This window comes from Seriola aureovittata, chromosome 22 (assembly GCF_021018895.1).
Source record: "Seriola aureovittata isolate HTS-2021-v1 ecotype China chromosome 22, ASM2101889v1, whole genome shotgun sequence".
NCBI lineage: Eukaryota > Metazoa > Chordata > Actinopteri > Carangiformes > Carangidae > Seriola > Seriola aureovittata.
In genome coordinates, this window is record NC_079385.1 from 20,256,462 (window position 1) to 20,530,302 (window position 273,841).

The 273,841-nt window shown below is 40.2% G+C and overlaps 13 protein-coding genes and 3 long non-coding RNA genes across 19 annotated transcripts in view; 9 read left to right on the forward strand and 7 right to left on the reverse strand.

The window, feature by feature from the left end:
- The window catches only part of LOC130163510 (thyrotropin-releasing hormone-degrading ectoenzyme-like), a 147,151-nt gene extending 142,588 nt beyond the window's left edge, over positions 1 to 4,563 (forward strand). The window contains exon 20 of the mRNA XM_056367772.1: positions 1 to 4,563. This exon is cut by the window's left edge and continues 175 nt beyond it. The gene's annotated coding sequence lies outside the window, so the exon portion shown is untranslated.
- Positions 4,564 to 35,916: 31,353 nt separating this feature from the next.
- On the reverse strand, positions 35,917 to 40,375 carry LOC130163191 (uncharacterized). The gene is made up of 3 exons (XR_008826409.1): positions 40,273 to 40,375; positions 37,198 to 37,353; positions 35,917 to 36,370 (listed from the first exon to the last, which is right to left on the reverse strand). It is a non-coding gene; the product is annotated as an uncharacterized LOC130163191 (long non-coding RNA).
- On the forward strand, positions 40,349 to 58,073 carry LOC130163190 (E3 ubiquitin-protein ligase TRIM21-like). The gene is made up of 2 exons (XM_056367126.1): positions 40,349 to 40,454; positions 55,384 to 58,073. The coding sequence occupies exon 2, from the start codon at positions 55,393 to 55,395 to the stop codon at positions 57,061 to 57,063; it is 1,671 nt and encodes a 556-aa protein (XP_056223101.1). The 5' UTR covers positions 40,349 to 40,454; positions 55,384 to 55,392; the 3' UTR covers positions 57,064 to 58,073.
- A 4,016-nt stretch (positions 58,074 to 62,089) lies between these two features.
- Positions 62,090 to 80,769, forward strand: cpm (carboxypeptidase M). The gene is made up of 10 exons (XM_056367054.1): positions 62,090 to 62,202; positions 63,703 to 63,891; positions 66,714 to 66,811; positions 72,189 to 72,361; positions 74,211 to 74,310; positions 74,505 to 74,610; positions 75,238 to 75,408; positions 76,335 to 76,487; positions 76,996 to 77,144; positions 77,282 to 80,769. The coding sequence occupies exons 2-10, from the start codon at positions 63,717 to 63,719 to the stop codon at positions 77,558 to 77,560; spliced, it is 1,404 nt and encodes a 467-aa protein (XP_056223029.1). The 5' UTR covers positions 62,090 to 62,202; positions 63,703 to 63,716; the 3' UTR covers positions 77,561 to 80,769.
- A 3,686-nt stretch (positions 80,770 to 84,455) lies between these two features.
- On the forward strand, positions 84,456 to 89,274 carry LOC130163569 (uncharacterized). The gene is made up of 6 exons (XR_008826481.1): positions 84,456 to 84,799; positions 86,214 to 86,238; positions 86,511 to 86,546; positions 86,682 to 86,758; positions 88,044 to 88,116; positions 88,504 to 89,274. It is a non-coding gene; the product is annotated as an uncharacterized LOC130163569 (long non-coding RNA).
- Positions 89,275 to 104,216: 14,942 nt separating this feature from the next.
- On the reverse strand, positions 104,217 to 113,206 carry dclre1c (DNA cross-link repair 1C, PSO2 homolog (S. cerevisiae)). The gene is made up of 15 exons (XM_056367057.1): positions 113,005 to 113,206; positions 112,825 to 112,876; positions 111,926 to 112,010; positions 111,691 to 111,750; positions 111,536 to 111,591; positions 110,599 to 110,700; positions 109,974 to 110,046; positions 109,378 to 109,518; positions 109,070 to 109,171; positions 108,828 to 108,964; positions 108,669 to 108,723; positions 107,713 to 107,801; positions 107,119 to 107,216; positions 106,165 to 106,251; positions 104,217 to 106,052 (listed from the first exon to the last, which is right to left on the reverse strand). Exons 1-15 carry the CDS (start codon positions 113,111 to 113,113, stop codon positions 105,307 to 105,309), a joined length of 1,992 nt encoding a protein of 663 aa, XP_056223032.1. The 5' UTR covers positions 113,114 to 113,206; the 3' UTR covers positions 104,217 to 105,306.
- A 286-nt stretch (positions 113,207 to 113,492) lies between these two features.
- Positions 113,493 to 115,838, forward strand: meig1 (meiosis/spermiogenesis associated 1). The gene is made up of 3 exons (XM_056367889.1): positions 113,493 to 113,601; positions 114,393 to 114,607; positions 115,351 to 115,838. Exons 2-3 carry the CDS (start codon positions 114,461 to 114,463, stop codon positions 115,477 to 115,479), a joined length of 276 nt encoding a protein of 91 aa, XP_056223864.1. The 5' UTR covers positions 113,493 to 113,601; positions 114,393 to 114,460; the 3' UTR covers positions 115,480 to 115,838.
- A 4,072-nt stretch (positions 115,839 to 119,910) lies between these two features.
- tmem243b (transmembrane protein 243, mitochondrial b) lies at positions 119,911 to 131,542 on the forward strand. 2 transcript variants are annotated; one of them, XM_056367603.1, is made up of 5 exons: positions 119,911 to 119,932; positions 123,862 to 124,175; positions 124,636 to 124,686; positions 126,476 to 126,580; positions 127,323 to 131,542. In XM_056367603.1, the coding sequence occupies exons 2-5, from the start codon at positions 124,080 to 124,082 to the stop codon at positions 127,440 to 127,442; spliced, it is 372 nt and encodes a 123-aa protein (XP_056223578.1). In that variant the 5' UTR covers positions 119,911 to 119,932; positions 123,862 to 124,079; the 3' UTR covers positions 127,443 to 131,542. The 2 variants fall into 2 exon arrangements, with proteins under 2 accessions (XP_056223578.1, XP_056223577.1); XM_056367602.1 differs by lacking the exon at positions 119,911 to 119,932 and adding an exon at positions 119,945 to 120,078.
- Positions 129,120 to 139,720, reverse strand: dmtf1 (cyclin D binding myb-like transcription factor 1). Of its 2 annotated transcripts, none has more exons than XM_056367600.1 (17): positions 139,632 to 139,720; positions 137,692 to 137,807; positions 137,364 to 137,462; positions 137,118 to 137,203; positions 136,181 to 136,292; positions 136,007 to 136,083; positions 135,746 to 135,903; positions 135,624 to 135,656; positions 135,427 to 135,536; positions 134,740 to 134,968; positions 134,471 to 134,622; positions 133,923 to 134,111; positions 133,759 to 133,841; positions 133,232 to 133,420; positions 132,887 to 133,096; positions 132,368 to 132,473; positions 129,120 to 132,103 (listed from the first exon to the last, which is right to left on the reverse strand). In XM_056367600.1, the coding sequence occupies exons 2-17, from the start codon at positions 137,798 to 137,800 to the stop codon at positions 132,069 to 132,071; spliced, it is 1,977 nt and encodes a 658-aa protein (XP_056223575.1). In that variant the 5' UTR covers positions 137,801 to 137,807; positions 139,632 to 139,720; the 3' UTR covers positions 129,120 to 132,068. The 2 variants fall into 2 exon arrangements, with proteins under 2 accessions (XP_056223575.1, XP_056223576.1); XM_056367601.1 differs by having other exon boundaries at positions 137,692 to 137,892; positions 139,632 to 139,710.
- A 346-nt stretch (positions 139,721 to 140,066) lies between these two features.
- cwf19l1 (CWF19 like cell cycle control factor 1) lies at positions 140,067 to 146,752 on the forward strand. The gene is made up of 14 exons (XM_056367616.1): positions 140,067 to 140,285; positions 141,044 to 141,128; positions 141,524 to 141,608; positions 141,752 to 141,853; positions 141,946 to 142,160; positions 142,300 to 142,415; positions 142,536 to 142,620; positions 143,201 to 143,356; positions 143,543 to 143,705; positions 143,893 to 143,972; positions 144,060 to 144,269; positions 145,131 to 145,250; positions 145,357 to 145,454; positions 145,677 to 146,752. The coding sequence occupies exons 1-14, from the start codon at positions 140,263 to 140,265 to the stop codon at positions 145,819 to 145,821; spliced, it is 1,683 nt and encodes a 560-aa protein (XP_056223591.1). The 5' UTR covers positions 140,067 to 140,262; the 3' UTR covers positions 145,822 to 146,752.
- A 716-nt stretch (positions 146,753 to 147,468) lies between these two features.
- LOC130163425 (CD9 antigen-like) lies at positions 147,469 to 159,944 on the reverse strand. The gene is made up of 8 exons (XM_056367619.1): positions 159,723 to 159,944; positions 151,946 to 152,048; positions 150,037 to 150,134; positions 149,819 to 149,893; positions 149,613 to 149,714; positions 149,129 to 149,218; positions 148,832 to 148,915; positions 147,469 to 148,090 (listed from the first exon to the last, which is right to left on the reverse strand). Exons 1-8 carry the CDS (start codon positions 159,789 to 159,791, stop codon positions 148,025 to 148,027), a joined length of 687 nt encoding a protein of 228 aa, XP_056223594.1. The 5' UTR covers positions 159,792 to 159,944; the 3' UTR covers positions 147,469 to 148,024.
- Positions 159,945 to 163,663: 3,719 nt separating this feature from the next.
- LOC130163424 (uncharacterized) lies at positions 163,664 to 169,095 on the reverse strand. Of its 2 annotated transcripts, none has more exons than XM_056367617.1 (9): positions 168,287 to 169,095; positions 166,566 to 166,643; positions 166,311 to 166,442; positions 165,730 to 165,819; positions 165,511 to 165,606; positions 165,292 to 165,411; positions 164,985 to 165,032; positions 164,691 to 164,774; positions 163,664 to 164,527 (listed from the first exon to the last, which is right to left on the reverse strand). In XM_056367617.1, the coding sequence occupies exons 1-9, from the start codon at positions 168,359 to 168,361 to the stop codon at positions 164,387 to 164,389; spliced, it is 864 nt and encodes a 287-aa protein (XP_056223592.1). In that variant the 5' UTR covers positions 168,362 to 169,095; the 3' UTR covers positions 163,664 to 164,386. The 2 variants fall into 2 exon arrangements, with proteins under 2 accessions (XP_056223592.1, XP_056223593.1); XM_056367618.1 differs by having other exon boundaries at positions 164,398 to 164,527; positions 164,644 to 164,774.
- Positions 169,096 to 169,607: 512 nt separating this feature from the next.
- Positions 169,608 to 204,275, forward strand: LOC130163747 (receptor-type tyrosine-protein phosphatase R-like). The gene is made up of 16 exons (XM_056368106.1): positions 169,608 to 170,034; positions 175,170 to 175,471; positions 187,702 to 187,815; positions 187,930 to 188,079; positions 189,345 to 189,452; positions 190,987 to 191,109; positions 191,196 to 191,317; positions 191,417 to 191,551; positions 193,776 to 193,965; positions 194,188 to 194,272; positions 196,584 to 196,663; positions 197,651 to 197,788; positions 198,288 to 198,398; positions 198,503 to 198,660; positions 198,746 to 198,859; positions 199,878 to 204,275. The coding sequence occupies exons 1-16, from the start codon at positions 169,989 to 169,991 to the stop codon at positions 199,969 to 199,971; spliced, it is 2,070 nt and encodes a 689-aa protein (XP_056224081.1). The 5' UTR covers positions 169,608 to 169,988; the 3' UTR covers positions 199,972 to 204,275.
- On the reverse strand, positions 170,881 to 175,160 carry LOC130163748 (uncharacterized). The gene is made up of 3 exons (XR_008826517.1): positions 175,051 to 175,160; positions 174,783 to 174,866; positions 170,881 to 171,016 (listed from the first exon to the last, which is right to left on the reverse strand). It is a non-coding gene; the product is annotated as an uncharacterized LOC130163748 (long non-coding RNA).
- Positions 204,276 to 206,436: 2,161 nt separating the features above from the next.
- LOC130163383 (receptor-type tyrosine-protein phosphatase beta-like) lies at positions 206,437 to 241,405 on the forward strand. Its single transcript, XM_056367544.1, has 40 exons — positions 206,437 to 206,881; positions 212,274 to 212,700; positions 215,540 to 215,662; positions 216,047 to 216,187; positions 216,436 to 216,699; positions 216,786 to 217,052; positions 217,246 to 217,362; positions 217,448 to 217,594; positions 217,933 to 218,050; positions 218,257 to 218,402; positions 220,921 to 221,187; positions 221,528 to 221,586; positions 221,973 to 222,177; positions 222,265 to 222,362; positions 222,465 to 222,630; positions 222,715 to 222,845; positions 222,971 to 223,118; positions 223,257 to 223,526; positions 223,620 to 223,795; positions 223,965 to 224,115; positions 224,229 to 224,329; positions 225,111 to 225,276; positions 225,397 to 225,678; positions 227,709 to 227,987; positions 229,985 to 230,134; positions 230,439 to 230,578; positions 230,769 to 230,905; positions 231,042 to 231,148; positions 231,416 to 231,521; positions 232,603 to 232,683; positions 233,666 to 233,683; positions 233,790 to 233,871; positions 234,121 to 234,211; positions 236,158 to 236,234; positions 237,601 to 237,735; positions 237,911 to 238,033; positions 238,136 to 238,299; positions 238,403 to 238,538; positions 238,705 to 238,825; positions 239,412 to 241,405. Exons 1-40 carry the CDS (start codon positions 206,810 to 206,812, stop codon positions 239,432 to 239,434), a joined length of 6,012 nt encoding a protein of 2,003 aa, XP_056223519.1. The 5' UTR covers positions 206,437 to 206,809; the 3' UTR covers positions 239,435 to 241,405.
- A 20,228-nt stretch (positions 241,406 to 261,633) lies between these two features.
- LOC130163779 (calcium-activated potassium channel subunit beta-4-like) overlaps positions 261,634 to 273,841 on the reverse strand; it is a 28,665-nt gene continuing 16,457 nt past the window's right edge. Inside the window, exons 3-4 of the mRNA XM_056368154.1 lie at positions 271,076 to 271,203; positions 261,634 to 268,800 (exon numbers count right to left, since the gene is read on the reverse strand). Of these exons, the coding sequence (XP_056224129.1) occupies positions 268,476 to 268,800; positions 271,076 to 271,203 (453 nt within the window). The 3' untranslated portion in view covers positions 261,634 to 268,475. The remainder of the gene's footprint in view (positions 268,801 to 271,075; positions 271,204 to 273,841) is intronic.

The window sequence follows — 273,841 nt, forward strand, 5'->3', positions numbered from 1 at the left end:
GAAGCGACTGCACACTGACTGCTAAGCTCACGCTAATGCACTGCTAGCTTACAGATGCAGTCAGATAGATTGAAACAAATGACTGGATGAGAAGAGAAAGACCGACCTGACTGGTTATTCAGCTGGTTTCTCTACTGGTTTTGTTTTTAAACTTTTTTAATTTCAGATGGATTATTTTACCTCTTCAACAAGTGGCTGATGTGGTTAAACTGGTTTCTGTGCTGTGAAAAAGTAAAGACACATTTAAACGAATAAAGCTGAGAGCTAGCCTTTAAGTCACTAGCTTCAGTCTGCTAACTAGCAGCTAGCTTCAAAACTAGCTACAGAGAAAAGACATGAATTTAAATCATAACAGACGAACTTTTCAAACTTTTAACATTAAACATTTAAGTACTTGATATATTATTCCAAATGTCGTCAATATCTTATAATTATGATGTGAAAATTCTTGAAAATTGGCTAAATCAACCATTACAGGAGCAGGTGGCTGTTGCTAACGTTGCTTTTTGACTTCTATATATGGTCAAATCTGTTTTTATGGAGTTTACTGCGCACTTCAAACTCTCCCTGCTGACACAGTTTATTATAAAACTCTAAAAACAAAACAAAACAACAGTTTGACACAGATGTTAAAGGCCAAAGCTTCTAATCACATTAGCAGCTGTGCAATTAGCCAAAACACCCTTGAGCAATGCGGTGAGTTCGCTGTCCTGCTGTCTGCCTGACAGCTTCTCATGTCTGAGCTAAAGGTCTGAAAATGAGAACCGGACCAGAGCAGAACCCAGAGCGTATCACTCTTAAAGGAACAGTGAAGACACATTCATCTCTGTAATGTTCTGTATTTTGACTGTATAACCAAAGTGTTTTCAGCCCCTCTCGGTTCAAATTCAGATCTCTCACTAACCAGAGACCCATGAAAGTGTAAACCAGACGTTGCTGCGTTAGCTGCATTGAACCAGCTGACAGTAAAAGGCACGTTTCCCAGCAGTGAGCTGGATGTCGATCATTGAGCTGTAATTAACACTACATGGACTCGTTGTCCTCTGATCACAGCTCTCAGGGGACTCATTCAGACTCATTAACTCTCCGCGGCGTTCAAACTGCTTCAGCTTGAATCTAAAGAGCAGCGTTATGTTTTTTCATGATCAAGAAACTCCAGCAGTTTGGGAAAATATCAGCTGGTTTTCAGAGGCTTTTGTTGGCGCTCAGCTTCAGAAATGTACTTTCAATATAAAAGCTCATGATAAACTTCAAAATTTTAGCTCCAGACCACAGAGAAGCCACATGTGGAAGAATCTTTTTCCTCTGAAGAGCTGTGATGTTCTGGTCTTTTTTTTAACAAGCAGAAAATTGGTTAAAAGTGAAAACAAACTAACGAGGCAGAAACAATGTTCTCACATAAAAGGCATGATGGGATTTAGGAAAACTGTAATGGAGACAGAATCTGACAAGACTTAATAATTTGTTTGAAGTTAGATCAATAAACCTGAAAATGAAACGTTTGTCAGCTTTTACAGAAAATCCTTTCGTAAAATTGAACAAAAGATCCAATTTTTATTTTATAGTCTCTCATGAAAAGTATTGAACTGTGTCTCCTGTGCAATCTATAAACTTAAAGGTCCCATAGTCCCTTCAGTCAGCCAATCAGAACAGAGGAGGCTCTCCTCTCTTCTGATTGGCTGACTGTTTTCTGAGTGATCCAATAAAAATATAGCAGATTTCAGGTAAAAACACTCAGAGAAACCAAATCCTGCAAGGTTTGGATGGTGGGTCCAGGTGGGCGGGGCTTGGTGACTGCTTTGTTGTGACATCACAAAGTTCCAGAAGTCCTGACGGCTGGTTTTAAGGCTCAGTTTCTGAATACAGGCTGTGTGCATTTCTCTGTGGACTGAGGCTTTGATACTTTCACAGTATTAATATAGAAGCTAGAGCTGATCTATAATCACACTACACATGGACACAGACCTTTACACTGGATGTACGTTTAATGTTCCTACCTCATATTAAGTGGAACAACCAAATGATTATTGAAATACAAAATAAAAAATCACTTTTGAAAGCAAGTGTACAAAGTGCATCGCAGTCAGAACAAACACAAAACAGCCACAGAAAAATCTACCAAATAAATTAAAAAGAAAGATAATCCAAAATTGTCGATTTTTACAACACAGAAAACTTAATCAGAACAAGAATAAGATGCTTCTTGCCAAATGTCTTCCTTATTTCTTCTAACTGGTATTTTCTTCTTCGTTACCTTTTTCTAATAAGAGAAACAAAACAGAAATAATATTCCCATAAATTACAAACGCACAGGTCACATGATCCAGGGCATTAAGCTTTGCTCTTCCTTAATTTCAAATGTCAAACTTAACAGTGTCAGCAACCACTCCTTTGTTCACGTGTTCGCTTCTCTTTTTTTAGTCATAACTTTAGTTGTAAATAAAGATTACAGTCACCATTTCGCATCACTAATGTGCACAAGTGTCAACAGAAGGATTTTAGTATTAAAAAAAAGTAACGTAAATGCTCTGGGCATTATTTTTTTTCTTACCATTTTTACCCTAACAAGTATATATTACACAGTTACAGTTCAGTCACAAATGGTAGAAAGTAAACATGGTATTAAACAGAAATAGAGAACGACTTTGGACACACCACATGTTAAAATAGTTTGCCCAAACTCCACACACATAAAATCTGTCAGCCAGTGAAGTTTCTCCTGATTTAGTGACCTCGTAAAACCTGCCAGTAACTCCTGAGTCGGACTAAGAAGGACCTGACAGATAGAAGAGACTGTACAGAGAAACCGAGAGGAGTCAGGGGACTGTAAACGACGTGACAACCTTTCTGACTGAGTGTAACCTTGGAGATCAAAACCATGACCAAATAAAAGAAATAAAAAAAATAAAAAAAACTCAACAAGTCTCTGTGGTTTCACAAAAAGCACAAAACCCAGAAGGTGTTGGTTGAAAACAGATCAGCTGCAGCTGCTGGATAGAAACTAAAGTCGCAACAACAAGCACTACGTTTTTTCTCAGTGGTTAGTTTCAGTCAACCCTCCTGTCCCCAGATGGAAGAATAAATGAGATGACTTAAAATGGAGGATAATAAAATTGGGGTAAGGAAATGACCGACGAGACGACTGAGACGATCCAGCTTAGAGAAACACGTTGAGTGTCACTATACGCAGATGATGCCGCTTTTTAAATGACTGTTCGTGTGGGGACGTGGCGGATTGACGCTCATCATCAGTGGACTTTTACAGCTCGATTGAAGGTTGGACAGAGTGATGGACTTTACATTGTGATTTGTTTTAGTCTGGTGAATTATTCGTGTGACGGATAAAGACTTTATGTGACGATGAATTTTTATGGCGTGATGGTGGCTCCTGAGTGCGACGGATTCTTCGGTGGACAATAATCGTTTGTTGCGATGGATTTGATGGTTTCTAAAGTGCGACAGACATTTACAGTGACAACTTTTTACAGCCAAAACTGTCCACTGGGTTTTGGCAGCGACGGATTCTGCTATGTGACGGGATATACGACGCAACAGACTCAGCGATGGCGTGATGTAATCTGTGGATCAACAGCAGCATGGATTGTACAGTATAGTGGACTCTACAAGAGTCTCACAGCATGACGGATTTTATGCTACGATGGATTTTCCCAGGGTGTGGATATCTTCTGTCCTCCTCTGAGTTTTGTTGGACTGAACTGTGGCGCCTTGAGCTGGACACAAAAAGCACCGGAAATATCCACCTGTATGAATTTAATTTTGGGGGCCCAACTCCAAAGATAAGACTTCTAAGAACTTTTGGAAAATGAATAAAACGACTCATAATGAACTTTTGGAAAATAGTCCAGTGCGTTGAACCTCCGTCCTATTGAACAGACTTTTTTGAAGTTACTCCTCTTCTGTTAAGATCCGGCTTTGATGTTAATAACTGAGCCATATATGAATTAATGGGCCCGCCTGCTTCTATACGCTGTGTGTGCAGTGATGTGTGCGTGGGCGTGTGTGTGTGTGTGTGTGTGTGTGACGAAGACGACGACGATGAAGATAACAGCAGCAGCGGTGGCGATGAAGACTGTTGTGCCCGTCATGATAATTAAAATTATGATAATTAAAATGATTATGATTACGATCAGGACTGAGGCTGACGGTAGCTCTAATGATGATGGTGGAGTCAGTAATGATAATTGTTGATGATGTGAAAAAGCTTATCAGTATTATTATAATTATTATGCTAATCATTCAGTGCATTTTGAATCTTTAATGTCCTGTCAGGGAAATTTGGTTTACAGACACAAAGCACACGACAAATCTGCCCCATGTACAAACAAACACTGTAACTGACACGAACCTGATGTTTAAAATGTGGAATTTGAAGATGTTGACGAAGATGGTGTTCGCCATGATTATGATCATAATGATGATGAGGCCGACTTGGGACCAAAATGTGACGGGAAGTTGCACAGAAGAATTTAATCCTACTTCCTGTTTGCCCTGCTGTGGTTTCCTGTGTTTTCTGATTGGACAATATTAAAATGGTTAACCTTGTGTGTGATTCACTCTGAGTCCCTACTGCAAATTACAACTGTAAAGTTTTCCCTTAATAATATCCTTGAACGAGCTTTATGGAGTTGTGAAGTGGGAGGGGCCGGTCTGCTGCGTTCATGACACGTTGGAAAGTTGGAAATTACGGATTTGAACACATGAACAGGTACAATTTTTTGGCGGAAATTTACAACAATCATTGCGTCCTCTGTTGTTAATTAAACAATTAATTTACTGTTGTATGTGATATATTTACATTCTTAATATATTGATGTTGTTTTCACAAGAGATGTTTGTAATAATTGATATTAGCCCACCAGTCTACTCCAGCTTCATTGATATTAATATGATCGGCCACTGATGTGATGACGGCGCTGTGAGCATCCATGTTGTTTCTGACGTTCCCACTCAGAAGTTTCCAAAGTTCCCATCGTCTTGAACGCAGCATTTATCCCCACTCTACACATGTTCCCACTATTTTTAATTTCTCCCAACAGCGTAGATTAACCTTTAGCTCCCGCCCGCCTTCAGCAACTCATGTGACAGAACTGTAAGCTTGGTGATTGGATGTTTCTTGCCAGAATGCACCATGGGAATTGCAGTTAACTTCTCCCATGAAAATTACGTTTTCACAAACTCATACTTTCAACTTTTTCATATGGTCCCAGACTGACTCCTTGTTCTCCTGGTCTCTGTAGATATTTCTTTATGACTCTGGCTGGATGTTTGGACTCGACTTCCTGCTGCAGAATGAGTCTGGGACCAATCACACGCCTCCCTGATGGGGGTTTATGTTGTCAGATGATGGTGAAGGTCTTTACTCTTCAACGTCACGGCTAAAACTTCCCGTCTGGTTTTTGCTCGTGAGCTACTCACACGTGAGCTCGTTACTGAAGCTTAAAGCATCGACTGTGTCAGAGACGACGGCGGTTGTAGATCAGAGAAGTTGGTCGTAGTAGTGTAGTAAGTGTCTGACACTCTGTATCAGTGCCGTTGATGGTAGCGGGTTGCCATGGAAACAAAGCAGCGAACGTGAGGTGGCCCAGTTTTCCAAAATATATCAGGACAAATTGCAGCTGGCAGAGTTTTCATTATTTAACTCCAGAGAAGAAGAAAGTGACAGAGCGACAGGGGCAGGATTCAAACCGGCAACCTCCAGAGCTCAGGGCAGAGAGTGTGTGTGTGTGTGTGTGTGTGTGTGTGTGTGTGTGTGTGTGTGTGTGTGAGACATCTCTCTAAACTTCATTCTCAGTGATGAACGACTCCCCTGTTTTTCCCACGGCATCCTGGGAAATCACACTGTGAATACACACTGCAAGTTTACACTGCATGTGTGTATTTAAGTGTGTGTGTGTGTGCGTGTGTGTGTGTGTGTGTGTGTGTGTGTGTGCACTGAGATGAATGGGAGTGGGAAAGGATGTGACAGAGAGAGAAATGAACTAAACAGATGATAAAGAGAGAGAGAGAGATGGAGAAGGACTGGGGTGTTTTCTGAATGATAAAGAGACAAACTGTCACTTCACTACAAACTGATTGGTTTGTTTCCTCTCAGGTAAAAAGGTGAGTTCATCACCAAGAGCTGAAGGAGAGGAAGAGGAGGGTGACAAAAGGAAAGAGAGGGGTGAGGAAGATGAGGATGAGAAGGAAGAAAAGGGATAGGAGGAAGAAAGAAAAAGTAAAGACAGTAAGTGAAGAGGAAGAAAAGAAGAATGAAACAGAGAGAAAGAATGTAAAACAAGGAAGGAAGAGAAAAGGATTCATGAAACATCAGAAGAGAAAGAAAGTAGAAGAAAGAAAAGAAGGAGGGAGGTAACAATAAAATAAGATGAGGAAAAGAAAGAAACGAGGGACTGAAGAAAGAAAGGGAGAGAAAACAAAGAAGAAGAAGAACAACAACAACAACAAGAGAGAGGAAGAGGAGGGAAGAGAAACCACAGCAGACTGTAGGTTCTTATTATTCTAAGTGTCTGTTCAGAGGAATCCCATTTTAGATAACACACACACACACTCACACACACACTCACACACACACACACACTCACACACACACACTCACACACACACACACACTCACACACACACACACTCACACACACACTCACACACACACACACACTCACACACGCACACACACTCACACACACTCTCACACACACTCACACACACACACACTCACACACACACACTCACACACACACACACTCACACACACACACTCACTCACACACTCACACACACTCACACACACACACACTCACACACACACACACTCACACACACACACACCACACTCACACACTCACACACACACTCACACACACACACTCACACACGCACACACACTCACACACACACTCACACACACTCACACACACACACTCACAGTTTAATGGAGGACAGGAAGACGGAGAGAGAGAGAGAAAAAACTGTAATAATTTTCTGATAACAAGTATAATCCCGGTTACCACGGTAACGGCTTGACTACAGTCAGTGGGACCAGCAGAAACAGTGAAGTAATGAAACAGCGGTTCGTGGCGGCGTGGAGCAGCAGCGAGTGACGCCGTGTGACGGTGAGACGCTTTAATGAGGCCGAGGACTGAAGACCCAGTTTCCACTTCAGAGGAGGAAAAGTTAAAAAGACACTTTAACAAAAAAAAGAAAGACAGAATGAATTATGGGAATCCTGAATAATTGAAGCATGAAAACAGAGTGTTGTGGTTCAAAACTGTCCGGCGCCGTCTGAAGGAGCGAGGAAGACGAGGAAGATGAGGAAGACGAGGAGGCTCAGCTACAGAGAAAAGTCAGAGAGCAAAGAATGAACTTCTGAAACTGATGATGATGATGATGATGATGACGAGCCAGAAGATGAAGAATCTCCTTATTTGTGTAACCTGAAGTAGTTCCTCATTTAAAGCTTCTGATTTTCCCCTCGATGTCGCCCTAACCCTCAAAATTATAAAATGTTTTAAATCTCTTAATATTACGACTTTTTTCTCATAAAATTATAACTTCAGTCTTGCGATGTTATGACTTTTCTTCTTGAGATATTATGACTTTATTCTTTCCTCAACTTGGCCTTAATATTGTTGTTTTTTTGTCTCTGGAAATGTTACGTTTTACATTTTATTCTTGCAATTTTACGACTTTATTCTCAAAGTTTGAGTAGTTTTTTTCCTCAGTGTGACGCTGACAGCTTCTACAGAAACACTCTTCTCCGTGTGCGCCAGACGTGGTCCAGATGTGTAACACCTGACTGTCATGTTGTAGATGGGCCAGGCTCACTACATGTTTACACATCCAGCTGTTACAAAGCAACAGCATCGCTCAGGTGAGTGTGTGTGAGGCCAGAGGTTCTTCCTCTGACGACCATGAACGACCAAAAGCTTCAGAGTCCAGAAATCTGTCGCTGCGGTGAAATGTTATAATACTCTGTTGTTGTGTGTGTGTGTGTGTGTGTGTGTGTGTGTGTGTGTGTGTGTGTGTGTGTGTGTGTGTGTGTGTGTGTGTTTCGCCTCGAGGAAAATCAGCTCAACTTTCATTCATATTGAAATGAAGCAGCGAGAGAGACGAGAAGAAAGCAAGGATTAGGAAGAGAAAAGATAAGAGAGAGGAAGAAGTGAAGAGGAATGAGGAGAGAAGGAGATAGGGAAGGAAAGAAGGAGATAGGGAAGGAAAGGAGGAGTCGGGAGGGGCAGAGGGGGGAAGGAGAGAGGAGGCAAGGAGGTGAGGGGAGGAGGAGTCTCTGTGACACTATCTTTGTTTCCTTGTTTTGCTGCTGTCAGAGAGAAAACTAATCCACCGTCAACACACACACACACACAGACACACACACACACACACAGTCACACACACACACACACACAGTCACACACACAGACACACAGTCACACACACACACACACAGTCATACACACACAAAGTCACACACACACACAAACACACACACACAGTCACACACAAACACACACACACACACACAAAGTCACACACAAAGTCACACACAAACACACACACACACACACACACACAGCCTTCTACAGTTGGTGTAAGTCTGCAAAGCAAAAATGATTTTCCACGTAAAAACAAAAGTTTTCTCAGAGGTCGCAGCAGATTTTTAATTACTTGGAAAATGCACAACTGAGCTGAGGTTCATCCAGTAAACACACACACACACATACACACACACACACACACACACACACACACAGTCACACACACACACACACACACTGTGTCAGCAGCTACAGTTCTCGCTCGTGTCATCCTGATGACGTGTTGGAGTCAGACGAACGATGACAGCGTCTGTTCACCGTGATGGAGAACATCTGTACAACATCTGCTCAGCTGTAAATATGTCTTTGACCTTGTGATGATTTCTCAGCACAGTCCACTTGGTCACAAGGATCTTTGGTGGTCAAAGGTCAAAGGTCACAGTTATCTCACGTTCTTGTGAATGCAGTATATCAGGAACGCCCAGAGGGAATTTCATTACATCTGTCGTAAAGGTCAAAGGTCGACTTCACTGTGACATCATAATGTTCTGCAAAAACACTTCTGGCCGTGCTTCATCACTGTAACTCAGGATGAGAGACTGTGACCGCTCATCCTGCAGCTTTTTGGTCAGCGGTTGGCGGAGGGATACAACCGTGAGGCGGTGGTTCTAGTTTTTTGGTGAAATAACAAAATGAGTGACATGGAAACATGACGGACAGCTGACAGGACCGGTGAAGGTTGGAGGAGGATGTCGCGGGCAGTGTGTTTGTATGAGGAGATGTTTTGAGTCTGTGGCTTTAAGAACAATAAATAACAGTAACAGTAAATTAACAGTTAAGAAATCATTTATTAAAGCTTACAGATCATTTATCGGTCATTCATTAAAAGAACTTCCTGTTGCCTCCTCCAGCGCGTCACTTCAGGAAGTCATCAGGTTTGCAGTTATAGACATCAGTGTGACATTTCTGTCTAATGAGCCGCCAGCAAATGTTAGTCAATCACCCGCAATCAATAATACATGATCTATAATCCAGTTATGAGCAGTTCAGAGATGGATTTTGGTCCAGATGTCCAACAATCCCCTGAAGAGGAGCTTTCTCTTTAAAATGATAAGTATTGTTTGTAGAAAGTTACATTTTGAATTCATTAATATTTCCACTTGTTTCCCAAAGAAATGTGATTTTTACACCAGGAGGTGATTATAGTCTGTGATCATTAAATACGATTTAGAGATTTACCAATGAGCATGAAAATGGTTTGAAATCTTTTTTTGTCTCTCTGACTCAAAGTGAAATGTGTGTGTAATAATCTGTGTGACGACAGCAGCAGCAGCAGCAGCAGCGTTCGAACACTGATGTGACAGAGTGACGGAGACGTTCAAGTTCTTTGTTTGAAACTGAAGCTGGAGACGAGGCGCTGACGCACTCCACAACACGAGCTGAGACCCAGAGGAACATCTGCATATTAATGTGGTCAGTCTGGATGCTGAAGACACACACACACACACACACACACACACACACACACACACTTGTAGGAAGATGTCTCACTCTGCTGCAGTGATGTATGTCTCGCCAGAACAAAATATAGTTCAAATCCAGTTTTCAACCCACAGTCGACCTCCTCTCCTCAACATTACATTATTTATAACTAAATTACAGCAACAATTATACAATTATTGGATTATATTTTCTCTCTGCCAAGTCACAAACGTACTGATGCTGACCATATCAGGAAAATGTTCACAGACAACTTGTTTGTTTTCCAATAAAATATCTGATGTCACAGTAAAACATTAACTCGTCGTGACTCCGGCTTCATTAAACTGTTTTATGGTTCTGTTCACAGCTCTTGGTTCAGATTGGTGAAAGATCCTGTTCTGGTTTAATTCAGAAAAAAGTTCATACACGACCTGTTTATTAATAATAATTTAAAAAAAAATGTTGGGTAGTTTTCACCTATGAAATGAAAAATCTGATACCAGAAGAAGGTAACATCTTCTAGTTCCAGAAAATGTGCTTGTTTAAAAGTCCAAGATGAACAAACTGTGATTTAATTCTTTAATGTAAACAGTCGAAAAAGAACTGAAGCGTTTTAACCGTTTTCATTCATTCTCATTCATTTCCTCCTTCACCTTCTCAGCCAATCAGCATTGGCTCAGAAAGACCCAACCCCCCCCCCCCCCCCCTGCTCTCATTGGACAGGGCAAATGCCTGTCTTCGAGTGCGAATGATTGACAGAGGCAGTAGCCAATCGCAGTAGGTTCGTAGAGACGTCCGCGCGGAGCTTTTAAAGGGGAGATCTCCATTTTGTAGCCGGTTAGCTAACCACAACAAACACCTGCTGTCAGGTACCCGGATGGAAAGGAAACGGCGGGAGAAGAAGTGACGAGAGTAATGTCGCGCGGCAGTTAGCGCATGATGATGTTCACAACTTGGAATACTTTTATGAGAAAACGTTTTGATTTTTGTTTAAAGGAATATAAATAACCGAGGACTGGACCCGGAAACCCGGATGTCAGGACCCCGTCACAGGTAAGAGAGCCGCGAGGGCTTGCTGGTTTATGATGCTGGTAAATGTGAATGAATTACACTAATGTGCTCACGGTTACTGAAAAATGAACTGAATACTTGGATTGTAGAGACTATAACCGATCTAACCAGGTATAGCACGTTTAAGCTTTAACGCCTTAATAAAAACGTAGTTCGTCTTTAAACGGTCGCAGGTAACAAGGTGAACTTTATTAACGGCGCTATCTTAAGTTTTTCTAAGTTTTTCCAACAGAATGTAACTGGGGAAACTATTATATTAAACATATGTGAGGCAGCGCGGGAACAGCAGCACTATGAGTGTTGACGTGTCACTGTTTCCATAGTAACCATGATTTCCTCTTAACGATGTTGTTTTTATCCCTTCATATTGTGGTTTAAACAGTTATAAAGCCATTATGAAAGTAGTTTTTGCACAAACATGTAATTCAATGTAACTGCAATGCTTTAGTTTTATTGGCTAAATTAAAAATACACTGAATGCATCTGTTTGGTTTAATATGGTGGGAAAAAAAACATTGGAAAAATATTTCAGCCATTCCCAAATTTAAAGAAAACAAATAATCACTTTCAGATATCTGTCTCAACTAAATATCCATCGCTTTAAACTAACTTTGCTCTTTCCTAACTAGTTTTTCTTCCCTCAAAATTGCAACACAATTTCCGTTATAGCTGAATTAATATGTGGCTATAAATATATTTAGTTAAATAAAATCATATTTCCATTTTATTCAAACTATTAGAGCTAGCCTCAGTCTTTTCCTGATGGAGTATTGTTGTTGCTGGCATTAGATATTTATGACTACATAAGCAATAAAGTTAAAGTTAAGATGGAAACTGTTGTTTTTTTAAGTAATTAAGACTCAAAATATCAGCTGATCGGCTTCATCTAACTGTGGGTGTGGTTTTGAACAGATCTGATTGAGACATGAAGGTTATGACTCATTTTACTGTTACTGAACAAATCAGAGATGAATCTTGGTTCAGAGGTCTGGTGCCAGGTTAAAGGATCGTGTTATTAGCAGTGAGGAATAAGGACCATGCTGTAAAATAATAGATCATTAACTTAAAAACATCCATGTTTTGTAGATAAGAAGCGAGGAAAGCTCATGTTTCTGTGCAGCTTTCAGTCATTTTAAAATAAATCATTTTTTATTCCAGTCATAGATAATTAATCACACTGTCAAAATCTACATTTCAATTTCTGTTAGAATCAATGATTTTGTATTTTACTTTGTTTAATATGAAACATGGACTGACTAGACATTAATTAAGTACTGATCACAAGTGATCATGTACTTCACAGCCAAACAGGATGAAGATAGAGTGAGGCTGACGGAGAGAGAGAGAGAGAGAGAGAGAGAGAGAGAGAGAGAGAGAGAGAGCTTTGAGGTAAATTGAAATGTTCAGAGTAAATTGGTTGTTTCCCCGAGACAAGTGGAGTAAACACAGGAAAATGACAGACTGTGTGTGTGTGTGTGTGTGTGTGTGTGTGTGTGTGTGTGTGTGTGTGTGTGTGTGTGTGTGCGCGTGTGTGTAGTAATTATATCAGCAGTCAGGGTTGATGGATGATTGAGGTTCTATCTGCAGCCCGAGGCCCTGAACGCACCACAGCACAATTAATCTGACATCACTACACACTGTGTGTGTGTGTGTGTGTGTGTGTGTGTGTGTGCGTGTGCGCGTGTGTGTCTCGAATGTTGACCACAGTTTAAAAGTTTCAGTATTGAACTAACTTGACTGTGGGAGTCGTGAGCGTATGGAGGTCCATTAGTGCCACCATCACTGACTGATCTTTAACAGCAGTGCAGAGATTAGGACCTGACATGTGATCACCTGAAGTTGTGTTCAGACTAAACACAAAGGAAACTGTGGAGGTGGATCAGAACAAAGACTCTAATTGGTGTAAACTCAGACACAAATCCATCTGCACTTGTTAATGTGTCAACTGGAGATAAATGAGAAGCTCATCTCGCAGCTGTGTGAGAAGAAAAGGAGAGAAAATAATGGGAAGAACTTCCTGGATAAGTTTGTGAATTAGTCTGACCTGTTAAACAACACAGTGTATTAGCTACAGCTAACATTTACAGCTTATTTCATTTTTTATAAATAAGTTTTAATTACATTATCATTGATGTGAAAGTTGTTTGGCGCAGAGCTGGGCAGGTGTCAGGAGAGAACATCATTTGTGGTCTCAAATTAGTTGACAAAAAGTTATTACTCACGACTACTCCGGCACATGGAGACCCACCAGCTGCTCCACCCACAAACTGATTCAACATTAAATACATGTCCAAAAAAATAAACAGTCTTGCAGTATATTTATAAACTTTTGTCCAGGATTGAACAAAACCTACATGAGACCCAAGCTGCTCTTAAATTACCCACGGACCAATAACTTAAACTGCCTATTTCACAATTCATTAGGCTGCGTTCAGACCAGCCCTGCTGAAAAAACACAGGCCCACATTCATTTGAATGAGGCTCATGCCAACACAGAAGGCTCTGGCTTCATCCAGAAAAAAAAATTGGCGGCGGAAACCATCGATTTGGAAGAAGGAAAGTGAGCGTGGATGTCCAGACTAAAACACAACCCCAGAGTTTTCAAACTGAAATGTGGCACAGCGGCATATCCCATAATTTCCTCTTCTTCTGTGTTTTATTTGAACTGTTTATCCATAAGAAGATTTCACAAACAACAGACTTCGACTCTTAGATATAACAAATAGTCAGACTTCAGATAGACTGAGTCTGATGCACAAAGCAGTTTATTTCTTGACTATCTTGAGCTGGACTGTGGTACAATGGCTTCGGGGTAAATTCATACTTTTTTCAAAAGTGGCAAAACCGAGGATCCGCATCCAACCTCTCAGCCCCATTTACTGCAGTAGAAAATATTTGTCTTTTGGAAGAAGGAAGTTACAAGGATGTTTTACTTTGAAAAACCGAGAGTGAAACGTTAAAAGCGAAAAAGGTAGATTTGGAAAAAATGGCTGCGTCTCTAAAAACTATTTCCTTTCTCTTTGCTCTCTCCATAACAATGTTGGCAAACCACAAATCATGTGGTTTTCTGTTTTTTTGTGTTGTTGGCTGCTGCTGGTCAGTACAGGTGTCATTGATGTTACCATGGTAACATTGGTCTGAGGCGGGGTAAGGTGTCTGTTTTTGGCTTAAAATGAGTAAGTCTTTATTTTTCTGAAACAGTCTGACTAATCTTTGTGAAATCGGCCCCAAATCCTGCAAGGTTTGGATGGTGGGTCCAGGTGGGCGGGGCTTGGTGACTGCTTTGTTGTGACATCACAAAGTGCCAGAAGTCCTGACGGCTGGTTTTAAGGCTCAGTTTCTGAATACAGGCTGTGTGCATTTCTCTGTGGACTGAGGCTTTGATACTTTCACAGTATTAATATAGAAGCTAGAGCTGATCTATAATCACACTACACATGGACACAGACCTTTACACTGGAGGAGCTTTAAAGCTAAAACGTAATATCAGTGTCTGTAGCAGGAAACTGAAGTTGCAGGTTATCGAGGACAGTCAGGGACTGTTGGTGAGTTAAATAACAGGAAGCCACATGGTTCAGCTTTTGGTCTGAGGTGATATTTTTATATAACAATGACCTTCTTATGAGATCAGGCTCATTACACATACATGAAATCAATCTCAGTGAATCAAAGCGAGTCCCTTTGCAAGTCTGATTTAGTGTGAAGAGGCTTTAAATGCTCTAAGTGTGTCAGATAATAATAATAATTATAACAGTCAGGCTTTGTCACCTTGACTGCGTTTAATTTTGCATGAATTCACTCGAAGGCGACACCTCTCCTCCATCTCTAATGAGCAGTTTCAGTCCCGTGTTGCAATAAAAGGTTCGTGAGACAGAAAATGAAACCCTCCATTCTCCTGCTGTCACACTGCAACAGGCCTCAGTGTGTGTGTGTGTGTGTGTGTGTGTGTGTGTGTGTGTGTGTGTGTGTGTGTGTGAGAGATATTACCATATCAATAGTTCTCTCCTCCTTCCACCCACTTCGTCTCTGTTTCTTTCGGTCGGGATGTAATTGTGGCTGATTATCAGACAAGCACTGTTATCAGCACACACACACACACACACACACACACACACACACACACACACACATACAGAGATGGGGAACAAAACATTTCCAGTCGGTTCACTAGAGGGAGAGATCTGCAGGAACAATAGCCTCAGAATGATAAACAGACCGAGCTCATGATTGTCGTCCTCAAGATGAATTTGTGAAAACAGGAAACTGAAGTTTGTCTCCTGCTGCTGAACCCGACTCTATTGGTTCTACTGAAACTCTATTTTTACAAACTGCAGTGACCCACAGCCTGCAGGGATGTAGTGAAACGACACGTATCAAGAAAAAGTGACATTAAAAATGGAACAAATGATGAACATATGGAAAGATGGATGTATTTTATTGATCCAAAAATGGGAAATTCTTCTGTTGCAGCAGCTGCAAAAAAATAACTCAACAAATAACAAAATAAAGTAAAATAAAAAATGAAATAAATAAAATAGCTCAACATACTTAGTAGAACAATATTGACCAGTAAATAAGAAAAACATGTAGAGGAAGGTGTGAGGTTTCAGCCCTGCGTATTGTCTGTCAGGCTGCACACAGACTCAACATTCATATTTCAGGACAGAGGGACGGGGGATGGTGACCTGGATCAGTGAGTCTCTAAAGTGTAAAGGTGAGAAGAACCAAATTAAAATGACAATAAGATGATAAAATATGGAGGCATTTGTTTACACTGAACTGAGATTAGGCTTGTTCTGTTGATTATAAAGTCAAAAAGCTAAATTAATTCAGGATTCCAAGGTGCAAAACAAAAGCATGAAGAAGTCCCATAGAAGGGGGGGGGGGGGGTTATTCCTCCAGTCACTGTGTTAAAATAGACTGAGTCTGTCACCTTCCCCCTCTTGTAAACATATGTACCGTGACTGTGTGTGTGACAGTAAATGTAATTGGCTCCTGCAGGATTTCACCACTTTTCTGCAAAATTCACAACTTCCCATAAAATCTTTAAGCGGCAGCAGTGGACCAATCAGAGAGGAGCAGGGGATTCTCCACCAATCAGCACTTCTCATTATCGACTCACCAGGCTGAATGTTTCTGTTAACTGTTGCCACGTTCTGTTTATTTCCGCCACCTGCAGACGTACACCTCAGGTGTCTCAGCAGCTATCTGTGATCTTTCTTGCAGCTTACTAACAATCAGCAGGTGTATATTAATGCACCGCTGAAAATAGTCCCACAACAAACGCACCACTTCCTCCTGTTTGTTTGCTCACACCTGCAGTGACCAGAATATCACTGAGCCTTAAAACAGAAACAGTTTTTAAAGATTTACGTCTTCATTAGAAAACGATAGAGCTGAGAGCCACAGATGGAGAAAGTGAGAGACTAACTAACACAAAATATAGAGTAACACCAGCCATGCTTTCAAGCTCCATATTTTCTTCTTCTGTGTTTTATTTGAAGGCTTTAAGAACCAAAAACCATCTCAGTGTAGTTTCACATCTCCTCTCTCAGGCTTCTCTTTGGAGCTCTGGTAACAACAGGTCTGTGAGCCAATCAGAAGAGAGGAGGCTCTGAGCCTCTCTTCAGGAAGTAGATTGTCTGCAGTTGTACAGTTAAAATCTAAAATTTAAAAGAGACAACAGGGTCAGTAACACTGTAATTCATTATCATGTTGTATTCACCGCTGGTTGTCGAGGCTGATGAGAGCCAATCAGGAGAGACTGTGATTGTCTACGTCATCGTTTCCAAAGGTCTCAGTTTTTGTTCGTCCAGACTTGAACACAATCCCGGAGTTTTCAAAATAAAACAGATCCAGCAGCGTTTCAAAAACTCTTTGTTTTAGGCGTTTGAATACTCGGGAGGCGTGAACGAAGCAAAATAGATGCGTTTGAAAACTAAAAAAATTTGTCAAGTCGCCAGTTAACCTGCCATGTCTTCAGACGGATGTGAGGCGACGGTGCTAACCACTATCCCGCCGTGCCCTTCTATTGTAACTGCTGCTATTGTCTAGGAGCCACTGTAAAAACAACAGGCTACACAAAAGATTGTGTTTGTGAAACCTCTGGGAGTTTATAGGTGGCACTGTTGTAATTCTTTCTGTCCCACTTTAGCCCTGTGTATCGTGGGACTTGTTGATATCCACTTGTTGTCCCAGTATTTTTATTAGCCCCGCCCCACTGAGGTGATGTATGAAATGACAAACCGATTACCTCTGTCTTCTTCACTGTGTTCAGGTTTTTTTTTCTTAATTTGGCCTGAAAACAAGAAGAACGTCTGCACTCAGAGCTCAGGATTGTTCCTGCTGCTCATCCTAAAGTTGCATTTGCATACAAATAAAGTTGTAATGGGATTAAATCAAATTTCACTGGGATTAAAGGAGGCTCCGCTCGATCACTGGCAATGTTTGTGAAAGAAAAAAGACTTCAACACGAATCAGACAACAGTTTGCCAGAAAGAAAACTTTATATAAACACAAAAAACAGAGGCAGGAAGCTGCGACCAGAACATGTTCTCCTGTGATAAGACCTCACCACCAGTATCTACAGTGATGTCCATCTCCACACACAGCTGTGGTGTCAGACACATCCGAGTCCATTTCACTGTGAACCCAGAAATACCAGGGTCATAGGGCATTTATTTTGAAACAGATCGATATCGTTCTCACTAACTGTGTTTTTAGATTGAAGTCGGCTGAAAGAGCGAGAGAGCTCTGATCTGTTCGCTACTGATAGCAGAGTGTGTTTGTGTGTGTGTGTGTCTGTGTGTGTGTGTGTGTGTGTGTGTGTGTGTGTGTGTGTGTGTGTGTGTGTGTGTGTGTGTGTGTGTGTGTGTGTGTGTGTTTGTGTTAGCAGATAAAGAGAAGCAGCTCTTTAATGGAACAAGATGACACACATGATAACAGTTTCATTTTACTTGGAGTGACACAGTGATACTGACCTGACACACACACACACACACACACACACACACACACACACACACACACACACACTATACTTCCCTTAAGAGGCCACATTAACAGTCTGGAGGGATTTTCCTCAGCTGGTCTTCACAGAGATAGAAGTATAAGAGCAGACACTCACACATGAGGCAAAATGGCGGCCGTCCCAGGTGAGCAAGTCTGATCTGATCATCTCAGGTGTGTTCACCTGTCAGCGTCGCCTCCTCATGAGACTTTTTATTCTGCTTTGCTTCAGGCAGGTCAGCTCAGTTTGTGATCCCAGTCACATTTTCATATCAATATTTTACATTTGTGTGTCAAAAATAAATTTGGTGGAAATGTCAGAAATACATTTAAAAATTAATTCATTCATTCATAAAACAAAAAGTTAAAGATAGAAAAGATAGAAACAGTCCGTCCTCACCATCACAGCCTCACTCTTCTCTCAGTGTCTCTGTCTCAGATCTACATGTAGCCAGGAGTCCTTGTTTTTTATGTAAGTCATCCGTCTGTCGCCATAGAAACCAATAAAAAGACAAGAGGGTCCACAAGGATCAGAAGAGAGAAGTTACTTCATTGAAGATGCAAATGCCAGAAGCGTCAAAGTCACATCTTGTTTTCTCCTCAATGTATTTTCACAGAGTTGACTTTTATTTTGAAGGAAGTGAAACTTTTGACTTTTTTGAGTTTGAGGCTTTGACTTTGTTTGTTTGTTTGTTTGTATTGACATTACTTTTCCTCGGTTTACAGTCAGAGACAAACAGGGTTGGACAATAAGATGATATAAACAGCATTATGAGACCATGGAGGTCTGACATCTGTAGAATTTAAATGATCGGTCAGTTAATTAGTTTGTTAATAATAACGATTAAGCAGCTGTTTTGATTGTTGAAATTATTTTGGGTAAAAGCACCAAAACATTTCCTAGATCCAGCTTCTCAAACGTGAAGAGTCTTTATCTGTAATTTTTTTTAAACAAATGATATCAACATGTTTTTTAAGCTATTAAATGATTTTTTTCTGACAGGACAATTAAGGGATTATTCAAGCAAATATTAGTCTCAGCCTTCATCCCTGTCTCCTAGAAATTACATTAATATGCAGCTCATTTGTTTTGCCAATTAGGTTTGAGGGGGAACTGTAATTACTGCCTGGATTATGTTCACACTCGTGGGAAACAGAAGTGGTGTGGCGATGTTTGGGGTCAATGCAAAACACAGGACTCACAGTACACAGAGAAATGAATGTGTGACAGTGGCAGGTTGTATATTTTATAAACAGATATTTCTGCTGTTTGTTCAAAGAGTTTCATTTTGATTGTGTGTAAAGATGATAAATTAAAGAGAAGAAAGAGCATGAACCAGCGAAGCACAAGCATCTTAGTGAATACAGAGGATGGAAAGAACTCGATGCCTCGGGTAGAGGTGCTGACTCTTCAGTCGACTCCTCGGGGGGCCGGTCTACTTCCTGGTGCTCCGGGTGACTTCACTTATTTCCAGTAATTAACCAAGACCAGGATCTTTCACTGAACTGCAGCATTAAATCATGAAGCTTTAGCTGCTGCGAACAGATGAGATGTTGCCCTGGTCATTTTTCAGATTCGTTCCGTTTGAAGCGGGGTCAGGGCTGTGGCCGGATACGTTTCCTCATTATCATAAACAGGAAGTGGAATCTCTGAGCCGGAGACAACCGGTACTATAGTTGTAAATGAATAAGTACGAGTGCATGAAGGGAATATTGGCTTTACAAATGTTTTTTTTTTTCATAAGCGGTCTCTGTTTATTTCCAGTGGTGTTATCCTGTCTGTGAGTTCAGGTTTGATTGAATTGTGATTTCAGATGTTTCTGGTACAGAATGTGAGTTTTGGATGTTTACCTTTGACGAGTTGTTAAATGATCTTATTCATCTGATTTCTTTTGGAGGTCAGTTTTCAGAAGCTCTCAGCCTGTTTCATTTTGTCAAAGTGGCTCTCAGAGTAAAAAGGGTTGGAGACCCCTGGTTTGCATCAATGTGATGATGGTTACTGGTTATTTGATCTATAAACAGCTTCTCTGTTAAAGTGCCTCCACACGTGTTTTAAACTCTGAGACTCAGATGAGGAGTCTCTTGAGACCAGAACCAGAGACTAGCAGACGGGTCAGAACCGTTAGCGCAGTTAGCATCTTTTATTTGTTCATGTTGTTTGTCAGCTTGTAACTGGCAGTGGCTGACACAGTGTTAGCGGTTGTGCTAATGCTAACTCTCTCTCTCTCTCTGTACGGACAAGGTAAAAGGTTTATTTAGCCCCGCCCCCCCCCCGTCCTCACAAGTTGACAGGATTGGTTCATTAGGTTGTGACATATGAAACCCTGGCTGTCTGGATTCATTCTTCTTTGCGTATCTTAATCACTCCTCATCTCTTCTTCTCTTCACCCCTTTAATTTACTGAGTCCCTCCAGGAGCATCAGCCTTTTCTCTTTAACCCTTCGTTTCCTTTTGTCTGTTGCACATCAAGAGACATTTGCATTTTCTACCCTTCCTGGACATTTTTATCTCAGCCCTTAGCAGGGAGCAGGTTTAATGAAGACTCCCCCTCTCTATAGTTTCTTTAAGTCGTCTCTACACCTCCAGCTCTCCTCCTACGCTCCCTCCATCCATCACACAGAGAGAGAGAAAGAGAGAGGGTAATGGAGGTGACCGCAGGATGTGATTCGTCTTTTCACCGCTTCCTCCTTTCTGATTTTTCTCCTCGGCTCTTTCAGCAGCTTCTCTTGACCCTCTTCATCTCTCTTTCTTCTCCTCTCATATTATCTCTATCTCTTCCATCTGCAGTGATGGATGTTATATTATCTTTCCGTCTTCCTCCTCCTCTCCCTCGGCTTCCTCCTCTGTTTGTTCACCTCTTATTTATCGCTTCTCTTCCTCTCTCTCTCTGTCTATTTTCACACCGGCCTCCTCCTCCTCCTCCTCCTCCTCCTCCTGCACTGTGGGACTTCGACAGGGCCAGTGTAGCAGAGGGTTTTACAGACAGTATACATTATACATACAGCAAGAGAGAGGAGATCAAAGCGTTAGAGAGTCAGAGAGGGGAGATAAAAGCTGCAGAGTCGATGAGTTAGATGGAGACGACATTAAAAGTATAACGACGGAGCCGAATCCTGCCTGAAATCTCCAGATATGAAGCCGACACAGAGACAGAAGTCTGAATGAGAAAATGCACGTTTAAACACACGTTCATCTGAGGTTGAACAGTATCAACAAATTAGTAAAGACGAGCGGAGGCAGTTTTACACTGTGTCCCAGTTCCATATTAACACTGGAGAGTCTCTGCTGGTGCTGACGCTGCACTATTTAACTGCGGGTGAGAGGGAATGACACGAGGAAGTGCAGAATAACTTCCATTTTCCCAGGAATTATTACACATCAGCCGAGTCCCAATTCAGAGGCTGCATTTGAAGACTTGCTGCGTCCCAGCAGAGCGACTACACCTTCCCATTTCAAAAGCTCCTTCAAACGCAGCAGAGAAATGTGTCCTCCTTTTCCTGGGCAATGAAAGATCCAACGCGGCCTAACCTATCCCAAGATTCATTGTGTGCCGGTAATGAAACGCAGACAGAGAGCCTGAGGATTACACGTTTTAAATGTAAGCACTGGGTTTCTACGGAAGAGGATTAGTCCCACATGTGAAACTAGAATTACCTCCTCTGGTCGTATCCCTCCACCACTCTGGAGCGGAGGGATACAACCATATAAAATATGAACCATTTATGTGAAATTTTGTCATAATTGCTGTGTGAAGTCTTGGTTAATGTCTAAAAAGTGTTTGACCTTTGACCAACAAAGTCTAATCAGTTCGTCATTGAGGGTCAGTGAAAATTTGTGCAAAAATTTTGAAGGAATTCCCCCGAGGAGTTCTCGAGAGACTGCGTTCACAAGGCCAAAATCATGTTTTGTGAGATCAACGTGACCTTTGAACTTTGATCTGTAGCCCCCAAAATCAAATCAGTTCGTCCTTGATTCCAGGGGAACGTTTTTACCAAATTTGAAGAAATTCCCTCAAGGCATTACGAAGCTATCACGTTTTGTGAGGTCACAGCTCAGATCAACATCTTACGTCTGTTTAAACCATGGGCCTGGTTGGGTATCGAACTCCTGTACTTTTATGGACCGGCCGAATTAGTTTCGCTACCTAAGGAGGAAACGAGTAAACCTCATCATCATCAGAGAGCCAATCAGCACACAGCATTGCTCGGACCAAGATCTAATAATGTGGGCGATTGGCTGTTTATTTACATGGACTCGTTTGAGTGTTTAAAGAAAAACTAAAGTAAAACTAGAATTTAAGAAGTTAAAAACATCATCAGCTGTTTGTAAAGTAAAGCAGAAAGAAACCTTTGTATTCAGTGTCAGAGCTGCATCACAGCTGATGTCACACTCAGACACGTTGCACCATCTTTTACACTTTGTCCTGACTTTCATGGGAGAAGTTCAGTCTTTTTCGTTTTTTTACTTCACTAAGAAGACTGTGCACCACCCAGGGACTCTGCATTTCAACAGTCTCCTCATTACATATTTCATGAGCCACTCAGTGGATGAAATGTTAAAACTGGTTTAACCACCAAACATCAAACACAGTGTCAAGCTGAGAGCAACCGGCAGACATGAGACAGCACATCTGTGTCTCGTGTGGTTCAATGTTATGATATAATTCCTCTATTCTATCTCAGATATTACTGAATTATTATAATTCATCTTTGTAAAAGGACCAATAAGTGCCATAGTAATCATTTATTAATCGTAATCGAGTTAGAAGTTTGAAATAATCGTGTTATGATATGTAGTCATATCACCCAGAACTAGGACCTAATATATTTTTCTATGGCAAAGAGTCATAAAACATCTCAGTGTAGTTTCACATCTCCTCTCTCAGGCTTCTCTCTGGAGCTCTAGTAACAACAGGTCGGTGACCAATCAGAAGAGAGGAGGCTCTGAGCTTCTCTTCTGATTGGCTGACTGTTTTCTGAGTGATCCAATAAAAATACAGCAGATTTCAGGTAAAAACACTCAGAGAAACCAAATCCTGCAAGGTTTGGATGGTGGGTCCAGGTGGGCGGGGCTTGGTGACTGCTTTGTTGTGACATCACAAAGTTCCAGAAGTCCTGACGGCTGGTTTTAAGGCTCAGTTTTTTTGGTACTTTCATAGTATTGATATAGAAGCTAGACCTGATCTATAATGAAACTACACATGGACAGAGAGCTTTAGACTGGAGGAGCTTTAAAGTTTCAGTTGAACCTTTGTGTAAAAGGTTGGTGTTATTTCTCTGTGTGCCTCTTTTAAAAGCTGCTTCTCCTGCTGCATTTGGTTTTGACAGAAAAGGCTGAATCAGTATCAGTCCACTCCTCTCAGTCACTGGACGTGTTTGTGTGTGTTTCATATTCTCTGTTGTGTTTCTCCCTGCAGCGCTGCGACTCTGTGCTGCAGCTGGAAACTGCTTGTTTTAAATAAAGACCTGTGTTATAAATAAAATGCTTTCTCTCTTTCTCTGTTGTGCTTGTTAATGGAGAACAGAAACTGTGTGTTTTTATTAAAGCATCCAGTCGTGCAGAACCAGTGTAACGGATTTTAAAATGTCACATCGCTCACAGAGAAACCCAAAAACACAGCGTCTGTCCGTGTGTGTGTGTGTGCGTGTGTGTGTGTGTGTGTGAGTGTGTGTGTGCGTGTTCAGCATGTTTTTTATTCAGAACAAATCTCACAGCTGTAATGATGAAATAAAGATCAGATAAACTATAATGACAAAATAAATATTTGACATTTGTAAAGTTTTCTCAATAATCAAAGTTCCTGTTGAAGCTTGGAAATGAGCGAGTGAGTTGGTTTTCTCTACATTCACAGAAAACATTAATTATGATGTTAAAAAAAAATAAATAAAAAATCTCCTGACCCGTCACAGTGTCTGAGGCTCCAGCTGTTTGAACATCTGTCTCTCTGAGTGACGTCACTGATGTTGTGCCCAGCTCAGAGGGGGCAGGTGCTCTAAAAACAACAGTTATTGTAGATTGGCTGTGACAGCTGTGGATGCTAAGCTACTTTAAAACACAGAAGCGTTTGAATGCATCAAATGTGAACAGGATATCATCATCGTCTCCTTTAAAACTTCAGAACTTGCCTAAGAATCTTTTCTTCAGAATCACATTAATCCAGCGACAGTTGTCTGTGTAACCATGGTTACACTGCGAACAGGAAGTGCTAATAGCTAATTTGGCTACTTTTTAATTGGTGCCAGTTTGCCAAAATATAAACACGGGCTACCAATAACGGCTGATGTTGTGTGTATAGTGTAACTCACTCAGTGTTTCCGTGGCAACATTATACTTCCTGACTTCCCATGAAGCATCATGTTCCACTATGTAATGACGCCTCAGTCAGTGTCAGCCTATGAAAACCACTGGTGTAGCGTGTCGCATCAGCATTGTTGCTATGGTTACCTCAGTATTATTATATAAGATAGTACTTAATTACATGTTGGAAAGCAGAGTGTCACTTCTTTTTCTTTTTGTGTGTTTTCTTGTTTCTCTCCTTCCATTATATTATAAATTTATTTGTACTTTATTTTAGATTTTAAAAACACACCTCCCTCCCAAAAAACAACAGAAAACACACACACACACATGATTATTAAGTTTCTGTTCTTTAAACTTTAAAGTGTTTCCTAAAAGAAACAGACGTATGTTCCCTCTGATAATCACCCCCAAGGTTTCTACACTTCAACACATGACGATAACATTTCACACTTTTCATTAAGACACTTGATGAAGTGAAGAGTCTCTGGTGTCAAATTTTCTTTATGAATCAATTTACATTTTTACCTGGTGTTAAGTTGCTCCTCAAGTTTAATAAACCAATACAGTGACTGAAAACAAGGTCCATTATCAATATATATTGAATATATAAATGTATGTAAAATTGAAAGTGAGCAGACATTTTTCTCCATGATTGAACATCAGCAACAAACTATAACTTCTCTCTGTCTCCACGTCAACTTCACATTATAGGAAATTCAGATTCATAGAGACACAGAACATCTGGCAAATACATCACATGGATAAGTAAATAAAAAAGAATGTACAGACAGATAACCGCTGACGGACAGAGAGATGGATGCAGTTCAGCTCGGAGACCGTTTCTCTCTCTCTGTTTTCCTGTCACTCACCCTGCTCTCCATTACTCACAGTGGGAGAACGTGATGTTTAAATTGCTTTATGTTTTTCCCCCGGCAACACCAGTCTGTCACAGCCGTGATTTACAGCAGCAAAACCTCAATGTTCACTCTGTGTGTGTGTGTGTGTGTGTGTGTGTGTGTGTGTGTGTGTGTGTGTGTGTGTGTGTGTGTGTGTGTGTGTGTGTGTAACAGCAGTAATAAGTCTGTCATATGGCAGTCTGGGCTGGAGTTTGTCTCAGAGGCCAGCTCCTTAAAATTTTGAAAAAACATGAGTTTAAAACTGTTAAAACTGCTTTTTTAATTTTTGGTGAAACTTTGTGAGGAGGGGCCGAGGTCTGCCTGTCAATCGGAGGACCTCCATACTGACTGAACAGACTGGGCATGGATACATACAAAGGTTTTGTTAATGTTTTTCAAATATGGATAATTTCACTTAATTGTTTTTTAACATTTAAACATTTTACTTTGACAAATATTCTGTTGTTTCTATCAGCACTAGAGAGGCTTAAAGGCTCGACTATCTAGAGAATCCAGTAAAGCTCCTCCAGTTTAAAGGTCTGTGTCCATGTGTAGTGTGATTATAGATCAGCTCTAGCTTCTATATTAATACTGTGAAAGTATCAAAGCCTCAGTCCACAGAGAAATGCACACAGCCTGTATTCAGAAACTGAGCCTTAAAACCAGCCGTCAGGACTTCTGGAACTTTGTGATGTCACAACAAAGCAGTCACCAAGCCCCGCCCACCTGGACCCACCATCCAAACCTTGCAGGATTTGGTTTCTCTGAGTGTTTTTACATGAAATCTGCTGTATTTTTATTGGATCACTCAGAAAACAGTCAGCCAATCAGAAGAGAGGCTCAGAGCCTCCTGTCTTCTGATTGGCTCACCGACCTGTTGTTACTAGAGCTGCAAAGAGAAGCCTGAGAGAGGAGATGTGAAACTACACTGACCACAAATAAATCTTCTTATGGATCAACACTTCAAATAAAACACAGAGGAAGAAAATATGTAGATTTTAAAACATTTAATACCCACATGACCTGCAGTGTATATTAGAAGAGAATCGGGAAGACAGAACCACGAGTGGCTCATATATTTTCCATCATGGAGGTGGAAGAGTGTGTGTGTGTGTGTGTGTGTGTGTGTGTGTGTGTGTGTGTGTGTGTGTGTGTGTGTGTGTGTGTGTGTGTGTGTGTGTGTGTGTGTGTGTGTGTGCAGTAATAACTATATATAGTTACACCACCACTGCTGAAGCAGAGGTATGGAGGACTTGTTGGATTCTGACTCCAGTTGTCAAAGGGCAAACTTTAGCTCCTGGACCACACATTGCCAGATGACAGGTTGCTAGGCAACGCTTTAGGACACAACGATAAGGGTGGGCACAGCTGGTGACACGAAGTGGAAATCTTTTCTGTTCGGCCTCCTTCCTCCGAACAATGTGGTCCCTGAATTGGGACGCAGCTAAAACGTTTGTAAAAGATCCAAAATGGCGTCCTTTGTGAAAGGACGCGGAGCAGCTTCCTTAGAGCCATTTTCAGGTGTCTTGGTTTTAAATAAACCAGGTTGGCTCAAGTGACATTTCTTTCCATTGGTGAGGTTTGGGTCCTGAGTTTACTCCTTCTACACATACGTTTCTAATGTTGAAAGGTGGAGAACAAAGAAAGAGGAGGAGAAAAAAATGCTTTTTTTCCCCTCCAGGACGAGAAATAGCGAAAAAGAAAAGAAGGAGAGGAAAGAGTTTTACCTCCGGTCGAGAGAAATCAATCAACCTGACAGACCTGTCCGTCTCTCTCTCTGCATCTGTAATGAAGAAAACAACTGAACTGCATTATTTAAATGTAGCTGTTGCTGAAAAGTAAGCTTGCATAACTGTGAAAACACACACACACACACACACACACACACACAGCAGTCTATCAGCTGTGTTTGTTGCCCAAAGCATCTGTGCGTCTTTTCCTCTTTTTTTTTTTTTTTTTTTATCCCCTCCATCCTTCCTCTCTAATCACAGCCTGGCAGACTGCTCACTTTGTGTGTGTGTGTGTGTGTGTGTGTGTGTGTGTGTGTGTGTGTGTGTGTGTGTGAAGAGGCGTGAAGCGTTGAGAAAAACCTGAGGAAATAAATTCAAACCAGAAAGCGAGAAAGAAATGAATTCAGAGAGAATGAGGGGTGTGACACAAGAAAGGAGGGATGGGTGAAAAACAGAGGAAGAGAGAGAGAGAGGGAGATTTGAGTGGCCTGAAGACAGAAAAACAGATGCTGCAGCTGGAAAAAACACACACACCAAAGGCTGGACGAGGACAAAGAGAACGTGTGTTTATCTGAGCGCAGATGTTCCTAATTTGTTCTAATTATCATTTCTTCAGTCTGTTTATTCTCTAATACAGAGAGGACTCACTCTGCCTCAGATGGCTGTGTTGTTGTGGTGCGTTCAGGAACAATTGCCCCCCCCCCCCCCTCCGTCTGACTTCAGGGCGTGCCCACTTCACTTTTCAAAATCCGGCTTTTGCATTTTCAGATATTTTAAAATCAAACAAACTGAGGCTGAACAGCGAGTTTACGTCTGATGAGAGAAGGAAATAGGTGTTTAGCATGTGGCTAAATGCTAAGATCAATAACATCTCAGTCATCGAGCCACTGAAACTGTTTGTCAGGTTGAAAAAAAGATTTAATTGAGGGTGACGTCACGGAGACAATGTCCATCGTTATTTACAGTTCACGGTACATGCAACAGTAACTTAGAAGGGGTGGGGCTTAATTACTGGTCACTTAGCCAGCCCCCCCCCACTGCAGCTCAGAAGAGCCAAGAGCTTGAAGAAATGCAGGCAGCTGATTGGCTGCGCAGGTTTTAGCCTCTATTCATTCAGTGACACAGCCAAGATCCAATCACACACCAGTAGCCCCTCAGGCTGAATGCGATTGGCTGACAGCTCATTATACACATGACTAAGGCTCGGCCAGCGGAACTGATTGGCTTGCTGAAGGGACAGGGGAAACGTGATTGGTTGAAGTTAGCGGTGAAATACAAATGAGGCAGTTTGGTTTCAGATGGAATATGCAAATTCTGCATCAGATTTTTCTTCTTTCTGTAAAACACAAACTTTGTCTTTTTGGCGTCTCACCTTGGTGAGATAATAACACAAAGTCACTGCCCAAGAGCCAGAAACACACTCTACCTTGTAAACACTTAGAGAGCATTGTTAACATGCAAACAGACACACACACACTTTTCTTAGCAACAGACAAAGAATTCAGATGAGACTGTTTCTTCAATGGCGAAACACATTTAAATGCTGCCTCTCTCCGCAGTCATACTCCACTTGTCCACCAATTATCTGCGGCGCGTCCAGGAAACCGCTGCTCCATATTCACGAGCTAGAACAAAGGAGGAAGACGAGAGAGACCGTGAATGTTAAAATGCTTTAATAGTCACCGTGCAGCCACCAGACAACCTGCACACACACACACACACACACACACACACACATGTCTAATAATCACACCTGTTTACCCCACAATACAAATGATGGTTTAGCTGTTGTTAGAGAAGAATCAGACGCTCTCTCTGCCTCCCACACACATTTAAAAATCAAAGTGGGGAGGAAGGGTGAGTGGGAAGAGTGGCATTAAACCAAACCTGCCTCACACTCATTTTCTTTTATTTATCCAGAGAAACGCTTCATTAATAATACGATGAACGGCAGGGCGTCGACCTCAAAACATGAAAAACAGAGAGAATGAGTTTAACAGCTTTGTGTTTGAAGAGAAAATTGTGTCAATGAGAGACAAAGGGTTAGACTTTGTTTATGTGGCATTTTGCCATTAATGTAGTTGAATTAGTGAAAGTCATTTCTTGTTGAAAGCATACAGAACATTTCCCAAACATGTTAAAATCAGAAACTACATGACCAGTTAAGAAACTTGTGATCTGTCCATGAAAAGGACTTGAGGCCAGAATAAGTGTTTCTGCTTTATTTTGTGAGATGAGGAAGTGACGTATCTCCGTGGTTGTTCCATCTTCTCCGTAGCCGGATCGTCCTGTCGTCACCCTGTGAAATACCACCGGCCGATATGATCGAGCAATTCAGTTTAATTCAGAGACGCTTTATTGGCAAAAGCAATCAAAGCATCAAAATACAATTTCCAAAGAAAGAAATACAAAATTCTCATCACATTCAAAATAATTTATCTCTCTCTCTTGTCGACCCCTACTTCCTGTTTACAACCATCAAAAGCAGCAGCTGACAAAGCAACCTGACGTGTGTGTGTGTGTGTGTGTGTGTGTGTGTGTGTGTGTGTGTGTGTGTGTGTGTGTGTGTGTGTGTGTGTGTGTGTGTGTGTGTGTGTGTGTTGCAAGCATAAATGTTATAAATGTGAAACTATGGCAGGGAAGATTAAGTTTAATATTAATTTCATACTACAAATAATGATAATCATACGTTAATTTGCCTTCTGCGATCGGCTCAGCCCTGCTCTGGATTAATAACCAATCTGATTAACCACCTGAATGATCAATGGTCTGGATCTTGGACGTTGGTTGTGTTGTAGTTTGAGTAACCTCCATTATACTTTCCTACTTACTCACCTGTACTGAGCTTCTTTAATATCGCCGGAGTGGTTTAAACTGAAGAACAGACGGATCATACTGTCACATCTTCACCTTCTGTGTCTTTTTATTTTCCTTTATGCTGCTGGATCCCTATTGTTCTTGTTCTTCTTATTATTATTATTCTTGTTCTTATTCTTATTATTTATTTTATACTTTCTTATTTTTTCCGCTAAAAGTGAAAAAAAAAGAAACCACTAGAGAAAAACTCATGAAAGTTACATATTAGTTGTAAATTCCTCCCTATACTGTGGCACAAATGCTTATACTATAGGTGCTGCTATAATAATGAAGTTAATGTTTTTGCAATTTAATGGTCTTGACCTTTAATGACCTTTAATGGTCTAATGGTCTTCTGTTACAAAAATGTCGAATTTTCCAGCCATTTTCAAGAAAAAAGAACATGAATCCAAAACAAACTAGTTTCTTCTTACTTTTCTTTCAGAATCCTACAAAGTGTCACGTCTCTCTTTCTGTCTGTCACACTGTTAAGGATGGAGTCGTCTTGTTTGAATAAACTTTATTGAAATCACCGCAGGACACATCCAATCACAGGCCTATTCGATCTGTAGTGTGAGCATGAACGTCTCGGGTTGTGGTTGCACAGGAAAGTGACTTAATATAAAATACAAGAGGAATAAAACATGCTGAGATCTGAAACCTGGTGAATCAGTTTGTATTCAAGCAACACAGCTGATTATGTCTTAGACTTCCAGTCTGGCTGTTGGACATAAAATAAAAACCTCGCCACAAACTCAAGCGGGGAAAGAGGCAAGTCAGTCAATCATTCTCAGCTAACCCACATTTAAAGTGGGGAATGAGAGGAGCAGGTCTGACAGAGGAGGGAGGGAGGTGGCGTCTCACTCTGACAGATGTGATCAGTGTGTTTCTCCTGACACACCTACAAACACAGCGTGGTGCAAACTGAAGTGACAGTGAAGATGTCGAGCTGTCACCTCTGATTCAGTCTCTGCCTCTCCTCTCGTTTCACATTTTTACTTCATTTCTTTCTATCATCTCCTCGTCTTTATTTCCGTCTCGCTGTGTCCGTCTCTCTGCGCTCCACGTGATCGTTTGTCCATTACTTTACTGGTATAATCGCTCTTTCAGTTTCTCTGTTCCCACAGTCCCACATTAGCTTTGTCACCACCAAGCAGCAACCTCCAGGGCTGAAACATCAACAAGGAGGAAAGAGAAGCTGCAGTTCCACTAACGGCCACTAGAGTCTGGCTCCAACAGTGAGTCAGTCCTCACAGACTCCCATGTTAAAATGTCCAACTTTACAGCAGAAATAAACATGTTTACAGCCTGGTACAAAAACTGTTTTGGTCTCTAGAGCTGATCTCCTCCTTCATGACACCTGTTTATATAACTCACCTGTTTACATTTTATTAAGGACTAAAGTTATGGAGGATTGTGGGCGTGGCCTCTTTTGAGTGACAAGTGGGTGAGCATATTCTTGCCACAAACCGGCATGAGCCGAAGTATCAGCTCCACACACGCCCCTCCCAGCCTTTGACCATTTTTGGATTAGCTGGGAGTTAGGGGCGAAGTCAGGCACTGCCAAGATGGCTACGGTGGAGCAGCTCACTCTGAGCCTGTAAACTGCTCTTCAGCTCCTCTGTGGCGTTTTAAACGATCTCCAACTTTCCGCTCTGCAGTCGGTTTCTTAGTCACTGCGAACGAGGAACAGCAATGGAGAAGAAGGTTTCTTTGCTCGGACCGACGACGACTTGGAACTGTTACTGAAAGAACGAGGTGGTCATGGCGACGGAAAACACAGATTGGGAGTCGTTTTATTAGTTAAAACATCTTAGTGAGGACCAAGTCAGAGCTAAAATGACACAGACTCGATTCCAACTTTTAGGTGGTAATACATCAGGAGTCCAAGTCTTGATATAATCTGTATTTTCCAGGTTGCTGTGGACGTCCTCTGTCCTCCCCATGGCCAAAAAGTAAAACAAAATGAAGCTTTAAATTAAAAAGATGCAGTGATATGAATAAGTAAAGCAATCCTGCTCCCCTACTATAATATTAGAACCCCCCCCCCCCAGGAAATCACTCACATGTGCAAGTCAATTAAATTCTGCCTGAAAACAATCTGTCAAACTCAAGGCGAAAATGAAAAGTCAATGAAACGTCTTGTAGCAGCTTTGATCGCCTGCAGATTCAAACACGATATTGAGGATCTTCATTCTCGCACATTTATAATCCGGTTTATCACAGACTCCAGGAAACTCAGTCAGTAACAGCCACTTCAGGCTTTTAACGTCAGTCCACAGCGATTAATGAAACCAGAGGAACCCGGGAGAGTTACACGCTCTGGAGAAACGTGAACAGGAAGGAGGAATCGAACTGGTTTGTTTGGATCGTGAGGAGGATGAAAAACTGTAAAACACAAGTGTTTATAAAACGAGAAGAAAGATGATGATGATGAAAGCTGGTGGCTCATTAAGTCAGACAGGATGTAAGGAAACAGAGAGGTCAGAGAGCGGTGGCTGCGTCGACTAACGTTTGAGACATCAAGCAATTTATTTATTAAGTGTCCACGGTCTTCGGTCGGTCCCACGACTTCTCCTCCAGCGCCACCATGAGGTTGGTTGAAGTAAAAGGTGTCGACAATTGCTGAATGGATCAGAATAAAGTTTAATTCGGTCGTTCGTGTTCCCAAACTCCGGTGATTCTCTGACGTTTCATCTCAACATCAAGTCACAAACTAAAGACGTTCCCATGAGCCTCGGCTGTAGTTTCTGTTTTATGCTAACTAGCAAACGTTAGCATGCCTGTCCTTCCCCTAAAGCCTCTTATTCTCTTTGTTCCTGCCACCAAAGTTCAGACGATTCAGTTATTAACCAGTGGAAATGAAAGCAGTAAGTTGAAGAAGCAGCGGTGACCTCTGCCCTCCCTCATTGGTAAACATTGTTGAGGCTGTATGCAGGCGGGAAGGAAAAGCTGCAGACAACACTCAGGGCTGAGACACAGAATTAAACATCAGTCAAAGATAAGATGAGAAAGTGCCCTCGACATTATGTGTTATCTGTAAAAGAAACCAAGGCTGTGGTCGAAAAGTCAAAATAATCTCCTCTCCTCAGCTCTCGATGGAAAACGTCACGAGGTCAAGAAAAAGATGTGAAGGAAAATTCATGAGGAAAAAACACAGAAACAAAAAACACACAGGATTGAAATGTTGAAATAAGAAACCGTGGAAGAAAAATACAAGTAGAAAGTTGTCTGTCGAGCGATTTAAATTCTATTCAGTAGGTTGTACAGAGTTTTGACCTTTTTTAAACCCTTTTGTGAAGTTGAGAAAATGTATTTTTTTGTGTTTATTCCACATCTATGTATAAAGCATTTTGTTATGATGATGATCTTCAATGTACCTGTTCCGCCACGGTGAAGCTACAATGGTGCGTTGTTTTTTAAATGTTGCTGCAGCAAAGGATTGTGGGACGGCACGTAAAGGAGGATGAGCTGCAGCTGAGGAGAGGAGCTTCAATGCTTCCTACCTTGTCTCCTTCAGCAGAGGAAACACTGGAGCTTCCTTTAGGAAAGGAAAGGAGAAAATGCCGTCCCACAATTCCTTGCCACCATATCCATAAATATAGATTTATTCTCTTTAAATCCAGCGAGGAGTCGTCATGAAGAACGATTGAATTTATAGTTTCATCAACACTTAAATGAATTTTCTATTTAACAACTGTATAAAAATGACAGGAAAACTATAAACTTCTGTCAAAATATTATTAATTTTGATCTCTTGCTCAGTTTATTTCTGTTTAATTATTATTTTAACGGCTCGACTTTCTCTATTTGTATTTTTCTGTCATGTTTTCTTAATTCAACATTTCAGTCCTGGTTGTTTTTATGCTCAGTAAAGACGGATTTATCGTCCAAGTGTTTATAAATCACTTTTTTATTCTCTTCCTGAGTCCTCATGAAGTCTCCTTCACATGTTTCCTTCATGGAGGTTGAGGAGAGGAGGTTAGGAAAGGAGATGATTCAGTCTCCTTCTCTCCTGGCTTTGTTAGCACACTGCTAACTTCCTCAGTGTGCTACTGCCCCCAGCTGTCCGTCAGTGGAAGTGCTCCATAGCGCTGCTAGTGGTTAGCATGGCTCCATACACTTCATCTTGTTTCCTCGTTTTCTTCCTCCATACTCCTCCTTTCCTCTCTCCTTATTTGCTGCCTTTTTCCTAGTTGTCTTCCCTACATCCTCCTTTTCTTATTCCCTTCCCTTGTTTCTGCCCCTCCTCTCCACCTTTCCTTCCCCTCCTTCCTCTAGCCTCCTACCTTTTCCTCTCCTCTTCTTCTTCCCTCCCTCGTCTCTCTACAGCGACGTCCGTCTCTAAAGGCAGAGCCAGAATTAATTTTATGTTTTAAACCTGCAGAGAACAAAATGAGTTTTTATGTTCAGAAACACGCACACACACACACACACACACACACACACACACACACACACACACACACACACACACACACACACCTCTCCACTGAATACACAACTGTTTTATCTTCTTTCTCTTCACCTTCCTTCCTTTTTCTTGTCATTTTTTTTGCCTCTGCGGATTTGCCTTCATCCTCCCTGTCAGTGTGAGTGTGAGTGTGTGTGTGTGTGTGTGTGTGTGTGTGTGCGTGTGTGTGTGTAACGGGGAATTACAACACAATTTACAAGTTCACCTTGACTTCAGCAAAACTGAATTATTCTGCTCTGTGACACGGAGACTCCACAGCTCCATTTCATTTCCTCTCCTCCTTTTCATCCCTCCTTTCACCTCTCCTCATATTTCTCCTCTCTCCATCTCTACTTCCTCTTTGTTTTTCCCTCCTCCTCCTCACTTCTTCTCTCCTCCTTTTTCTTATTGTTTTCCTTCCTTTCCTGCTTCTTCTTACTTCCTCTCATCTCTTTTACTTTTGTTCCTATCTCCTTCCTCTCTCCTCTTTTCTTCCCTCCTGTCTTTCCCTCTCCTCTTTTTCTCCTCCCTTTCTTCCGCTCTCCTCTCATCTCTCCTCACTTCCTCTGTATCTTTTTTCTTCTTCACTCCTAATTCCTCCTTTCCTCTTTTTCTTTTCCTCCTCCTTCTTCTCCTCTAACCCTAACCCTACTTAATCCTTTCTTTTTCTTCTTCCCCTCATTCTCCCCCTTTTCTCCTCCTTGTTTCCTCTCTTATCCTCCTTTCTTGTGTGTCTCCTCTCGATGATGGATGGGGAGATGGATGCTGTGTTGCCACGGTAATTTGATGGATGGTTGAACAGGTGATGCGAGGGACAGCAGAGCGAGCTGACTCCTCTCCGGCCTGATTGGGTCAGATCCTGGTAGATTGTGTCTGACTGCAGGTCACAGGTTCGAGTCCCCGGACGTTTGAACACATGATCAATGTTGAAGTGACACGACGGAGAAAATCTGCACTTCATTTAAGATGAAGTTCAATTCAATAAAAGGACGTGAAGCGCCTCATCCCAACAGATAACTGCCAGTGGCATGGTTGCCCTGACAACGGGCAACTTTTATGCTAATGTTACCACACACACACACTGTATTGAGCTGGTGATGGTTATGAATGACCCAAATATGAATCATAATTAAAGGAGTATTTCCTCAAATTATCTTCCTGTAACAAGGAAAAATGGGCGGGCGGGCGGGTGTGTGTGTGTGTGTGTGTGTGTGTGTGTGTGTGTGTGTGTGTGTGTGTGTGTGTGTGTGTGTGTGTGTGTGTGTTGTCCTTGAGTCCTGGCAGAAAAGATGAATGAGCTGTAATTACACTGATACAGAGATAATCACAGGAGGAAAGGAGGAAGAAGGGGACGAGGGAGGAGAGCCAAGGTCGAGGTCCAGAGGAGGAGAGCAGTTTATGTGAAAACTCAAAACTTCAGGGTCAATAAATTAGATGAAGAGTTGAAGTTTTCACTGGATTATAACTTAATCTTTTAATTTGAGCGTGGCAGATGAAATCGTCTCACTCTCATTGATAATGTGATTATTGTTTCTGAGATGAAGCCGATACAAATACGAACGTGCTGATCGAGTTTAGATCTTTAATTAAAGCTTCAGTTTCTCAGATGAGTTCCTGCATTCAGTCGCTAAATTGGAGTTTTATTTTAATCTTTTAGTTTAATCATGAATTCATTCATTCAGTTTATTTCCTATTTAGTTTCTGAGTTTAGTATAATAAACTTGTAAAGCTTCATTCGTTCGTTTATGTCGCGGACTAGTCAAAGAATATTAAAGATCACAGCCTCCAAAACGACCTGTGGACTCCTCCTCCGTCTCTCCGGCGGCGGTGGCAGCTGAGTTTGCTCCCCGGGGCGTCGGCTCTGTGTGGCGTGTTCATCACCGGCCGCAGCAGGACGGAGACTCGGGCTCAGACCGTGATAAAACACAGAAAAAGGGATCATCCAATCTGCCTGAGTCAGAGGAGGATCAAAGGGGGAGCTGCTGCCACGGTAACCACCGACTGAACGCAACAATACGCCTCCTGCAGGGAGGAAGAGAAGAAGAGTGGGAGGTTGGAGGGAACTGGCCTGCAGGCAGCCGTGACGGGGGATCTATTACAGTGCTGCACAGGAAGAGGCAGACTGACGGCCGGAGCTTCCACCCTGCGTCTGTTCTCTCTGGATATTTAATCAAAGCGTTTCTGTCACAGTCTTTCTCTTTATTGATCTTTCTATCATTTTCCACTTTAACGACTCGTCCTGAGGTCGTAAACATTATATATATACACACATATATATATATATATATATATACATTAATTTAAATAGAATTACATTAAACATTTCTGAAGACTGTTGGGTTGTTTGTTTATGTTTCCACGGAGACTGTCACCGTCAGTCCGGTCCAATGAAACCGCATCCACATCCGGAAAAGTCACGCGTCACATCTACTACATGCGTGCAACGTTCATGGTCCCCAGAGGATGATGATCCCTACTGAGTTTTGGCTTCTCCTCTAGCGCCACCATGAGGTTCACGTTCGTGGCTTTGAGTGAAAACTAACACGTTCATTTCACCTGAAGGATGAATTATTCATGTGACGTCTTAAAGGTCCCATGAAACGAATTAATATATTGTTCCCAGACACCGACACACACACAGAGTCGTTTTTCACTCACACGATTCACAGACTTCAGGACGATGTTCGGTTTGACGTGCGATGAGAGATGCTGTGATTTTCTACAACTAGGATGTAATTTAACAACTTTTAACTGGCAGCAAATTAAAACGTGATTATATAATGTTGAGGAACAGCTTGAGAAATTGTGATGAGTGAGCCGTCTCAGACGATTACTACAGCAATCCTTACGCCTGCGAGGATTCCTCTTGAGATGCTGCAGCTGCACCATCATGTTTGCAGCAGTGTGGGATACTCCAGCTGAAGCACCCCGTGGTGGGGGGGGGGGGGGGGGTCAACCTCCTCCTCCTCTTCCTCCTCCTCCTCCTCCTCACACTGATCCATTGCCTGCTTGACAACAGAAAGACAGAAATATCAAATTACTGTCTCTGGCCGCAGGAAGTCGTTTTCCTGTCGACACAAATGTCTAACTCAACCCTCACCCACATCGCGTTGGAGCTAAGTGCAATTTCCAAATCGCAGCAGCTGCAAAAAGGTAAAAAGAGATGAATGAACACTTGACACAGGGACCCTGGTGTTTGATTGTGTGGTTTCTAATTGATTTTAATATTGCTGTAACTTCCAGGACCTGAGTGCCTCATGTTTAACTTCAATAGGTCAAAATTTCACTTTGTCCTTTACGACCAAACACCTGCGAAGCTCATGACGTGTGCACCAGCCTGAAATGTACTCTGTTTAAGCGCTAGCTTGTAGCAGATATATTAGATGTTAGCATTATCATTGTGAGCGTGTTGCCATGCTGACGTTAGCATTTAGCTCGTAGCACCGCGACTCGTACATATAGCTCCACAGAGCTGCGAGCGTGGCTGCAGACTGTTGGTCGTGTTTCTGACGGGATCGGTTGTGAATCCAAAGACGTGAATCACTGAAGAATCAAACTGCAGACGGGAGCAGAGAGAGGTCTGGAGCCAGGCGGCAGCAGGTCACCTGAAATTTAAATTCTTAATTTATAACGAAGGATTTCACCTTTATTTTACACAAACTTAATGTGATAAAGTAATACTGGCTCTCTCTCAAAACACCTGATCTATTCAATCATACCGTTACCAATACTTGTGTCTGTGTCTGTATCTGTATTCACCATCAGTCGTCAATGAACCTCTGCTGCTCCTCCGGGGACTGACTCTGGATCTGTTGCACCGTGATTTCACTGGAGCAGTTTTTATTTGATTTAATGTTTTGAAGCTCTCATGGTTGTAATTTTGCAGTGGAGATTTGAAGCAGCCCTGTGATATTTGAAATATATTAAAGGATTATAGAGGTTTTTTTCTCTGTGAGGGAACAGACTCAGTCAGGCAGTTTAACGGATTCTCCTTTAGCTGCTCCGCAGAGAATTCAACCGGTTTCATTTAAATCTGCACAAACAGACGGCTGATTATTAATCATCTAGACAAATCAATCCCTTTGATCAATACACAAGCATCAGAGACAGCAGCGAGGTGGTTTCCATGTCGGGAGGAAGTCTGGGCTGCATGTTTTATGAGTGGCCTTTAGGCGGGAATCTGAATGACATGTTTGGTTCTAAAAATGGAAAAACCACAGTGTAAAAATGTACTTCAATATGTCAAATGCTGCCTTTCTGAGTGTTACATCACTATATATATTATTTTATTAATATAATGGAGTAAAGTACAGTATTCGCCTCTGAAACGCAGTGTATAAATAAAGTGTAATGGAGTGCAATGCACCAGGGTTGCACTTATTAGCTGATCGGCATCAGCTGCTTCATTAATTCTCCACAATCACCGGCTCATTCTCAGCTGTGTGGCCGTGTCAGCTGACGAGTAACATCCAATCACGTTCGCGCAGACACACAGAGAGCAGCTGCTGCGACCTCACGCCTCTGATGTTCGCCAAGTTGTGATCGGAAACACACGATTAGTCGTGCCTGAGGCGGCGCGAAGCAGATGAAGACGCATCCACTCGAGCTGACGATGCTTCGCCTCGAGTGAAATGTTTACACTTTTATCAGTGAGTTCATGAGTCTGATTAACAAACAGGTCGGAGGGAGAAGAGGGGAAATTACTTCTGAGCGCATCCATCGCTAGCTAGCACACAGCTAATGTACAGTTAGCATATACGTCGTTTGAAAATTTGCTTTGCAGTGAAGATTTGCAAAGAAGTTTATTACTTTCTGTGTATTTTGCATTTGTTATGTCTCGTCCCGACTCTTTGGTTTGAGCTGCAGCCACATGCACCTGCACCTGCACCTGTGTATGAAGTGAATAAGATCAGGAAGTAGACAGGTCGATTAAAATGTAAAGAAATGTTAAATGCACAAAGAGATGCAATAAAACCTGAAAGAGATTCAAAAAGAAGCTCAAACAGACAGAAAAAGAGTAAAAACTAATGCAAATCGAGAAGAGAGAAACAAAACGATGATGGCTCGATCCAAATGTTGAGGGACAGAAGTAAAACAACCACAAACACAGAGACACAAAATGATTATGAAGAACTGTAAAAACCCACAGGAGGAAAAGAGGCTTCAGGTTTGAGGAGGATCACAGTAAAACCACAGACTGGACGTTTGTACATGGACTGGTTCAAAAGCTTTAACTTTGAAAAGCAGCAACAGGAAGTTATTGAGTACTTTTATGGTAATTTGTCCTTCTTAAAATCTTATTCTATCTAGTCTCTTGGCGTCTCCGTGACGACAACACATAGTTTTATCTGTATTATAAATGACGTGTTTGATCCTTCGTGTGCAGAGAATTAAAGAGGTGAAGATAGAGAGATAAATGTTTGTTCTTCACATGTTGTTCAGTGTTTTCAGCAGGTGTTTTTTCTTTTCCCCGTCAGACTGAAGCAGAAGAAGCAGCAGACACCTGTGAAAATCACATATTGATGACAGTCCAATCAACACGCCGCCTGCCGAGCGCCTGCCGCGGATGTGAGGTGAAGACGTGATGAAACACACACGCAAACACACACTGACACATCTCCGCCTCGGAAACACGAGTCGGTGTGATGATCCGTGACAAACGGCATCACGTTCCACGACAGACGTTAACGCGGCGGACGAACGTGACGGACACAAGGTCGATGACGGCGACAGAAAGCTGAAGCTACAGAAACAGTTAATTTATCAAAGAGGTTTAAAGTTTTCAGGCCGGTGCGTGAAACAGTCACGTCTTCATTACAACCTCTTCACGTCGACCGCCTGTTTCTACGACCTTCACATGATTTTACAGCTTCTCGTCACCAAAACTGTTTTTATTTCTAAACCTCCGTTAATTTACCTCGTACCTTTTAATCCTTTTGAATGTTTTCACTGGAGTCGAGCTGCTGAAATTTCAATAAAAACAGGAACAGCGGGAGTTTTCTCAAACCTCTGACCGGGAGTGTGAGGATCAGTGAGAGCGACGTAACTGCTTCTAAATACACATGAGTGTGTGTTGTACAGCAGGGGATGATGGGCAATTCAAAAGGTGAGGGCTGCTGGTCTCATTATAGCAACACACACACACACACACACACACAGAGTGAGCTGTGTGTTAATCAGCGCTGTGGATGTGAAGCTTTGACCTTTTCTAGTCAAACCGCCTGTTGTGAGAAAACCCAGTTGTAGGGCTCACACACATACACACACACACACACACACGTTGGTCTTGCTATAGTTGTGAGGACTCAAACTGAGTCTCAACCATCAACCGGCCCGTTGAAGTCGTGAGGCCAAAATATCAGAATCTCCCAAAATTTGTCCACACATGTACACGCGCACACACACAGACACACACACACACACACACACACACACGTTCACCAAATACATGCAAAACGTTGCCGTGTTTTTCTGCTGTTGACCGCACAACCATCCCAATGAGACATTAAATAACTGGCGCCATGACGACGTTCACAGGTGTAACTTACAGTCATCAAATGCACCAAGAAGCTCCTTTTATAAGGAGACGCTCATGTGACGCACTTTAGCTTAACTGTGTGTGTGTGTGTGTGTGTGTGTCTTTCCCAGCTTTCTGACAGAGTGCTGAGTCTACACCTGGATGATTAATACACCTGCAGAGAGCAACACACACAAAGAAACTGGCATGTGTGTGACGTGTATTGAGAAAAAAAGAGAATTTGTGCGTGTGTGTGTTTGTTTGTGTGTGTTGAACCTGGTGTGAATTGACACAGGAAAATACCCACAATCCCCTAGGACAGGTCTCTCAGCTCTGTGCTGAGCTGATTACCTGCTGCTGACACACACACACACACACACACACACAGAAAAAGAAGTGGCGAAACAAAACTTCAGTTTCTTCTCAGTTGAGGCTGAATTCATGATCACTTTGAATAATAACGCTGACTGCATCTCACATCGTCGCCGTAGTTACTGTCAGTGAGAAGAGTTGTCCGGTTCTGACCAAACGTTTGTGTTTGTGTATGTGTGCTGTTTAGCGGACGCGGTTGTCCCACAATGCATTGCACAAAAATGGTAAAGCAAGTCACGGCAGGAAGACATTAAAACGGTCGGTTGATGGTGGAGAACCAGCTGCCGGATCATTGAAGACAGTTTGTTTTCTCACACCGTCGAGGCGTCTGCGGGGTTCTGGTGCAGACGTCCAGTTGTTAACTGGTAAACAAACATGGACGCTGAGTTTGAAGCGAGGCTGTGTGAGGAGGTCCGCGCTCCCCTCACCTCTGCAGTCATCTTCAACAGCATGAGTTGAGCAAAGCGGCTCTTCCTCCATCGTCCAAGCGGAGGAGAAATGCAAACAACCGAGAGAAGGTATAAAAACAAAGAAGGAGGTAAATAAGGAAAGGATGGGTTAGGGAAGAAAATAAAGACGAGAGGAGGTGGAGAAGGAAATTAGGAAACAACAGAGTAGGTAAGGAAAGGAGGAGTAAAGCGAGGAAAGAGAAGAATGGAGAAAATACAAAAGGAAGCCAAAAAGGAAACAAGGAAGAAACGAAAGGATGTAGGGGAGGAGACAAGGAGGCATGGGAGAAGGAAGTACTGGTGTCAGCGTATTCCTCTTGCCTGGATGTGGCCATTTTGACTTGAGTCGCTCTGCGCATGCACCCGATACGTCATCCAAGTGTAGTAGAAATCCGTCCATGCGCTCCGAGTCTGACGGGACACCAACACATTTATGAATCAGTACGTGGAGCCGACACACGAACCCGACTCAGGCCCTCAAGTAGAAAAGTTTGATACTGAATATCATTAGTTTTTCCAGCTGTGACTTTGCACTGAGGAGTAACTTCTTTGAATAATGCAATTTCATCATGTCAAAGAGCTGGTGAAGCAGCGAGGAGGGCGCATTTCATGCTTCAGCAGCACTTAAATAACATCTGCAACGGCGAAATTCAGCCTCAGTCGAGACGCTTCTTGTTTTCCATAATATTCCGTCTTTAAAGCAAATCCAGCACAAACAAGAAAAACCTCCAGCAGAGGTTCAGAGTGCTTCACCCAGCTTCTCTCTCTCCGCCTCCTACTCATTCTGTTTGGGAGAGATTGATGGATGGACGATGGATTATTGATAGAGGGACGGAGCGATCGATAGAAGGAGGAGAGAGGCTGAAACTAGGCCACCCATCTGTTCAGGCCCGTCCATTTATCTGCACAGTCCGATTTTTAATGTGGCCAGAAAGAGAGGAGGAGGAGAGTCTGAGAAACGACAGAGCGAAAAGCTTGTTCCTGGCTCATAAAGGAGACGAGGAGGCAGGAGAAGGTGATGAGGAGAGGAGGAGAGAAGGAAAAGGTAAAATGGAGGTAGAGAAGAAAAGGAAGAAAGAACAAGGTACAGAAGGAAAGAAAACTGAAGTAAATAAGCAAAGAAAGGTATTTTAAACATGGAGTAAAGAGAAGGAGAGAGGGGAGGAGGTAAGGGAGAACAGAAAGAAATGAGGAATCAGAAAGAAAAGAGGAAGATAAGAGGAAAGTGAAGGACACAAAGGTAGGAAAGGAAAGGAGGATGTAGAGAAGGAAATAGGGAAACAAGGAGCTTGGTAAAGGAAGGAGGTAAGGTAGAAGGAGAGAAGGAGATACTGAAGGAAATGAGAGTTGAGGAGGAGAAAGACACGAGGACATGGGGAAGGAAATTAGGAAACAACAAGTTAGATAAGGAAAGGAGGAGGAAAGTAATAAGAGCAAGAAAGAACATACAGAACAAAATGAGGAAAAAGGGAGGTGAGGGAGAATGGAGGAGATAGACAATAGGGATAAGGAAAAGAAAAGATGGAGAATGGAAAAGGAGGAGGTAGGGAAGGAGACAAGGAGGCAGGGAGAAGGAGGCAGTTGTATCAGCTGCCAATTAAACGACCTGGACAGAAGCTGTTTGTGTTGATGGACAGATGTGCAGCGCCCCCCAGTGGCTGCTGGGAGAGCTGCACATCTGTCCCATAGACTCCACACTCACTCATACACACACACACACACACACGCAGCGTTTCATTATAAACTTTATATAAAAGCTCCACATCATTACGCTGATGGAGTTAATGCACAATATCCTGTTTCCCTCTCGCTCTCCTGATGAGAATAAATGAGTCTCTCGCCCAAAACGAGAAGGTAATGGAATATTGAATAAATGATGTTTCCTCCCCACAGCCTCTAACCTGTGTGTGTGTGTGTGTGTGTGTGTGTGTGTGTGTGTGTTTATACTTTAAGTTTAAAGGATTCATCCGCACTTTTGAAGTTAAGTTTTCCCACCTGACAGGTGCGTTTGTTTAAATCACTTTGAGTCATCGGACTTCCTGGTGTGTAATGAAGGTTTGTGGAACATTTGCAGCCAGTAGACGTATAATTTAACAACAAGGAATCAGAAACTCACAGTTTATGGATCCAAACACTGATCAGTGAGAGCTGCTGTTAAAACGTTCGCTGTATTGATAATGTGGAGTCTCGTAACGTCAGGTGGCAGGAAGGCGGGAAATTTCTATGAGAGCGGGTCGGCCAGTTCCAACCGAGAGGCAGGCTGCTGGAAATCCATCGTCACATTTAATCAGAATAATATCGTGAGAGGAGAAAACTCAGCTTTATTCACATAACGTCAATCAATGGAAACTCAGAACATTCGCAACGTTCGACTTTTCACTTCTATTTTGCGCAAAACTGTGAAGGACCCGGTTATTGTTTCATGTTTTAAGTCTGTTAAAGAACACGTTCACAGTTTCTGTACCAGGCTGTAAACATGTTTATTTGTGCTGTGAAGTTGGACATTTTAACATGGGAGTCTTTGGGGACGGACTCACTGTTGGAGCTGGACTCTAGTGGTCGTTAGAGGAACTGCAGCTTGTGTAACTTTCGTGTTGCCTTCATTTTTAAACCATGGAGGATGGCGCCCGTTAGTAACTACGTCAGTAATTGGGTGTAGTTCTGAATAAATCTGTTTTTAGACAAGAAGCTGAGTTGTGCTTCTGTGTTTTTGTGTTTTCAGCATCTGTGTCTGAGTGAGGAAGAAGGAAGTTTGATCCTTTGGCTTTGAGGTTAAATCCATCAACATTATTTTACAGAGTGAAGCTGAGGGCAGACGAACACCGAATCACAGAGTTACTTTGGTGTTTGAACAACTAAGGTTCAGAGGACCTCAGTTTGCTGACTGTACACATTTCTGTGTGTGTGTGTGTGTGTGTGTGTGTGTGTGTGTGTGTGTGTGTGTGTGTGTGTGTGTGTGTGTGTTTTGTCCTGGTAGTTTGAAGTGTGACATATGAACTGAAGCTGCAGTGGAAAAATGAAAGAACAGCAACCAATCACCTCACACTCACACCCAGCCAGCAGTGTTCATTACAGTGACAGATCTGTTCTGTGATTGGTGGTGACGTTCTGATGTGAGGAAGAATCTGATTGGCTGAGAGAAAACATCAGAAATTAAAACCTTGATGGATAAGAAGAGGAGTCTGTTTTTCTTCTGCAGCTCCTCATTACAGGCTGACCCTCCTAATTAGACCACTGTTAACGTCGTTAACGAGTTCTTGCTGGGCCAATCACATGACCCAGATCACAAGAGGGGGTGGGGCTAATTGATATTTAATTACTGGATAAACAGGATATCCAGCTAATGAAGTGGGAAACTTTAACCTTTCTCTCTTATGTGGTTCATTACCCTATAATCAGGAGAATAGTCCATCCGTCTGTCTCCGTGTCACATGACTGTCTCCTTAACGAGCCTCGTTAGTGGAAAATGTGCTGATTGGAGGGAAAACCTCAGGTGGCCGTGGGATTGGTCGCTGTCTGCTGCTGCTCCGAGATTTCTGCAAAGTTGTGAATTTTGCAGATCGACAACAAAGTGATGAATTCCTGCAGGAGCCAATTATACTCACACACTCACACTCACACATTCACACTACATATATTCACAGCAGAGACAAGGTGACAGAGAGGGAACTTACTTTAACAGCTCTGTAACTAAATTTAGTGGAAGATATGCCGCCATGTTAAAAACAAACTAATTTTTAGATAGTCAGACTATTCCTTAATAGAGTTGTACTTTTACAGCTCCTCCAGTGTAAAGGTGTGTGTCCATGTGTAGTGTGATTATAGATCAGCTCTAGCTTCTATATTAATACTGTGAAAGTATCAAAGCCTCAGTCCACAGAGAAATGCACACAGCCTGTATTCAGAAACTGAGCCTTAAAACCAGCCGTCAGGACTTCTGGAACTTTGTGATGTCACAACAAAGCAGTCACCAAGCCCCGCCCACCTGGACCCACCATCCAAACCTTGCAGGATTTGGTTTCTCTGAGTGTTTTTACCTGAAATCTGCTATATTTTTATTGGATCACTCAGAAAACAGTCAGCCAATCAGAAGAGAGGCTCAGAGCCTCCTCTCTTCTGATTGGCTCACCGACCTGTTGTTACTAGAGCTGCAGAGAGAAGCCTGAGAGAGGAGATGTAAAACTACACTTACATATCTTCTTATGGATCAACACTTCAAAATAAATCACAGGAGAAGTTTAAATATTGGATCTTTAATTGGTTTTACTGACATAGCATTTCTAATTCTTCACCATTAATTTGAAAAGTATGATTGTGGAGCACAATGTAGAACAAAATGACACCATGAAATGTTTCCTCAAACTGCGTTAAAAGAACCAAGTTAGCTGGATGAGAATAATTAGGATTCTGTAAACCTGAATTAGTTGGGATGTATTTGAAGAACAGGGGACTGGATTCAGTCACGAGAGGATTCCTGAACAGACCGGCAGAACCTCTGTTTGTTTATGTAAATCATTTCCTTCATATTAAACCTGCACACGCTGAGGCTACGTTAGCATTTCATTGAAAAGCAATAATATTAGTGAAGCTATTTACTTAAGCTCTGCTTTAGGAAAATGTAACCTGCATCTCAGGTTTAGTATGTCCACACAAAGACATCTAAATCTGTAAATGCACCTTCATGGCTCAGCCTTCTGTTGAGACTAAAACAGCAATTTTCTCACCCAGAAATTGAGCTTTTCCAAAATGATTCCCGGAGCCTGTAACCGTTAAAACAGCAGCTCGATGTTTCAGTGTGCACAGGGGAAATGGAGCTTTTACAAAATGTTGACATAAGCTGCCCAGTGAGGGACGGCTGGTGTGCCACTAAAGTTAAGAAGGATTTTCTGTCACTTCAAACCTTCTCTGTGATCACTATAGAAAACATCAGTCGGGCCGAACACACAGCTCAGCTGCTGCCACCAGATCGGCTGCGATACAGTGTCTGTTAAATGAAAAAGATGGCCATTAAGAGTTTTAGTTGTTTTCACACAAAAACTGATTTTAAAAATTAGACAGCGTAATATAAACGTAGTCTGGACGAAGTGACGCAAAGCAGCTGCTCCGAGCTCTGAGACACAAAACGTCTTTAAAGACACAAACCAACAGAAAAACAAAGAGACGCAAAACAAACACAAAGAGGCAGAAACTTTTTTTTTATGATATTTTATTTAGTTTCAAATAATATACAGTAAATATTTGAGATTTTTCAGTTATGACTGTGACTGTTTCTGTCGGATTGGTTTTAGTCCCACATGTTGTAATATTGATTTTGGATGGGCTATACAAATTATTGACTTTAAATAACTGATATCATATTTCCCACTTCAGTGAGCTGTATCCTTCATGTATTTCTTCCATGAATTACGTCAATTAATATTTATTCCCAATATGAAACATTAATTCATCATTGACTACCATTGATCAGACATTATATATAAATACATTAAGAAATGAATGGCTGCAGGGTGTTCGAACACTTCCTGAAGTTACACTTAATGAACATATGGAGCGACAGAGTCATTAGCTTCGTTAATTTGTCTTTATTTCCAACAGAAGCTTGAAGTCTGTCTCTGCTTAAATGAATTAATCACGAGTCAAGCTGCTGTTTTACACAAAAGCAAATATGAATATTAATGATGTTTTACAAACAGATGAACGCTCTCAGCTTAATGTGACAACAATCACCAACCGCATGTTTGTGTTTCAGCCTGAAGAGAATCATAGTGACAAAAACAGCAGCAGCAGATCGTCTGTGTCGGTTATGTTATATAATAAAAACAGGAATGTTTTCAGATTCAAGGGGAAATTTATATTTTTTCTAAAAGATTCTGGATGATTTTGAAAAGAGTTTGTTGACTGTTGTTGTACTGGGCGGCGTTCAGGGGTGAATTTGTATCTTAACATACAAGAGCAGAAAAAGACGCTGAATTAAATCGCTCCTTAAAGAGGCTATAATCGATATTTTTATAATAACAATGTATGAAATTAAAATATAAAACGAATAGTGGTGAACCAACAGAAAATTAACACCTGAATCTGCAGCTAGCCTCGTCTTTTTTGAAATGCTGCGGGTTTAATTTGAAAACTCCAGGCTGGCGTTTCAGGCTACGTCCAAACACAAGTGAAAACATAAATCACAGGAACATTTACTGGGCACGTGCGAGTCGCTGTAAACAGGAAGTAGATTGTCAGATTATTAGAACGATGAACAACAAAGACAGTTGCAGCATTAAAATGTAGAATTTAACCGAACAACAGCTGCAAAGACAACAAGGTCAGTAACACTGTAACTCATTATCATTATCATCAGGCTGATGAGAGCCAATCAGGAGAGACCGTGGGTGTGACCTCATCGTTTCCTTAGGTCTCAGTTTCTGTCCGTCCAAAACGACAACACAACCCGAGAGTTTTCAAACTACAACGGGTCCAGTGCCGTTTGTAAAGGGCGCCATTTTCAGGGCTCGAAAATGGCGCAAACAGCAGAAGTGATTTTTGAAGTGAATTTTCTGTAACCAAGCAACCAGCTGCAGAGAAGTCAATCCGTACGACAATGGTAATGTGATAAATGAGTTTTCGGTGCGTCAGCATGGACGGAGATTATTTCTGATTCTATGATATAAAATGAAAAATGCATTAGTGTGGACGAAGCCGGAGAGTCAGCAGCTAAAGAGCCAGATGTTTCCCTCGAAACACAAAGCTAAAGGGAGCACTGGTGACACACACACACACACACACACACACACACACACACACACATGAATTATAACGTTATTTAATGTGTAGTATAACTGTTTGTATATCAACACATGAACTTAAGAAGTGATGATGTTCGCAACTCGTTTCTGCTGAAAACGAGTTTCCAGAAAATCAGTAATCTCAGGTCCGACTATCTCTTTCCTACCTTGTGGTTTTTGTGTGTGTGTGTGTGTGTGTGTGTGTGTGTGTGTGTGTTGATAACAGTGCTCCTCTAATAATCAGCCACAATTATGTCTCGGCAGAAAGGGAGAGAAGAAGTGGGTGGAAGCTTTCAAGAACAAACCATTGATATGGTAATATCTGTCACATGCACACACACACACACACACACACACACACACACACACACTCTGACTGAGGCCCACTGCAGTGTGACAGCAGGAGAATGGAAGGTTTCATTTTCTGTCTCACAAACCTTTTATTACATTACCAGACTGAAACTGCTCATTAGAGACGGAGGGAGAGAGTTTTCTATCTCAGCTCTTATTTGTTGTCTCTCTCCGTCTTTCTCATCTCTCCTGATTGGATTTTCTTTCTTTCTTTTATTTTTCTATATTGTGTTCTCTCTCGCTTTAACTTCTAGTCTCATGTTCTGTCTGTTTGAGAGGTTGATATATCGGCGGAGTCTTTCACAATCACATATCATTTATCGGTCGCAGCACATTCACACATACAGGGAATTTAGTTTGTTGGGTTGATGTTAATAAGGTGATAAAAACAGGAAGAAGAGTAATAACATCTTATAAGGAGAAATAAAGTGAGGGTGAATTAGTGCAAAGTGCTGTATAGGCCGTGAATAAGAGTAACATAGAAATAAGAGTGTGTTTTATAGTTCAGTTGGTTTTAGAGTCTAGAGTTGATTTTCAACATATTTTATGTGGTTCAGAGTATTTAATTATTCTTTATACACGTACATTTATGTCCATTTTTATCTTCACTTTCATTTTTCTGTCTGTTTGAGAGGCTTTGGGTTGTTTTTTCTTTCTGTTTCAGAGTTATAGATTGAGTCTTTAGTTTGATATTTGTCTGATTTCGGGTCTTTAGTTTGATATTTGTCTGTTTTGGAGTCTTTAGTTTGATATTTGTCTGTTTTGGAGTCTTTAGTTTGATATTTGTCTGTTTTGGAGTCTTTAGTTTGATATTTGTCTGTTTTTCGAGTCTTTAGTTTGATATTTGTCTGTTTTGGAGTCTTTAGTTTGATATTTGTTTGTTAGTTTTCGGGTCTTTAGTTTGATATTTGTCTGTTTTCGGTCTTTAGTTTGATATTTGTCTGTTAGTTTTCGGGACTTTCGAGGGTTTTAGGAAATGTTTTTGGGGGCTTGATATATTCTTATGTAAAACTGTACTCTTTATTACCCCCTGAGAATGCTTTGCTCAAGGGCACAGAGGCTGCTGGTTTCCAACCTGCAGCCATGGCAACAGAGACCTGCCCGTTACCATGGTAACCCCAGAGAGCGGGAGCACAGGTCTGTCATTCACCCCTCGCTCTCTCTTGTTCATGTCAGTTCAGGTTTCTGAGCCGGACAGGATTATAACCTGACATGAAACCCTGAACACACACACACACACACACACACACACACACACACACTAAAATACACACACACACACATACTCTAACACACACACACACACACACACACACAGAGAGAGAGAGAGAGTCAGTGACATTGCGAGAAAATAGAATTGAGGGAGTCACAGTACAAATCAGACGGTATTTACCCCGGAGCGCACACACACAAACACACACTGTAACACACTGAGATGCACTCAGAAATACACACACACAAACACACACTGTAACACACTGAGATGCACTCAGAAATACACACAAACACACACACACACACAGAGATACTGAAACAAACACACACCAGCAGCTCTCTGTAGTTTGGATTACCAGCACGGGCTGTGTGTGTGTGTGTGTGTGTGTGTGTGGTGTGTGTGTGTGTGTGTGTGTGTGTGTGTGTGTGTGTGTGTGTGTGTGTATGTTGGGATTGAGCAGCAGAGTAAATGTGCATGAGGCTTTCACACACTTAATAAAGCCTTTTTAAACCCAGTTAAATGTTTACACGGTCGAATAATCAGGTTTCTCCTGCTGAAACTGAGCTGTATTAACCGGGTCTCCAGCGCCGGCGTCATGGACGCCCCCTTCACCCCCCTTCACCCCCCTTCACTCCCCTCACCCCCCTCACCCCCCTCACCCCCCTGACCCCCCTCCCTTTTAAGGACCTACCCTCCCCAAAAATGGGCTGAGATTCAAACCACTGCCAAATCACTGATGTATGAAATATTCTGTCAACACTTTGGTCGAATCTGTATTGAACAGGGTGATAATCACATTAAATCACATTAATACCTGAGCTTAGATAAAAAGTTTTCTCAGCTAGTTACTTAGTAAGTTAAGTTTTATTTATTGTAAAGAAAATACCTTTACAAGAGAGACCTGAAGACATTACAAGAACATGAAGAAAGACTCTGCTGAGAGAAACTGAGCTGTGTGTGTTTGTTGACAAGGTGCAATATCCTGTTAGAAAACATGAAGCCGTGGGAGTCGGATTCCTCCACATTCAGTCTGTCCCTTCTTGCGGCCAGGTGACGTCTGCTGTCTCCTACCTGTGTCGAACCTGATTATTAAACTGGGAATCCACGCTCTGCTTAGCTGAAGCATCCGGCGCCGATGGTGCTGGTAGAAAACTCCAGCTTTCCAGTACAAATCATGAGTAAAAAGGTGAAGCTACTCAAATTATTAGATCTTGTTTTTATTTGTAGATCGTGTCACACACATCTGTCACATTTATTGAGACTCATTTCTCCCAAGAGAAACATTAGTAAGTGAAAGCTGCAAAGGTTACTTCCTGTTTTCAGTAGGTGGCGCTGTGAGTAAGACTTCACATTACCATGTACCATTCATTGTGAGACTGTCTAATGTGACCTTTGGTGCAAATTGGACAATGTATATTTGAGCTATAACAACTTCCTGTTTCTTGGCAAAACAACGAAATTTGCAACACCACCACAGCCGCTATGGGGGGACGCTATGATTATAAGTGAATATTTGCATTTAGATGTTTTCAGGTCAGGACTTTTATCAAACATATAAAGTTTGGGCCTGTTTGGACAATGTGTCCTGGAGTTATAGCAACTTCCTGTTTCATGGCGAAACATCGAAATTCGCCACAGGCGGGCAAAAAGGCCAAAAGCTTCGCAATTTATCATCACAGATGTGTTTAGATTAGACCGGCCAACTCTGATGTTGATCTGATCGATTCTGCACGAGGAGCTCATTGAAGTTTCACACTAAAAAAGTCGCACATCACAAATCACAAAAATGCTGCCAAAATTCCAGAGGCAATTCAAAATGGCTGACTTCCTGTCGGGTTTAGGGTATGGGTGCAAGAGGCTTTTTTGTGAGTCTTGGCATGTTACATGTGCGTACCAAATTTCGTAAATGTAGGTGAAACACAACCTTGGGGCTGTATTTTATAAAATTTTCTAGGGGGCGCTGTGGAGCCACACGCCACACCACATTGTCCTACAGGCCCAACACGTGTTATATATATTTATATATATATATAAATATAATATTAAGAGACTCAAACTGACAGCTCGTCTGTTTAGCTCAGTTTTAAAGGCCTACCTGTCACAGTCTTGATTATCTGTCCAGTAAAGTGTGAGAGAAACTGCCTCCCCCTCCCCCTCCCCCTCCCCCTCCCCCTCCCCCCTCCCCCCCCCCCCCCCCTCCCCCTCCTTCCTCCGGCAGAGTTTTACTGCTCGTCTATAAACCGTTGCAGTCACAACTCAAACTCCTCATCACTCCAACAATACCTGTCGGAGGAAAGTCCTCAGCGCGGCTCTGAAGCCAAACAATATCACGCCGACGCCCAGGCGGGAAATTACACGAGGCCGGAGAGACCGCGGGTCTATTTCTTCTGTTGGTCTTTGCAGTGTAATGTTTACTGGTCGGAGGTTTTCAATATGCACTTCAGATATTACATCGATTTTTCTACCAGACACATCGGGTATCACTCTCCTCCCTCCCTCCCTCCCTCACCCATCTTCCCCCAAACCCCCCCCCCCCCCTGCATGATGCTGCAGTGACATTCATCCCTCCCCACTTTATCACCCCTTTTTTTTTTTCTCACCTAATTATGCTTTTATTCTGAAAATCTCACACTTTCCTTCCAAGCAGTGATGCGTTCAGGCGCCCTGAATCTCCTGAATGCTGCGGAGTGCTTTTATATTCAGAGCATACTCTTTTATACAATCACAGCTATTACACACACACACACACACACACACACACACACACACACACACACACAAATACACAGTATATCAGCCATCTTCGAATGTTTTCTCTTCTTCTCTTGAGGAAACAACCAATTTTGCTCTTAACATTTCAATTTAACTCGCTCCTTCTCTCTCTCTTTCTATCTCGTCAGCTGATTGGCTGAGAAATACTGCAGAGCACAACAAACCGTCAAAAAGTACCAGAGAGCAGTTAAAACTCCAGAATACCAAAGAAGAAGATGGTATGTTTGCTGCACAACATTTCAACAAACAAACAAAGAAACAAAAGAAAAAAAACATTTACAGGTTTTACAGGGATTCATGTTCAGACTTCAGATTTCTTTTTACCTCCTGGTGAACATCACAGTGACTCATCAAACAGTAGGAGACTCACTCACGGAGCCCTTTAACAAAACAAGATGGAGTTAGTTTGCGAGTCATGGCGGAAGCGTGCGGGCAGAAGAAACCAAACGTCACGGAGTGAAGATACAACCTGAAGCTGCAGAACGCCGCTCGCCATCAGAGGAGAGAGATTGTGTAAATCTGCTAAACAGACTCCGGCTTCATGCAACATTAATGTGAATAGCTGCGGCGGAAACTTTGCTGACACTGCACAAGGCTCCGAGCCGGTGGGCAAAGCTCCAGCTCTCACCATAGACTCTTAGCATTAGCATTAGCATTAGCATTAGCGAAAGTCACCGGAACATTTCTTCCTCAGCTGCTGATGATGTAACATTATCTCACCTTAACTCAACACACCTGAGGATTTAACTGGGGTCACAAATGATGAACTCCCCTCTTCCACTTGCTGCACCTTCATCTTTTATTGGGGGAGGGACTCGGCTCTTGAAAAGATAAAAAAAATGTTTTTTGATGTCCGTACTGATTTGGAGTTACATCTATGACAGTGCTTCATATTTAAAGCTCGTCATACAGGAAGCTGAATGTGTAAAGTCACTGGACCTACAGCCGGCAGATGGAGGGGGAGTAAAAAGTTTAAAGTGGCTTTAAATGGAAATACTCCTTAAAAGTACTTCAGTAGAAATGCATTGATCCTTCAGCAGCGTGAGCGTAGTGAGATTTAACATGACGAACAATTAAAAATACAAATGCATAGTGTCTGTTTTTAAACTGCGAACAAGCTGAAGCCTGGTTATTATTATTATTGGCCTCAAACTTTCTTTCTTCTTAACTTCCTTCCTTCCTTGCCTTTTTTTTAATCCTTCATTTTTCCTTTGCTTCGTCCCTTTCTCATAACAACATCAGCAAAAGCAGACGAAGCGCGTCTGTGTCCATGTGTAGTGTGATTATAGATCAGCTCTAGCTTCTATATTAATACTGTGAAAGTATCAAAGCCTCAGTCCACAGAGAAATGCACACAGCCTGTATTCAGAAACTGAGCCTTAAAACCAGCCGTCAGGACTTCTGGAACTTTGTGATGTCACAACAAACCTGTCCCAGCTGTGTTCACCTGCATCGTCTCTCTTAAATAAGTGAACTCACAAAAGGTATTTGGCACCGAGTTCCCACAAACTGTCAGCTCATCTCTCTGTCACATTTCTTCACCACACCCACTTGATTGAAGCAATGAAGTGACAGTTAAATAAACTCACTCTGCAGCTACAAACCGGGGGCGGGCGGACAGACAGGCAGACAGACAGACAGACAGACAGGCAGACAGACAGACAGACAGGCAGACAGGCAGGCAGACAGCGACAGCACAAATCCAGATTCACTGTCTCTGCCTGAGGAGAAACCACAGCTGAGTCGTTGGCATGCACAGGTCAGTACGGTGCGTTATCTGTTCACTGGGGTGTAGGTGGTTTAAGGAGCTTTGTTTCACTGATGAGTTCATGTTGAATCTGTGAGAGCAGAGTCAGGGGTTAAATGGTGTTTCTACAGTGAAGACGTTACGCCCGTGAAGTTACATACTTTAAAGAATGAGTGGCAAATAACAAAGGCACTGTGGGTGAGCTGGTCTTCAGTTGCTTTACTTAAAAAGTTTTAACCACCAACTGAAGAACGCAACTCGCCTGCAGTTTATAAATCCTCACAGGTGCCTGGGATACGAATGCTTAAAACTTTAACGGGGTGTGTCTGTTTGAATATAAAACATGTATATATATAAAACAACATTAATGAGCTTCACATGTTTACATGGATGGTTTAATTTTCTGTCTTTTAATTTTTTTCTAACATGAACGTTGTCAGTACTGTAACCGGCATAGTTTAAGACAACAGCTGCTCTTCTTGTGCTTCTCAGCAAACTTCAGGTTTTAAAGCTGCAGCTGTCACAACTGAAACTGAGTCCGGTCCCTGATCCGGTCCGGCTGAGCGCCCGCAGAAACACTCTGGATATCTAGAATCAACCGTTCAGCGCACTGAGATTCTGAGAGTTTTTATTGTTGGTTTGTTTAAATTTTTTTTGATCTGAAGGATGAAGGTCTTGACTTCACATCAGGTCCAAACAACTGGCAGTCTATCAAGTCTAACTAGCTCGTCCCCTTGTCTCTCCCCTCTCTCTCTCTCTGTGGGTGGGGCAGCTGTCTGTCACACTGACACAATACACAAGACTAATTATGTTGTAAATTCTCCTTTAATTGCAGAGCACCAACATGTCGGCTGCCGGCCTTCTTTTGCAGGAGGAGCAGCTCCTGTGCTGCATCTGTCTGGACGTGTTCACCGATCCGGTCACGTTACCGTGTGGACACAACTTCTGCAAAAGCTGCATCACACAGCACATGAATTTTAATTCCCACCGCCAGTGTCCTCTGTGTAAAGAACCCGTTGATAAGAAACAAAAACTTGTGGTCAATACGTTCATATCTGAGATGGCCGTCCAGTTCAGACAGTCAGCTGGAAGGAACGCCAGCAGCAGCAGCTCAGAGCAACACGAGGAAACCAACCCAAGGAAAGTTTCTAATGACGTTCCCATTGGACTAAAACGGAAGTCCAGGCTGCTGTTAGCAATGAGCCTGACATTTCTAACCATCTGCTTAGCAACGAATTTAAAGCTTCATCAAATAGTATCCAACCTGAACTTTCATCAGCTGTTTGATGCCGTTGAGATGCCGGCAGACAGCATGTGTACTGAACATGACAAACCTGTGGAGCTCTACTGCAAGAATGAACAAATGTCCGTTTGTCGCGCCTGTGCTGACTCCAGTCACAGATTTCACCACGTAGTTTCTCTGAAAGAAGAATTTGAAGTAAAGAAAGCAGAGCTGCGGAAAGCAGAGGCTAAACTTCAGCAGATGATCCAGGAGAGACGACTAAAGGTTCAGGAGGTCGAACACTCGGTAAAGCTCAGCAGGGAAGCCGCAGACAGAGAGACGGCAGACGGTGTTCAGGTCTTCGCCGCTCTGACTCAGTCCGTGGAACGAGCCAAGGCCGAGTTCATCGGGACGATCAAAGAGAAGAAGAGAGCGAAGGAGGAACAGGCCAAAGATGTCATCCGAGAGCTGGAGCAGGAGATCTCCGAGCTGACGAGGAGGCGCGCTGAGGTAGATCGGCTCTCGCGCTCTGAAGACCACCTCCACTTCCTCCGCACCTTCTCGACCCTGAACGCTGCTCCGCCCACCAACAACCGGACAGAGATCAGCACTTGTCCTGCATCATATGCAGGAATCATCAGGACGGCTGTGTTGAGCGCTGTGAACCAGCTGACAGAGACAATCACACAGGAGATGAAGAAGCTGCAGGAAGACGAGCTGAGACGAGTCCAGCGGAACGCGGCGGACGTGGCGTTGGATCCTGATACGGCACATCCTGCTCTCGTCCTGTCCGATGACGGGAAACAAGTACGTCACGGTGACGTGTGGAAGAAACTCCCAGAGAACTCAAAGCGATTTGAGACTGCGATCAGTGTTTTGGGAAAGCGGGGTTTCTCCTGTAGAAGGTTTCACTATGATGTTCAGGTTAAAGGGAACATTGGCTGGACTTTGGGCGTGGCCAAACAGTCAGTCAATAGGAAGGGAGAAATTACACTGAACCCTGAGAACGGCTACTGGACTCTGTGTCGGAGGAATAGAAACAGGTACTTCGCACTTGACGACCAGCCCGTCCCTCTCTCTGTGAATGATCATCCAGAGAAGGTGAGAGTGTTTGTGGATTACGAGGAAGGTCTGGTCTCCTTTTATGACGTGGACACAGCAGCTCTTCTCTACTCCTTTACTGGCTGCTCCTTCACTGAAAAACTCCTCCCATTCTTCAGTCCTGGCACGAGTGACGGCGGCAGGAACTCCGCCCCCCTGATTATCTCTCCTGTCGATCAGTCAGTGTTGTAGAACTCGGGTCTCCGCCTCGGACTTGAGTCCTGATTTTTAGGACTCGTGACTCAACTTGGACTTGAGCGCTGATGACTTGGACATGGACTCGAGTATTGACGTTGCACTTCCCAACGAGTGCATTTGTTGTTGTGTCATACGTGATGAAATGTTGATAGTTGTGTTATTTGTGTTCAGTGTAAACCTTGAATCCATCTTGGAACTTGACGCAACCTTGATGACTCTTCTTTGGTGACTTGGTTTCTCAGACTCGAACACGGGGGACTCGAGACTCGGCTACACAGCTACAGATCTCACTGCTCTTTGTTTTTTTACTCTTTTGTTCCTGCCGTGTTTTATACTTATATTATTATATTTTTATACGGGGTGGGTGTAATAGTGTCATTAGGTTTTGGTTGGTAGTAAACAAGAGCGTAGGTTTGGTTTCAGAAGCTTGTAGTTTGACTTTCCTCTGACAGAGTTAGTAAGAAGCTGTAAAGGTGGACTGGTGACAGTGTTTCTCTGTGGTCTCATTTAGACACCCTTTAGCAATCGAGATACCTGCAGTATCTCCACGACTGCTCAATGCATCATGGGAGTTCCCCCAGCACTCTAGTCCTATAGCAGCTACACTAAGGGCTGGTTCAGGGCTCACCTGAGCAACTTGTAACTGTAAAGCTTTATGAAAGAGGACAGTTTGAAGCCCGATCTTAACTGTAACAATCTTAATGCCTTCGGGCCGACGTTATAATGAGCCCCAACTAATCGTTACTCCAAGTCCTTTATTCCTTCAGCTATTAGGCAGCTCAACAGAGACAATACTCATATTAACTATATGTAGTTGGTCGGTTGTCTGTTGAGATTGAATGTATGGAGTGGGAAACTACAAATGAATTCCCGTTTGGGGAGAAATAAAGTTTTCTGAACTGACCTAACAGTGAACTATGAGCTCTTTAAGATTCGAAGGTCACCATCGCAGTACAACAAGGAACAACAAGTCGACAAGTGATAAGGTAGATGCAAGTTATTTGTCTCTAACAATTCAATAGAGGGTGGAGTTTAACTGCACCTTGTAGCTAAATAAATAAAGAGATAATGTTTTGTTTTTGTCTAGGCCGTGCCAAGCAGAGTTGTATTCTAAAAATCCCTAATGACTATTCTTAACCGCACCAGTGCTTCAAGGTGAATATCAAAGTTTCCTATGGTGCAAGAATTAAAGTTTCCCATTCAGACCCTTACCATGACACTTGAAGTTCAGTGGTCAAAGGTCAAAGTCACTTTGACCCCACAAAAACCTTTTAGATAGATAGATCATTTTTAATAGAAATCTGCCTCTCAGTCACCCAACACTGTACACCAAATTTGGTATTGATAAAGTAAGAATTCGAAAAGTTCTACTCATTTTACTCTTTTTAATGTTATGCTTATTGGCACCAAATCCATAATGGTAGTCGCTGTTATCACAGAGGCTTTTTATAAAGAATATTAAGCTGTAGGTGTGAAGTAAATTTCTCCAAAGATTCCTGCAACCTCCTCCTTCCCCTTCTCAAAGTCCAAATGAAACACGTTATCTCCGTATACTGGAATAAAAGTTTAAAGAGACTCTCACGCTTTGTTTTCAGGTAAAAAGTCTTTGGTTTCAGAGAAAAACCGGTGAATCAGCATCACCGTGTTTTACTAAATGAGGTTTCAATTACACAGAGACAGATGAGTGCATCAGTGATGTTGTACCTGTCGCTCATCGCTCCAGCTTCATTAACTTCCTGTTTCTGCACCTCGCCTCTCATCTCCTTGACCGTGTCTGTTTAAATGAGCTGTCAATCAGCCAGCCCCCCCCCCCCCCCACCCCACCCCATCATTACCTCAATGTACAAGACGGAGGATAAAAAACACTTCAGCGCTGTCGGTTTCCTTTAATGCAAGCATAAGCTGAAAATGCTGAAAACTCCACCTGACAGTGACGGAAACATCAGAATACTAATTTCGACTTTGATACAACTGAAAGAGAAGAAACACAGTGAACTTTAATAGCTCCTGATATTTACTGTTCCTTTATATATCTTAACATGTTTCCACTGACGCTGAGACTAGTGCCCTGTTCTCGCGGGGAGGATTTCTGTACAGTGACTTTGTGACTATGAGCATTACAACCTTTACCATTACAAAGCTTTTCATATCAGTGCTCAGTAAAATGCTTTTCTGAGAATTTATTTATGAACTGACATTTATTTTTTTTCCCACCTGCAGTTGCACTGCGTGTCTGGGTGTGGGTGTGGGTGTGTGTGTGGGTGTGGGTGAGATGTCATCCTTGTCAACAACCGGTTCATCCTCTTTGTCTGCCATACAATTTTTTCAAAGGCATATTAATCTTTCAACAGAGCTGTAAAACTCCCTTAAGCAACACTAACAAATACCCCAATCCATTTTTTTAGTCCCTCTGTCACATTTCAAAGTTTTCCAACAACAACATCCTCATTGTCCCTTAGTATTACTCTGCAAGGACACTACAACCTCTTCAAGGAACCTACGATTTTATCAAGTACCAAACAACTTCTTAAAGGACCACTACAATCACCGCGAGGCCTACAAAAACTTCAAAGACTTCTAACAACTTCAAAGACGAGGAAGGGGGTTTTAGAAGTCTCCTACAACCTCTCAAGGTCTGCTCCAGCCTCCTCGTGGACTCCATCCTTTTAAAGAACCCCTATAACCTCTTCAAATCCCCTGCAACTTCTTCAAAGACCTCCTCAAGGACCCTGTAATCTTGTCAGAGACTTCTAAAACCACTTCTAGGTCTTGTACAGCCTATTCAAGGACCCCTACAACCATGTCAATGACCCTGAAACCCCCTTTTAGGTCCCTAAAGCGTCTTTAAGTATCCTACAGCCTCTTCAGTGACTCTTTAAGGATATAACCTCCAAAACCTCCTCAAGGACTCCTGCAAACTATTCCAGGACATTACAACCTTACTGAGGACCACTGGGCCCTACAGGGACCACATAATCTTTTTGAGTACCCAAAACTTTTTAATCAAAGATCCCAGAACCTGCTCAAGAACTAGAACTTATTTACTCATCTATCTGCAAGTAGTTCTTCAGTCAAGTTCTTAAAGCCACACTGACTAAGCAGAAGTACGTATCTATCTCTGTTTTGAGTTTGTAGCTTTAACATAGGGATTATTTTTTTTCATTTTCATTTGGGTTGTGATGAATTTGTTGTCTTGTAGTTTAGAGCTACCACCAGGAGATGGCGCCAAAACGCCATGAAACCAACCAGGTGTCACTGACGCTCCTGAGACTTCTTCCCTCCACAGACTCTTTATTCCTGTTTCCTGACTCAATATAACAAAAGTAAATCATCTTCTTACTTTAATATTTATGGTTTAAAGCACAAAATAGTAAAAGTAAAAATGAATTCAAAAATAAATAAAGGTATTGACATCAGTACCATAAATGTAATGCAATAAGTCTATGTTATAAATTGTCAGGATTAAAAGCTTAAAGACAAAGTGAAGAATTTTCATATTAATTTTAGTATCTTTCAAATCCCTTTTTCAAGTTAGAAGTTTTGTTTTAGTTCATTTTTATCTGCCACAGTGTATTTTGTTATGCTGCCACTTGGGTGCACCAAAGTAGAGTTTCTCAAACACCAAATGATTTGATTCTAACTGTAGAGTTCAATAAATTATTTGTTTTTATTAAGATGAAGACTGAATTTAATCCTATGGACTAAATTGAAGCTCTTTATGTTAAACCTTTTCAGTTTGTCTCTAATCTCAAATTTTAGGACATTTAAAAGTTAATTCATTTAAATCCAGCCTCCACAAGGACTACTACCTGCTTTCTCAAGGACCCTTACCTTTTCAATGACTCCTACAACTTATTCCAACAACCCCCTCAAGATCCCTAACTTCCTTAAGGTTTACAACCCTTTCACGGCTACAAAATCCTAGAGGGTCGACAATGTCTTCAAAGATTACTATAACTTCCTTCAAGGATCCCTACAACCTCCTTTACGATCCCTATAACCTCTTCAGGACCCCTACGACCTCTTCAAGGATCCCTACAACCTCTTCAAGGACCCCTACAACCTCTTCAAGGACCCCTACAACCTCCTTTACGGTCCCCACAACCTCTTCAAGGATCCCCACAACCTCTTCAAGGATCCCTACAACCTCCTTTACGGTCCCCACAACCTCTTCAAGGATCCCTACAACCTCTTCAAGGACCCATACAACCTCTTCAAGGATACCTACAACCTCTTCAAGGATCCCTACAACCTCTTCAAGGACACCTACAACCTCTTCAAGGACACCTACAACCTCTTCAAGGACCCCCACAACCTCTTCAAGGATCCCTACAACCTCTTCAAGGATCCCTACAACCTCTTCAAGGATACCTGAACTTCAACTTCAAGTCTGCAACTTCTTCAAGAACTCCTACATCTCCACTGACCAATACTACCTCTTCAAAGCACCTACAGCATCCTCCACGACTCCTACAACCTCTTAAATCACATATCGCCTCCTCAAGAAGTCGGACATTCTCTTCAAGGACCACAGCTTTTTTCAGGTGACCTTTCAACCTCCTCTGTGACTCAAACAACGTCCTCAAGGGACTTTACAACCTCTTCAAGGACTCTTTAAACTGCTTCAAGGTCCCCACAGCTTCTTCAAGGACTAAAACATCCTCCAGGACACCAACAACAGCATCCTACAGCATCCTCTTTAAAGCCTTCAACCTTTTTAAAGACTCCCTTCGACCTAATTATACTAATTATACAAATTCAGATCACATTCACTTTGGATCAATATTATACTTTCTAATGAGACATAAATGAACTAAAACATTTGTTCAGAATAAGGGCCTTTTCTGTCTGAACTGAATGAATCATCACTCTGTTTCATTCATAAACCTGTTGAATGTGTGTGTTTGCGCCCAACACACACACACACACACACACACACACACACACGTACTTCTCTAAGCTCCGCCCCTCCCGCAGACAGACAGGGAGACCCGCTGATGAATAAGTAACATTCATTCAAAGAAGCGACAGACAGATACAGACTCCTCTTTAAACTGTCTGTCCGTGGCGGGAGCGGGAGTCTTCGTCACTCTGTTCGGATCAGCTTCGACACACGACCCGGCGGACCGACAGGTAAGACCTCTGACATCAATCCGTACTGATCTTTCAGCGTCTGTTGAGGGACAGATAATCGATCAGATATCAGCGCTTTTGATCCTATAGTGTCTGTGACTCTGAGTAATCAGCTGAAGAAGAACATTATAGCACTTAATGATCTGTTATTTGCTTTAGCATCAGGATTTCTAAATTATTCAATAACATTCCTGTGGTGTGTTGGTTGTGTGAGCAGAGATCAGACAGGACTTTCCTCTCAGTTTGTTTCTAAAAAAAGACTTTTTTATATATTTATACATATTTATATATATATCTATGTATAGATTTATATATATTATATTTGTGTTATTGTTTATGTTTAACTGACCTCATTCGCTGAACTTGCTTTTAAAATTTTTACTGTAAAACCGATTGAACTTGGATTAACTGAACTCCACCTGAGTTAAACTTAACTGTCTCAATAATGACCAGACAGGACTTTCTTTGTAGACTTTAAGCTACGAAACCCATTTGTTTCTGTCTGTATTTACACACTGTCTCTAGAGATTGTTTGTATATAGTTCATTTGTTTGGCTAGTTTTCATAAAACACTCTTAAAGGACCTATATGTGAGTTTTTAGCTAACGCTAAATAGCCAACATTAGCATCAACATCTGTTTACTTAATGGTCTAGAAGAAACATGGTGGATTGAGCATCAAACTTTATTCCTTCACTCACCAAGAGCTGTTGTCAAAGACGTATTCATTCTGTTTTTATTGATTCTGAAGTTAGCATGCTAGCCAGCTAGCCCTGGCCTGTGAGACGGGAACTCTAACCTTTTGTTTTGTAAACGCAACAATGGCCGAAGCTCTTGTTAAACCGACCATTACCTCCACCAGCTCCCGCTCAACATAAACCAAGTACAATCAACTATGAAACAATCTGAAGCTTAGTTTATCTAAATGTTAATGCTCCTAAATGTCTTCTGTCACGTAACGTAGCAAAACAGCTAAAAAGGCTGATGATGTAACAAGATGTTTTGACGTCAAGGTAATGTTTGCTAACTGTGAAAAAAGAAATTAACTTTGTGTATTAATCTAATATAAAATGAGGAGTATATACAACCAATGAAAATGAGCTCACCCAACATTAAAATGAATTAATTTACTAACTTTGACCCGACTGAAATATTAAATTAGATATCACAAGGAATAAAACTGACATAACTAATCTCTGCTCCCTGAGGCTGAAAGGAAAGAAAGACTGTAATTACAGTTTTACACATCGGCCTAAATTCCTGAACAGCCGCTGCCCAGATTCACAACAGACTGACTGACACCTGAACTCATCATTGTCTTCTGACAGGTTTAATTAACACGTCACCTCCTTCCTGATTACTGTACAGCTGTTCATGCTTCGATCTCACTTCATCAGTTCATCTACGTTTCCATCAGATGTTTTTCTTCCCACAGTAACCATGACAACATTCAGCATCACACCTGTTGTTGTTGTTGACTTTTTGTTTTCTCCTCGTACAGGTCACACTGCAGTGATGTCATCGCTCCTCCTCCTCCTCCTCTTCCTCCTCCCCTTCCTCATCATCACCCCCGCCTTGACGCTGGAGTTTCGTTACCACGACAACAGTGAGATCGAGCAGTACCTCCTCCAGATCAACGCCTCCAACCCTGACATCACACACCTGTACAGCATCGGCCGGTCCGTCAGAGGTAACAACAGTTATTTTCTGTATTGATTAATGTGACTGTTATTTTTATTCGATTAATCAATTAATTATTGGATTTATTAAATGTCAGAAAATAGTGAAAAATATGTCAGTTTCTCAGAGTTGTCTTGTTTTGACCGACAAACTGTCCAGAACCAAAAAATAATCCATGTACAATAATGTAAAACAGAAAAATCTTCATGTTTGAGAGTCTGTCAACAATGAATCAGTTATTAAAACAGCCCAAAATATTAATCAGTTATTAAAACAGCCCAAAATATTAATCAGTTATTAAAACAGCCCAAAATATTAATCAGTTATTAAAACAGCCCAGAGTTAAACTCATTTGTTGTGCTTTTTGCTGTTGGTGTCTGTACTGCACCGTGTCCAAGAGAGCTGTAGAAAACACTTCAAATATACAACGCAACCAAAAGAACAAATGCACTGCTTCATTGATGTAATCAGCCAATCAGAAGAGAGGAGGCTCTGAGCCTCTCTTCTGATTGGCTCACTGTTTTCTGAGTGATCCAATAAAAATAAAGTAGATTTCAGGTAAAAACACTCAGAGAAACCAAATCCTGCGAGGTTTGGATGGTGGGTCCAGGTGGGCGGGGCTTGGTGACTGCTTTGTTGTGACATCACAAAGTTCCAGAAGTCCTGACGGCTGGTTTTAAGGCTCAGTTTCTGAATACAGGCTGTGTGCATTTCTCTGTGGACTGAGGCTTTGATACTTTCACAGTATTAATATAGAAGCTAGAGCTGATCTATAATCACACTACACATGGACACAGACCTTTACACTGGAGGAGCTTTAACTTTTTCAAACCAGGAACTTCAGTATTTGGATCAAGCAGCTTGTGAAAGAAAAAGGTCTGTCAGATTTACTGGTCTACTGTTACATCAGTGTCAGACACATAATAAATCAACATTTATGTAAATCAATAGCTCCTTTCAGCCTGTTCAACGCGGGAATGTTACGTCTTTATTCCACCTCGCCGTTCTGTGTAAAAGGTATGAATCCGGTTCGGAGGGTCATTGTTGTTCCACAGTCACAGGGCAGCGTGACGAGGCGTCCTCTTAACGGCAATATGGGGACTCATCCTGATCAGGATGTCGCTCTAATCAATAGTCAATAGTTTTTATCCTGCATGTGAAGCCTCTCCATTTGAACCTTACACAAAGAGAAAGAGGCAGATTACTTTACACACACACACACAAATTGACTGATATCAGTCACTGTAGCAACCATGACAATGACCGAGTGTGTGTCAGTTGGCGTCTGTGTGATCATATGACTCGACTGCAAACTGAGGTTAATTTAATCTGGGACGCCTTAATCTGGGTAATCACACACACACACACACACACACACACACACACACACACATACACACCCAAAGCTAATCTGAGCTAATCTAGGACACCACCTGGCCTGCGTCCAATTTCTGTGCAAGTGTGTGTGTGTGTGTGTGTGTGTGTGTGTGTGTGTGTGTGTGTGTGTGTGTTGTGTTGCAGACTTGCTCAGTCTTGCACAGCGTCATTCCCTCCTCTGCAGCACTGACAGTTACGTGTGTTTGTGGACATGGAAACTTTTCCTTCTCTGCTTCTCAGTGAAAACAGAACAAACTTAATTTGTCTGTTTGGTGACGTCGTTGGCGGCGGTGGGGATCTACACGGCGTTCAGGGTTGTGAGGATGATGTTACTTAATGATCGTCATCATCGCCTTTTCAAAACTTTTTAACGACTCCGCCTTTTTCTGTGTTTCTGTGTCCCGCGGAGATCCAGTCATGAACGACACATTGCTGAGTCACTCAGCGTCTCCTCGTGGTGAACATCAGCTTCAGTTCAGTCGGAGTAACGGTGCTCAGGCCGACTCAAAGACTCGACTTCAACATCTGGACAAGGAAATATTCATGATAGAAAAGACGATCTCTAATCCAAACAAAGATGTTAGAAAAGCTTCCATTAATCAGTTCTAATAAATCAGTTCGAATTCTCTATTATTTATATCGATGTTTATTAATAATAATAATAATAATAATAATAATAATGAACTTTCAATTTTCATACAAGAAATGCAGCACAAAGTTCTTTACTACAGAGACATTGCTTCACATGAAGAGCCATAAAATGAACATAAAAACATGATAAAACATTAATATAGAATGAGATGGAATAATAATGAAATAAGAACATAACATGAAAAATAAATAAATAATTAAGAGTCAAAAGTGAAATATACAGAACACGTAAAATCAAGTGAGAAACTTTTTCTTTAAATGAAAAACGTTTCTATTGAAACTTTCCCTGAAGCTAACCAAACCTTTAGCGTAGCATCGCGATTCTTTATCTGAGACGTTTCTCCTCACGTCTCTGAATCAGGAAACGCTCTTATGGTTCGTATCAGACAGGAACAAATAACCTATATGGTCGTTTAGGGAGGAAGGCGTGTTGTAAACATGATAACCTGTTAGCATTAGCACAGCTGGTAGCTACAGCTTCATGTATGTGGCGTTTGGTGGCAGGTAGACCTGCAGAGCTAATCACTCTAAATGTGGGTTTGTCTCTACATGCAACACCTTTCACATTACACAATCATTTTACCCATGATTCATAGATAAACTACTGCTGGGTGCAGCTTTCAGGTCTGTTACCTCTGAGTGTTCAGCATCAGTGGAGGTGCTGGTCTCAAACCAGCTCAAAGGCTCATGCAGAGTCTTGTGCTTCACCGTGAACCAAGTATTTTCCTAATCAAACAAACGAGCTGCAGCAAAATGTAAATTTTCTGAATGTATAAAACTGAGTTTCCTCTCTGTCTCTGTCAGGTCAGCAGCTGTGGGTGTTGGCTGTGGGTCGCAGTCCACGCCGTCACACCGTCGGCATCCCAGAGTTCAAATATGTGGCTAACATGCATGGAAACGAGGTGACACACACACACACACACACACACACACACACACACACGAGCGGACCCCTCCCTGTTGACAGGAAGCAGGAATAAAAGGAGACTAAAGAGATCAACATAAGCCATTCAAAGTCAGACACACTCCATACATACTTTTGTAGTCAGACAACAGACTGTGTGTGTGTGTGTGTGTGTGTGTGTGTGTGTGTGGTGTGTGTGTGTGTCAGATGGAAACAGACAGTACGGTGAGTCAACATTAAAACGTGAGACAACAATATAAAACAAACCTATGGATTCATGAGTTGAATAGAAACAACGGCAGCAGCAACAGGAAAATCAAACCTCATACTCAGGTGTGCTGCACCTGTACTTTTGTTTTAGCTCAGATTCTACCATGCTAACATGCTAAACTAAGGTAAAGAACGCGCTAAACATTAGCATGTTCGAAGCAGCACTGAGCCTTAATGCCGCCTCACAGAGCTGCTGACCCTCAGTCCTGTTTCAGTCACATGGTCTTTAACCCTTTATCCGTCTCCTGAACTCACATTAGAGTGATGCTCACATCCACGTTGGAATAACCACGAACAAGTGGCTGTGGTTACTGGTTGCTGGTTACTGGTTGCTGGTTATTGGTTAATGGTTATTGGTTAGTGGTTACTGCGCCGACGGCTACAAATATAAAAGCACCAGTGTGTGGGATTTAGAGGGAAGTTTTCATTAGTGTTTAATCACCTGTAACTAAGACTTGTTGTGTTTTCGTTAGCTCAGGACGAGCCCTTCGTATCTACACAGGGAGCGCCGCCATGTTTCTACAGTAGCCCAGAGTGGACAAACCAAACACTGAATCTAGAGAGGAGCTTTGGAGTTTTTGCGTTACCTAAAGAACCAACCTAAAAAAAAAAAAAAAACACTGATCCGACAAATTTCAAATTTCATAAAGTGACACGTTCTGAAACAAGATGTGATTTTAACGTCTGGCTTTATCTGCGTTACACAATGTAAAAACCATTCACACATTTACGGGTTAATATGTGTTTGGTGTCGAAGCTCTGACCTCGTCGCTCCCTGCAGCTCTGCAGAAGAGCGATGATGAGAAGTTCAGCTTTGTTGATGCTGTAACCTCGTGTCTGACACTCTTCAGATTATTCTCTCTGCTCTGCTGCAGTCAGCAGATCCTGCAGGACTCAGCTTCTCACTGTGGGAAAATCTGTGACCTGATGAGCAGCCAGAAGAGTTTAATGTCTGTTTGATTAAACACAAACATTAAAAATATAGAGTTTAATCAAATCAGATCAATGAATTTATAAACTGGCTCCTTTTCTGCAAAATAAATGTTGATAAATCTCCATAAGAAACAGTGTAAAGGAAACGCTTAAGGACCTCTGACCAGCATCTGGTTGCCCCGGTTACGGTCAATGCTTGATCACACTGCATGTGTGTGAAAGTCAATGGAAATGTCCTTAAATAGACAAGTCACGCCTGGACACACACACAGTCACACACACAGTCAGCAAACAGAGTCAGTGGAGTGTGTCGGTTCAGAGGAAACTTCCAGAAAAAGGCCTTTTCACTGCAGACGCACACACACACACACACACACACACACACACACACACACACACATTGTAACAGCAGGAATGTAGCCTCAGTAGAAAAGTTGAAAAGGTGTCGTGTAGAGATCATTGTCTGCTGTTTGCGTTTGTGTGAGCAGTTTCCCAGAAAATAACTTTCTGTGTGACTGAGTTTATTTCCTGTGACACAGTTTTAAGATGAACACGTACATTACATCAGCTGGAACGCAGAACTGCACGCTTCGCAGTTTACAGGGTGTGAAATCTTCTTTAACTTACCAGCAAAAAGTATTAGATAAGATATTGAAATATAATAAACTTAAAAGATAAAAAACTCAAATAGTAAATACGTTGTGAATAAATGGCAGAGATGGGAAAATTATGGTTAAATGATTAAAATAGCAGGTAAGGAATAAATGGTTTAAATAGTTATCTGAAATCAATTATCCAGACTGGAGCGTCACAGCATCTAATGGATGGATTACATTTTGTACAGATGTTCATGGTCCCCAGAGAATGAAACCTGCTCAGAAGTTTCCCTTATCCTGTGAAGGATTTTATAATCTGCAGATATTTGTGGTTCCCAGAGGATGAATCCTAGTTAGTTTAGCAGGAGGCTAATGTCCATGTTATCAGTATCACATGTTATATGTCCATACACATCTGGTCAGAGACTGAAATATCTCAACAACTAATGGATGAATTGCCATGAGATCTTTTAGAGGCATTTGTGGTCCCCAGAGGATGAATCCTACTGTCTTTGTTAAACGGCATATTGATGCTAATGGTGTCAGAATCACATGTGATGCTTTCACAACATACAACTGTCCACATACTTCTGGCTATGCTGGTTGTGTAGGAAATGGCGTATCCATAGTTTTGTTTTGTTTTTTAACACATATATTGTTTGAACATCCGGTGGGAAACTTGTTGTTTGGCTAAAGGAAGCAAACGGCGTCCACGATTTAAAATCAAACCCTCAGAGAGAGAGAGAGAGAGAGAGAGAGAGAGAGAGAGAGAGAGAGAGAGAGAGAGAGAGAGAGAGAGATGTTCAGGAAGAACAGCAGCAGGAATGCAGTTTGTCTTGATGGGAAATAATCTGTTTGAGTTGGAGTTGTCTGCTAATGTCTCTGATCCTGGGTTTGTTTAACTGAAGTCTCTCAGCAGCTTTAATCTCTGACTAATTCAAGTGCAAACAGAGACGCCGCTCACTCCTCTCTCTCATTAACCAAACATGACCTTTAGATGAAGAAGGAAATGTCATTCAGTCGGTTCACTGCTTTCATCAAGGCTGAGGTATCTCATCGATGATTGGCGATATCTCAGTAACACCTCGAGGGAATTTCTTCAAATTTGGTACCAATGTCCGTTTGGACTCCAGAAGGAACTGATTAGTTTTTCATAGTCAACGGTGAAAGCTCAAGGTCACTGTGACCTCACAAAGCATGTTTCTGGCCTATCGAATGTGATATCTGAAGACCGCCTTGAGGGATTTTCTTCTTGGGTGGTTGGCGGAGGGATACAACTGTGAGGCGGTGATTGTAGTTGGGGATGTCTGTCCACATCACTGTCATCAATCATAAACCTTGAACCAGTTTATTCACATCTAATATTTCCTCATTTTTAAATGGCCCCGGTTATTCTGAAAACAAACTTTCCATATTTGAAGCCATCGGGGAAAAAAGCAAACATGTTCTCTTCGGCTTGGGAAGGTTTGTCTTTGAGTTGAGTAACTAATAAGCAGGAACTGTAAAAGCTGACCTGACGAATGAAGTCAGCTGGAAAAACCAAGTTCACAGATAAACTGAGTGACGTAACGGCGAGCGCCCACCGCCTTTCAGCACTTATCTGCTCACAGTATCCGTCTTGTTTTCTTGAATCGACTGTGAGGGTCACATTGTGTGTGTGTGTGTGTGTGTGTGTGTGTGTGTGTGTGTGTGTGTGTGTGTGTGTGTGTGTGGTCAGGAGGAAATGAGGGCGAGCCAGGTTTCTTGTGTTTTCCGAGGACACTCAGCTCCAGACTGCACACACACCGTCTGGCTGTTATTGTTTGTGAGGACATGTTAACTCGGGTCCTTTGATCATGTGAGGCCCAACCTTCACTCACTGCGACGCTGAGCATCAGCTGACGTCCGCTAATGCACAGCAACGTAAACAACGGCGCACTGCTTTCATCTCGTTGTCTAAACTTGCTTGAGCTTGGAGGAAAAAACCACCGTATCCTCCCACAGCTGATCGGTCGGTTGCCGAGGGAGACGATGCCACATCTGATACCAAAGATATCAAAATGTTTTGGTTGTAACAGAATCCACCAACAGTCAACGCATTGTAACAAGTGAACAGCTGGTTTGGTTTGTTTGTTTAGATCCTCACGATACAACACACACCTCACAACACACACCTCACAACACACACCTCACAACACACAACAGGTAAAAACACGAGAGGTCGTCATTCATTAGTGAACTCTTCTACAGAAGTTCTCCGAGCGCCGTATTCTTTAAATAAGGAACAACTGATCATGATTTGTTTGTTTATTTTATCATTTCTTTGGCAACGCCAACACATATAGTTCTGCTACTGGACTGTTGCTAAGCAACACGTGAACATGTTCCTGACCTGCACACTCGCCTACGACACGTTACCACATCATTCAGATCATTTAGATCAAATGTTATTTATGGGAATAAATATGAATCTTTGCAAAGTTTGTTACAATCTAAGAAAGATAACTGCCGCTAAGCGCTAATTAGCGGTTAACACCTGTGAAGCGGAGGGATACATGTGGTAAAAAGTCCCAGTGTTGTTCTATTCCATATCATGGAGTGACTCTCGTCCAATCAGATTACCTTGTCAGATCTAACTGTTGTGCAACCGTTGATGTGTTTTAACAGTTTTTGGAAACAGTGGAGCGTTAATCTGGCTAACGATAGTTGTTAGTGAGACACATTAATTGTTAGTGGCGTTTTCATTGGATTTATATACAATAATAAAAATGAACAGTTTCATCCTGCGAGCACAAACTGTTTCTGTGTGACGGCAGCAGAGGAAGAAAAGAGGGAGAGACAGTTCAGACGAGTGATCGAGGAGAAGAAAATGATGGCCGGAGGCAGAGCTTGTCCCAACGTGTGTGTGAGAGTGTGTGTGGTGTCTTTGTACACACACACACACACACACACACACACACACACACCTTTTCCCACCCTTCTCTCTTTCTCCCTCCTGAGGCGCTCATTCATTCATTCACAAAGTTTTTTTTTTTTTTCTAATTCTGTCCGTCCCGTCCAATCAGCCGCCGGTGTCAGAGAAAGAAACCAGCCCCGGCCTCTGACTCGTCTCCGGGTTGCGTTTCAGTTCCTCGCTGACTCACGACGTCGCCTCCTCCCCTCGCTCTTTCCATCCGGACAGAACATGCAGGCTCATCCAGCGGAAATGTCACGTCATGTCAAAAAAAAAAGAAATTGATGTTGAGTTGAAATGAATGAATGAAAGTGTGAAACGGAGCCGCAGTGACAAGAGGAAGTTTAGTGATGGTTTGTGTGAAACACCAGACTTCATTCACTTTTTAATCAAAATAAGCCAAAGATCAATATTTAATATTCCTCCTTTTAAATTTATACTTTTCTCACTTTTAAAATACAATGAATTGGTGTGTGTGTCTGCACTTATTATTATTATTCATGTTATGGGACATGAATCTGTTTAAAAGCAAGTTACTGTAAAATAAATCATTACATTTTAGGGTGAAGACTTAGTTTGAGGTTTTAGGTTAAAGTTAGGAAAAGTCTCCAAAGTGACGGGAACACGGGTGTGTGTCTGTGCAGGTTCTCGGCCGAGTGCTCCTGCTCCAGCTAATTGACGAACTGGTGCACCGTTACCGTGACAACGAAACCTGGGCGTCGCAGTTACTGAACAGCACCCGCATCCACATCCTGCCGACGATGAACCCTGATGGCTTCGATGACGCCGGCACACACTGCCAGTACAGCCAGGGCAGGTACAGACACACACACACACACACACACACACACACACACACACACACACATATTTTGGTACATTTACTGTTTTTGTTCAGTGGGTTGAGTTAATTTTCTTCATTCATCCCCATAAATTCGTCCATGTTGCAGTTAAGAGTCAAAAGTCCCTTTAGTTTTCTTCCTTACTTTGGTTGCTAAGCTCTTTTGTGCAACAGTTATCTGACTTTAAGTGAATCCTTAAGTATAAGACTAAGAAAAGGAGAAAACCTTGAACGCTGATCTATTCTGACTCCTCTGACTCTCAGTGACATGTTCTCCATTTTAGGTCTTTATTTCCTCCTTTAACACAACGCCACGGTCTCGCATCATTAATTCGGGGGGTGAAACATGAAGGAGAAGTTAGATCTCGACCATCGTGTTTTTTTGGAAACGTTAAGAATGTTATTGACGACTCGTGTCCAAACACACGCCTGAGCCGTGACTCTGAAACATTACTGTGATTACGACTCAGAGACAGATTCTGACATGTGGGAAATGTGTTTCTATATTATCTCACTGGGCCTTTAAGATGATGAAGAAACAAACAGATCTGCTTCAGTTGTGCTACAATACATGTCAACGTCTGTGTGTGTGTGTGTGTGTGTGTGTGTGTGTGTGCGCCATACCAAATCTCAAAACAGGACTTAAAGGCTTTAGGCCGACATGTTTGTCGAGTATAGACTAAACTATGCGACGCTTCAACGCCCAAAACACTGCGATAAGCAGGAAGCCAGACGCACACAATTACAAAGAACAATGAGATAAGATAAGATAAGATAAACCTTTATTGATCCCACACTGGGGAAATTCACTTGTTACGGCAGCGTAGGAAACGAGGCAGAAGATAAAGTATAACAATAGAATAAAGTAGAAAAATAACAACTCAACCATAAATAAGAAGGTATGTAGATAAGTACTTGCATTTGTAGAGATATTTACAAAGACATTAACATAATGTGCAAAGAGAGAAATAAGTGATGTGTTCACATTAAAACCAAGTATTGAAAATATATTGCACATTGGCATTATATAGCATTTTTAAAAATTGCGCAATGTTACTTACTTATAATATTATAGTATATATGTATTATACTTACTGTAATATACTTTAGCACATACTTTGTTTAAGAGGGAGGGAGCGGCTTTGAGACACTGCTGTGGAGTTCAGTTTGTCAGCCCTCGGGGGCCCCCTCCCCTAACAGCCTGGGGCCCCGAGCAGTTGCCTGCTGCGCCTCTGCAGAGATGCATCTCTCCAGCCAGGATGTGTCGGCAGAGTCTTCTGTGGCTCTTCATCTCAGGAGCTGCTGTATAAATAGAGATGCATTCACTTCCTGGACACAGCCAGAGGATCGTGGGAAACAGTTTTCAACACGAGTGCCTTGCTCAAGGGAGCCTCAGCAGCAGCTGCTGCGTCTCTAAATACACAAGTACTCCCAGTTATTTTGTCAGCAACTCACTTAGCTCTGGAAATCCTGAAACGCAAGTGAGTTGTTTTCTTCTAAGTGTTTTTTAAATTATTTTAATCTGAAAACAGAGAGGCAAGAGAAGAACAATGGTGGTGGGATAAATTATTTATTTATTTATTCATTCATTTATTTAAGCACTTGCCTCTCAGGGTTTCTGCACTTAGTCTACTAGATGTCCAAATGTTTCCAGATGTTTAATCTACACTGATTTAAAAGCAGCAAAGTTTCATAGTTGTTTCTCATTTGTGTTTGAGGAACAGGAAGCGAGTCTGCTCACGTCTGACGCTAAACACTTCCTGTTGTGTTGTCGAACGGGCTCCCGGAGTTTAACTGAATATTTCTGCCTCTTCTTTCATTTCAGGTTCAATTATAACGGCGTCGACCTGAACAGGAACTTTCCCGATGCGTTCGCTGGTCTGCGAAGGCAACAGCAGGTTGACGAGGAGAAGAGGGAGGCAGAGGTATGTCCTTCAAAGTAAAAGCGCTGAAGCGTCATCAGCTAAATGTAATGAGAGTGTCAAAGTAAAAGACTTTTTCATTATACCACCAAAGAAAACTGAATAATGTTGAAACATCAAACAGCTGATTCTTCTTACTGTCAACGAAAACCAACAATGAACTCCTCCTGACGTCCCGGGTGTGACGCGTGTTACAGGTCAGGGCTGTGATTGGCTGGTTGAGGACTGAGAGTTTCGTCCTCTCAGCGAATCTTCATGGAGGAGCGCTGGTGGCCAGTTATCCGTACGACAACAGCAACTCAGGTAAACAAAAAATATAAACATAATACAAATGTGTTCAGTGTGCAATATGAATGGAGGAATGTGAAATAGTTACAGTATGAAAAACAAGAATATGCGAGAAATGTGCAAGTAGTCTAAGAAAAGAGTCAATTTTTGTTTAAATTTCTTACTTTACCTGCATTTTTATCATATTTCATAATATAAGTTATTTCACAGTAAAGTGTCAGTGAGGCAGGTGTTGGTGTGACAGCGCCCCCTGCTGGCAGGACGCTGTCAGTCATTAACAGGGAGGTTTATTTTTTTATATTTAATTTAACCTTTATTTAATCTGGTCTCTTTTGTAAGTCTCTTACAAAACTTAAAGAATAGAACATATAAAAACAATGAATAAATTAAGGTACAAACTTAAAGAAAGACAATAAACTCAAGGGGAAAACTCGACTTAAACTGATTCCATTCCAATTCAATTTTGGCTTTTTTTATTTCGAAATCTAAATTTTATTCTTTAATTTATTCTTCAATCACCTCATGTATAAAATGTGTTGAACAAATAAAGTTACATTTAAACGTCTGCTGTGTGTAAGATTAGAAAATTAAAAACACAAAGTACAAAATACACAAAAATATAAATAATTTCTGTTTTCCCAGGCAGCGAGCTGGTGGGCGGAGCCAGCGTCACCCCCGACAACGACGTGTTCATTCACCTGGCCAAGGTGTACTCCCACAGCCACGGCTCCATGCACCGGGACGAGCGCTGCGACGACAGCGCGTCGTTCCTCGACGGCATCACCAACGGATACCAGTGGTATCCTCTGGCAGGTCAGCACGCTGCCCCTGCTTCTTACCTCACCTGAACACAGCCAATCACCTTCACCTCACCTGAACACAGCCTAGTGCTGATAGACATGCAGCTCTGAGAGCCGAACACAGAGGGAACACTAGGACAGGTTGTAAAGCTATCGACAAACGCTCCCACCTCCTGCGTGAACAGCGAACACACCTCACACTCCTCCTAACCTTTACTTCCTGTAGAGCTTCACGCTGCTGTGTTTGGATCAAGGTCGATCAATCATTGCTGGGAGCCTCCTCTGGTTTCCTGCTGCAGAAACCCGATCAACACGATCACCTGACACCCCGTCACCTGAGGCTCTGCATGAAGGACTCATACGCTTCATTCTGTCTGTGTGAATTCATGTCAGATTAACTCTGCGCTTTTATTGTGAAAACAGAGACAGTAGTTTAACCTTACAGAGTAAAAGCCTATAATCTATAATTAATCAGAGTTAGGTTACTTATTTTCATGTAGTAATTCTCTCTCTCTCTCTCTCTATCTATATATATATATATCTATATATATATATATATATATATATATATATATATATATATATAATTACACTATACACTCTACACACTTCAACACAGGTGTGTGGATTTACTACCTGGTGGTTTGGTCGTCCATATTTATTAAAGGCTTTTTATATTTAACGATCCATTTGAGCATCTAGAATTATACTTTTTTTAATTGACTGATAATAATCAATAGAAGTTAATAGTAGTTAATTAATTAATAATGAAAGGTGAACGCTCCTCTAGATACCTGTTATCTTTCTCTGATGTATTTCATTTTCAGACAAATGTATTGTTCCAGATGGTGTGTTTAATGTGTGTGTGTGTGTGTGTGTGTGTGTGTGTGTGTGTGTGTGTGTGTGTGTGTGTGTGTGTGTGTGTGTGTGTGTGTGTAGGTGGGATGCAGGACTATAACTATGTGTGGGCTCAGTGTTTGGAGTTGACTCTGGAGGTTTCCTGCTGCAAGTTTCCTCCAGTCAGAGAACTTCCTGCTCTGTGGACCCAGAACAGGGGGGCGCTGCTGGCATTCATCCACCAGGTCCACCTGGGTCAGTAGCTGTCCGTCTGTCCACCTGTCTGTCTGTCCACCTGTCTGTCTGTCCACCTGTCTTGCAGGTTGTTATGACCCACAGTGAGATTTTGTTGCTAGGCGACATCTAGTGGTCGTAGTGATGATGACAGGGGCAAAGGGACGTGGTATAAAGAGAGACAGTCCACGTCAGGAGGAAGTTGACGTGACACAGGAGAGCGGTGTGTTCGATTCCCATGTGAAACCAGCTGTTTGTGTTGTATCCATGACAACAAAGATCGTCTAATGTTGAGGAAGTTGCTTATTTTAACCCAAATCACCATCTTTTCCTAAACCTAACCAAGCCATGAACATTATGTAGTAACCATGGCGACAAAAGTAGGTACGCTGCTGTATCCATGACAACCGAGGTCCAGTATACACTACCTGCTGCCATAGGGGTTTGTTGATCTGTTTATGTGTTTACCAGGATCGATACTTAATAATCAACTCATTCAATCTGTTTGTGTGTGTGTGTGTGCGCTCAGGGGTCAAAGGTCGTGTGTTTGACAGTTCTGGCGTGCCGGTGCAGAATGCAGTGGTGGAGGTCAAAGGTCGCAGGAACATGTGTCCGTTCAGAACCGACCGACATGGAGAATACTACAGACTGCTGCTGCCGGGCAACTACAGCTTCACAGTAAGCGCACACACACACACACACACACACACACACACACACACACACACACACACACTCACACAAACACACACAGAGTGGCCTCTAGTGGTAGAACTGTGTCATTACAGTCACACTGTGATGTCTTTGATTGACAGGTGACGTACCCGGGTCATGAGGTTTTGACGGAGACACTGAGCGTCCCGTATGGTCCTAGCCTCTACTCCGCCATGAAACACGACTTCCTGTTACAACGCACCCCGACTAACCCCACTCAAACTAACCTCACCCAAACTAACCCCTCCCAAACTAACCCCACCCCTACCTGTAACTACACGTTACACGCTGAGGGAGGCGGAGCCATCACCAGGCCCACGTGGACAGGCGTAGTCGTGGCGCTCTGGTTTGTGGCGGCGCTCCGATCCGTGACGGACTGAAGTGGCCTGGCGCACGGCGTGACCTCTGGTCAGCAGAAGGTCGCAGGTTCAGTTCCAGCAGCAACACCTGACAGGTGTGCTGGAGAGTTTATGAGCAACGCTGAACCCTCGACCTGCAAGAAAACAAAACAGAACAAGAACACGTCGTCCTCCAGAGGTTTCTACAGAGACGTTTTGACGCCAGGATTTTGGGTTTACCGCCAAAAAGTCTCCTTTGAGAACAAAGGGTTGGCGCGTAAAGCCCTGGTCAAAGCATCATCACATCCTCGCAAAACAGAGCGAACAGGCCTTTTTCACTGGGGGCCATTTTGGGTCGTTGCAGCAGGAAAAGTACAGGTGTAAATAAACAAGACCAGGTCCAGACCCAGTCCTGACCACCTCTGGTCAAATCCTGATTTTATAACTGTGACGTCGTCTGACAAAATCACCAAACACATAAATGAAAGACAACAGCTTTTATTTACTTCAGCTTTACTACGGCTTTATTTACTGTTTGATATGTAGATTTGGTCGTAGTCGTTAGTACGAAGCCTCGTTACCGATGACTACTCTCTCTCCCCCCTTTAGTAATAACGACACATGGAATCAAAGTAGGTTATTTGCTGTAATGGAGGCGAGGCTCAGTGTATTTGAAGTGCTCCTCCTCTTCACTGCAGTTCCCGAGCAGCAGGGAAAACCAGAGCGGCTCGATAGACTGCGACTGACCAGTGGTGGAAATATAATCACTCAGTCAGTCAGAGACATTCATGATCACAGGGCTGCTGATGCGTTCCAGCCAAAAATAATGCTTCAGTTTCAGGCTCCTTCAGGGACAGAAACAGAGCGATAGTTAACGTTTCTAATAACACCTGTGCTTTCCCTCCTGTTATAGGTCAGAATATCTGGTGTAAACAAACTACAGAAGCTAGTTAACTTAGTCACTAACCAGACAATAAGTTGACAGTTTATACATTCAAACTATCCGTTTATACGGGGACGGGATATAAAAGTCGATGCCTTTAGGATATACTGTAATAGCTTCCTCTGTTTTCGACTATCAGACTCTTTGTTTCCTCCACGGCGGGAATTCTCGTGTCCAAGGTTCAACAAAGTTGCACTTGACACTGAACGTTTGCACAGATTCATTCACCCCAGAATCTGATTCACGTGTTGCAGTCATTGCAGTGAAATATGTTTATTTTGCTGCAGAACTTCGCAGTTTTAAACGCTGCTGTGACTAAAGGGCCTTATAGTGATTCTCTCTGAGCCTTATTCCTCATGGAGAAATGATTTTGAAAACCTCCTGAGAAGTGAAAATACGTACTGAACAAATGTGGGAAAATATTTATTAATTTTACATTTCTGAAAAAGAGAAAAATCTTGAAAAATCTCACAACGAAAATGTGCATTTTAAGGGAAAAGACAGAGGAAGAGAGAGAAAGATGCAACAATAATAGAAACACAAAGTGCAACTACACTGTCTTTTTCCTTTTTCACCCTCACAGGATCAAACAGGTTTTAATTTTGGTTTTCTTCCTCAAAAGGCAGCTGGAAGTTCACTGTATTTAAAGGGTCATGGGAGGAAAACGCTCCACTGCCTGAGGATTTTATCTTGAGATAACAAGAAGTCTTCCCTGCTGAGATGTAACAGCATGTGAAGGAGCGATAAGGTTCATTAGGTTTGGTGGAGCTGGGCTGTAATTTTATATTACAGCGAGGAGGAGCACTTTAAAATGAGCACCTTCAGGGACAGGAAGCTGTTTTTAGAGAGGCTCGTATTTAAACCAGAGAAAAGGACGTAACCATCCTCCAGGAGGGGAAATTATAAAGACACAGGAAGCGATCCTGGTGACGCCACACATTACACTTCTGTCTGAACTCACTGAGGTGCGTTTGATTTATGTCACTAAAGAATCGTTCATCATTTCTGCTTATTTCATCGCATTCATATCCTACAGGACAATTTAGTCCAGTGACTTAGCTTAGCTTGAGACTCCATAGGGTCACAAAATCAGTCTGAAGGTTAATAAGATAGGAAATAATAAAATAATCACATTTCTTTAATTTTCTTTAGGTTTTTACTTAATTTCTTTTTTAGTTTTACGTCTTCAGGCCTCATTTACGCACTTTACCTCAAAAACAAAGCAGCCTCAGCTTGTGTTTCTCTGTAGCTTCTCAACAGTAGAGGAAGTTTTACTTCTTCTACATCTGCTTCAAAACCAACTCAACTTTATATTGGTAGAAATCAACAAAATACTCAAGTGACTTTAGAGATATAAAACATGAAATACACAAGCACAAACGTAAACATACAAAACAAATCAGACAAATAAATGATAATATAACTAAGGTTTATTTATAGAGTATAAAATAAAAATAAGAGGTAACAATGTGCTTCACAACGATAAAATAACAAAACAAACAACAAATACATTCAAACAAATTTCTCAAGATAAATAATAAAAACAATAAAAATAGAAACACAAGTAATAAATGTAAAAATATGTGAAATATATCAAATGAGTAAATAAACAAGCAACGAAATAATAAAATAAGTGTTATAATGTGAAATCAAATGTTATATGAATTGATATTAAATTCATATAAATTATTTATATAAATTATATAGATTTACACTTTAAACTTTAAACTGAGTAAGATTAAAAATAACTCAAAAGCACCACCTGGTGGTGGAAGCTGTGCAGCACATCCACAAACATTGTCAACCTTGAAGTAACAAACGTGTTGTTACGTGTCATTACCTGGTTATAAAGCACAATTACAAATAAACCTGTCGACTGAATTATGCAAAATAAATAAATAGATAAACTTTCCAAAACAAGTATGTGTTGATTTAAAGGGTCTCAAGCCAAAATGGGCTGGAATCACTGGTTTAAATGAAAAAGACTGGGAATCAAACCTGTGAGCTCCATCTGTCTCTTCAGCCACAGCGCAGTATATTTTTATAAACAGCATAAAGACTAATGTGTTTCAAGTTCACAGCAGCTCCAATAACCAAACAACAGGTGTGATTGTTTTAACACAGCGAACTTCCTCACATCGTCCTGCTCAGCATCAGTCTGCAGCTCAGACTCAACGCAGTCGTCTCCAGGACTGAAACTCAGACGCCTTCTGCACATTTTCCTCTCATTTAAACTTTATTTTTGCCAAGTATCAGGTTTTTATACTTTTGTACTGTTTGATATTAAATGCTGTTCCATAAAAAAAAATCCTCTGTGCCATGTTGAAACTGCAGTGACTGCAGGCTTCAGTCACTCCTACGACGTCAGACCTCAGTGTAGTTTTAATGTTTCATTACGCTGTAAAACACCACAGTAGATCCTGAATCCTACTCTGAACTTGACCTGATGTAAACTGCCTGGTTCTTGAAGGAAATCTTATATTAAAAGCAAAAATAATAAAACTGAGAAGCTGTAATGTGTTAATCGTGTTGATGGTCTCGCTTTATATTCGATCTGTACTTGACTGAAAGTAAAGTAAATGATATCATGATGATGATGATTGTCAGTCAAGTAAATTATAAAATATTTATGGTCATTCAAAATTTTGACTCACTTTCTCAAATTCTGACTTAATGTCTCAAAATTATGATTTCAAATATAATCATGAAGTTTAATTTATATTCATTTTTGTCTAAATATGTGACTGTAAATCAATGAGTTATTACATATTGAATCAGTTATAGTTCTAAGAACATTATGAGACAATATCAAAATGATTTCTTTTCTAACTGCTTATGTTCATTTTTAATGTTTATTATTTAATGTTTATTTTAATGATTTATAAGTTTTTGCACAAGTTTTCAATAAACATCAACAGAACAAACAAGACCGGAATTATCTTGTAAACAATCTCTATAATCTCTGTCAGTCACACAAGTTCTTACTAACGCAGTATTTAAAACTATGACCACCCCCACAGTCATGGTACGACCAGTGACATCACTGATGACATCAGCCAGAGAATAAAAGAGGGAAGTGTTTAGCGGCGTCTCTCTACAGTGACTACAGAGATGAAATGATGCTTGTCTGTGTTTTTGTTTGACCAAAACATATTGATGTTATCTGTAACAAAACAAGATGCTAACTACAAACAAACCTGCCTCAGTAAGTTTGTTCCAGTGGTAAAGATTAAGTTGGAAGTAACATAAGCTGAGATCCTCTGGACATAACAATTACAGTGTTAGCCTTCGCTCCTCTGAACCTCTAAATATTACAAGCTAAGGCTAAGTAATGCAGTAATGCGGAGCCAGTAACATTAATAAGACATTTTAAGGCTAGCATTAGCTCCTGAAGTTTCAACAGTGTAAAGCTAGCATTAGCTAAACCACTAAGGTTTCCACATTATAAGGCTAGCATTAGCTGCTAAACTTCTAAAGTTTGGACATTATAAGGCTAGCATTAACTAATACATTAGCCGCTAACCTTTAGGAAGTCTAGTCCTTTACACTTACAAAGATAGCTTTAGCTCCTCCTAACCTCTGATTAATACAAGGCTAGATGTAGCACCTTTGGACATGAATGGCTAGCCTTCACTGCTAAAGTACTAAAGTTTCGACAGTGTAAGGCTGGAGTTAGCTGCTAAACCTCTAAGGTTTGGCCAGCGTGACCTTTGGAAATTAGAAGTCTGTCATGAGCTGCTAAGTTTTGGGCATTACACTTACAGAGATAGCTTTAGCTCCTCCTAACCTCTGATTCTAAGGCTTAAGCAGCTTTTGATATAGCAAGGTTAACATTGAGCTACATGACACACTGCTAGTAACATAACAGAAAATGAAAAAAAAGTCAGTAGCATTAGCTGCTAACTCGTGGAATGTAAAGCTAGCATGAGTTAGCACTGCTGCACCTCAGGTAGCCCGAGGCAGGGACACGAGTTGAAGAGGATCCTGCTGTTTATGATTCATAGAAACAGATCGTTCAAGGACGTCTGCCCACACATCTCCCATTCAGCTCCACACAGACTCAGCACTGGATTCAAATTCATGGGTAGGTGTCGGTTCCTCCATTAGGAAAATATATAATTAATAAATGTGTGTTTGTTCTGAATTACAATTATCTTTCCCTTGTGTTGAATTTGCATCAGTTAGAGCTGCTGTGGAAGGAAAGGTTTGACTCTGAGTTCATTTCTGAGGGAAAAAAGTTAAACTGAAACTGTGTTTTTCCTCATTGAACAGATGGTGCAATCTGGTGAGAGCTGGGAACATGGTGATAGTGTTTCCTGCAGAACTTCTAACTACATCTACATTTATTTCTGTTTTTCTGACCTGTGTATGAGACACAGTAGAGATAAATATATGACAACACTGCCCCCCTGTGTTCGTAGTGGAGAACTACACCTTTAAACAACAGCCTCAACACCTACTGTAAAGACGGCTCATGTTTTCTTCCTTCCTGTCTTTCTGCTTTTTCAGCTGCTTGATGGAGGGATGTGAATTGAGCTGCAGTTCCCATAATGCTTTGGGGTTGTAAACAAAGTATTTTGTTGCCATGGATTCAGTGAGACACACACACACACACACACACACACACACGGTCTTCTTGGTTCCTGCTTCTGAAAATGGAGTTTTTCCTGGTTTTAAACTGAATAATCCTGAAGTTCCACTATTGATCAAACAAAACAAGTGATTTGAGGTTGTCACTTTGGCTCTTGGTGATTGTGATAATGAGCTTTTACTGAGAAAATATCCACCTAATTAATCCAGAATGAAACAGTCGTTTTTGTTGCGTATAAAAAATTGTGAAAACTCGCCTTTTGTTATTTTATAAATAATGATGAACCTGAACATCCTGAACATCCTGAACATCCTGTACATGCTTCATGTCTCAGCACACTGAGGCACTTTGTGATGAAAACCCTCGGCTTGTTTCCACACGTCATTTTCACTTCCTGCTGGAAACAACGTGAACACTCAATTACACTCTGAAAGTCACTTTGCTTTACCCTGTAATTGAAGTGAGTGCAGCAGCGTGTGTGTGTGTCTGTGTTCATGTGAGGGTCATGTGTGTGTGTGCATGTGTGTGCGTGTGTGTGTGCATGTGTGTGCGTGTGTGTGTGCGTGTGCAGCATGAGTCACTTTATGTTGAGGCACTAAAGCAGCAGAGAGGAAGGAAACCGGAGCGATTGAAAAGTGATTTTGAGTGTTTCCTATTCTCCTGCTGCTCGTCCTCCATCTTTTACTGTCGGGAAAGAAACACAGAGTCTGTTATTACCAACAATCACAAACCAGCACATGGTCTTTTTTTATTATTATTATTATTATTTTTATTTGCACAATTTGATTCAATTTAAAATAAAGTTAATTGTCCTGCAGGGGGCGCTGTAGTGACTACTGTTTTAATGTTGCAAACTAATTATCAAGATAAAACATGGAGGAGACGGAGGGAGTGATTTCTAAAACACAAAAACACAAGTTTCCTTTAAATAATGATAATAATAATAATAATAATAATAATAATAATAATAATAATAATAATAACAATATTGTAAGTGGACCAACAAAACATTTGCAAAACAGTCTAGTTTTTGATAGTCTCAGATATATATACATATATATCTATATATATATACATATATATCTATATATAGATATATATACATATATATCTATATATAGATATATATACATATATATCTATATATATATACATATATATCTATATATAGATATGACTGCAGTATTCTTACTGTGTGTTGCTACAGACAACAGTGTAAAATAAATGTGTGTGTGTTGGAGGAGGTTCGGTTTCATCCAGGTGTGTTTCCACCTGTGCCACACCTTTTTTAACACCCCCCCCCCCCCTTCTCCCACATCAGCTGTTTGGGCACAAACGGTCCAATTAAATCGATTCTGTCTGACTTTGATCTGCTTCCTTCAAACTGTGCGGAGATTTAAAACCACGAGACACACACACACACACACACACACACACACACACACACACACACACACACTCTGCTCCCTCAGCAGCAGGGGTGAACACACTTTCCCTCCCTCTCTCTTTCCTTCAGTTTCCTCCTCCTCTTCTCTCTTGCTGTCGTTTTAATCCTCTCTTCATGCCGAGAGCTGCGGTGGAAACAAACAGAGAGAAGTGGAGGGAAAAGACGTTTTCATCCTCGTTCTTTCTCTTGTTTGTTTTTGTCCTTCTCTTTTCTTTTCTCTGAGGTTTTCAGTCGGATGAGAGATGGGATGTGGAAATTCCTCTCCAGCCACTAACAGCAGCAGCAGCAGCAACACGGGAGGTGAGACACTGACAGTGAAGTAATAGAATATATAACAGATGTAAATGTAAATGTTGTGTTTGTCTTTTAAAGGAGCAGCACCTGATGTTTTTGAAACATTTAAAAGCTGAGCGTTGTGTTGATGTTTGATTCTTCTTCCTGTTTTGGACTTTCTGGAGGTTGAAGACGTTTGACATTTTGGACATAAAGTTTTCAGGGACTGATGAAACTGTGAAAACAGGGAGGCGACTGCACTTTGTTTCTGGTTTATTGTCAGGATACGATGTTCTTTCTGAAGATGATGAAAAGACGAGCGTCTGTTAAAACTTAATGTTCTTTTACATTTTTTTGGATGGAAAAAAAAATGAAATATTACTTTAATATAATGCATTTAAATCAAACCAGGAAGTGAGAATTGTGCTTTCTGTAATAACAATAATAAATAAATGTTGCACTACGAACATAAAAAAGACTTTTCTATCTTCAGGGAAAGTTTTTTATAAATATTAATGATAATATTAAACTCAGGATCTATAATTCTGCATTTTTCTGTCTTTCTGAAAACATGAAGCCTGTTCTTGGGTGACGTTGGTTACTATGGTAACCCTGAACTGACATGAATGCAGTTCACGCCTGTGAAGAGCAAGGCCTTATGGGAAATTTTCCCAAAAGACACTAGAACTCGTGAATGAAAGATAATGCAGTAAACGTCATTTCTCTTTAGAAATAGAAAGATAGAAATTAAATTTTATTTACTGAGTTAAAAGGTTTTTTTTTTTTTTACATTTTTTATATAATAACAAAATGTATCAAAAAGTTTCAGGACACGATCAATTAAATTATAGATGATTGTTTTAGTACATTATAATGCGGCAATTTAAGCGGCTTTTATTTTGGTACACTGATCTTATTTTGGAAACCAATTTAATCATAATGTATTATTTATGTGATGATACAAATTTATGTAAATAGAATAAAATAACAGTTTATTTACATCCTTGTTTAGTTGATGAACCTGAGATCGTTCTCTCTGCTGCCACCTTCAGGACAAACTGAAAACTCCTCAAATCAATAGTTTATTCAGATTTTTATTCCTCAAATTTCTCATTATTATTATTATTATTATTATTTGAATAATGATCAGTCATATAAATGTATAAAAGCTGTTTGAGGGTTTTCCAGCAACGATTTTTGTTTGTTCTTAATTAACACGTTTTAATTCTTCAGTTTCTAATTGTTCTTGAGGTGTGTGTCGACCCTGACGTGTCTCAGCTGATAATTAATGTCATAATAATAAGAATCATAAATAATAATGATAAAAGAGACGTGAAAATGTCTCTGATTATTTTAAATGTAAAAACTGAATCAAATCAATGAAAAAGTCATTTAACGTTTAATCAGTTGATCGTTTTCATGTCTCTGTCTGTGACTTCAGGTCGGGCGGAGTCTTCATTAAAGGCGTAAGCACATGTTAGACACACACACACACACACACACACACACACACACGCACACGCACACACACACACACACACACACGCACGCACACACACACACACACACACACACACACACATTTCAAACACATTTTGATGTTAAAACATGTCCGTGTTGTTTGACCTTTCTCTGAGCTTATATGTTAATTTAGATCCACTGACTTCAGTACACAGGTTAATCTGTGTGTGTGTGTGTGTGTGTGTGTGTGTGTGTGTGTGTGTGTGTGTGTTGACAGATCAAATGAGTCTTTGGCTGAAGACGACAAACGGAAGTGAGTCACTGTTTTTGATTTTCAGAGCACGTCACGTCTTTTTATGTAAAAAAAATAATTAATGTGCATGTGTGTGTGTGTGTGTGTGTGCGTGTGTGTGTGTGCGTGTGTGTGTGTGCGTGTTTGTGACATCAGAAACTACGGAGGTGTGTATGTGGGTTTACCTACAGACCTGAGCAACGTCCCTCAAGTACAGATAGGATCACTCAGAGGTAACACACATTTTTACACATTTATATTTGTATTTGTATTTATTATTATTATATTTAAAATAATATATTATTTAAATGTTTATACAGTTAGAAATCTCAGTATTTTATAACCGTCGTTCAGGTTTTCTGTCTCTTATTAAAGGTCTGAAGCAGATAAAAGACGTTCTGTGGGATTTTGAACAAAGTCGAGATTTAAAAACGGAGAATCTTTCTGTTTCTGTTGAAACACAAACATCAGCAGCTTTTTGTCCGAGTTCACTTATTCATATCTCCCAGAGGATGAATCCTCATGACGTTTCATCCGTCGCCATCATCAGGTCAAAACTTAAATTAAATAAAAAACAGGAAGTGCTACAAACAGAAAATCTAAATGCTGAGCCTTAAACACACACGGGAGGAACGTGTCACAGAAGAGGTGGAACACATCAGTTCACAAGGAGGGAAACACAAAGACAGGAAGTGAAATAACCACAGAAAACAGAAGAATTCACTCGTTCATCTGCGTCTCAGAAACATGAGGTGAGACGTGGGACAGAGACGTCTCATACAAATCTACATTAACTGCAGATTCTTCTCCGTCATTGGTTGAATCAACATTTAAAATGTGTGATAAGAGGAAAAGTTGGAGACAAAGTTTCGAGCTTCAGCCCGTTCAGTCTCGTCCTGCTGGATTATTAATATACAGTCGTTCTTTTACACGTTTCTCTGCTTGTGTTTTCAGACAGATTAAACTGCAGCGTTGAACCAGAGAAGAAGAAGAAGAGTTTACACGTTTAGCCTGATGTGAACAAACATCATATGTAGCTTCACAAAGCTGTTAGCACGACTGTCCTCTGTTTAATCGCAGCACTTCTGAGCCGTGACAAAACTTTATTGTTCTCTGTCAGCGAACAGTTTGTCTCTGGTGTCAGTGTGAAGCTCGACCGCGACACAAAGACAGACTGTCATCGGCTTATTCAAGAGGATTCTGGGATGTTGTTCTGTTTCTTTAGTTAATACACACACACACACACACACACACACACACACACACACACACACACACACACAGCCTCACAGTTTCCTGTTGAGTCTCCAGGGTCATGAGAGCCTGGGAGAAAGAAAACACTGATCACGGCTCACACAGACCGTGTGTGTGTGAGTGTGTGTGGGTGTGTGTGTGTGTGTGTGTGTGTGTGTGTGTGTTGATACTGTATATGTATGTTATATTTGATCAGTGCTGCAGGTGTATTTAATCTATGACCTGATGTGTGTGAGTGTGTGTTAATGAAGGTGTCGTCCACAGAGACCGGCAGAGACTCGTCGTCCCTCAGGAAACCGCTGTGGGGGAACGGACTGTGATTTTAATGAAGAGCCAGGTCTGTGCATGTATCTGTGTGTGTGTGTGTGTGTGTGTGTGTGTGTGTGTGTGTGTTTGTCTTTTCATTAATGAGAGCTGTGATGTCACGTCAGCAGATAGAGGACCAGACCACAGTTCTGTTCTCCCGCCTCTCTGATGATAAACATGTAATAACACAGTGTATAAATACTGTAATAACAAAACTACGTGTTAATTAGAGAGACGAGTGTTTCTTTCTTACATATTAAACAAAATAATTATTGTTAACTTCATAGTATTTGCTCAATAAATGGTCCCAACTCAGTGTCCCATCAAATTAATTTAAATCAGTTCCTACAAATGAAACAGAGTCTACTTCCTGTTAGTGAATTGTATTTGTTGTGTTTTTTGCCTCTGTGACCTGAAGGAAGTTTGTTGAGGGAGAAGAAGAAGAAGAGGAAGAAGAGGAAGAAGAAGAAGAAATCCTCCAGGCGTCCTTCAGATCCTCAGAGGCTTCATCAGGAGTCCGGTTCTCAGCAGGACCCAGAGGACGTGACTGAGGAGCCCGATGAGGCGACTCTGACGAACTGGTTCTGGACGTGAAGACGAGCTGCAGATCTTTATTCCAGCCACTGACGGACTCCTGTTCATTTGACCTTTTCTGCCGCAGGTTGTTGTAGCTGCTCACAGTCACGAAATACTGACATCACCAGCGTGAAAGCTCCTGTAGTTCCAGCTCATTTCTTCCTCTCATGTCACAGCTGAATAAATATCTCTAGGTTTTGGATTTCAGGTCGGCTGAAAACATGTTTGCAGACGTCACTTTGGGAAACAGCGAACGAGGAAAAAGGGAGATCAGATATGAACATGACAGAGTATAATCCATCCATAGACGTCCCTCTCACCAGCAATGATCCCGGGGTGTTGCCAGGGCAGATGGGATATGTAGTCCCTCCAGAGAGTTCCTCCCAATCGCACGTATTTGGAAAACCTCCAGAGGAAAGTGACCAGGAGGTTTGAGCCGTGATATTCTGGATTCTTCTCCCATGAAAACCAAAGTTGTTTGTTTTGTTGACACTTAATTTTCTCATGATTTACTTAAATACAAGATAGTTCTGTAAAAGTTGCCACTACTTATTATTTGTAAAGACAAAGTGTTTTGCAGTGTTGAAGTAATAAAGGTAAGATGAACACTTTGGTCCAGGTGACATTTTCTTTGCCCGACCTCACCTGTGGTTTGGTTCGTTCGGTGAAACCTGCTGACTCATGGTTTCTTCCTCCAGGGGAGAAACAAACAGTGCGAGGCTCCTGCTGTGCGACGGCGTCGTCGTCTCCTCAGAGTCTTTAAACGATCACGTGTTCGTGACGACGGCGCCTCTTTCTGAGGGCGGCTGCTGAAGAAGCTGCTCGGAGTAAATGAGACAAACTGCTGCAGCGATCACAGCAGCAGGAGAATGTTTGAGCTCTGAGCTGATTAACAGAGGAGACACCGTGACTCATTAACTGACCGGCTAATTGAATTGAATTGATTTCTTCACACAGGCTGCAACCTGCCTCTATAATGTACAACACAACATGGTGCCGGTCGAGTCTCTACAGCTTTTACCAAAATAAATTTAAGACTTTTTTTTAGTCCAGCACAGAATGAGATTTTATTCATTGCTAATTAATTAATAATTATTACCACTTTTATGATAATCCTGACAGAGATCCATGAAAGTAAAAACAGGAGCAGCAACATTTTTTCAGTAGTTTCCAGCAGCATATAACAATACTTCCTGATTATACAACTAATTAAATTAATGCATGCTGGTCCTGGATATGCAGCAAAAACAGTGGACAGATTTACACATGCACATACATACTGGGTATAATAGTGAACACCCAGTTGGACCGGAAGAAGGGAAGAACAAATACACACAGTGACGACCCTCTCCACCTGTGTACCTGTTGCTTCCTGTGTGTGGCTGCTTCCTTTGCAGGTACTGGAGGTGGGTTGTCAGTACCTGGGCTCATCAGCACACCTGGGCCCTGTGTAAACCATGTTGGAGCTCAGCTCTGGTTCTGTCTCCTCCCTCAGGAACCCGTTAGGTTTGTGTTGTGTCTGTTTCTGCAGCATTCAACATCACAATCACACACTTCCTCACACACTCACCTGCACTGCTGATCGCACAGATTACACCTGCGGTTGTCAGTTTAAGTTCTTCCCCAAGATTTAAAAAATGAATAAAAGATTTTGTTAATTGGCTTGCTTGTATGCATCTCCCTCTTTTGTCGTAGCCATGTGGCCCAGTTTGTGACCATCCATAACACAACATAACTACATACATATAAATATACCTATGTACACACATACATACAATCATAAATGCATACAGACATATAAACGTACGCTCATACATATATAGGTAAATATATACATACTTATGTACATAAATACTGCTTCAAAGTAAGAGTACTTTGTAGAAATGGAGTCAAAACTAAAAAGTAAAGTACTTTCCTTAGTATATTATGACATTTTTAGGACATTTTAAGCGTGACTATACTGTGATGTCTTTTATGCCTTACTATACTATTACATTTTTTTTATGACTTTTTATGACCTACGATACTATGCCGTTTTGCTGAATTTCTATACCTTATTATACAATGTCGTTTTTATGACTTTTTATGCCTTATTATAGTATGTCGTTTTTATGACTTACTATACTATGTCGTTTTTATGACTTTTAATGCCTTATTATACTATGTCGTTTTTATGACTTACTATACTATGTCGTTTTTATGACTTACTATACTATGTCGTTTTTATGACTTTTTATGCCTTACTATACTATGTCGTTTTTATGACTTTTTATGCCTTACTATACTATGTCGTTTTTATGACTTACTATACTATGTCGTTTTTATGACTTTTTATGCCTTACTATACTATGTCGTTTTTATGACTTTTTATGCCTTACTATACTATGTCGGTTTTATGACTTTTTATGCCTTACTATACAATGTCGTTTTTATGACTTTTTATGCCTTACTATACTATGTAGTTTTTATGACTTTTTATGCCTTACTATACTATGTAGTTTTTATGACTTTTTATGCCTTACTATACTATGTCGTTTTTATGACTTTTTATGCCTTACTATACTATGTCGTTTTTATGCCTTTTTATGCCTTACTATACGATGTCGTTTTTATGACTTTTTATGCCTTACTATACTATGTCGTTTTTATGCCTTACTATACTATGTCATTTTTAGGACTTTTTATGCCTTACTATACTATGTAGTTTTTATGACTTTTTATGCCTTACTATACTATGTCGTTTTTATGCCTTACTATACTATGTCGTTTTTATGACGTTTTATGCCTTACTATACTATGTCGTTTTTATGACTTTTTATGCCTTACTATACTATGTCGTTTTTATGACTTTTTATGCCTTACTATACTATGTCGTTTTTATGACTTTTTATGCCTTACTATACTATGTCGGTTTTATGCCTTACTATACTATGTCGTTTTTATGACTTTTTATGCCTTACTATACTATGTCGTTTTTATGCCTTTTTATGCCTTACTATTCTAATTCGTTTTTATGCTTTACTATACTATGTCATTTTTATGACTTTTTATGCCTTACTATACTATGTCGTTTTTATGCCTCACTATACTATGTCGTTTTTATGACTTTTTATGCCTCACTATACTATGTCGTTTTTATGCCTTACTATACTATGTCGTTTTTATGCCTTTTTATGCCTTACTATACTATGCCGTTTTTATGACTTTTTATGCCTTACTATACTATGCCGTTTTTATGACTTTTTATGCCTTACTATACTATGTCGTTTTTATGACTTTTTATGCCTTACTATACTATGCCGTTTTTATGACTTTTCATGCCTTACTATACTAATTCGTTTTTATGCTCTACTATACTATGTGTTTTTATGACTTACTATACTGTCGTTTTTATTACTATTTATGCCTTGATAAACTGTTTCTTTTTTATGCCTTACTATACTGTGTCGTTTTTATGCCTTACTATACTATGCCGTTTTTATGCCTTTTTATGCCTTACTATACTATGTCGTTTTTATGCCTTTTTATGTCTTACTATACTATGTCGTTTTTATGCCTTACTATACTATGTCGTTTTTATGCCTTTTTATGCCTTACTATACTATGTCGTTTTTATGACTTTTTATGCCTTACTATACTATGTCGTTTTTATGACTTTTTATGTCTTACTATACTGTCGTTTTTATGACTTTTTATGCCTTACCATACTATGTCGTTTTTATGCCTTACTATACTATGTCGTTTTTATGCCTTTTTATGCCTTACTATACTATGTCGGTTTTATGACTTTTTATGCCTTACTATACTATGTAGTTTTTATGACTTTTTATGCCTTACTATACTATGTCGTTTTTATGCCTTACTATACTATGTCGTTTTTATGACGTTTTATGCCTTACTATACTATGTCGTTTTTATGACTTTTTATGCCTTACTATACTATGTCGTTTTTATGACTTTTTATGCCTTACTATACTATGTCGTTTTTATGACTTTTTATGCCTTACTATACTATGTCGTTTTTATGCCTTACTATACTATGTCGTTTTTATGACTTTTTATGCCTTACTATACTATGTCGTTTTTATGCCTTTTTATGCCTTACTATTCTAATTCGTTTTTATGCTTTACTATACTATGTCATTTTTATGACTTTTTATGCCTTACTATACTATGTCGTTTTTATGCCTCACTATACTATGTCGTTTTTATGACTTTTTATGCCTCACTATACTATGTCGTTTTTATGCCTTACTATACTATGTCGTTTTTATGCCTTTTTATGCCTTACTATACTATTTCGTTTTTATGACTTTTTATGCCTACTATACTATGCGTTTTTATGACTTTTTATGCCTTACTATACTATGTCGTTTTTATGACTTTTTATGCCTTACTATACTATGTCGTTTTTATGACTTTTTATGCCTTACTATACTAATTCGTTTTTATGCTCTACTATACTATGTCGTTTTTAATGACTTACTATACTGTCGTTTTTATTACTTTTTATGCCTTGATAAACTGTTTCTTTTTTATGCCTTACTATACTATGTCGTTTTTTATGCCTTACTATACTATGTCGTTTTTATGCCTTTTTATGCCTTACTATACTATGTCGTTTTTATGCCTTTTTATGCCTTACTATACTATGTCGTTTTTATGCCTTTTTATGCCTTACCATACTATGTCGTTTTTATGACGTTTTATGCCTTTTTATGCCTTACTATACTATGTCGTTTTTATGACTTTTTATGCCTTACTATACTATGTCGTTTTTATGACTTTTTATGCCTTACTATACGATGTCGTTTTTATGACTTTTTATGCCTTACCATACTATGTCGTTTTTATGCCTTACTATACTATGTCGTTTTTATGCCTTTTTATGCCTTACTATACTATGTCGGTTTTATGACTTTTTATGCCTTACTATACTATGTCGTTTTTATGCCTTACTATACTATGTTGTTTTTATGACTTTTTATGCCTTTTTATGTCTTACTATACTATGTCGGTTTTATGCCTTACTATACTATGTTGTTTTTATGACTTTTTATGCCTTACTATACTATGTCGTTTTTATGCCTTACTATACTATGCCGTTTTTATGCCTTACTATGTCATTTTTATGACTTTTTATGCCTTACTATACTATGTCGTTTTTATGACTTTTTATGCCTTACTATACTATGCCTTTTTATGCCTTACTATACTATGTCGTTTTTATGACTTTTTATGCCTTACTATACTATGTCGTTTTTATGACTTTTTATGCCTTACTATACTATGTCGTTTTTATGCCTTTTTATGCCTTACTATACTATGTCGGTTTTATGACTTTTTATGCCTTACTATACTATGTCGTTTTTATGCCTCACTATACTATGTCGTTTTTATGACTTTTTATGCCTTACTATACTATGTCGTTTTTATGACTTTTTATGCCTTACTATACTATGTCGTTTTTATGCCTCACTATACTATGCCGTTTTTATGCCTTTTTATGCCTTACTATACTATGTCGTTTTTATGCCTTTTTATGCCTTACTATACTATGTCGTTTTTATGACTTTTTATGCCTTACTATACTATGTCGTTTTTATGACTTTTTATGCCTTACTATACTATGCCGTTTTTATGACTTTTTATGCCTTACTATACTAATTCGTTTTTATGCTTTACTATACTATGTTGTTTTAATGACTTACTATACTGTCGTTTTTATTACTATTTATGCCTTGATAAACTGTTTCTTTTTTATGCCTTACTATACTGTGTCGTTTTTATGCCTTACTATACTATGCCGTTTTTATGCCTTTTTATGCCTTACTATACTATGTCGTTTTTATGCCTTTTTATGCCTTACTATACTATGTCGTTTTTATGCCTTACTATACTATGTCGTTTTTATGACTTTTTATGCCTTAATATACTATGTCGTTTTTATGACTTTTTATGCCTTACTATACTATGTCGTTTTTATGACTTTTTATGCCTTACTATACTATTTTGTTTTTATGACTTTTTATGCCTTACTATACTATGTCGTTTTACGACTTTTTATGCCTTACTATACTATGTCGTTTTTATGACTTTTTATGCCTTACTATACTATGTCGGTTTTATGCCTTACTATACTATGTCGTTTTTATGACTTTTTATGCCTTACTAAACTATGTCGTTTTAATGACTTTTTATGCCTTACCATACTATGTCGTTTTTATGCCTTACTATACTATGTCGTTTTTATGCCTTTTTATGCCTTACTATACTATGTCGTTTTTATGACTTTTTATGCCTTACTATACTATGTCGTTTTTATGCCTTTTTATGCCTTACTATTCTAATTCGTTTTTATGTTTTACTATACTATGTTGTTTTAATGACTTACTATACTGTCGTTTTTATTACTATTTATGCCTTAATAAACTGTTTCTTTTTTATGCCTTACTATACTGTGTCGTTTTTATGCCTTACTATACTATGTCGTTTTTATGACTTTTTATGCCTTACTATACTATGTCGTTTTTATGCCTCACTATACTATGTCGTTTTTATGACTTTTTATGCCTTAGTATACTATGTCGTTTTTATGACTTTTTATGCCTTACTATACTATGTCGTTTTTATGCCTTACTATACTATGTCATTTTTATGACTTTTTATGCCTTACTATACTATGTCGTTTTTATGACTTTTTATGCCTTACTATACTATGCCTTTTTATGCCTTACTATACTATGTCGTTTTTATGACTTTTTATGCCTTACTATACTATGTCGTTTTTATGACTTTTTATGCCTTACTATACTATGTCGTTTTTACGACTTTTTATGCCTTACTATACTATGTCGTTTTTATGACTTTTTATGCCTTACTATACTATGTCGGTTTTATGCCTTACTATACTATGTCGTTTTTATGACTTTTTATGCCTTACTAAACTATGTCGTTTTAATGACTTTTTATGCCTTACCATACTATGTCGTTTTTATGCCTTACTATACTATGTCGTTTTTATGCCTTTTTATGCCTTACTATACTATGTCGTTTTTACGACTTTTTATGCCTTACTATACTATGTCGTTTTTATGACTTTTTATGCCTTACTATACTATGTCGGTTTTATGCCTTACTATACTATGTCGTTTTTATGACTTTTTATGCCTTACTAAACTATGTCGTTTTAATGACTTTTTATGCCTTACCATACTATGTCGTTTTTATGCCTTACTATACTATGTCGTTTTTATGACTTTTTATGCCTTACTATACTATGTCGTTTTTATGACTTTTTATGTCTTACTATACTGTCGTTTTTATGACTTTTTATGCCTTACCATACTATGTCGTTTTTATGACTTTTTATGCCTTACTATACTATGTCGTTTTTATGACTTTTTATGCCTTACTATACTATGTCGTTTTTATGATTTTTTATGCCTTACTATACTATGTCGTTTTTATGACTTTTTATGCCTTACTATACTATGTCATTTTTATGCCTTACTATACTATGTCGTTTTTATGACTTTTTATGCCTTACTATACTATGTCGGTTTTATGACTTTTTATGCCTTACTATACTATGTCGTTTTTATGACTTACTATACTATGTCGTTTTTATGACTTTTTATGCCTTACTATACTATGTCGTTTTTATGACTTTTTATGCCTTACTATACTATGTCGGTTTTATGACTTTTTATGCCTTACTATACAATGTCGTTTTTATGACTTTTTATGCCTTACTATACTATGTAGTTTTTATGACTTTTTATGCCTTACTATACTATGTAGTTTTTATGACTTTTTATGCCTTACTATACTATGTCGTTTTTATGACTTTTTATGCCTTACTATACTATGTCGTTTTTATGCCTTTTTATGCCTTACTATACGATGTCGTTTTTATGACTTTTTATGCCTTACTATACTATGTCGTTTTTATGACTTTTTATGCCTTACTATACTATGTCGTTTTTATGCCTTACTATACTATTTCGTTTTTATGACTTTTTATGCCTTACTATACTATGTCGTTTTTATGCCTTACTATACTATGTCGTTTTTATGACTTTTTATGCCTTACTATACTATGCCTTTTTATGCCTTACTATACTATGTCGTTTTTATGACTTTTTATGCCTTACTATACTATGTCGTTTTTATGCCTCACTATACTATGTCGTTTTTATGACTTTTTATGCCTTACTATACTATGTCGTTTTTATGACTTTTTATGCCTTACTATACTATGTCGTTTTTATGCCTTTTTATGCCTTACTATACTATGTCGGTTTTATGCCTTACTATACTATACTATGTCGTTTTTACGACTTTTTATGCCTTTTTATGCCTTACTATACTATGTCGTTTTTATGCCTTACTATACTATGTCGTTTTTATGACTTTTTATGCCTTACTATACTATGTCGTTTTTATGCCTTACTATACTATGTCATTTTTATGACTTTTTATGCCTTACTATACTATGTCGTTTTTATGACTTTTTATGCCTTACCATACTATGTCGTTTTTATGCTTACTATACTATGTCGTTTTTATGACTTTTTATGCCTTACTATACTATGTCGTTTTTATGACTTTTTATGCCTTACTATACTATGTCGTTTTTATGCCTTTTTATGCCTTACTATTCTAATTCGTTTTTATGTTTTACTATACTATGTTGTTTTAATGACTTACTATACTGTCGTTTTTATTACTATTTATGCCTTAATAAACTGTTTCTTTTTTATGCCTTACTATACTGTATCGTTTTTATGCCTTACTATACTATGTCGTTTTTATGCCTTTTTATGCCTTACTATACTATGTCGTTTTTATGACTTTTTATGCCTTACTATACTATGTCGGTTTTATGCCTTACTATACTATGTCGGTTTTATGCCTTACTATTCTAATTCGTTTTTATGCTTTACTATACTATGTTGTTTTAATGACTTACTATACTGTCGTTTTTATTACTATTTATGCCTTAATAAACTGTTTCTTTTTTATGCCTTACTATACTGTGTCGTTTTTATGCCTTACTATACTATGTCGTTTTTATGACTTTTTATGCCTTACTATACTATGCCGTTTTTATGCCTTACTATACTTTGTCGTTTTTATGACTTTTTATGCCTCACTATACGATGTCGTTTTTATGACTTTTTATGCCTTACTATACTATGCCATTTTTATGCCTTTTTATGCCTTACTATACTATTTCGTTTTTATGACTTTTTATGCCTTACTATACTGTCGTTTTTATGCCTTACTATACTATGTCGTTTTTATGACTTTTTATGCCTTACTATACTATGTCTTTTTTATGACTTTTTATGCCTTACTATACTATGTCGTTTTTATGACTTTTTATGCCTTACTATACTATGCCGTTTTTATGCCTTACTATACTTTGTCGTTTTTATGACTTTTTATGCCTTACTATACTATGTCGTTTTTATGACTTTTTATGCCTTACTATACTATGTCGTTTTTATGACTTTTTATGCCTTACTATACCATGCCGTTTTTATGCCTTACTATACTATGTCGTTTTTATGACTTTTTATGCCTTACTATACTATGTCGTTTTTATGCCTCTTTATGCCTTACTATACTATGTCGTTTTTATGACTTTTTATGCCTTACTATACTATGTCGTTTTTATGCCTTACTATACTATGCCGTTTTTATGCCTTACTATGTCATTTTTATGACTTTTTATGCCTTACTATACTATGTCGTTTTTATGACTTTTTATGCCTTAATATACTATGTCGTTTTTTTGACTTTTTATGCCTTAGTATACTATGTCGTTTTTATGACTTTTTATGCCTTACTATACTATGTCATTTTTATGCCTTACTATACTATGTCGTTTTTATGACTTTTTATGCCTTACTATACTATGTCGTTTTTATGACTTTTTATGCCTTACTATACTATGTCGTTTTTATGACTTTTTATGCCTTACTATACTATGTCGTTTTTATGCCTTTTTATGCCTTACTATACTATGTCGTTTTTATGACTTTTTATGCCTTACTATACTATGTCGTTTTTATGCCTTACTATACTATGTCGTTTTTATGCCTTACTATGTCATTTTTATGACTTTTTATGCCTTACTATACTATGTCGTTTTTATGACTTTTTATGCCTTAATATACTATGTCGTTTTTTTGACTTTTTATGCCTTAGTATACTATGTCGTTTTTATGACTTTTTATGCCTTACTATACTATGTCATTTTTATGCCTTACTATACTATGTCGTTTTTATGACTTTTTATGCCTTACTATACTATGTCGTTTTTATGACTTTTTATGCCTTACTATACTATGTCGTTTTTATGACTTTTTATGCCTTACTATACTATGTCGGTTTTATGCCTTACTATACTATGTCGTTTTTATGACTTTTTATGCCTTACTATACTATGTCGTTTTTATGCTTACTATACTATGTCGTTTTTATGACTTTTTATGCCTTACTATACTATGCTGTTTTTATGCCTTACTATACTATGTCGTTTTTATGACTTTTTATGCCTTACTATACTATGTCATTTTTATGACTTTTTATGCCTTACTATACTATGTCGTTTTTATGACTTTTTATGCCTTAATATACTATGTCGTTTTTATGACTTTTTATGCCTTAGTATACTATGTCGTTTTTATGACTTTTTATGCCTTACTATACTATGTCATTTTTATGCCTTACTATACTATGTCGTTTTTATGACTTTTTATGCCTTACTATACTATGTCGTTTTTATGACTTTTTATGCCTTACTATACTATGCCGTTTTTATGCCTTACTATACTTTGTCGTTTTTATGCCTTACTATACTATGTCGTTTTTATGACTTTTTATGCCTTACTATACTATGTCATTTTTATGCCTTACTATACTATGTCGTTTTTATGACTTTTTATGCCTTACTATACTATGTCGTTTTTATGACTTTTTATGCCTTACTATACTATGTCGTTTTTATGACTTTTTATGCCTTACTATACTATGTCGGTTTTATGCCTTACTATACTATGTCGTTTTTATGACTTTTTATGCCTTACTATACTATGTCGTTTTTATGCCTTACTATACTATGTCGTTTTTATGACTTTTTATGCCTTACTATACTATGTCGTTTTTATGCCTTACTATACTATGTCATTTTTATGACTTTTTATGCCTTACTATACTATGTCGTTTTTATGACTTTTTATGCCTTACCATACTATGTCGTTTTTATGCCTTACTATACTATGTCGTTTTTATGACTTTTTATGCCTTACTATACTATGTCGTTTTTATGACTTTTTATGCCTTACTATACTATGTCGTTTTTATGCCTTTTTATGCCTTACTATTCTAATTCGTTTTTATGTTTTACTATACTATGTTGTTTCAATGACTTACTATACTGTCGTTTTTATTACTATTTATGCCTTAATAAACTGTTTCTTTTTTATGCCTTACTATACTGTATCGTTTTTATGCCTTACTATACTATGTCGTTTTTATGCCTTTTTATGCCTTACTATACTATGTCGTTTTTATGACTTTTTATGCCTTACTATACTATGTCGGTTTTATGCCTTACTATACTATGTCGGTTTTATGCCTTACTATTCTAATTCGTTTTTATGCTTTACTATACTATGTTGTTTTAATGACTTACTATACTGTCGTTTTTATTACTATTTATGCCTTAATAAACTGTTTCTTTTTTATGCCTTACTATACTGTGTCGTTTTTATGCCTTATTATACTATGTCGTTTTTATGACTTTTTATGCCTTACTATACTATGCCGTTTTTATGCCTTACTATACTTTGTCGTTTTTATGACTTTTTATGCCTCACTATACTATGTCGTTTATATGACTTTTTATGCCTTACTATACTATGCCATTTTTATGCCTTTTTATGCCTTACTATACTATTTCGTTTTTATGACTTTTTATGCCTTACTATACTATGTCGTTTTTATGCCTTACTATACTATGTCGTTTTTATGACTTTTTATGCCTTACTATACTATGCCGTTTTTATGACTTTTTATGCCTTACTATACTATGCCTTTTTATGCCTTACTATACTATGTCGTTTTTATGACTTTTTATGCCTTACTATACTATGTCTTTTTTATGACTTTTTATGCCTTACTATACTATGTCGTTTTTATGACTTTTTATGCCTTACTATACTATGCCGTTTTTATGCCTTACTATACTTTGTCGTTTTTATGACTTTTTATGCCTTACTATACTATGTCGTTTTTATGACTTTTTATGCCTTACTATACTATGTCGTTTTTATGACTTTTTATGCCTTACTATACCATGCCGTTTTTATGCCTTACTATACTATGTCGTTTTTATGACTTTTTATGCCTTACTATACTATGTCGTTTTTATGACTTTTTATGCCTTACTATACTATGTCGTTTTTATGACTTTTTATGCCTTACTATACTATGTCGTTTTTATGCCTTACTATACTATGCCGTTTTTATGCCTTACTATGTCATTTTTATGACTTTTTATGCCTTACTATACTATGTCGTTTTTATGACTTTTTATGCCTTAATATACTATGTCGTTTTTTTGACTTTTTATGCCTTAGTATACTATGTCGTTTTTATGACTTTTTATGCCTTACTATACTATGTCATTTTTATGCCTTACTATACTTTGTCGTTTTTATGACTTTTTATGCCTTACTATACTATGTCGTTTTTATGACTTTTTATGCCTTACTATACTATGTCTTTTTTATGACTTTTTATGCCTTACTATACTATGTCGTTTTTATGACTTTTTATGCCTTACTATACTATGCCGTTTTTATGCCTTACTATAACTATGTCGTTTTTATGACTTTTTATGCCTTACTATACTATGTCGTTTTTATGACTTTTTATGCCTTACTATACTATGTCGTTTTTATGACTTTTTATGCCTACTATACTATGCCGTTTTTATGCCTTACTATACTATGTCGTTTTTATGACTTTTTATGCCTTACTATACTATGTCGTTTTTATGCCTTTTTATGCCTTACTATACTATGTCGTTTTTATGACTTTTTATGCCTTACTATACTATGTCGTTTTTATGCCTTACTATACTATGCCGTTTTTATGCCTTACTATGTCATTTTTATGACTTTTTATGCCTTACTATACTATGTCGTTTTTATGACTTTTTATGCCTTAATATACTATGTCGTTTTTTTGACTTTTTATGCCTTAGTATACTATGTCGTTTTTATGACTTTTTATGCCTTACTATACTATGTCATTTTTATGCCTTACTATACTTTGTCGTTTTTATGACTTTTTATGCCTTACTATACTATGTCGTTTTTATGACTTTTTATGCCTTACTATACTATGTCTTTTTTATGACTTTTTATGCCTTACTATACTATGTCGTTTTTATGACTTTTTATGCCTTACTATACTATGCCGTTTTTATGCCTTACTATACTTTGTCGTTTTTATGACTTTTTATGCCTTACTATACTATGTCGTTTTTATGACTTTTTATGCCTTACTATACTATGTCGTTTTTATGCCTTTTTATGCCTTACTATACTATGTCGTTTTTATGACTTTTTATGCCTTACTATACTATGTCGTTTTTATGCCTTACTATACTATGCCGTTTTTATGCCTTACTATGTCATTTTTATGACTTTTTATGCCTTACTATACTATGTCGTTTTTATGACTTTTTATGCCTTACTATACTATGTCGTTTTTTTGACTTTTTATGCCTTAGTATACTATGTCGTTTTTATGACTTTTTATGCCTTACTATACTATGTCATTTTTATGCCTTACTATACTATGTCGTTTTTATGACTTTTTATGCCTTACTATACTATGTCGTTTTTATGACTTTTTATGCCTTACTATACTATGTCGTTTTTATGACTTTTTATGCCTTACTATACTATGTCGTTTTTATGACTTTTTATGCCTTACTAAACTATGTCGTTTTTATGACTTTTTATGCCTTACTATACTATGTCGTTTTTATGACTTTTTATGCCTTACTATACTATGTCGTTTTTATGCCTTACTATACTATGTCGTTTTTATGACTTTTTATGCCTTACTATACTATGTCGTTTTTATGCTTTACTATACTATGTCGTTTTTATGACTTTTTATGCCTTACTATACTATGCTGTTTTTATGCCTTACTATACTATGTCGTTTTTATGACTTGTTATGCCTTACTATACTATGTCATTTTTATGACTTTTTATGCCTTACTATACTATGTCGTTTTTATGACTTTTTATGCCTTAATATACTATGTCGTTTTTTTGACTTTTTATGCCTTAGTATACTATGTCGTTTTTATGACTTTTTATGCCTTACTATACTATGTCATTTTTATGCCTTACTATACTATGTCGTTTTTATGACTTTTTATGCCTTACTATACTATGTCGTTTTTATGACTTTTTATGCCTTACTATACTATGTCGTTTTTATGCCTTACTATACTATGTCGTTTTTATGACTTTTTATGCCTTACTATACTATGCTGTTTTTATGCCTTTTTATGCCTTACTATACTATGTCGTTTTTATGACTTTTTATGCCTTAATATACTATGTCGTTTTTTTGACTTTTTATGCCTTAGTATACTATGTCGTTTTTATGACTTTTTATGCCTTACTATACTATGTCGTTTTTATGACTTTTTATGCCTTACTATACTATGTCGTTTTTATGACTTTTTATGCCTTACTATACTATGTCGTTTTTATGATTTTTTATGCCTTACTATACTATGTCGTTTTTATGACTTTTTATGCCTTACTATACTATGTCGTTTTTATGATTTTTTATGCCTTACTATATACTATGTCGTTTTTATGACTTTTTATGCCTTACTATACTATGTCGTTTTTATGATTTTTTATGCCTTACTATACTATGTCGTTTTTATGACTTTTTATGCCTTACTATACTATGTCGGTTTTATGACTTTTTATGCCTTACGATACTATGTCGGTTTTATGCCTTACTATACTATGTCGTTTTTATGACTTTTTATGCCTTACTATACTATGTCATTTTTATGCCTTACTATACTATGTCGTTTTTATGACTTTTTATGCCTTACTATACTATGTCGTTTTTATGACTTTTTATGCCTTACTATACTATGTCGTTTTTATGACTTTTTATGCCTTACTATACTATGTCGTTTTTATGACTTTTTATGCCTTACTATACTCTGTCATTTTTATGACTTACTCTACATATTTATGCAACTACATGTTTACACACACACACAGACATAGATACTTTTGCAAAAACATACATAAATACTTATGTACAGACATCCATACATACATAAACTTAAACACATACACACACACACACGTATGTACGTTTTGTTCAGAATCAAATACTTTCATTTCACTGTCATGTGTTACAAAGATATGCATTTCATCCTCATATATAATAAGATGGCAAATATTTCACAATTAACAACTGAAATTTAAAATCAAAAGTTTTAATTTGCAGTCAATCATTGTAGCTCCAAACATGAACATAAAATGAAGCTAGTTATCGATCTAAACTTTCAACAATTAAAACATCTGCTCTTCAGTTGAACATAAATATTCAATTTGGACAAAAGTTCATCGACCCAACGTCAGTTCAATGTTCACAGAAAAAACCCACAAACTGTCAACGAGGAGGAAAAGTCAGCTGTGATCTGCAGTACAGGTGTAGTCAGGCATAGAGAGCACAAGTAAATGTAAAGTGCATTGGAATGAGTGTGTGTGTGTGTTTAACATACTGAGGTCTGTGTGGTTTGGAGGTTAGACTGAGGAGGAATGTCTCACTCGTAAGGAGCTACAGAAGCTGATGTGTTTATCACAAATATAAACAGCACCTGACAGCGAGTCAGTGAGATGACAGCGGAGTCACAAACACTAAATATATAATCTTAAAGGCAGGTCCATGACTTTCTGTTCGAATCGGCGCAGCTGTGACTTTTGGCCTCCTTCTGTTTAATTAGAACAAACCAATTAATCATAAATGCTCAGAGTGAACACACGGTTTCTCTGTTTGAATTCATTCATACCATTTATCCACAGCATCGGATTACAACGTAGTATTAAGGCCAGGTCGAGGGGAAAAAATTCTCAAAATTCGAGAATAAAGTCAGATTATGACGTTTTAATTTCAGTGGAAATATTTAAAATGAGGAACATGGAGCATCCTGTGAAGGTCTACTTAAGCAGAGGTTTCCCAAATAAGAAAATACTTCATCTTTTGGCTCATCATCATCATCATCATCATCATCATCATCACCATCACCATCATCACCATCAGGACAGTGAAAAGATTGTGAAGAAACTGAGTCTATTCTATTGTTAGACAAAAAGCAGCTGCCACTGTCCTTTCACCCGTTTGATTGGATGATGTAATATTCCTAAAGATGATGTTTTTAGGAATATCTCAAAGTTTTTCATTTTCATACTTTACGACTTCATTCTTGTAATTTCTGATTTGTCTCTTTTTCTCATGTGGCCGATAATCTGTCATACTCGATCGACAGTGACCTAAAGCTTCGTCTCAATCATGCAAAGCCCTGACTTCCTTTCCTGATGACCACTTCCTCTCCTGATGCCAACTTCCTGTACAGGTGCGACAGTTCATCGGATCGCGGCGCCTTTGACTCCGGCGTGCAGGGGATGTCAAAGTCGGACGACGCCTGAGACTCTGACAGCTCCGACAGCTCCGATGGGAGGATCAGACCGTCAGTGTCCGTCTTCTGAGACGAGGTGCTGGGCCTCGCGTCTCCTTGGTCCCGCCCCCCCTGCCCTGGTTGGAGGATCACGGTGTCGGGTAAACACGAGTCCATGTTCTGGGACGAGTGATTGGACAGAGAGGCGGACAGCGTCAGGCTAAAGTCTTCATTGTGGTCGGGGGTTTCTTCCTCGTCACTGAACAGATCGGGCGTCTGGGAATCCGTCATCCTGGAGGGGGAGGTGGTCATGTTAGAGCAGCAGGACTGTGATTGGCTGTTCTGGCTGTCAGTCAACATTTCAGCAGTGAAGAAATCCTCCCACTTTGGATTGTTAGATTTCTCTTTTCTTTCCTCCTCTTGTTCTTTATCCCTCTCTCCTTCTTTCACCTCCTCCTCCTCTGTTGGTTTTGCGTCCTCCTTTCCCTCCTGCTCCTCTTCCTCCTCCTCATCTTCCTCTTCACCGTTGGACTCGGTGCAGTCGACGTAGTTGCGTGAAACAGACTGAGCGTCGGTGACAGGAAAAGACCCGTCCACAGACACAGGGGGCGCTGTTCTCTGAGGACTCTCAGTTTTCTCTAAAATTAACAAAAGAAATTTACAGTTTAGTAAATAATCGATGTGAACAAGGACAAAAACAGACACTGATCTCTACTAATGATAAATTATTATAAAAATAGTGATCATCACCTTGTTTCACTTCCTGGTTCAGGCCCATCTTCTTCCTCACTGGTGCCAGGTCCAGTCCGTCAAACAGGTCGTCGTCACTCCCTGAATCTGAACACAGAAAAAAACAAGACATTTAAAATATGAAGCTGCAGCTGACGTATTTTCATCATCAATTATTTTCTTCATTTGAATAATGATCTTTTAAAATGTAAGAAAAAAATGTATAATTAATAATAATTATAATTTCCCATCATGGCGACGTCTGCAAAACCCAAAGATCTTCAATTTACTCTGTTATAAAAGAGAAAAGCAGCAAATTCTCATGTTTGAGAATCTGAGAGAAGAGTTTGAGTTTTTACTTAAAGAAAAATGCAGCAATTAATCATCAGAATATTTGTCAATTTATTTTCTGATGAAAAGTCGAATATTGTAGCTCAGAAATAATTTATATTTCATGTTTCCAGTGTAAATTACTTCTAATCTGAAATTTTATCATCACATTTATATTTTTTACCACTTCAGTTCAGTTTAGTTTCATGTTTTTTGATGTATGAAGTCACCAGATTTGATGCTGAAGGAACAAAATACAACTAGAATAAAATCACCTGCAGGACGTTTAGAAAAGTGACTCATCAGTGAGTCGTCACTGGAGGTTTGAACTCATTTCAGTCAGTTTTGAAAGCAGTTACACTTCACTCTTAATCCGACCCTGATGTGTGAAGTGGCGTAATCAGGATCCGAGTGTGTTGAACAAACGTTCATCATATTTCTGTGAAGCGTGCCCTTTATATTTCATCTACCATATGGTGACCTGTAAACAAGTGTCACGGCTACAGAGGCGGTTACAAATGCTGTTGTGGAGAACACCTGTCAGGGTCGTGTGTGTGTGTGTGTGTGTGTGTGTGTGTGTGTGTGTGTGTGTGTGTGTGTGTGTGTGTGTGTGTGTGTGTGTGTGTGTGTGTGTGTTGGTGTTACCGAATGTAGGCCGCTCCACCCTGCTGCGTTTGAGGACTCCCAGAGGTTTGTAAACGAACCTAGCTTGATCCGACTCGTTCCTGCACATCAGCTTCAACCTGATCAAAAACACACACACACACACACACACACTTATACTTTGACAGCAGCAGTGTTAAAGGTCTCCTCCAGTGAAAATGTCTCTGTCCATGTGTAGTGTGATTATAGATCAGGTCTAGCTTCTATATTAATACTGTGAAAGTATCAAAGCCTCAGTCCACAGAGAAATGCACACAGCCTGTATTCAGAAACTGAGGCTTAGATCCTCTCTTCTGATTGGCTGATTGACCTGTTGTTACTAGAGCTGCAGAGAGAAGCTGAGAGAGGAGATGTAAAACTACACTGAGATGGTTTTTGGTTCTTAAAACCACAAATATATCTTCTTATGGATCAACACTTCAAATAAAACACAGAAGAAGAAAATATGGAGCTTTAAGCGTCACCAGCAAAAAAGAATTTATAAAGCATGTGGTAGGATTAAGTGACTCCAGTTACTGAAACATGTTTTGACGCTAAATTAACATCACAGACAAACTGAAGTTAAACTTCACTCACATCTGTGTGACCTCAGTCAGAGTCCGTCCCAAAGGAATGACACTGGGATAGATGTTCACTGGTTGGAGATACGACAGGAAGTCCCTCAGCTGGAAGTTAAGACAAAGACGAGCATCATGACTAAACAAATAAATCTGCTTGTTATGATCATTTCCAACACGTCATTCAAACCAGTATAACCCGGCTCTGACTCAAAGACACTGAGACACCGTCACTCAGCTGCTGCAGGTGAATTCACCTCGAGGCATCGATGTATTAAAACACGACAATGATAAAAAGCCTGAAGTCAGATTGTGACGCAGCGAGTAAATAAACATCAAACATAAAAACATAAATAAATGAAGCAGGTAAAATCTGTCCTGTATTTAAAATGACATACAGACACAAAACTTAACTAGTAAACATTTTACTGCGTTTCACACAGAGCTGAATGATTTTGATACTTTTGCATTTCACTTGAGAAAAAATCTGAAAATGATGACGTGGTTTTTGTTGATCTTGTTGTTTTACATCTGAAGAATATCATTTATAGACAGAGGCGTTTCTGTAGCGCCACAATACTTTATTTATAATATGTTGTGACACATTTTACCTTCATCAAAAAACTGCAGCTCCTGTGATTGGATTTGCACTCAGCCACATTGAGATTTCGATTATATTTCAATTACTTTGTCAAATCTGTGACAATTTCTATGTATTTTATTCTGTTTGCTCGTTGTGTTTTCATGACACTCAGGTCGTCTATGGGTCAGTCACTGTCACATCAGTGAATCATAGGAAAATAAATGGCCTTTCAGTGGCTTCCTCTTCCTCTTAGTGCCATTAAAGAACACAACGGTCCTTTGTGGAGGTTTTAATAAAAACCTCATTAAACTCTTGAACCTACAAAAAAACGTCTTGTCCATCCACAGCCACAATATTCTGGTTAAATACATCAGAATAAAAAGTGAAAGTACCTCAGAGTAGGAGGAGTGGAAGCTGAAACAGGCTCTGAATGAACTGGCTCCTGTCCTGATAAAACATGAACACATTCACCGCTCAGTGCGACGGATGATGACGTATAATAATGTCACGTGTCGTTAATGTGAACATGTCTGGGGTGAATCTGCTCTTACTTTATTATGACGTTGGTTTTCTTGGTTCTCTCTCCGAACCACATGGTGGACGGTTTGATGCTGATGATACGGAGAGGAGTCCCGTCAGCGGCCGAGCAGCCGCACGGCAGCCGGTTGCCTTGGAAATACTCCTCATCCTACACACACACACAGAGACACACACACACGAAAATCATTGATCAGATATTGGTATCCTTTGTCATGAATGAGCTTCGTGAAGGAACAGCTGACTGAAGTGGGACCTTCGGGTGTCGACAGGCGTGAATCTGAGTCCTGCGGTCGGTCGTCACGTAGCTCAGGATCTCCGGCATCTTCTTGAACATCGCCAGATTCTTGACATGGATCTGTGGGAAACGTGACACGACAGAACGTATTAGACTTGAGTTGTGCTTTTACACTGTGTGGATTTATAACATACATCTGTAAATAAACATGTCTATCGCCCCACTGGGTCAATGTCTGTCCAGATCAATGAGTTCAATGATCAAAGAGCACAGTGCGTGATTCATTCTGTCATGTTCATCCTGTTGGACGGGGACTCGTACGTCACCTGTGTGTTAAACTCCTCCCCCAGGTTGGTGAACAGGTATTCATATCCATACGCAGCTTTACAGTTGAGCCACACGACGTGATACGAACTCTGTCTGATCCAGTTTCCAATCAGCTCGGAGATGCCGTTCAGACACACCTCCTACACACGCACACACACGCACACACACGCACACACACACGCACACACACGCACACACACACGAAAAATTACATCTTTGACAGTCATCAATGTTAGAACAGTGTGTTCAAGAACATATATTGCACATTGAAAATGGTTCCAACAACAAATACGTGTTAAAATCACAGAAAACTGACTGAACACACTTCCATCACCTACAGTGTTTTCCCTCTTGATTTTCTTATTAGATGTTAAACAAGATATAAAAGACGTAGTTATGATCAACGACCTTCATGAAAGAGGATTTACTGCACGACTGTTGCATTAGTTTTAGATTAGTGTACCTAATAAACTAAAATTCCTTGTAAAGACTCTTGATATTCCAGGAATCCCACAGAAAATAATTCTTATTTTTAAACTTTGGATAAAAGCATCTGCCAAATGACCAAATGTAAATGTAAAAAAACAAAACGTACTCTAGTGGGTATTTGATAGAAGCGTGGGTCATAGAAGGTGGAGTCCAGATAGACACTGTGAATATCTTTAACCCTGTGAAACATGAAGCAACAGAGTGAACGTTATGAGCTGTGAAGAAGCAAAGACAGAGATTTAGTAACACAACAGGTAAAGAGGAACTAAAGACAGGTTTATACAATCTCCAACTTTTCACTTTTACATATGTTACTAAACTAATGAACTGAGTGAATAAGCCAAAGGTTATGGATCAAAGATTTGTGGCTGCGTTTTAGTTGTTAAATATACATTAAAAATAGAAACTCCTCTGACCGACTGATTTCTGGCCAGGTGTTTTATTTTGAAAATTGGCCAGATGTGTTGTGGAGCATCTGGCTCAATCTGGCATAAAAAACCTTTTTGTTTCAAATTGAAAAAATAGCTTAAAAATATAAATAAAAGACGATGTAAAATGGTGATTAAGACGTTGTAATACTCTTTAAGACTGAACAGACACACAAACGTTCACTTAAATCCAACAATCTGATTTTTTATAAACGTCCTACACGTGCACCGTGTGTCCGTCTACTCCAGGACCTCAGCTTCTGTTGAGACGGAGAACAGAGAGGACGTTCATCAGCCACCGACCTGCTGCCGGAGTGGAGATGTTCTATTCTGGACGCGTCTCCAGCAGCCAACCTGAAGTCTCCCGTGTACAACACGTTCCCCTGAGAACCTTCAAACAGGAACCTGCACACACAAACACACACGTCGCTTTTCAAATTTCTAAATTAGATATTCAAACTTTAACGACCTGTGACGGAGACGGAAGGTGCATTACGTTATTTGGGTTGTGTCTGAATGAATTCATTTGAAATCCTTTAAATATGACTTTTTGAAAAAGTGACAGCTCTAACGTGAAGAAACTTGGTGAAGCAACTTAAGTAATTTTTAAATCTCACTATTCAGAAAACAAAACCAGGAAATGGAAATATTATAACCTGCAATATTACTTTTCTGACAAAAAAAAAAAATCAACCCCAGTCCTTTTCCCAACCATTGTTTGGATCAAGCTAAAAGTGAAGTCATGTTCCACAATAATAGATTAACGGCATCTTTTTTTCTTTTTTGTTTGCTTTATTTTTATATATTAATAATTTTAGCTTATAAACATAATAGTTTTGAATCAGGACTGTCTGAGTCCTAAATGAGAACCGGATCAGACTCTTGTTAAAGGACTGGGATCTGGGTCAGATCATCCCTCCACACCTGCAATCATAGGTCATTGTCTTAGGCTAAGAATGAAATCAACAGTCGTCACTGCTTTCATTATAGATTAATCGCTTTCGTGTATTATATACCAGAAAATTGTGGGGAAAAAAAGCCTGTTAGAACAAGGTGATATCTTCAAATGTTTTGTTTTGAAGCTGAAAATCCCCCAATATTGAGTTTTCGATCATGTGCAGCAAAAAAAGCATCAAACCTTCATGTTTCAGACAAACAAATGTTTCACATTCCTGCTTGAAACTGTTTTTCTATATCGCTGGGCACATGGCAAATCAGAGTGTTTAATGCTTTAACTCACATAACAGAGCCGGGACAGTGACCTGCAGGAAGCAACGTCACCACAATGTCTTCTTTCTGTCACAGAAAAACAAAAGACAAGATGGTTTGAAAAAAAAACCTGACGACCCGAACTTTTATTAAACCAAAGAAAATAAGGAAATAATCAGTTCTGACCTCTCCAGATGTTTCGTCCACCAGAGAAATCTGAGTTGGGCTCTCCAGCTCCAACGGAACCTAAACAGATTATTAAACAGGACAGTTAATGACAGAAACCCATTGTAGAAGAGACATAAAGTCCAATTTCACTACAGCATCTGACGCCTCAAAATACCAGAAACTGTTCGACAGGATGAGTTTTGTTTACAGGACTCATCAGCTGTGTGGTTTGACAGTAATAGAGGGAACTTACCATGTATTCCTCCCAGAAAGCGTACTTTGGATTACTTAGCAGAAGCTCTTTGGTCACGAAGGAGCAGTACAGCCTGACTGTCCGACTGCAAACAAAAGAGAAACCAGGACACGTTCCGTTTTCTGTTGTAGCTTGTTGTCATTATTGTTTGTTAAATCACTGCAGCTGTAGGACATGACAGCTGTTAACTTGTCCGGTTCACATCTGAGCTTACGTCAAGGATTTGAGACACAGTCAGTATGAACTTATTGACTGTACTTCACTGGACACTGAAGGTAAGTTTTTGTATCTTTTTTCCCTCAATAAAAAGTGAGCAAACTCCCAATGAAAAAGGCCACAAGATGTGACTTTGACACATACTTAGTATAAAAATCAACATTTTGACTTACGAAATGCAAATTATGAGCTAAAATGTCAAAATATAGACAACAGAATTTGATTTTACCTCATAATGCTGACTTTTATTCTCTTAATTTTGTCTTTGTATGTCACAGTGAGTATTTTTATTTCATAATTTTGACTTTGTATCATAATTTTGTCTCTGTATGTCTGAGTCGATGTCAAAATTTGACTTTTTATACAATCATTTAGACTTTTTAAAATTACAATATTCTTAGTAAGTCAAATGCTGACTTTTTAACACGATTTTGTCATAGTGTATGTCAAGATGTTGACTTTTTAGTCACATAACTTTGACATTTTATATCCAAATTTTTCATATACCAAGTCCAGTTTTTGACATACCATGAGCACTTCTTTAATCACAAACAACTTTCCTTCTTTATTTTCCTTTACTAGCAGAAATGGGCTTCCACTACTTTCAGCATCATTTTGTAGGCTACGGTTCATTTTTAATTTTCAAGGGGGTCAGTTAAAACAGAGACACAAGCTGTGTTCACCTGAACTGCAGCTTTCTCTTCAGCAGGGGTCCTTTTAGTCCCTTCATGTGATCTGTGGACAGTGGCAACACTGAAGTAAGACTTAAATACACAACGAGGACACAATAAAACGTAGATATGATCGTTTTTAACTAGCAACCATCGCTCCTGCTGATGATGCTAGCTAGCTGCCTGGCTCACCTTTGTGGCAGTGGGAGAGGAAGTATGCCCGGGCATGTAGGTTCTCCCTGTCGAACCGGTCCAAAGAAACTGTCGGATATTCCTTCATTCGACCTGCAAATGAACTCATCCTTGACCCGAACTTTTTGGTGATGTCTTAATCGTGAGATGTTTATGACGAGGAATGTGTTGTTTGCTACCATCACTGCCGGTGTTTGTTTTGTCCCGCCCACCGAATTGAGCTTCTTCTTCGTCGTTTTTCGTCACTGCAGTTTGGGTTCTTTTGGCGGGAGTTGCCGCCATCTTTTGTCCATACATTCTCTAGTATTCTTACCTATATCTAATCCCCTTTCTTTAAATATTTCACATTTAGCGTGTATAAAAAAAAAATCAGTGTTTTAAATGCTTTTCAATTTTCAAGCATTAACACAACAATACCCTCGCTACTGCCTCGAAATATCCAATTTTGATGGTCAGCTCGTCCTCCAACGTAGAAGAAGAGAGTTCACAGTAACTAGGCAACCAAAGAAGCTATATGGTATAACTGCTGACAATCACCGCTAGCCAGCTGCCGTGTGGAGTGTCTTTTGAAGCAACTAAATAAACAAAAAACCGTGTGTAAGTAAACTCTCTCATGCTGCTATTTTCAGAAATTAAAGGTTAAATTGGTTTAATGTGATTAAATGTGACTGCGAGTTCTTCTAAACTGACGTAAAGACAAAGCAGAGGGTAGTTTTCGTCAGTGAAGCGCAACACAGACGAAACCGCATTCAATAATGTGGGATTTTAAAGTGTCACTGGATACAGATAAACACAGAACAATATCTTATGTTAATTTGCGACGTTTTACATTTTTGTACTGTTTCTTATTTCAGCTCGGCATACATTTAACCCATCAAACAGCGCTTATTCTTTTAGTAAAATATCACTTTTTATAACTGTAAACCCTTTTCCTCTTTGAAGCACGATACACACGAAACTCGATTCAGTAATGTCACATTTTAAAGCATCACTGCATATAGATAAATATAGAAACACACAAGATTTGTTTTTTTCAGCGTTTTACAATGTTTTAGTGTCCATATTTCAGCTCGGGGGTTACATTTAACACATCAAACAACGTTTAGTTTTGTAAAATGTCACTTTTTATAACTGAAAACCTGTGACACACACTCAGTTGTACTGGAAATAAAGCTCTTCAATTAACCATTTATTCTATTTGCCAAAACATCTTCATCATGTTCAACATTTTATGCATTGTTCCAGTATATGTCTTTGCTGATTTTTAAGACAAAGCAAAAATGGAGCAGAATATTTACCCTACCAGGTTAAATATTAAAGTAACAGATGAGCCTGTTACTGTGAGCTTGAAAACCTAATTAAAGCATATTCTTGTCATGCCTTTTCAGTTACAAGAGACCACTCTACTGACATTAGGACAAAGTATATTTGTGACATCTTGACCGTCATCAACGCCATGTCCTGTGCTACTGATAACAACTCCAAGCCAAAGTCCATGAGCAGAGCCAGAGAATGGACTGCAGAGGTGGAAAACCTGTTCAGATTCCAACAGGCAGGCTACAGAGATGAACTGGAGTACATACAAGTCAAACAAGGGGCTTTGGTAAATATTGTTCTCTGAATTATTTGACTTGTCTCATGCATGCTAATGACAGGCTGGTATTGGTGCATGTTTATACACAACACCAGAAGAAATTATGTTATTTTGTCAGAATATTGTGAGACATAAGACACAGATTTACACCAGAAAATAGATAATTTTGGTATTTAATTTAATTTGTAAAGTTTTGTGCAGGATATACATAAATAAACAATTGGAGTGATTTCCCTCTGTGCATTTGATATTTTTAAGTTGTCCTGTGATAAAATCTTTCCAAATGTATTGTGTAGAAGTGGAGTTAAATGATTAGTTGATCAATAAAGTTACATTTACCCTTATTTAGCGTTTATAAGCAGCATATTAACATTTAATGAAGTCTTTATAACACACTCTAATGTAATGGTAGACAGATATAAGCACTATAATTCCCCCATGAAGACATATTTTAACTGTGTTTTAATATTTATTCATTCATTAGCAGCCTCCAGTTAAAGTTATAGCTGTTAACAAATACATTAATAATCTCTTATATGCTTATAACTACATTTTAGTGCACTCCAAACCATGCATTACATGTTTATATATCACTTAAAGATTTTATGTGGAGGATCTGAGTTTATTACACGTGATTATACATTCTGGATTTTAACTGTAATATTATTTGTCTCATTAAAGACAAGATCAAGAGCTGTAACAAAATGCGAACGTACCATAACTGATAATTTATTGATGTATTTCTGTCTCAGATCGACAAATGGCCAGACACCGGCTACGTAAAGAAGCTCCAACGTCGAGACAACACATTTTATTACTACAGCAAGAGAAGAGAGTGTCTGGACCATGACCTCCATAAAGTCAAAGTCTATGGATATTAAAGTGTTGTGGACTCTCTCATCCACTGAGCATGGATCTGCATCATCCCATTTATTACTGTGGGCACAGATTATTCTCCCTTTGACCTTTTTGTTTTTAATAAATGAATTTTTAAATTGCTTATGAGAATTACTTTGTAGAGTGTGCTTTTTTTCCTGGTTTTAAATTCCCTTGAATTTTTCTATTTCTTTTAAGACTACTCTGTATTGGTTATTATACACTTAACAGTTTTAATTGTTTCATCTGTTTCTCATCTCTTTGAAATCTATTGATTTATTGTTTTAAGATTTATTATTTGTCAAGCACTTTGTAACGTAGTTTTTGAAAAGTGCTCTATAAATAAAGATTATTATTATGTTTATTATTTTATAATTATCTGAAAAGTGAACATCATTATTTCTGTATTTTTAATTATATATGCTCACTGTACATGTTTGTCTGAACCTGACTTGAATTTGTAAAAGTTCATGTTCAAGTTCTGATTTTATTCATTCTCACAGATACATGACACAGTTAAAGGGAAATGCCGTTCAGGATGAGTGCAGAACAATAAACAGGTTCATAGTTTGTAGACTAAAATTGAGAACTGTAACTGAACTGTCTTAAAGTCTTATGGGTAAGAGAGAGAGAGTTTCTATAACCAACAAGTTGACCCTAAAATTTGTCTTAACCAGCTCTAAAACCTACAGTCAAGGCTGGAGTAGCAACTGGACAAACTGTTCAGGGAGTCCAGACTCTCAAGGGCCCCAAAGGCCCCACACTGTTAAAAAAAAGTCCTAATTTTACAGAAAATAATTTTATAGTAATTTTTTTTTTTTTTTAATTGTGTACAAAAGTCTGTAAAATTACAGAAATTATCTGTATTACTTACTGTATTATTTATACAGTATTTTTCCTGCATTCTTAAATTACATACAAATCTATGTAAAATGACAGTAATTATCTGTAATTAAAAATGTAGCTTGTTATTATAAAGGTTAATGTCCATACGAACAATTTAAAGATCTTCTCTGTAATTTCAGGGTAAATCTTATTAGTTTTACATTTATGTGACTACATTCAAACTGTGAAATTCTGGATGAAATGTAACAAACTCTTTTTCATCACATCAAACATTCAAACTTCAAAAAGTTAGAAGTACTGGCATGTATCCCAGCATGCACTGGGAGGAGAGCAGGAAAATGGTTTATCACACAACAACAACAACAACACACACACACACACACACTCACACACACTCACACTAGGCTGTGTATTTGTGCCTGCACCATTTACCATAAAAGAAAACAGTACAAACTTGACAATGATCAATTCATTTGCTGCGGCACCAGATTCCATCAGCTCAGGGAACTTTGTTCAATAAACTAGATCCTCGGTCCGCAAACACTAACATATGGTGTTCTGTATACTGTACCGTGTGTGTGTGTGTGTGTGTGTGTGTGTGTGTGTGTCAAGTGGCGAACTGCCGTGACTTCACCCATTGGTTTGTGAATTGCCGTTTTGAAGCCTCGAGTTTGGGTTACTGGACGTCTTGTTTTTTGGTGCCAGAAGAAACCATATTTGGATGAGAGGGTGGAGCTGGGGGGGAGGGAGGAGGGAGGGGCGGATCTGACCTGTGTCCTCGTGGACACCAGGTAAACTCACCCACATCAACCTGACAGCAACAGGCTCCTGGCTGAGCCGTGCGAAGATGCTGTAACATTAGTCTTACAGGCTAATATCATATATGTGAGGAGTAAGTACTTGGTGCCTGAACTTCACTCCTTGTTTCAATCTGCACAAAGGACGTTACCTGTCGTAGAGACTCACCCTGACACTGACCTCAGTCACTGCAGCTGTCCCTCAGAAAGCTTGAAACTGTCACGACTGGCCACAATAACTTCACACTGATGGTTTCAAGCACAAATGTGTCCCCACAACCACAGCAAGACATGTACACACACACGTATACATACAAATACATGACCTAACAGAAGTTGATCTGCCACAGCAGCTTCGAGTTGCCTTCCTCTTCCTGTAGGCTCTGTTCGATGTTTGAAGGAAGAGGAGGAAGAGGAGGAAGAGGAGGAAGAGGAGGAGGCAGACCCCTGCTGGAGGGCCCAGGCTGCTCCTCTGGGACATTGAAGTCCTTGTCCCACCTGTACATACCAATTTACATATGACAGTGAAATTCAGCTTTAACTGCATCTACAACTATTTTTTTATTTTAAATATTTACAGTTGATTGTAAATTGTACACTACAGTATTTAATTAATCTATTTATTACATTCTTTCATACATGTTTCCAATTACTGTAGTTTATAATTCTCAATAAAGTTATTTCTGAAGCTCTTGCTTTAACTTTGTTGATGGTTTTTATAGAACACATCTGGTATGAATTTTCACAACAGTAACACATACAGCATTGTGTGGCTATTTCTGTTATCTTTAATAAACAACATAAATACTAGAAATATTTAAATGTTGTCCGACAACACTGACAGTGAAGGATCAAAAAACATGCTGATGTCAATTGGTAAATACTTTCACCTGTGGAGGTGGTGACAGTGCTAGAGTTGATCCATCACTTAATCACACTTTAATATTTATAAATTCTGATCTTAAAAGTGTTGCTACCATCACCTGTCAACAACAGCAGAAATGAAGCTGCAGGTAATAAAACTGAACCTGTGAATACTGAAGACAGAATAATAAACAAACTCATCAGCAGTTAGTCTGTCATTTCATCAGAGGAAGATGAACTGGGAGGTTTTCTAGCAATAATATTTATTTATATTCTCAATGTCTGAGGATTAAAGAAATAACTCTGTCCTCTAACTCTCAGGAACAAAGAAAATAAGCATTTTACCAAAAAAGCAAACATGGGGCCTTATAATTCGGCCCTGACCACAAGTAAAATGTTTGCTCTGCATGTCCTGCACGTTATCGCAGCTGAACACGTGCTATACCCAAAGTATTTTGTCCCTCAGTAAAATTATTAAGATATAATACTTAAATGTTAATATTGTAAAACAATATTTTGCATTTAAGATCCTACAAACTAAAGGAGTTGAACAGAAGATAAACATCATGTCCGAGGTGAAATTGTGTCAGTTCTGTAGATTTCATGCCTTAAATAATATTCCAGACTTCATTTACATCATTGCAATAACCAGGATCTTTCCTCCATTAAAGTGCAGGGTTTAAAGAAGAGAGATTTCATGCCTTCTCACTGTAACACTCATGACGTGTTTGAGAAAAAATGTGACTGAAGTTTTTCTTCTGCTGGGATTAATAGAGGCCCGTCACACTCTCCTCATGTGATGGTAACATGAAGGGTGAGATTATGTGTGGACCCCACTGGTTCTCATTTCTGAGGGTTTTCCCCCCAGACCAACAACATATGGCTTTAGTTAGCCGCCTCTGGAGGGATTGATTTATGCTTATTAACTTGTAATTAGAAATAAAACTGACACCGGTGGAGCTGCACAAAGCTGATGTGACTGCACCCTGCTACAGAAAGGCAGGTGAGTAATATACAATATCTTCTTTACATCAACTTATTATTTATAACTTCACTTTTTGTCTGTTTTGATATATGTCAAAGTGTCTATTTTTATTATATTTTTAAAACACCAAATATACTGGTTGCTACAGCTACATTAGTTCTAGTGTCCTCACATAAACTCTTTTCAAAATGTTTATGATTTAATGTACTTTCTTAATTTTATTAAGATGACACACAACTATTTAACGTAAAAAATTGATTTAGATTATTTTTATTTTGTCATTTTGTACACGGAATCCTGGTATTTAGTCTTGGTCAGTTAATGGAGGAATGTAAAGTGTTTCTGTCAATTATTTGTTAAATCGATTGATCTTTGAATGGAGTTTGGCGAGCCGCGCGTGCGTCAGTGACGTAACTGAACTCGCCTTTCACAGCTTGATCCGAAACTAACGGCCGTAGCTTTGTGATATATTTAAATATTTCAGCCTGGTGATTAAGGGTTTTCTTTTTGCTGCAGTTTTATGTTTTAAAAAATAGTCTCGGGTCGTTTTAAAGGTGTATACACAGTACGACAGATCAAAAAAGAATCGGCTGTTAAATCGCTTGATTTTTAAATGGAGTTTGGCGAGTCGCGCGAGCGTCAGTGGATCTGCCCGGCCGAGCGGTGCCGCGGTCGGCTCAGCGGTAATTGAACTCGCCTTTAACAGCTCGAACTGGAGCTACCGGGCTTATTCCCTTTAATTTTGACCCGACTACTCGGCTTTTTCTGAAGTTATGTTTCCACTGGAATCAACACGGGAACTGTGAGGCAAGTGTTGGGGTAATTTTTGGAGGGAAACAACCGGGTTAACGAACTACGTTTTGTGTATTCTTCACTAGTGGTGGAGGAGCCGCCTAGGTGGTTAGCCTAGCTTCGTTAGCCTGCCAACCTGCTTTACAGTTGGCCTTGTAAAGGGGTAAAGCTCAGGTTAGCTAACGTAATGTTTCCGTTTAACGTTACTCTCGCCTGTTAACACCTGGTTCGTAGAACTGATAACAAAATATAACGTCCACTTCTGTCGTTTTCTCCACGTAACAGTAACATATGGTTGGTTAGGTTGAGTTTACCCTCAGGTAAGTTATGTTAAACTTACACGGCTAACGAGCTGTTTAGGTAAAGTTAAAGGAATTTGCAAAGCTATTGTTAGCATGATAATCTAGTTAGCAATCAAGCTAATTGGTGAGATTGGTAGTAAATGCGTGTGACAGTGTTGTTATGATTGTCAGCCTTGTCGTGTCGGTGGTTGACGGTCAGATTTTATCTCCTTACTGTCTCACCAAGATAAACTCACTTTGTTTTGACTGAAGCAGCAACGTATCTTCTCTCACAGGGATCCCTGACATTTAATGTTCATTTACACTATTACAAATCATTTATTTTTGTCTTTTTCTCTGTATTTACAACAGTGCTTGACAAGGGCTCAGTTGTGAGGGGAGTAGTGGAGCTAAGCACCCAGGGTCCCAGTGATTATCATGTCGTGTAAACTATTGCTGCCTGAATAAACAGTTTGACAGAACTTGTATCTAAAAATATTATAAAAACGGTTTGAGAGTGATGGCAGCCTGTGTTTTCAGTTTTAATACTGATACGTATAAAAATAGAAATCCACCTCAGTTTCTCTGAGGGCTTCAGATGTTTTGTTCTTTGGTCTAAAACTCAAAGACATTCAGTTTACATAGATATAAAGCAGACAGTCCTCATATTTAAGAGGCTGAAAACAGCTATTTTATTGGCATTTTTTGGGTGAAAAATGACAATCAACTAATAGTTGCAACTGTACATACCTACTGTATATATACGTGTATGTCTGTTGTGCCTTTAGGTTTCTGTTAATCAGTTCTAGTGTCCTCACACCAAACTCCATTCAAATGCTTAACTATTTAATGTACCGGTAGTTTAAGTTTATTAAGGTGCTGCATTTGGGATTTGGTTTAGAAAGATAAGCCACAGAATCTACTCCACTTTTTGATACTTGATTCTGGTAATAATTAACATTTTCTTAAGGTTAAAATTAATTGAAATTTTCATTTTGTCATTTTGCAACTTGAATCCTGGTATTTAAAAAATCTCTTGGGTCGTTTATGAAAGGAATGTGCAGTATTTCTGTCAACTAAGCTATAGTCTGCTGTTAAATGAGTTGATTTTTGCATGAAGTTTGGTGTGTGTTGTGCCTTTTTAGGTTTCTGTGTTGCAGCAGCTTAATTCTGCAAATGAAACACGATTCCAGTTGTTTGTCTTTTACTATAATATACAGAACAGTAACAGAATAAGGTACATGTCCACTAAGGTCATGATAGTCACCTATAAAAACAGATAGAAATAATATAATGTTGTAAAACCTCATAGTGAGAGTTGAAACCAGTTATCACAGTAAATGGAGAAAATAGGCTTAAATACACAGACTGCAGACTTTCTTAAATGTCTCATGAAAACTTCATTACTGATTATCCTACTAATCACTATGTATGTATGTATGTATACATGTATGTATGTATTAAAAGGATAAGGGGGCCTATAGAGAGGCTGCATATAAAAGGGGCCCAGGTTTTTGTGCTACACCACTAGTGCTTGGTACCGACTGTCACTTCACCCAGATGGGGGGGTGAAATAAAGAGATTGAACCAATTCTATATGTTGACATTCAATATACCTTAAACCAGTGTATCTGCAGTACAGCTGAAATATTAATGCGATTAGCAGCTAGTGTGATAATTGATCAATTTGTGATTAATCAAGCAAAAATGGTAAATATACTCTGGTCCTCTGTGTTTTATCACTTATAAAACACAAACTTCTCATCACAGTTTCCCTGAGGTCAAGGTAAAGTCTTCAGATGGCTTATTATCAGTCCAATTCACAGCTTAAATAGATTAGTTTTGTTTATATACGTTCCCTCTCAGTTCACATGTGAAGCAGACTTTTCTCCTCTCAGCTGGGTTAAGTCGTGGGGTCTCATTTTAAGAAGCCTAGCGAATCACAAGGCTGCGGAGGAATGTAGCTTTAGGCCAGGTTTATGCTAGTTTATAAAGAAGCTCTTGTTTTCCACTCTGCGTTTTTGTGCTGAGAAAGCTCAAAGCTGCGAGGCTTTTATTTCCTTTCCTGCTGCCTCCTCACCCACAGAGGAAGAAACAACCACAGCCGGCCTTTTGCTGTCTTTGTGAAGACGGTTATTTTAACGTCGTGTGAAACTGTGATGTGAGAGAAGTATGTTTTTAACCTTTCTAGAGATGTTGTCATTCTGATCTCCTGTAAAGTTGCTGCACTTTATAATCCGCTCTGAACAGAATTAGATGAAGAGACTTTTGTTTTGTGGGTTTTGCTCAAAGTGTCAAACACACACTGATGCCCCAAGTTGGGCAAACAGAAAGGATGTGGGCAGATTTCTCACAGCACACTGAGCCTCAACTTTCCCCTTTCTTTTCTACTCTTGAGTTCATTATGCTTCCCTTCATCTGGTGTTGATGAAATATTCATGTTGATAAAAGGAAATTTGAGACTTTGTCCCATTATAAAACATGATGGTACTTTTACAGGCACTGTAACGTCCCTGTAGCAGAGGAAATAGTGCTTTTGTTATGATTGGATTCTTCCCTTAATGCTTTGATTTAAGTAGAACTGAATGCAGAAATAATCTCCACATTTGCTCATTTTGTAGTTTTTTCTTGAAGATAAACAAAAAGATTAAGTTCAACTTTGTAGGTTAAAAATTTCTCCTACTTCTTAAGCTAAATAAACCCATTGTACTAAGAAAAAAAACATTGTCATAAAGCTACATAAGTGACACTTTGACCCGGTGATTACACTAGACAAAAGGTTATTACAGTTCATCCTGAGTGGACTTGAAGGTCTGAACCAAACTTCATGGTGATCCATCAAAAAGTTATTGAGATGCTTCAGTCTGAACTTGAGCTACAGCATTAAAACTAAACAACCTGCTGCAACTAACAATTAACTGCATTGTTGATTAACCTGCTTATTATTTGTCACAATTATTGTCCATGAAATGTCAGAAAACTGGAAAATAAATGTTAAAATCTCCATTAAAAAGTGACATCTTAAGGTGTTTAGTTTTCTCAGACCAAAAGCTGAAACTTGGGGAATGTTTTTTTATTTTTTTGCTTGAGACTGAAATGGGTTTTTAAGACGTTAGTTGCTAAATGTTTTGGGCTGGTTTCTGCTGTTTTGCACCAGATCCTCTAAGTCCTGTAGGTTTAGTGGTGAAGCCGCCATGGATCAGATTTGTTCTGGCACATTCCCCATAAAGTCTCTGTTCAGTAGTTAATCCGTCCTCTGACCTCTGTCGGTACCAGGAGAACCCTTCAAGCCTTGCGGTTTCAGAGATGCGTCTTTTCATAAGGATCAGGTCCTTTTCAAAGTGGTTCAGATCTTTCACAAATTGTGAACTTTAAACCTTTCTAAAGGTTTTAGTTCTGGTTGTAGCTCCTCTCTGAGAAGTCATGTTCTCGTCAGATCACAGGTTCTCGTCTGAATAAGAGACTCTTACATTGGAGCTGAGTCAGTCTGAAGAAAGCTGACTGTGTTCTGATTTCAGCTTCCTCTTTCGTCCGTCGTCATCGATAGTCTTTGCTCAGAAATGGAACTGACTGCGGTTTCTTATCGCACCTGAAAATAGAGGAAGTGAAGCAGGAAGAACGACAGTAGAAATCTGTTTTCTGTTCTCTCTGTTTTACTCTTATATTTAGATTGTGTTCATTACAGCTGTGAAATAAGATGCAGAAATAATGTGACACTGTGTTTCTTTAGTTTTATAGTCATTATAGGAAAAACCTGATGATGTTGTGTTGGAGTTTTTGTTGCCATATGTGGTGATTCCCTCTCTTCTCTCTGTCACACAGGTAAAACAAGACGCCCACCTGGTCCACCAGACTCCATCATGTCCCCATCGGCCTGTGGACACTGACACAGCTCCCCTGACGCCGTGCAGAGGAAAGCAGCTGGAGGGAAGCCGGCTAGCATGCAGCACTGGCCCGGTGTCTCCAGGAGGCGGCGCTGCTGAGAGGTGATTGGTCGGTGATAGGTCGGTGATCGTTCAGTGATTGGTCGAGCTGAGCTTATGTCTGCTGAACCGGCCATGGACGACTTTACCACCAGGACGTACGGCACAAGCGGCCTGGACAACAGACCTCTGTTTGGGGAGACGTCTGCTCGGGTAGGAACCTGCTCGAAGTGTGTGTGTGTGTGTGTGTGTGTGTGTAAATTATTTTAAAGAGACAACATGAACCTTTAATCAGAGCTGCAACGATTAGTCGATTAATTGATCGGCAGAAAATGAATCTGCAGCTGCTGCTGTCACTGTGTGATTCAGATCTGATCTCTCTGGATCCTTAGACTGTAATTATTTGATAATTAAATACGACACTTTTGACAAATAATTCGTCCTACTCGATAGTAAACAAAGTATTTTGGGCTTCAGGCTGACGGTGGCACACAGAAGACATTTACAGACGTTACATGAAGACATTTTATGGACAAAACAGTTAATGGAAGTGTGTGTTTATTAGTGTATCCAGAATGTTAGTGGTTAAATGTCTGGTAGAGTGAGATCATGTCAGAAATGTAAATGTTGCATTTATCTGAACTGAAGCATTGAACTCGTGTCTGTGTCACAGGATCGGATCATCAACATGGCAGTCGGGGGATTCACCTCTGTGGTCGTTCTAGTAAGTAAACGAGCTTGTCTCTTTGTTCCGTTTGTTGACCTAAAAAATCTGCAGCTTTTTATTTCCACACAAAGAACCTCAGCAGCTCAGTTCAGAGGTTCGTCCTGCGAAGCTGCAGCTTCAGCCTGAAGTCAATATGTTCACATGGCGCGCAACAGTATCAAGGATGTGACGCCAAAATAAAAGCTGAAACAAATTTTTTGTAGTCTGAAATCACAAAGAAAAATTCTTCCTTAAGTCTTCCTTAAAACTGTGGAGAAGAGTTTGTCTTTGCTACGGTTTGAAAACGTTAGACACACATTGCAGGGATTCGTCATGAACAGTGAAACACACTGTGAAGAGACAAACTCATCCTCTGAACCACGACTCAGTCAAAGCTGAACACAGACCTGATCGCACGTATTTAAACATCCAGTTTAACTTACACTTTGCTGATAAATGCCCATTAATTTGCTCAGAAATCAATAGACGCTCCTTAAAACTGGTTGTCTCTATCTATGAGCTAATGCTAATGGCTAATTCTGACACTTTACATTGTGCTAACTTGCCAAAATGTAAACAACAGGTAATCTGCAGGTCAAATAACTGTAAGGCTTACTGATTATTAATATATTAATAATGAGTGAAGAGGATTAAAGCTGAAGAGGATCAAAACCTTTGGCTTGATTACTTATTTATTTATCTTTAATCTATATAATAATACAGATATATAGAATATACTCCCAATTAAACACCTTTTACACTGGGCAAGCTAACAAGCTAACATCTGCCAACATCAAACAATGTGAACAGTTACAATCAGCATTAACTGGAAGTCACATGACTCTGCTGTAGTTTGATCAGTGATTAAAACACAACACCTGAGTGAACGTGATGGATCTATTCTACCATCTGCAGAGCGGCTAGCAGCTCACAGCGCTCTCCGTCCAGACTATCACACCTGACCTTTTTTTTAGAGGTTTTACGTGCGGTAAAAAAAAAAAAACTAGAAATAAAAAACTTTTGGTGTTGAAGGTTGTTAGTGAGATCTCATGGGAGTCTCAGTGAAGCTTCAGCACGAGCTGCTCTGACCTCTGACCTCTACGGAAAATGCAGTTACTGTAAGTAGATGACTGGAATGCATTTAGTTTGTTTCTGTCAATATGACCATGAGTCTGAGACAGAGTTGAATGATCCGAGTCTGAGACGTGATGAAAGTCTTAAACACACGTTAAACATCTTGTTTATGCAACACTGCGACAGCGTCACTACTACAGTTAATTATATTAGCTTTACTGAACACATTAAGGAACCTTTAATAATTAATTAGCTTTTCTTATTCATAGTTTGATAACTTAAAGGTGCTGGAAGATTAAATTAACTGAGTGTGTAAATATCCTGGTTTTATTGGACTATTTCTGTTTTTTAATTCCATTTTATTCCTTCTTTTTAGTAGTTTTATTTTACACACCTTTTTACTGATTTTCATAATGGTTTTTAATTCATACGGATCATTTATGTGTTTGTTTCATTTAGTCTCCACAGAGTTTCTGTGGTTGATAATTGATGCAGCTCCTTGTGTTTCCACCTGGGATGAAATGTGCTGCATTAATAAAGTTTTACTTGTTTGCTGCTAAAATAACGACTCAGCTGTTTTCTACTTCTTGTTCTCCAGTGAAATGTGTCATTTCCTTCCCTCCTGTAAAAGAAGAGCAAAGTGTTTCTCTTCAAACCAGGAGTGTGAGGAGGAGTTTTTATAAGAAACTGAACATATTAATAATAATAATATTATTTATCTGTTTGTCTCCAGGTGACTGTGATCGGTTCCTTCGTGTTCCCTTCACTGCCTCCACGACCGCTTAATGTCTTCTTCGCCGTGTGCATCCTGTTAACCTGTGGATCCACCATAGTGCTGGTAACACACACACACACACACACACACACACACACAACACACACACACACACACACACACAGCAGCACTGAGAGGATTAATTTCATGCGTATTTACTGTAGCTGATCTGATTTATCACATTTTAATTAGAGAAAACAACAAACATTTCAGAAGCATTTTGAAACAACAGACTTGGAGCAGAGACTTCATTTCATTAAATTAAATTTGAGCTTTTATCAAAGTTTTCTAATCAAATTATTGAACTAATTCAGTTTCATTCTGTTAATCAAAGTCTTGTGTGGAGGAAGACGCCTCCCTTCAGCTGCTGCAGCAGTAATCTCATTCGTTAAATACAGAGCTGCAACGATCATTTCTCAACTATTTTGACAATCGATTATTAAATTATATTATATTATTATTTGAGGCATTTTCAAGCAAAATGGCCAAATGTTTCAAAATGGTCAAATGGTTTCAGTTTCTCAAGTATCAAGATTTAAAGCTTTTCTTCGTGGAAGAGAAACTGATGAACAGCGAGACAGGAAGTTGTGTTGGCGAGCAGATGAATGAAATCCATATTTTTAATTAACGTGGCGTCATTTATTTTATTTATTCTAGATTCTGTTTCTATTCTTATTTCTTAGTTCTTATTATATTTTCCCCTTGTGCTGCTTTTCTTTTGTGCTGCTGCGTGAGTTTGAATTTCCTCTACGGGGAACGATAAAGGTTCATCGTATCTTATCACCTGCGTGTCTCTCTCCCTCAGATCTTCTGGTACCGACAGGGCGACCTGGAGCCCAAATTCAGGAACCTGATCTATTACATGCTGGCGTCCATCGTGCTGCTATGTCTATGTGCCAACCTCTACTTCCATGATGTCAGGTAAAGACGAGGAGGAGGAGGAGGAGGAAGAAGGGAAGACATGGCCTTGACAGACGGAGACACGTGGAAGGACTAAATGATGGACCGACAGTGACGGAAATACATGACTGAAAAAAACAAAAACCAAAAAAAAACCAAAAACTAATCACACACTAACTTGAATGAAGTTCCCACCCGGCTCACAGAGGAGCTGTCGGACCAAAACCAGTGAGACTTTAATGGTTCCAGTGGGATGAAAACTGTCTTGTTGGTACCGAATAATACACACACACACACACACACACACACACACACACACACACACACACACACACGACTTCACAATGTAGAAATCATGATGTACTGTACGAGGCCATAAATCTGCCTGGAGACACACACAGCTGGAGGATGAAGTTAAAGAGCAGCAGGTGTGTTTACATGCACATAAACATCATTATTCATCATTATTACAGTCATACTAATGTAATAATGACATGGTAATAATATGAAGCTCTTCAGTGCAAGAGTTTGATATGATGAGGTCATAATGATGAACAGTTAAAGGAAAAATCTGCCCTTTCTTTTGTGTTGTATTACAAATCAATGTCTTTTACATGTTTTTCTCAGATTGATTATATTTATATCTTTAAACACATTGTTATAATAACTATTCTAAGCATCACTGCCTTTAAAGTCTGTGTTCACAGACCACATTTATGACGACAACTTAATCATTCCAAACTCCAATAAAACACCTGCCGAACCTCCATTCAGACAGAATGAAGCATTTTAACCATCTGGAAATTACAACTTTATTTACAGTCATTCCACAAGACAAAGACAAAAGATAAGAAGACGTCAGTCAGTGTGACCTACACTTCCTGAGTACATCGCTATCTGTGCACCACTTCACTGCAAGACCACCCTTATAAAGGATTAATGAATGGTTTATAATCAGGTTATTAATTGGCTTGTTAACACTTAATAATTCATAAATAAACAAGTTATAACACATTTTTCATACGTTGATACTATTCAGTTAGATCAAGTTAATGTTTACTACTCACTAATCTGACTAACGAGTCACTTCCATTTATAACGTAAATAAAGTAATTGATCAATTATAGTAACTCATTATTAAACTTACTCCTTCCACCAGTTCTAAATAATAGTAACTCATTAGTCAGGTTTATGAGTTCTAAGCTTTAACTTGCCAAATAGTATCAGTTTAAAAACTGTGTTATAAGTTGTTAATTTATGAATTATAAATTGTTAACTGAATTAATAGCCTGACTATAAACCATTTATAAATTCTTCCGTCATCTTATTTTGAAGTGGTACCATTATCTCTGATGTCGTCATGAACAAACTTCCATAAATCTGCTGAAAAATCGTGGAAAAGAAGCTTCGAAACGTTTTTAACTTTTCTTCAGTTTCACATTAATCCAGTGACAGATTCTTTAAATGTACCAGGACAAACCAGGTTTTTACTTTTAACAACAGTACATTTGATGAGGTTTTACATGGTCTTTATCTCATGATGACTTAATGAAGGTGTTTGCATGTTAGCATGTTCCCATGTATCAGATTAGCAAAAGAAAATTTTTTTTCCCCACACAAAAATCTAATTTCACACTGAGCCAATAAAAAGAGAGAAAGAAAAGTTTTTCACTTAAAATATAAGGACACGTCGCCCCAGACATGATGTAAATGACTTACTTTATTTATTATTAATTTACTAAAATGTAAACAAAACAAAACAAAGCTCAAAAGAGATCGCCAACATTTGATGAGCTTTGTTCTCCTGATGGCTTTCACTTCTTCTGTGATACTGGTTCCTAAATCGGCCCGTTGTGTTGGTGTTGGCATGTGTCCATGTCAAAAAACTGTTTTTAACTTCCTCCATTTTCACATAAACACTGAGCTCAAGCAGAAGTACAAGCAGCGATAACGTTAGAATGACATCACCACCAGCGCTTGTTGATGAAGTCTTGTGGATGAACTCAGTTTGACATGTGTTCAGATTTCTCAACCAGGAAGTGAGTTATGAGCATGTAAACACACCAGGTGAAGCAGGAGGCGGGAAACAAACCCTTCCCTCCCTCCCTCAGTTCTGTGGACTTTAGCACAAACTAGCTAACACGGCAATAGCACAACAGCATCAGGGTTCTGTGGCAAATATATGCAACAGTTTGTATGTTTTCCTTTTTTTTTCTGCTTCTTTTCTGCTTTTTCAGCTTATCTGATTTTCATGGTGGGATTTAATTAATTTTCCAAATCAAGTCTCGCTAAGAGGATTTTTTTTTAATTAGACCTAAATGCTGAATTACACTGACTCACTGCCAATTCTTGCACTAAGCGTAGCTGAATTACACTTTTGTCTAAGCCATTCACACACACACACACACACACACACACACACACACACACACACACACATACACACACACATACACACACACACACACACACTCACTCACTCACTCACTCACTCTCAGGCCAGCTGTAGCACCAATGAAGATGAATGGAGGTTTTCCACATGAATCTGTAAAGGTCTCTGTATCACGTCAATGTGTCCGCCATCGGGCGTTTTTGCACTGTTAATCCTGCTTTTTACGAACCTGAGCTTCTAGTCTGTCGCACCACGTAGCTTTAAGTCACTGTTTTTACATAAAGACTGAGAGTTATAATCATGAAGACGTTTGTGTTGTAGGTCTATTTCAGCCCAACACGTTTGGTTCAGATGTAGCAGGTTAGAAAAACACTATGGTTTACAGAGTGTAGCTGCGTTAGTGAAGGCAACGCAATAACAGGAAGTTAAAGCTGACGCGTTCATGGCCTCAGTGTTCGGTACGTTTCTCCATGATTTGGTCACATAGTGTTGCTCCCTGTAGGAAATGCTAACAGCCTCTGATTTCTCTGAGTTCACAGCCAGCAGGTCTATCAAAAATAAAATCCAGTATTAACATTAATAGTATTATAGCAGCTACACTGATTGTGTCTGGTTTCACTTAAACTGCTATAAATAAAAAAGCTAATTGGCTAACCATTTAGAAATAATGTGAGAACATTTTTGCCCAACTAAATGCTAACACTAGTATGCTAACGTTAATATTCAGCAGGTATAATGTTGACAATCTGTCAGTAGTTTTGCAGATGTTTGGACGTAAACCCAATTAGATTTTGACCTGATGGTGGCGCTAGAGGAAAAGTGAAGAGATCAGTGAAGTCATTTCATTTCATCATGAGGCCGAGAAGAATATCTGAAGCAGATTTCCTGACCGTCCTGTAGCGACCAGCAGATGCTGCCGTCGTGCTGCTAGCATGGCGGGGGAGGTTTTATCTTATTTTTCTGAACCCACAGATCTGTCAGATCCTCTGTCGCTCCAGACAAACATTTCATCACTTCAGGCAGAAAACACATCATCAGCGGGATCATGAAAATACTCATGAAGTAAAGACCAGCTGATGTGAAGAGCCTGAGTTTAATGTTTTGACCAGATCAGAGAAACGTGTCGAACACTGACGTCCCACAAAGAGCAAAGTCTTCAAACACACCGTAGCACTGAGGTTTCATTTGGTCTCAGTGGCTCTTAAACTGAAGTTAAAGTCGAGATTCAATCACAAAGTCAGGCTGCAACATAAACACAGATCATGAAGACTGGATTCATCCTCTCTGTCCAAATCAAGACTGCACAAAGAAAGCTGGACTCAAAGTTCAAATCTCAAAGAAAACGACTGATGTTATTTTATTTATTTATTTATTTTTATCAACAAATCTCATGAAGACAAAAACCAACGATGTTTCAACATTTTTCTAACTTTTTAATCTTTAAAAACACGACACAAGTGTATAGTTGCATTTTTTAAAAGCTTCTGGTTTTTTCATGACATTTGTTGACAATAATAAAAATATAAAATATCACCAGGTTTGTCCTTTAATATAAAACATGAGGCAAGTTGCAGCTTTAAAGTGTAAACAGCTTTGTTTACAGATGTTCTGAGTCACACGGAGTCGAAACGTCCAGGAGAGGGAGCCGACCTCGCCACGACTGTAGGACTGTCAAAGCCAGGTGTTTCTTTTTTATTTAATATTTTATGGAATAAATAATTATATACCCTGAACGCCTCCTTCGCTTTTTCTACTGGTGATCAAACAGGCGAGAAATGAGACGCTGTGAGGAAGTCCAAAACACCCAGAGATCCACTTTAAAATACAAGACGTCGCTCCGGACGGGATTTATTCATCGTTCAAGTTGCCACTAAAAACTTCTTCATCTTCACATAATTATAAGTACGTATTAATATGTTTTTAAAAGGTCAGTGCCCAGGTTTCCCTCCATCACAGCCTTTGGAGTCTCTTTGGCGCCGTGAGGTCGACAGTGACGGCGAGCGCTGCGCAGCGTTCACATTTCATCCAGGGTTCAGACTGAAGCTTCAGTCGGAGTCAGAACTTCTGTTTCATTCAGGCCGTTTTAAAAGAATTCACATCCTGGTTTTAACAGGAGCGTCACAGTTCAACAGACAGACAGCTGCTGTGTCTGTTGTTGTCGTCGTCCTGTGTAGCAGCTACAGTCGGTCTTCACCCGGGTCAACAGGCTCGTCCTGTAGAGTCCATTTAATCACAGGGATGTCACAATAAAAGTCCTGCTCAGTCGGAGCCGTCTTGGTTCTCCAAGATCGGATCTGAGGACACAGAAGAACCATGTTGTTAGATGTGTCGGCAGATCTGAGTCATAAGTTCTCTCCGCTCTGAATCAAACACAAATACTTCCTGAGTGTCCAGAGCGCCTTGTGTCAGGTTGTGTCCAGTGCTTGTTCAGACGGTTGCCAAGGAAACCAACCAGAGGAGAACAAATGACCTGTTTAAATGAGCGACTGATTTTCTCCCACAATGTACACGACGAGTGTGAGTGTGTGTGTGTGTGCGTGTGTGTGTGTTTGTGTTACCTGTCAGTGTGCTGCTGATGTTGGGAGGAGACACAATCAGCACGGCGCTGCCAGACGTTATCCCAGAATGCACCACTGGACCCTCAACAGAGGGGGAACTCAGCTCCTGACACAGAGTTAAACAGCTTTATGTTATAAATCACTGGATTGAATCAGGATCAGCAGAAACCCTGAGGGACTGTTACAGAGACCAAAATAAAAGCCTGACACTGCTCAGGCTTTTATTTTGATAAGTTTATGTATTCAGTGTTTCCTCCTTCATTTTGTATTTTTGTAAAACGAGAAGAGAAAAGGAGCAAGAACTGATCAATAAGAAGAGAAAACAAAAACATCTGTGTTTTACTGTCTAGTAGATATTTGTGTCTGTTTAGTTTATTATAATGTAGAAAATTTTGAGCCTTTCAAATTAAAAGCACCTGTATTATGTGAGTAATGATTGTTGAATCAATAAGTCCATATTAATAACTTGGATCAATATCTGATGAAAACAAAATGAAGGACCAGGGTGCATGTTTGTACCTTGTCAGTGAAGCCATCTGTCATTGGCTCCTGAGTTTCCGTGACAACGCTCTCGGAACCCTCCAGGAGACTCGTGGCATCGAGATGGTCGTCCTGGCTCCGCCCCTCCGTCTCCACAACCAGATTATCTTGGCTGAGAGGGTCGGAGGAGGCGGGGTCAGAGGTGACCGTCTGGATGATGACACCGTCGCTGGAGCAGAGGCCGTCCGTCTGAGGAGGGAACACACACACACACACACAAACACACACACACACACACACACACAGTTTCACTGTTTCCTGCTGTAACAAACAAACAAACAAATAGACAAACAAAAACACTGAGGTGACGAGTGTCAAACCGACCGACAGGCTGTGCAGGATGATGTGTTCGTGTGACGACGGAGACGAGCCTGTCGTCAGGGTGACCGTGCCGTTATTGGCCAGACTTAGCGGAAGGCCCTGATTGGTGGAGAGGCTGAGCGGCAGGCCCTGATTGGACGTTGTCTGGAGGTAGTAGGTCCCCGGGGTGCCGGTGGGCTGCAGGTGGAAGGACTGAGGGAGAAAGAGGAAGAAGACGGCGAGTCACAAACAATCAGAGATGAAGATGTTTTTTTGTTTTTTTTTATGATCGATGTAAAAAAATCTGAACATCTTCACACGGTCTCTAACAGTGAACATGAGACGCTCACGTCACGTCTGCAGCTTCACAACAAGCTTCAACACCAGGAACCAGGAAGTGAGTTCGGTGACATCATCAAGGTTTTGATCAGGGACAGGTCAGAACTTTTGTCCAGAATTCACAGGGATTGGTCAAATTCACATTAATTATCGTAAATGGCGACTTCCTGGCGGGACCGCTAATAAATCTACTGCAGAAGAAGAGATCTTACAGGCAGGATCTCGAAGGTCTGCAGCGCTCCCGTGTTCAGAGTGATGGTCTCACTGTCGCTGGCGGCAGCTGAAGAATCTGAGGCTGAAACACAAAGATCCAGTGTGAGGAGACAGATGTGCAGTGAAGCTGGGATCTACACACATCTGTCACAGCGAGTCTCACCCAGGTGTGTGATCTGCAGCGGGATCTGTACGGGAATCTGCAGCGCCGCCACAGAGCTGGGGACGGGGCTGCCGCCGCTCTCCTCCAATCGGGTGAGTCGGATCTGGAGCGAGGACGAGGAGGAGGAGGTGGGGCTCCCCGGGACCGATCCTGAGGACGCCATCAGCTCCTGGAGGCCCTTCAGTAGGACTGCACACACACACACACACACACACACACACACACACACACACACACACACACACACACACACACACACACACACACACACACACACACACACACAGAATGAAATCTCAGGTTTGTGTTCACACCTTGTTTGTGCTGCCCCCCAGTGGCCACAACTGAACTTGTGCCATCATCAGATTTTGATTTTTAATTGTTTAATTCTTTATCTGGTTTTATATGTAACAGTCTGTTTTTCTCCTTGCTTGAAAAATCCTGCACAAATAAAGTTGTAATTATTTTAATTATAAACCACAGGAAAGTGTTGACACGACGTGTGTGTGTGTGTGTGTGTGTGTGTGTGTGTGTGTGTGTGTGTGTACCGCTGAAGGGGATCTCTTTGTGATTGGCTACTTGTCTCTTGATGCTCCACCACTTGGATCGCAGCCACTGAGGCGATCGGACGCTGCTCCACCCGCCGGCGAGATCCTCCCACTTGATTTCATTCTCGTCCTCGACCTCCAGCTCCGATATCCTGAAACACAACGTTCAGCTTTACAGATTCATGTCACTGCGCACACACACACACACACACACACACACACACACACACACACACACACACACACACACACACACACACAGTCTGTACCTGCGTATGAGGTTCAGGTCGTCCTCCTTCATCCACTCCGTCCCTCCGCTGTGTTTCCAGTTCAGGTAATTCAGCCACTTCGACCGACACTGTTTCTCTGAGCGTGTGCGAACTTGATCGGCGACCGACGCCCAGGACACGCCTCCGGTGACCGCCGACCCCGGCGACACACCCGCCATCTCGTACACGACCTCAGCGAGACGCCGCTCCTCCTCCTCGCTCCATTTACCTGTTGTTACAAAATCAGGTGAGTTTCAGATGTTTTAACTTGACACAGAGTTTAATCTAAATATCTTCTTCTTCTTCTGTGTTTTATTTGAAGTGTTGATCCATCAGAAGATATAAAAACCATCTCAGTGTAGTTTTACATCTCCTCTCTCAGGCTTCTCTCTGGAGCTCTAGTAACAACAGGCCAGTCAGCCAATCAGAAGAGAGGAGGCTCTGAGCCTCTCTTCTGATTGGCTGACTGTTTTCTGAGTGATCCAATAAAAATAAAGCAGATTTCAGACTGTAGAGAAAGCTGCAGGATGTGTTTAGCTTAGCACAAAGACTGCAAGCAGAGGGAAACTGTTAGCATCCAACAAAATCAAAACTGTTGTGATTTACTTACTGATCTGAGTTCTTTTTTCTTTTAATATCTCACACACACACACACACACACACACACACACACACACAGCTTTGTACCTGTGTTGCATGTGTCCTTCATCAGTCGGCAGCGGTCTTTGACAGAGGACGCGCTGCGGCCCAGAGCTGCGCCGATGGTGGCCCAGTCGTTCCCGTGTTTCTCCCTCAACCTGAACACAAACATCACATGTAAACAACAACACAAGAGAAAACAACAACAAACAGACACACGATCAGTTTTAAAGATTTTCACTCACGATTTCAGCTTCTCGATCTCGTCAGGAGTGTACCTTCAAAAAAAAAGACAAATTAAAATTCAAACCCGTTGAAAGATAAAGTTTCAGTGAGTCTTGCTTCGTCGTTTCCTGCGTGGACTCACTTGCCGACGTGGTTTCGGTTGTCGTACATCCGCAGGACCCGTCTGTAGACGGCGAACAGCGGCCGGTTCAAGCCCAACGCCACAGAGCGGTAGAAATCCTTCCTCTCCTCTTTGGACATCTCAAAGATGATCTCAGCCGGGTCCTCGATGCCTCGGTCCTGAGACACACACACACACACACACACACACACACGGTGGTCACACACATACATACCACGTGCAGACAGATAAAGAGACGTGGTGACGGACGGGAACCTTCACCTTCACGTATCGATCGATGTTGCTCATCAGAAGGTCGATCTCCTCTTTAGACCACATCCCCTGTTTCCACTTATGACCTGCAGAGGACGAGTTCATCATTCACTCATTCACTTATTCACTCGTTCATGTTGACTGTCTTTAGTTCTGTTCAGAGAGAGAGAGAGAGATGTTTACCTTTGTTGGCCAGCGTGTCTTTGTCTTCTTTTGTGGTGAACCAGGCCTGACTGACAGGTGACACCTCTGTCTTCTGATTGGGCGAGAGCGAGTCCTCGTCCTCCTGCAGGATCTACACACACACACACACACACACACACACACACACACACACACACACACACACACACACACACACACACACACACACACAGTCAGACCTGATTCTCTCTTCTTAAAAACATTAAAACTAAAACGACTTTGTTATTTTTGTCTCCATCAGGTCAAAAGTTTTTTTGTTTCTTCTTCTTTTCTTATTTTGTTTCAAGTGTTTCCTGGTTCAGACTTCCTCCAGCTGAGCTCTGACACAAACTCATTAAAGACTCTTCAGAACATTTACAGCTGTTTTTATTTCTCCCTCTCGTCTCTTTCTGCAACAACAAAGTTAAACTGCATATATTTGATTTTTGAAACGGTTGTATAACGGAGTTATTTCTGCCGTCACTTCCTCCTCAAACCTCTCTTCCCTCAGAGCAGAGAGGAAAGGATTCTTGTCGGCCTCCTGTGAACTGCTGCTGTGACGTCATAATAAAATGATATTATATTGTATTTAATCTGCTCTTTAATTATTCATTTTCTTGTGTTGTTACAGCTTTTTAAATGTATTTTTTGTCACTTTCTTTCTTGATTTGTCCTTTTTCTTATTATCTCGTTGAACTAACCTGTATGAAAAGTGCCGAACAAATAAAGACTGACTGATTGATACGCGCTCTACCAGGTGAGCCACGGCGGCGCCTCGACCTCTGACCTCTCTGACATTAATACATCATGGTTCATTCTGGTTGCGCAGCTCTGTTAGAAGTAAAACACCTGTGCACAAAAACTGTGAAAGGTAAATAAGTTTTCTGTCTTTGAAGAAGTAAAAAGTTGGAGCTGGTTCGTTTAAGAGGCAGAACACCTGAATCTGAGCGACGCCGTCCTCGGACAGATCTCCGTCCGCTGTGGCCGTCATCGTCACCTCGAAGCCTTCGTCGCTCTCCGACACTGTGGAGAGAGAAACAGTTCAGGAGTTTCTCTACAGAACAAACAGTTCTTAGTTTGTGAAGAATAAATATGTTCAGATGTCGAAAGCTTTAAAAAATGTAAAACTCAACGTTTAGGACAATATGTCAGTGATACAAATACAAAGGTGTGTGTGTCTTACTGGGTAAAGTGACCACAGAGAACTGAGGTGTGTCTGAGTCTTCCTGTTCCTGGTCTGTTGAGAGACGCAGCTTCTTCTGAAGAGGCTCCGAGTCCCCATCTATACACACACACACACACACACACACACACACACACACACACACACACACACACACAAACACAATTAACATAACATATCGATTAATCAGCTGATTATTTTAATGATTTATTGTTTGTTTATAAAAAGTCAGAAAACTGAAAAAATGACAATTTCTCACAATAATCTTTATTGAACACGTTCAATGAACATTCACAGTGTTGCAGTGTGTGTGTGTGTGTGAACCCACCGCTGGGAGGACAGTGCAGTATGATACTCCCATCACTGTCCTGGGTGAGGGTGACGGACTTGACGGTCTCTAACGCTGCAGCCTCCTCGTCCTCTGCCGCTGAGCTCATCCTGCACCTGGTGAGAAAATCAAACACACTCACTGCCACAGGTGTGTGCTGATGTCATTCAGTAAACGCTGTAAACGAGGCATCAGACACACCTGACGGACAGTGTTTCATGTGACGTTCATGACACTGTTTATATTGTAAAAAAATCTGGTTTTCTAAACAGTGTCTCCATTTCGTCTTTAGCAAACTATTATTTTCATTATTCATTCACCTGCCGATGACTTTCAATTAATTAATTGGTCGAAAAAATGTCAGAAAATAGTAAAAAAAAATATCCGTCAAAGTTTCCCACAGACTGAGGTTTTATTTTGTTTTGTCGACCAAAAAAACCCAAAAAGTTGAATTTACTTTGACAGCAATAAATATTGTAAAATGTTTGTATAAGCCTGTACTGAGTGTAGGTGGCAACACTTTATTAAATAATGGCTTCACACTGAAACTAAAGACCAAGTGAGGAGCAGCAACATGCGACATCTAAAAGTATTAATGTGTTATTATTATCAGGACAGCTGTGAACGTTGTTTATTTTGCCAAAAAAGATTATGTACCGCAGACTGTAATAACCTGCCCAACAAAAAGCATCATTCAAACTTCTGTCAATTTAAACTAATTTACATACTGTAAATTAAAACTTTTCAGGTACTGTTAGATGGGACTGAAAAATACAGGTTACAAGTAATTTATGAACAGATCAGATATTTTATTATTTAGTATTTTTAAACTCTAAACCTGTGGACTGAGCTCAGACTGCTCACTACCAACCTCTACTTTGTATTTTAATGGAAACTGTGCACAGTGATTTAAATATGTTGTGATAGTTGCAGCAAAGATGTCAAATTGGAGGTTAAAGTCAAGTTATAATGAGTATTTAATGGATTTCTGGCAATCAGCATATGTTGCAATGTATTACTGTTTAGTACAGGGGCATTACACTGGTGAAAACACAGGTACTCAGTCTGAAAGTCAGTCGTCATAACATTCTCGTTGTAATTCACACCAGACTCCCCTCAAAAATATACCAATTTAATGCAAAATTGGCTTAACTCCCATATTTTTTTAATTCAAAAAATAAAAAATGCAACAGTACATTATATTTTGAAGGAACATATCTTAATGTCTGTGCGCTGCAGGGGTTGTATGTGTCTCTTTTCACTTAAAAAATCAGCTAAATGTGTCATAGGTCCAAACTTTTACATCCAACTGTGCATTGATCTTTTATTGAGTTGCCATCAGTTATCAAAACGTGTAATGCTTGCTGGACAGTGTGTACGCCAAACTGTAGGCTGGATCATTCATAAATGTTTTTACTTCAAGTTGAAGTTGTCAGTAATGTGTCTATTGTTCGCTAATCAGCAAAACTCTGTAAAATTGTCGTATTTTTAAATGGAGTTTTGTGTAACGTCCCATTCATCGCTATTGGGAACAATAGCAAAAACACTGGGATTCAGCGCAGAGACGCATGCGTGGTTCATGTTTAGTTACACCAACGTTACAATACATACAAATATAATAGTTTTAATACACAAATGCAGCACTATAAATGATGTTAAATTATGTTTCCAGGAGATAAACAAACGCCAACAGAGGCTAACAGCGAAGCTCTGACACAATGCTAACCATTAGCATCCAGCAAGCGACCGTGCTAAATGAAAGACGAAAAATCCCCGGCGCCATGTTAAGTCGACAAGGTGAAGCTTATGGCGTCTGTGCCGTTTTTGACGCTGTTCTGTCTTTATTCTCTGTTTCTGCGGTGGTTTTTTTCCCACTTTGCGCTTTCTCTGCTTCGACTACCAAACAGAAACTGAATTTTACTTTTGATTCGGATACTTACTTCCTGTTTTTGGTCCGGGAACTTGTGAGTTACCAGGATGAAGGAAAGTGCCAGGATGGAGGCTCGGCGTCCGAGGGCCCGCCACTGGGTTGCCAGATAGTATGGATATCCGTAAACTGCAGTTGTGCGTATTCTTTGTATCTGAAAAAACATCATATTTAATATTTATGGTTTTATTTAATTGTGTTTTATTTTTACTTTAGGAACTAAAATACATACTTGTAATCCATTGAAGTACAAGAATTTCATAATAGGCTATATATGGCTACAACTATGATTATTTTCATCATCGCATCCAAACTATTCGGTTTGCGTGTAAGAATCAAACCTGGCAACCACTCTGTCAGCTCTAAAAATCTGTCCGGGTCACAACCTGACCTATTTATCTTTTTGATTGACTGAACACTGTGAAGTAAATATTGAAAATCGATGCTGACCTTAAATAACTTTGACTAATTTTAATTTTTATCCTGCAGCTCCGTTTTGTTGGTAAAAAAACGCGTGATTTGTAGAGACGGAAATGGTTCCGCTTTATGACCGACCGGACCACTTTCGGCGACGTACGGAACATTCAAGCTGCAAAAATCCAAACCACACATTTTAACACATTCGACTATAAATTAGCCAAGACATGGGGGAGCAACCGGTGAGAGTGTAAGTTTAACATTATAAATGTTTTATTCGTGGCTTTAATTACGTTTAATTATGTTTCAAATGTCGCTGTGATCGAAGCTGTGGTGGTTTTTATTTCTTCTTTGCCCTGGTGTGTCAGACAGGCTGTACGTTAAAACACATGCAGGAAAGTTTTTGTGTATATTCTCTGCGAAGGAGCGTTTCTTATCAGTTGTTTCAACATTTGTTCCAATTGTTACCCGGGTTCAAATAAATGCAATTTAAAAAACGAAACGAAACCTCATGTAAAAATCTTGATAATTTAAGGACGCGCCACTCATCGGCACATTTACTCACATTACAACATGATGTAAAAGCAAACGTGATTTAAATAGTGTGGACTGAATAATTCGGCAAACCTCTAGAACTGTAACGATTAGTTAATTAATCAATTTGACAGTAAATTCACAGTCAAACGTCTCTAGTTCTCTCTGGTTTCCGCTTCAATAATATGGAGCTTGTTTCATTCTTTTGTTGTGTGACAATAAAAAAATCACAGTTGCTTCTTTCTTAATGACTAATGGACTTAATCAGGCTGTTATGATGTCATAGATGTTACTGATTTAAATGGCATGTATTGTTCTCTCAGCCAACAGAAACTATTTTGAGACTTAAATTCTTCTCTAAAGGAATATTTTATTGATTTTTGATGAGTACAGTGACTGTATATTTTTATTGTTTGTGTCTCATGATGTGCTGTTGATATAAAGACACTGATTAAAGTGTGTTTGTGTTTGCAGCTTGGCGTGTGGGGACGTTGAAGGCAGGTTGAACGCTCTTTTCAATCGAGTCCAAACCATCCAGAAGAAAACGGGACAGTTTGATGTGAGTGGAGATTTCAGTGTTAAAGTCTAACTCTGAAATATCTATATATCTATATCTATATCTATATTTACAGACATGACAGTACATTGGCCTTAAGATGCTGATATAATATGTTTCATACCACTATCCACTTCATGTCTTGGACAGCTTTATATACTAGCTACTGACAGAAAATTAATTGGCAACTATAATGACGATCTTTTCATGTAAAAAAAATACAATATTTTAACAAATTCAGAATCAAGAAAATAATCAGCAGATAAATCCCTAATGAAAACATCATTAGTTGCAGTTCTGTATGAGATAGTAAAAAACAAAACCAGCTCCATCTCAACCAACAACAACAGTCAAATGTTGCTTAGTAATAATATTATACATAAATACATTTTCTACAGCTGTTGTTGTGTGTCGGAGAGTTTTTCGGGACGACGCCGGAGGCTGAAGCGGAGTGGCAGCAGTACAGAACTGGAGCTAAGAAAGGTACGAACACCTGGATCAACCAGCTGAACAGCTGACCGGTGTTGCACAGTATTTCATCACCACTTTAAAGTTTGTTCAAGGAGTCGTTGTCATCTTTCTTTTAACTAAAGTCTTTAAACTTTGCACTTTTTGTGCCTCATCAGTTCCCATCCACACCTACATCCTGGGAGCAGCGAGCCAGGAGACGGTGAAGAACTTCCCCGGCGCTGACGGCTGCGAGCTCGCCGAAAACATCACGTACCTGGGTAAGACTGGTAAAACTGTGATGCACACAGAGCTTTGATTTGTACATTAAAGCTCCCTTCATTAAAACGTTTCTGGTCTCTGCGTGCTTCAGGTCGGAGAGGCGTGTTCACGGGCGTGTCGGGACTACAGATCGCCTACGTCAGCGGGCGGGAGGCCCTGCAGGAACCGGCCCCGGCTCACTGCTTCACGGCCAAAGATCTGTCGGCCCTCGTGGCTCCGCTGACCAGCAGCTCCAAGTTCAGAGGGGTCGACATCCTGCTGACGTCACAGTGGCCCCGAGGAGTGTGGCACTACGCTAACAACCCGGTAACAAGGAGTTCACGCCCAGGACACAGAAATATCAGTTAGTGACAGTGGAAGGGACGAGGCTTCGTGACAGTCAGTGTGATGTCGTATGGAAGCTGTGAGCTGGACCTTGTACTGAGATTGTTTTGCTCTGATGCAGGAAGTGAACACTAAGTTCTGTGGAAGCAGCTCCGTCGCCAACCTCGCCGACAAGCTGAAGCCACGGTACCACTTCGCGGCACTAGAGGGCGCTCACTATGAGAGACTCCCATACAGGTAAACTGGACAGGAAGCGGCACCTTTCAATGGCACGTTTTTCTAATTGTTTGGTGCCTTAATTCAAATAACTTCCTGTATTTAACATTACTGTACACGTGTGTCCGTTTCCATCCTCAGAAATCATGTTGTTCTCCAGGAAAATGCTCAGCACGTCAGCCGCTTCATCGCCCTGGCAACCGTCAACAACCCCGCCAAGAAGAAGGTGTGTTTTTGATCAAAAAATAAAACTAATGATGTTTTATTATGCCCCAAACAGCGAGCTGAACGTGACAGGTTCATGTCGGCGCTACGACAGGAAATCAGTTCTCCTTTGGTTTTCCGCAATTTTCTCAGTCAGATCTGAACACACAGACATCAAACACACATTTTTAGCTTCGGTGTGACTTGCACTTCCCCAGGATATAATGATATCTGATGTCCATCGTGTGTAAACACCTGTAAATCTGCTCAGGAATCATAGAAAAAAAAACACACCGTACTACTTCAGAACTTGCCTGAGAAGCAACATGTTTGTAAATTTTCTTCAGTGTCACAATAATCCAGTGAAAGTTGTCTGTGTATCAATGCGTACAACACAAACAGGAAGTGCTAATAGGTGATTCGGACACTTTTAATAGTGACAATATATAAAATATGAACAAATATCAGCTAAAAATGACTCATGGCTCAAGTTGTAGCGCACAGCGGCAACACGGCACTATCCCGTGATTATCTCCTGAATAGAAGTAAGATGAAGAATAATAACATTAATTATAATTAATGATAGTTGTCCCTGTCTGCAGTATCTGTACGCCTTCAACATAATCCCCATGAAGACCATGGATCCATCGGAGCTGGTGAAGCAGCCGCAGGACGTGACAGAAAACCCCTACAGACGCTCCGCGAAAGACAAGACGGACACACTGAAGACGGGCTTCAGCACCACAGAGGAGGAGGAGGTACAGAGAGAGTGTGTGTGTGTGTGTGTGTGTGTGTGTGTGTGTGTGTGTGTGTTAGTCATGTTGTGGAGACAAGAATTTGGTCGTACTTGTAATTTCAGTTCACTCATTTTCTCATTTAAAAGAGTTTAAAACTTTTATTTTGAAAACTCAACCCCGTCTCTGTCCTTCCTGTCGTCTGTCCAGGAGCAGCCCAGTCAGTTCTTCTTTGACCTGAGCAAGAAGCAGGGGGGGGGTCATCGGGGCCGCGGCAGGAAGAGACACCCAGACGCAGACGGGCGAGGACGAGACCAGCAGCACGACGGAGACGGACATCATCAGGGACAACCCAAACAGCCGCGCAGACACCGTGAGTCCAGCTGTGCTGCAGAAGACTCAACATCTGTTTTTATAGAAGCAGAAATTCAGTCTGTCGGTTTCATGTTTGAAATGGAGACGGTTAATGTTGTGAACGTAAAGGTAACTGTGATTTCTCGTGTTCTAAGAGTTTAAATATAAACTGTGGATTTGAATATTTCTTGTGTTTTATTGTGAAGCTCAGCCCACTGGTCCCTGCTGGTTCTGCTTGGCGAGTCCTCAGGTGGAGAAACACCTGGTCATCAGCATAGGAACACATGTGAGTTTATGTTACAGGTAATCATCAGTAAAAACCAGAATTAATATCAAGAAGTGACGATGTGGAAACTCTGTCCTGTGGCTCCAGTGTTACCTGGCTCTGGCTAAAGGCGGACTGACTCCGCACCACATGCTGATCCTGCCCATCGGTCACTACCAGTCCGTGGTGGACCTGAGCTCCGAGGTGGTGGAGGAGATGGAGAAGTACAAGTCGGCCCTGAAGAGCTTCTACAGGAGCAAAGGAGAGCGCTGTGTTCTGTTCGAGAGGAACTACAGGAGCCAACACCTGCAGCTCCAGGTACGAACACTCAACACCACGACCAGGAAACACAGAGCGACCACCGAGTCAGCGTCGGCAAAACATCTGGAATCAAAAGAAATAAGATCGTAAAATGTCCCGTATTTACTGTCAGTTTGATTCAGGTATTAAACTGCAGATTGTGAGTTTAACCCTCTGGAGTCCAGCGCCACTTTGACTTTGTTTAGCTGCTTTTAAATTTCTTTAAGTTTCTCTTCTCATTTTGTTCATGTGAGTGTGAAGCTGCCAACAACCTCAAAGAATATTTATTTATATCTTATATCGTTTCACTACGTACACACACAAATACAGCAGGAAAATATACGACATGGAACTATAATAAACTCTGTTTACCTGTAAAGTGAATCTGTCACGACTTTTGTCTTTAAATCACTGAAAATATCAATAATTCACATTTTTAAAAATGTATTATGAGCTACAGTGATATACGTTATCTATAGATATAAGTTATGTTACTATAAATAAAACATACTCATTGTATTCCCAGGGAATAGACAGAGCCCAGAGGGTTAAGACTGATAACCAAGGTGTTGTGGTTTCATGTCGCCTGTTGCACTGTTTTAATTTAAATGTATTTTTACATTTCATGCCGACACACTAGGGGGCGCTAACCTGACAGTTTGGCATGAAACTAAAAGTCTGAACCACGAAACATTAAAAACATGTTGTTGATTGTTTAAAAATTCACATGAAATTCTGTTTAGCAGTAATAGGAAGTGACGGTTATTTTTTATATTGAAACATTGTTTAAAACAGGAAGAAAAGTCTGAGTAAAAGAAATCATTCTGTCTTCAAAATGTTGGCAGTGAAGTCGTGACGCGCGTTGACTCGTTTGTTCAGGTCGTCCCGGTGCCGCTGGACCGCTGCGCCACAGGGGACATCAAGGAGGCGTTCATGGTCCAGGCTCAGGAGCAGCAGATGGAGCTGATGGAGGTTCCTGAACACACCGAGCTCAAACAGGTACGTGTGTAAATATACAACACACACACACACACACACACACACGTGATTTCTGAACACGATGTTGTTCAGTACATTTTAAGCTGCATGAAGTGTGCGTGTCCAGATTGCCCCTCCAGGGACACCGTACTTCTACGTGGAGTTGGACTCGGGGGAGAAACTCTTCTACCGCATCCAGAAACATTTTCCTCTGCAGTTCGGACGGTGAGCCGCTGTTTTTACACAACTGATGATTTACAGGCAAATAAATAATGATGATAATCAATAATCAACTGTCACTTTTTGCACATGAAATCTGTCGAACCATGCAGTGTGTCATAGTTCAGGTGTCCACATACTTCTGGCCGTGTTGTGTGGCGCTCATGTGTGTGTGTGTGTGTGTGTGTGTGTGTGTGTGTGTGTGTGTGTTCGTTCTGATGAGCACAGGGAGGTTCTGGCGAGCGAGGCGGTGCTGAACATCCCGACCCGAGCCGACTGGAAGGAGTGTAAACAGAGCAGGGAGGAGGAGGAGGAGAGCTGCAAACAGCTGAGAGACGACTTCCAGCCGTACGACTTCGCCTGGGACGACTGACACACACACACACACACACACACACACACACACACACACACACACACACACTGTTGCTGGTGTTAAAGGAATAGTTCAACATTTTTGGGAAACTCACTTTCTGACGGATGTCTGTGGTAAATCAGAGCCTTAGCAACTGCTTAGCTTAGCTTAGCATAAACACTTGAAACAGGTGGAAACAGCTAGCCTAGCTCTGTCTGAAGGTAACAGAATCCACCTACCAGCAAATCTAAACCTCACCAAGTAGCATGCTATATTCTGAGCTTTTGCAGGTGAATTTCTTTTACCTTTGTGCTAGCTGTTTATGCTAAGCTAACTCCAGATCCATATTTACTACACAGGCATGAGTGGTGTTGATCTCCTCATCTAACTCGGCAGAAAAACAGAAAAGAAAAAGAAAACATGTTTCCAAAAATGTTGCGCTGTTCCTTTAAATTGGGTTTTGGGTTTTTATACCAGTGTTTTTCTTTTTTTATGATGTTTCTCAGATGTTTCTGGTGCAGTGACGGAGAGAACTGAGTTTTATAATAAGATCATGACGGCCTCTGTTTAAAGTTTATAATATTTTGGATTTTTCAGTTTTTGTTTATCAAAGTGAAATAATGGAAGTTCATGAGCGGCAGATGAAGAACCCAGAACCTCACTGTTGAGAGTTTTTTATTTTTTCATGATGAACAGTGATCATGAGTTTGTGACACATAAAAGGACAGAAGGAGAAAGGTGCTGGATAAACTCCTTCACAATAAAAGTCAAAATCCACAGGCCGAGGCTTTAAAACACTTTTCTAAATACGACACTGTAAAAACATTTTCTATCGTTTCTATGGAGCTTTTTTTTGGTTTTTGTTTTAACTTCAACTCTGTGGAAAAATAGTTTTTAAATGTTTTTCTTGTATTTTGTAAATGAACTAAAATTAAACTCTTATTTTGGGTTTCTGGCGTCATGATGGTCGTTTTTATCAGCAACAGGTTTGAGGTTTTATTCGTGACCTTGACACGTCAATCAGTTCCAGGTACAAGCTGGTCGCTATGACGACCGTCCAGGTCTGTTGGAATGATGCTTCACACTCAACTGAGGTGGGTCCTGTGTGATTAGCATTAGCATTATAAGCTAAGTATCTGGTCCTGTCTTGTCGAGGTGTCTAGTGTCTTTATGATGTTTGTTTATATCGTCGTCACATGGAGATTAATTATCCTAAATTAGAAAGTTTGCACAGGATTTAAAGGGAACTTGGAGGCAGCTGGGAACATGTTTAGGGGCCAGTAGGTGAGGGGGTCAGTGGGGTGGGGGGGCTTCATGCATTCATCCAGCCATGGCTGTATTTTACTGTACAGTGAAGAAGAACATTTTTTTAGTTCTGTTTCTGAAAATCTGTCCAGTTTGGATTTAAACATGATTTTTCACCCAGAAAAGATGTTCTCATCCCAGAGAGAGTCAACACCTGCAGCCATGAAAACACCTGGAAGGATGCAAACCACAGCTGGATACCAGGTAAACAATTAAATTAAATATGAAATAAGAAATAAAATAAAAATGGAATAAAATATAAAAAGTAAAATAACATGAAATAATAAAATAATGATAAATATGAAAATGAACCATAAGGTTGGGGCAGAGAATTTCTTTGTACAAAGACTTCAACACAAATCAGTGTTTATTAGTTTTTTTATTTTATTTGGCATTTTAAAGATATATTTGAACTGCATTCATCAAAATATGTTCATAAAACTCCACAGTTCTGCTTTTTATAAAAATCAAAGCTTCCAACATGCGACTTCAAAATAAAACATGTCACACAGTAAAATTGAGTTAGCTGCAGAAAGCGTGTCGGATCACAGCTCAACTCAGGCCTTAAACAAACCTCAAACTCAGAGACCAAACTAGTGATTTCATTTATTATCTGACGGAGGAACAGGAGCCACCAGGGGGCAGCAGAGTCATTACACGTCTCTCCCTGTCCTGATTAAACTGGGAACCACAATAAAAACAGTTCAGTTTACTTTGGGCACAAATAGACCTCCCTGTGGGGGGGTCACTGCGCAGCCTCCATACTATCACAGGTCGTCGCGGCCGTCCTGTATGGATCTGAGCAGGAAACTAAGAGACCATGTTATTATTAAACTGATAGAAACTCTCAAGCGGCAGGTGTGAAAAGTGTCAGGAGTTAAAGGTGGAGGAAGGGGGGGAGGGGGGGGGTAGTGGTCTAGACAAAGTCCCTGGACCTCTTGATGGCACAGCAGAGCATCATGCTGAAGATCATCCCGAAGATCTGTGGAGAGAGAGAGAGAGAGGATGTCAACACAAACATCTTTACATGGCGGCGCAGACGTGTCGTGTTGTAGGTGGCGGCTTCCTGTGTCACGTGACGCCCCGACACCTCACTGACGCACTTCATGTCGGTTTTCTCACTATCTGTTTCTTCTGCAGCTTGTTGAACTCTGCACAGAGAGTGACGTGACGTGACGTCTGATCTCTCACCTGCTCTTCCCTCATGCACCTGTCTTTAATAAAGGATCTGCAGCTGCTGCATCTCAGAGAAACTCTCATTTCTTTTTACTTTACTGTCAGTAACTGCAGCTTGTTCGTCTGCACAGAGTGATGTGTGGCTTCAACGCTTCTCTCCTCAGTTTCTGCTTCCCCTCTATAAAACCACCGGGGGGTGGTGGAGCTCTGATGTCTGTTGTTAGATCATGTGACGAACTAAGCTGACACTTTCATATGTTTCAGGAAAACACTAGAAGAGCTGAGCTGCAGCTGCTCAGATTTGTAGTGTTTGTATTTTCTTTCACACTTTAGACTTTTATTGAGCAGGTGAAGTTAGTGGATACTTTATAAAGTAAAACATGAAGAGCTTATGAAATATGACGCCGATACGATACAAGCAGAGATGCAATGATTACTCAGTTGATTGAATAGTAATCGCTGACATCATTGTTGACCTCTGCTGTGTGTGTGTGTGTGTGTGTGTGTGTGAGTGAGTGTGTGTGTGTGTGTGTGTCCACAGACTCACCATGATGACTCCGATACCGATGCCGACTCCTCCGATGATGTGGAGTCTGTTGTTGAACATCTCATCGATGGCGTTCGGACAGCTCTGATGGAAGAGAAGGACGCACGTGATTAATCCTGAGGGGATTGATCCTGTTATCGATCACGGTATCGATCACGGTAAAAACTCCAAACAAGAGTTTGATCACAAGTTAAATTTGAGAAATTTTTGAAAACAACTAAAACGTCCATCCTCATTAATCATTGGCTGCGAGAGAGCGCTTGTTTCCTGTTTTCAGGTGTGTTTATGTTGCGTTACCTTGGTGATTAGGACCTCCAGCCCCTCCTTCTTGGGGCAGATGTCTTTGGCGGCGTCGATCACCGTTCCTGTCGGACCGCAGCAGTCCAGCTGTGAGGAGGAGGCCGAGGTCAGATATAAGGTGATTCTTGTCCAACACATTTTATTGCACCATTAATCTCGTGTAAAACTACATGCGACACAAACTTAAACTATTAGAAGCAAAACTGAGACACACAAAGCGACTGCAAACACAGGAGTGTTCTTCAGCTCGCCGCGACTGTTTGTACGTCTCTTTTGTTTTAATTTTGTGTCTTTTTATTTTAATTTTGTGTCGGTTCCTGTCTCTCTCTCGTTCCTCCGTGCCTCTTTATGATTGGTTTATTTCAGCCTGTGTGACACTTGTGTTTCTTCACTCAGGAATCAGGGTTTGACCGAAGTGGAAGAAGCAGGAGAGAGGAGGTTAACACGGGGAGCAGCGGCAGGTGTTCAGGTGTGTTCTCACTCCAAAGTGGATGAGGCGGAGCGTCTCCTTCAGCGCTTCCTGTCTGGTTTCTTTGTAGTTGTTGTAGGTTTGTTTATAAAACTCTGTAACTTCCTCCACCACCTGAAAATACACAAACACATTCACGCAAACTCTTTAAATTACAGACTGACTGCTGATAGCAAAGTGTGTGTGTGTGTGTGTGTGTGTGTGTGTGTGTGTTGTACCGTGTCCTTGTTGGAGAGACCCCAGATCCCAGCAGCCACCTCCACAGCGAAGATGAGGAGCAGGAAGATGAAGAACTAAAGGAGAAAACAAGAGTCAGTTTTTCTGTGGAACCGACACATCTGGAGACGCTTCGTACAGAAGAAGAGACTGACAGTGTCCAGATGTGCAAACACGAGAAACGACATCCACCAAAGTACGAACAGAACGAATGACTCACCAATCCCAACATGCACGGCGACTCTTTGATGGCTCCGCAGCATCCCAGGAAGCCCACGACCATCATCAGAGCCCCGGCCGCAATCAGGATGTACACACCTACCACACACACACACACACACACACACACACGGTGATGATTTACCTTCAGCTCGTTCTTTTCTGCTTCTCGTGAAATAAATTTTCATCAGATATTTGCATCTTGTGCCAACAGGGTTTCTACAGTCGAGGTGTAAAGGTGTGTGTCCATGTGTAGTGTGATTATAGATCAGCTCTAGCTTCTATATTAATACTGTGAAAGTATCAAAGCCTCAGTCCACAGAGAAATGCACACAGCCTGTATTCAGAAACTGAGCCTTAAAACCAGCCGTCAGGACTTCTGGAACTTTGTGATGTCACAACAAAGCAGTCACCAAGCCCCGCCCACCTGGACCCACCATCCAAACCCTTAAAGGATTTGGTTTCTCTGAGTGTTTTTACCTGAAATCTGCTTTATTTTTATTGGATCACTCAGAAAACAGTCAGCCAATCAGAAGAGAGGCTCAGAGCCTCCTCTCTTCTGATTGGCTCACTGACCTGTTGTTACTAGAGCTGCAGAGAGAAGCCTGAGAGAGGAGATGTAAAACTACACTGAGATGGCTTTTATATCTTCTGATGGACACACTTCAAATAAAACACAGAAGAAGAAGAAGATCTAAATTTAAATAATGTCGTGACGAGTTTGAAAAAGATGCTGTGAATTTCTAAACCTCAAATGTAAAAGTTTGAAAAGTGATTAAGAGGCAACAACAATGATCCACCATCATTAATCATCCCTTCATGAGGATGACTCATTACAGTGATGTCACATTAACATGTTCCTCCTCCGGAGCGGTTATTAAGATGTTTGTCATTTCAGACGTGGCGGCCCACTTCAGCGCTCCGCCTGACGGAGGCGAAGCACAAAGAGAGGAGGGAGGGAGACGGATCCTCAGAGAGACAAAGACGTCCCTGTCACAGGAATGAAAGCTACATGTGGAGGAGCTAACTGTGGCCTCAGCTGCCCTCCCTGTGCCCCCCCCACCCCCACCCAGCCCCGCCCCCGCCCCGGCTCTCTGGAGCTAATGAAGCAGCATCCAGTCACATGTTCAGGTCCAACCCACTGATACTGAGTCAAGAGGGTCAGAAACTTTTACTTAAAACTAATGTGACATTTCATTTTCACTTTGCAGTATTTCTGCTTTAGTAAAGGCTCGGCTGCTTTTCTCTTCATCTTAGCGTTACCATGGTGACGGATCAGACAGCAAACTTCCCAAAAGTGAAAACAAGTATCAAAAGTCAAATCGGTGGTCTCCATGGCAACAGTTTTACAGCTGTAAAATCTCTTTCAATGCTGTAAATAACTTAAATTCTTTCCTTTACTAAAGAAAAAGAGATTCTGTGCGACTCCCTCAGATACGGAGAAATTAAACCTACAGTAAGAACTTAAGGTGTTTTGTACTTCCTGCCCCACTCCTGATGAAACCACACTGTTTACCCACAAAGCAACACTTTCATCATAAAACATTCATGTTGTTGACATGCACTTTCACTTAATGCACAATGAAAGCACCGCAGCTTTTATACTGGAAGGAGAAGCTGCACTTCCTTTCACGGGTCTGTGCTACCAAGCAGGATGGAAGGTTACCCAGGCTCTTTTCTGTTTTGTATCATTGTAAACTGAATAAACAAACAAACAAAAACACACATGAACACCAAACGATGAATTGATTAATTGAGAAAAATTCAGTGGCAGATTAATCAATAACGAAAATGATCATTCGTTGCAGCCACAACAAAATAGAGCTGCATCTACCAAAACTAATGAAGCAGAACCACAGACGGTTTGTGTCCACCATGTTACTGTAAATCCTGTATCTCAATGATCTTACCCGTGAAGAAGACTGTGGGTGAGTCCTCCCCTTCGAACAGTCCTGCTGTCCTGTTGTCAAAGCGCAGCCATAGTCCCACAGCCAGAACTCCGGTACCTGCCAACTACAGCACACACAAGGTTCACAAGTTTCATCTCATGCACTTAAATATCTGAGCTTGTGGATGAAGACACCGCAGATACGTTTCTCATTTATTAGTAATTCATCTCCATTCCAGATGTTTTAGTGAACCTGTTCATGTTTTCACCTCAGGGTCAGATGCAGAGGTTAATGTTGATCCACGCCTCAACAGGAAACACAGGATACTAATTAATTATGATCAACTGCAAACTCTCATCATGGAGGGAAAACACTCCTGCAACATTTAACTAATGACTCCATCAACTATCACAACAACAACATTAAGGTGTAGAGCGGGAAACTTATGAGATTCACAGATTTTCAGTCACAAACCGAAACAGGACGAGAACCAGAAGAGAAGTGAGGAGATCAACAAAGTTATTCCAGTTCATTTTCCTGGATTCAGTGAGAGTCTGTGGACAGGTCAGACACTGGGATCACTGGTTTCTGTGGCTGCGACAGGTGGAGGAGGCGACAACAGGTGGAGGAGGCGTCGACAGGTGGAGGAGGCGTCGACAGGTGGAGGAGGCGACGACGGGTGGAGGAGGCTGCGACAGGTGGAGGAGGCGTCGACAGGTGGAGGAGGCGTCGACAGGTGGAGGAGGCAGCGACAGGTGGAGGAGGCGACGACAGGACAGAACAACGAGCTGAGGAATGTGAAAAAAAACAAAAACACATTCTCCGACAAACCCCGCCCACCTGAACAACCTGACCAATAGGCAGCTCGTCCACGGTGAAAACATAACGAGCTGCTCTGTGACTGAGCGTCCTCAGTCTCAGGTGACAGGTGACAGAGTTCAAGTTTTTCATATCAAACTGAGAATGAGAGAAAACAATGATCCCAATCTTGTCTTTCCGCATCTTCTCCACAGCGATGACGCACTACAATGACCGAGTCGTCTCCTTGGCAACCGCAAAACACAGTTTACATCAACTCTCCGTTGCCACCCAAACAACTTTCATCACGTCGTGCAGCGCGACCCTGACGTCTGAGCAACAGGAAAACATTCTCCCTGAGCGACGCCACGACCTCCTGACCCCTGACCTCCTGACCTCCTGCTGCACAGTGAGTCAGCATCAAAACACAATATAATACACAAACATGACAATAGCAAAACAATTCTCTAAAAGTCAGTCTCTCTATCAGCTGCTTTATGAATCATCCTTAAACACAGTAACTACAACTCCTCGTCTACAGGCCTATGACTCACTCCGTTGCTACAGCTAATGCTAACACCCTCCTGCCGCCTGTCATGCAACACCCTGTAAAAAGCCTGGGACAGTCTCTGAGTCACTGCTCATCACCACACCCAGAAGAGGTGAGGCACCACTGATCACTGTGGGAAGACGGTGAAGAGTGACGCTGTCTCATCCTCCTGTTGTTGTCACGGGCGGAGTCAGAGAAACCTTTATGGGTGTTTCCTGCAACTGGTCTGAAGTCAGCGGTGCATTATCAAGACAGTAAAATAGACTACACAGGTGCAAACACACCTGGCTTTTGAAGGGAATGGAAGACAGCAGTCTGGTTGGTTTATTGAATGTTAATCTAAAAACACTCCATGATTAATTAAGAGATGAAGTACGACCCTTTTGAAACGTGCACCTGGAGCGCGCGGGGGGGGGGGGGCTCACCTGGCGGGGTGAGTACCATGAAGGTTTAGTCCTCACCACAGCGAGTCAGGATTCATCCACTGGAGACCTGCAGCACGACTCTGAGTGTTCATGTGATTAAGAACTTCACTCACAGCTGATCAGGAAGTTAAGTTTAAAAGTTAGATATGAGCTCTACGTTATAATTAACCTCTATGACCACGACTACGTCGCTGGTGCAACAGCCTGCAGTTACTAAAGAACCTGCTGCAGGATTTAACATCCTCAGGTATCTGATAAATCACTGTTTTACAGTCTGGAGTGAAACTAATCTCGTTAATGTTTATGTCGTCATGGTTTCACCATCTTCTGTCCAACAAGACAAACAGAAGAAGCAGGAACGTGGAGTCTGAGTGACGGTCGGTGTTAATGTGCAGTAAACAGACTCGGGAGAGTCGAGTTCAGCTCCGAGCGTCTTCAGAAGAGAACAGCTCGTTCCCCTCAGCTTCTCATTAGCTCTCATTAACCACACACACTCTCCGCTGCACATTAGCTGCACTAACAACCTCCACAAACATGGGAATTATTTCTGAGAGGTTTCTCTCCATGAAACCACGCTGTGACATCTCAACACAAAGCTGCCAGAGTCATACAGGAGGGAAGACGCCCTCTCACACAGGAAGCAGGGAGGATTGTGGGACGTGTAATTTGAGGAACACTTACAGTCATGACTCCTAACAAACAGATCAGTCATCACACTGTGGAATAAGCAAACCCTTATAATCTGATGTTTATGCTCCGTCCTCTCGTCGGTTACACAATGAAACTTCAGACTAACACTGTTAAAACAGTCATTACAGAGAGCAGCCGTAAACAGGCGGTAACAACAGCAGGTAGTGAGAGCGTCACTGTTCAGATCCTTCACTCAGGTAGAAGCAGCACCAACAACATTTTCTTCTTTTAAATTAGGCTTTAATTTTTATGTAATTAAAGAAAATACAACTGAATTCTGAGATTAAGAAAAACTTACATATGGTCCTAATCTTCTGTATTTTTACCTTGTTCAGTCATCTTTAATAAACAGAGAATTAAATATCTGAAGACGTAAATCGCTAGAATATTAATAATGAAAAACACCTGCAGATATTATTAAATCTCTCGGGGTAAAAAAACTGTTTTTGGAATATTAAACCAAAACACAGAATATCTGCAGCTAGGAAATATGTGATTATAAAAACAAGTGAAAACATGTTGGAGTGACGACGTTCACATTCTGCCTCAAGTCATTTAAATGTCTGATGATCAAATGATTGATCACACGAAGGAGCAGCCAATCAGAGATATAGATCGACCTTACATCTGCTGTGATCTCTGAGCAGTGAAGTTATATTGATTATAAAGAAAACAATCCTCACGAGCCCCAGACCGAAAGTTTGTGTCTTTAACTTTCAGACAAGAAACAAGTCCGGTCCAGTAATCCGTCCCTGTTTCTGATGTATAAACATGTCGAGCTGAAATAACAGGAAATGTCTGAAATATAAACTTCATTCTGCTGCTGGGAGACGAAGAATGTCGCAGAAATCTGACGAGGAGGAAACAGCATCATAAAGATGTTTAGACAGTGACTGCGAATCAAGTCAGAGTCACATTTCTTCTTGTTTGTTTTCTCATTATCAGGCAGAAAACAGAGGCGTGCTCGGCTTTGCATCACGTTTTACACCATCTGATAAATACCAGATTATATTTTGTGGAGGAAGGTTCGGGGACTTCTCACCAGGAATGTCAGGCATCTGTCTGTCGGTTACTATCAACTTTTTCCACTGACGCAGTTTCCTCACGACGTAAAGCATGTGCTGCACCGACTGAGAAGCAGCTTCATTTACTCGGCTCATTTTTCTTGTTTTCATTACATCCGTCCATTTATAATCAGATTTAAAAACACCACGTTTTTAAGCAGTGAGGAAAAGGAAAGGCTTGTAAACTTTAACCAGGAGTTTTAAACTTGCTTCAGGCTGGTTTGAGTTTGTTTAACCAGATTTAAAACAGTGAAGTGAAAGTCCAGCCCTTCAGCTCAACCACACAATCAGACACAAACTGAAGGATTTAAGGATCGTGTTCACGCTTCAGCCACTGAAACCAACCAAACCACTTCGACACCGGCTCATGTATCAACCCCAGCCCTGTGTGAGAGATACTACGTACCCAGAAGAGAAAGTTGAACACAAACACCAGGTATTTGATGCACTGCAGTGCCCCCATGTCTGTCAGCTGAAGCGTTAGAAGAAGAAAATGTCCGTGTTTCCTCGCTGAAACCGTCTGATTGTCTCCAGCAGCGTGAGAAGAAGAACGGGAAGTGAGCTGCAGGTTTTTTGTGTGTGTGAGAGCCACACCCTTGCTTGCCTCACCTGGGTATACTTAGAAAGTGGGAGGGAGTGTGTGGTGAAAAGAGCTGGAGGGGGGTGAGGCATGCAGTGTTTGTCTGTTCCAGTGGTTTTCAACCACAGGAGCCAGAACCCAGCTGATTTACATGGTGGACACCAGGTGAAAGTGATTAACGAGCAGGTAAATTAGAAACCCAGCAGCAGCTCTGAGCACAAGGACCACTGTCTGTAATATAACTGTCTAAGAAACAGTCCTGACGTGCACGTCTGTTTACAGAGGAGCTGCAGCAGATATCGCTTCCTTTGGTATCAACATTGAAACCTCACAGCAAATCTAATGATCCGCCTTCTACAGCTATGAAACCTCAATACATCAGTTAACCTGCACAACAGAATATAAAGAAGCAAATGTCTTTAAAAGTAAACATGACACAAAGAGACAGGAAATAACCACAAAGAGACAAAGATGACCACAAAGAGACAGGAAATAACCACAAAGAGACAGGAAATAACCACAAAGAGACAAAGATGACCACAAAGAGACAGGAAATAACCACAAAGAGACAAAAATGACCACAAAGAGACAGGAAATAACCACAAAGAGACAGGAAATAACCACAAAGAGACAAAAATGACCACAAAGAGACAGGAAATAACCACAAAGAGACAGGAAATAACCACAAAGAGACAAAAATGACAACAAAGAGACAAAAATGACCACAAAGAGACAAAAATGACCACAAAGAGACAGGAAATAACCACAAAGAGACAGGAAATGACCACAAAGAGACAGGAAATAACCACAAAGAGACAAAAATGACCACAAAGAGACAGGAAATAACCACAAAGAGACAGGAAATAACCACAAAGAGACAAAAATGACCACAAAGAGACAGGAAATAACCACAAAGAGACAGGAAATAACCACAAAGAGACAAAAATGACAACAAAGAGACAAAAATGACCACAAAGAGACAAAAATGACCACAAAGAGACAGGAAATAACCACAAAGAGACAGGAAATGACCACAAAGAGACAGGAAATAACCACAAAGAGACAAAAATGACCACAAAGAGACAGGAAGTAACGACAAAGGGACAAAAATAACCACAAAGAGACAGGAAGTAACGACAAAGAGACAAAAATAACAACAAAGAGACAAAAAACAACGACAAAGAGACAGGAAGTAACGACAAATGGATGAGGAGAGATGAAGCTTCACAGGTGTATTCACACACACACACACACACACACACACACACACACACACACACACACACACTCGGGGGGACTCTGTGTTGTTTGCTGAGGTAACTGGAGCTGCTGTCCGTTCCCAGTGGAACCAACAACACCAGCTTTGTCTCGGAGCTGCTGAAGCCTCACAGACTTCTCTTCCTCCTCCCTCTTTCCTTTTCCTTTTCATTACAAAATGCCTTTAGTGACTAAAATGTGTTTTTATTTTGAAAAGCACGCTACTGTCCACACCGCTATCCTGACATATCCAGACTCGAAACAGGATTTAAAGACGGGGACGTGAAGCGGAGAGGAGGCTGAGGAGGACATCTTACAAATGTGAAGCAGAAGAACGAGGAAGACAAAACACCGATTGCGCAACCTTTCTGTCCTGTATGACAAATTGGACTCAAATATAACGCCCCCTGTTAGATGTTTTTGTGAACTACAGCAAGACTGAAAACATCCGGAGAATCGTCCAATCATGAATCCAAAGTGACAAATGTTTAATTAATCCATAAATGACACAAACTACTTCACGAATAAGCTTTCCTGTTTATGACTCTCCTGTATTTTTCTTTCTTTTTCAGACTCCTGCTGCGCTGCGGCCTCCATGAGAGCGAGGGAGAGGACGACTGCACGACCGTCTGGACAGGACTTTAAATGCCACGCACGACAGTGAGTGAAACAGATGTTCTGACATCTTTAAAATGACCCGAGTCCTACATGGTTAGTAATCATGAAGATGTAAAACAGGGCAGGGCGGTGATGATATAACACCACATGTTCTCTGAGTGGGTGTCTCACACACGACTGTGGCAGCGTGACAAACTGTCAACATCATCCACGCACCTACACATCTGCACAGCGACACACAAACATCGGCCTGTGACGACAGAATGAAGATATTTGTCCCTTAACAACATTCAGTGTTTGAGAAGATCCATTGTGCGGTTAGGTCTGTGTTTCATTAGGGAAACACAGAACAACCACAGCTCACTCAGCCGCGTCGTGTTGCGTTGAGGTGGAGGAGGATTTTCAACAGCTTGGCAACACAAACAGCTGTTCTTACCACCAGCTTATAACTGATCTGTAATAACTTATACAGCCTTTATAAACGGAGCCTGATCGGAGATGACGCCCGCGACCTGATCCAGGTTCCTGGGGCCGGTTGCACACAACACCTTAAGTTTTCTACTGAAGTAGGAAACTCAAGGTTTAATTTCTGTTGAGCTGAGGGAGTTACTCGAGTGTGTCGCACAGAATCACTGAAAAGGTTTCCTTAGTTATGGAAAAAAGTTAAGTTTTCTCCTTAAGGTTTTCTTAAAGTGTTCACTTAAGTACTTCAGCTTTATCTTTGTCTTAAACTTCATTAATCACTTAAAGTCCTTAGCAACCAAAGTTCACCATGTTGAAGTTCTTGTCATAGCAACAGGAGGATGGCGCACTTCTTAAATGCTAATGGAAAAAGTCTCCATGGAAACAGCTGTAAAATCTCTTACATTGCTGTAAATGACTTAATTCTTTTTTACTTTAACTAAGGAAAAGCTTTAAGAGATTCTGTACAACACCTTTGACTAACTCCGTCAGCTGAGGAGAAATTAAACCTTAAATAGATTAGATTTAACCAGTCTGAGCAGTAACGTGGACTGGAAGCGACAAACAGTGTAAGTTTCTCTTAACTTCCTCCTTAATTTGTCGAATCGGAAGCGAAATTCAACGTTAGGTCCGAACACCAAACTCCGTCCAGAAATCCTTCAATTTAACATTTCTTTGGATAATTATCAAGTATTACAGGTAAAATAATATTGCTTATTGCATTAAAATAATGTTAAAATATGTTCTTCAATTCGGCGTACATTTTTTTTTTTTTTTTTTAAATTGCACTAATTTAATAAAACATATAAACTTTGGTTCACGCCCCCTTGAATCTGCAGCTCACGTCAGATTATAAGTCAAAACAAACTCCGTCCAGAAATCTTTAAATTTAATGATTCCTTGGTTACACGTCAACTACTATTGGGAAAATAATATTGCTTAAGAACACACTACAATAAAAACAGGGACTTCTTCAATTCGGCGTATAATAAATTGTTAAAATTGCACTAATTTAATAAAAATATCAACTTCAGTTTGCTTGCTCCTTTGCTTGTCCCAATTAAAAATCAAAATGCAGTTTCAAACTGTTGCTCTTAATGTTTAAACGTTGTTCAAGTCAGGAAATAAATGGTTATTTTAATGTTAACAGGTTGGCTAAACTTCCCACTTTCTGTTAATTAATAATTTATTTAAGGAAATAAATTACGAGTATTTTTTTAATGGAGTTTAACCTAATTTTAACAGGACAAACGGAAGCTAGAAAACTCCTGTGACACAAAACATAACATGTAACCTGTGTGTGTGTGTTTGCGCAATATAAGATATGATCTATTTTTTAATTTTTGAGACTTACCCAGAAAACGAAATTAAAGATGAAGAGGGCGTATTTGACGAACAGCTCCCAGCTGGTCAGAGCCGACATCCCTGCGACGTCTTTAACCGTGTTAGTGATGATCAAACTGTGAAATATATCTCTCCCTCTCTCTCTTCCTAACGTGTGTCAGTCTCCTGCTGTTGGTTCGGTTCAGTGCGGACCTGTCGCCGTCACTTCGGGTCCTTTCGGCTCCGCTCGGTCAGTTCCGGCAGGGGTCGGCTGGGGCAGCAGCTGCTGGGAGGAAACAGAGACGATCAACTGCTCGACTCCCACAGAAAAAGAGAGAAATAAATAGAGAGATTTCTGTCTTTCTCTCCGTCGTTTTTCTTTCTCTTTTGTTTCTTTTTCTTTTGTTTGATCCTTTTGTTCTTTTTACAGCAAATCACACGTCCTTTGATTTCGATAAATGTCCAAATTATAGGCTATTGATGACAAGCAGAAAGCAGCTGGATCAAGGGCCACAGGGGCCCCAATAGCCCCACGTTCACTTCACATCAACTAATAATGATGATAATAAATAATAATCAAAAATATCTACATTATAAAAAAGCAGCTGTCATTTAACCACATTTTTGCCCAGAAATAATTTACCCAAGATAAAAAGGTTTCTGTTCTTCAACCTTTTTGATCACAAGTGATTACAGCTGAAAAGGTCAGATTTAAAGTTTACAATCCAAAATATCGAGACGAGTGTAAGAGAGGAACTTTAGTGTGGAAAACACTGGACATAATCAGGAAACTTTCATTTAATTTGTCGTGGTTGTCTGAAGAGTCCAGATCAAAATACACCAGGATTAGATTCTTCTCCCAGGTTTAAACAACAGGAAACAGAAATAAGAGCATGTTAAAAATGCTCTAGACACCTCACCTAGAAATCAGATGACTAGAGTAAAATACAATTAAGTTTAAAGATGAATCACTTTACAATGCATGTAAAACCACAAGTAAATAAACAACAAAACTTACAGTTAAAACACTGGTTGAAATCTAAGTGAAGTAGAAATGTTAATAGTGAAAAAATACCTATGAGTGAACATATTCAAGTTTTCTGTTTTTTATCTAAATAGATGTAACAATATAAAAATGTTAAATTCACTTTCATAGGAAACAGAGAAAAATAGCAAATATTCACATTTAAGAAGCTGAAACAAGTGATTTTTTGTTGTTGTGATAAATGACTTTCATTAATTTTCCGTTCGTTAGCTAATCCATTCATCAGCTAAACATTTCAGCCCTAGTATGGTCGGTATAGCGGAGGGGTCAGTGGGGGCCAAACAACTAATTCTTGCCCCTCAGGAGGTTAATTCAGCCTCGGCCAAATGTTTAGCTTGACACATAAATAAAAACTAAGTGGAGAAACCTCGGACACAGAGACGTATTTATCTTCAGCCTGGAACATTCATGAATTCATCATGTCGCCTTTTTTTAGATTTTGAACTTTAAACCTCATCATCAGACAAAATGCCAAAAGGTCAACACCAAAACCAGTGTGTGTGTGTGTGTGTGTGTGTGTGTGTGTGTGTGTGTGTTGTGTGTGTGTGTGTGTGTGTGGTATGAGGCCATAATCTCTCTATCTCTGTCTCTCTCTCTCTCCCTCTCTCTCTCCCTCTCTCTCTCTCTCTCTCCCTCCCTCTCTCTCTCTCTCTTTCCCCCTCTCTCTCTCTCTCTCTCCCTCTGATGGGAAATGTGACTGTTTTCTTCTTCTTCTGCAGAACAAAGACGGCAGTGTGAGCGGGCAGCCCACAACCGTTGTTTGCAGCTGCACCCAAACACACACACAATGATGATGATGATGATGATGATGATGATGATGATGAAGGAGTACAGTGCGACCCAGCTGAGCAGAACCACAGCCATGGGAGTCACTGAGGGTAAAAACATCCAGAAACAGCATTATTTATTATTCCACTTATCTCGACCTGCGGTTTAAACTATAATCACACTATTGATTACATTCAATTCATTCAATGAACACAAGCAGATTATTGTGTTATTGCTCCTGTAAACACTGGCTTTGAGCTGGGTGATATTTACTGGTGAAATTGTTTTACACTTGTGTAAATTGTTTGGTATTTGTTTGTGGACTGGACGTGGCGTTTGTGATAATCATGAATTATTCACACGTCATCATTCTCGTTTTCAAATCTTGTTCCATTGAGGCAATTTTCTCTCCATAAAATCTAGTTAATGTTATTTTCTATTTTCTTATTGTGTTGTTCACCCAAAGTCTGAGTCCCGTACTGGGACTACCAGGGGCCCAGGGGCCCAGGGGCCTCAGGGATCAGGAAAATCTGTCTGGAGTCCCTCAGTATTTCATGCTCAAATGCCACAGAGCTCATTGAACAAAAGGACGATATCAAGATGCAAAAATACTACAGAGACACAAAATGACCACAAACAGATACCAAACAAAGGCAAAGAGACACATGTGCTGCCATCTCTTTCAGTCTGGGGTCTTGCTCCTGTGTTAGAGAGGTGGGGGTCCTACACTTGTCTGCACCCAGGGGCCCGTTCTGTCCATGATCTAGTCTTAATACTCTTTCAGAGGCATCTCCATCCTGCAGAGGAAAAGTTGAAAACACTACATTTGGGGAATTTTATGAGACAGAATTAAAAATAAATAAATAAATAAATAATATTGTATATATGTGGACAATCATATCTTTAATCAACAGAGCCGGAGTAGCTGGAGCTTAGTTTGTGTCTCTTTAGTGTCTCAGTCTTTTTACTGAGCTGCATGAAAGACGGAGTGTGTTCCTCCCTAAAACAACACTGCCTTCATGTCCTTCGTGGTGTTTGTGTGTGAGACGGCGTTTATCTCTCTACAAAGCTCCCCTTCAAAGCTGCAGCCATCGCCTCGCCTCTGTGTGAGTGTGTGTGTGTGTGTGTGTGTGTGTGTGTGTCATGAGGAAGATGAGGCAGAGGAGGAGGATGAAGGACAGTGTCACATTTTCAACATTTTTCCAGGTTTACATCATCGTCTCACATTAACACAAGATTTATTCATTTATCGATTGATTCTGTCACTGAATCAATAAATAAATTAATAAATATATCTAATTAATTAACACAAATAAACATCTACATCTAATGTGAGACTGACCTTCATGTAAATCTGATGAGACTCTAGAAAGGAGTATTGAGATCATCTACACTCTGCTGCCATCTAGTGGTGGGATCTGGGAACTGTATGTACTGTAGATGATCCATTTCTTTGATTGATAACTTTAATTTCTAATTTGCAAATTCACACGTATAATACAAAATATAATCATTACCTTAATTATGATTTATTATTATAGGTTAAGATAAGACTTCTGATCCAGGGGGGGAATTCACAAGCTGCAACATCAAACTGATAATACAGAAATAATATAGTCTGATTATATATTGTTCTGGCAGGGACCATGGGAAGATGATAGAGGCACATGAATAACATGTCACATTTACAGCCTTTCATTTAGTTAAAATAGCTTTTAAATGAATGAACTGTATGTTTATGAACGTTGTGATGATCATTTATTAGTAACTTAAACTCCGTGCACAGCTGCATTGGACCGAAAGCTCAACAACTCTGCTTTATATACGGAAGACAAACAGCAGTATGGCCGCAGTGAGCCCCTTCCTGGTTCTGAGTCCAAACTACCTGAAACTGCCTTTAACATCCTTCAAAGAAATAAACTGCCCGATGCCGGAGGTAAGGCTTTAAAATTTACTCTCAGAGCAAAGTGGAGAAAACGATGATTTCTTGATGCTTCATGTGAACAGAGCGACATCTACTGGCCGGAATGTAAAATAACAAACACAAACTAAATATCAGTGTGAGGGAAACCGTGATTGTATTTTATATTCTAAGCATATGTTTGTATATATATATGTGTGTGTGTGTGTGTGTGTGTGTGTGTTGTAACAGTCACAATTGTGAAATGTGCCTTTAAGAGTAACTGCGTTACCTAGATACGAGAGGGTCTGCGTCATCAGCCCGCGCTTTTGTTTTGCTTTGAGCGGCGCACCTTGATGAAAGTGGATGATAGTAACGAGCTCCTTCCTCTCTCCGCTCCTCGAGCGCGAGGCTTCATGTATGAGGAGATAGAACCGAGTTTTTCACCCAAACTAATAATATAAAATGTCATTTTACCAGGAGATTATGAGGCTTCACTGGTTCCGTTTTGATTCACACAGTAACAAGTAACAAGCACATTTTCTTTCACATTCACAAACTTGTATTTTTCAAGCAGATTTATATCACAGGTTTACAAAGGCTAAGCTAAGATAAGCTAAACCAGCTAGCTAAGAAGTCATAAAAATAAAACAATTTTTCAGTCTCATGTATAAAGTCCAGCACCCTGCTTTCATTCCCTCAGTCTGCAATATGAATGCTTACTGTTGCCATGGCAACTGATGCCAATTTAGTAGTTAATGTTAGCTTAGCAAAAGTAATGTTGTGTCATCAGTAATGATAGTTTGTTTATAGGAAGGGCTTATAACATGATGCTCTATATATTATGGTAACAAGCGTGTTGTCCTTGACAACCTACACCTGTATCGTACTCGAGGGTCCTGCTGGTGTTCCCCGAGCTTGGCTTCCACATCAAGGTCAAACAAATCATGCATCACGCTTTTGTTGTGAAAGTGATCGCTCCCTAATCAGGCAGGTTGTACAGCTGATGGTAGGCAGGCGGGTGGTCGGTGAACGTCACCGTCACAGACAGCGGCGCGCTCGGCCTCTTGGCGGCTTTGATCATCTGGTAGATCATCGGTAAAGACAGCACCGCTGCCAGCAGCTGCAGCACGGAAACAGTTCAGAGCTTCTTAGCGATTCTGTGTCGGGATACATTTCTATCTGTCTGTTACTGTTAATTTAAATCAAGATAAGACAATTATTTACAGAGTGACTGACCGTGCTGCGCTCAGGCCCTGTCTTCACATTAAAAACCTTCAACTCACCATCAGGACCACGAGAAGGAAGTGTACGCGCTGTGCGATGTCAGTGTCTGTTCTGATGGAGATCATGATGATGGGGAAGCAGGGCTGAAGATAGAGGACAGAGAAATTACAGGAAAATATACTTTCCCCCTTAAATGTACCTGTGGTGGTGGTGTCCGTCCACACAGGTGGTTTTGGTTTTTATCTGTTAACGTTATGAGACGTGCCTCTGCCTCCGGGCTGATGGGTGAAGGTCTAAATTGATCGATTAAAATTGAATAACACATGAGGCAAAGTGAACTGTTGTCCACTGACCTTTGAGAAGACGGACTTCTTTTGCCAGAAAAGGTTCAACAGAAAGTTCTGAAAGAGAAAACCAAGAGAAACCTTGGTGGTCACACACTTCTGTCTTTAAGCTTCAGACCCTTGACATTGAGAAAAGTTTTTTACGATGTGAGTATATTTTGTCCAGTCCAGGTTTAAAGTTTAGGTTTAGGTTAGGTTGTCTAGTAGTAAATGACCTGTGTGCAGACCTGTGGTATTTCTCATAGAACGGTATAGAAACAGTTATTGTTCAGTTTCCAGCAGCAGTATTGATAAATGTCAGCTGTGTGTTACTCACGCTGTAGTTGACGGTCTGACACAAGCCCTCCACCCCTTCCTTCTCCTCCTGGATGCACAGACAGGAGTCAGGGATTTTGTCCTCCCAGTCTTTGTAGCTGAAAATCCCGCAGCAGCCAAGCTAAACACAAGAGAAGAAGAGCTAGTGCCCCCTACAGACTGCAGCGTGCATGACGCCCCCACAGCGGACTCTGGTTTCGGTCTCGTGTGTGGTTCTTACTATCGACTGCAGACCTTCAACCCAGTTCTTGATGTCGTCTGAGGCCTGATCCAGTGGCAGACGAGAACGCCACCATTCCTCCGTCATGCTCTCCAACTATAAACAAATCAGGTGAAAGACACTTGTGCAGCAGGTAATGATTATTTGGAGGAGTTGGCGTTTGATTTAATGATCAGTCAGAGTCTTCTCTTGTCTGGAGTAAAGATTCAGGGTTCTTACCTGTGGACGGACTGTAGCAGCAGGGACTCCGCCGACATCTCTCACCATCAGCCAACCCACAGTCAGCGAACCTACAGTACAGCCCAGGAACTACAGAGGAAGACAAACACAGAACCACCTCAGTTTCTCAAAGCTGACGTTACATCATCGCCCCCTGCTGGTTCTGATGTGTGAACGACCCTCGACTCAGGTGGATCTGGTCTGGTTGAGAGGAGACCTATAAAGAGGGGGCAGGGACCTGGACTCAGTCTTCCTGTTGTTTTCGTGAAAGGTCTGCTCGTCCTGGCTTTATTTCTGTTCCGACCCGATCCGACAACCGTTGGTGGGTCGGTCTGAGTTTTGGCCGGACCGTCAGTTTGTTGCGGATGTTGATTGTGGTCATTTTATTTAATTTTAGTTTAGTAATAGAGAGAAAGACGGCACGGTGGTAAAGTGGTCAGCTCTGTCGCCTCGCAGCAGGAACATTCTGGGTTTGAACCTTTTTTGGTTCTTGGTTCTGTTGGACTTCTTCTCTTAGAGAGAGTGGAGGTTTGTAGGTTTTCAGTGGACGGCATCACTGAAGTGTCGGTGTCTCCACTCACCACAATCAGAGCCACCAGGTTCCTCTTCAGGCCTCCATAGACTCCCAGGATGCCGATCACCACGATCCCCATGGTAACCACATCGCTCTCCATGATGTGCAGGACGGTGCGGTTGGTTTTCTCAACCTCAACCTGGACGACAGAGAGTTGATTGGTTGATTAGTGCTGTGTAATTAACAGTTGTGTGTGTGTATGTGTGTGTGTGTGTGTGTGTGTGTGTGTGTGTGTGTGTGTGTGCGCCCGGCGTTGGCTTACATCAACGCCTCGATGTAAACAATCTGCGGCTGGAGACGGCAGACCCTGAGAGAGGAGCAGGCAGAGCGTGGCGGTAATCTGAAACGTGAGATGAGAGCACGAGTCAGGGTCTGTGATTGATGCAGCAGGTGACCGTCCAATCACAGCGTAGCGTGTTAGATCGTCCTCTAAGGTCGCAAATCTGGCACTTACTATCCACTTCCTTTTATAATCTACTTGCACTTATTAAACAGACACTTACACCAAGCGTCCTGCTGCACTGAAGCTTTAGTGATGTCCTTCACCCATCACTCACGCCACGTCTCAACAACTACATCTTAAATTCCACTAAGCTGTGATTTATTAGAGTCATTACATTAGAGACTGTTCATGATGAACTGGAAACTGGATGTATGGTCTGGTTGTGGCTGCCGACGCTCACAGAAGTTTTTATTAATGTTGATCTGAGCTCTCATGATCGTATTAGCAGCGGCACTAGGATTTCCTTGTCTCATAAAATGTAATAAATATTTCAGAAGCTAGATGCTCTCGATCCCAGTGTGACTCAGAGAAGCTCCGCCACGCCTTCAGGGCCTTCCTGCTGAAATAATACTCCGCAGCTTTCACAGCACAAATCTTTTTACAGTGAAACAAAGCCACAGGCCCAGACGGTCTGAAAGCCTGTCTGCTGAAAGGTTGGCTCGCTGCTGCCAGAAGTCAGCGAGATTCCCAATAATCAGACCTGTGCGAGTTCTGGCCAGACCTCCACTGGATCCGGTCCAGCGCCGCAGACGCTGCTGTGCTGACACCAGGGTTTTATCGGCGGGTTTTAGCTCAACGACGACACGTCAGTTCAGGGTTAGTTCTCTGGATCAGAGGTGGAGGAGATCAGTGGTTCTCCACCTTTTCCAACCTGAAAGTCTCAATAATGTTGGCGGCCCACATCCGACCCCAGGGAGCCCAAATAATGCTTCTCAGCACTTTTTATTTTAATGACAACGAGTGAAAAGGAGCTTTTTAAATGTCATTTCATTTTAAAACATTCTTTTTATTTAGTATAATAAATAATTTATACATATCATTTTCTTTATAGTTACATATTTTCACCAAATAGTTCAGTTTTGCAAATTATTTGTCGGCCCCCTTTCAGTACCTTCACGGCCGCCCACTGGGCCCTGGGTCACAGGTTGGGAACCACTGGAGTAAAGAATCAGAAAGTGTAAAGAGACGGACCAACACACATTTGTTGATTTTGGGTTTTCATGATTTGGCAAATATTTATGTGTGATGGGTATTCTTCTTTTTTTTTGCTATAAACTTTGTATTTAATACTCGTACGATTAATTGATGATCAGAGCTGCAACAAATTTAAGCCTTTTAATCAAACAAAACCAAATTCTTTCTGGTTCCAGCTTCTTAAATGTCACTTTTCTTTCTCATAAATTACAGTAAACTGAATATTTTAAGGTTTTTGACTTTTAGTGGAACAAAAACAATCAAACTGAAAATATCATTAAGGCCATTTTTTCATAAACAAAATTCAAGTTCAGAGAAATACAGAGTTTGATCCTGATTCATGAATGCACCTGATCTGTTTGACCAGCAGAGGTCGCTCATGCTCCGTCTGTCTCTGCAAATCCTCATGTGTCATCATGACTGTTCTCCTCTGCGCACTTTACATCTTCTGTAGCTTCATCAGTCAAAAAGAGTCTTTTCTTATGTTTTAAAATCCAGTTACTCACCACGATGAAGATGCTGATGATGACGAAGAGATGTCCCACCCAAGTCATGATGCTTCTCCTGCTGCAGAAACACATGTTCACAGATGTTGGTGTGAGTCGTCTGAAATGAGATGAAAGTGAAATGAAGAGTCAGGAGAAGGGAAGGACTTCCTGTTACAGATGGGAGGTGAACGACGCTCCTGAAGATTCACATACAGAGAAGTTCAGTCTCAGAACATTAAACTCCTCTTTTAAAATGAGTCTCAGGTTGTCGAGTCGTCAGCAGACTTTACTCTTTTTATTTCCAGTGTTAGATCAGTTTCTTCTTCTACTCTTTACAGACGGATTGTTTCCTGTTCTTTAATTTATAGAAGCTTTAAGAGCTAAAATTACTGAATAATTCACCATATTGACAATATCTGATATTTAAAAAATGAAATATTGATATTGTATTAATAATACACACGAGATAATATCAGATGTTCGACCTTGTAGATCTTTTATCAGTTCATCTTGTTCCCTTTTCACTCCCCATTAAATATAAATTATTCTCTTTTGTACAGTTGTAACAGACTCTCCACGTCCCTACACTCAAAGTTGAAAAATTAATTTGACTGAATTTTATTTTATTTTTTATGTAATTTAAGTTTTTGATTTAATTAAATTTTTTTCCATATCGCGATAGTATCGTTATCATGAATTCATTCGGCCACAATAATCGTGATCCTGATCCTTTCACTGTGCTTGGATAAGCATGGAAGTGATGCTGCATTCACTGAACTTTGGTAGAATTGGAAAAACGGCACTTGAACCTTCTAATCACCAGATAAACTGCCCTAAATTTGCTAAATTTTTGTGTGTGTTACATATTTGTTGGATTTAATGTGAAACTAGATCTAAACAAATGATGTAAAGCTTCTATAAAATTATCTGAATTTATTGTTTTAGTTTTGAAGGCTTTTTTTCCCGCTCAGATGCTCAAAAGTATGGTTTCAGATATGACTTGAACGCATCATATCAGCTAATTAGCATGTTTCTTAGCAAAAACCCTGAACTGGGAATTATTAATATTCATTAATATGATTAACGCGGTTTAATTCATGAACTATTGTGCAGTGAGTGTAATTATTAATTATGTGAACAAATATTAATATTAAATTAATATATTAAATTAATTTAAATTAATTAATGCTCATTAAAAAAAAACACTTTAATTAAAATGAAACAAAACGTCACTAAAAGTCGTTTTTAATATAAACGTTAACGTAAATCCTCCTCTTCCTCCACCACGCCTTTTCTCCTCCCCTTCCTCTCTTCATCATCATCATCATCATCATCAGCCTCCACCTGGACCTCCTCTCCACACGCGCCTCTCCGTCGTCTCTGAACCTCAGATGGAAAAGAGCTCTGCTCGTCCCCGGAGCTGCTGCTGCTGCAGAGCGGCTCTTCCTGCTTCAGTCAGGCCGCTGTAGGACACCTCAGGGCGGGGAAGCAGCGTCGCAGGGAGGGGGACCCCGGTGTTGGAGCGGATCTCTGGATCTCCGGCAGCGTCTCCTCCCTCCCTCCCTCCCTCCCTCCCTCTGCACGCTGCGGACCCTCAGATAGATGTGCGGAGAAACACACCGGCTCTTTCCCTTTATGCTTCACCACAACGGATAAGTGCTGATTTACCTCGGCCTGAGCCGCAGAGGGAGGAAGAGGAGGAAGAGGAGGATTGGTCACCATGTTTCTGTTCCTGTGTCTGACATGGACACAGCTGCTGATCACAGGTAAGCGTCTGTTGTCTGTCTGCTGCCTCAGACCACCAACAGCAGCAGGGACATGGAGCTGAAGCCGATGGATCATCCTGTTGTTGTGTTAATAGTGAAACCAGCGGCTCCTCTGGTGCTGCTCAGATAAGATTCATGAGCAGAATAACCTCTGTGCCTTCTGCTGGGAATTCATCCTTCACATCAGTGTCTGATTAACCTTAATTCATATTCGTTGCAGCCATGAAATCAGTTGATTTTTGCAGGATATTTCACATTAAAATCCTCAGGTCAGAGGCTCAAACCTTCCACAAGGATGTGACAGGAACATAACAGCAATTATCAGATGGTCATTTTTCATTAAAGGAGAAAGGAGGGTGAAATCCTGCAGAGAAATGCTACAGAATATGTCAGATTTGTTTAGGACGAACGTTCATGACGATGCTGTGAAGGAATTTACTCTGAAACGTGTAAAATGATGAGAGACCTTGAACCTTTAGACTGGAGCCAGATCATTTTAGGGTTTTTTTTTATCTGAGGTAAGAGGAGTTATTTTTACACTGATGAGGTTTAACGGCCAAGATTTTAAAACCGTTAACAGGAAATATTTGATTTTAGCTGCAACCTCCCGTCAGAAAGCAGATTAAAACCTTCAGCATTCTCTGACATTGAACAGCCCTGAAGTCACAGTGAATATACTGACGGTTTAAAACACATGTTGTATTTTCTCTGATTAATTGTTTGTCAGAAAATAGTGAAAAATTACAAATGTCTTGTTTAGTCCGACAAACCCAAAGAGATTCAGTTCACAGATCTGTCAGTCTGTAACGGCTAAAGAGTGTTTTGTGAGGCCACACTGACCTTGACCTTTGACCTTTGACCACCAAAATCTAATCAGTTCAGTCTCGAGTCCGAGTGAATGTTTGTGCCAAATTTGAAGAAGTTCCGTCAAGGTGTTACTGAGACATCGTGTCCACGAGGACGAGACGGACAGAGGGACGACCTGAAAACAATAAAAAGTAAATCAAAGGGAATCAATTTTCTGTCAGACAACAAATTGATTAATCTACTAATCGTTGCAGCTCCAGACTTATGACTTGCAAGTCTTCAGACGTAAATAGTTCTGCATCCAAATGTTTAATTATTTAAACATCTGTTTTCCAGGTGTTATTAAGACTTGAATGTTGACGTCAGCAGTTATGAGAAATCAGAAACCGAGAACTCCCACATGTTGTGAACGCAGCATAAAGGACAGATGTAGAATACCATGACATGACTGCAAAACGCAGGTGATAAATACACGTTCATTTCAAGCTGCAACTAAACATCTTTATCAATTAATCTGCTGATTACTCTCTTGATTAATCGTTGAGTCTGTAAAATGTCAGAAAATCATATCCATCAATCTCTTCCAGTTCAAGGTCAAGTCTTTGGTCCAACATTTAAAACTCAGAAAAAAGCATAAAATATCTGAGAGGCTGAAAATGGAAAAAAGTGAAATGATAAATAATCACAACATTTGTGGCTCTGAGCCTCTCTTCTGATTGGCTCACTGTTTTCTGAGTGATCCAATAAAAATAAAGCAGATTTCATGTAAAAACACTCAGAGAAACCAAATCCTGCAAGGTTTGGATGGTGGGTCCAGGTGGGCGGGGCTTGGTGACTGCTTTGTTGTGACATCACAAAGTTCCAGAAGTCCTGACGGCTGGTTTTAAGGCTCAGTTTCTGAATACAGGCTGTGTGCATTTCTCTGTGGACTGAGGCTTTGATACTTTCACAGTATTAATATAGAAGCTAGAGCTGATCTATAATCACACTACACATGGACACACACCTTTACACTGGAGGAGCTTTAAGTATTTTACTCATTCATGAATGTGTTATATTATTATATCCTTAAAAAACTCAAAGGGAACGTTTTTCTGCATTGATCACTTTTGATGGATTTCAGAAAATACCTGCAGCGTTTTGTTCATCACTATTTCTTTAACTGGAACAAAATATTGAGAGATTGTTGATTTATTCATTTTAATGATACTCACACAGAGACAGACAGAGTCATTTTCTAGTGTGTGTGTTGGGGGAGTGTGTTGTCTGTCTCCCCACAGAGCTACCTGTCAGCCCCTCTCTAACTCTGTCCTGTGATTGGCTGACAGCCCCTGTCCAATCAGGGCACGGCTCAGCTCAGTGTCGTGCATAGCAACCAGGACGCTGTCGCTAGGGAGAAAAGATGCCAGAGACGGAGAGAAGCTGTGTCAGCTCCACAGCCACATCTCTCAGGACTCCTTCAGGGTTTAACCTGATGTTTCCTGTTAGTGGAATATGATTCAGACATTTACTGTTGAGAAACACCAACCAAAGATACTCTTTCATAAACAGGAAGCTCACATGCTTATTCTGTATATTCTGCCTTTTCAAAATAAAGGACCACAGTAGAGTTTTGAAATGAGGCCTCCTGGTTCTGGAGGTTAAAACGCCGTTCATTCATTTCCTCACAGGAAATTGAATCATTGTTAGAAAATATCTGGTTCTTTGATGGAAAAAAGTTTACAAGCATGTGTTCATAAAATCCGCTGGGGAAAGAGTTAACTACAACTCCCAAGATGCATTTCGGCAAGAAGCGTTCAATCAACGAGCTTAAAATCGTCTGGAGAAAACTGAAAACCAAACCTGCACCTTAAATCAGTTCATTGGAAAATTCTGGGTCCGTTTTTTCACAGCAACAACAGTTTTTAGCCGTGTCGTTGGTCTTTCGGAGGACGCGGCGTACGAAGGCGTGGCCCTTTGTAAACCACTGAGGCCGAACAAACCGAAATGAGACGGTCTGGTCTGCGAAGGAATTTCGCTTTGCGTCACCAGCTGTTCCCGCCCTTACCATTGCGTTGCGAAGCGCGGCTCCTGTCGCCTAGCAACCTTGACAACACGTGACTTTTCTTCCCACTTAAACTTGAGTTTTTTTTGGCCGTTGGTCTTAACACCGTTGAACTGAGCTGAAACCCAATACTTACATTCAACAGTGTAATCCTCAGGCTTTCTGTCAGTGTTGTCGGCTTTCGTTACCGGCGCGCAGTGAATCTTGGGATATGTTCGACCAACAGGTGGAACCTTCGTTGCCCTGGAAACGAAGGACGCATTTCTCGACCGCATTCGAAGCAGCTTCTGAAAAGGTTCGGCCCAGTCTCGCCGCTGCGATGTAATCTGTCTTTAGTTGCAGCCTCTGAAGGATGCGGCCCCTGAATTGGGACACAGCTTTTGAGTTTTGAATTCACCCGTTTGGTTTGCGCCCCTCACTGGTGTCTCCATGGCAACAACGCCCATGGGACCCAATTCGGCAAAAACGACGAACGCAGCATGATTTCTCCGAAACAAAGTTGAAATAACTAAAAGTTGCAGCCGTAACGTAAAACCTTCAGGTTCAGTAACATTCAGGATGTTGTTTAAAGAACAAACTGAAATGGGAGGAAAAGATTCATGATTTCTCTCCACATTTATGGTTTTTGGCGAAGCTGCAGCCAAGAAAAATAGTCCTGATTTCAGCAGCCAGACGGGCTGGTAGACACAAGTCGGAGGACGCTGTCACATATTTCTCTCCCTGGCTTCCTCTCAGCGAATCTCCTGCCAAAACAAACGGACAGGCGGTCCGTCAGCTGACGGGGTCGTGGAGGTCGGACCGAAACTCCCAGCATCGTTTCAATCTGCATAAATATTTTATCGGACCTCAAGAATAGTCGGTGTATAGTCATTTGTAGTCACATTAACATATTACAGTGTAGGTGTGAGCAGATATATCTGTTACACCTGTGAACCCAGCACACCGGGATCAGGTCCAGCTCTGGAAGGTTCTGGTCTCTGTTTTCTTTCAGGTCCTCACCGTTCTTCCTGTAGCTGTAAATGTGAAGCGCAGGATGCTGCCGGGAGGGGAAGAAAAAAAAAAACCTGATTCACTCAGTAGGTTTTTTATTTTTTTTTTCTTCTTCTCGCAGGATAAATAAAGACTGAGAATGAATTATGCAGCGTTCACATCCGTCACGGTTGGCTGGGTTCAGTCAGGGGTTTCCTCTCGGCCCGCCTGCAGACTGATGAAAGCCTGAGTCCTGAGCAGAGATGCTGCGACAGACAGATGGGATCTCCTGCTCTCATCTCTCTCTCTCTCTCTCTCTCTCTCTCTCGCTCTGCTGCTGAATGTGCAATTAGACAAAAGAATGAAATGTTTTCTTCTCTCTCGAGTCTTTAAAAACTGATCGTTTGATGAATCCCTCCTCGGTACCTGATATCTGAAGTGTGTGAAGGATGGCGCCTTTTTTTTTTTTGCCTTTAAAAGACCAAAATGCAACAGTAAATGTGCAGGGGTGCAAGAAACACTCATCTACTCATCTTTACTCAAATAAAAGTACTAATACCAATCAAACCAAATAAGAGTCCTGAATTGAAAATGATCCTCAAGTAAAAGTGTTTAAGGAATCAGGAAAATGTACTTTAGGTATTAAAAGTCAAAATACTTAAAGCTCCTCCAGTGTAAAGGTCTGTGTCCATGTGTAGTGTGATTATAGATCAGCTCTAGCTTCTATATTAATACTGTGAAAGTATCAAAGCCTCAGTCCACAGAGAAATGCACACAGCCTGTATTCAGAAACTGAGCCTTAAAACCAGCCGTCAGGACTTCTGGAACTTTGTGATGTCACAACAAAGCAGTCACCAAGCCCCGCCCACCTGGACCCACCATCAGAAGAGAGGTTCAGAGCATCCTCTCTTCTGATTGGCTCACTGACCTGTTGTTACTGGAGCTCCAGAGACTCCAGATTATGGTTTCATCTTCTCCTATCTTATTGATTAGGTAGTTGATTGCTTTGTTTCTAAAAAGACAGAAAAACATGAGAATTGCCGTCACAATTACCCAGAAGTCAAAGCAGCACCTTCACAATGTTTGTTTTGTCCAACCAGCATCAAAACTTCAACATTATTAAAAATGATTTAAAGCAAAAGCAGAAAATCGAAGCTGGAATCATGAAATGTTTGAAATGTTTATAACAAACTCACTTTTTCAGAAATTACAACGAATTTCAAGTCGTGAATCAAAGTTTTATCGTCCCAGCTGTGAAAAACACAAACATATTTCCTCCATGTTTGACATCATCTTCCTCTTCTTCCTCCTTCAGAATCGTCCTCTGGCGATCACGAGCTTCGTCTCTTCCCTTCTCGTCGCTCCAGTCACCTCCGCCCACCTCTGCACCCTCAGCACGACTTGAACCAGCAGCACGATGTGGACGCCTCCCAAAACCACCACCACCGCCACCATCTTCATCATCATCACCACCGGCCGCGGATGCCGGGCGCCCCCTCCGAGTCTCGGTTTCGTCAGGAGGCTGGCGGGCAGCGCACCCTCAATCTGCTGGCGCGGCCGCATCACGAGTTGCAGCCGGAGCACGCCGCCGTATCTGCGCGGCATCTGGTTACCGTGGTGAGTAATCTGCTTCCTGATTGGGTGAGAAAGAAGGGAAGTGGGAGTGTGGCGGGATTGTGATGTTGTCGTCTTGTAAATGTTGTCACTGATGTGGACTGAGCTTCTGTTTATTTGTGATGAACCAGGAATATGAAACGCTCTATTTCCTGTGCAGTTGGGAAATGTAGTTTTATTGTGAAGACACAGCCGCGTTGATGAGAATCACCTGAACTTATCAGGACTGTGACGTTACGGTGTTTTCCACCGCATGGTACCGACTCATCTGCACTCACAAGTTATTTTCACAAGTTTAAAAAATACATCGATGGCCCCTCCCCTTCTGCTACGTAGCCAAGATGGCGACCCCTTGATGGTGAGAAGTGTCCATCATTTTACACTCACATTTCACACACGTGCAGAAAGGTTTCTGAAGCTTAGAGTGAGCTGCTCCACTGTTGCCATCTTGGCAGTTCCTGACTCCTCCCCTAACTCCCATCTAATCCAAAAATGGTCAAAGAGGAGGGGCATGTGTGGAGCCAAGACTTTGGTGCATGCCGGTTTGTAGCAACCATATGCTCACACACCTGTCACTCAAAGAGGCCACGCCCTCAATCCTCCATAACTTTAGTCCTTAATAAAATGTAAACAGGTGAGTTATATAAACAGGTGTCATGAAGGAGGAAATTAGCTTTTGTTGTTGTTTTTGTACCAGGCTGTAAACATGTTTATTTCTGCTGTAAAGTTGGACATTTTAACATGGGAGTCTATGGGGACTGACTCACTGTTGGAGCCAGACTCTAGTGGTCGTTAGAGGAACTGCAGCTTCTGGTTCTTCAGTGTCGGCTTCAGTTTTCAGCGCTTGGTTTTGAGGCGTCATCCAGATACTTGTACACTTGTGTACGCTGCATGTTGCTGCGCTTGTCAACGTGAAAACGCTTGAAATAACAAGTGTGAGTATGAAGGTGTGTGAATTGAGACTCAGCAACGATGTGTGTCTCATTTCAGTGTTGTCAAGGAGATGGAGTCCAATATGAAGTCTGTTAGGATGACTCTGTGTTTTCTGATGCAGCAGCTGGTTCACATCTTTATGTTTGCTTCATCATCATCATCATCAGAGACACAGGACTCCTGTAACGCCTGACGCTCTCAGCCTCAGTTTGACGACCAGCTGAATCCCTGCAGTTGCAGATGAGATATGTGTGTTAGCCGGTGTGAGTGAACGCCGCTGCGGCTCCTCCTGAGGCTCATTAATACGATCGTTTGATCAACGAGGGTCGTCTCCTTCCTCTCAGAGGTCAAAGGCGACTAAAACCGAAGAGGTCAGAGGTCAGAGCAAACAGACCGTCAGTGAGTGATGGACAAGGAGCTGCAGACTCCTCTATCTACAGCGCTCGAGGAGAGATGCTGTGCTCTCTGTTGCCATGGAAACACTAATCATGAGCGTGTGTGTGTGTGTGTGTGTGTGAGACCCACTTACCTACACAATGGGTAGTTACATAACTCATAGATAAACAGCAGCGACCTTCAGAGTGACATTGAGACAGAGACAGACAGACACAGGTATGGACTGGTTGTTAATGAGAGAGGGAGAGAGAGGGAGAGAGGGAGAGAGAGAGAGAGAAACAGAGAGAGAGAGAGAGAGAGAAACAGAGAGAGAGGGAGAGAGAGAGAGAGAGAGAGAGAGAGGGAGAGAGAGACAGAGAGAGAGAGAGAGAGAGAGAGAGAGAGAGAGAGAGACAGAGAGAGAGAGAGAGAGAGAGAGAGAGAGAGAGAGAGAGAGAGAGAGAGAGAGAGGAGAGAGAGACAGAGAGAGAGAGAGAGAGAGAGAGAGAGAGACAGAGAGAGAGAGAGACAGAGAGAGAGGGAGAGAGAGAGACAGAGAGACAGAGAGAGAGAGAGAGAGAGAGGGAGGGAGAGAGAGGGAGAGGTGTCCTAGTTATAAATGGATGTTGAATGTCAGAGAGGAAAAGACCAGAAGCTTTTCTGTTTCTGTCTCAGGAACGTTTTGAGCACCGGGAAAAAAAAATTCAACTATTTCAATAATCAATTATTATCAATAATTACATGAAGCAGTCTGAGTGTCTGAAGAATGAACCTCGGGCCTTTATAACAAATACCATGTTCATTTTCTGGTGTTTTACAAACCAGATGGATCAATAATGAAAGTAATCACTATAATAGACAGAAGGTGCGTTTCCGTTCAGCTGCTTAAAGCGTCATTTGAAACTGAACTTTTAAAACGAGTGATGAAATGATTTGACTAATTAAACTAGTTGATTGACAGAAAATGAATCTGCGTGATAATTGAATAATTGTTGTTTCCAGTTTCTTTGCTTTTCTTTGTCGGACACGATGAAGAACTGAAATCTTGTTGGTTGGACAAAACAAAATAAGACATTTGAAGACGTGACCTTGGACTGTGGACTTCAAAATGAAGAATTGATTAATTAAGGAAGAAATGATCAGGTGATCATGAGTCCACTCGTGTCTTGTGAACTCGCCTCAGAGGAAAGTGTGGAATCAGGACACACCGTCTGAGCCACGTTTATTTTTAGGAGAAATGTAGCAGATCATTAATTTAACTGAATATCTACACGCCTCAACACTCGCCAGCACTCCCACAATCCTCTGCCTCAACAGTCAGAGGTGTCATCAGCACAGATGCATGGTGGGAGTGGAGGCAATCTGGAGAAACCTCGGGTGGAAATGAAAAGACAGACGAGGGATGCTGGGTGTTTCCTGGTTACCTGTCCGTCCGTCTGCTCAGGATCCAGGGGTCCCTCGGGGGGGGGGGGGGGGGGTCACCCTGCACAGCGCCTGATGAATCAAACGCACTCCACGACACCCACACACACTTTGTAGGAGCGCAATGAAAAATTCATTAAGTATCTATATCTGTACTTTGTTGAATAATATATTTATGTTGGAGAAACCTGATGAAGTCACAGAGCTGAACGCCGCACAGACACTGTGACTCCCTGACTCTGTGACGCCGTGACTCTGTGACGCCGTGACGCTGTGACGCCGTGACGCCGTGACTCTGTGACTCTCTGACGCCGTGACGCCGTGACTCTCTGACGCCGTGACTCTCTGACGCCGTGACGCGTGACGCCGTGACTCTGTGACGCCGTGACTCTGTGACTCTGTGACGCGTGACGCCGTGACTCTGTGACGCCCTGACTCTGTGACGCCGTGACGCCGTGACGCCGTGACGCCGTGACTCTGTGACTCTGTGACTCCGTGACTCTGTGACTCTGTGACGCTTTGACGCTGTGACTCTGTGACTCTGTGACTCTGTGACGCTGTGACGCTGTGACGCCGTGACGCCGTGACGCTCTGACTCCGTGACGCTGTGACTCCGTGACTCTGTGACTCTGTGACGCTTTGACGCTGTGACTCTGTGACTCTGTGACGCTGTGACGCTGTGACGCTGTGACGCCGTGACGCCGTGACGCTCTGACTCTGTGACTCTGTGACGCTGTGACTCCGTGACGCTGTGACGCTGTGACGCTGTGACTCTGTGACTCTGTGACGCTGTGACGCTGTGACTCTGTGACGCTGTGACTCTGTGACGCTGTGACGCTGTGACGCTGTGACGCTGTGACTCTGACGCTGTGACTCTGACGCTGTGACTCTGTGACGCTGTGACGCTGTGACTCTGACGCTGTGACTCTGTGACGCTGTGACTCTGTGACGCTGTGACTCTGTGACGCTGTGACGCTGTGACTCTGTGACGCTGTGACGCTGTGACGCTGTGACTCTGTGACTCTGTGACGCTGTGACTCTGTGACGCTGTGACTCTGTGACGCTGTGACTCTGTGACTCTGTGACGCTGTGACGCTGTGACTCTGTGACTCTGTGACGCTGTGACTCTGTGACGCTGTGACTCTGTGACTCTGTGACGCTGTGACTCTGTGACTCTGTGACTCTGTGACGCTGTGACGCTGTGACTCTGTGACGCTGTGACGCTGTGACTCTGTGACTCTGTGACGCTGTGACTCTGTGACGCTGTGACTCTGTGACGCTGTGACTCTGTGACGCTCTGACTCTGTGACTCTGTGACTCTGTGACGCTGTGACGCTGTGACGCTGTGACTCTGTGACGCTGTGACGCTGTGACTCTGTGACTCTGTGACGCTGTGACTCTGTGACTCTGTGACTCTGTGACTCTGTGACTCTGTGACTCTTTGACTCTGTGACTCTGTGACTCTGTGACTCTTTGACTCTTTGACTCTGTGACTCTGTGACTCTGTGACGCTGTGACTCTGTGACGCTGTGACTCTGACGCTGTGACTCTGACGCTGTGACTCTGTGACGCTGTGACACGTTCATCGGTCACACTGGTCTGTTGTTTTCATGAAAGGGAAAAGTTGAGCTTTGATCACAACAACCCAGAAATCCACTAGAGGCCACACAGGACAACATGGCAACCACCCAGCAACAACCTGGAGACGCAAACATTGGTTACAGTGTATCAGCTGCGTAGCAACCGTCTGTCAACACCTTAGCAACCTCCTGACAACACTGCCAGAAAGCAGTTTGCCTGGAAGAGTCTCACTCTCGTGGACCTGATATCTCAGTAACGCCTCGACGCAACTTCTTCTGATGTGGCACAAACATTCACCTGGACTCAAAGATCAGGCGATTAGATTTTGGTGGTCGGAGGTCAAAGGTCACTGTGACCTCACACAGCTGTTTGATATTTTATCAGACTCTGGATAAACAGGGATGTGACCTGGAACTAGTCATGTTATGTTTTTATTTTGCAGACCTGTGTTGCATGAGGCCACAGACTGAATCACATATAGAATAACAGAGACTTAAACAAAGGTCGTTAGTCTGAGAGGAAGCGTCTGTATTTACGATACTACGACTTGATTTTCCTCCCGCTCTTTTCCTCTGCAGCTCTTTCTGCTTTTATCAATGAGAAACCGCTGTGAGGCTCGACACTGGTCTTACGTAACTCTCTTCTGTGTTAATTGACTTTCTGCCCGTGGTCACATGACCCGTCCCTGCGAGCCGCTGCCGTCCCATCACATCACTATGAGATCCACGTCACTGATGGATGGAGGCAGGGAAGAAAGACGGAGGTTTAGGGATTGAAATACGCCTCAAACAGAAAATGATCAGAGGAAAAAGTTTCTCTTTCTGTTCATGCACAAAAAATACACATTTAATAAAAAGAAATAAAAGCTGCGACACTGCAGTGATTAGTAAATTGGCAGAAAAATTATATGCAACTAAATTAATAATTGATTAACTGTTAAAAACATTTTTATGCATAAAAGAAAAAATACTTTTCAGCCTGAAATATTTTCTGTTTTTCTCTCGTATTAAACTGAAAGACATTTGTTGCTGTTTTCTTATTGGGGAACGTAATCAGCAAGTTGCTCTGTATTAATTAGTTTGTATGTTTTATCTATAACACATTAGTAGTATTATATTATTATATTTTCCCATAATGCACCAGTGTTTAGGTGCAAGCTGAAAAGAGGATGGAGCAAGCTTGTGTAAGTCCCAGATGGTCCCCAGTCACCTCCCATCGCTGCATCACACCACATGCCTGCAAGACACTAGAGTGTGTGTGTGTGTGTGTGTGTGTGTGTGTGTGTGTGTGTGTGTTGTGTGTGTGTGCGTGTGTGTATGTGTGTGTATGTGTGTGTGTGTGTGCGTGTGCGTGCGTGTGTGTGAGAGACCCAGCTTGTTGTTGTGTTGTCGGGGAAACGGCAGATCACCTCACGCTCGCTGCGTGTGATGACATCCACCTGTTTTTATGAACGTTTTCTGTTTGTGTGTAAAAACTCGACATTTTGTCACCGAGACACTTTAACGTCACAGAACTTCCTGTGTGAAGTTCATGTCGGAGCGTTAGCTACAACTTTAGCCCGTGTTAGCTTACATTTACTCAGTTGTGAAACTGGCACCATTAAGAAAGGCAGCGCATCACGGACGTACAGACGAGTGTCTCTGCGTTAACGTGACACTGAAGGAAACTTGAACACAGACTTCTGCTGCAGTTTGTTCTGTGATTTCTACATTTACATACATCAGAGATAATTACATCATTGGAAAGTGCAAGTCACTGAGTTTGTAAATACAGTCCAGGCCAGAAGTATCGGGACAGTTGGATATTTGTTGTTCAGGCTGAACTGACTTCAGCTCTCAGACGGTTGGTTTTGTTCGTGTGTGCTCGTCCTGCTGAGAGATGAAATGTCCGGCTCTGGTCTGTTGGACCTGGTGCTTCTGTTGTTACCGTGGTGAATCCTCTGAGGTTCTGGTAGACCTTTTCAGCCTCACTATTATTTTCATTATTACAGAAAATGTAAAGTAATTAGTCAAACTTCATGATCAGCTGGTTATGATCGTTACTATAAAGAGATCTGATTGGCTGAGCGTCGCTGTTTAGTTTGAGTTTTATTTCGTTTTTTAATGAAGGAGCCACAAAAGCAAATGTTTAAAGAGGAAGCGCTAAAATCACAGCAGGAGGGTTCAAACCTCAGCCCACACAGTGTGTGTGTGTGTGTGTGTGTGTGTGTGTGTGTGTGTGTGTGTGTGTGTTTGTTTGTTACACTATTAAATAATTCATATCAGCGGTGTGTGTTACGTCTGCGAGTGGAGGGAACTTTGACGCCACTTCAAACCCACAGAGGGAAACATGATTCATCCCGAACTGTGTGTGTGTGTGTGTGTGTGTGTGTGTGTGTGAGTGTGTGTCTGTGTGTGTGTGTGTGTGTGTGTGTGTGAGCTCAGTTCACTTCTGATAACTGCAGCTTCATGTGCTTCCTGGATTAAAACACATTCTACCTGCACATCATCCGTTTATTTCTGCAGGATTTCGCCGTTTTAAAGACGCTGTGTGGTTTTATAGATCAATACATGGATCAATACATTGATCAATAGCAGCTATTTGCTGCTGTAACCAAGTCATTTTTTTTGAAACTTTGAAACTGTTCAGATAAAGCTGTGACCAATATTTAGATTAGTTGATTAATCAGTCGACTGACAGAAAATGAATCAGTAGCTATTTTATAATCAAATGATCGTAATTCTCTTGTTTTAGCTCCTTTAATGTGAATATTTTCTCTTGATCTTCCATGATTTCCAACAGAAGTCACGGACCCTGAGGTTTACAGACCGTCTCTGGCTTTAGGAAGTCGTGCTGAGCATTTTCCCACCATTTGATCTAATCGATAAATCAAGAAAACAACCTGCAGGTTCATTCAGAATGACAATAATCTTAAATTGCCGCCCCCAGTAACATTAGTGAAATATTAGTTTAGTTATATTTTCCACTGTCGGCCATTAAAACATGATGGAAGGAAGAATAAGAAGGTCTCCTGTCAGACTCAGCTGCTCTGGAGCCGTTTTTTCCTCAAAGGAAGCAACATAAGCGTGAATAATCTAACCTCACGTCAACCCACTCATTCAGCTGTGTGTGTGTGTGTGTGTGTGTGTGTGTGTGTGTGTGTGATGTGGCACGTGCTGCTCACGTTTTTCCCGTCAGCGTTCTGCAGAGAAGCAGCTTCACTAACACGCTGGAGGAAATGACTCGCCGTCGCTGCGACCGCTTCATTCTTCAGGCGTATCCACGGAAACGTAGATTTTTTTCTGTTCATCACTGATCCAGGAAAATAAACAGTGTCAGCCAGTAACACGTGACGTTCACAACAGGAGAACACAGGAAAACCCTGTTGTTTTTCAATCCTTTGGAGATGATAAAAGCTCAGAAAACTCACCATGACAACAAGATGCTGCAGCGATTGGTTGATTAATGGATTCGTTTATCGACTGAAAATTAATTTACTGATGTTCTGATAATCAAAATGATCGATTTTAGTCATTTAGTAAAACACGACTTCCAGCTTCTCTGATCTAAGAACTTGATGCTTCGTCACATATGATGATACATTTCATATTTTGAATTTTGAACTGAACAAAAAAATTTGAAAATGTTGTAACAGCCATTTTCACTATTTTCTGATATTTATAGATGATTTGATGAAACATAATCTTCAGATGAATCAACAGTGAGAATAATGTTTAGCTGCTGCCCTGATGGAAACATAGTGAAAGTGTGTGTGTAGGTGATTAAAGAGAATAATAATAAAGATTCAGGGGTGATGAAGACGATCATGGAGGATCGTAACGTTCTTCTTGTTGCGTCACAAATGTTTCTTCACAGTCGTCAGATCTGAACACAAACATTTTTACACTTTAATTTTAAACTAATTTTGTCAAAACAAAAGTTTATAAGAAGTAAAACAGTAAGACTCTGTCTGTGTTCACACTGGAGCTCAGGATTATTAAATATAGAAGCTGCAAAACATGAAGAAATAAGTGATTATATATGACAGAAATATTCATTCTCTTTAGTTTAAATAGATTTTTGATTTACAAAAAATGACTGAAATATTATTATCAAAATAGTTGCTGATAAATTTTCTGTTGATCAACTATTTGATGGATTGATTAATGGCCTGATCATTGTGGCTGTAATTGATTAAAAAAAAAAAAAAAATAGAGTTCATCACTTTAATGCCTCATTTTTGTGGATTGAAATTGAAATTTTTTCTTTTTTCTTTGTCTTTTTCACTCGTTCCCTCTTTTAACCTTTTTATATTTTATTGTTTATCCCCCCCCCCCCCCCCCCCCCCCCATCTGATATCTGATTTGGTCAAATTGGATTCCCCCTACTGCCCAGAGGGCTATCAGCTAATTAGTGGTTATTACCCTGTGTGTGTGTGTGTGTGTGTGTGTGTGTGTGTGTGTGTGTGTGTGTGTGTGTGTGTGTGTGTGTGTGCGTGTGCGTGTGCGTGCGTGTGTGTCGGACAGAAATAGCACCTGATCCTGACAGGAAGCGCTGTGGGATAATGGCATTACCTGGACAACAGCCAATCAGGTGGCAGGTTGAGCTCTGTCCCCCTCTAAGCCAATCAGAGATCCCGACATGACTAGATCAGGAAATGGAGCGAGAAGTCCCTGAGCGCTGACTGAAAGGCAGGAGGTCGCTCTGTGTGTCTGTGCTCATTGAGTGAAAAGCTTCCTGTGGGCGACAGGGACGATCAACAATGTTTACATGTTTACGTGGTAAGGTTGTTTGTTTATCAGAAGTTTCAGGTGAATCAGAGACTTTAAAGTTTTTATTTCCAGGCTGTTGTTGTTTACTTGTTTTCTTTGTTGCTTGTCTGTTTGTTTAGATGTTGAAACATCAGTTTGTCGTCTGGTTGTTGTTGTTACTTCCTCCTCCGAGGTTGTTTTCACCTGCGTCTGTTTGTTGGTTGTTTTGTTGATTTGTCAACAGGATTAAACAAAAATGACTGAGCCGATTTCCACTGAACTTGTTGGAGAGGAGGTTCATGGACCCGGGAAGGATCCTGTCCGTTTTGGGGCAGATCCAGATCGTTGACTATAAATTGTTTTCTGTGAGGTCTGGTCTTGTTGTTTCACTCTGATATTCCTTCTAGTTACAATTATTTTCATTATCCATAAATCTGATTAATTTTCCATTAATTGATTAACAGTTTAATCCATCAAATGCCATAAAATAGTTTTAAATTAATTAATTAATTAGTTTAGAGTTTAAAGAATATTAAGCAGTTGTGATACATCCTTAATCATCTCTTGTTTCTTGATGTTCTACAGCTGCTTCTCTCTGTTGTTCGGTCATTTGATGACGTCACTTTGGGCTCACAGGTTTTATAGAACCAAAAGTTTAACTGATTAATCTAGAAAATAATTTCAATTTCAATTAATGAAAATAATGATGAGATGCATCTCACACTGCTCGTGTTATTTGTTGGTTCAGCAGCGTTTTTTATTTCTGTTGTGAGACGGAGAAAAAAAAGAGTTTGTTTAACAGAATAACCTGCAACCAGACACAGGCTGCTAATAACATCAGCTGTGTGTGTGTGTGTGTGTGTGTGTGTGTGTGTGTGTGTGTGTGTGTGTGTGTGTGTGTGTGTGTGTGTGTGTGTGTGTTGAGCCTGTCTGGCTGTGGTTATTGTTCCTGATATTGAATTAAGTGGCAACAGAACATGTTGTTGTTATAGCCATTAGCAGACAACCGCCCACACACACACACACACACACACACACACACACACACACACACACACACACACACACACACACACACACACACAGCAGCAGTCTGTGTGTTTGAAGCTGCAGACGACTGTTTTTTTTCCTCTGTTGTTTTTACACAGGTGGACATTAGCATCAGGATGCCTTTAGCTTAGCTTAGCACAAAGACTGGGAGCAGGGGGAAACTATTAGCCTCTCTCCACCCAGTCACTCTAGAGCTGTCTGATTTATATGTTATAGCTTGTTATAGTCTCCAGTGGAGTCGATGCAGAGCTGAGACCTGGTGACCGACAGCGAGGACAGCAGGTTGGAAGTTCACATGTAGTTTGTGTCTGAGAGACGTTCACAGGACTGTGTTCCTTCGCCACCAACAGCCGATCGACCAATCAGCTGATCAGTTTCTCGATTAGTCGACTGGATGTTTTGATGTTGACGAACTTTGTTTTGTCCCAAACACAAAAATATTCTCCATTTTATTACTTTAATATAAACATGAAATACTCACTTCGTAGAAGCTGGAACAAACACGTCACTTTTTACTGAAACTATGAACTGATCATTAAAGTAGTTGCTGATTTGACTTTTAAAATGTAATCGACTGATCGTTCCAGCTGCAACACAGAGTTTCAAAATCAAATATTCTCCTGGTGAACATTTAGTAGATAACACTTGAAATTCTCCATCACATCTTTGTCTCAGGTTTTATCACCTCGAGTGAATTTGCTTGTTTTTCTGCACATTTCCATCGACTTTGTTTCATTTGTGCTTCAACTTTTTCAGGCTCTAGTTTCTGTAAAGAGACGATTTCTTGGGTTTTTGTCAAATGGAGAAGTAACTGTGAAGTGTGTGTGTGTGTGTGTGTGTGTGTGTGTGTGTGTGTGCGTTCATTAGCTCTCAGGGTCGCTACCTAAAAAGTGCTTCCTGTATATTTCCTCCACACACACTGAGAAACTGATTACAGTAAAATCCAGGATGAGTCATTAGTGTCTGTGTTTCACCTGTCTCCATATCACTTCTGCTGAAAGCTGAGAGACTGTTGGGAAAACCAGAGGAGCCAAACAAAGAGGAGGGAGACGGAGACGGAGATGGAGATGGGGGAGTCGGGGGTGTAGAAAGATGAAGTGAAGCAGAGAGGGAGATGAAATATCAGCGGGATGATGTGATGGTTCGATCTGTTTGGTGATGAGGCTGCAGACTGTGAAGTTTCTGAACAGACGATCATCACATTGATCAGTCAGTGTTTCTTACTTCAAAATGTAAAGGTTGTGTAAATGTAAAAATCTACATTTATATACAATAAATCTGACCAGCAGTGATGTTGACATCTTGCTCTGAACCATAACACTGATTGGACAATCAATTGAATGGGGTTGAAATGCTGTGTATTATAATTTACTGCAAAACCTGTTTGCAGTTAACAAACTGTTAGCTAAAACAAACTGTTAGCTAAAACGAACTGCTAGCTAAAACGAACTGCTAGCTCAATGTGAACTGCTAGCTCAATGTGAACTGTTAGCTAAATGTGAACTGTTAGCTAAATGTCAACTGTTAGCTAAATGTCAACTGTTAGCTAAAACAAACTGTTAGCTAAAACAAACTGTTAGCTAAAACGAACTGCTAGCTCAATGTGAACTGCTAGCTCAATGTGAACTGTTAGCTAAATGTGAACTGTTAGCTAAATGTCAACTGTTAGCTAAATGTCAACTGTTAGCTAAAACAAACTGTTAGCTAAAACAAACTGTTAGCTAAAACGAACTGCTAGCTCAATGTGAACTGCTAGCTCAATGTGAACTGTTAGCTCAATGTGAGAGTGCAACAGAAACAGACTTAGTGAATTAATCGTGACATACATGAAGAAGTGTCAGATCTTCATCATTTTATCCACATGGTTTTCTATCGTTTGAGCTTTGCCTTGATCTTTTAATGACCTCATCTTCTTCTTCTGCAGTGGTTTAATGCAGCCACTGGAGAATTAACCATTAACCAGTTAACTCATATTCAGGAGATTATACAGCAACAAGCTTTAAATCTCTTCTTTTTTTTTTTTTGCAGATTTTCTGAAAATTGGGTTGAAATTTGCTCTAAATGTGGATGGAAACTTGACTCTCTCTCTCTCTCTCTCTCTCTCTCTCTCTCTCTCTCTCTCTCTCTCTCTCTCTCTCTCAGTACCTGGCTGTGGATGTGAGGAGGCTGAACGTCAGTCTTCTTCGGTGGTTTCGGGAAGGTGTAGCAGCAGCGCTCGGAGTTCCTGCAGGACGCGTTCACATCAACCGGCTCAATGTAAGACACACACACACACACACACACACACACACATCCACGCATCACACTGCAATGATTGACTGATTGATTGATCAGTTGTTTAATTGATTGACTGATGGACGGCTCTTGCAGGAGAAGAAGAATGGCATCGAGCTCTTCGTGTCCTCTGATAGGCTGGGGATCTCGGAGCCCCGCCCTGCTGAAGAGGTCATCCAATCACTGAACGTCAGGGTCCTTCACCGCCACCTGGGACACTTCGGCATCACTGAGGTCTCAACTGAGGTGCGTCTGTGTTTGAAAACCGTTAATGTGCCTGCTGCCCCGTCTCCTAGGTAACCGCGGCTCGTTAAGCAGCCTCGTTAGTCCCCGTGGAGACAGGCGAATGGAGAGGATGGATTGGGATTATTAGAGAGCAGAGTGCTTCTTCTAAAAGTTTAATGGAAGTATTAAAGTCCCATCGATCAGCCTGAGGAAGAACAGAGCAGCTTTATAGATTATATTAATATTATTACTCTCACTGGCAGCAGAGCGATGTGACAGCTCTGCTGTAATAATATTACTGTAACAAATCAGAGGCTCCTGCAGAACAAATCAGGTTTCTGTGCTCGCTGTAAAGCAGCGGCTCTTAACACTGTCGGTGTGTGCATGAACAAAAAATCTACAAATTAACACACTGCTTCTTCTTCTCTGGAAACGTCTTCTCGTCAAGTTGGAGAGAAAAAAAAACAGACTTAAGTTCATTTTTGTGACAGTTTGTTCGTTCACATCTCTTCACATGTGATCAATCAGCTGCAGTATTGTTTTATACTGGTATCAGTGCTAATTGATCTGCTGTGCTATACCTCAATTTTTTTCAGTTTTTATTGAAAGTTCAGTTTCCGTCAAAAACCTTTAAATGGCACAAAGACGAGCAGTAAACTAAGTTTAACTTACAGCTCCTCTGCAGCAGTGGAAGTAAATTAAACCTTGATCTGATGTAAGCAGTTCCTACAGGTGTCCCAACGAGCTATTTTTAAGTTTTGTTGTTGCTGTAGTGCTACGCAGCTAACATTAGCATTAACAGCTGTTTACTTTCCAGTCTTGCTGAGAGCTTCAGCTGTTTTGTTTATAACACAAGAGGTTTCTGAGCAGCTACTTCTTCAGGCCAGACTGGAAGCTACAGTGACTCGGTATCGGAAAATGTGGACGCTAGTCACCTGAGCCAGAGCTGGTTAGCATGCTAACTGCAGTAGAAGACAAGAGGTGATAGAAATAGAAGCAAAACAAAAGTAAACAATGGCGTTGTTTTGTGAGTTAAGGAATGAAGTTTGACGCTGAACTCACAATGTTTCTTCTAGACTGTACAGTAAACAGCTGCTAATGCTAACGTTAGCTATGTAGCTGTAGCAAAACATATCAGTGTGGGAGAGAATCCTTTAATCAGATCAGTCCTGTTAAAAACAAAAACAAAAAAAAACATAAATAACTGTACTGGATCTGTGAGGTCAAAGGTCAGAATCCGGATTTATAAAAATTCATGAATTAATTTCCTTGGTCTGTGTCTGCAGAAGAACGTGCTGCAGGGCGAGCAGAGGGATCACGTGTGGAGCAGAGAAGGGTTTTACGCCGTCGTCCTCTTCTTCACCATCTTTGTCATCGTCATCACCTGCTTGATGGTAAAACATGACATCACACACACAGGACCTTCCCCTCTGCATCTACACTGTGATCCTCAAACAAACCTTTGAAGGGGTTCAGACCGATTGGCCCCGCCCCCACAGTGATCACCCCAGTGATGTCACTGACTGAGTCTATTTATTTATTTATTTGTTTATGATCTTTATTCCCTGCTGCACAAACATGAACAAAAATAGCAGGTGAGCTTTGAGATGCGCACAGAAACTGACCGCTGTGCACTTAAAATAGATCCCACACACACACACACACACACACACACACACACACACACACACACACACACAGATCAGCATAATCGCTGACATCATGCAACACGTCTCTAAACCTTCCACCTCGGTCGCTCTGATTGGCTGAGACAGCCAACCTGCCTTTAGCCAATTTATGTCCGTGGTCAAAGGTCATCATGTCCTGGTTTAACCTAACACACACACACACACACACACACACACACACACACACACACACACACACACACACACACACACACACACACACACACACAGACAGACAGAAAAGATAAAGACCCTAAAAGCAACAGCAGAGATGTATGAAGTATGAATGTATATTAAATAAATAACAAACAGGGAAATAAAAATAATGGTTTAATACGAACAATGCAAATAAAAACCCAGTAGCCTGTATAGAAATATTGAGAAGTATTTCTCTGAGTCAGTTGTAGAGCCACATTTGATCCACATGAGGGAGCTGTTGTACACACAAACTATGTCCTGTGTCTTAGAGCTTTGAGTTTTCTCTCCACTCACTGTTTATCTGTTGTTCAGCTGAATTCTCACTGATCTGGATTCAGTTTGAAATCAGGTCCTGTTGACAAAAATATAAACTTAAAATCACCTTAAAAATGAATCATGAGCACAAATTGTAGCTAAAACAAATAAAAAATATATATTATATATAATGATGATGTTGAATTGGCAGCGAACAGGGTGAAGACAAACGTAAAGTGTTATATTACTAATTAATTTGATATGAACATAATTTTTAGACAAAAAACAATAAATTTACAGATTTAAAAAAAGTATTTTTAAATAGATTTTGAACATTTTAATTGAAACATTGCTGACTTCTAAAATTTCGCTTTAACTGAAATGATGGTTAATAAATAAATAATGTTGCATATCATTTGGAATTTGACTTTAGTGGCAATAAAATACCAATAAAGAATCAATACTTTTTGATACCTTTTGTTTAGGGAAATAAACATGGTATAAACTTATTTTTTAATTTAACGAAAACTGCTCAGTGTTGAATAAAGTTTATCAAAATGAAATATAATTGTTAGCCAGTGTTTTGATTCAGCGCAGGAAAATGTCTGATTTAAAGAAACATTTAAAGAAAAATACCAGGTTTTGGCGCCAACTTAAAGGCAGCGGCACTTGTTGGACGTTTTGCGCTTCGGTATCTGGATCTGTTTCGGATCCGGTTCCTGGTCGGCAGAGATTCATTAAGCTTGAACACTAATTAATTTCTTCTTCTTTTCTGTCTGACCTCCAGGTTTTGTACCGACTTAAGGAGAAGGTTCAGGTTTCTGACAGACAGCTGAAAGCTCCGCCCCCTGATCTCCACCTGACCCCCACCGTCCCTCCAGACTCCGCCCAGAGGTCAAAGGGCACTAAGGTCGGCACCCGACACCAAAAACTGTTTGACCGTTAACGTGTAAAAAAAAGTATCATGACTCATTAAAGCGTCCTCGTCGTCTCCAGGCTGTGACGTCAGGAAGCATGGTCCAAGCTGAGCTCCCTCCAGCTGTAGCCACGCCCATTCCCCAGCAGCAGCCAATTGTAGCCTGCCGCCGCCTCGCTCCACCTGTCGTCCCTCTGCCCAGGTAATTGTTCTGACTAATGTTTCCCACAGCTCTCCAATTGAAATATATATATATATATATATAAAAAAAAAAAACACATTTTCCCACTATTTCTTCTAGCCCCGCCCCTGTCCCTGTTGTCAACAGCAACAACCACGCCCCCCTCGCCAGCGCTGCCCCTGTGACAGCCAATAACGAGCTAAAGCCCTGCCCCTCCCCCTTCAGGATGAAACCTGCTGCAGGTCTGCAAGAAAGGTGAGTGATGTGGTTCGTTCAGACACAGTTGGACAGTTCGGTGTCTGTCCCACACTGATGGTCTTACTTGCTTACTTTCTTGTTCTGGAGCTTTTGATCATATCTCACAGTCTTCATCAGCAGGTCGACTTTACAGATGTTTACAGTTTGATTCTTCGCCGTTGGTTTAAAAGCTGAAATATTTGTAGTTCCCATCAAATCCACACAGACAGAAATCTCAACAGTCGGCAGCGAGAAGCAGAAACATGTCACTGATCGAACGCTTAAACGTTTCGTAACGTTTAAAAACGTTTAAACGTTTCGTAACGTTTGGACAGAAACGCAGATAACGAGCGTTCAGATGAAGCACCTCGTTCAGCAGCGGAAGAACAGTGTGTGTTTGTGTGTGTTCAGAGAACAGTGACCTCTGACCTCTGATTGTTGGAGCAGTCAGGTGTTGAGCTGCGTACGTGTCGATGAGGAGGCTTTAAATGGACGTGTGTGTGTGTGTGTGTGTGTGTGTGTGTGTGTGTGTGTGTTATATGAAGGGAAGCGTCCACGTCAGGAAAATGTACATTAGAGTCCTTCACCTCATTCGGCCACTTAAAGGACTTTTCCCAGGTTTATGTTTCAGCTATTTAATCACAAACGTTGCGTCACATAGTCTCAGGTTATTTCATTATATAATAAAATCAGTTTATCGCCTCAGAAGTTGTAAATTATTCAAGTTATTTAATGAGTCTATTTAGTTTATATGGAAGTTAAAGTAGTTTATTAACTATAACTTAAAACTTAAAAAACAAAAAAACAAAAACATCAAATCAGAAGAAACAGTCCAATTCTGGTGTTTATTCTTCTGTAGCACAAACAGAAGCAGGAGACTTAAAGCTGAGACACAACGAGGAGTTCAGACATCGATCTCCACAACATCATCCAAACACCAACTGAGGGAATGAAGACTCGCTGTGTTTGGGTCTAAACGTTTAATTTGACATGTTTTTTAAAGCTGAGTTTGATCGTGAGAATCTTTTTGTTGGTTAAATAACCTCATTTTTCTTAATCAGCCGTGTGTGTAGTTCTCAGGGAGTTGTATTTTTATTCGGTCGGCGCTGCTTCAGTTCATTTCCCTCTTAAGTAGTTTCATAAGTGAAAAGAAAACATCTTTATCTGGGCCTCCGCTCGGAGTCGAGCACTTTAGCCTTTATCTGCCGCTCGTGACTCTTCCGTTAACGAGCGGTCGGAGCTCGGAGGCCATTTTGTTCTGGTTACATCAGCGTCCAGAGCCTCTGAAGGTACGAGAGGGAGGAAGATTTCAGGCTGAGAGTGAGAACAGGATGTTTTTCTTGGTGTCTGTGTCTCTTTTGTGTGTGTGTGTGTGTGTGTGTGTGTGTGTGTGTGTGTGTTGTCGACTCTGGATGGCAGCCAATCAGCAATCAGACGAATAGGAAGAAACAGCATCCTGGAGAGGAAGCAGGTTGACACGTAGCGAGACGACAGTCCACCTACACACACCCTTCAAAGCACACCTTGTCTTTGTCTTCTTCTTCTGCTGCGACACCTCGCTGTGCAAACACAAAGAGTTTCTGCTGCTACACTGAAATCACTTCAGTCTCTCGCTTGTGCAACAGTAAATGTGCGTTAAAGTGTTTGTGGTGAATTTATTTGACCTTGTTTTAAACTGTGACATCGTCCTGATGATGGAGGTGTTTGACCAAGACTGTATTTATGTTTAGTTTACATTCAGCCAGTTTGATTTTCTGTTTTAAACTAAAAATCTTCCTTTTCTTTTTGGTTTTTAAACCAAAAACGAAAAACAAGAACATTAAACCAGAAGAAACGGTCCAATTATGATGTTTGCACATTTGGTTTTTTTAATTTTTCCTTGTTGATTTGAAGAGTGGAGGAAGGTCGTCAGGTCACAGACACCAGAATCGGACTGTTTCTTCAAAATGTGTTGTTTTTCATTTTTTAATTCGGACAACAAAAACAGAAAAACCTGGTTTTTGGTTTAAAACAAACAAACAAAAAAATTTTTTGTTTTTTTGTTTTAAACTAAAAAACGCTCGTACGTGCGTCTGAAGAACTAAGATGTTCCTTTGAGTGGCTCCTGCATGAGGCCGAGCGTCTTTACAGGTAAAACTCTCAGGTTGAAACATGAACCAGTGTGAGTCATAAATCTGTGGCTGCAGATTGTGATTAAATATCAAATATCTGCTGTTTTCTACTTCCTGTCCCTCCGCTCCAGACGTGGCTCTAATGTCTCTCTGGTGTTGGACATGTCGGCTCTCGGCTCCGTGGAGCCGCTCAATGTTGCCGTAGTGACGCCCAGGGAGTCGGTGGCGAGGGAGTACCTGTCGTCCGCCGGCCGGCCGCTGACGAGACAGCAGCTCCGAGACATCGTCAACAACACGCACAAGCTCCACGCCGAGTTCACTGTACGTACTGAAACACACACGTTGGTGCAGATTACGATTAAAATTGAATTTAAATTTTTAGGCACAAAGTCAAAGTTCAAGTCCTTCTAAACGCACTAGGACTGAGTGACACCACTGGTGTTTTATATGATATGTTTTTCTTTCTTTCCTGTTTATCATTATTTATGTATTAAAAAAATTTCTAATTTATTTCTAATGCTGAAGGTCTTTTCCCCGTTTCAGGAAATTCCCATGAATTTCATCGACCCGAAGGAGCTCGATATTCCAAACCACGGAACCAAGAACAGATACAAGACCATACTACCCAGTGAGTTGTGTGTGTGTGTGTGTGTGTGTGTGTGTGTGTGTGTGTGTGTGTGTGTGTGTGTGTGTGGTGTGTGTGTGTGTGTGTGTGTGTGTGTGTGTGTGTGTGTGTGTGTGTTCTTAGCATCACAAGACAAGATATGATAAACTTTAATTTCCCAGAAAGGAAGTTTGTCATGTGCACAGGTGCTGCATTCAAGGAACACGCAAAATAAAACGTGTGAAATAGGTATGGTTTCCTTCCATATGTTGACGGTGCCTGTCATTTAAATTAAATAACATAATTAGTGTTAGCACAAAGTTAAAGGGTAAAAACAATAAGAATAAAAACTTTAAAGTGAAAGGGAAATTAATCTTAAATAATATTGATATTAATATTAAAACTAGCGTTATCTTAATTAAATGCTGAGGAATTGATGAGTAAGAAGAATTATTGGTATGAAACAAACGTGTGTGTGTGAAATCTCAAAGTTGCTAAGAAACACTTCTAAAACGATCCTCATGTCTTATTTCCTGTTGAACCAGGAAGCTGCTTTAGTGTGTGGGAGGGGTTTAAGGTCAAAGGCCAACAACCCCAAGGACAGCTAATATCGCACCTCCCTCTTTCCTCACACTCTTTTCCTCACACACACACACACACACACACACACACACACACACACACACACACACACGAACAATACATTTTCCTCAGAGCACAGTTTGTTCTCACACTGCCAGCCAACCAGTGAGCCTGATTAAGACATTATGTAACACACGCACACACAAAGACACAATGATGGTTTTTGGTTTGTGCACTCATGTTTTGGATCGGGGAGGGGTTATCAGTATACCAGGGGGTGAAGGGGGTGAGTGGCTGGAAGGAAGGAAGGAAGGAACGCCACCACCCCCCAATCAGGGCTGAGGAATGCTCACCTAGAGCTGCTGTCAATCAAACTCCTTCCTGTGTTTCAGTTCATCTGTTGTCTGTTCTGAAGGTGTTCACTGTTCGCCCCGGTACAGGGCCGTGGTCCGGACTAACGGGACTGAGTCAGGTCCCAGTCAGGATGAGGCGTCAAGGTGTAGGGTTAGATTGAAGATTGTCTAAAAGCAGGTCGCAACAAAGTCAAGACAGAGTCTAAAAGCAGGTCGCAACAAAGTCAAGACAGAGTCTAAAAGCAGGTCGCAACAAACACGACAGAGTCTAAAAGCAGGTCGCAACAAAGTCAAGACAGAGTCTAAAAGCAGGTCGCAACAAAGTCAAGACAGAGTCTAAAAGCAGGTAGCAACAAAGTCAAGACAGAGTCTAAAAGCAGGTAGCAACAAAGTCAAGACAGAGTCTAAAAGCAGGTCGTAACAAAGTCAAGACAGAGTCTAAAAGCAGGTCAAGACAGAGTCTAAAAGCAGGTCGAAACAAAGTCAAGACAGAGTCTAAAAGCAGGTCGCAACAAAGTCAAGACAGAGTCTAAAAGCAGGTCGAAACAAAGTCAAGACAGAGTCTAAAAGCAGGTCGCAACAAACACGACAGAGTCTAAAAGCAGGTCAAGACAGAGTCTAAAAGCAGGTAGCAACAAAGTCAAGACAGAGTCTAAAAGCAGGTCGCAACAAACACGACAGAGTCTAAAAGCAGGTCGTAACAAAGTCAAGACAGAGTCTAAAAGCAGGTCGCAACAAAGTCAAGACAGAGTCTAAAAGCAGGTCGCAACAAAGTCAAGACAGAGTCTAAAAGCAGGTCGCAACAAACACGACAGAGTCTAAAAGCAGGTCGAAACAAAGTCAAGACAGAGTCTAAAAGCAGGTCGAAACAAAGTCAAGACAGAGTCTAAAAGCAGGTCGTAACAAAGTCAAGACAGAGTCTAAAAGCAGGTCAAGACAGAGTCTAAAAGCAGGTCGAAACAAAGTCAAGACAGAGTCTTAAAGCAGGTCACAACAAAGTCAAGACAGAGTCTAAAAGCAGGTCAGAATAGAGTCGGTGCCGTCCCCCTCCGTCCTGTGTTGCTGATCTTTCACTAGAATACTGAGGTGATTTCAGTCCAGTACATCATGTAAATGACCTGTAACCATCATTGATTTTACAGGACATTGATATGGAGTTTAATGACGCACATCTCCCTCTGCCTGTTCACTTGGTACAAAGTATTCACACGATAATTATTTTTAGATAACTGATGTACGGTGCAGCTCTCTGGATATTTTTGTTTTATGCAGAATAAACAAACTGAATGTAGATGCCATATCTAAATCTTTGTTGCCTTCTCCATCCTTGCCTCCTTTCCTTTTCCCTCCGCTCCCTCCCTTTTATTATAAATCCTCCTCTCCTTGCCATGTGTCCGTAGATCCTCATTCCAGAGTGATCCTGAAGTCCAAGAGCTGCAACGACCTGCTGAGCTCCTACATTAATGCTAATTACATACGGGTGGGTATTTACAGCTGTCCAGAAATATTAGACTAAAAAAGGATTCATCAGTTTTTAACTTCATAGAAAAGTAGAAACTACCTTCCCATGTCCTGATTTTGAGAGACCTATTTATCTTTCCCCTCTTTAAATTCAGTAAACACTGACAACATTTGTTTGTTCAATCTCCTCTAAACCTGAGAACAAACATCCAACAAACTGACATTATCACATCACATGTCTGGAATGCCAACAAGGTTTTTCTTCTGGTTTCCTCATTAGCACAAACACAGTGAAAGTATACTGCTGCAGGAGTCTGTAATGTTGCTTCTCAGACTCCGACACAATAGACTTTCTTCCTGTCAGGAAACCCCACTGAAACAGTTGAAACCATCGGGGCCGCATGAGAGAACAGAAGCTGTGTTTAAATACTTCATCCTACTCTACAAGCACCAAATTTAGCTGGTCCAAGGTCAGATAACAGAAAAAGAAATATGAAATACGTAGCTGATGACCACATTATCGTCAATCGTCTTGTAATTCTCTGCACTTTTTTGTTCATGCAAACTGCTGAATACAGAAAACATCTACACAATATGATGACTATGAATTAAGAGGCAAAATATGTCACGTGTATTTTTAAACAATTTTTTGATGCGCTTTCATCAAAAAGGCAGAATACATGAAATAAAAAACAGTATTAAGTGCATACATGAAGTATTTTGATTGCTTACATCACTCCTACATGATAATTGAATGAAAACAACTTGTTTTGTCCCTTATATTGATATCTGCACGGTTCATATCCCTTCCTGTATGCTAAACTTTTACTCAATTCCTGTTGTGGAAAAAAAACGAACAGTTTTTAGCATTTGTGCTGGAAAGAATGTAAAATATATAGAGATATAGTATATAAACACAAAATAATTTCAGTCCAGTGCAGAGGTCATATCAACGGTATTTGTTGCCACCCTGTTGACGCAGTTGTGTGATTGGCTCCCCTCTCAGGGTTACCTGGGCGACGAGAAAGCGTTCATCGCCACTCAGGGTCCCATGGTGAACACGGTAAATGACTTCTGGCAGATGGCGTGGCAGGAGGAGTCGCCGGTCATCGTCATGATCACCAAACTGAAGGAGAAGAACGAGGTAATCTGACGAACTGAAGGACTGACACTTGAAAAACAAAGAGAGTTGGTTTCTATCCTTTTTTTCTGCACATTTTCAATTTGCACGTTAAAACTTGAGCGGAAATGTAGAACATTTTTTTAAAAAATCTTGAAATATCGCAAAAAAGTTTTGGTAACACTTTATTTTACAGGACCCATATTTTCCAGCTATATTCATTTATACTCACGCTTTCCTGTAGTTTTCAGCTGCACAGAAATTCCTTATTTTTGTGTTTCAAACTGATGGTGATCAACAAATAAAACGCACTTGAACAGGAAAACTGTTAAATAATTAGGTCCCTTCTCTCACAGTTTAGGCATCACAACAACAAGTTCATTGTCATGGAAAACTAAAGGAAGGAAATCAATCTATCTATAAAATCTAAGGAGGAATTTGAATTACCAAACAGGTAAACTGAAGTTAATGGGCTAAACATGCAAAACCAACAGTGTCTTTGTGTTTCTCTCCAACTTTGTAGAAGTGTGTTCTGTACTGGCCGGAGAAGAGGGGGATCTATGGCAAGATTGAAGTGTTGGTGAACAGCATCAGAGAGTGTGAACACTACACAACTCGCAGCCTCACACTCAAGGTACACACTTAAAAAAAGAAAAAAAAGAAACTTTCTATTTCTGGTACTCCTGTGCAGAGAGGGCCATTTATTTAAAGTTGGGGCTTGGGACTGTATCTTTGCAGTGTGGGAATCAAACCCGCGTGCTGCAGCATTACTGGTACACATCGTGGCCCGACCACAAAACCCCTGACTCCACGATGCCGCTGCTGCAGCTGATGGCTGATGTTGAGACAGACAGACGAATGGCCGCCGTCATGGGACCAGTTATTGTCCACTGCAGGTACAGAGATCGGGAAACAGCCTTTTTATGCTACAACTGAAAAATGTGTGAAATAACTTCATTACCCACGCTCCTCTCCTTGCAGTGCCGGGATTGGCCGGACCGGCTGCTTCATTGCTACGACGATAGGCTGTCGACAGCTGCAGTTGGAGGGAGTGGTGGATGTACTGAGCATCACCTGCCAGCTCCGAGCCGACAGGTAATACAAGCAGGAAAAGTTGAACTACTGTACTTGCACAGCATGTTACTAATATTAATTTCATTTATTGGAATTATTTCTTATTTGATATTTATGAGATAAAAAGATCTAGTGCCTGTTTTCATCTACACAAACAGACTTTTTTTGCAATGACATTGTTTTGTAAAATTTATATAGCAATAACCCTAAAATCAGGGATCCAAAACTCTTACAATAAATGGTGAACCAAATGTCCTAACAAGTCAGTGTGTAAACAGATTTGAGGTCCTGACAACTAGTGCACGTGCCTTCACTAGTTGGAGATAGTATGTTTTTTTTAGCTTTGTCTTGTGGGAAATAGCTTTTTGTCCTCAGATGTCCTCACAATGTATTAACAAACGTTAGTTCCCCACAGTGCATTTCCACACACACTGATTCTTGTCTTTAACTTTCTCCTGCTTTTTACATTTTCAGTATGTTTTGTAGTTGTTCGGGCGACCTGCGTTTTGTCCTCAGATGTCCTCACATTGTCAGTGTGTAAACAGATATTAGGTCTTGACAACTCATGCACATACGGATTCAATATTTTTGTTCTATTTCCAAAATTTTCATTTGCCTTAATCAGTTTTGCTTTTTTCGCTGTGCCTCTTGGGAACCGGCTTTTTGTCCTAAGATATCCTCGCAGTGTACAAACACATGTTAGGTCCCCACAGTGCGTTTTCACACACACTGTTTTTTTTGTTTGTTTGTTTTGTTTTGTACTTCTGAGGACCTTTCTATCCAAATGTGCCTACAATGTCAATGTAAATACAGGTGTCATTTCCCCACAATTGTTTGTTGTGAGAACCACCTTTTGGTCCCCATATGTTCCTGCAATGTTAAGTGTAAAAACAGGTGCTACGCCCTGACAATGCTGGTCATTTTCATGACCAAGATGTTCAATGCAACTATTCACAGTATCTTGATTAATAAAAAGAAATAATGTAGTGTGTAATATCATTATTACGCTAATTAATAATCTCTCTGTCTGTTCATGCAGAGGTGGTATGATCCAGACAGGTGAGCAGTACGAGTTTGTCCATCACGCACTGAGCCTGTACGAGGCCCGCCTCTCCACAGAAACTGGCCAATGAGTGTTCACCACCTCAGGAGACGTCTGCTTAAACCTTGAAATGGCTGACAAAGTCCTGAGCAGGTATGATCTCTGAGATTTAGGATTTCTCTGAGGATGTTGGGATTCTGGAGGAGGTCATTGAGTTTGATGGACAACCAAAGAGGAATGTTGTGGGCAGAGGCTGTTGAAGGAAAGAGGACAGGTTAATTTCTGGAAATGGAATGTATCCGCTCTTCTTCTTCTTCTGCTGTTTCTTCTTCATGTTTTGTCGGCGAGCGGTTCTTCAGAGAAACTTAAGAGACTCGTCCACTTCACTTCTCTTAACTGACTGTCAGATTGTGTCGTTTTTAACTAACCAGACTGTCCTATTACCTCTTTTCTGTCATGGAGACGTAGAAATAGTTTGACTGAAATTGATGGTACATTGTTCAATAACACTGCTGTGTTTCTGTGTCTTATAGGATTTAAAAATTATTTTTTAACATGGTGTTCTTATACGAAAGGCTATTGGAAAATGACTGTTAGCTGGTTGCGCCTTTGGTTAAGCTACTATACCACTGTTGAACCAACCCTTCCAGCCTATTTCTATTTGTGACTTCAGCACGCCATACGTTACTCTGTAATTTGGACACATTACATTCCCTACAAGTTTTTTTTTGTACTTTATTTTTATGCAGTTGTTTTAACATACAGTTCAACAAGACACCTTATAAACATTGACAGACAAGAATCCACGAAAACTGACAAACTATATCATGATAACTAATAATAATAAAAAGAAAAATTAAAAACAAAACAAAACATATTAGGGTGCTTTTAATCCAATATACCTGTACAAGTGGTTTCCATAAACATTTCTATTCTATATTAACCCTTTGCCTCCGTTGATCAATGCTTAATTAATTTCTCATATATTTTCAGGTAGGATACAAAAAATAAAAAGTGCTGGATTCAGATTCAAATCGATACCCATAATAAACTTGATTTCTTTTTGAATATTTTGCAGTCCCTGAAAATATGAATATGAGACTTGATAGCTCAACTAACATGAAATTTTACCTTGGTAACAAGCTGTCAGTGTAATTTATGAAACACATTCATTTTCAATGCTTACAATACATTAACACTACCTTCTCATATGTTAGCAAGTGTGGTATTCGATTAAACCCAAACCGTGTAGATTAAGTGAGCCATTAGCCTGCTAACAAACTGACATTGTCTAAGCACACATTTCAGTTATAATCAGAACTATGAAAAACTTTTCTTTCTTTATCCCCACAAACAGCACTCCTCTGCTAATTTATACTAGACATACATTATGTCAGTGGCCTGGTAACTTAGAGTGCTAAGGTCACAAATGGAACTACCTCCAGCCATAAAACACATGCTAAAAGCTAACAAACCAATGTAATGATAAATAAGCTTCCGCTAAGCTAGGTTGTGTAGTATTGCAATCCCATAGAGGCTCATTCTAGCATTAATAGATTGATATGCTATTTATGTTAATAAATGGAAACTAACCTATAAACATATGCTATTTGCTAGCATGCTATGCTAATGCAATATTTCATTAAACCAATTAAATCTTGTATTCCACTGCTAAATAACGATTCTCAAACACTAACAGTTTGTTACAACAGTTATTTTTACACTGTTCAATAGGCAGGCCTACAGCTCCAATTAGAGTTGATAGCAGTTCTGAGAATTATGGGAACAGTAGTTTTGAATGCTAACAAAGTGTTTTTATCTTTGTTAGATAAAGTTTTTTCTAGCTGTTGGAATGGTATACTAATTATCTTACAACATAAACACAATGCCCCACCATCGTGTTAAAACTTAAAATAACAATGAAAAAAATTTATATAATACCCAAAAAAATGACACAAGCTAGCTCAAAATTCGCGTGGCACTTTGTTCAGTCATTTTCTGTCGGGATTTGTACATTTAATCCATTCTTAAAATTAATAGTTGAAATATCTTGATATTTTATTCAAAGGTTCATTTTTCAGCATATCACTAAATTGAAAACCAGTTTGCTGAGTAATTCCTGACACAACAAATATTTTTGAAAAACTTGCGCTGCTTGGTCTCAGAGTTTACACTTAGTTTAATATTTAACCTTGTTTCTTGCATCGACAATTCCCCCTTTGTGTGAAAATTACTTTATACCAAAAATGTGAAACAATTTAAGTCACAATGGTGCAATCATCTCATCGGTGTGATGTTGTAAATTATGTTATCTAGTGAGTGAGTTATTTTGGTGTATCAAAGTAATAATAACTTTATTTTTATACTGTTTTTACATGTTTTTGATGTGTTTAGCAGCTATCAGCTATTTGTCAACTAGTATGAAAACTCGCTATCTGGGGTACAAACCTCATTATCTCTAAATGATCAATTTAGCAGGAGCTGGACGGAATTAACAAATTACTTTTTTATCTCTTTTGTTGGAGTCAGAAAGTTGAAGTTTGAAATGTGCACAAACCCAAATTTAGCCCTGTTTAAGCTATTTTCAATGAAGCAGTATTTGTTAAATTTTCCCCCATACAAATAATATTATAATATTAATATTATTATAATATAATTAACTTAATTCAGTTTTCCAGTTCCTGGATAGTGTTTTAGAGATTTGAGGTTTCTACAACAACGCCAGTAATGAACAACATTAACATATACATCTAATCTGCTCTCTGTGTGAATGGGATAACATTGTACAGTACATGTTAAAGTGCTATTAAACTGATGTGGGCAGTTACATTTCAATCCACGGACCACAAACACGAAGAAATTGCTGCTAAAACTGGGAGCGTTGTCTGGACTGCACGGTTGACGGACAATAAATGAGAGAAACTTTGAAGACTCTTCTTTTTCTATGTACCAATATATTTTTATTTATATCTTTACTTGTGATACAATCAAAGGACTTTTGACCTGCGTCTGTTTGTCTATACGTCCAACATGCCTCCTGGGACCATCAACAACCCACTCTTCACTTGAGTCAATTCAAATCATCTCAATTTCAAAACTCAAAATGGTCAAAATCGAATATATTCCAGTGTGATAGTGATGTAATTTTCTGTTTGAAGTGACTGAAGCGAAAGTGAGTTGAGCCCGGCCTCCATGCCCACTGCAGCAGCGGGTACAACAACACACACTGCCTCTGACGTAGTATTGTGTATGTACAGTAGGTGGTGGTTGATGTCCTGTACTTTATTGTTGTTGACTGTTGATGGAGATTAAAGGGACGCTAAACATTTTCAATTTTAGACAGTCATGCAGTTGCCGGTTTTATTGAAATTTACAGTGTTTTGTTTCTAAGATTTGTGGTCAAATGAGGAATTGACCCTTGTGTTAGATTTATTGGGTAACACTTTCTTTTACAGGTCCTTCAGTTTCCTGTTTAGTGAAATAACAAATTTTTAGCCTTTTTAAAAGGTATTTCTTTTGGTGGCGGAAGCTAGTGAGAGAAAAAGTTTAGCTCAAATGTTCTTAAAGCTAACTTATATATAACAGTTATTTTTACGATGTTAGCTGCTGAAAGAGAAAATATTTAGCTCATGTTTGTTCTTTTTGTAACACTGGCTAGTAAGATTTTCCCTCATGGAGGTTAACTTACAATTAATGCTCCACACAATATTTCTCTGTTTTCTAATAAGCTAACATTTGCTAGTTAGCAAGATACTTAACTGATGCTAGCCAGCCACCTTGCTAATAATAAGTTGTAACAGATTTTAATGTTTTATTATTTCTCCTGCACATAATGATGAATAAATACAATTTTTTACTGAGATGTACTAATTCTGCTTTATAAATTGTGCATGTGCAGTGGAGGTAATTCATTAATATTAGAGTTCAAACTATTAGAACTTTATTTAAACTTATATATACCAAATATGTCAAACTTTTAACATAAGAGATAGAACAATTATCTCACAAACTAACCAAGACATTGATGTTACAAACATGCTAACAGTAGTTTCTGATACATCAGCAAGTTAACAGTTAACAAGTGTTGGTTAATTTGGTTAACGTGAGGGGTTGAAGTAACAAAAAATAAATACTGTGAAAAACAAAACTACCACATTAAAATGAAAAATGTTAGAGTCCTTTTAAACTCCTACTGTGTGGGCATTTCAGTCAGAGTACACCTGATGCTAATTAGTGTACGTACGATACATGGTTTTTTTAATGTATTACTAATCAACTTGAATGTTGTAACAGTCCGGAACATTAGCCACTGAGTAGTGCTGTAACCTCTTTATCTACTTTACATATATACTGTTATCTGTAATATGTACATAAAAACACTGGACATAAAAACAATGTGGTCTGACTCTTGTCTGGGACTGACTGACTGACTGACTGACTGACTGACTGACTGACTGTTCATTTGATGGGTCAACACCGGTCATCTGATTGACAGCTTTGGTTGTCATTAGGAACCGAAGACTCAGGAACTGGCCCTGTCCAAACACGCTTGCTGCTACTATTCTTTGTGTAAACAGGTGAGGTAACATTTAACCAGTAGGAATGAGAATTTGGTTTAGTGATGATCAAACCACATTGATGAACCCAACTGTTATGATCTTGGACAGGGGTGGAGGTCAAAAAAGGTCACTCATACTCACTTTATTTTTTGGGTCTTTAAACCTTTGGGTAAAAATTGACATTGTTTTAGTTTTTTGACTCTCAAAGTGAGTTTCACTTTTTATACACAAAGCCAAAGCACCAGTTTCACTTTAAAGGACCAGAATTTTTTGACATGAACTGCAACAAAATTTGCTTTTAGAAAACGAATCAGTTAGACCATATCCGTACTAAGGCGACTTATTTGTAAGCGCATCTTTTTCTCTCCGTGTTGGACTTCAGTCCAGACTAAAATGTTGTTTTTCTTTTCCGAAAATGAAACTTTTCCTAAGTGGCCTCCAGATTGTGTAAATCTGAAAACGCTGGCTTGGCATTGTATTATGTTCGGATAAAACAGAGCTATGTAGTAACACTGTTATATCAGTGAGCAAACACACGGTGGCAGTAGTGCTGAATTTCATTTCGGTACAATATGCAGAGCGGAAACTGAAGTACAGTTTCTTCTTTGCTTGTTTCTGAGGTGTTTTAATGTGGATGGAGGTAATTGTAGAAACGAGCTGAAACGCCTGATGTGGACGCAAGAAAACTGCATTTTAGAATTTATCTGGGTTAATGTAGAGGCAGTCTTAGACGTACCCATCCCCAGTTTGAGGACTGTATCTCTGGGTCACATTACATTACATTACATGCTGAGCAGGGCAACAATACTCTGTCATGACCCCTAACATCAGTCTCGAAGATGACATTAAGAATTAAGCCTGTGTGGAGCTGAAGCCGTTGTTCCTAGAAACCACAGCATGTCGTATAACGAGAGAGTCAGACAGACGGAGGAGGGAGAGCAGGAAGGAAGGAAAAAGGTGTGGATGACTAAATGTAACTCAGACCAACTGAAACAAAAGCAGTTTGGCCTTTAACTTGTAAAACTGCATAAAAGAAAAGTTCACTCACTTTTTTGTGGGTCAAATTCAAATTCAACGTCTGTCATGACGACTAATTCACCAGTGATAGAGTATTTATTTATTTATTTTTTTCCAATGAAGAAAAGATGACAAATTAAATAGTCTCAGAATAGCGTTAAAACTTTTAACTTTTAAATTTGTGAATCAGATATTTTATTGCTTAACTAGGAAGGATTAAGAAGTTACAGATATGTGAAGTTTACATCCAGGAAATGAGATAATTTACACGATAATTGATATTTAATTACAAGGTAAAACTTGAGATGCTTGAAGAAGATCCTCCCGAGTTTCGTGACGTTTGCTGTGATAATAAACAGAGAAACAACAAATCTTCACAGAAGCAGTGGCAAAAAAAAGCTTAAAAATGACTAAAATGATTGAGTATCAAATTAGTTGCTGATTGATTTTCTTTCTATGACTAATCGACTTATTGATTATATAAAGTATGTACTTTGGTTGGATGTTAAGAATCAAGTTGTGAGCTGATGTTTTCTGTCCTGTGAAACTTAATGAGCTGTTTTCACAAAGTTTAATTTCAAAAGTTATTATCAGTGACTCCAGAACCAGCAGGAACTAAATTTACACCCGATGGAGCCGCATCAAGAGAAAACACTGTCACTAAAGAAAGAGACGGAGCAAACTTTAAACTCCACAACGATCCCGTCTCTGTGGGAATTAATCAAACGCTGGTCTCTATTTTTAACATCTACCTCTGTCAGTGCAGCTAGGTGTGCTGCTATTGTAGTTCCAGGCCTATTTATAGCCTCCGTGCAGCCAGGGTTTGTAGTCGTGCCTTTGCAGTGACTCACAGAGCTGTTGGCTTGATTGAGGAAGTCCGTTAGTGACTCCCAAACTCGACACTATAGAGTCTGACCGACAGACAGACAGGCAGATAGGCAGACAGACGGGCAGGAAGAGAGACATACAGCCGGTGAGACAGGCAGAGAGTCCAGAGAAAAGAGAGGAAGGACTGAGTTTGAAGTCTGAGAGGTTTGAGTTGAGGATGGACATGAGGCGGAGAAGAGCCGACGAACAAAAGAGACGAAATATCTGGAAAAAATGAAAACTCTTCTCGTCAAATAAGGAATTATTTTGTTTTCAGAGACACACAAAGGACATTTAACCAGCTGTTTTCTTTCTCAGCATTACATTTTCCAGAAGGATTTGTTCTCCGCTGAAGATCACAAATATAAAAGAGAAGGATATTTTCTGAAATCTACCTTCAGCAGTGAATCTAAACTCACGTCTTCTACCTCAGCCTCAGGATTATGGTGGAGTTTGCTCCGTCTGAGGATCTGAAGGAGGATAAAAATGCTGAAATGTAAAGTTCATAGTTACCTCTGCTCCCTGTGGTTCACCTCACTGCTGCTGCTGCTGCTCCAGGTCAGTCTGATCCCATTCCTCTTTTATTTAATGCCTTTATGATCCGTGTAGGAAATCACCTGACAAATGATAAGGTGTCTTTAATGCAACACCAGGTTTCTAATGTGCAACAAATCAGGAAAAAAAATATGTGAAAAACAGCCACTTCTTTTTTTCTGCTGTAGTTCACGTTCACACGAAGGAACATTTATTAAAACTGCAGCTAACAATTATTTCCAACATCGATTTAATCGACTGATTATTTTCTCAGTTAATAATAATCGTTTTGTATAGATTCAATATCAGGAAATGGTGAAAGGTGTCCAGAAATCTCAGGTTTACAATCAGACATGAGAAAGAAAAACATTAAATATCCCATTTGAGAAGCTTCAACCAGCAACTGTTTGTTTGGAATTTTTGATTGAAAAATTGCTAAAACGAAGAATTGATTAAAAAAAAATTTGCTGATTAATTTTCCGTCAATTGATTAATTGTTGCAGCTGAAATAACTTGTTTGTTAAAGGATAAATTCCAGTTTCCATTGGTATTTTTTGAAGGTGTATCACTGTCTCCAATGTGTGAAAATATTTTTTTGCATTTTTTGTTGTAAAACCAAAAAAGTAGATTCTTGAAAACAACGCCGCAGCTTTGCTTGAAGAATTTAAATCCATTGTTCTGCTTCCAAAACTGAATCTGTTCATTTACATTCACAGTCAGAAAATGGGAAATGTGGCGGTAAACGAAGCTTTGCTCAGATTCAGACGTGGAGGAGAAGAAGAACTTGATTAAATCACACGGTTTTACTTTACAGCTGAAAACGTGGGAAATTTGGCTTTTGTTGAGCAGCAAGTTGCAATTGAATCACTTTGCATTATTCTCTATGAAACAACTTTTATATGATTGTTTTCCTTCCTGATGTTGAGCTTTCTGATCCTTTTTAACTGTGAATAACTTCTTACGAAGCTTGTTTTAGGAAGAAAACCGTGTCTTGTTTGATGACACCTTGTAGTTACTGTACAAAGAAACCTTCATTATGTTTTTAATGTATTTAATGTTTATTTGTAAAAGAGGCAAAAACACAACATGAACAAATGCCACATTTACAACAGAGCCAAAGTTAATTTCCTAATGTCTGTCCCTTTTTAAAATATGTCAAACTCAACAGTAAAATAAATAAAGTAAACCCCGAACACATAAGCAACATTCAGCAGCGGACAGTGAGGTAGAAGGGGTTGGTAGTACGGATCCGATCGGACTGAGAATCACGACCCGGCAGCAGCTACGACATCTGTGTGTAACTATGAAGTCTGGATATACAACCTGATTACTAGAGGTTTTGGTGACGCTAGCAGGAAGCTAGCAGTTTCCCCCTTCCTCCAGTCTTTGTGCTAAGCTAAGCTAAACATGACCTGGACTTATCTCTGTGTTTCCATATGATGTTGCATTTTTGATGCCATGATGATTGAATAATTAGGATGAATGTAAGTGTGATCGTTACTCAGATGTCAGAGCTTGCAGGGTTTGAACAGCGCTGCGTGTTACACTAATATTTATACAGTTTTATTTTCCTCGGCTGTCGTTTCCTTCTCTTCCTGTCTGTTTATCTGTCCGTGTCTCCTCCCTGCAGCATTATTGTCTCTGAACTCCCTGAACTTCATTATCAGTGACAAATTATTTTATTTTCTGTTCTGCTTCCCAGTATTAAAGGTTACAACCGTCGCTGTCACTGTATCGTCGCTCACCGCACAAACACTCAGACAAGCAGGAGGTCAGAGGTCGGCTGAACGGTCAAACCCCAGAAGTGATAAATATGAACAAACACTGCGGTTACAGTTCCTTAAATAGCTGCAGCTGATGAACTCCCACAGCAGTCTGTTCAGAGCGTTATGGCATCATCAATATTAAAGGGTTTTTGCATATTTTCATCAAAAATATCCCAATATTAAAAGAAAAAGTTGTTGTGAGTTTTGTTTCCTATCATTTTAAGATTAGTTAAATGCTTCCAGATGAAACTGTTGAGCAGTTTTCAGTCGCTGTACTGAGGATAAACTCGAATATGCTTCTGTTCCCTCTTTTATTCAGAGAGTGAGACGTTCAGATGGATCTCAATCTACAGATCTGTAGTAATGATGTGGTTAGCTTAGCATAAAGACTGGAAACGAAGGGAAACGGCTATTTGAGACAGTTGAAGTAGGACGCTGACCCACCAAGCTAAAGCTCCATCCAGTCTGAAGGCAGATGTTTAGATATAAATACTGTGAAAGTATACCATCAAATTTATCTTATGGATCAACACTTCAAATTAAACACAGGAACAAAGTGTAGAATATGGAGCTTTAAGTCTTTAAAGCATCTCAACCTTCACACTGTCACATTTTAAGTGACAGGAATATTGAGAAAGTGAGAAAACATCAGATATGAAGGGAAACTTTCTGGTGCCTGGTGAAGCTTTCATCGCAGGGTGGAGCTCAGTGTTTCTAAAGTCGTGGTCCTCAGAAATGTTTTCAGAACAATGGGATCAAAGAGCTGCTCCACCCAACATCTGGAGCTAGAGATGAGACGCTGGTCTCCTGTGGGGGGGGGGGGGGGGGGGTTTCCTCCTTCATGGAGAGCGGAGGCTGAAGCTTCCCTGTCAATCAAGACATGCAGCATAATCCACTTACCGGCTGTCCATCCACACAGTGTGTCACGGACATCTTCACTGAAACAGAGCGCACACTTTGGAGAAGTGGGAGGCGGCTAATGGATTCCTGGAGCTGGAATTACAGTAATCAATATGGGTGGAAACAAAAGTGTGGATGAGAGTTCGTGCATCACTGAACGAAAGAAATGATCTGATCTCGGCGATCCACAGATTTATTGAAATGTTTATTAAAATGACTGTTTGTCTTTATTTATAATACACACAAGGGAATAAATAGGTCTTTGTTTTCATAGAAATACAGTTTTACAGTTAGAAATGTGACCTACTGTGTAGAATGGCTCAGTATACGCAGGTGTGGCCCATGTACCTCATGTTTGTCAGATGTTTCTTCCACATCTGGGCCATGTCTAGTGCACACACAGAAAATCCTCCGGCTGTCAGTCAGTACCGGAGGAAAAAAAAGCCGGACTCGGCCCAGATGTGAAGGTATATGGGCCAGACACGGGCCTAAAGGACCGAGGCGTGGGACTATGTGGGTTCGATCACATTCATAATCCTGGTTCACTGTTAAGGGAAACTTCTTAAATCTTGAGTGAAATAAAACCGTCTTCCCTCATATTCACTGAGGACATGAGTTTTAGATACTCAGAGTTTTATTTCATTGCTTCCTCTTTCCTGATGTTCATCTGTCCTGATGTTCCTCTCTCCTGATGTTCCTCTCTCCTGATGTTCCTCTCTCCTGATGTTCCTCTCCTGATGTTGATCTCTCCTGATGTTCCTCTCTCCTGATGTTCATCTCTCCTGATGTTCCCCTCCTGATGTTGATCTCTCCTGATGTTCCTCTCTCCTGATGTTCATCTCTCCTGATGTTCCCCTCCTGATGTTGATCTCTCCTGATGTTCCTCTCTCCTGATGTTCCTCTCTCTCCTGATGTTCATCTCTCCTGATGTTCCTCTCTCCTGATGTTCCTCTCTCTCCTGATGTTCATCTCTCCTGATGTTCCTCTCCTGATGTTCCTCTCTCCTGATGTTCCTCTCCTGATGTTCCTCTGTCCTGATGTTCATCTGTCCTGATGTTCCTCTCTCCTGATGTTCCTCTCTCCTGATGTTCATCTGTCCTGATGTTCCTCTCTCCTGATGTTCCTCTCTCTCCTGATGTTCCTCTCTCCTGATGTTCATCTGTCCTGATGTTCCTCTCTCCTGATGTTCTTCTCTCCTGATGTTCCTCTCCTGATGTTCCTCTCCTGATGTTCCTCTCTCCTGATGTTCTTCTCTCCTGATGTTCTTCTCTCCTGATGTTCCTCTCCTGATGTTCCTCTCTCCTGATGTTCTTCTCTCCTGATGTTCTTCTCTCCTGATGTTCCTCTCCTGATGTTGATCTCTCCTGATGTTCCTCTCTCCTGATGTTCTTCTCTCCTGATGTTCCTCTCCTGATGTTCCTCTCTCCTGATGTTCTTCTCTCCTGATGTTCTTCTCTCCTGATGTTCCTCTCCTGATGTTGATCTCTCCTGATGTTCCTCTCTCCTGATGTTCTTCTCTCCTGATGTTCCTCTCTCTCCTGATGTTGATCTCTCCTGATGTTCTTCTCTCCTGATGTTCTTCTCTCCTGATGTTCCTCTCCTGATGTTGATCTCTCCTGATGTTCATCTCTCCTGATGTTCCTCTCTCCTGATGTTCCTCTCTCTCCTGATGTTCCTCTCTCCTGATGTTCCTCTCCTGATGTTCCTCTCTCCTGATGTTCCTCTCCTGATGTTCCTCTCCTGATGTTCCTCTCTCTCCTGATGTTCCTCTCTCCTGATGTTCCTCTCTCTCCTGATGTTCCTCTCCTGATGTTCCTCTCTCCTGATGTTCCTCTCTCCTGATGTTCCTCTCCTGATGTTCCTCTCCTGATGTTCCTCTCCTGATGTTCCTCTCTCCTGATGTTCCTCTCTCCTGATGTTCCTCTCTCCTGATGTTCCTCTCTCCTGATGTTCCTCTCCTGATGTTCCTCTCTCCTGATGTTCCTCTCTCCTGATGTTCCTCTCTCCTGATGTTCCTCTCTCCTGATGTTCCTCTCCTGATGTTCCTCTCTCCTGATGTTCCTCTCCTGATGTTCCTCTCTCCTGATGTTCCTCTCCTGATGTTCCTCTCCTGATGTTCCTCTCTCTCCTGATGTTCCTCTCTCCTGATGTTCCTCTCTCTCCTGATGTTCCTCTCTCCTGATGTTCCTCTCTCTCCTGATGTTCCTCTCTCCTGATGTTCCTCTCTCCTGATGTTCCTCTCTCCTGATGTTCCTCTCTCTCCTGATGTTCCTCTCCTGATGTTCCTCTCTCCTGATGTTCCTCTCTCCTGATGTTCCTCTCTCCTGATGTTCCTCTCCTGATGTTCCTCTCTCCTGATGTTCCTCTCTCTCCTGATGTTCCTCTCCTGATGTTCCTCTCTCCTGATGTTCCTCCCTCTCCTGATGTTCCTCTCTCCTGATGTTCCTCTCTCCTGATGTTCCTCTCCTGATGTTCCTCTCTCCTGATGTTCTCTCTCTCCTGATGTTCCTCTCCTGATGTTCCTCTCCTGATGTTCCTCTCTCCTGATGTTCCTCTCCTGATGTTCCTTTCTCCTGATGTTCCTCTCTCTCCTGATGTTCCTCTCTCCTGATGTTCCTCTCTCCTGATGTTCCTCTCCTGATGTTCCTCCCTCTCCTGATGTTCCTCTCCTGATGTTCCTCTCCTGATGTTCCTCTCTCCTGATGTTCCTCTCCTGATGTTCCTCTCCTGATGTTCCTCTCTCCTGACAGGATGTGAGCAGAGCCGCTCCCACAGAGCACCAGTCCGCCTCATGTAGCATCTCTGCATCTGACCCGGTGTCCGGCCTGGACTCCATATCACTGACTGTTCACACACCTGGACGGGACTGCTCCTTCGCCGTGACGTCACTGGACTCCGGAGCAGACAACGCCGAGTGTAAAAGGAGAAGAAGAGGAGACGAGGAGTTGGAGACTAATGAGATCGGAGGCCGGGAGCGAGGAGAGGAGGAGGAGGAGGAGGAAGAGACGGGGGCTAACTCTCTGGGAACCAACCAGCTAGGAGTCGAGGACGGAGGAAACGAGGGAGTCGGAGATGTTTTCACCTGTGTGCTGGATCACCTGGAGCCGGGCACCGCCCACCAGCTGCAGGTTCGATCCCAGACAGACGAGGAGACGTTGAACGTCACGCTGCACACCAGTAAGTGAGCAGAGTAAACACAAACACGTGTGTGTGGCGTCAAAACAACGCGCTGTCAAATGACGTCATTAACACTTTGACTAATTTTAGTCGAACGATCTGAAGTCGCTGTTTGTTTGTATTGATTGATCCGTTCCAGGTTCTCCCATGAACAGGTGGAACCAATAACATTATTGATGGCTCGGTTCCATTAAGGGGGGGGGGCAGGTCACTCAGTACCAGAACACTGACACATGTAAATGGAAGTGGGCCATGAATAATTTTATGTTACACCTGTGTTTGACCTGTGGAGAAAGGTCAGTTACACAGATACAGAGGCTTTATGTTGCCACAGCTGTAGTTATAGCAACATCCCAGATAAATATTTTACATATAAAACATGCGATTGATATTGATTGAACTACTTGAGAGAGGCCGATTCTACAGCTGCAGCGATTGATCTATTAGTCAGTTGACAGATAATTAAGTATCAGCTGTTTTGATAATTGAATTGTCGTTGTTCATCAGTTTTTCAACTTTAAAGCAATCAAAGAAAAAATAGGGAAGAAACTAATGGATCAGGTGTTGTGTCTTATTAGTGATCGATCGATCAATTATTCAAACTCCTACTTAACAATCTGACAAGTATTTTCTACAAAATGTCATAAAAGGGTGAAAAACGCTTGTAGCAAATATCTACAACCAAAAGATTCGATTTCCCTCCAAAACTTTTCCCTAGAGAAGCTGTAACCTGTCGACCGGTTTCATCAGTTCAAAATTAAATGTCCGCCGTTTCATTTCCTGTTGATCATCTAATGTAAAGAGTTTCCTGCAGTTTAATCACCTACAACATTCATTTGCTGCACGCCATACTTCGTTAGCACACTGTTGTGGAGCGTCTGAGGGTTTTATGTTCGTATGCAGGTGTGGCTGCACACACCTGTACCTGTGGCAACCTGCCATGTTACCTGTTGGAGACGTCTGAATTCACTTCTCAGTATTTACTGTTGTGTTCTGTTTTGTTCTATTGTTTCCATCTCCTCTGACCTCTGCTCGTTTGAAGTGAAGGAACACGACTCGACCTCCATGTCGCGTCAACTCTTTGTGTGTGTGTGTGTGTGTGTGTGTGTGTGTGTGTGTGTGTGTGTGTGTCTCAGAGTTAATGTCATGTAGCTTCCCCTCTCTGTAGCTCTGTGATTAGCTACAGGAACCACTGCCCTGCTGAGCGAGAATGATAGAGCAGTAAAAGTACATGAAAGTGTGTGTGTGTGTGTGTGTGCGTGCGTGTGTGTGTGTGTGTGTGTGTGTGTGTGTGTGTTGTGTCCACAGTGGCGGGCGTCCAGAACAGAAGTTGGACCCTCAGTGTGTATTTCCATCGTGGGCAGAGCTCAGGGTTCAGCCATTTCCTGCCTCCATTGTTCCTTTGTTCTGTGGGAAGCACTGGGAAAAGGGCGTGAGGGTGTGTGTGTGTGTGTGTGTGTGTGTGTGTGTGTGTGTGTGTGTGTGTGGTGTGTGTGTGTGTGTGTGTGTGTGTGTGTGTGTGTGTGTGTGTTGCATTCGGAGGAAACGGGGTGTTACTGCGCCCAGTCGACACCCGACTTTAACCTTCTCAGCGATGCAAAACACTTCTTCTGTGGTGTTTGTGGTTCCTTATCTTTGGAGACACTGACTGTTGCATTCAATGACCCTCAGAACTTCACACAACCTGCTGGTTTATTTTTACCTGTTTAACTTCAAAGCTGCAGTAATGAACTGTTTGGCCACCTGGGGGCGGCAGGACGAGCTGAGGGCCCCACATCAGACATATAGAAACTACTCTCTTACTTATCATCCATGTGTTGTGGTGTTTGTGTCACCTGATGAATCTCTCTTTCTTGATTAAATAATAAATGATTCTTATTGTATTACTTTGACTCATGATCTGTTGTGGAGGTTTTATAGATGAGTTATAACTGACACATACATAAATAAACATGTGAAAATGTCCTTAAATCTACTATATAATGTGTTCGTGACTGTATAGACTTAATGAGTGTTGAGACTGAACCAGATAAGAAATGTGCTGTAAAACCAAAACTAGTTGCTAAAAGAGGCTGCAAATTCACAGTGACACGTTTCATCTAGAGTGGTGGACTCTTCAAACTCTGTGATTTCCCTCCAAACGCAGCTTCTGCTTCTTTTCACTCCTCCATAAACCGTGAGTGACAGAAACGTCCACGGCCCGACTGAAAATGGTGAAAATGGTTTTGTTTGTTTGTGTGTCACTCAGGGCAGAGATGAGATGTCGCAGCCTGATAATATTGTTCCACCTCAGCTTGAAGCGCCAGCGGCGACACGGCGGCACAAATACAAACACTTAACCCGGTCAGAGAGCTGAGAGTAAGCAGGGGGCTCTTAAACAGGCGGATGGTGTTTTTAGTGTGTGTGTGTGTGTGTGTGTGTGTGTGTGTGTGTGTGTGTGTGTGTGTGTGTGTGTGTGTGTGTCAGGACTCCCACAGTGCTCACACTTTGATGACAAGGCCACAGATTTGAGGAGCTGGATCCTTTTCCTGTCTGACTGAACCTCACGCTCAAAACAGATAAATCACTCTAAAGGAACAGTCCCACTGTTTGGGGAAACTGTGTAGATTTTCCATGTAGCCTTTGTGCTAAGCTAGGTCACGGTCTTGACCTGATTTAGTCCTGGACACACACAGAGATGAAACTGGTTTCCATCATCAAGATGATTTCCAAAAATATCACTGGTGGTCTCTACATTTTCACTTCCAACGCCTTTAACTATGACGAGAATTATAATATAGTTGTGTGTTGTGTTTATTAAAGCGACTATTTTCTGACTGTGTGCGTTGTGTTGCTTCAGGGCCGTCGGCGGTGAGCGGCCTGGCAGTGACCTCCAGGACCTGCTGCAGCCTGGGTCTTTCCTGGCAGGCCGGCCCCGGCAGGACGGAGCGCTTCAGGCTGCAGCTGTGGGAACCTCCTCAGAGTCTGTATCAGTCCGCTTCTTTATGAATACTCTTCACGCTTCTGCTATTTATCTCATGTTTATGTGTTTGTTTGTTTCCTGACCAACAAACTCGAAACTGTTTGTTTTATATAAAACTGTGGGCTCAAGTTCAGGGCTAAGCTAACTGTATGCTACATGCAGCACAAATCAAACTCAACAAAACACCACATGCAAAACAGCACAAGACAAAAAATCTACAGTGATACAAAAATTACAAATAATTTACTTGTTCACGTTCTTTGTTTTTAGTTTGTTATATAAACCAACATTCTGTCCAATAAACAAGCTGCTAGAGAGTCATGTGACCTTTTGTTTAACCTTCCTCCTTCTTCTTCTTCTTCTTCTTCTCCTCTGTGTCTGCAGGTCTCCTGAAGAACGAGACGTTAGAGAGCACGACGACACAACACACACTCCACGACCTGACGCCCGGGAGACTGTACAACGTTACCGTGGTGACGGAGGCCGGCGCTCTGCAGAACAGCAGGATGGTCGAGGCCCAGACAGGTACGTACCGAGAGAGAGAGAGAGAGAGAGAGAGAGAGACAGAGAGAGAGGGGGGGAGGGAGAGAGAGAGAGAGAGAGAGAGAGAGAGAGAGAGAGAGAGAGAGAGAGAGAGAGAGAGAGAGAGAGAGAGACAGAGAAAGAGAGAGAGAGACAGAGAGACAGAGAGAGACAGAGAGAGAGAGAGAGAGAGAGAGAGGGGGGAATGAAAGAAAGAAAGATATTTTATATCTGTCTCTTTTTCTCTCTAGTTCCCTCCGCTGTTTCAAACCTCACCACTGACCTTAGCAACAGCACGAGCTTGCTGTTGTCATGGCAACGGCCCAAAGGTGACCTGGACGAGCTCATAGTCACCCTCTTCTCGACCAATGGCACGAGCCGCTGGGAGACGACGCTTCCGTCGGACGCCACAGAGGTGGCCATCCATCAGCTGACCCCCGGCTCGACCTATCAGGTGGCAGTAACGTCCAGGAGTGGCGAGCTGACGAGCCAATCGGAAAGCACCGTCAGCACAGGTGAGTTCTTCTTTTCATTTCTGTTCTTTTGTCTTCTTCTTGTCTTTTTACCTCTTTTCTTCATCATGTTCGTTTCTTGTCTCCAGCTCCAGCAGCGGCGTCCCTCCTCTCGCTGTCTCCCTCCTCCTCCGGCGACCTCCTCCTGTCTTGGACGCCCCCTCCTGGCCACTGGGAGAGCTACAGGCTGTTCCTGTTCGACGGCTTCCAGCAGTTAGTCAACACCACTCTGGACCGTGAGGCGGTGAGGTTCGTCTTCCCTGGGACGGGTCTAACGCCTGGGAGGACGTACAGAGCCGTGGTGATGGTGGAGAGCGGAGGACTGGCGGCTGAGAGCAGCTGTGAAGGATCAACAGGTGAAACTACTGTAAAAATAAAGAACAGGAAATACTTACACCTAACAACAAATACACAGGTGTGACTGAAAAAATGCATTCATGCAAAAATATAACAAAATACATATGATACATATTACTGTGGAAATATATAACAGCAAATACACGTCAGTACAGAAATATTCAGACCTGAACCTAAACTGTCTTCATGCAGCTCCTGCTCCGGCGGTGGACCTCCACATTCGACACTCGGACGAGACCTCGCTCAGCGCCATGTGGAGCCACGCCCCCTCTGGGTCACGTGACAGCTACTTCCTCACCATTAGCCACGGTAATCATTAACGTCTCACTGACAAACCAAACCAAAGGTAAGAGCTGGCCGCCATATTGTAATTATTCCGTCCTATGTCCCGTAGATAACGCCACCGTGGATACCAGGGAGGTGGAGCCTAACATGAGGGAATGCACGTTCAACATCCTCACACCTGGGAGACGCTACACCATCACTGTGACAACCAGGAGCGGGAAACTGAACACATCTGTGTCTGTGGAGGGAAGGACAGGTATGTGTCTTCACATGTTACCTTAAAGCCTCGGTCAGCTTTAGGTGAAAGTAGAATCAAGGTCGAACTTTATAAAACAGAATTATTGTTTTAGAAATTCACCTTAAAAGAATAAATACATTTATTTAGTTATTTTCAAACTTTTACTGAGAAACCCATTTTTTCTGGGAATTCAAGGACTGAAATTATAAAAGTTCAACTTATTATGAAGTTTTTAAAAACATGCACCTTGTTTTGTTGCCATCAGTGCCATGAAAGAATTTGTCCGTGTGTGTGTGTGTGTGTGTGTGTGTGTGTGTGTGTGTGTGTGTGTGTGTGTGTGTGTGTGTGTGTTGCAGTTCCCATGGCGTTGCAAACCATCACCCTGAGGAGCTCAGGAGTCGACAGCCTCCAGGCATCATGGGAGAAACCACCAGGGGGCGTGGACTCGTACACACTGACGCTGCTGCAAGACAGGTGTGTGTGTGTGTGTGTGTGTGTGTGTGTGTGTGTGTGAGAACCAGATTTATTCAGGGAAATATTCGACTTCTCTCAAATAGGAAGAGAGGAATCAGTTGTGTGTGTGTTTGCAATCTTTTACATTAAACTGGAAACTGGACGTTGTTGATGATGGAAAATGATGATGAGTGTGGACACTAAACAGTCGTCTTCCTCCTCCACAGCTCTGTGCTTCAGAACGTCAGTGTTGCAGTCGGTTCTTCCTCTCTGCTGCTCTCTGGTTTGACGCCCGGCGCCCTCTACAGGCTGCAGGCTGCCACTGTCAGCGGGGGGCTGCAGTCTAAAAGCACCAGTCTGGAGGGACGCACAGGTGAGAGCCTCCTCTACCTGAACCTGATATCTGAACCTTTGTTCTCCTGCTGAGCTGATTAAATTTGTTGTTTATTTACTTTTTGGAAACACTTTATTTCAGAGAATATGAGAAAAAGACCCTATTTAAATACAAAGAAATATTTGTTCAGTTATTTTTGGAAACTTTATTCAGTTTTCTATGGTAACACGTCACTTTATAACTATATTATATTGTTTTATACAGAGACATAAACGTCCATTCATACTCCTGCTGTGGACAATTTATTAATTAACCATTAATAAACACATAAATATCTGCATACAGATGCAGTGCAGTGTGTTATAAACCATTTTTACTACATGTTAATACAGTTCTAATAAATGATAAATATGGAGAGTTAAAGAAAGATGTTGCTGGTTCAACTTGTAATTCATTAATTTGAATTTTATTGACTGAAAGCTGTTTTCCAAATTTCATAGTTCTTATCTGGAGAATTAAAATAAATGAATAGGATATTACCAGTACAATAAAGCTTTACCATTATTTGATCTTTGTTCATCATTAAAAACACATTGATTTTTACTTTTCATGCATGTATTCATGTGTTTACAACCTCAAATCATATTTGAATACATATATAGATGAAAAAAAATCCCACTTTAACTGAGTGAGAACATGTCAACCTGGTTTTCAACTTCAAGTTATTTTTTCACCAAATTCCTAAAGGTCACAGCTCCAGTTTTCCTCGCTCAGCAGAATCCGATGTGATGATTGAAATATTACAATTTGCATTAACCACAATTTTTACTGCCTGTTTTTATCTGTTATGAGAAAAAAATGATCAACGAAAATATGACTTTCCAGTTTGTTTTCCTCAGTTACTAGAAGCCAGAATAATAATAACACACACACACACACACACACACACACACACACACACACACACACACACACACACACCCAAACACACTCTCCTCTCGGTTATATAAGACTGTTTGATTGCCGGTCAGTTGGGCTCTTATTGTGTAGAGACAATATCCCCACTCAGGATTTGTGTTGTTTCCCTTCAAACACATTCAGCTGCTGCTTAAGAGGAAAAAACTCAGTGACCCGCTCAGTGACCAGCGAGTGCACAGTCCTCAGACAGAACATAAATATGAACAGTTTACATTGCGTGTCACCGTCTGAAGATGCAGCTGTCTGCTCATCTGTAAAATAACAGAGCACAGAACATGTCCTGGAAGTGTTTGTTTACAGAGGCTTGATTATAAATCAGAGAAAATATTGGTACGAATGTTAAATTCATGACTTCATTGAGTCAGATACAGTTAATGAAAGAAAATCTGTATTTTCCGACCATATGAACAGCCATTGATCATGTGTTTCTGGACTGATCGTAATCAAATACAACACCTTTACCTGCATCAGAAAACATTATCAACAATGAGATTCAGTTGAAAGCTCTTGAAAAAGCGAGTAAGTGAACGACTAATTGTTAAACTGCTTTTTCAAAGATCAAGAAAAGAATGACTGTGTCTGCTGTTTTGGGACATTTAGAGTTTATTATCTAAACCTTTATGGATTTATATGAGAACAGTGTGTGTGTGTGTGTATGTGTGTGTGTGTGTGTGTGTGTGTGTGTGTGAATGTGTGTGTGTGTGTGTGAGTGTGTGTGTGTGTGTGTGTGTCTGTGTCTGTGTATTTCTACGTGATAACATCAGAGAGTCTTTAGAACAATAGCTGAAATACCAGAAGGAAAGTTTGGAATGTTCCAGACACACAAAGACGCCCTGCTCAAAGGCTACACACACACACACACACACACACACACACACACACACACACACACACACACACACACACACACACACACACACACACACACCTTCCTGCTCAGAGAACCTATTGTGTTCCCACAGAATGTCCCAGTTCCCAGTTATTATTATTTTCAGGACAGACTCTGTGTGTGTGTGTGTGTGTGTGTGTGTGTGTGTGTGTGTGTGTGTGTGTGTGTGTAACATGTTGGCAAAACAAACCCCGCCCCGAGCCTCCTCAGATGACCTTCTATTGGTCAATAGATGGCATTTAAATACGGACTATGTTCCTTTGTATTAGCTCAGTGTGATGGTCAGAGCATGATTCCACCGCTCAGCCAGCTGTGTTGCTAACGCTCAAAGCTAACGCTCAAAGCTAACGTTAGCTTGCTGAAATACGACCCTTGTACAGTAATAGAGGTGAAGTGGAGAATGGTAGATACGTTATGAAAAGAATAAATGTCACTGATGTTATCGTAAGTTAACAGTCTGACTGTACAAATCCTTTAAGAAAATAAATTTAAATTTAAGACCAAATTTAAGACCAATTCGCATTACAATATTATTTATTTTATGAATTTATTGTATTGTTTATATTATTTACAATCTGTGTACTGATGTGTGATTTTATATGTTTAATTTTTTTCACACCACTCAAACCACTTATTGTTTATAAATTTATTTTTTCAAGAATAATAAAGAAAATCGTCTTTTTCTTTCAGACCCAGCGTCCGTGTCCGAGGTAACCGTTGCTAACGGCGGCAAATCGGACGCTCTGCATGTGTCATGGCGTCCGGCGGTGGGCGTGGTGGACAGTTACCTGGTCCGTCTTCAGGAGCGCGATAAAACCGTGCACACGCTCGCCGTGTCGCGCGCCTCGCCGCCCGAGTGCTCCTTCAGCTCGCTGGTCGCCGGGCGACTGTACTCGGTTGTCATAGTAACGAGGAGCGGCGGCCTGGAGAACTCCACCACGGTTCAAGCACGAACACGTAAGGAGGGATAATTTACTCATTTTACATTTATGTTAATTGTGTTTTACTGTACTTGTATTTACCTTTATGTTTGTATCATAGTTGGCACGTGCATTGGAGTTTACAGTTCATTTTAATGAATTTATTTTTATAGGCTTTGTATTGTAATAACAGTTACATAACTCTTACCTCAAGTAACCAAACAAACTGTGTCGAGATGATAGTAAACATATCTGAATGTTGTATTTAAATTATAATTATAATATATATAATATATAATTATATAATTATAATAATAGGCTTTATTATATAAATATATTTTTAAATTTTGTTCTTTATTTTCTTGTTTGTTTTGCAGAACCTGCCACTGTGCAAAACCCAACAGCTGTTCACTCTGCAAGAGACGACTTCCTTAAGGTGTGTTAGTCATCATAACTTTTTATTATTTTTCAATTTTTATTTTTGTAATTGAAAAAATAATTTTTTAGTATTATAGTTTTTTTTTTGACTGGTTAGTTTTATTGATTTTGATAAGACAAGACAAACAATAACAAAAGAAAGAAGATATTGACAACAATAATCAATAAAAAACAATAAAAAAACAATTGTTTGTGTAAATACACTGTGTCTGTTCACATGTATTTACACATTCACAGATACATTTAGCTAATAAATATTTTTAAATTTTTTATAGAATTTACCTGAAAATGATTAATTAAGATAAATAATTCTTATTTATTTAACAGTAATGTCAGTACCATCGGTACTACAGAAGTATGACAGCAGTGTTATGTTGAGTTCAGGTGTACTGGCGTCACGCGGCAGGAGATCTGGACCGTTACGTGGTTCTGATCCGCTACAACCACAGCGTCCTGCAGAACAAGAGCGTCTCCACCGGACACAGCGAGTGCGACTTCTCGTCCCTGACGCCGGGAAGACTCTACACCGTCACCGTGGAAACCTGGAGCGGAGGCTACGTCAGCAGCGTCTCCACCGACGGACGCACCTGTGAGTCACTGACATGACACGTGTTTAACGTGTTTTGTGTTTTTCTGGAGGATTTAAAGCGAATGTCTCGGTTTTTTTTTGCTTCAGTTCCAGCAGCTGTTGGAAATCTGTCGCTAGGCAACGCAGGGACAGGTGATCTGACTGTGGCCTGGAGCCCCGCCCACGGAGATGTGGACCATTATGAGGTGTGATAAGTAAAGACTGTATGTGTGTTGTGAGTGTTGTAGCCTGTAGGGGGCGCTGCTGCGGCTGCAGGGGTTTTTAGTATCGTCCTCACTCGTCTCCAGGTCACTCTGCTCTTCAACGACACTCGGGTTTTCCCTCCGGTCACGTTGGGCAGCGAGTTGCGGCGTCACCGGCTGACCTCTCTGACCCCCGGGCGTCTCTATAAGATCGTGGTGTCGACGTTCAGCGGACCAAACCAGAGAGCGCAGTTCATCGAGGGACGGACAGGTGGGAGGACGTTACACATCACTGATGATTTGTCTTCAGAGTTTAATGGATCCAGTTCTGATGAATCCAGTTTCTCCTCTCCAGTTCCCAGTCCGGTGGGAAACCTCCACATGGCTCCTCAACGTGGTCTGAAGGACTCTGCTGGTGGACTCCTGGTCACCTGGACCCCCGGACACGGAGACCTGGACATGTACATCGTCTCCTTGACGACCACGGTCAGTCCAGCTGCACGTATCAGGAAGAGCAAAACAAATAGACGATGTATTGATAGATAGATAAATGATTAGATGATCATCCGGCTGTCACTAATAACACTCATCTTCTTACTTCCTGTTTCCAGGACGGCATCGCTGTCGAGAGTCGTCCTGTCCCTAAACACGTCTCCTCTCTGGACTTCCTGGATCTGATCCCAGGCCACGCCTACACCGTCACCATCCAATCACTGAGCGGGAAGCTGACCAATACAAACACAGTCACCGGTAGAACAGGTAAGACTGAACGATGGATGAGATTAAAATCAATGTATATGAGTATGTTAATACTGATTATCGTGTGTGTGTGTGTGTGTGTGTGTGTGTGTGTGTGTGTGTGTGTGTGTGTGTGTGTGTGTGTGTGTCCTCCTCCAGCTCCAGCCAGTGTCACCGCCCTGCAGGCAGATAACGACCACACCACCCACAGCCTGACCGTCAGCTGGGAGCGGCCGGTGGGCGTGTACGACAGCTACAGTCTGCAGCTGCTGGACGAGGCCGGCGCCATGGCGGCCAATCGGTCGGTGTCGGTGGAGAGTCGCAGCGAGCGGTTCGAAGGTCTGACCTCAGGGAAGCGTTATAGTGTGAGGCTGGTGACGCTGAGCGGCGGCGTCCCGTCTCTGGAGGCCACAGCGGACGGACAAACACGTGAGTCACTACCACATACACGAGATCATTTACAAATTAATCAATTAATCAATTAATTAAAACTCAGACGAACTCTGTCCTCCTCTGATCCAGGTCCGGCTGCAGTCAGTAACCTCACGGTCACGTCGGCCAACACCTCCTCGCTCTCCTTCTCCTGGCGACCTTCAGACGGCCACGTCGAAATCTATGATCTGTCGCTCTACAGCGTCGCCGAGGCAACAGCCAATCACAGGCCGGATGCTGCAGGGAGCAGGAAGGAGCATCACCAGGTGGGTGGAGCTTTGATCCTCCCAGACTGACGCCTGACAGGTCACCTACAGGTGTGTCAGAACTGGTGTGATACTGTGTGGTGTGTTCAGGGTCTAGGGGACCTGTGTGATATTGTGTGGTGTGTTCAGGGTCTAGGGGACCCGGTGTGATATTGTGTGGTGTGTTCAGGGTCGAGGGGACCAGGTGGACCTGCAGAAGGTCGGCCCGACCGCAGACAGCTGTGTGTTCTCCGGACTGAGAGCAGGAAGTTTGTACAGGCTGCAGGTGGTGAGCTGGAGCAGAGACATGAACAGCGACTCCTCCGTCCTCGCCAGAACTGGTCAGTCGATACATCATCATCATTTTATTATTATTGACACAGCAGATACAGATGGTTACATTAACTTTTTTGTTTTGGATCGTCTTCATCTTTTCTTCTGTTCTGTTCTTCAGTCCCGTCTCCAGTTTCGTCTCTTCTGGTTCAGAGCTCAGGACGGACGGACAGACTGACGGTCAGCTGGCAGCACGGCGAGGGCAGCTGGAGCGGCTATCAGGTAAACACACGCATGGGAGTCACTGGAAAAAATCCTGGGAAATAACAAAAACGCTCTAAATTTTCTAGAAAATGGCAAGTTATGGTGAGAACTGTTTCAGACGACACTGTATTTCCTTCGTGACGTCTTTTCAGCAGCTGAATTTACATTAGAAATCATATTGTTGGCGCACAGCTCTGATCTGAAACTCGTGCCAAGACTCGTGACGGGACGTTCAAGTGTTATTTTCCCTCAGAACATCGGGTGTGGACTTCCTACATGTATTGAGCAGATGGAGTTTTCAAGTATCGAGTGGAAGTTAAATTGAATGACTCATTATTCTCTTGAAATATGAAGCTGTTGGTCAAATAAGGCTGATTAACTAAATAAACAGCTCTACCTTGGTATGTGTTCTCATCGCATCTAAATGATCTGGTAAATAAAAAGTATGCAGCAGGGATCAGGAGAAGTATCCGCACAGTTCTTTTACACAGTATCTTTACTGTGTAAAAGAACCAGGATGTATCAGCTAAGTCTTACTATTTCAGTGTAGTTAGCATGTCTGGTAAGCTAGCATGCTAAATTTAAGTTTAGCATTATAAAAAATGTCTAAATTGGCTTTTGATTTTTTAAGTTTTTCAGCTGTAAGATTTTTTTTTTCTGAATACTTCGCCAGTTAAAAAAAAAAAAGAAAAAAAGTCAAACAAACAAACAAACAAACAAACAAACAAAACATGACCACGCCGGCTAACGTAGCGTCAGTGCTAAGTCTTTTGCATTTTGTTGTTCCGTGTGATTTCAGGTCGTACTGTACGATGTTTCTGGAGCCGCGCTGGGAGCTCAGACGCTGGGGGCGGAGCACAAGAATCACATGTTCACCGGCCTCACACCTGGTAGGCTGTACCGCGCTGAGGTCATCACACACAGCGGGGAGCTGACCAATAGCGTCTCAGCTTTTGGGCGCACCTGTAAGTCAAGCAAAAAAACACACATGAACACAAATAAAGAATTACGTTTGTTGTAATTATTGATATTTAATACTGTTATTAATAATTAGCAGTAAATACTTTTGTATTTTCTCTTTCCAGCTCCAGATCCTCCCACTCACCTGTCCGTCAAACAAGGCCCAACCAATGAGACGATAGCGCTGTCGTGGTCTGGTCCCGCCTCCGGGGACTACGATAACTTCAGCCTTCAGTGGACTCCTCCTGACCCCCTGTCAATCACACACACTCACCTGACCGGGTGCGTTGTTGGGGACATGTTTCCGGGGCGACAGTATAACTTCACCTTGATGACCATGAGCGGGGGCGGAGCCAGAGCCGAGCCAACATCGAGGAGTGAGCCAATCCAGAGGAGCGTCAGGACAAGTGAGTGTTAAAAAAGTGTAACCCTTTTAAAGTCATTCAGTTTCTTGAATTTTAGTTTATGAGGTTGTAATTTGCATTTTTTTATTTATCCTTTTAAGCCACACACATCTTTAAACATTTACTTACAATAAACACATTTTAATCGTCACGTCCGCTCAGTCACATGAGGCTGAAGATCCTGCTGCGTCACATAGAAAGTGATATATTTAATTTTATTACCTAAAACATTTTGGCTCATAAATATATTCTTCAACGAATGAGACATAATTTTAATAACCTGGATTATTAAATAAATGAATTCACAAAGAGAATAACAATAAACGCAGAGCATCGGAGCAGTGAAGGTCACTGGAGTTCAGAGACACGATCAGATCCAGAGACGTGTTTCTCATTTTAACCACCAGATGGCGACGTGACAAAGGCTCAGAGATCAGACGTGTCTCTGGCTCTGAATCCATTTTTAATCACATTCTGTTTGTTTGGCCGCAGGGATCAAAAGTGATCGGCAAAAGGAATAACAAATCAAGGGCTTCACACACACACACACACACACACACACACACACACACACACACACACACACACACTTATAAATATGTATGTGCTGACCTCGTCTCTGATTTCTTTTAGCTGATGTCGGCCAAAGAGTCGATGCAGTATTTATAGAGACTCAGAGGAGAAAGAAGTGCACACACAGTTTTGTGAGTTAAAACTTTATCAAATATTTTCCAGACCAGATCACACAGGAAGTACCAAAATAAAAGCCAACTTTGTGTCACTTGTATATCAAGTTAACCCGTTTCTGCAGTGGCTGTTTTGAAGCTATTCCCTCCTGATTTTAACCCAATTTAAAGCTCAGTAAGTTCACATGTAAACCTCACAGAACTGTGGTTAGTGTCTTAAATTGAAGAGCAGCGCATTTACCATTAATGATTAAGCATAAATAATGGAATTTATTAATCACTCTGAAAATATTGGACTTTTAATAAACTTATCTTCTTTATTTTTAAATAAAAACGCACTTTTATTTTGTTTGTTCGACAGTGATCCTACTGAAATCTGGATTATAAAACTTACACTTCCTGGTGTCCACACTTCCTCTTTTCTACATGTGTAAGAAGTGTGAGGTGGATGTATAGAAGTGCTGAGGTTTTCCAGGTCAGTAAGTGAGCCGTGCCCTCGGCTGCCAAACTGCACCTCTAAAAGGAAATGGCTAAAAGGAGCTTTTACACTCCGCACTAATGCAAACTATAAACCAGCTTCCAGTTTTATCAGGCTGATTGATCCTTTTAAAACTCCTGTTTTCATTAATGATTCATTTTTTAATTGTTTTGTCCACAAAATGTCTCTGTACAGTGACGGAGTCGACTCGTGTTTCTCCTCTGATGAGGTTTTATTGTCCGTCGTCTCCGAGCCTGAAGATGAAGGATGTTTCCTCCTTCACCTTCATCTGTCTGTTCTGTCTCTCGCACATTTGTCTTCACTGAAAGAGACGTTTTTATCGTCTGAACGGGACAAATAAACGCGGGACGTTCCCTCCCTCGCCGCTCAGCAGACGCTCCGTTCGCTCATTAGTTTGAATAGACGCTGAATGTTTCGACCTTCGTCTGGAAAGAAAAACACAAACTGTGACTCAGCAACGAGAAGACGATACACAGAAATAAAAAAGGTTTAATGTCAGAGAAATAAAAACTCACTGGACTTTTCCTGTCTCTCCTTTCCTTGTGTCCTCCTCTTCTCTTGTCTCCTTTCCTTGTCTCCTCCTTCTTGTTTTCTCCTTCTCATGTTCCCTTCCAATCTCTCCTCTCCTTTACATCCCTTTCTCCTTTCCCCTCGTCTCCTCTCCTTGTCTCCTCGTTTCCTCTCCTTTGCTTCTCTCCTAACCACCTTTTACCTTTTCTCTTTCCCTCCTCTCCTCTCTCTCCTTACATTCTCTTACATTCTCTCCTCTCTCCTCTCCCTTCCTCCTTGTCTCCTCCTCTCTTCCTCTCCTCCTTCCTTCCTCCTTGTCTCCTCCTCTCTTCCCACAGGCCCCTCCCCTCTGAAGTCCATCCACTGCTTCCCCCTCTCGTCCTCCTCCCTCTCCTGCTCCTGGTCGCCCCCCCTCTCCGACTTCGACTCCTACGAGGTCAAGTGTCGCCGCCACGACAACGGGGAGCTGACCTCGGCGCTGAGGCTGGCCGGGGGCGTCACCGCGGTAACGCTGGACCACCTGGAGGCGTACAGGAAGTACTCTGTGACCGTCAGGGTGTCGTCGGCCGGACAGACGAGTCCACCGGCAACGCACACCACCGTCACCATGATCGACCGTGAGTGTACACACACACACACACACACTCACTCACACAGACACACACACACACACACACACACTCACTCACACAGACACACACACACACACACACACACACACACACACACACACACACACACACACACACACACACACACACACACACACACACACACACACACACACACACACACTCACTCACACAGACACACACACACACACTCACTCACACACACACACACACACACACACACACTCACTCACACACACACACACACACACACACACACACTCACTCACACACACACACACACACACACACACACACACACACACACACACACACACACACACACACACACACACACTCACACACACACACACACACACTCCCCTCAGGTGCAGCAGTGGAGTCTGGTGTTTAAATAAAACTTGTGTTTAAATGGGTCTGGTCACCTGGGAGACGCAGAGGGAACAGAACAGCCGGAGAGGATTTATTCCACTTTATATTAGTTTGTGTAAAATCCTAAAGGCTCCGAGCGTCTCAGCTACTTTCAGCTCATTTAACATGAAGCTGCTTTTATTCTTTATTTTTATTTATTGTCAACAAATCCAAATCTTCTCTAACTTTTCATGTTCTCAGACAAATGCAGCTGGAAGAAGTCGAAAGCTGTTTTTAAGAACTACAAGCACGGCAGCGTGGGTAATAACGACATCGTAACTTGGTTCCGTGATTAAAACTCACCAACGCTCTTTCTGAACCACAGACGCTCGACTGTCCCGCTGTTATTACAGACAGTGAACTCACCACAGACGCTCGACTGTCCCGCTGTTATTACAGACAGTGAACTCACCACAGACGCTCGACTGTCCCGCTGTTATTACAGACAGTGAACTCACCACAGACGCTCGACATGAACTCTCCTCTTTTATCGAGTTGTGACGTTTAGTCTGCGAACACCCGGGGCTGATGGGAAATGGTTAAAGCCCATAAATATTGAATAAACAACATTAGATCATTTTCCATCTTTATTGAAACATATGAAGCGAGGTGAAAAGACTCTGATCCACATCTGGATCTTCAGTTATTAGAGATTTTCTTTCTTCTGGAACAGAACCTGGAGGTTCTGGTTTCACTTCAGCTCTCTACAGGAAAACTTTCCCCAATGACAGAACGAGACATTCAGTGTCTCTTCATCTTGAAATGTCACCTGCTTATTTTTCGTCTTTGGCCTTTTTCAAAAAGTCAGTGTGACCCAAAACATGGCGTCTGAAAACTTTTCTCCTCACGTCTCTTTTTCAACCTTTTTCTGTCTTCTCTTTGTTCCTCTCAGTTCACATCCATCTCTCCTCCTCCTCCCTCTCTCCGCCTGCGTCGCATTATAAATCATCCTGACACAACTGGACTGGAAACAGGAAAAGACAAAGACAAAAAAACCGAAGGGTGACTCTGGAAAATCCCCAAGAATGTTTTTATTTTTATGAGACAGAGACGGAGATGAAAGAGCAGGATCAGTTAGTTATTGTTAGTATTTGTTTGGAGCCAAAGAAATGATTTATGATTGATATATTGATACATTTCTGTTGTGATATTAAGAAAAAAAAGAAAAAAACTATGAAAAAGTAATTAAATATTTAGTATTTATAATAAAATAAAATATTCATTCACAATGATCTAAAGAATAATTTAAGAATAAAAAAGTTGACAGTCAGATTTTAAATTATTATTATTATTATTATTATTATTATTATTATTATTATTATTATTATTTATTCAACTTTGACCAATCATGATTATTTTTAGCTTTTTTTTGGGTGGGAGGAGCTTCTGTATGTTTTTTTTTTTTTTTTTTAAAGACTTTTAACAATTAACAAAAAAGACAAACATTTGAAATTTGGATAAATAAACATTTATTAAAATAAAAAACTGTTGTTGACATGTTGACTTCCATTTGTCCATATTTCTGTTAATTTATTTATTTGATTGACAGTGTGACCGATGTTTCCTCCCAGGTCCTCCGGTCCCGCCCGCCAGCGTACGTGTCAGCGAGAGGTCATCGAAGGTGACGTCGTCCTCCATCTTGTTTCGCTTCAACTGCTCCTGGTTCAGCGACGCCAACGGAGCCGTGCGATACTTCGCCGTGATCGTGGCCGAGTCCGACGGTACGAACGCGAACGTTTTAAATAACGGCAAAAGATCTCTGGTTTCAGTTGCTCAGATTTGTAGATTTTCTGTTTTCTTCAGTCTTCTATGAAAGTAAGTTGAATATTTTGGGGTTTAGACACTTGAGAAATATGGTGACAAGCATTTTCCACAAGTTCTGGCATTTTTTTAGATAAAGAAGGAACCGCTAATGAAAACACTCACACTTATCTTTGCACTACATGTCCACACATAATATATAAACCAGGAGGTCGTACTCTGAGTGTATAAATATCTTCATCGTTCCCACTCCTCTCCTGACAGCCAATGAGATCCTGCAGCCGGAGCAGCGCCACCCTCTGCCCTCCTACCGCGACTACATCAGCAACTCCTCCGTCAGAGCCTATCAGACGGCGTACTTCCCCAGCCGCTGCCCGCAGGACACAGAGACCTCTGCTGGACAGGTAAACACGACAACAGTTCCTGCTCCAACAGCTAATGCGCTAAAGCTAATGCTAATGCTAATGCTATTGCTAAATCTTTTAGTAAAAAGGAAAGAGAAGAAAAGTAAAAGCCTGAGGGAAAGAAACAGAATGATTTCTACGTGTCTGTATTTATTGTATGAGTCAAATTGATCGATCAATAATTGATCAGGTGGTGGAGGTGAACCTGGGGGCAGGAGGGGACCGACTGGGAGGCACCTGTGACCATTACCATGACGACGACCTCTATCTGAGCGACAGCTACGGCGGCTTCTGTGACGGACCACTGAGAGCTAAAACATCGTACAGGTACGAAAACAAACACACACATCCTGCTGAGAGCCTGTATATAACACCCTTCAGTTATAATGACTGTGTGTGTGTGTGTGTGTGTGTGTGTGTGTGTGGTGTGTGTGTGTGTGTGTGTGTGTGTGTGTGTGTTCAGGCTCAGTGTTCGAGCCTTCACCAGACTGTTTGACGAGAACCACAGTGAGTTTCCTCAGCCGCTCTTCTCCGACACCTTCCTGTCCGCACCGCTCAGGACACATGCAGGTGAGTGCCACACACACACACACACACACACACACACACACACACACCTACACACACACCTACACACACACACACACACACACACACACACACACACACACTCACACACACACTCTTACTTTAACACACCATCCTTCTTTATCAGACGACACACACCTTCATTTGTCCCTCCCACCTAAGACAAGAGTGAAGGAAACGAGGAGTGAAGGAAACGAGGAGACATTTAAAGGCAACAAGGATTGTGACGTGTGTGTTGTTGTGTGTCAGAGCCTCTAGGTGGCGTCGTGGAGGGTTTGAGCGCCGGGATGTTTCTGATCGGCATGATGGTGGCCGTCGTCTCTCTGCTGGTTTACAGACAGCGGCTTCGCAAAGTGTGAGTACACAGAAACACACACACATTTGTTTTCACTCTCTGATCATGTGAGTACGATGGGCTCGGTCTACGAAGGCGTGTCTCTTAGTAACCGCGGAGGAGTCACCAGCTGTTCCCGCCGTTACCGTTGCATCGCATAGCTCGGCTCCTGTTGCCTAGCAACCTTGACAAAATGCAACTTTGTTTCACAAAGATTTGAAGTTTTATGGCGCCTGTTTTTAACAGTTGTACCGTTGAACTGAGCTGAAACACTTAAGCTCCGCCCACATTACTCCTTTTAAAACGAATCTCTTTTGAGTTTTCAGCATCGAAAAAAAGAGACTTTTAGAAACTCTGCTGGACCCGTTTTATTTTGAAAACTCTGGGGTTTCTTTGTCGTCTGGACGTGCAAAAACTGAGACTTTTGAAAACGATGACATCACACCCGCGGCCTCTTCTGATTGGCTCTCATCTGCCTCGACTACCAGTGATAAAAGCGACACGGAGAACGAAATACAAGTGTTACTGACCTCGCTGTCTTCGCTAGCAGCTGCTGTTCAGTCACATTCTCCTCGTTCAGAGGCTTTTTTGCAGCTAATCAACTGGAGAGTAGACAATCTACTTCCTGTTTACACCGGCCCAGTGTACGTGATTGTTCAGGTATCTTTGCACTTCAGGTGTGATGGTCTGGACGGAGCTTGTAGTAATGTGCATGTAGTCTTACATTTAACAGTGTAATCCTCAGACTCTCTGTTGGTGTTGTTTGCTTTCATTACCGGCACGCTATGAATCTTAGGATAGGTTGGGCCATGAAGGATCCACCTGTTGTTGCCCTGGAAACAAAGGATGCATTCAAAGGAGACTTCAATATGGAGCGGTCCAGTCGCTCCGCTGTGACGCAGTCGGTCTTTAAACGCCACCTCCGAAGGATGAGACCATGAACTGGGAAACAGCTGTTGAACTCCATTAAAAAAAAAAACAGCTGTGAACATATGAAATGTGAGGAAACGTGATGAGGTACATGTTGTGTTAACGTGCAGCTGTGTGTGTGTGTGTGTGTGTGTGTGTGTGTGTGTGTGTGTGTGTGTGTGTGTGTGTGCAGGGCTGTGCAGGAGAACCCGTTGGTGAGGATGAGTATGTGGAAAGAGGTTCCAGCTTCAGGCATATATATGGGCGTAAGGAGGTAAGAGAGAGAGTGTGTGTGTGTGTGTGTGTGTGTGTGTCTGTGTGTGTGTTTGATCTATAATTATTTCCCTTCAGTGTGTGAGAGATTAGTTTCCAATACCTCCTACATCCAATATGTGAGTGTGTGAGGTATTAGTTTCCAGTAAAGTGCTCACTCTCTCAGATGACTTCATCACTCACCTCCACAGTCCACAGCTGCTGTTAATGACTCAGTGTGTGTGTGTGTGTGTGTGTGTTGTGTGTGTGTGTGTGTGTGTGTGTGTGTGTGTGTGCTCTCTGCAGATATTTGTATACACAGCTCATTAACAGACAGTTAAAGTGGAAGTATCTGTAATAGGTTACAGTTTGTCGTTACAACATTAAGCTCCTCTGTTATTTCCTGTTTCAGAAACAATATTAATTATTGACAAAAAAATGTGCAACGAACCAGAAAAGACTGAGTCAGTTTTCATTTCCATACGACTGAAGAAATGAGACGATATAAACCGTCTCTCAGCTGCTGCTGCCACTGAAATATGACTTTTCATTTTCTTTTTTCCGTGCCAGTCTTCCTGTCGTCACGTCTCGGTTGAACTTCTTCACAAAACAAATTTTACAGACAAAGAATATTTTGATATTTTTTTTCTCAGACATCTAGTAACAGTGACCATTAAAAAAGAAGAATATGTCACGTTCGATCAGATTGAAACATGAAGTTACTGAGTATTGACAAAATAGAGATAGAAAATAATTTTTTTTTAAATAATTTTACATTTCAGTTATTATACAGTAATAATCAGGTAATCAATAATAATAAAGGGGTTAATATATTTAGTTTGTTTTATTATACCTGTTATTACCATTAATAATTAACCTCATAAATATTAACAATCACATGAAGTGTGGACTGTAATAACTGGCTCTAATAATTAACGCCACAACTATTTTAACTGACAGTAATGATGATGTAATAACTAGTTGTCTGTTTCTTCCTGTTGCAGTAATCGTCGGGTCACCAGGTAAGAGTCTCTTCAGTCTGCTTAGATAAATAATAATAATGATGATAATAATAATATTAGCTTGAAATGTGTCTGTTTCATGACTAATATCCACCTGTCTGTCCAGTCCAATCAAAGCCTGTCACTTTGAGTCTCACCTGAACAAGCTGCAGGCCGACTCCAACTACCTGCTGTCCGAGGAGTTTGAGGTAAAAAACATTATTTTATTATTTCACATCAGCGTCACACATTTAGCAAGTCAAGAAAACGTATGATCTAATATGAATTCTGGGAAATAAGACATATACGAATATCTCAGGGTCCATATTAAGAAGTCTTAAATCCACCTGGTACAAATCTGAAGCAACTTCTTTTAAAGTTGCTTAATATAAAAAATTGGTTCCTTATTTACGTGACGAAAACGAAGCTTGTGAACGAATCCTCTGGTTTTCGTTCAGGATCTGAAGGATGTGGGTCGGAACCAAACCATGGACGTCGCCCGGGTGCCGGAAAACCGAGGAAAGAACCGTTACAACAACATCCTGCCATGTAAGAACTAATGCACAAGTCTGTGTGTGTGTGTGTGTGTGTGTGTGTGTGTGTGTGTGTGTGTGTGTGTGTGTGTGTGTGTGTGTGTGTGTGTGTGTGTGTGTGGATTAAATGGCTGCAGCAAAAAATAAAACACAGAACAAAGAAAAACACAAATGTTATGATAAAAGTTTTGGAGGAAAACCTGCTGCTGTCGAGTCAGTGACAGAAAAAAAAAAAAAACAATATGATAATCGTTACGATGATGAGATTAAGACCTTTAATTAACAAGACAGGACCTGTTCCCATGGCGACAGTGATGTAGCAGAATCAGGGTCGAGGCTCGAGATGATGAAAACATGAATAAATATAAATCAAATTTATTATATCCATAAATATCTTTTTTTCCACCTTGACTTTCTCTTCTCTCAAACTCTTTTATTTTCTCTTTTTCTACGTTTGAGCTGTAAATCGTTGTTTTTATTTATTTACTTAATAAATAAATCAAAAGCAGTTCTGTCCAGATGACTGAGAGCAGAGTGAGACGCTTCTACTTTAAGTTACTTAATGATAATACTGCGTTTTTGCAGATCTTTACATATTAAACATATAAAATGATGCTACATTATTCTCATTATCGATTCATCTGACTTTTTTCTGATTAATCCGTTTTTTTGTCAAAAAATATTAAACAAAAATTGCAAAAAATGTAAAAAGAAATACATAAGAGCAAAGGTATATAAAAATGTGTAATAAGTATAATTCAATTTCAATTTGTTTTGATTGATCAACAATCCAAAATCCAACAATATTCAGTTTGTTGCTGTGAAAAATGTTGTCAATCAGTGTTTGTGTGTATTATTGTTAGACTTGTGTTTCAGTGTCACATTTAAAAAGGTGCTGGAGGTGAAACATTTACCACAGAGGCTCTATAATTAACTGTCAGAGGGACACACACACACACACACACACACACACACACACACACACACACACACACACATAGTAAAATGAATTGTTTCTCCCACGTCTGTGAGTCACAGCTGAACCTCTTCACATTTACAAACATTGACAGATATTCTCAGTTACAACAATAAAAGCCTCGTTGAAGCTGTTGAGTGAAGAAGTCGTCCTCGTGTTATTATTAACTGCGGTGGTTTACCTACATGTTTACTGTGACGCTTTAACTAATCAAGGTTCATTATGGAGCTAAAACAACTGGCTTATTAATTGCTTCAGTCATTTATGAAGCACAAAGGTCAAACATGGCGGCTCCAGTTTTTTATTTACTTTAATGTATTTTTTTAATGTGAATTGCTGCTTTTCTTTTTTTTTTTATCAGTGTAAACTGAAGATCTTTGGGTTTTAGTGTTGTCATGTTTTATTACATTATTATTTACAATATTTTCTTCTTCTGTGTTTTATTTGAAGTGTTGAACCATCAGAAGACATAAAAACCATCTCAGTGTAGTTTTACATCTCCTCTCTCTGGCTTCTCTCTGCAGCTCTAGTAACAACAGGTCGGTGAGCCAATCAGAGGAGAGGAGGCTCTGAGCCTCTCTTCTGATTGGCTGACTGTTTTCTGACTGATCCAATAAAAATACAGCAGATTTCAGGTAAAAACACTCAGAGAAACCAAATCCTGCAAGGTTTGGATGGTGGGTCCAGGTGGGCGGGGCTTGGTGACTGCTTTGTTGTGACATCACAAAGTTCCAGAAGTCCTGACGGCTGGTTTTAAGGCTCAGTTTCTGAATACAGGCTGTGTGCATTTCTCTGTGGACTGAGGCTTTGATACTTTCACAGTATTAATATAGAAGCTAGAGCTGATCTATAATCACACTACACATGGACACAGACCTTTACACTGGAGGAGCAAAAAATATACAGGTTATCAAACGTAATTTCAGCTCTTTAACTTCAAACACCGACAGATTGTGTTGTGATAAATTTCTCTTCTCATTTTACAGATGATTCCACCAGAGTGAAGCTGTCGTACCTGGAGGATGATCCCTGCTCTGACTACATCAACGCCAGCTACATACCTGTACGTACACACATCTACACATGTAGAAGACATACACACTTAAACACACTGTACTAAACCCTCTGTCTGTGTGTGTGTATGTGTGTGTGTGTGTGTGTGTGTGTGTGTGTGTGTGTATTTGTGTGTGTGTGTCTGTGTGTGTGTGTGTCTGTGTGTGTGTGTCTGTGTGTGTGTGTGTGTGTGTGTGTGTGTCTGTGTGTGTGTGTGTGTGTGTGTGTGTGTGTGTGTGTGTGTGTGTGTGTGTGTGCGCGCAGGGGAACAACTACCGCAGGGAGTACATCGCCACCCAGGGACCGCTGCCCGGCACCAAGGATGATTTCTGGCGGATGGTGTGGGAGCACGGCGTCTACAACGTTGTCATGGTGACGCAGTGTACGGAGAAAGGACGGGTGAGTCAGTGGAGGAACCTAAAGATGGTGACGAGCGTCCGAAACTCTGGAGTGAAATCTCTCAACAGCTCGAGTCCAGATTTACTTCAGGTTGTCTGCGGATAGTCGTGGTCTCTGACCTCTGACCTCTGACCTCTGACCTTATTTAAAGATGTAACTGGTGCGTTTCAGGTGAAGTGTGATCAGTACTGGCCCACGGACAGAGAACCTCTGTACTACGGAGACCTGGTCATTCAGATGCTGTCAGAGTCCGTCCTGCCGGAGTGGACCATCAGAGAGTTCAAGATCACCTCGGTACCTGCTCCGCCTCCTGCTCCGCCTCCTGCTCCGCCTTCTTATTATTGGTTTTCATTTATATGTGATCATTAATAATCATTACATTGTGTGTGCTGTCAGGAGAGCAGCCGCAGTTACCCTCGGGTGCTGCGTCACTTCCACTACACCGTGTGGCCCGACCACGGAGTCCCAGAGAGCACCCAGTCCCTGATCCAGTTCGTCCGGACGGTCCGGGACTACGTGGACCGGTCACCGAGCACTGGAGCCACCGTGGTGCACTGCAGGTCGGTCACAGTGCGGGAACAAACCCGACGTCATATATTTGTTTCAGTTTGAGATTTCTTATTGTTGGACTTGAGTCTTACAGCTGCGTCTCTGTGTGTTTAGTGCTGGTGTTGGACGAACAGGCACCTTCATCGCCTTGGATCGGGTTCTGCAGCAGCTGGACTCTAAAGGAACCATCGACCTGTACGGCTGCGTGTTCGACCTCCGCCTGCACCGCCAGCACATGGTCCAGACCGAGGTACGCAAAGTGTCCCTGAGCAGATCTCAGATATCTGATGCACGTACTGCGTCACACCACAGCGAGCAACTGGACCGGTCCGGACCCGTTCACCCCAGTAAATACCGGACTAACTGTGTGTGTGTGTGTGTTGTGTGTGTGTGTGTGTGTATTTGTGTGTGTGTGTGTGTGCGCGCAGGGGAATAACTACCGCAGGGAGTACATCGCCACCCAGGGACCGCTGCCCGGCACCAAGGATGATTTCTGGCGGATGGTGTGGGAGCACGGCGTTTACAACGTTGTCATGGTGACGCAGTGTACGGAGAAAGGACGGGTGAGTCAGTGGAGGAACCTAAAGATGGTGACGAGCGTCCGAAACTTTGTCTGGAGTGAAATCTCTCAACAGCTCGAGTCCAGATTTACTTCAGGTTGTCTGCGGATGGTCGTGGTCTCTGACCTCTGACCTCTGACCTCTGACCTTATTTAAAGATGTAACTGGTGCGTTTCAGGTGAAGTGTGATCAGTACTGGCCCGCGGACAGAGAACCTCTGTACTACGGAGACCTGGTCATTCAGATGCTGTCAGAGTCCGTCCTGCCGGAGTGGACCATCAGAGAGTTCAAGATCACCTCGGTACCTGCTCCGCCTCCTGCTCCGCCTCCTGCTCCGCCTTCTTATTATTGGTTTTCATTTATATGTGATCATTAATAATCATTACATTGTGTGTGCTGTCAGGAGAGCAGCCGCAGTTACCCTCGGGTGCTGCGTCACTTCCACTACACCGTGTGGCCCGACCACGGAGTCCCAGAGAGCACCCAGTCCCTGATCCAGTTCGTCCGGACGGTCCGGGACTACGTGGACCGGTCACCGAGCACTGGAGCCACCGTGGTGCACTGCAGGTCGGTCACAGTGCGGGAACAAACCCGACGTCATATATTTGTTTCAGTTTGAGATTTCTTATTGTTGGACTTGAGTCTTACAGCTGCGTCTCTGTGTGTTTAGTGCTGGTGTTGGACGAACAGGCACCTTCATCGCCTTGGATCGGGTTCTGCAGCAGCTGGACTCTAAAGGAACCATCGACCTGTACGGCTGCGTGTTCGACCTCCGCCTGCACCGCCAGCACATGGTCCAGACCGAGGTACGCAAAGTGTCCCTGAGCAGATCTCAGATATCTGATGCACGTACTGCGTCACACCACAGCGAGCAACTGGACCGGTCCGGACCCGTTCACCCCAGTAAATACCGGACTAACTGTGTGTGTGTGTGTGTGTGTGTGTGTGTGTGTGTGTGTGTGTGTGTTACAGTGCCAGTATGCCTTCCTGCACCAGTGTGTCCGGGACGTCCTGAGGGCCAGAAAGCATCGCAGTGAACAGGAGAACCCTCTTTACCCGATCTACGAAAACTTCAACCCCGAGTACTGCCGAGGTGAGAAACTGAGATCTACATGTCAGAACCTTTTCTCATAAAAAAACAGATTGTGATTTTAATCAAAGAATAAGATAAAGGAAAATCTTATCAGATGTTCGATGCAGCTTTTGCTCCTCCACAGTTGTCGATGTAAAACACATTTCACTTGGAACCAAACAAATATATTGAGATTTAATAATCAGCCAAGTGTCTTGTATCTGTACAGATTAAGTTTAAATTTATATCTGGAGCTGAGGAAAATATTATTTGTTCCAATCGTTCCATGATTTTAACTTTACTGTTGCAGTTGTACGTAAAAGTCTGTGTTTGTCGTGAAGTGAAAAGACATAAATGCGACTCCTTTAGCAAACGGGACATTTAAGAAAATGACTTTAAATATTAATGTATTTTAACTTTTTAGTTCATGAACATTAAGGATTGGAAAACAAATGTTGCCCAAACTTTTTCATACAGTTGTAAATAAACGAGCAGCAAATCTTTTGTTAATAATCTGAAACCAGAGAATATTTGTCAATGATTTAGGATCGATTGGCTGATTTTCCGCAGCATATCTAAAAACTCCTGTGTCTTTGTCTCTCCTCAGATTTCATGTACACCGGACGTTAGACACGACGATGATGTCCATCTGATGGAGAGAGAGGAAACTTTTCTCCGGTGACTCACTCTGACGTTATTGAAATGATGCTGCGTTATCGGAGAACGTGAACTACACGCCGGGCGAACAGGGAAAAAATCAGCCATGTGTAAAGTAAAAGGAAACAGATGATATGATGTGATGCCGTCAGTATTTCACCAGTGAAACTGATTTTTCTCTCCAGTTCTTAAAGTCAATTTTTAACTGTGTATCACTTCTTTTACATCGACCTCCTGACCTCTGTCAGAGCGGCAGTGGGAAGAGTTTCTGGGAGTTAAACACCGACAGAACTGCAGCAAATCAATTACTCCAGTAAGGAGCGTTACATGTTTACTGGGATTACAGGGAAGCTTGTTCATTGGCTAATACTCTACAGTTGGTTTTGTCCTTTGTTTGACCTGTTGGTGACTTAAATTAAAACAGATAATGATGGAGACGGATTTTACTCCCCTAAAAAACGTATTAGAATCATGATGATAAATGTGATCAATGGGTTTTCTAAAGTGTTGAAGGTGGGGGTGGGGTTCAGTAGCATCTTATTCAATCTGAATCTATTGATAATAAATAAATAAATAAATAAAGATAGAACTTGATATTTAGAATCTAGTTTTTTCTAATCACATTAATAACATAATTGATTATATTCAATGTGATTCATCAATTACCAGACAAGCCTCACACTGACATTCATAGAAACTACAGTTATAAAACCTAAACCGTGGACAACCAATCAGGAAGTGGTTGTCCGCTGTGTTTAACATACCGGGGTATTTTACCAACAAACAGAACCCGGTTATCAGAACCCGGTTATCAGAACCCAGTTATCAGAACCCGGTTATCAGAACCCATCCCCAGTTAAAAAGGAAACACAGGTTAATCTCAGGTCGTTGGCATTAAAGTGATTATTAAAAACAAATCTGACGTTAGCAGCGACAGCTCCACCGCTGTCATCAATACAAACTGATCACAGGGAAGGAAAGAGCCATCTATTTTTTATACCCTTTATTATGACTGTATGTTGTCACTCACTCATCCATATAAGCTGTTTATTTAAAAAGTTACACATATTGCTGTATGTAAATATTGATGTAATACTCTTTTTTTTTATATGATAATGAATACATACTGTATGTTGACAATTTTAATGCTGGGTAATATTTAGATATTTCAACCAATTATAACTTGCTTTGTTCAGACTTACAGTAACTACTGCTTTTAATCAAAGAAAGTAAAGTTTGAAACATTCACCACACTAGTCACACTTTCATAAAGTCGCTCACAGATTGTTTAAAATTAACACGGAAAATTAAACTGGAAGTCTGAATATAATGCGGGAACTCTGTTTTTAAAATCATCACTAATTGACGAGTACAGTTGTAAACTTGGATAAAAAATATTTGCTTTGCTGTTAAAATATCTGAGAAATGTGATTTTTTTACAAATATATATTTGAAAAGAATTGAAAGTTCACATTTGAAATTCAAACAGTATCAAACATTTATCCCTCTTTTAGGTTTTTTATGATTTCTGCTCAAACAAGATGTTTTTATTGATTTATTTCTAAAGGACATAATGATCATTGGTTTTGAATTTCTGAAAATACAGGGCTGGGCAATAATTCAATATTGTTTTTCTTTCAGTGGAAACGTTATTATTAATATTAGTAGTAGAATTATAATATTACAAAAATCTAATGTCCAAATTAATGATTCCAGGCAAATTGAACTGAAAATCCTAATTAAATTAGTTATTAAAGGTTTTGATGTGAGACATAAAACCATTTTGATTATTTTAATGTATGATTTTACATATATTTGTTATATTATGATATTGATTGAAGCGATATCACCCAGCCCTGAGTGAATGTATAAAGAAGTTTTTATGACTTGCTGTCTCTGTAAACTGGAATATAAAGATCATTAAAAAAAATAGCTGCCAAACTACGTTTTTGTGTTTTGTGTGTCATTTTAAACATTGTCAGTAGTTTTATTACACTTTACTCTTACAAATGTTACATTAGATATCCTTTTATACAACTTCATATAACTAATTAAAATTCTTATAACTGTTTAAAAAAATTCATTAATTTACACTAACATTTATAACTTTTACATACCTACTTTTTTCAAGTTCTCATTAACATTTTATACTATTACATCACATTTTTTATATGTCATTAAATTCTACATTTCTGGTAGAAAATTTACTAAAATGAAAATTTGATTTATTTCAACTGACTAATACATTTTTTCAGCTCCACTCACGTCTACAGAGCTGATTATATTTTTTACATAACTCACAAACAGACAGCACTCTCTTTACTTTTCTAGTCCACATCTGTGGATCTAATTTCTAACTTCTGATTTCCATATTGATTCAGGGCAGAATGAGGCCGGAGCAGAACTGGGTAACCCAGATACAGCAGCTATCAGAGTCCCAGTCTGAGGGGCCGAGCGGAGCCCCGTTCCCCACAGGACCCAACATCCGGCTCATCCTCGCCGCACTGTCCTGGCACAGATTTATACAGAGGCAAAGTTAGAAACCCTCTGACGACCGGTCCTGACACTGAGCTCAAAGAGAAGCCAACATGTGGACTGCAGTCGTGGGAAACAAGCTCCTCGGTGACGGTTACGGTTTTCAACGTGTTGCCCAAAAACTCCATGAAAGATACGAAGAACGTCAAAGTTTACCAGCCACACTGCAGATGACAGAGGTGGTTAGATGCAAAAGGAACAGGCTCGAATATGTGTCAATTTAATCAATTATTATTTTCTCAATGTTAAATTAAAATTGAAAAATGTGTTGTAATTTTCTACTTCATGAACAGATTCAGTCCCAATCCTTCCCACCAGTCTCTATGGAGGACCAGGAATGTCACAGGAAAAGTAATAAAAGCATTTTCTTAATTTCAGCTTTTGAAAGGCATTAAAAATAGGAATTGTGAAAAGAATTTATAAATTACCTGATAATCCATCAATAAATACTCCAGATTTTAAACTGGATTCACAAAGACTGCAAAAAAGGAAAAGGAAAAAGGAAATGCTTTATTACGTTTCCCTGGTCCTCCATAGACGTCAACACTAAACCAGAACATTACGAGTCCCTGTCTTTACAGAAAAGCGTCTTTCTTGATGTCAACCTGAGGTCGAATTCGTCAGAGTGAAACTTTTTTAACAGGAGCCTCATTACGATTCCAGTCTGCACGTCTTAGTGGTGAATTATTGCCCTGAGATACTGGACGACTTCTGTCTGTCTGTTTGAGTTTTTAATGGCGGCGCAGGATATCTCAGAGCTGACCTTTCAAGGCCTCTGGTATTAGAGAGGCTGACATTTCACAATTTTTCATTTTCTTACTTTTCACACACACAGTCCACCAGACATTAAAAAGGCCATCAAGACAGAAAGGGAAGGGAGGGAACAAGAGAAAGTCCTCTCTGGTTTTGTTCTTCCTACTCTTGTAGCAAAAAGGCCACAGGCTGATCAGGGAAATTTGCAATTATAGTGCCGGGCCCACTGTTGTGATCCAGCCAAAAATGTTATAGTATAGTGAGTCATTAAATTGTCTTAGTATAATAGGTCATAAAAATGCTGTATAATTGTAAGACGTATAGATGTCATAGTATAGTAAGTCTGTTATGTGCTGTGGTGTCGTGCCCCTCTACGCTCCCTTTCTCTCCAGCTGGTGACTGGACATGGCTGCCCTTGGTTTCTCAGTCGGGAGCTGGAGCATGAAGGTGGAGAGAGGAGGCGTGGTCGGGGCGAGAGTGGGACATTCGGCGGTTGACAAGCTGTGTGACTGTTGTCCCAAAGAGAACTGCTCATGTCTTTAGTGTTGAAGCCTAGTGACATTCTCAATTTGTGGTTGTGGGGTCATGTGTGATCTTGGTTTTGGGGCGGTGTTAGTTTTGCCATGAGTTTCCCACTATAGGCTTTTCGTTATAGTTTTTTGTTATTTACGAATAAAATCCCTGAATCTTTGTGTTTTGCGTGGTTTACTTATTTTATTCACTGTTGCTTCCCTATATCCATGAACTTTAGCAGGGAACATAGCAAGTTCAAAAATATGTGATTGTATGGTAAGGCATAAAAAGACCAAGTACAGTTAGGCATAAAAATGCCAGATAACGTAATAGTATGGTAAGGAATTAAACAACGTAGTAAAGTTTAGGGACTAAAAATGTGAAAAAATATCATAGTATAGTATGGCATAAAATGGTCATAAAAACGTTATAGTATGGTAAGGCATCTAATGAAATTGTATAGTGTGGCATAAAACGTCAAAAAAACAACATAGTATATTAAGGCATAAAAGGTCATAAAAACGTTATAGTATGGTAAGGCATCTAATGAAATAGTATATTAGGGCCTAAAAATGCCAAAGAAAACGCCATATTATGGTATCGCATATAAATGTGAAAAAAACGTCAAAGTATACTATGGCATAAAACGTCAAAAAAACAACATAGTATATTAAGGCATAAAAGGTCATAAAAACGTCATAGTATGGTAAGGAAGTAAACAACATAGTAAAGTAAGGCCTAAAAATGTGAAAAAACGTCATAGTATAATATGGCATGAAAATGTGAAAAAACGTCATAGTATACTATGGCATAAAACGTCAAAAAACAACATAGTATATTAAGGCATAAAAGGTCATAAAAACGTCATAGTTAGGTAAGGAAGTAAACAACATAGTAAAGTAAGGCCTAAAAATTTGAAAAAACGTCATAGTATAATATGGCATGAAAATGTGAAAAAACGTCATATATGGCATAAAACGTCAAAAAAACAACATAGTATATTAAGGCATAAAAGGTCATAAAGACGTTATAGTATGGTAAGGCATCTAATGAAATAGTATATTAGGGCCTAAAAATGCCAAAGAAAACGCCATATTATGGTATCGCATATAAATGTGAAAAAAACGTCAAAGTATACTATGGCATAAAACGTCAAAAAAACAACATAGTATATTAAGGCATAAAAGGTCATAAAAAAGTCATAGTATGGTAAGGAAGTAAACAACATTGTAAAGTAAGGCTTAAAAATTTCAAAAAACGTCATAGTATAATATGGCATTAAAATGTGAAAAAACGTCATAGTATACTATGGCATAAAACGTAAAAAAAATAACATAGTATATTAAGGCATAAAAGGTCATAAAAACGTCATAGTATGGTAAGGAAGGAAACAACATAGTTTAATATGGTATGAAAATGTCAAAAAACGTCATAATATAATATGGCATGAAAATGTGAAAAAACGTCATAGTATATTATGGCATAAAACGTCAAAAAACAACATAGTATATTAAGGCATAAATGGTCATAAAAACGTCATAGTATGGTAAGGAAGTAAACAAAATAGTAAAGTAAGGCCTAAAAATGTGAAAAAACGTCATAGTATACTATGGCATGAAAATGTGAAAAAGCGTCATAGTATAATATGGCATAAAACATCCAAAAAACAACATAGTATATTAAGGCATAAAAGGTCATAAAAACGTTATAGTATGGTAAGGCATCTAATGAAATAGTAAATTAAGGCCTAAAAATGTGAAAAAACGTCAAAGTATAATATGGCATAAATGGTCATAAAAACGTCATAGTATAATATGGCATGAAAATGTGAAAAAACGTCATAGTATAGTATGGCATAAAACGTCAAAAAAACAACATAGTATATTAAGGCATAAAAGGTCATAAAAACGTCATATTATGGTAAGGAAGTAAACAACATAGTAAAGTAAGGCCTAAAAATGTGAAAAAACGTCATAGTATAATATGGCATGAAAATGTGAAAAAACGTCATAGTATACTATGGCATAAAACGTCCAAAAAACAACATAGTATATTAAGGCATAAAAGCTCATGAAAACGTTACAGTATGGTAAGGAAGTAAACAACATAGTTTAATATGGTATGAAAATGTCAAAAAACGTCATAGTATAATATGGCATGAAAATGTGAAAAAACGTCATAGTATACTATGGCATAAAACGTAAAAAAAATAACATAGTATATTAAGGCATAAAAGGTCATAAAAACGTCATAGTATGGTAAGGAAGTAAACAACATAGTAAAGTAAGGCCTAAAAATGTGAAAAAACGTCATAGTATAATATGGCATGAAAATGTGAAAAAACGTCATAGTATTACTATGGCATAAAACGTCAAAAAAACAACATAGTATATTAAGGCATAAAAGGTCATAAAAACGTCATATAATGGTAAGGAAGTAAACAACATAGTAAAGCAAGGCCTAAAAATGTGAAAAAACGTCATAGTATAATATGGCATGAAAATGTGAAAAAACGTCATAGTATACTATGGCATAAAACGTCAAAAAAACAACATAGTATATTAAGGCATAAAAGGTCATAAAAACGTCATATTATGGTAAGGAAGTAAACAACATAGTAAAGTAAGGCCTAAAAATTTGAAAAAACGTCAAAGTATAATATGGCATGAAAATGTGAAAAAACGTCATAGCATACTATGGCATAAAACGTCAAAAAAACAACATAGTATATTAAGGCATAAAAGGTCATAAAAACGTTATAGTATGGTAAGGCATCTAATGAAATAGTATACTAGGGCCTAAAAATGCCAAAGAAAACGCCATATTATGGTATGGCACATAAATGTGAAAAAACGTCATAGTATACTATGGCATAAAACGTCAAAAAAACAACATAGTATATTAAGGCATAAAAGGTCATAAAAACGTCATAGTATGGTAAGGAAGTAAACAACATAGTTTAATATGGTATGAAAATGTCAAAAAACGTCATAGTATAATATGGCATGAAAATGTGAAAAAACGTCATAGTATACTATGGCATAAAACGTCAAAAAAACAACATAGTATATTAAGGCATAAATGGTCATAAAAACGTCATAGTTAGGTAAGGAAGTAAACAACATAGTAAAGTAAGGCCTAAAAATTGAAAAAACGTCATAGTATAATATGGCATGAAAATGTGAAAAAACGTCATAGTATACTATGGCATAAAACGTCAAAAAAACAACATAGTATATTCAGGCATAAAAGGTCATAAAAACGTCATAGTATGGTAAGGAAGTAAACAAAATAGTAAAGTAAGGCCTAAAAATGTGAAAAAACGTCATAGTATAATATGGCATGAAAATGTGAAAAAACGTCATAGTATACTATGGCATAAAACGTCAAAAAAACAACATAGTATATTAAGGCATAAAAGATCATAAAAACGTCATAGTATGGTAAGGAAGTAAACAACATAGTAAAGTAAGGCCTAAAAATGTGAAAAAACGTCATAGTATAATATGGCATGAAAATGTGAAAAAACGTCATAGTATACTATGGCATAAAACGTCAAAAAAACAACATAGTATATTAAGGCATAAAAGATCATAAATACGTCATAGTATGGTAAGGAAGGAAACAACATAGTAAAGTAAGGCCTAAAAATGTGAAAAAACGTCATAGTATAATATGGCATGAAAATGTGAAAAAACGTCATAGTATACTATGGCATAAAACGTAAAAAAAATAACATAGTATATTAAGGCATAAAAGGTCATAAAAACGTCATATAATGCTAAGGAAGTAAACAACATAGTAAAGTAAGGCCTAAAAATGTGAAAAAACGTCATAGTATAATATGGCATGAAAATGTGAAAAAACGTCATAGTATACTATGGCATAAAACTTCCAAAAAACAACATAGTATATCAAGGCATAAAAGGTCATGAAAACGTTACAGTATGGTAAGGAAGTAAACAACATAGTAAAGTAAGGCCTAAAAATGTGAAAAAACGTCATAGTATAATATGGCATGAAAATGTGAAAAAACGTCATTGTATACTATGGCATAAAACGTCAAAAAAACAACATAGTATATTAAGGCATAAAAGGTCATAAAAACGTCATAGTATGGTAAGGAAGGAAACAACATAGTAAAGTAAGGCCTAAAAATGTGAAAAAACGTCATAGTATAATATGGCATGAAAATGTGAAAAAACGTCATAGTATACTATGGCATAAAACGTCCAAAAAACAACATAGTATATTAAGGCATAAATGGTCATAAAAACGTCATAGTTAGGTAAGGAAGTAAACAACATAGTAAAGTAAGGCCTAAAAATGTGAAAAAACGTCATAGTATAATATGGCATGAAAATGTGAAAAAACGTCATAGTATACTATGGCATAAAACGTCAAAAAAACAACATAGTATATTAAGGCATAAAAGGTCATAAAAACGTCATAGTATGGTAAGGAAGTAAACAACATAGTAAAGAAAGGCCTAAAAATTTGAAAAAACGTCATAGTATAATATGGCATGAAAATGTGAAAAAACGTCATTGTATACTATGGCATAAAACGTCAAAAAAACAACATAGTATATTAAGGCATAAAAGGTCATAAAAACGTCATATAATGGTAAGGAAGTAAACAACATAGTAAAGCAAGGCCTAAAAATGTGAAAAAACGTCATAGTATAATATGGCATGAAAATGTGAAAAAACGTCATAGTATACTATGGCATAAAACGTCAAAAAAACAACATAGTATATTAAGGCATAAAAGGTCATAAAAACGTCATATTATGGTAAGGAAGTAAACAACATAGTAAAGTAAGGCCTAAAAATTGAAAAAACGTCATAGTATAATATGGCATGAAAATGTGAAAAAACGTCATAGTATACTATGGCATAAAACGTCAAAAAACAACATAGTATATTAAGGCATAAAAGGTCATAAAAACGTCATATAATGCTAAGGAAGTAAACAACATAGTAAAGTAAGGCCTAAAAATGTGAAAAAACGTCATAGTATAATATGGCATGAAAATGTGAAAAAACGTCATAGTATAATATGGCATGAAAATGTGAAAAAACGTCATTGTATACTATGGCATAAAACGTCCAAAAAACAACATAGTATATTAAGGCATAAAAGGTCATAAAAACGTCATATTATGGTAAGGAAGTAAACAACATAGTAAAGTAAGGCCTAAAAATGTGAAAAAACGTCATAGTATAATATGGCATGAAAATGTGAAAAAACGTCATAGTATACTATGGCATAAAACGTAAAAAAAAAAACATAGTATATTAAGGCATAAAAGGTCATAAAAACGTTACAGTATGGTAAGGCATCTAATGAAATAGTATACTAGGGCCTAAAAATGCCAAAGAAAACGCCATATTATGGTATCGCACATAAATGTGAAAAAACGTCATAGTATACTATGGCATAAAACGTCAAAAAAACAACATAGTATATTAAGGCATAAAAGGTCATAAAAACGTCATAGTATGGTAAGGAAGTAAACAACATAGTTTAATATGGTATGAAAATGTCAAAAAACGTCATAGTATAATATGGCATGAAAATGTGAAAAAACGTCATAGTATACTATGGCATAAAACGTAAAAAAACAACATAGTATATTAAGGCATAAATGGTCATAAAAACGTCATAGTTAGGTAAGGAAGTAAACAACATAGTAAAGTAAGGCCTAAAAATTTGAAAAAACGTCATAGTATAATATGGCATGAAAATGTGAAAAAACGTCATAGTATACTATGGCATAAAACGTCAAAAAAACAACATAGTATATTCAGGCATAAAAGGTCATAAAAACGTCATAGTATGGTAAGGAAGTAAACAAAATAGTAAAGTAAGGCCTAAAAATGTGAAAAAACGTCATAGTATACTATGGCATGAAAATGTGAAAAAACGTCATAGTATACTATGGCATAAAACGTCAAAAAACAACATAGTATATTAAGGCATAAAAGGTCATAAAAACGTCATAGTATGGTAAGGAAGTAAACAACATAGTAAAGTAAGGCCTAAAAATTGAAAAAACGTCATAGTATAATATGGCATGAAAATGTGAAAAAACGTCATAGTATACTATGGCATAAAACGTAAAAAAATAACATAGTATATTAAGGCATAAAAGGTCATAAAAACGTCATATAATGCTAAGGAAGTAAACAACATAGTAAAGTAAGGCCTAAAAATGTGAAAAAACGTCATAGTATAATATGGCATGAAAATGTGAAAAAACGTCATAGTATAATATGGCATGAAAATGTGAAAAAACGTCATTGTATACTATGGCATAAAACGTCCAAAAAACAACATAGTATATTAAGGCATAAAAGGTCATAAAAACGTCATATTATGGTAAGGAAGTAAACAACATAGTAAAGTAAGGCCTAAAAATGTGAAAAAACGTCATAGTATAATATGGCATGAAAATGTGAAAAAACGTCATAGTATACTATGGCATAAAACGTAAAAAAAATAACATAGTATATTAAGGCATAAAAGGTCATAAAAACGTTACAGTATGGTAAGGCATCTAATGAAATAGTATACTAGGGCCTAAAAATGCCAAAGAAAACGCCATATTATGGTATCGCACATAAATGTGAAAAAAACGTCATAGTATACTATGGCATAAAACGTCAAAAAAACAACATAGTATATTAAGGCATAAAAGGTCATAAAAACGTCATAGTATGGTAAGGAAGTAAACAACATAGTAAAGTAAGGCCTAAAAATGTGAAAAAACGTCATAGTATAGTATGGCATGAAAATGTGAAAAAACGTCATAGTATACTATGGCATAAAACTTCCAAAAAACAACATAGTATATTAAGGCATAAATGGTCATAAAAACGTCATAGTATGGTAAGGAAGTAAACAACATAGTTTAATATGGTATGAAAATGTCAAAAAACGTCATAGTATAATATGGCATGAAAATGTGAAAAAACGTCATAGTATACTATGGCATAAAACGTCAAAAAAACAACATAGTATATTAAGGCATAAAAGGTCATAAAAACGTCATAGTATGGTAAGGAAGGAAACAACATAGTAAAGTAAGGCCTAAAAATTTGAAAAAACGTCATAGTATAATATGGCATGAAAATGTGAAAAAACGTCATAGTATACTATGGCATAAAACGTAAAAAAAATAACATAGTATATTAAGGCATAAAAGGTCATAAAAACGTCATATAATGGTAAGGAAGTAAACAACATAGTAAAGTAAGGCCTAAAAATGTCAAAAAACGTCATAGTATAATATGGCATGAAAATGTGAAAAAACGTCATAGTATACTATGGCATAAAACGTCAAAAAAACAACATAGTATATTAAGGCATAAAAGGTCATAAAAACGTCATATAATGGTAAGGAAGTAAACAACATAGTAAAGCAAGGCCTAAAAATGTGAAAAAACGTCATAGTATAATATGGCATGAAAATGTGAAAAAACGTCATAGTATACTATGGCATAAAACGTCCAAAAAACAACATAGTATATTAAGGCATAAAAGGTCATAAAAACGTCATATATGGTAAGGAAGTAAACAACATAGTAAAGTAAGGCCTAAAAATTTGAAAAAACGTCATAGTATAATATGGCATGAAAATGTGAAAAAACGTCATAGCATACTATGGCATAAAACGTCAAAAAAACAACATAGTATATTAAGGCATAAAAGGTCATAAAAACGTCATAGTATGGTAAGGAAGTAAACAAAATAGTAAAGTAAGGCCTAAAAATGTGAAAAAACGTCATAGTATACTATGGCATGAAAATGTGAAAAAACGTCATAGTATAATATGGCATGAAAATGTGAAAAAACGTCATAGTATACTATGGCATAAAACGTAAAAAAAATAACATAGTATATTAAGGCATAAAAGGTCATAAAAACGTTACAGTATGGTAAGGCATCTAATGAAATAGTATATTAGGCCTAAAAATGCCAAAGAAAACGTCATATTATGGTATCGCATATAAATGTGAAAAAAACGTCATAGTATACTATGGCATAAAACGTCAAAAAACAACATAGTATATTAAGGCATAAATGGTCATAAAAACGTCATAGTATGGTAAGGAAGTAAACAACATAGTAAATATGGTATGAAAATGTCAAAAAACGTCATAGTATAATATGGCATGAAAATGTGAAAAAACGTCATAGTATACTATGGCATAAAACGTCCAAAAAACAACATAGTATATTAAGGCATAAAAGGTCATAAAAACGTCATAGTATGGTAAGGAAGGAAACAACATAGTAAAGTAAGGCCTAAAAATTTGAAAAAACGTCATAGTATAATATGGCATGAAAATGTGAAAAAACGTCATAGTATACTATGGCATAAAACGTAAAAAAAATAACATAGTATATTAAGGCATAAAAGGTCATAAAAACGTCATATATGGTAAGGAAGTAAACAACATAGTAAAGTAAGGCCTAAAAATGTGAAAAAACGTCATAGTATAATATGGCATGAAAATGTGAAAAAACGTCATAGTATACTATGGCATAAAACGTAAAAAAAATAACATAGTATATTAAGGCATAAAAGGTCATAAAAACGTCATATAATGCTAAGGAAGTAAACAACATAGTAAAGTAAGGCCTAAAAATGTGAAAAAAACGTCATAGTATAATATGGCATGAAAATGTGAAAAAACGTCATAGTATACTATGGCATAAAACGTAAAAAAAAAAACATAGTATATTAAGGCATAAAAGGTCATAAAAACGTCATATAATGGTAAGGAAGTAAACAACATAGTAAAGTAAGGCCTAAAAATGTGAAAAAACGTCATAGTATAATATGGCATGAAAATGTGAAAAAACGTCATAGTATACTATGGCATAAAACGTAAAAAAAATAACATAGTATATTAAGGCATAAAAGGTCATAAAAACGTCATATAATGGTAAGGAAGTAAACAACATAGTAAAGTAAGGCCTAAAAATGTGAAAAAACGTCATAGTATAATATGCATGAAAATGTGAAAAAACGTCATAGTATACTATGGCATAAAACGTCAAAAAAACAACATAGTATATTAAGGCATAAAAGGTCATAAAAACGTCATATAATGGTAAGGAAGTAAACAACATAGTAAAGCAAGGCCTAAAAATGTGAAAAAAACGTCATAGTATAATATGGCATGAAAATGTGAAAAAACGTCATAGTATACTATGGCATAAAACGTCCAAAAAACAACATAGTATATTAAGGCATAAAAGGTCATAAAAACGTCATATTATGGTAAGGAAGTAAACAACATAGTAAAGTAAGGCCTAAAAATGTGAAAAAACGTCATAGTATAATATGGCATGAAAATGTGAAAAAACGTCATAGCATACTATGGCATAAAACGTCAAAAAAACAACATAGTATATTAAGGCATAAAAGGTCATAAAAACGTCATAGTATGGTAAGGAAGTAAACAAAATAGTAAAGTAAGGCCTAAAAATGTGAAAAAACGTCATAGTATACTATGGCATGAAAATGTGAAAAAACGTCATAGTATAATATGGCATGAAAATGTGAAAAAACGTCATAGTATACTATGGCATAAAACGTAAAAAAAATAACATAGTATATTAAGGCATAAAAGGTCATAAAAACGTTACAGTATGGTAAGGCATCTAATGAAATAGTATATTAGGGCCTAAAAATGCCAAAGAAAACGTCATATTATGGTATCGCATATAAATGTGAAAAAAACGTCATAGTATACTATGGCATAAAACGTCAAAAAACAACATAGTATATTAAGGCATAAAAGGTCATAAAAACGTCATAGTATGGTAAGGAAGTAAACAACATAGTTTAATATGGTATGAAAATGTCAAAAAACGTCATAGTATAATATGGCATGAAAATGTGAAAAAACGTCATAGTATACTATGGCATAAAACGTCAAAAAAACAACATAGTATATTAAGGCATAAAAGGTCATAAAAACGTCATAGTATGGTAAGGAAGGAAACAACATAGTAAAGTAAGGCCTAAAAATTTGAAAAAACGTCATAGTATAATATGGCATGAAAATGTGAAAAAACGTCATAGTATACTATGGCATAAAACGTAAAAAAAACATAGTATATTAAGGCATAAAAGGTCATAAAAACGTCATAGTATGGTAAGGAAGTAAACAACATAGTAAAGTAAGGCCTAAAAATGTGAAAAAACGTCATAGTATAATATGGCATGAAAATGTGAAAAAACGTCATAGTATACTATGGCATAAAACGTAAAAAAAATAACATAGTATATTAAGGCATAAAAGGTCATAAAAACGTCATATAATGGTAAGGAAGTAAACAACATAGTAAAGTAAGGCCTAAAAATGTGAAAAAACGTCATAGTATAATATGGCATGAAAATGTGAAAAAACGTCATAGTATACTATGGCATAAAACGTCAAAAAAACAACATAGTATATTAAGGCATAAAAGGTCATAAAAACGTCATAGTAATGGTAAGGAAGTAAACAACATAGTAAAGTAAGGCCTAAAAATGTGAAAAAACGTCATAGTATAATATGGCATGAAAATGTGAAAAAACGTCATAGTATACTATGGCATAAAACGTCAAAAAAACAACATAGTATATTAAGGCATAAAAGGTCATAAAAACGTCATATATGGTAAGGAAGTAAACAACATAGTAAAGTAAGGCCTAAAAATGTGAAAAAACGTCATAGTATAATATGGCATGAAAATGTGAAAAAACGTCATAGTATAATATGGCATAAAACGTCAAAAAAACAACATAGTATATTAAGGCATAAAAGGTCATAAAAACGTTACAGTATGGTAAGGCATCTAATGAAATAGTATATTAGGGCCTAAAAATGCCAAAGAAAACGTCATATTATGGTATCGCATATAAATGTGAAAAAAACGTCATAGTATACTATGGCATAAAACGTCAAAAACAACATAGTATATTAAGGCATAAATGGTCATAAAAACGTCATAGTATGGTAAGGAAGTAAACAACATAGTTTAATATGGTATGAAAATGTCAAAAAACGTCATAGTATAATATGGCATGAAAATGTGAAAAAACGTCATAGTATACTATGGCATAAAACGTCAAAAAACAACATAGTATATTAAGGCATAAATGGTCATAAAAACGTCATAGTATGGTAAGGAAGTAAACAACATAGTTTAATATGGTATGAAAATGTCAAAAAACGTCATAGTATAATATGGCATGAAAATGTGAAAAAACGTCATAGTATACTATGGCATAAAACGTCAAAAAAACAACATAGTATATTAAGGCATAAAAGGTCATAAAAACGTCATATTATGGTAAGGAAGGAAACAACATAGTAAAGTAAGGCCTAAAAATTTGAAAAAACGTCATAGTATAATATGGCATGAAAATGTGAAAAAACGTCATAGTATACTATGGCATAAAACGTCAAAAAAACAACATAGTATATTAAGGCATAAAAGGTCATAAAAACGTCATATAATGGTAAGGAAGTAAACAACATAGTAAAGTAAGGCCTAAAAATGTGAAAAAACGTCATAGTATAATATGGCATGAAAATGTGAAAAAACGTCATAGTATACTATGGCATAAAACGTCCAAAAAACAACATAGTATATTAAGGCATAAAAGGTCATAAAAACGTCATATTATGGTAAGGAAGTAAACAACATAGTAAAGTAAGGCCTAAAAATTTGAAAAAACGTCATAGTATAATATGGCATGAAAATGTGAAAAAACGTCATAGCATACTATGGCATAAAACGTCAAAAAAACAACATAGTATATTAAGGCATAAAAGGTCATAAAAACGTTATAGTATGGTAAGGCATCTAATGAAATAGTATACTAGGGCCTAAAAATGCCAAAGAAAACGCCATATTATGGTATCGCACATAAATGTGAAAAAAACGTCATAGTATACTATGGCATAAAACGTCAAAAAAACAACATAGTATATTAAGGCATAAAAGGTCATAAAAACGTCATAGTATGGTAAGGAAGTAAACAACATAGTTTAATATGGTATGAAAATGTCAAAAAACGTCATAGTATAATATGGCATGAAAATGTGAAAAAACGTCATAGTATACTATGGCATAAAACGTCAAAAAACAACATAGTATATTAAGGCATAAAAGGTCATAAAAACGTCATAGTATGGTAAGGAAGTAAACAACATAGTAAAGTAAGGCCTAAAAATGTGAAAAAACGTCATAGTATACTATGGCATGAAAATGTGAAAAAACGTCATAGTATAATATGGCATGAAAATGTGAAAAAACGTCATAGTATACTATGGCATAAAACGTAAAAAAAATAACATAGTATATTAAGGCATAAAAGGTCATAAAAACGTTACAGTATGGTAAGGCATCTAATGAAATAGTATATTAAGGCATAAAAGATCATAAATACGTCATATTATGGTATCGCATATAAATGTGAAAAAAACGTCATAGTATACTATGGCATAAAACGTCAAAAAACAACATAGTATATTAAGGCATAAATGGTCATAAAAACGTCATAGTTAGGTAAGGAAGTAAACAACATAGTAAAGTAAGGCCTAAAAATTTGAAAAAACGTCATAGTATAATATGGCATGAAAATGTGAAAAAACGTCATAGTATACTATGGCATAAAACGTCAAAAAAACAACATAGTATATTCAGGCATAAAAGGTCATAAAAACGTCATAGTATGGTAAGGAAGTAAACAAAATAGTAAAGTAAGGCCTAAAAATGTGAAAAAACGTCATAGTATACTATGGCATGAAAATGTGAAAAAACGTCATAGTATAATATGGCATGAAAATGTGAAAAAACGTCATAGTATACTATGGCATAAAACGTAAAAAAAATAACATAGTATATTAAGGCATAAAAGATCATAAATACGTCATAGTATGGTAAGGCATCTAATGAAATAGTATATTAGGGCCTAAAAATGTCAAAAAACGTCATAGTATATATGGCATGAAAATGTGAAAAAACGTCATAGTATAATATGGCATGAAAATGTGAAAAAACGTCATAGTATACTATGGCATAAAACGTCAAAAAAACAACATAGTATATTAAGGCATAAAAGATCATAAATACGTCATAGTATGGTAAGGAAGGAAACAACATAGTAAAGTAAGGCCTAAAAATTTGAAAAAACGTCATAGTATAATATGGCATGAAAATGTGAAAAAACGTCATAGTATACTATGGCATAAAACGTAAAAAAAATAACATAGTATATTAAGGCATAAAAGGTCATAAAAACGTCATAGTAATGGTAAGGAAGTAAACAACATAGTAAAGTAAGGCCTAAAAATGTCAAAAAACGTCATAGTATAATATGGCATGAAAATGTGAAAAAACGTCATAGTATACTATGGCATAAAACGTCAAAAAAACAACATAGTATATTAAGGCATAAAAGGTCATAAAAACGTCATAGTATGGTAAGGAAGTAAACAACATAGTAAAGTAAGGCCTAAAAATGTGAAAAAACGTCATAGTATAATATGGCATGAAAATGTGAAAAAACGTCATAGTATACTATGGCATAAAACGTCCAAAAAACAACATAGTATATTAAGGCATAAAAGGTCATAAAAACGTCATATTATGGTAAGGAAGTAAACAACATAGTTTAATATGGTATGAAAATGTGAAAAAACGTCATAGTATAATATGGCATGAAAATGTGAAAAAACGTCATAGTATACTATGGCATAAAACGTCAAAAAACAACATAGTATATTAAGGCATAAATGGTCATAAAAACGTCATAGTTAGGTAAGGAAGTAAACAAAATAGTAAAGTAAGGCCTAAAAATGTGAAAAAACGTCATAGTATACTATGGCATGAAAATGTGAAAAAACGTCATAGTATAATATGGCATGAAAATGTGAAAAAACGTCATAGTATACTATGGCATAAAACGTAAAAAAAATAACATAGTATATTAAGGCATAAAAGGTCATAAAAACGTTACAGTATGGTAAGGCATCTAATGAAATAGTATATTAGGGCCTAAAAATGCCAAAGAAAACGTCATATTATGGTATCGCATATAAATGTGAAAAAAACGTCATAGTATACTATGGCATAAAACGTCAAAAAACAACATAGTATATTAAGGCATAAATGGTCATAAAAACGTCATAGTTAGGTAAGGAAGTAAACAACATAGTAAAGTAAGGCCTAAAAATTTGAAAAAACGTCATAGTATAATATGGCATGAAAATGTGAAAAAACGTCATAGTATACTATGGCATAAAACGTCAAAAAAACAACATAGTATATTCAGGCATAAAAGGTCATAAAAACGTCATAGTATGGTAAGGAAGTAAACAACATAGTAAAGTAAGGCCTAAAAATGTGAAAAAACGTCATAGTATACTACGGCATGAAAATGTGAAAAAACGTCATAGTATAATATGGCATGAAAATGTGAAAAAACATCATAGTATACTATGGCATAAAACGTCAAAAAAACAACATAGTATATTAAGGCATAAAAGATCATAAATACGTCATAGTATGGTAAGGAAGTAAACAACATAGTAAATATGGTATGAAAATGTCAAAAAAACGTCATAGTATAATATGGCATGAAAATGTGAAAAAACGTCATAGTATACTATGGCATAAAACGTAAAAAAAATAACATAGTATATTAAGGCATAAAAGGTCATAAAAACGTCATATAATGCTAAGGAAGTAAACAACATAGTAAAGTAAGGCCTAAAAATGTGAAAAAACGTCATAGTATAATATGGCATGAAAATGTGAAAAAACGTCATAGTATACTATGGCATAAAACTTCCAAAAAACAACATAGTATATTAAGGCATAAAAGGTCATGAAAACGTTACAGTATGGTAAGGAAGTAAACAACATAGTAAAGTAAGGCCTAAAAATGTGAAAAAACGTCATAGTATAATATGGCATGAAAATGTGAAAAAACGTCATTGTATACTATGGCATAAAACTTCCAAAAAACAACATAGTATATTAAGGCATAAAAGGTCATAAAAACGTCATAGTATGGTAAGGAAGTAAACAACATACTAAAGTAAGGCTTAAAATTTTCAAAAAACGTCATAGTATAGTAAGGCATAAAACAAAATAGTATAGTATGGCATAAAAAATATAAAAACATTAGTAAGATATAAAAACGCCATAGTGCAGTAAGGCATAAAATGTAATAATATATTAAGGCATAAAAGGTATAAAAACGTCATATTATAGTAAGGCATAAAAAGTTATAAAAATGCTATAGTACAGTTAGTTATAAAAACTGTCATAGCCAAGTCACAACATCCTATACTACGACATTTACACAAATAAGACTGGATCAGACCTAATATATGTCTGGACCTATGGTCATATCCTGATGTTATTACTGCAATGTCCTCTGACACAAAATCATCAAACACATAAATGAAAGACAAAGACTGACCATGATTTCAGGTTTATTTATTTATGAACACAGTTGTCGCATTTTAAGAAACTGTAACCACATATATCACTTTATTTTGCGTCATTCCATAAATATTTGCGATTCCATTTACAATATAAAAAAATACATTACAGAAAAGTCAGAAAAATTTGTGCTTTTGATCCTCTCCTCTCCTGACCCCCGAGAGTTATTTTAATGGCTCCTTGTGGGTTCCCGATCCCCAGTTTGGGACCCAGTGCTGAACGCAGCTGGTTTTAAAAAGACAGTTTGAGATCGTACGAGGAGTTTTCCACTTGCTCAGTGTCAGCGTTGAGGAGAGGGGTTGATGTACTGGTCTCAATTAGACTCTCGTCTGCTGATTCGTGGTGTTGTTCATATTTATGGGCCGAAGAGGAGGCACCTCAGGAAAGTGTTGATTTTATGCCTGAACAGCAGAGGTGTTAAACGGCCTCAAAGGACCAAGAGTCTGCAGGTTTTTAATCCAGCTGAGCTCCACAGCAGTGATGAGTCTGCAACAGTCTGTTAAGATGAGCAGCCATTAAAGGACAAAGGAGGGAGAGAAAGAAGAAAGAAGATCATCTCATAGAGAGATTACTACTAATTACACAAAAATATACATTGTACTACAAATCAGTACTGATCAGCAGAATAATACACAAAGCAGTTTGTATTCACTGACATTTCATTTATCACTTAATTGATTGTTCCTTTGGTTGATAAAATGTCAGATAAAAAATAAAGAACCGGATCTCGATGTGACAAGTATTTACAAGATACAGATTCAGTTCATCATCACACAAGATGTAGAGAAGCAGTAAAACCCCACATCTGGGCTGCAGCCACAGAATGACGCATTTTAGCTTAAAAAATGTTTGAAACAATTAATTGATTATTTAACGAATTGATTCAAGGCTAGATTAGTTGATCAAAAAAAAAAAAAAAAAACAATTAAAAAAAAAAACTGGCACAATATTGCTCCATTACTTTCAGGCACATTGTCAGTATCTCCTACATCGTGGCTGCACAGCGAGTCTGAAGACGAGCTTCAGGTGTTTGATGTTTAGTCCGGGGGAACATTAGAAAGCAGCAACAGAAGGTCAGAACATTCTCTGTCGGTACAGACCATTTAAAGAACATTTATTTAAGCTTTATTAAAGTAATGGGAAACAAAAATAATTAAATCATACTTTTTTCGGCTTTTTGTGCCTTTAATGGACAGGACAGTAGAGAGACAGGATACAAGCTAAAAAACAACAGACCCCCCCCCCTCAGCTCCACAGCCCCCCCCCTCTTTCAGAGGTGACATCATCACCTCCTCATTATAGGAACCTTAACAGGCAGATAGACCAATGGAGAAATGCCAGTTTTAGTTCTTCAGATCATCCCGGGGTATGATTGATATGATGTAAATTTACATCTGAATATATTAAATAAAAGTGTTATAAAGTCAATAGTGGTGCGTATGTTATTTGTAATTAGTTTTCTAACCCCACTTTAGTTGAAAGACGACATACAGAGATTTAACAGTTTAATTTGCATTTCTTCAGTTTATTATATTTTATGAGAAATGTAAGAAAATTAATCTGAATTATTAAATATTGTATTTAGATTGTGCTTCTACAGGTTTTAACATTATTTTACACTTATAGATTCAATGTTGACACAAATACTGCAAGTTGAAGTTTGAGATGATTTTAATCTGTTTTACACCGTATCTTTTACTTTGTCTTCCAAAACAAAAGGTTTCCTTTACAATATTAAGCTTGTGTTAATATTTCATTGATTGATGCTTAATTTTATTATTAGGAAAAAAGTTTCTCTGCAGAAACTTTAGTGGCGTCGCTTTATTGATGCTGTTTGATCAGAATCATTTAGGAAAAATCTGTAAAATAACAGTTTTTCTCTATAGAAATATTAATGAAACTTTCTGTAAATTAATTGTTTTCACACTTCATTTGAATTAGGAAATTTTATTCTAATTTTGCAGCTATTGTCTGTCCATTCATTATTCATTATGTGAATTTATCTGCACCGATAAAGTACAATGTCAACTAAAGAGGGTTCTGCATGTCAGCTAATTATCTTTATTAAAATCTACAGTATTTCAGTTTATATCATGTAGAACATGTGTTCACACATGATGTTGTATTGAGCTTAATGGGAACTTGGAAACAGCAGGGTTCATCTGCCATGTTTATCATCCGTATCAACACGTTCAGTCACAGACAAAGTACAACAACATGAATAAAACATGTTCTGAGAGACTGAGTGTGTTTGTGTTTCATCCTCACAGAGCCTGGGATAAGTGGTTTGGTATTAACACCGCTGTTCAAGCTCAGACAGGGTCAACGTGTGTGTGTGTGTGTGTGTGTGTGTGTGTGTGTGTGTGTGTGTGTGTGTGTGAGAGAGAGAGAGAGAGAGAGAGAGCCATTAAATATTCATTGATTACAAAGAACGAGTGGTGTGACTCAGACAACACAAGTGTGTGTGTCCTCCTCTTGTCTGCTTGGAGGCCGTTCAACGCTCTTCATTCTGATGGGATTTGTGAATGAAAAGAGAGAGATGAGGTCAAAGAAAGAAGGACGCACACTCATCCAGATAGATAGATAGATAGATAGATAGATAGATAGATAGATAGATAGATAGATAGATAGATAGATAGATAGATAGATAGATAGATGCTGCAGTTCAGAGTAAATACTGCCGACCTCTACACCTGAGCAAACTCTATCTGCTGATGAAAGCTCGTGGTTAAAGCCAGTAAGTTGACCCTTGACCTCCCATCTGTTCACTGCACAAATTATGGAGCTAAAACAGAGGATGTGAAGTTGGTCGTGACGTGGAGAAGCAGAAGAAGCTGTGGAGCGACTCAGTTTGAAGACAAAGTGTTTTTATTGAAAGATCTCTATCAGGCACTATAGTTATCGTCGTTAACGTTAAAATACGGGCGAAGCGGCTACCTGGGTCACATGGTACACAGCTGAGGTTCAGCAGAGACAGAGGACGACAAAATACCTGCAGACGACACAGTGCAAAGTGCAAAGGTGTGAAAATAAAAATAAAGACATTAATACAGTAAACAGGACTGTAGGTAACAAACAGACATTTTACAGTGTGGATTAAAATCAATTAAAGTCTCAATAAAACCTCAACAAACACCAAAACCACATCTGTAAGAATAAAAGAAAATGTTTTCAATTCATGTCGTGACGAAGCAAAATACAGTGTTTAGTTGCTACTGCAGTTCACAGCTTAGCTTATGGCTTTAGATAGAAAATCTAACGTTATTCATCTCACACACAAAGACGTCAACAGCTCATAGAAATACACAGAAATGCTACGGTGAAGCTACGATCCCTCCGAGGAGGACGATGGTCTGAAGGACAAGATGAAGGCTTGGACTCTGTTTCCACAGCTGGAAAACGTGTTTGTGATGAAAGTTTAAAGGCGGAAAAAGAAAACGAGAGTTGATTCATACAAGTTTGTGTGTGAAAGATGGAGGAAGGAAAGAAACGGTCCGAGCTGTAAGTTCAAGTCGTGGGTTTCAGCTCACTAACAGCGAACGGTACAACTGTTAAAACCAAGGGCCTTAAAACCTCAAGTTTTACTGAACAAAAGTTATATGTTGTCAGGGTTGCTAGGCGACAGGAGCAGTGGTAAAGGCGGGAACAGCTGGTGACGCAAAGCAAAAAAAGCCCCTGAAAACTCTTGGCGGTCTACGACGGGGATACACCTGCGTAGACCGCCAAGAGTTTTCATGACATCAGTACTTCCTCTTCCTGTTTCTCTTTATTCGTGTAATTTTCGTCTTTCAACTCAAGATGATGTTTGTGACGTGGGTTTGGAAAATCCGCCTAAAACTATTTGTGTTCGTGGCGAAGCTGAGGGAAGATTAGTTCAACAAAGGGTCAGATATTCACTTGTTATCTTAATTAGGGGTTAGTACGGAGGCCCTAACGGGTCATTAGCAAAGAAAAACTTGCAAAGCTTAATAAAACAACTTCCCAGACACAGGAGAGTGACATCACACAACATGGCTGAACTCTCTGTGAAACCCTTGAAGCAACGCGAGTAAAGTCTGAGACCGTTTTGCATGAATGGCAGAAAATTAAAGATTGTTTCTTCCCTCAGGGATCCTGTAATGTTCATGTTTCACTTTAGATGAATATAGATAAAGCTGATTCATTTATTCCTTTATGAGTCATTGACTTTTGCACAAAAATCTATTAGAGAAACTATCACAAAGACAAAGAATGATGACACTGAAAACACTGTTTCTGCTCATTCTGCTGACGGAGAATTCAAGCTCTTACAATCAGCTGTTTCACTCAAACTGTTAAAAAAACAAAAAGCAAAGAAGCAGGTTTCTGCTCAGAGATCTGAAACAAACCAACAACACAAACCTGACACGTTCAAACAGGGACACAGCAAACTGCTCCACGAGGAGCTTCGCCAACACGCTGCGCTACCGGCGGCGACCGGCGGCACGCGACCCCGCGACCCCGCCGTGAGACGCGGTGACGGGACACTGCGGCACCAGCTGAACCTGAGCAGGACGACGTGTATCTACAACAACACACACACACACACACACACTGAAGTTCAGCTGTTTATCCTCTCATTGGCAGCCACACAACTCAGCCTCGTGGCTGTTGCTAAGCAACGAGTAGCCTCACGCCAGGTAATTTTTAGACTCAGTCGGGCATGTTGGTGGTAGGGATGAAAAACTCCCTCTGATGCAGGATGAATCGTTGTTTCGCTCATTTAGTCTCTAGTTGATCCTGGAGAAGTTTCTGTACTTCAAGCTGAAGTGAGCTGAGAGCGTTGAAGCAGATTACAGGAGGATCCTCGCCGACAAACTCCAATTAACAGCTTGTGCGGAATAAACAAACTCTCGCATGAAGCCGCGGCGCCGTCAGCGATGTAAACCAACAAACACATATTTCACATGAAGGGATCCAGATGGAGATGTTGCTGTACTGTCTGTTCCGACACGTAAAAGCTGTGAAGAGATGAAACCAGAGTTTACCACAGTGTCTCCGCCACCTGCTGCTGCTGCTCCTACCTCACACCTGTTGCCTCATTTGCCCCCCTGCACCTGCAGTTACTCTCGTTTCTGCCACTGTTGAATAAGACGTGTTACTCTGGTGTGTTCACGACAACCTGAACTGCCTGGGCACCGCTTTACGACCAGACCCCGTTTACTAAGCAGTTACTAATGCTTTATAGATCAGTTATAAGCCATTAATAATGACGACTTTTGTGTTGCCAGGTTGTGGGAAATCCTCCTCCAGCAGACACTTTGTCTTTTTAGAGAACAGCTGCAGCACATCTGGACCAAACTCCAAACATAAACTGATCATTTACATTTACAGCTGCAGACTATATAGATATAACGTGTTTCTATCCAGTAATAATAAAGTTATAAAGCATTAATACACGATCAGGGCTGCAGATGTAAACGTCATTATATCTCTTTCTCTAATCCAGTGGTTCCAACCTGCGGTCCGGGGCCCACTGGTGGGCCGCGGAGATGTTGCAAGTGGCCGGACAAATCATTTGTAAAACGGACGGTTTAAAATGACGTGATCTTTAACAGTTTTAAAAACTCCTTTCATAGTTTTTATTTTTTCATATCAAAGCTCCATCTCTGTCATGAGCCAGTGACAGGAAGTTTCATGTTGTCATCATCACTAAAGAATCTATCCAAGTCTGCAGCTGTAAATGTTAATTATCAGTGTATAAATGGAGACTGTGCAGCTGTTAACCAGATGATGAGTGGGCACGAAGACGAGTGGAGACGTCTCGCTAAAGGTAAAATTGATAAAAAAAACCATGATCATTAATAATAACCTTAATTAGATCTTATCAGTGCTGTCTGCCAACAGACTGAGATTTTCAGCTGAACCAAATGTGTCCTGTTGAGTCACAGTTGAATCCACAGAGAACAGAAGCAGCTCCTCTCCAACACAACGCTTCCTCTGCTCAGATCAACAAATGTAAAATGAACAACAACAAAACAAAGGAAAAGCGTCGTTTTCGGACCTTCGTGTTCATCTAAACCAAAGGTACATACGAGCAGCTGCCACAAAACAGTGAATTCATGATGATTTTAAACACAAATCAGCAGCGATTTTATGAAACGCTGCCAGTTTTAAAACCTTCTCGTTCCGTTTTCTTTACTTTGGTCACAAGTTTCCCTAAACGTCTAAACAGGGTAGAAACCAAGTAGAATCTGACTCCACCCGTCTGTAGAGAGACATGAACCATCTGCGCTGTAGGGATTTACAAACGCACCCCACTTTATTCACATGTTCTAGATTTTGTCCTCATTACTGCTGGAGGCGGCGGCTGAAAGGCCCGGAGGCGGCGGCTGAAAGGCCCGGAGGCGGCGGCTGAAAGGCCCGGAGGCGGCGGCTGAAAGGCCCGGAGGCGGCGGCCATGTGTCGAGTTGTTTTTCATGGCGGAGCGGTCACGTCCTCTTCCTCGGTGTCACGTCTGTTTAACGTGCACACGTCACCACTTCCTTTTAATTACACTCAGTCGTGATTGATGGTTCGGTTCTTTAGACGCCTGCTGGTCCAAAAAACAAGGCGACAAAAAAAGAAATAAAAAAATCTACAGATTTTAAAATACAGATCAGAACCCAAACATGGCTCCTTCTTATGAAGCCAGTAATTCCCTCCTGATTCCCGACGCTGCCCACAGGTGGATGAAAGATTTTCTGTCGCACATGATGTATTTTTCATCTCTATTTTTTGATTGATTGTTTTTTTCTTAATCATTTTGAGCCTTAAACGTCTGATTGTTTCGGGTTTCCTGACGTCACAGTGAACAGTGGTGGAAACACTCGTGTTGGAGGAGGTGTCCGAAGTTCTCCAACCATCTGATAAACAGTTTGGACGGAGCGACGTTAGCTTCAGTAAAGAGCAAAGGGGATCAACAACATTAACCAGGTTCAGGCATGTACATGATAATTATCTCATTTCTGTTTGTTTGTTTGTTCCCACATGATCCAGTTTAAACGTCCCGAATGATCATCAGCCTCAAACTCTGCTGGAGGATCACGTGACGTCGTCATGGTTCAAACAATGAAAACAAAACAAGTTCTAAAATCTAAAATCTCCTAAAATCAGGTTTAATTCGTCTCTATTCTTCTATCCACTTCTCTAACTTAATCTTTCTTCTTTCAATATTTCAAGAGACGTTTCTAGAAAATTCTCGAAACAAGTTGATTTTTCTTGAAAAAATCTTGTAAATCTCAAAATACTGAGAGAAAGTTTTTGGACTTGACTGAAGTGGGAAAGTTGTTGGATTGATTAAAGCAAACAGTCTTAAAGATAAACGCTGACGTACATGTGACCATGTGACTTAAATTTCACTTTCCTCACATTTATCCATGAAGCCAACAGAAATGTTTCCATAATAATAACAGCAGTGGATGGAAATGCTCATTAATTTGCATTTTCTTTTGCCTATTTTTCTTCAAATTCAGGTAAAATTTGAGCTGCAATTGATGTAAACTTGGGAGATCATGTGATCTTTGTATGATGCATTCAAGAACCTTTCAGCCCAGAATACAAAGACCAACTTTGTCTTTGTCTGAAGGGAATTTTCTCACTAACGTCTCTGATGCTGTGGTTCGATCCCGCCGTCTACAAACACCTTCGCCGTTCAAAGAGCTCGCACACCGTTAATGAGGAGGCAGTTCGGAGTCCCAGAAGCAACAGGAGCCACTAATGGGCCCTCTGGTGAGTCCAGAGTGTACCTGAACACATCAATAAATAATAAAGTTCAATTATTAAAAATTACTTCCAATTATTGATTTAAAAATATCCTGCCAGTCAGTTTTTACTGGCTCTTTACTTCTATATTCTGAGAATCTGAGAATAATTTGAGGAACTTTTACTTTAAATTTTTCAATTTTTGAGAGATTTCCTTCCATTTCTGCCACTTTTCATAGTGAAATATCAGCTTTTACTCCTCTACATTTATTTATCAGCTGGTGAAACATATAATAAATGAATAAATAAATATAAATATGATACATTACTGTCGCAGGAACAGTCCAACATTATACTACAGAGGTCAGCTACAACATTAAGATGCTGTTAACAGGCTAATGGAGGAACTATTCTTCACAACAGGTATTGCTACTCGTTAATGTGGAGGTACAGTTGCACCCTGTGACTGATTTCTTTCTTATAGAGCCAGCAAACTATAAATGGGAGAGTAAAATACTTCTTGTTAATAACTACAAATCCAGCTGTACAACGTAAGTTTACTAAGCACTGTTAGTAGTATAGTTAACAGTGGTAATTCAAAATATAATTCTAATATCATTTATTTAATATTTCTATCGTTAGCAGCATTTCATGACTAACAAGACCGTTGTTGGTTAAAACCTGACTGAGGCCAGTTGATTTGTCCTGACTGGTTTTGATGGCTGTACTGGGCCCCCGTGACCAAATCTCACAAAAACAGGACTGAACTGCAACAACGTCAGGACAGTTGTAGATGTTTTTTAAGCCGCTGACATATTTGCTACACGTTCGCATCGAAGCTACTTCGTGTATCTTGCGTTTCTTGGGAGCGCTGGTTGCAAAAGTCGTCGGAAATGAATCTGAAACGCAATGCAGCACATGTCCAGTGGGGGGCGGTATCAGAGAGCAGGCTTCACAATGGTGCAAAGGTTTGAAGATAAACTCATACAGCTTGTCTGCCTGTTTTCTCTGCTGTGATCTCAACATCAACAATATTACAACCTCCTCAAGTGTAGCCACGGGACACTGATTAGTGATTAGGTCCTAATCTACCCCCTGGTGGATACAGTCCTCCAGATACACATAAAGTTCACAAGCAAGTATGTGACCAATACTCCTGATGTTGCAGCTGTTTTCTACATGTACGCCTCGGTACAAAGATAGTACATCAGTGACCTTAGACAGCAGAGATTACAGCCGAAGAGTCGGAAAGACGAATCTGTTCTGGTTACAGAGGAAAGCGACCGTTGCGATGACGCTGGTAAAATTTCACGGGGACTGTAGTTTTGTCAGCGCTAAACAATTAATCAGGCGGTTCGTGTTCTGGCTACTATCAAAGTGCTTTAGTAGACACTCGTTTATCAGAGAAAATGGAAAGTAAACCCAAGGAACAGTAAACGAAACCCTTGATGAGTCAATGAAACCCTGCAGGAACAGAAGCTAACCCGAAGGTGACGACTTTGGCTCTATTTAGACACATTTATGGCTACTGGGACTCAGAGGGAAAACTACATTAATAGAAGAGCTACAGTTAAAGACCTCAGTAAAGAGCAGTTGAGTTCCACGTGTCGAACCTCATGTTCGAAGTTTGAATCTGACTCACTTTTCAATGACAGCACTCATGTAATGCAAAGAACCTTTCGTTACGACTCTAGTACAGAAGCAATGCTGATTATAAATGAGAGGATTCGCCTCAGCAGCGTCTGAGAGTCCTCCCTGATCCAGTTTGTTCAGTCGGAGGAAAGGTGCTGATGTTTCTCTACAGTGTTTATCGAGAGGCAACCAGGTGGATTTCACTTCTTCATCCTCTTGTTTTCTGATACAAACCACACCAGACAGCAGCGGGTTGTTGGTGGCGTCCTCAGTCAGTCAGTCGACTTCGCCCACCGGCTCCTCAGCATCCTGACAGATTAGATTTCATGACATTAAAACGACTTCCTGTTCCGTCTTAATGTTCTCGATCGCGGCGTCGCACCGGCACCGCAAACAGCGGCAGGGTCCTTGACGGCGACGACAGCTCGGGGTCAGAGTTCGTCGAGAGGAGGTCTCCGGCCTTGTTGCCGCGGCGATCTGAGGGTACGCCGGACAGGTCCTGGCAAACTTCATAAGAGCATTTCCTCTTCTGGAGGGCCTCGGCTCGAACAGCGAGGGAACGAGCGCACACCGTCAGGAGCACGATGAGCGTGCCCAGAAGGAGCGACACCATTGGCCAGAGGACGCAGTGCAGCAGGACGCTGGTGTCATGGGAACGCCGCCACAACACGTCATCTGGCCTGAAAACACACAAAGAACAGTAAACTTCTACTTTGCTGTTTTTTTTAATTTATTTTTTATAACAGTTAAACTACTATCAATGAAACTTTACACTACAACACTGCAGGTTTTTCACATTAAAAGCCTTCCAGGAAAGGGAGGGATTTTACCCTTTGAGCTGCTTTTTTTTAAACAGTGAAAGAAAAAACAGCAAAAAAGAAGCAACAACAACATTTGTAACAGTAAATTCATTATCTAAAATAATCTGTACTGTTAACAAAGATATAATAATATTTTCATAACTATAACTTATTGTTTTCCAAGGAGAAGATTTTCCTCTTTGAGTTAACATTAATGTTCAAGAAAGAAGTAACGAATGTGGTTAATTTGACCACAAGAAAGTTTTGGGACATAACCTTCGTGCCACCTCCGAAACAAACCCAACAAGTAGTGACTAATTGTTTTCTCTCAACTTAAGAAAAAAAAAAAGTGATGATTGCTCCAGTTTTGTTTCCCTCTAAAGAAAAGCAGAGCTTATCTGCTGCATCACGAGCTCCCGGCGGGTTTTCATTTACGAAGCAGAGTTTCCTCGTTCCGATCCTTCTGGTGCAGAGATATAAATAAAACCAGCCAAGGTCACAGGTAAGCATCGTCTGTGAGTAATAGGAGGATTAAGCTGACACACTAAAGGAGATCTGTTTTTCTCCATCTCATCAATTTTCGGTCACAGAATAAAAAGCGCTTACAGTAACCTGAATAGAAAGAGAAAGAGAGAGTTCTCTGTGGATCCCCTAAGGAGGAGGACGGGGCTGGGATCAGGACATTTCTTTATGGAGCTAGTTTTGTCTGTGGAAACTGTTCACTGCAGCTTTAAAGCTCCTGCAGTGTAAAGGTCTGTGTCCATGTGTAGTGTGATTATAGATCAGCTCTAGCTTCTATATTAATACTGTGAAAGTATCAAAGCCTCAGTCCACAGAGAAATGCACACAGCCTGTATTCAGAAACTGAGCCTTAAAATCAGCCGTCAGGACTTCTGGAACTTTGTGATGTCACAACAAAGCAGTCACCAAGCCCCGCCCACCTGGACCCACCATCCAAACCTTTGCAGGATTTGGTTTCTCTGAGTGTTTTTACCTGAAATCTGCTTTATTTTTATTGGATCACTCAGAAAACAGTCAGCCAATCAGAAGAGAGGCTCTTTAAAATTTACTTTTATTGGAGCTCAGAGACCAAACAAACACTAGGACACTAATTAAGTGCAGATTTTTGGTACTTAGACTTAACTTGACTTGAACCAGCTTTCAGAGGGAAATATTAAACCTTTTACAGCTTCACATTTATCTGACAGATTTAGTTAGGCTACTAGTTATTTTACAGATTAAGATTTAACAGATGAGGAGCTTATAAAATATGTTTTATTGTAAATTAAACTACTCAACATATTTACAATTGGAGGTGAAACCATCAGTTGGTCGACAGAAGTTTTCGTGACAGTTTTCGTATAAAGCATCAATTATTTTAAAGTTACAGCTGAACAAACCTGACCATTTTTTATTTTATTTTTTTTAAATAATTTAAATAATGTTTTTTATTTTAAGGTAATGTTAAAGTCTCACTGTAGGATCTGACAAACCAAACAATCAACTGTTTAATCAAGAAATTAATCAGCAGATTAACTCATTTAAAACTACTTCCACCTCGGAAAATGCTGCTCACACATTAATGCTCCAATAATAATGATAACAATGATAATAATAATAACAATAATAATAATAATAATAATCTAACAATATTGTATACAAACACTCACATTTTTGTGCATAATTTTCCTGCTTCTTGATACTATGACATACTTTTACTTTAGTATAATTTTTACAGTGTGGTATTAGTTCTTTTACTTTAATAAAGGATCATTTCAAAGTTCCAACACATTTTTTGCAGCAACAACTTTGTTCCTGTGAAAAACGTCCCTCACAACAATGACTGAAAATAGAGCTGTAAGATCCGGAGGAATAAGAACTGTTAAATTGAAGTTACAGGCCACTTTTGCAGGGTCAAAGGTCGCCCAGCAGTAAATTGTGAAGTGGAAAAAAGGTTCAGTCCAAAAGACGCGTCTGTGATGCTGCTGGTCGCTGCAGCTCATCTGTAATAATCTGCTGCGGTAACAATGATCTGTCAGTTTCACAGCATCACACATCCTCCTGTTTCCAATTTGTCTGCACCACACCTTAAAATAGACTGTAACTGTGTGTGTGTGTGTGTGTGTGTGTGTGTGTGTGTGTGTGTGTGTCTCACCTCCTCTGCTGGTTGAAGAAGCAGATGAAGGACTGGCTGCTGACCTCTTTGGTGAAGTAATCCTCCCACCACAAAACACTGTCTGTGTTCTTCTGGTTGTCCCTCTCGCAGGGGGGGACGTACGAACACTGAGACACAGAGAGGACAGGAGATTTTATTCCAACATCAATATTATTATATATTATTATTATATGTATTTCAATACGATCATCAGAAATTCATTAAAGAGAATCCTCATAAATCCACATCGTCCAGATTCAGAATATTTGATATTTCTGCTTGAAAAGGTTCATAAATACAAACGAATGTAATAAGTAATTACACATAACCACTAAATGTAATTATAACAGTTAGTTCAAGTCATTTCATTGGACAAGAGTCACTCCATGCAACAGCTGCATGTATCACTCGGCCTCACAGCTGATCTGTTATCTGTTAATTACTCGTTATCTGTCTCAGATTGTAACAAACTTTGCAACGATGAAAATGATTTCCATGAAGTCTGTGTTGTCAGAAGAGGAATGTGCAGGTCAGGAAAATGTTTGTGTGTTGCTTAGCAACAGTCCAGTACCAGTCCAGTTGTGAAACTATTTGTGCCGGTGCTGCCAAATACATGATGAAATAAAAATGTTGCTTATTACTGTTATTGTATAATATATAAATACAGTACATATACATATAATACAGTAAATATAGCACATATAAGTACTGCACATTTTTCACCAGAACTGCAAATATCACTTTCTAATTCCACGACATCCAGTCCTGTCCAAACAAGGGTCTTAATACCAGATGATTTCAATCAATCAATCAATCAATCAATCAATCAATCAATCAATCAATCAATCAAAATTATGAGACAAGAGTTTTGATGAATGATTCAGAGTGAAACTGTGATTTCAAATATTAAACATGGAGAAAGTTTTTGTGTTTGTCCCTAATGACTGATGATGTCAGCGCTCTGTCAGTCCCTCAGGACGACAGTGACGACCCAGCAGGGGGCGCTGTAATGAGGTCACAACACGCTGATCGCTCTGATGCTGATTGGCTCAGAGGGGAGCTGCACCCTGCCAGTCTTCTTCTCCAGTTTACATTTTAGTTTCCTTTTTTTAAACCATAACCACACACACAGACACACACACACACACACACACACACACACACACACACACACACACACACACACACACACACACACACACACACACACACACACACAACACACACACACACACACACACACACACACACACACACACACACACACACACACACACGTTGCAGGAGGTTGATTGTCTCCTGGCTGGTTACTGTGGATCAACAATTTAGTTAGACAATGATGTGATTGGCACAGAGAGGGGTGAGGGTGGGGGGGTGAGGGTGGGGGGGTGAGGGTGAGGGTGAGGGTGGGGGGGTGAGGGTGAGGGTGGGGGGGTGAGGGTGAGGGTGAGGGTGAGGGTGGGGGTGGGGGGGTATTACATCTAAATGAAAGATGAGACAATAAAAACAATAAACCTCTCGTTCTCTAGAGATATGTGTGTTTCTGGATTTGTGGAAAGTTTCTCTTTATGTTTCCTCTCTTGTCCTTCCAGGCCACCGTACTTTGACTTGAATAATTTTTCTAACTTCTATCAAACCTTCGCCCTCGGACCACAGATATTATTTCATTTCAAAGTGTCTCATGTTTTTAGTCTCGTCTGTCGTCACTGGATTTGATTTTCTGTCTGACTGCATCTGATCCAGACTCAGAGCCGGTCGAGAGACCATCACTCCCTCTCTCTCGCTCTCTCTCTCGCTCTCCCTTTCTCTCTCTCCCTCTCTCTCCCTCTCTCTCTCTGTCTCTCTCTCTCTCTGTCTCTCTCTCTCCCTCTCTCTCTCTTTGTGTTTCAGGTAATTGTCAGCTTACTACCCAGCTCAGCTCAGCAGCCATTCATCATCCGGCCAATCACACACGCCTCGCCCGATGACATCACAAGTGGGTCGCCCTGCCGGATGATTGCGGTCGCCATGCCAACAGGCTGATGTTACAATTACATGTGAGAGTGCATGTTCGTGTGTGTATGTGTGTTTTAGTCCCTAATAAATGACCTAAATGAGATCAATGTAGTGTGTGTGTGTGTGTGTGTGTGTGTGTGTGTGTGTGTGTGTGTGTGAGGCGGCGGCCAGCTGCTCACAGGAGGAAGCGTCACACACTGATCAGTCTGAAAACACTGCAGGTTCCTACAAATCTGTCTCATTTAAATTCTCCTCTCAGGTGACGCTGCTGTTCCAGGGTTTTGATATTCAAAGCAGGAACGCCCGACACGTCCGGAGGCGTTTCCATCACGTCTGCTGGTGAAACGGCTGAAATCAATTCAGTGAAAAGACCCAAGGAAGGCCGCAACACGCAGAGACGATCAGCGTGATAATCAAACAATCATTTAATTCATTTTTTATCTCAGTACCTTCTCAAATATAATATTTCCCTCATCACACACGACAGTAAACTGAACGTTTTAACAGACATTTTCCACTATTTACTTTCATTTTATAGATAAAATGATTAATTGATAAAAGAACTGGCAGACTGATCAATAATGAAAATAATCATCAGCTGCAGTCCCAGTTTCAGGGCCTAGAACATTTTCATTATTGATGATCTGCAGATGGTGGAAGATCCTCGACTTTCAAGTAACAATCCAACACTGTAGAAATATTTCACTACAACTGAAATCCTGCGTCGGAAACCTCATGTAAATAAAAACACAGACGTATTAGTCTTTGCCT

Coding starts and splice junctions, on each gene's coding strand:
- dclre1c (XM_056367057.1), bottom strand. CDS start 113,113: ATGAGTTCATTTGCAGGTCGAATGAAGGAATATCCGACAGTTTCTTTG. Junction 109,519..109,973: donor TCTATCAAATACCCACTAGA/GTACGTTTTGTT, acceptor GTGCGTGTGTAG/GAGGTGTGTCTGAACGGCAT. Junction 108,724..108,827: donor AAAACCAACGTCATAATAAA/GTAAGAGCAGAT, acceptor ATGTTTTATCAG/GACAGGAGCCAGTTCATTCA.
- LOC130163747 (XM_056368106.1), top strand. CDS start 169,989: ATGTTTCTGTTCCTGTGTCTGACATGGACACAGCTGCTGATCACAG. Junction 191,110..191,195: donor AGAGGTCAAAGGGCACTAAG/GTCGGCACCCGA, acceptor CGTCGTCTCCAG/GCTGTGACGTCAGGAAGCAT. Junction 198,860..199,877: donor TGCCAGCTCCGAGCCGACAG/GTAATACAAGCA, acceptor CTGTTCATGCAG/AGGTGGTATGATCCAGACAG.
- meig1 (XM_056367889.1), top strand. CDS start 114,461: ATGTCCTGTGCTACTGATAACAACTCCAAGCCAAAGTCCATGAGCAGA. Junction 114,608..115,350: donor AAGTCAAACAAGGGGCTTTG/GTAAATATTGTT, acceptor TTTCTGTCTCAG/ATCGACAAATGGCCAGACAC.
- cpm (XM_056367054.1), top strand. CDS start 63,717: ATGTCATCGCTCCTCCTCCTCCTCCTCTTCCTCCTCCCCTTCCTCATC. Junction 72,362..74,210: donor TGCCAGTACAGCCAGGGCAG/GTACAGACACAC, acceptor CTTTCATTTCAG/GTTCAATTATAACGGCGTCG. Junction 77,145..77,281: donor CGGGCAACTACAGCTTCACA/GTAAGCGCACAC, acceptor TTTGATTGACAG/GTGACGTACCCGGGTCATGA.
- LOC130163424 (XM_056367617.1), bottom strand. CDS start 168,361: ATGTGTTTCTGCAGCAGGAGAAGCATCATGACTTGGGTGGGACATCTC. Junction 166,443..166,565: donor GTTTACATCGAGGCGTTGAT/GTAAGCCAACGC, acceptor TCTGTCGTCCAG/GTTGAGGTTGAGAAAACCAA. Junction 164,775..164,984: donor AGAAGTCCGTCTTCTCAAAG/GTCAGTGGACAA, acceptor CTCTATCTTCAG/CCCTGCTTCCCCATCATCAT.
- tmem243b (XM_056367603.1), top strand. CDS start 124,080: ATGTCTGCTGAACCGGCCATGGACGACTTTACCACCAGGACGTACGGC. Junction 124,687..126,475: donor TCACCTCTGTGGTCGTTCTA/GTAAGTAAACGA, acceptor GTTTGTCTCCAG/GTGACTGTGATCGGTTCCTT. Junction 126,581..127,322: donor GTGGATCCACCATAGTGCTG/GTAACACACACA, acceptor TCTCTCCCTCAG/ATCTTCTGGTACCGACAGGG.
- dmtf1 (XM_056367600.1), bottom strand. CDS start 137,800: ATGAGCTCAGCGGCAGAGGACGAGGAGGCTGCAGCGTTAGAGACCGTC. Junction 137,463..137,691: donor ACTGCACTGTCCTCCCAGCG/GTGGGTTCACAC, acceptor GTGTGTGTATAG/ATGGGGACTCGGAGCCTCTT. Junction 134,112..134,470: donor CAAAGAGATCCCCTTCAGCG/GTACACACACAC, acceptor GTGTGTGTGCAG/TCCTACTGAAGGGCCTCCAG.
- cwf19l1 (XM_056367616.1), top strand. CDS start 140,263: ATGGGGGAGCAACCGGTGAGAGT. Junction 141,129..141,523: donor AGAAAACGGGACAGTTTGAT/GTGAGTGGAGAT, acceptor CATTTTCTACAG/CTGTTGTTGTGTGTCGGAGA. Junction 142,621..143,200: donor ACAACCCCGCCAAGAAGAAG/GTGTGTTTTTGA, acceptor CCCTGTCTGCAG/TATCTGTACGCCTTCAACAT.
- LOC130163383 (XM_056367544.1), top strand. CDS start 206,810: ATGCTGAAATGTAAAGTTCATAGTTACCTCTGCTCCCTGTGGTTCACC. Junction 218,403..220,920: donor CAGTCTGGAGGGACGCACAG/GTGAGAGCCTCC, acceptor TTTTTCTTTCAG/ACCCAGCGTCCGTGTCCGAG. Junction 234,212..236,157: donor TTACAACAACATCCTGCCAT/GTAAGAACTAAT, acceptor CTCATTTTACAG/ATGATTCCACCAGAGTGAAG.
- LOC130163190 (XM_056367126.1), top strand. CDS start 55,393: ATGTCGGCTGCCGGCCTTCTTTTGCAGGAGGAGCAGCTCCTGTGCTGC.
- LOC130163425 (XM_056367619.1), bottom strand. CDS start 159,791: ATGTCGGCTCTGACCAGCTGGGAGCTGTTCGTCAAATACGCCCTCTTC. Junction 149,894..150,036: donor CGCCGTGCATGTTGGGATTG/GTGAGTCATTCG, acceptor TTTCTCCTTTAG/TTCTTCATCTTCCTGCTCCT. Junction 149,715..149,818: donor GTCTCTCCAACAAGGACACG/GTACAACACACA, acceptor GTGTATTTTCAG/GTGGTGGAGGAAGTTACAGA.